The 285,503-nt window shown below is 43.0% G+C and overlaps 15 protein-coding genes, 3 long non-coding RNA genes and 2 pseudogenes across 38 annotated transcripts; 11 read left to right on the top strand and 9 right to left on the bottom strand.

The window, feature by feature from the left end:
• Nucleotides 1–29,289: 29,289 nt before the first annotated feature.
• LOC127915582 (uncharacterized) lies at nt 29,290–30,474 on the top strand. Of its 2 annotated transcripts, none has more exons than XR_008091379.1 (3): nt 29,290–29,425; nt 29,558–29,689; nt 29,888–30,474. It is a non-coding gene; the product is annotated as an uncharacterized LOC127915582 (long non-coding RNA). The 2 variants fall into 2 exon arrangements; XR_008091378.1 differs by having other exon boundaries at nt 29,492–29,689.
• A 257-nt stretch (nt 30,475–30,731) lies between these two features.
• LOC118368306 (feline leukemia virus subgroup C receptor-related protein 2-like) lies at nt 30,732–62,284 on the bottom strand. Of its 2 annotated transcripts, XM_035752307.2 has the most exons (11): nt 61,338–62,284; nt 49,137–49,278; nt 44,049–44,189; nt 42,866–42,933; nt 42,407–42,510; nt 39,733–39,843; nt 39,122–39,227; nt 37,888–37,999; nt 37,396–37,460; nt 34,942–35,054; nt 30,732–33,484 (listed from the first exon to the last, which is right to left on the bottom strand). In XM_035752307.2, the coding sequence occupies exons 1-10, from the start codon at nt 61,932–61,934 to the stop codon at nt 34,980–34,982; spliced, it is 1,521 nt and encodes a 506-aa protein (XP_035608200.1). In that variant the 5' UTR covers nt 61,935–62,284; the 3' UTR covers nt 30,732–33,484; nt 34,942–34,979. The 2 variants fall into 2 exon arrangements, with proteins under 2 accessions (XP_035608200.1, XP_035608201.1); XM_035752308.2 differs by lacking the exon at nt 34,942–35,054.
• A 10,235-nt stretch (nt 62,285–72,519) lies between these two features.
• LOC118369243 (jun dimerization protein 2-like) lies at nt 72,520–94,484 on the bottom strand. Its single transcript, XM_035753701.2, has 4 exons — nt 94,186–94,484; nt 79,077–79,294; nt 73,470–73,574; nt 72,520–73,383 (listed from the first exon to the last, which is right to left on the bottom strand). Exons 1-4 carry the CDS (start codon nt 94,271–94,273, stop codon nt 73,201–73,203), a joined length of 594 nt encoding a protein of 197 aa, XP_035609594.1. The 5' UTR covers nt 94,274–94,484; the 3' UTR covers nt 72,520–73,200.
• A 265-nt stretch (nt 94,485–94,749) lies between these two features.
• fosaa (v-fos FBJ murine osteosarcoma viral oncogene homolog Aa) lies at nt 94,750–100,098 on the bottom strand. Of its 3 annotated transcripts, XM_052496848.1 has the most exons (5): nt 99,339–100,098; nt 97,487–97,586; nt 96,541–96,768; nt 96,115–96,222; nt 94,750–96,000 (listed from the first exon to the last, which is right to left on the bottom strand). In XM_052496848.1, exons 1-5 carry the CDS (start codon nt 99,407–99,409, stop codon nt 95,332–95,334), a joined length of 1,176 nt encoding a protein of 391 aa, XP_052352808.1. In that variant the 5' UTR covers nt 99,410–100,098; the 3' UTR covers nt 94,750–95,331. The 3 variants fall into 3 exon arrangements, with proteins under 3 accessions (XP_052352808.1, XP_035609592.1, XP_035609593.1); XM_035753699.2 differs by lacking the exon at nt 99,339–100,098 and having other exon boundaries at nt 97,487–97,760; XM_035753700.2 differs by lacking the exon at nt 99,339–100,098 and having other exon boundaries at nt 96,541–96,719; nt 97,487–97,601.
• Nucleotides 98,654–111,672, top strand: LOC118368305 (transmembrane emp24 domain-containing protein 10-like). Its single transcript, XM_035752306.2, has 5 exons — nt 98,654–98,902; nt 100,118–100,238; nt 108,046–108,119; nt 110,631–110,757; nt 110,948–111,672. Exons 1-5 carry the CDS (start codon nt 98,726–98,728, stop codon nt 111,067–111,069), a joined length of 621 nt encoding a protein of 206 aa, XP_035608199.1. The 5' UTR covers nt 98,654–98,725; the 3' UTR covers nt 111,070–111,672.
• LOC118368304 (DNA mismatch repair protein Mlh3-like) lies at nt 111,462–114,249 on the bottom strand. Its single transcript, XM_035752305.2, has 11 exons — nt 114,063–114,249; nt 113,872–113,948; nt 113,584–113,688; nt 113,386–113,470; nt 113,229–113,297; nt 112,945–113,053; nt 112,584–112,740; nt 112,457–112,480; nt 112,243–112,321; nt 112,018–112,166; nt 111,462–111,610 (listed from the first exon to the last, which is right to left on the bottom strand). The coding sequence occupies exons 1-11, from the start codon at nt 114,247–114,249 to the stop codon at nt 111,539–111,541; spliced, it is 1,113 nt and encodes a 370-aa protein (XP_035608198.2). The 3' UTR covers nt 111,462–111,538.
• Nucleotides 114,250–114,309: 60 nt separating this feature from the next.
• Nucleotides 114,310–118,923, bottom strand: acyp1 (acylphosphatase 1, erythrocyte (common) type). Of its 3 annotated transcripts, none has more exons than XM_035752300.2 (3): nt 118,818–118,923; nt 118,291–118,380; nt 117,499–117,931 (listed from the first exon to the last, which is right to left on the bottom strand). In XM_035752300.2, exons 2-3 carry the CDS (start codon nt 118,369–118,371, stop codon nt 117,713–117,715), a joined length of 300 nt encoding a protein of 99 aa, XP_035608193.1. In that variant the 5' UTR covers nt 118,372–118,380; nt 118,818–118,923; the 3' UTR covers nt 117,499–117,712. The 3 variants fall into 3 exon arrangements, with proteins under 3 accessions (XP_035608192.1, XP_035608193.1, XP_035608194.1); XM_035752301.2 differs by lacking the exon at nt 118,818–118,923 and adding an exon at nt 118,598–118,790; XM_035752299.2 differs by having other exon boundaries at nt 114,310–118,380; nt 118,818–118,880.
• A 40-nt stretch (nt 118,924–118,963) lies between these two features.
• Nucleotides 118,964–122,313, top strand: zc2hc1c (zinc finger, C2HC-type containing 1C). Of its 2 annotated transcripts, XM_035752303.2 has the most exons (3): nt 118,964–119,158; nt 119,335–120,944; nt 121,052–122,313. In XM_035752303.2, exons 1-3 carry the CDS (start codon nt 119,104–119,106, stop codon nt 121,280–121,282), a joined length of 1,896 nt encoding a protein of 631 aa, XP_035608196.1. In that variant the 5' UTR covers nt 118,964–119,103; the 3' UTR covers nt 121,283–122,313. The 2 variants fall into 2 exon arrangements, with proteins under 2 accessions (XP_035608196.1, XP_035608195.1); XM_035752302.2 differs by having other exon boundaries at nt 118,970–120,944.
• Nucleotides 122,314–122,521: 208 nt separating this feature from the next.
• Nucleotides 122,522–129,233, bottom strand: LOC118368301 (uncharacterized). Its single transcript, XR_004822295.1, has 3 exons — nt 129,149–129,233; nt 127,350–127,403; nt 122,522–123,435 (listed from the first exon to the last, which is right to left on the bottom strand). It is a non-coding gene; the product is annotated as an uncharacterized LOC118368301 (long non-coding RNA).
• Nucleotides 129,234–129,301: 68 nt separating this feature from the next.
• LOC127915498 (serine/threonine-protein kinase Nek9-like) lies at nt 129,302–133,980 on the bottom strand (annotated as a pseudogene).
• Nucleotides 133,981–139,976: 5,996 nt separating this feature from the next.
• On the top strand, nt 139,977–142,040 carry LOC118368298 (C-type lectin domain family 4 member G-like). Of its 2 annotated transcripts, none has more exons than XM_035752296.2 (6): nt 139,977–140,143; nt 140,481–140,597; nt 140,787–141,050; nt 141,135–141,298; nt 141,511–141,650; nt 141,781–142,040. In XM_035752296.2, exons 1-6 carry the CDS (start codon nt 139,987–139,989, stop codon nt 141,794–141,796), a joined length of 858 nt encoding a protein of 285 aa, XP_035608189.1. In that variant the 5' UTR covers nt 139,977–139,986; the 3' UTR covers nt 141,797–142,040. The 2 variants fall into 2 exon arrangements, with proteins under 2 accessions (XP_035608189.1, XP_035608188.1); XM_035752295.2 differs by having other exon boundaries at nt 141,770–142,040.
• Nucleotides 142,041–142,205: 165 nt separating this feature from the next.
• Nucleotides 142,206–144,558, top strand: LOC118368299 (C-type lectin domain family 4 member K-like). Its single transcript, XM_035752297.2, has 6 exons — nt 142,206–142,396; nt 142,580–142,696; nt 142,798–143,061; nt 143,283–143,446; nt 143,938–144,077; nt 144,273–144,558. The coding sequence occupies exons 1-6, from the start codon at nt 142,270–142,272 to the stop codon at nt 144,454–144,456; spliced, it is 996 nt and encodes a 331-aa protein (XP_035608190.1). The 5' UTR covers nt 142,206–142,269; the 3' UTR covers nt 144,457–144,558.
• Nucleotides 144,559–146,112: 1,554 nt separating this feature from the next.
• On the top strand, nt 146,113–148,201 carry LOC118368300 (uncharacterized). The gene is made up of 4 exons (XR_004822294.2): nt 146,113–146,158; nt 146,626–146,791; nt 147,733–147,867; nt 148,054–148,201. It is a non-coding gene; the product is annotated as an uncharacterized LOC118368300 (long non-coding RNA).
• LOC118368297 (tetratricopeptide repeat protein 8-like) lies at nt 148,184–154,215 on the bottom strand. Of its 2 annotated transcripts, XM_052496847.1 has the most exons (14): nt 153,971–154,215; nt 153,531–153,560; nt 153,220–153,340; nt 152,943–153,006; nt 152,516–152,765; nt 152,333–152,377; nt 152,036–152,121; nt 151,858–151,945; nt 151,057–151,167; nt 150,666–150,805; nt 150,320–150,494; nt 150,006–150,128; nt 149,630–149,713; nt 148,184–149,476 (listed from the first exon to the last, which is right to left on the bottom strand). In XM_052496847.1, the coding sequence occupies exons 1-14, from the start codon at nt 154,082–154,084 to the stop codon at nt 149,360–149,362; spliced, it is 1,548 nt and encodes a 515-aa protein (XP_052352807.1). In that variant the 5' UTR covers nt 154,085–154,215; the 3' UTR covers nt 148,184–149,359. The 2 variants fall into 2 exon arrangements, with proteins under 2 accessions (XP_052352807.1, XP_035608187.1); XM_035752294.1 differs by lacking the exon at nt 153,531–153,560.
• A 776-nt stretch (nt 154,216–154,991) lies between these two features.
• On the top strand, nt 154,992–211,647 carry LOC118368295 (echinoderm microtubule-associated protein-like 5). Of its 2 annotated transcripts, XM_035752293.2 has the most exons (44): nt 154,992–155,487; nt 172,521–172,680; nt 177,326–177,424; nt 177,798–177,866; nt 184,139–184,324; nt 185,168–185,303; nt 185,927–186,128; nt 186,469–186,606; nt 186,823–187,079; nt 187,598–187,810; nt 187,906–188,073; nt 188,734–188,840; nt 188,984–189,102; nt 189,368–189,554; nt 189,820–189,925; nt 190,345–190,438; nt 193,184–193,284; nt 193,384–193,577; nt 193,853–193,964; nt 194,164–194,291; nt 195,089–195,230; nt 195,353–195,505; nt 196,025–196,156; nt 197,064–197,152; nt 197,529–197,705; nt 198,143–198,344; nt 198,501–198,627; nt 199,009–199,023; nt 199,511–199,519; nt 199,722–199,800; nt 200,137–200,266; nt 200,454–200,552; nt 200,996–201,016; nt 201,915–202,088; nt 202,219–202,427; nt 202,856–203,013; nt 203,211–203,325; nt 203,441–203,629; nt 203,773–203,945; nt 204,080–204,242; nt 204,353–204,456; nt 205,114–205,267; nt 205,794–205,894; nt 206,099–211,647. In XM_035752293.2, exons 1-44 carry the CDS (start codon nt 155,291–155,293, stop codon nt 206,133–206,135), a joined length of 5,925 nt encoding a protein of 1,974 aa, XP_035608186.1. In that variant the 5' UTR covers nt 154,992–155,290; the 3' UTR covers nt 206,136–211,647. The 2 variants fall into 2 exon arrangements, 1 of the variants encoding a protein (XP_035608186.1); XR_008093008.1 differs by lacking the exons at nt 199,009–199,023; nt 200,454–200,552; nt 200,996–201,016; ... (9 more) ...; nt 205,794–205,894; nt 206,099–211,647 and having other exon boundaries at nt 199,394–199,519; nt 200,137–200,196.
• An 819-nt stretch (nt 211,648–212,466) lies between these two features.
• Nucleotides 212,467–216,657, bottom strand: LOC118368294 (iron-sulfur cluster assembly 2 homolog, mitochondrial-like). The gene is made up of 4 exons (XM_035752290.1): nt 216,514–216,657; nt 214,404–214,578; nt 214,085–214,200; nt 212,467–213,067 (listed from the first exon to the last, which is right to left on the bottom strand). The coding sequence occupies exons 1-4, from the start codon at nt 216,576–216,578 to the stop codon at nt 212,893–212,895; spliced, it is 531 nt and encodes a 176-aa protein (XP_035608183.1). The 5' UTR covers nt 216,579–216,657; the 3' UTR covers nt 212,467–212,892.
• A 5,151-nt stretch (nt 216,658–221,808) lies between these two features.
• Nucleotides 221,809–243,689, top strand: LOC118368293 (autophagy-related protein 2 homolog B-like). Of its 4 annotated transcripts, none has more exons than XM_035752288.2 (43): nt 221,809–221,950; nt 222,890–223,280; nt 223,393–223,555; nt 223,712–223,864; nt 223,964–224,066; nt 224,206–224,368; nt 224,457–224,636; nt 224,745–224,841; nt 224,941–225,105; nt 225,241–225,392; nt 225,486–225,597; nt 225,691–225,934; nt 226,025–226,187; nt 226,362–226,454; nt 226,694–226,882; nt 227,004–227,277; nt 227,374–227,482; nt 227,590–227,797; nt 227,921–228,063; nt 228,181–228,344; nt 228,556–228,731; nt 228,853–229,003; nt 229,143–229,336; nt 229,489–229,569; nt 229,693–229,799; nt 232,287–232,379; nt 232,468–232,538; nt 232,642–232,718; nt 232,814–232,984; nt 233,281–233,413; nt 233,506–233,705; nt 233,810–234,039; nt 234,215–234,332; nt 234,430–234,621; nt 234,721–234,822; nt 234,995–235,073; nt 235,211–235,430; nt 237,990–238,059; nt 238,294–238,376; nt 238,548–238,669; nt 239,989–240,143; nt 240,270–240,419; nt 240,561–243,689. In XM_035752288.2, exons 2-43 carry the CDS (start codon nt 223,119–223,121, stop codon nt 240,789–240,791), a joined length of 6,243 nt encoding a protein of 2,080 aa, XP_035608181.1. In that variant the 5' UTR covers nt 221,809–221,950; nt 222,890–223,118; the 3' UTR covers nt 240,792–243,689. The 4 variants fall into 4 exon arrangements, with proteins under 4 accessions (XP_035608181.1, XP_035608179.1, XP_035608180.1 ...); XM_035752286.2 differs by lacking the exon at nt 221,809–221,950 and adding an exon at nt 222,012–222,263; XM_035752287.2 differs by lacking the exon at nt 221,809–221,950 and adding an exon at nt 222,012–222,272.
• Nucleotides 243,690–245,522: 1,833 nt separating this feature from the next.
• On the top strand, nt 245,523–251,206 carry LOC118368291 (protein TMED8-like). Of its 6 annotated transcripts, none has more exons than XM_052496846.1 (6): nt 245,523–245,774; nt 246,084–246,127; nt 246,925–247,003; nt 247,077–247,173; nt 247,404–247,697; nt 247,865–251,206. In XM_052496846.1, exons 3-6 carry the CDS (start codon nt 246,977–246,979, stop codon nt 248,080–248,082), a joined length of 636 nt encoding a protein of 211 aa, XP_052352806.1. In that variant the 5' UTR covers nt 245,523–245,774; nt 246,084–246,127; nt 246,925–246,976; the 3' UTR covers nt 248,083–251,206. The 6 variants fall into 6 exon arrangements, with proteins under 6 accessions (XP_052352806.1, XP_035608178.1, XP_052352805.1 ...); XM_035752283.2 differs by lacking the exon at nt 246,084–246,127 and adding an exon at nt 246,602–246,704 and having other exon boundaries at nt 245,524–245,774; XM_035752284.2 differs by adding an exon at nt 246,602–246,704 and having other exon boundaries at nt 245,524–246,127.
• Nucleotides 251,207–261,340: 10,134 nt separating this feature from the next.
• On the top strand, nt 261,341–265,690 carry LOC118368288 (uncharacterized). 3 transcript variants are annotated; one of them, XM_035752279.2, is made up of 13 exons: nt 261,341–261,646; nt 261,790–261,966; nt 262,044–262,149; nt 262,349–262,462; nt 262,595–262,711; nt 262,806–262,974; nt 263,063–263,185; nt 263,320–263,507; nt 263,612–263,808; nt 263,934–264,025; nt 264,118–264,172; nt 264,437–264,534; nt 264,642–265,690. In XM_035752279.2, the coding sequence occupies exons 1-13, from the start codon at nt 261,585–261,587 to the stop codon at nt 264,866–264,868; spliced, it is 1,725 nt and encodes a 574-aa protein (XP_035608172.1). In that variant the 5' UTR covers nt 261,341–261,584; the 3' UTR covers nt 264,869–265,690. The 3 variants fall into 3 exon arrangements, with proteins under 3 accessions (XP_035608172.1, XP_035608173.1, XP_035608174.1); XM_035752280.2 differs by lacking the exon at nt 262,595–262,711; XM_035752281.2 differs by lacking the exons at nt 262,349–262,462; nt 262,595–262,711.
• Nucleotides 265,691–274,988: 9,298 nt separating this feature from the next.
• LOC118369083 (methylmalonate-semialdehyde dehydrogenase [acylating], mitochondrial-like) lies at nt 274,989–276,748 on the top strand (annotated as a pseudogene).
• Nucleotides 276,749–285,503: the final 8,755 nt, after the last annotated feature.

Raw genomic sequence — 285,503 nt, 5'->3', positions numbered from 1 at the left:
CGGAAAACATGGGGTTCCTGCAGAAAAAGTTTAAATACCACTGATCTAGACCAAGTTGAAGAGAAGCACATGATTAAGATAGAGACAATTGTTGATAGACCCTGAACTCCAACTGAGCTAAGTTTGGAAAATGATGTAAGTATTTTCCAAGTGCGAGGGACCTGGCGACTCAGACACTCCATCGCCAGCTTGGCAGAGAACGACACAATAAAGGCCTTTTACTGAGTGGTCAGGGAGTTCCCTGTGTACAAAATCCTCCGTTCTCGCTCTCTCTCTCTCTGCTTCCTTCACGGTTATAAAACAGTGCTAGGTGCTCTGTGGAAGTCCTCCTCACCACCACTCCCTCAGTCTCACACTCACTGCTCTGCCTGGGGAGTGTCCCTTAGCTTAGGCCAGAGCTCCCAGGGGAAAACAACCACCTTTTAGAGGGACTGGGCAAAGCTCTGGCCGTAAAGCCAAAGAAAAATCAGCTTAAAGGCAATTAAAAAGAAAATAGTCTGTTTTGAGAAGAGGCCAGAGGTTGGTGTTCTCAAGGCTGTCATAGCATACACTACCGTTCAAAAGTTTGGGGTCACTTAGAAATATCCTTGTTTTTAAAAGAAAAGCCAATTTTTTGTCCATTACAATAACACCAAATTGATCAGAAATACAATGTAGACATTGTTAATGTTGTAAATGACTATTGTAGCTGGAAACGGCTGATTTTGAATGGAATATCTACATAGGCATACAGAGACCCATTATCAGCAACCATCACTCATGTATTCCAATGGCACGTTGTGTTAGCTAATCCAAGTTGATCATTTTAAAAGGCTAATTGATCATTATAAAACACTTTTGCAATTATGCTAGCACAGCTGAAAACCGTTGTTCTGATTAAAGGACTAATAAAACTGTCCTTTTTAGACTAGTTGAGTATCTGGAGCATCAGCATATGTGGGTTCGATTACAGGCTCAAAATGGCCAGAAACAAACAACTTTCTTCTGAAACTTGTCTGTTTATTCTTGTTCTGAGAAATGAAGGCTATTCCATGCGGGAAATTACCATAAAACGCTGTGTACAACTCCCTTCACAGAATAGCGCAAACTGGCTCTAACCAGAATAGAAAGAGGAGTGGGAGGTCCCGGTGCACAACTGAGCAAGAGGACAAGTATATTAGAGTGTCTAGTTTGAGAAACAGATGCATCACAAGTTCTCAACAGGCAACTTCATTAAATAGTACCCGCAAAACACCAGTCTCAACGTCAACAGTGAAGAGGCTACTCCGGGATGCTGGCCTTCTAGGCAGAGTTGAAAAGAAAAGCCATATCTCAGACTGGCCAATAAAAATAAAACATTAAGGTGGGCAAAATAACATAGATACTGAACAGAGGAAGATTGTTATGGACAGACAAATCTAAGTTTGAGGTGTTCGGATCCCAAGAAGAACATTTGTGAGACGCAGAAAAAAATGAAAAGATGCCGGAGGAGTGCTTGATGCCATCTGTCAAGCATGGTGGAGGCAATGTGATGGTCTGGGGGTGCTTTGGTGATGGTAAAGTGGGAGATTTGTACAGGGTAAAAGGAATCTTGAAGAAGGGAGGCTATCACTCCATTTTGGAACGTCATGCCATACCATGTGGACGGTGCTTAATTGGAGCCAATTTCCTCCTACAACAGGACAATGACCCAAAGCACAGCTCTAAAGTATGCAAGAACTATTTAGGGAAGAATCAGTCAGCTGGTATTCTGTCTAAAAAGGAGTGGCCAGCACAGTCCCCGGATCTTAACCCTATTGAGCTGTTGTGGGAGTAGCTTGACCGTAAGAAGTGCCCATCAAGCCAATCCAACTTGTTGGAGGTGCTATAGGAAGCATGGGGCCAAATCTCTTCAGATTACCTCAATAAATTGACAACTAGAATGCCAAAGGTCTGCAAGGCTGTAATCCTGCAAATGGAGGATTCTTTGACGAAAGCAAAGTTTGAAGAGCACAATTATTATTTCAATTAAAAATCATTATTTATAACCTTGTCAACACCTTGACTATATTTCCTATTCATTTTGCAACTCATTTCATGTGTGTTTTCATGGAAAACAAGGACATTTCTAAGTGACCCCAAACTTTTGAATGGTAGTGCAAGTTCTTTATTCTAGTGTAAGAGGTCAACATCAGTGTTTACACAGAGAACCCATGCTATGATATATCTTCACACAGTGGTTGGTGAAGGAATGATATTAATATATAATAATAATAATATAATAATATATGCCATTTAGCAGACGCTTTTATCCAAAGCGACTTATAGTCATGTGTGCATACATTCTACGTATGGGTGGTCCCGGGAATCGAACCCACTACCCTGGCGTTACAAGCGCCATGCTCTACCAACTGTGCTACAGAAGGACCACAACTTTACAGTGTAAGTAAAGTTTTATATAAAAAACTCAGTCATTCATGGTTCATTTTGTGATTTTCTACAAGTGCCTCCTTCCTATCCTTTGGTTCATGGTTTTCTGACAATAGTAAATGGCAAAATGTGAACAATTGCAGGAAACTAGCTTTAAAACAGATTTTTTTTTGTCTAAACTGCCAAGATGGGGACCTCTAAAATTTTCTCTGAAATGTATCCGGGCCAAAGGGCCAACCTCGCTCATTGCCACGCCCTCTGCCACGCCCACCACCTAAGTCCCCTTTTGATCCAGAAAAAAAAGACAAAAATTCAAACTTCTTCAAGAGTTTCATCTTCTCTTGTAAATATGGTGATGATTATGGAAGATCTGAATTCCAACTCATCCACTGAGCAAAGTCATTCATTATGCCATTGCTAGGGTCAACGGGCTTGATAACTAAAACCATGTTAAAGTGGAATTGAGCCAAACGTCCTTAGCCTGTAACATTAGTAGCACTACCAATCAGTCTTCGGGATTGGACACCGAAAGCCGAACAGTAGTTGCTAAGCAGAACGCAGGGATTTTCTTTTCCGTTCACTGGTTTATCCCCCTTTCACTCTTTTTAAATAAAACACACACACACACGCACGCACGCACGCACGCACGCACGCACGCACGCACGCACGCACGCACGCACGCACGCACGCACGCACGCACGCACGCACGCACGCACGCACGCACGCACGCACGCACGCACGCACGCACGCACGCACGCACGCACGCACGCACGCACGCACGCACGCACGCACGCACGCACGCACGCACGCACGCACGCACGCACGCACGCACGCACGCACGCACGCACGCACGCACGCACGCACGCACACACACACACACACACACACACACACACACACACACACACACACACACACACACACACACACACACACACACACACACACACACACACACACACACACACACACACACACACACACACACACACACACAGAGAGAGAGAGAGAGAGAGAGAGAGCCATAAAACATAATGTATAAGTCTCAGGGAACAGAGCACTGGAATAAATTGCTTTGAGCCTGGAGTTCCTCATCAGTCGTACGGGATAAAGAGGAGAAAAAAAGCCTCTCCACCTCTCCAGCCCCCGACAAGCAGACTCTGTGTGCTGCGCATTCCCCCTCCCAATTAGGAGCAGACGCCTCTACTGCCCCATGAGCCGGCGGAGCCGGGAGCTCTGAGACGTGTCTGTTCTGTGGCTCGACCGCTGCCCGGGGAGCACTGTTAACGCACCCACAAAGAAGCCACAACAGCAATCGCACAGCGAGAGAGAAGAATGAGAGAACATCCCCAACACCCATTAAACGTTGGAGGAAAATAAATAAAGAAGTGATATGAAGAGGGGATGATCAAGAGGAGTGTTTTTTTAACTATTGGGTGGGCTCAGTTGGATACTCCATCACAAGAGACAGCGCCAAAACAATGTTCTCCCCACCCCGGCCATGTAGTTCATGGGCCCCACAATAACAACAACAACATAAAGCATCTTCTTCAAGTGGGTTTTGTTGTTACTTATCACAAATTGGATTATTGCATCATTTTCAAATAAATCACTAATGTGGAGCTTGTTTCTCTGGATTTACAGAGAAGAGCAACAAGTTTGATGCCAAATGTGCAAAGTCACCCTAAAGGCAGCTAATAAAAAACATGGGAAATATTGACTGCTGTATCTCCATGGATAACACAAAGAGGAGAAACAGGATGATAAAAAACGAGTAGGCTCCAAACATAGGCTTCATCCAGTGATTGCCTGCAAAGAATTTCATAGCAACCATATCATCCTCATCGTAATAACCCCTATTTTTGGGACAGGAAAGTGTTTAACTAACAGACAAATGTAGGACTAATAAAAGCTGTTTAAGAGAGATGTTCAGTGGAATACATGAACAGTTAGTAGAAGGTTTGGTGTGTAATAAAAAAAGGCCTTTTGCTTGACTAATTAGATCTCAGTCAAAACATGTCCTAATCAGCATCTCTCAGTAAAAAGCCTGTTCATTAATCTTAAGGCATAGTGGTAAAGAGAGCAGCATGGGTGGCATTCTACCCTCTCTCACGCACACACACAACTTACCAAAGAAAATGTATTAAAAAAATAAAGTTTCCCACATCAGAAAGAGAGAGCAATAAAGGATTTTGTTACACTAAGCTCGTTTAGATAGGCAGAGCAATTTGTGCAAAAAGAGCAAATCCCATTTGAAAACAACTAACATTGTATTTAAGACACTAAAATGGCTTGGAATAATTTGCTGCAAATTAAGATTACAACTCTCTTTAGTGCCTTGTGGCCTTATTGCCTGTAGTCCAGAAGTGGCAGCGATTGCATTTTAATTCCGAACAATAAACCTCCCTCCTTGCCCACAATTATTTATCGGGATATATCACAGCTTCTTAAGTTTTCCCTTTAATTGATGCATGGCAACACTGCTCGGGACCATTTCAGAGCATGAACTAACATTTTGTTCAAGTTTGGGAGGTTGGGGGAGGAAGAGAAGAAGACAGAGAGAGGAAGAGGAGGCCGACAGGAGCTGTGAGAACACGGCCCCTCTGTGGTTTGGGTTGAAGAGAGAAGATAAAGTACATAGTAATACTGGACTCCCTGAAGTAGAGGCAGGCCTGGCCTACCAGCACTCATCTTTTACAATGGCTTCTACATGTCTCCACAGACACCCAGTCACATATTTAAAAAGCAGCAGGCCCACCTTGAGAGGAGGATAAGAACAGTGGCAGCAGGATGAGGGTGGTCCTCTGGAACTGTCAGGAAAGAGCTGTCACTGTCTTCCTTTGGAAACTGTCTCTAGCAGACACACTGTGAATGCTATAATTAACTAGCTCGGGGCGATCTGAAGACAACAAAATTACACCACAATAGACGGTAAACTAATATCATAAAGGGTAATGGGCATGTTCATTATAGTCAACAGAATTTGTGTATAGAATAAGATAGATGGGCCTAATTGCAGTGCATGTGTACATGTGGGTGTGTGAGTTCATCTGTGTGTCAACATCAATTACTGCCCCATTCTCTCACTCTCACTCTGGATCTCTGCTGTCATCTTTCCCTGAGTTGATTCATTTCCATCAGACATGCATGAGGGCTGGATTAGGGCACGCCGCCCACAGCCCCACCTGATCCCACAAACACCTTCATCTGTACATTTCCCACCCTGGGCCCGTCTGGCTGTTAAGCCCTGAGGTGATGCCTGCTGCTCGGGGCAGAGATAATATCTCTATGTGGGCGACTCTCAGATTACATGATTTTGCCCTGGTACACTGCCCCTACAGCCCAAACAATCACAGGTCAGGGGCCCATTATGCCTACAGTGAAAAGTGCAGCCAGGGATCTCTACTTTTCTAACAAGTGAGAGCACAGAGCAGAGAGAGAGAGAGAAGAGAAAGTTACAGACAAGAACAGGAAAAGAGAATAGAAGAGGTGGAGACAGAGGAAAAAAAGAGAGTGAGAGAGAAGGAAAGAAAGAAAGAAAGAAAGAAAGAAAGAAAGAAAGAAAGAAAGAAAGAAAGAAAGAAAGAAAGAAAGAAAGAAAGAAAAGGAGACAGAGAGGGCAGAGAAACTCGAGGAGGCTCAGCAGACATGCAGTCAAACCCCAACTCTCTGAGAGAACGCCAGAGACAGGGAAGACACTTAGTTCCAACACTAACACCAGTAATGGCTCCAAAATGGAGTTCACACGAGCCTGGTGCTACACAGGAGCAGCCAAGAAAACAGTCAGCCTAAATCAGAGACCTGAATGGCAACAGAAAATTCCTGCTTCAGTCAAAAGGAACTCCAAAACCGTCTGACACAGGAACTGGACGTGTTCGGGAATGACTGTCTCTAGTCTGTACTGAAGAAACGAAGGAGGAAATAACTAAAAATGTACCGTATGGAATTCAACGACGTAGAGAGGACAAGAAAGGTGCAACCAGGGAAACAGACTGATAGAATGTAGCAGACAGTCTTAACGAAGCAGTTGTTCCTATGGGGCACAAACATCTTGCAGGCAGTGCTGCAGCTCAGCACTCAGAACAGCCTTAATCACAAGGTCCTTCACCTGACTTATCAACACTGGAACACAAAGGAACATAGACAGCAAGGTGATATTCCGTCTGAGACATGGCATGGGTTACTCTTTCCACTTTACACACAGGGCCCTAAAGAACTTTACACTAGACACAAAGTGACTAGAATATCACAACATCTGGGATACAATCTGCGGTTACAGGTTACCATGTATATTCAGCTCTGCTGAGTATTTAGACAGAGAAGAGAAGGGTGAGGATCTGGATGTAAAATTGAATCTGGATGAACTACAGCAACATCTTGACAATACTAACTCATTTCTTTGATTGTGCATGGAGAATAGCATGGCCGTTCTGAGCCAGGAAAGGGTGGGGGAAGGTTCAAGAGAGAGTGAAGAGTTTAGGCTACTCACATGTGGTGTCCTTTCCCTCCTGCTATAAATACCAGAGCATTGCACTCCTGCTCCATTTGTTCCTATAATCCTCCACTTCAGGGTCATTATAACTGAAAAAAAACAAGACAAACAATGTCTGGCTTTTTCCAAAACAGCCTTGTGAATGAATTCCACGCAAGTGTGTTGAAAATATGGTCATTGGGAAACTGGAGTGGTTGACTATTATCTTGTTGTGTAAAATATTACACAGGGACACTCAAAGTCAATCTTAAATTATTCATTGTTTATTGTCAGCGCGCTGGAGAAGATCCAACCAATTCAATTCACCATAGTATACATGTCAATCAGGGCAGTCCCAGCAGTCTTATATACGGCTATACACAGAGAAGTTATATTTGCATGATTTAGCATAATTAATTAATCATTACGTTTCATTCATGTAACAGACCAATACTGGTTCATAACAAGTGACAGACCAATATCTCACGAAGCGTCTCCTCTCTAAGCTGAGACCTTGAAACTGAGATATATTTAGTTCGTTCTCAAAACAAGGTCTGGGCATACTGTCAAATTGCAGCTAATGAGAGTGAGGATTTGTACAGTCAGCCACTTACATGAACACAGAAATTGGTTTATAGAACAGCACATGAATAGAACACAGAAATTAGTTATAAGAAAAGCACAAACAATAAAATTCCCGTTACAATCAAATACATACCATTCAAATGCCCAAGACACAAAGTTGTATGATTTGCTCTGTTTTCTCAATTCCATGCTCCCTCAATCAGCTGCATATTAATTTAGAGATTCCTTAGGAGAATGGAGAAGTGGCTGTTGACTGCAGATCCCAGGTTACGCTGTAGTTAGTGAGATGCATGAACTGGTTCTTGATGTTCTTTGTGCCACGGTCATACTTCACTGTGGCAAACCTGTAGGCAGTGTTTTGCTGTAACATACCATTTCCAAAACTAACAACAGATCTCTACACAGAGTGATGATTACTTACAATAAATACAGTAATTCATATGATTGATCTTTGACAGCCTGAGAGGGTCAATTAGTAGAACAGAGATTTCCCCCTATTGTACTGTATTAAAGAGGACTGGACACCACATGTGGAATAATGAGGATTCCTTGGCATACAGTGAGTACCTGAATACCATCAAACATAATGGAATGTCAAAGAAAAAAGTGGTATTTGCAACTCAGCCTGGATTTATTACCCTCAGTTAATAATCAAGCACATTGTGTGATGAACAGCAGTGTGTGTGTGTGTGTGTCACTCTGTGCAGCACGTATATCTGTCAAGCCAAGCAGAGATGAGCCATTTAATCCATCATCCACCCATCTCTGCACTCAACCCCATTGGAATCCTGACTATCTTAATGAGTCATATAGTAATACAGCTGGCTCCAGGCAAAGATACAGCTAAATTATATATTGTGCAATGCCTTCATTGATCTAATATGAGAAGAAAATAACTAAACATTGCTCATCTTGCAAATAGCATTGTCGCTGAAACACACCATCATTTGTAGTCTGTCACTGCAGATTTATAAATCTGAGACTCATAAGATTATTACAGCAAAATATCATTACAATGTGTAATAAACCTGTCATCTCCTGGTGACCGTTTGACCATTGAGACAATGGAGAGTTTTGTTTGAAACCCAAGGCCTCCCGGGTGGCGCAGTGGGCCGTGACCGGGAGGTCCGTGGGGCAACGCACAATTGGCCTAGCGCTGTCCGGGTTAGGGAGGGCTTGGCCGGTAGGGATGTCCTTGTCTCATCGCGCACCAGCGACTCCTGTGACGGGCCGGGCGCAGTGCGCGCTAACAAAGGTTGCCAGGTGCACTGTGTTTCCTCCGACACATTGGTGCAGCTGGCTTCCAGGTTGGATGCGCACTGTGTTAAGAAGCAGTGAGGCGTGGTTGGGTTGTGTATCGGAGGACGCATGACTTTCAACCTTTGTCTCTCCCGAGCCCGTACGGGAGTTGTAGCGATGAGACAAGATAGTAGCTACTAAAACAATTGGATACCACGAAAAAGGGGTAAAATTTTAAATATATATATATATATATATATATTTTTTTTTTTTTTAAAGAAAGTGCCACCAAGTCTTACCACTCATCAGTGGCAGACAGAAATGTTGAGACTGCCCTCTACTGGTCATTGCCTTGTAAGTTCCTGACTACAGTTGCTACAGTACCTTTCTTCACAACTTTCATGAGGACAGAAAGTAATTGCAAAGCCATTATCCGAGATGGACCTCTTGACCCACTATGACCTGGCAAATACAGATTAGATAGCCCATATAGAACCATTGGCCATTACTTGTAAAAGGAAAGATCCAGTACACAGCTCACCTGGCCAGGCTCTCCTCATGGAGACAGATAGTGACTAGATCATACGATGTCACCAGCACATACAACCGCACATCAAACTTGAAGTCTGGAAACAATTTATTAAACATAGATCAACATTTCTGCTTTTCTGACTACTGTCTTCATCTACATGAGTAACTGATTTGACAACACTTGATGGGCAAAAACCCACCATAAATCAGAAACAAATTATTGATGTAGCGAGACACTAAAATGTTGTCATCCATTGGAATCTGGTTAGGGTTTGAAGGGTGAGGATCAAATATATGTACCTGGAGCATTATATGTGTTATAAAACACATAATGCACCAGGTACAGTATGATCAAGTCAGACACATGACATTGGCCAATCAAAGGGAAACCCCTTCCTGTAGAGCAGTCTATCAGAGTCCTATCAGTGGGTAGGAGTGGGGTCATTTATGAGGCTAAAATGTGTTGCAGGTGTTGAAGCTGAGGAGGGATGGGGGTGGGGGTGGGGGAGGTGGAGAGCTGCGAACCTCAGGGCTGGCTACAGTTCAGAGGGGGAAAAAACAAATGAACATTCTTCTTTCCAAGTATCACCCTGACATTCTTTCCACTGTTTCATAAAAATACCTCAAAAGAAAAAGTGTTTATTGCTTGTCCAAGTCAGAGAACCTTGTGGAGCTCTTCCAAAGCCAATGCCTTGAAGTGTGTGATTTACTCAACAACGCTTAATGTCTATGACACACAGTTTCATAGACCCCCCCCCCCCACACACACACACGTAACTGGCCATATTGTTTCATTTACAACACAAGTTCGCTCAGGTCATTATCTGAGACTTAAGTTGAGTGTATCTATAACACAGTAACACTTTAACAAAACATAATTCTTCCTTTGGCATATCCCTTACATTGCTGACCAGGTGGATACCTCATCCTCAAGAAGATGCTACTGGCTTAATGATCCAAGGGCCCTTGTCCTTGATGAAAGAACCTGAGGGTGAGGCAGAGAGAGGACGGGGATGTGTGCTGTGTTGTGAGAGAGAATCATGGTGGCTTATTGTGTTTAGGGGCGGCAGGGTAGCCTAGTGGTTAGAGTGTTGGACTAGTAACTGGACGGTTGCAAGTTCAAACCCCCGAGCTGACAAGGTACAAATCTGTCGTTCTGCCCCTGAACAGGCAGTTAACCCACTGTTCCCAGGCCGTCATTGAAAATAAGAATTTGTTCTTAACTGACTTGCCTGGTTAAATAAAGGCAAAATAAAAAATAAAAAAAATAAAACATTTACAGTAAGTTAGCAGACAAGCAAGACTTACTGAAGAACTCCTGGTACTCTGAGGGAAGCACAAAAGGACTAAGGGACGATGTGGACGTTTTTAAAGCCGTGAGCCTGCTGCATCCGCTGGATGTTTTTATACAGCCGGTCTTTAAGCGTCAGTTCATATGACCTGGAAATGAACAGGGCCATTGACCTTTCAGCTCGAAATGCTTGAGTTCTCCACATCTTGGACGCTGAGAGAAATAAGACCTTGTACAAACACAATGGCAGCGAGACTCCTGCATGACAGTTTGATTCATTTCATGTTTTAGAAAGGCACTGGTCCAAACAAAATGTACTTTACTGTGGAAGCCAATAAACACAAGCCCGATTTGAAGGGGTATAAAATGCTAAGCAGTGTGAACCTTTACATCAGGAAGTGTAGCAAGCCAATTGGACATAGTTCTGTGTACAGTTGGACACACTGAGGTACCTAGGGAAGTGGTTGACCTTCTGGAAGTCTTGGAGGCTACGTCGGAGGTAAGGCTTGAGGTGATACCACGTCCACATGAGGTTGAAGTCATTACTGTTTAAATGGATCTGAAAATAGGACCTTCCAGTCAAGCTCAGATCTAAACGTTATGTACGTCAGACTACTTAAAGGAACTACTCACAGTAAGACCACACTATATGCAATGGCAGAGGAAATCGGGAAAAAAATGGACACCAGTTAAAGGACATCATAACAGGAAAAATATAGCCTTGGTGCAAACATGAGGTTTACACAGTTGATTCCCACCACATCACATCTGACAGCTTGATAAGGATGGATCTGAGGCTCAGATCCGATACTCAGCCGCTAATCTGCTGAAATATAGGCCTCTAACTTCAAATCATCTCAAAGGGAGGCCAGCTCACCAGCTATATTCATCACCATCATATTACTTTATATCTGTTTTGTTTTATTCCTACCCTTCTGCGCTCCTTTGTGAAGAGGCAGGTTTGGCATGGGCCTGCACTTCTATGAGAAAGCCAGATGTTTGCAATAGAGGGTTATTAAACTTTGGCTCTAGGGATGATGTGGCAGACACTAGCCTGCCTTTGATGATGGGTTTAGTGGGAGTCAAGAGGCATTGAAGTGAAATAAAAATTGACTTAATAGTAAGTGCTTGGATGGAGCGATAATGGCGAGTGGGCTCCCTTGTGAAACAGGATTAATGTTACGGTGGGCCAACTTTTTGTCCGTGGGTGCATTCCCATGCTTTGAGATAGGCAGTGTCAGTCAAACATCAGCCCTCTTATCCCCTTACAGCACAATATGTGCAAGTGAATCAGAATGAGACATTCTTTGAACATTTCATATAGTACCTCATGGAATCTATGATTGGTAAGCATGCCACGCACCAGCCGGCTCTCCGTGTGCACAATCTTGAAGGCCAGGTTGTACCGTTGTAAAGACAAAGTAGGAACATAACATTATCATTCAACAGGAATTAAGGAATAGGACAGAATAACAACAGAATTCTATACTCTCATATATTTTTAAATGTTTCTTATGGACCCCAGTACCTCCAACAGAACAGATGTTTTCATCCTTAGAGACGATGGCTTGAGCAAAGAACACCAGGACTGGGACCTTCCTGCTGAGGCCACTCCAGGCAATGCAAGGATGGTCTCTGATAAAACAGAAACTTATCATTAAAGTATTCTTCTTATTCTTACATTGAGAGGCTCATGCAGGGTCAAGCAACACATTAGTAGTTTATTCTATTTTCACTCAATCTCATAGAGCCAAATCCCCAAAATAAGATAAATGGGTGACAAAACAGTCATAAAACTCCCATGAAAATAAGAGAAAAGCCTCTCAGACAGGGCATACAGATGTAGGATCTTAATTTGATCACTCTTTTGTAGCTGAGAATTTTCCTGCACAGCAGGAACACAAACTTGTAGTGTATTTAAGGTTTAAAAAAGGTTCTAAAGCTTGTAATTTCCACTTTCAAATATCCAACTTGATTTGCCCAACAAAACATGTATCAACCCCTACAAAAAATATATATATTCATTAAAATCCACATAATAATTCACATTTCCTGTTGCTGCAGGATTATTTTGCTGCTGCAGTAAATTGGCTCAAATTAAGATCCTACATCTGTACCCTTAACCTAAAGCTGTATAACCTGTCTCGAAATGTTGAGTTTAAAATCCAAAATGATGCTATCCTTAGCTTACCTCAGGGTGTTGGAATGCAATCTGACAAGGTGTTTACTCTACCAGACCAGAGAAAGGTCGGGGCCTCACACAGTCTCACACAGTCTCCCACCCATTTTTACCTACCTCATCCCCATACTGTTTTTATTTATTTACTTTTCTGCTCTTTTGCACACCAATATCTCTACCTGTACATGACCATTTGATCATTTATCACTCCAGTGTTAATCTGCAAAATTTTAATTATTCGCCTACCTCATGCCTTTTGCACACAATGTATATAGACTCCACTTTTTTTCCCTATTGTGTTATTGACTTGTTAATTGTTTACTCCATGTGTAACTCTGTGTTGTCTGTTCACACTGCTATGCTTTATCTTGGCCAGGTCGCAGCTGCAAATGAGAACTTGTTCTCAACTAGCCTACCTGGTTAAATAAAAAATAAAAATAAATAAAAAAATAAAAAGGTACTGCAAAATAACATACCTGTCAACTAACAAACACCCTGGTAACATTGCACTGAAAATATATGATAGTACCAGACACAGCCAGCATGTCTGTGGCCATGGTGGAGATAAGATGGCATGCTGATGGAGAAGAACTCTATCAGACGTGACCAAGGATGGGTGTGGTATGTAAATAATACCTGCTCTTGGCTCAGCTATCCAAAAATGTCAGCCAAAACAAAGCTCCCATCTAATATGATATGTAAAGTTCCAGAGTATTAGTCACTCAACACAAGGTCTAGTCCAGTAATACTGGGCTCTTGGAATATGCTTGTTAAAGATCTTGCAAGCTATGGTAATGTTTCTGTAATAAACATATGGATTACAGAGCTTGATATTCCTGTAAATTTGCCAGTGGCACACTGGGCCAATGCCAAGTCAAAAGCTCCATGACGTAATTTCAATAGAGGTGATTTTCTCTTTCATTTGCGGGCTGAGCAAGTAGCAAAACTTTAACTTGGCAATATCATATTTAAAATCAAATGTTATTTGTCACATTCGCTGAATAGAACAGGTGTAGACCTTACCGTGAAATGCTTAGTTACAAGCACTTAAACAACAATGCAGTTCAAGAAATAGAGTTAAGAAAATATTTACTAAAGTTAAAAAAAATAATAATAATAAATAACAATAACGAGGCTATATACAGTGGGTACCGGTCCCGAGTCAATGTAAGGGGGTACAGGTTAGCCATGGTAATTTTACATGTAGGCAGGGGTAAAGTGGCTATGCATAGATAATAAACAGCGAGTAGCAGCAGTGTAAATAGTCCGGGTGGCCATTTGATTTTCATGCTCAATTGTTCAGCAGTTTTGTGGCTCGGGGGGTAGAAGCTGTTAAGGCGCCTTTTGGCCCTAAACTTGGCGCTCCGGTATCACTTGACATAAGGTAGTGGAAAGAACAGTCTATGACTTGGGTGACTGGAGGGTTTGACCATTTTTGGGGCCTTCCTCTGACACCGCCTAGTATATAGGTATTGGACGGCAGGAAGCTTGGCCTCAGTGATGTACTGGGCCGTATGCAGTACCCTCAGTAGCGTCTTACGGTGAAATGCCGGATCTGGGGACCCATGCCAAATCTTTTCAGTCTCCTGAGGGGAAAAGGTGTTCTCGTCCCCTCTTCACGACTGTCTCGGTGTGTTTGGACCATGATAGTTCATTGGTGATGTGGACACCAAGGAACTTGAAGCTCTCGAGCCGCTCCACTACAGCCCTGTCAATGTTAATGGGGCCTGTTAGGCCCGCCTTTTCCTGTAGTCCACGATCAGCTCCTTTGTCTTGCTCACATTGAGGGAGAGGTTGTTGTCCTGGCACCACACTGCCAGGTCTCTGACCTCCTCCCTATAGGCTGTCTCACCGTTATCAGTGATCAGGACTATCACTGTTGTGTCTTCAGCAAACTTAATGATGGTGTTGGAATCATGTTTGGCCACACAGTCGTGGGTGAACAGGGAGGGGACTAAGCACGCACACCTGAGGGGCCCCACTTTTGAGGATCAACGTGGCAGATGTGTTGTTGCCTACCCTTACCACCATCAGGAAGTTGGGGCGGCCCATCAGGGACCTTACCTAAGTGATGAGCTTTGTGGGCACTATGGTGTTGAACGCTGAGCTGTAGTCAATGAACAGCATTCTCACATAGGTGTTCCTTTTATCCAGGTGGGAAAGAGCAGTGTGGAGTGCGATTGCGTTTGCGTCATCTGTGGATCTGTTGGGGTGGTATGCGAATTGGAGTGGGTCAAGGGTTTCCGGGATAATGGTGCTGACATGAGCCATGACCAGCCTTTAAAAGCACTTCATGGCTACCGACGTGAACACTATGGGGCTGTAATCATTTAGGCAGGTTACCTTCGCTTTCTTGGGCACAGGAACTATGGTGTTCTGCTTGAAACAAGTAGGTATTACAGACACGGTCAGGGAAAGGTTGAAAATGTCAGCGTAGACACTTGCCAGATGGCTCACGCATGCTTTGAGTACACGTCCTGATAATCAGTCTGGCCCCGCGGCTTTGTGACTGTTGATTTGTTTAAAGGTCTTGCTCACAATGGCTATGGAGAGCGTAATCACACAGTCGTCCAGAACGGCTAGTGCTCTGATGCATGCTTCACTGTTGATTGCCTCGAAGCGAGCATAAAATGTCAGGATTTGGCCAGGGTTGTTCCGGTTTTTGGTCACTAGATGCCCCCATTGTGCCTTTTGACCTTTTGTTTTCCCTTGATCCCCATTATTATTTGCACCTGTGCCTTGTTTCCCCTGATTGTATTTAAACCCTTTGTTTTCCTCAGTTCTTTGCTCTGTGTTTGTATGTTAGCACCCAGCCCTAGTACTCTGTGAACTCTTGTTGATCCCGGTGGACTCTTGTGGAATTCTGTTTTTTGTTCTTGTTTGTTTGTTTTTGAGTATCTTTTGAGGCTTTTTGTGCTATACCTTCCACCTTGTGGATTTACCTTTTTTGTCTTGGAGGATTACCTTTGTTCTTGTGGAATTCCTTTTGAGGTTGTGGAGTTACATGTTTTCCTGAAGAACTTCACTTTTTACTTCATTAAATACACCGTCTCAAGTACTGCTGTGTCTGCCTCATCTTCTGGGTTCTGCCGACTATTCGTGGCTCAGTTGGTTAAGTGACTGTTTCTCACTCCGGAGACCCGGGTTCGTAACCGGGTCCTGACATAAAAGGCATATTTACACTGATTCTTTGGAGTGTTAGAGACTAACAGGAGTGTGCAATCTCAAAAAAGGGTGTTATTTTTAGTGATTCTGAACAGTCAGAAGGATACAGTTGTAGGGCCCTAACAAAACCATTTTGTTTTTTGCCAAATTCTGTTTTCCACATAACAAACTAACAGCTTTGGAAATCTGTAGTTTTTCTCATCAATGATATAGCCTCCATTGAAAATAGCATTATTACAATATTTTTCTTCACTGGCCCAAGCAGGCCACGGCCACTGGCCCAAGCAGGCCTCCCAGGCCAGCCCTGTACTTTAGCTTGATTCTAAAATGGATTAAATAGATTTTCCCCTCATCAATCTATACACAATACCCCATAATGACAAAGTAAAAAATAAAACTGAAATGGGATGGTGCCAGGTTTCCTCCAGATGTGATGCTTGGCATTCCGTCCAAAGAGTTCAATATTGGTTACATCAGAACAGAGAATCTTGTTTCTCATGGTCTAAGAGTCCTTTAGGTGCCTTTTGGAAAATTCCAAGCAGGCTGTCATTTGCTTTTACTGAGGAGTGTGTCATGACTGTCCTGACCAAGTCAGGTTACAGGAGACCACAACCCTACAGATTATCTCTCAACCCCAGCAGAGGAGTAGAGATCTAGGGGTCTGAAGATGCGGGAGGTTTTATGGCCCCTCACGGCCCTGGTAAATCTCAGGCCACAGACAAATTCCTTTGTCCCGTTACTATGGAGAACCAGCCTCAGAACTTTAAACATGAAATAAAGGGACTTTGGAACAATGGTTTCCGTCAGCCACAATGGTGGTCATGATGATAGATGGACTATGAAAATGTATGTCATTTTTGGTCTGTTATTAAAGGTTAATAGAGGACGTTATTACGAAAACATTGTAATGTGAAGGGTTTTCCTAGTATATGTTTGATGTTTATACATTGTACGTCGTATGGAAAATATCCAAATCAAAGAGGATGTTTTGGGGAAGATGAAATGTTAAATTAGTTGTCTAAAATGGGATTTGAGAAAAACCTAACCCTTGCCTCATTAACTTGGTACGCCCAGAGAATTGCCCAAAAGCCAGCTACGCCCACTTCTGACCCAAGGGTATAAAACCTGTGAGTATAGAATTTACAACAGGACTACGTGACCCCAGCTGCAGCAGGGTCTTAAAAAGTCAACAAACCCAGAACGCAATGCAAGTTTGAGGACAACGAAATCCTTTTCTACCCAAGCTACGGATGAGTATCTGTGTCTAAGCGGGTGAATTCAAGTCGAACCACCTAGCCTCCATCTCCCATCGAATCGTGGTATCTAAAGGGTTTCATTCCTATGCTGTGAGCTCTGAGCTACAGAGCTGTCTGGCCTCAGAAGACCCCTTCCAGAGAAAGGGATGAGGGAACAGACTCCTAAGCCAAAAAGGACACTGACACCGGGAAGACGGTCAGAGAGGTGCGCCGGAGTAGCGCATCATCGAACAGCTGAAGGCCTACGCAGAGAATCCCCAGAAATCATTCCCACGTAATTACATCATTATATTCTGAACCATAAGAGCGGCAGTTTGAGACAAGGCTAGCGTTAGAATAGCATAGCTGACAAATTCACCCAAATGTATATTTCTCTTGTGTACTTCTTTCTGTTCTCTCTCTTTTGAAATTCCCATTGTGGGAAACACGCACCATAGTGTGTTGGCCCGTTATACTAAGTTCTAATCAATAGCCTATAATGTGTTTTGTCTATGTGTATCTTTTATCATCATTTTAGCTTTTTAGTAAATAAATATTAAATTAAGATTGGTGTGGTACGAATTCATTAGTGGGACCCGGGTCCATGCAGATTGACGTTCTATACGACATTCAGAACAAGATTGTTCGAGGCAACTGGTTAATTAGCGGCTGTTGTAAAATCGATATTCTGATATTCTTTGAGTTAATTTGGGAAATAGAAACTCAATAAAAACTAGTTTTCCCATGGTGCCCCAGGTTAATAATTGCTTGATCACATAATTAGAAACTTGTAATCATTCGATGAGCAACAGTCGTCACATTAACTAATACAACGTCACGACAAGTGGCTTCTGTCTGGCCACTCTTCCATAAAGGCCTGATTGGTAGAGTGCTGCAGAGATGGTTGTCCTTCTTGAAGGTTCTCCCATCTCCACAGAGTAACTCTGGAGCTCTGTTAGAGTGACCATCGGGTTCTTGGTCACCTTCCTGACCAAGGCCCTTCTCCTGCAATTGCTCAGTTTGGCCGGGCGGCCAGCTCTAGGAAGAGTCTCAGTGGTTTCAAACTTCTTCCATTTAAGAATAATGGAGGCCACTGTGTTCTTGCGGACCTTCAATACTGCAGACATTTTTTGGTACCCTTCCCCAGATTGTACCTCAACACAATCTCAGCGCTCTACGGACAATTCCTTCGACCTCATGGCTTGGTTTCTGACATGCACTGTCAACTGTGGGACCTTATGTAGACAGGTGTGTGACTTTCCAAATCATGTCCAAATCAAATGAATTTACCACAGGTGGACTCCAATCAAGTTGTAGAAACGGCTCAAGGATCATCAATGGAAACAAGGTTCACCTGAGCTTAATTTCGAGTCTCATAGCAAAGGGTCTGTAATACTTATGCAAATAAGGTACTCCTGTTTTTATTTTTATAAAATTTGCAAACATTTCTAAAAACCAATTTTTGCTTTGTCATTAAAGGGTATTGTGTGTAGATTGATAAGGAAACATTTTTATTTAATCCATTTAAGAATAAGGCTAACAGCTAACAGCTAGCCAACATCTACTGAATTGAACTCAACAACCCGGTCGCACTCACAGGTAGTATCACATTTTCATTTCATTTCATTACAGTACAACGGTTTGATTTGTTTGATCGTAGCTAGCTACATAGCCGTCTTTGTATCAAAGATAATTGTGTAGTCTAGAGCGATTTTCTAGGTTAGCTAGCCAGCTATTGTCGTTCTTTTAACGCAACGTAACGTAAACAACACTGCTAGCTAGCCAGCTAGCCCCCGAATAGCAGCACTGCAGAAACTATTACACTCAACGGAACGACTTGATTAGTGTAGTGTCAACAACGCAGCTACTGCCAGCTAGCCTACTTCAGCAGTACTGTATCATTTTAATCATTTTAGTCAATAAGATTCTTGCTACGTAAGCTTAACTTTCTGAACATTCGAGACGTGTAGTCCACTTGTCATTCCAATCTCCTTTGCATTAGCGTAGCCTCTTCTGTAGCCTGTCAACTATGTGTCTGTCTATCCCTGTTCTCTCCTCTCTGCACAGACCATACAAACGCTCCACACCGCGTGGCCGCGGCCACCCTAATCTGGTGGTCCCAGCGCGCACGACCCACGTGGAGTTCCAGGTCTCCGGTAGCCTCTGGAACTGCCGATCTGCGGCCAACAAGGCAGAGTTCATCTCAGCCTATGCCTCCCTCCAGTCCCTCGACTTCTTGGCACTGACGGAAACATGGATCACCACAGACAACACTGCTACTCCTACTGCTCTCTCTTCGTCCGCCCACGTGTTCTCGCACACCCCGAGAGCTTCTGGTCAGCGGGGTGGTGGCACCGGGATCCTCATCTCTCCCAAGTGGTCATTCTCTCTTTCTCCCCTCACCCATCTGTCTATCGCCTCCTTTGAATTCCATGCTGTCACAGTTACCAGCCCTTTCAAGCTTAACATCCTTATCATTTATCGCCCTCCAGGTTCCCTCTGAGAGTTCATCAATGAGCTTGATACCTTGATAAGCTCCTTTCCTGAGGACGGCTCACCTCTCACAGTGCTGGGCGACTTTAACCTCCCCACGTCTACCTTTGACTCATTCCTCTCTGCCTCCTTCTTTCCACTCCTCTCCTCTTTTGACCCCTCTCACCTTCCCCCCCTACTCACAAGGCAGGCAATACGCTCGACCTCATCTTTACTAGATGCTGTTCTTCCACTAACCTCATTGCAACTCCCCTCCAAGTCTCCGACCACTACCTTGTATCCTTTTCCCTCTCGCTCTCATCTAACACCTCCCACACTGCCCCTACTCGGATGGTATCGCGCCGTCCCAACCTTCGCTCTCTCTCCCCCGCTACTCTCTCCTCTTCCATCCTATCATCTCTCCCTCTGCTCATACCTTCTCCAACCTATCTCCTGATTCTGCCTCCTCAACCCTCCTCTCCTCTCTTTCTGCATCCTTTGACTCTCTATGTCCCCTATCCTCCAGGCCGGCGCGGTCCTCCCCTCCCGCCCCGTGGCTCGACGACTCATTGCGAGCTCACAGAACAGGGCTCCGGGCAGCTGAGCGGAAATGGAGGAAAACTCGCCTCCCTGCGGACCTGGCATCCTTTCACTCCCTCCTCTCTACATTTTCCTCCTCTGTCTCTGCTGCTAAAGCCATTTTCTACCACTCTAAATTCCAAGCATCTGCCTCTAACCCTAGGAAGCTCTTTGCCACCTTCTCCTCACTCCTGAATCCTCCTCCCCCCCTCCCCCTCTGCAGATGACTTAGTCAACCATTTTGAAAAGAAGGTCGACGACATCCGATCATCGTTTGCTAAGTCAAACGGCACCGCTGGTTCTGCTCACACTGCCCTACCCTGTGCTCTGACCTCTTTCTCCCCTCTCTCTCCAGATGAAATCTTGCGTCTTGTGACGGCCGGCCGCCCAACAACCTGCCCGCTTGACCCTATCCCCTCCTCTCTTCTCCAGACCATTTCCGGAGACCTTCTCCCTTACCTCACCTCGCTCATCAACTCATCCCTGACCGCTGGCTACGTCCCTTCCGTCCTCAAGAGAGCGAGAGTTGCACCCCTTCTGAAAAAACCTACACTCAATCCCTCCGATGTCAACAACTACAGACTTTTCTTTCCAAAACTCTTGAACGTGCCGTCCTTGGCCAGCTCTCCCGCTATCTCTCTCTGAATGACCTTCTTGATCCAAATCAGTCAGGTTTCAAGACTAGTCATTCAACTGAGACTGCTCTTCTCTGTATCACGGAGGCGCTCCGCACCGCTAAAGCTAACTCTCTCTCCTCTGCTCTCATCCTTCTAGACCTATCGGCTGCCTTCGATACTGTGAACCATCAGATCCTCCTCTCCACCCTCTCCGAGTTGGGCATCTCCGGCGCGGCCCACACTTGGATTGCGTCCTACCTGACAGGTCGCTCCTACCAGGTGGCGTGGCGAGAATCTGTCTCCTCACCACGCGCTCTCACCACTGGTGTCCCCCAGGGCTCTGTTCTAGGCCCTCTCCTATTCTCGCTATACACCAAGTCACTTGGCTCTGTCATAACCTCACATGGTCTCTCCTATCGTTGCTATGCAGATGACACACAATTAATCTTCTCCTTTCCCCCTTCTGATGACCAGGTGGCGAATCGCATCTCTGCATGTCTGGCAGACATATCAGTGTGGATGACGGATCACCACCTCAAGCTGAACCTCGGCAAGACGGAGCTGCTCTTCCTCCCGGGGAAGGACTGCCCGTTCCATGATCTCGCCATCACGGTTGACAACTCCATTGTGTCCTCCTCCCAGAGCGCTAAGAACCTTGGCGTGATCCTGGACAACACCCTGTCGTTCTCAACTAACATCAAGGCTTCTGGTTCCTGTAGGTTCATGCTCTACAACATCCGCAGAGTACGACCCTGCCTCACACAGGAAGCGGCGCAGGTCCTAATCCAGGCACTTGTCATCTCCCGTCTGGACTACTGCAACTCGCTGTTGGCTGGGCTCCCTGCCTGTGCCATTAAACCCCTACAACTCATCCAGAACGCCGCAGCCCGTCTGGTGTTCAACCTTCCCAAGTTCTCTCACGTGACCCCGCTCCTCCGCTCTCTCCACTGGCTTCCAGTTGAAGCTCGCATCCGCTACAAGACCATGGTGCTTGCCTACGGAGCTGTGAGGGGAACGGCACCTCAGTACCTCCAGGCTCTGATCAGGCCCTACACCCAAACAAGGGCACTGCGTTCATCCACCTCTGGCCTGCTCGCCTCCCTACCACTGAGGAAGTACAGTTCCCGCTCAGCCCAGTCAAAACTGTTCGCTGCTCTGGCCCCCAATGGTGGAACAAACTCCCTCACGACGCCAGGACAGCGGAGTCAATCACCACCTTCCGGAGACACCTGAAACCCCACCTCTTTAAGGAATACCTAGGATAGGATAAGTAATCCTTCTCACCCCCCCCCCCCTTTAAGATTTAGACGCACTATTGTAAAGTGACTATTCTACTGGATGTCATAAGGTGAATGCACCAATTTGTAAGTCGCTCTGGATAAGAGCGTCTGCTAAATGACTTAAATGTAAATGTAAATGTAAGGCTACAAAACGTGGACAAAACATGCACTGTATGTTGAGCCCTGGACTGCTATGATACATTTACAGTAGCTGTGCTGCTAGACATCATGTGTCACTACAGAGGAGTGAGCTTTAATAAATCTAATTTATTTATAAAGCCTTTTTACATCAGCCAATGAAACCCAGCCTAAAACCCCAAACAGCAAGCAATGCAGAAGCACATGTCATAGTTGTAATAGTTAGGCTAGTGCCGTGGCAGCATCCTCACCAGTAATAACCCAGTATCTACCTAACATAGGCTCAAGACTCACACGGAGGTCAAACTCATTTCAATATTAAGCATGCAGTGCTTTTCTTCACAGATTCCATTACAGCTACATGCAAGTAATCTAAGGTGCACTGAAAGTGCATTCTAATTTGTTTCCAAAGAGTTTTGTCCTCTAATGACATTTGAATTCAGGAATAGATTAAGACTAGACCGTGAACTTCTTGGCCTAATCTACTGTGGAAGTACATGGTCTATTTAAAGACTACTGGAGGTGCCAGGCTATTTAAGTGCCAAATTCATCACATTTAAATACACCAAATAAACCAGGATTAATTTAGATTACACTGTAAACTCCAGTGAACTAACTTTACCCACATATTGATGCTTTACACAGTATATTTAGCTATAACTGTTCTTCATTAAGCATAATAAGGCAGTGTTACAGTGTTTATGACGGTTGCATTGAATTACAAATTAGAACTCTTTGAATTTAATAGGATCTCTGTGGTTTCCATTACGCCCAATTTTTCCGTTTTTGATTTGTTAAAAAAGTTTGAAATATCCAATAAATGTCGTTCCACTTCATGATTGTGTCCCACTTGTTGTTGATTCTTCACAAAAAAATACAGTTTTATATCTTTATGTTTGAAGCCTGAAATGTGGCAAAAGGTCGCAAAGTTCAAGGGGGCCGAATACTTTCGCAAGGCACTGTATATGTATTACTTATCCCAGTAATGTTGCTTTCTACAACTAGAAGGACATGTAACCAACCCAATCAGAACCGCCACTTACTCTTGCACGTCCTCTGAGGAGGACTCGGAATCGTCTTTATCCCAGATCACTGCTGGCATTTCCACCACAGTGAAGAGGGAAGTACCTCCTGATTAAATCTGCTTTGAGTCAGGTATCGATCTGGGGTTATGACTGTGGTCATCTCCAGTTCTCACCGTCTACTGTTGAAACATAGTTTCAACAGTAGAAAAACATAGTTAAAACATATCATATTATTAATACTGAATAATAAATTGTCTGCAATTGAGAGGAGCCATTTAATATAAATAATGTTCATGCATAAATTATGAGTCTGTCCATATCAGCGCTGCCCAGAAACAAACGTAATCATAGGAGGTCACACCATGCATTGAAAATGAAAATATTTTGCGTGTTGCTATGTTTTTTTTATATACACTACCGGTCAAAATTTGTAGAACTACTCACTCATTCAAGGGTTTTTCTTTATTTGTACTATTATCTGACCGCAAGGCACTACAGAGGTTAGTGCCTACGGCCCAGTACATCACTGGGGCTAAGCTGCCTGCCATCCAGGACCTCTACACCAGGCGGTGTCAGAGGAAGGCCCTAAAAATTGTCAAAGATCACAGCCACCCCAGTCATAGACTGTTCTCTCTACTACCGTATGGCAAACGGTAACGGAGTGCCAAGTCTAGGACAAAAAGGGTTCTCAACCGTTTTCACCCCCAAGCCATAAGACTCCTGAACAGGTAATCAAATGGCTAACTAGGCCATTTGCATTGTGTGCCCCCCTTTTACGCTGCTGCTACTCTCTGTTTATCACATATACATAGTCACTTTAACTATACATTCTTGTACATACTACCTCAATTGGGCCGAACAACCAGTGCTCCCGCACATTGGCTAACCGGGCTATCTGCATTGAGAAATGAAAGTCCATCATTACTTTAAGACATGAAGGTCAGTCAATACGGAACATTTCAGTGCAGTCACAAAATCCATCAAGCGCTATGATGAAACTGCCTCTCATGAGGACCGCCACAGGAATGGAAGACTCAGAGTTACCTCTGCTGCAGAGGATAAGTTCATTAGAGTTACCAGCCTCAGAAATTGTAGCCCAAATAAACACTTCACAAAGTTCAAGTAACAGACACATCTCAACATCAACTGTTCAGAGGAGACTGTGTAAATCAGGCCTTCATGGTCGAATTGCTATAAAGAAACCACTACAAAATAACACCAATAAGATGAACAGACTTGCTTGGACCAAGAAACACGATGTGGTGTGGAGTCCAAATTGGAGATGTTTGGTTCCAACCGCTGGGTCTTTCTGAGAGGCAGTATGGGTGAACGGATGATCTCCGCATGTGTGGTTCCCACAGTAAAGCATGGAGGAGGAGGTGTTATGGTGTGGGGGTGCTTTGCTGGTGACACTGCCAGTGATTTTTTTTTTTTATTCAAGGCACACTTAACCAGTATTGCTACCACAGCATTCTGCATTGATACGCCATCCCATCTGGTTTGGGATTAGTGTGACTATCACTTGTTTTTCAACAGGACAATGACCCAACACACCTCCAGGCTGTGTAAGGGCTTTTTGTGTCACGCCCTGGTCGAAGTATTTTGTGTTTATCTTTATGTATTGGGTCATGCCAGGGTGTGGCATGGGGTTTTTGTATTGTGGTGTGTTTTGTCTTGGGGTTCTTGTGTGTATATATTGGGATTGTAGCTGGTGGGGTGATCTAGCAAAGTCTATGGCTGTCTGGAGTGGTTCTCAATCAGAGGCAGGTGTTTATCGTTGTCTCTGATTGGGAACCATATTTAGGCAGCCATATTCTTTGAGTTTGTCGTGGGTGATTGTCCTTAGTGTCCTTGTAACTGTCTAGTGTTAATTTGACAAGTATAGGCTGTTTCGGTTTTCGTTACGTTTATTGTTTTGTAGTGTTTGTGTTATTTCGTGTTTACGTTTGTTTGATTAAACATGGATCGCAATCTACACGCTGCGTTTTGGTCCGACTCTCCTTCACCACACCTAGAAAACCGTTACAGTTTGACCAAGAAGGAGAGTGATGGAGTGCTGCATCAGATGACCTGGCCTCCACAACCACGCGACCTCAACCAAATTGAGATGGTTTGGTATGAGTCGAACCGCAGAGTGAAGGAAAAGCAGCCAACAAGTGCTCAGCATATGCCGGAACTCCTTCAAGAGTCTTCCAGGTGAATCTTTTTGAGAGAATGCCAAGAATGTGCAAAGCCGTCATCAAGGCAAAGCGTGGCTATTTGAAGAATCTCAAATATAAAATATATTTTCATTTGTTTAACACTTCTTTGGTTACTACATGATTCCATATGTGTTATTTCATAGTTTTGATGTCTTCACTATTATTCTACAATGTAGAAAATAGTCAAAATAAAGAAAAACCCTTGAATGAGTAGGTGTTCTAAAACCTTTGCCCGGTAGTTTATATATTACATTTGGAACTTTTATTTATTTATTATTATTAACAACAAATCAATACAAAGAGTTCATGGGGAAAACAAGTATATATTAAGAATATACAAAGAACATTTGGGCTGGCCTCCCAAGCGGCGCAGTGGTCTAAGGCACTGCATCACAGTGCTAGCTGGCTAGCTGTGCCACTAGAGACTCTGTCCAGGATTCTGTCCAAGTCCAGGCTCCGTGGCAGTCATGGAACGGCCCACAATTGGCCAAAATAATAATTATATTAATTACATAAAACATTTACAACTTATTTCTATCATAAATAAAGAATGCAAGCAGCACAGCTCTCCATAAGTGTAAAATCTTAATAAATGTGTTCAATTATAAATCTACTGATGTCTTGCCACAGATTCCTTACATGAATACAATGCCAAAAAAGATGCAACACTGTTTCTGAGTGGTCATTGCAAAAGGTACAATTTGAATTATTTGTTTTTGTTTCTTACTTCTTCATATAGTGGTTGGCAGGATAATATTTATGAATCATTTTAAAATAAACTTCCTTAATTTTGTTAATAAGTAGGTATGTGGTTGGCAACATCCAAACTTTTTTCCAATCTACCTCATCCCCATACGGTATTTATTTATTTTTCTTGCTCCTTTGCACCCCAGTATCTCAACTTGCACATTCATCCTCTGCACATCCTACCATTCCAGTGTTTAATTGCTATATTGTAATTACTTTGCCACCACGGCCTATTTATTGCCTTACCTCTCTTATCCTACCTCATTTGCACATGCTGTATATAGCTTTTTCTACTGTATTATTGATTGTATGTTTGTTTATTCCATGTGTAACTCTGTTGTTGTATGTGTCGAACTGCTTTGCTTTATCTTGGCCAGGTCGCAGTTGCAAATGAGAATTTGTTCTCAACTAGCCTACCTGGTTAAATATAGGTGAAATAAAAAATAAATCAACATTGTCTATCATAGTATTAAAACAATTGATGAAGTATCCACATATGTATGGTGTTTTTATAGTACATAGGTATATATATATATATATATATTACACACACACACCTACATGTCTTAATCACCAGCCAATCACTGGACTAAATGAAGCGAAGTCTCCATATAGTCGGGCCCGGTGCACCAGGAGAGCTAAATCGAGTGCCCCAGTCGCAATTGTGGTTTGGGCTATAATGATTGGTGGAATGAGCAAAAGAAACGGAAGAAATTTACTTCTTATTGCTGCAGGGGCAGTATTGAGTTGCTTGGATGAAAGGTGCCCAGAGTAAACGGCCTGCTCCTCAGTCCCAGTTGCTAATATATGCATATTATTATTAGTATTGGATAGAACACACTCTGAAGTTTCTAAAAATGTTTGAATGATGTATGTGAGTATAACAGATCTCATATGGCAGGCAAAAACCTGAGAAGAAATCCAAACAGGAAGTGGGAAATCTGAGGTTGGTCGATTTTCAACCCAGCCCCTATTGAATACACAGTGAGAAATTGGTTGTGTTGCACTTCCTAAGGCCTCCACTAGATGTCAACCGTCTTTAGATGTCATAAGGTGAATGCACCAATTTGTAAGTCGCTCTGGATAAGAGCGTCTGCTAAATGACTTAAATGTAAATGTAGAAACTTGTTTGAGGATTCTACTGTGAAGTGGGACCGAATGAGAAGGGTATGAGTAAGGTCTGCCATGAGCTGACCATGCTCTGACCATGCACGTTCACATGAGAGGGAGCTCTGTTCCATCGCACTTCTGAAGACAATGGAATTCTCTGGTTGGAACATTATTGATGTTTTATGTTAAAATCATCCTAAAGATTGATTCCATACATTGTTTGACATGTTTCTACGAACAGAAATTGAACTTTTTGACATTTCGTCTGCAACTAGGGATCGCGCTTCATGACTTTGGATTTGTTTATGAAACGTGCTAACAAAAGTAGCTCTTTGGACATAAATGATGGACATTATTGAACTAAATCAAACATTTAATGTGGAACTGGGATTCCTGGGAGTGCATTCTGATGAAGATCATCAAAGGTAAGGGAATATTTATAATGCTATTTATGAATAATGTTGACTACCCAATATGGCGGATATCTTTTTGGCTACTTTGTTGTCTGAAAGCTGTACTCAGATTATTGCATGGTTTGCTTTTTCCGAAAAGTTTTTTTGAAATCTGACACAGCGGTTGCATTAACGAGAAGTATCTATATTTCCATATCTAACAATTGTATTTTCATCGACAATTATAATGAGTATTTCTGTAAAATGATGTGGCTCTCTGCAATATCACTGGATGTTTTTGGAACTAGTGAACGTAACGCGCCAATGTATACTGAGATCTTTTTATATAAATATGCACTTTATCAAACAAAACAGAAATGTATTGTGTAACATGATGTCCTATGAGTGTCATCCGATGAAGATCATCAAAGGTTAGTGATTAATTTTATCTCTATTTGTGCTTTGTGTGACTCCTCTTGTTGGCTGGACAAATGGCAGAATTTTTCTGTGACTTGGTAGTGACCTAACATAATCATTTGTGGTGCTTTCGCTGTAAAGCCTATTTGAAATTGTACACTTTGGTGGGATTAACTGTCACACCCTGACCTTAGTTATCTTTGTTTTCTTTATTATTTTGGTTAGGTCAGGGTGTGACAAGGGTGGTTGGTTTAGTTTTTGTATTGTCTAGGTGTTTTTGTCCTGTCTAGTGTTTTTTGTATATCTATGGGGTTTGGGTATTGTCTAGGTAAATGTAGGTCTATGGTGGCCTGAATTGGTTCCCAATCAGAGACAGCTGTTTATCGTTGTCTCGGATTGGGGATCCTATTTAGGTTGACATTTTCCATTTGGGTTTTGTGGGTTATTGTCTATGTGTAGTTTCCTGTCAGCACTTGTGTTATATAGCTTCCAGGGCATTGTTTGTTTGTTTGTTTGTTTGTTTTGGTGTTCTTCGTTAATTAAAGAATGTATGCTTATCACGCTGTGCCTTGGTCTCATCGTTACAACGAACGTGACATTAACAACAAGATTACCTTTAAAATGGTATAAGATGCATGTAATTTTAATTATGAAATTTCTGTTGTTTGAATTTGGCACTTTGCACCTTCACTGGCTGTTGTCATATCAATCCCGGTAACGGGATTGCAGCCCTAAGAATTAAGAGAATGTTAGAGAAGCAATAGCTGTGCTGGAGTGCGATCATTATGGGTGACCATTCTGATGATATGGAGTGGGAGGATGAGGGGCAAGGATCTGAATGGTCTGTAGAGGAAAGACATAAGAAGAGAGATCATGATACTGAAAGCAACTGAGCGTCTAGTGTAGAAAGCAAAAATAGGGTCAAGGTAGGAAGCAAGAGCAATAATGTGTCGGAGTGGAAAGTTGTGATCGATGAGACCATAGGGCCTCATTTACACCCTACCTGACTAACCAATGCTGTAGAGAAAGAGAGAGATGGGTGAAGTTAAACTAGCCCGGTTAATTGGAAATGGTAGATTTCTAATATTGTGTGGTAGCCAGGCTCAGCAAGGGAAGATTCTGGAAATGGAAAAGCGTAATGGGAAGAAGATTAAGTCATGCACCTGGTGTTTTTGCTAGGTTGGGGGGGTCATCACTGTGTCATGTTGGATAATGATAGGAGACAAGCGCATACGTAATAGGGTTTTTTATTTCTCCACCCAAACAAAAGAGCGAGGTGTAAACCTCTAAATAATACACGGGACAAGACCTGTAAAACATGTGCATAATAACACGTAGCATGGAAGCCGATACAACAGCACAGGTACTCACAGGACCAACGGACATGGGGACAATAACACGTAGCATGGAAGCTGATACAACAGCACAGGTACTCACAGGACCAACGGACATGGGGACAATAACACGTAGCATGGAAGCCGATACAACAGCACAGGTACTCACAGGACCAACGGACATGGGGACAATAACACGTAGCATGGAAGCCGATACAACAGCACAGGTACTCACAGGACCAACGGACATGGGGACAATAACACGTAGCATGGAAGCCGATACAACAGCACAGGTACTCACAGGACCAATGGACATGGTAACAATAACACGTATCATGGAAGCTGATACAACAGCACAGGTACTCACAGGACCAACAGACATGGGGACAGTAACACGTAGCATGGAAGCCGATACAACAGCACAGGTACTCACAGGACCAACGGACATGGAGACAATAACACGTAGCATGGAAGCCGATACAACAGCACAGGTACTCACAGGACCAACGGACATGGGGACAATAACACGTAGCATGGAAGCCGATACAACAGCACAGGTACTCACAGGACCAACGGACATGGGGACAATAACACGTAGCATGGAAGCCGATACAACAGCACAGGTACTCACAGGACCAACGGACATGGGGACAATAACACGTAGCATGGAAGCCGATACAACAGCACAGGTACTCACAGGACCAACGGACATGGGGACAATAACACGTAGCATGGAAGCCGATACAACAGCACAGGTACTCACAGGACCAACGGACATGGGGACAATAACACGTAGCATGGAAGCCGATACAACAGCACAGGTACTCACAGGACCAACGGACATGGGGACAATAACACGTAGCATGGAAGCCGATACAACAGCACAGGTACTCACAGGACCAACGGACATGGGGACAATAACACGTAGCATGGAAGCCGATACAACAGCACAGGTACTCACAGGACCAACGGACATGGGGACAATAACACGTAGCATGGAAGCCGATACAACAGCACAGGTACTCACAGGACCAACGGACATGGGGACAATAACACGTAGCATGGAAGCCAATACAACAGCACAGGTACTCACAGGACCAACGGACATGGGGACAATAACACGTAGCATGGAAGCCAATACAACAGCACAGGTACTCACAGGACCAACGGACATGGGGACAATAACACGTAGCATGGAAGCCAATACAACAGCACAGGTACTCACAGGACCAACGGACATGGGGACAATAACACGTAGCATGGAAGCCAATACAACAGCACAGGTACTCACAGGACCAACGGACATGATAACAACAACCGACATGTGTGTGTGTGTGTGTGTGTGTGTGTGTGTGTGTGTGTGTGTGTGTGTGTGTGAGAGATATACAGTATAGATTGGAATAGATATATATATATCCAAATCAGGGGGAATGGAACCAGGTGCGCATAATGAGACAAGACCGGGGTTGGTGGTAATGAATCCAGTTCAGTGACACCTAGAAGGTGCCGTTTTGTGTGGGAACACTAACTCTATTAATGTGTGTTTTGTGTGGGAACACTAACTCTATTAATGTGTGTTTGTTTTGAAAATAATTTTGAGCGGATGTGAAAGATAGGTTCCTTATGTTTCCAAAACCGATGCATTTTCAACGTTCAGAGAGTCAGACCCTCCCATAACACACACAACTCCCCCGACCCGAAGATAGTATCATCAATAGGCGCAAAAGTAGTTAGTGTCTATGAATGGGGTACTGTAGAGTCTATCAATCCTTCATCCACAAAACGGCACCTCTGACCATTGGCATTATGGCACCTCTCATTGTGGCGAGAAAGTACTGCAGCTCTATAATCCCATCTGATCAAATAGTGAGCTTGTTTTGTTATAACCAGTAACAACACAGTGTTAGTAAATCATCAAACTACCAGGTACAGAATGTGCATCACTCAACAACATTTTTCATCTGATATAATTTTCTCAGAGCTTGTGCTGCTGGTGTCTGTTATGCAGAGGAAACCCCATTCCATCCTCTCACCTCTCCAGGTTTCTCTATCATGGGAATGCTGATTGGGTTCCAGTGTGTTCCAGAGCCTCAGGAGGAGGTGGCTGCATGGCATAAGAAGCCAAACTGATTCCAAGCTACAGAACTTTTGTTATACATTGTGCCATTTAGCCCAGCAATAGAGAGAGCTGTGGGATAGTATGCTTCTTCTCTTGAATAATGAGTGGCCTATTTACTATACTGTATGTACACAAAGACAAGTCCAATAGCTTTAAGCTTTTAAGAGGGAGTATACAATAACTGGAATTTATTTTGCAGGTCATTTGTACCTGTCCTACGTGATTTGTACCTGTGCTAGGATATACTAGAGTTTGGCTACAGCTGTTTCACTCTTGCATGGACAATTGAACAGGGATTGTCGATCAATGTTTCAGCATGTACAGTAATGGTACATAAATGTACAGTGATGATTTTATGTATATTAACAATTGTTTGATTAATGTGTGGTAGGGTTGACTGGATTTGGAATTGTTTTATGTAAATGAACAATTTGGTGTGAGTGCCATGTACAGTACTTGAATGGATTCTCTCAACATTGGGCCTTTGTCTTGATTTCTAAACTGCTCAGTGATGGTTTCTGTATGTTACTGGATTTTGTGTGTGGTATAACACATACATTGATAAAATAACAGAGCATTTTTAAATGTTTTTTACATTTAGTTCACCAGATTACCATGTACAATTGTTCACACTGACAATTCGTCCAAACAACGTCTACAAACATTTTTACAAAACTATAAGTATGTTGTTCATTACTGAGTATGAGAAATAGTCAAAAATTACATCACCATTTGATGTATATAAAATGATCCTTCAAAAAAAAAGAAAGCTAATGAAACACTGCACTATGGAATTTAATCTTAAATCTCACTATTATCATTAAGTATGGCATGAAAGAGTTCTCAGTAACAAATGTACAGACCAAAATAATCATACATAGAAAATACAACACTAGCCTACCTTGTGCAAAATGACAAATCCATTGGATTGTCTGTCTCGTCACGCTAATGATTTTGTGCTCACATTGTTATCATTGCGTTTTAAGCTCTAAAACAAGTCAATGCAGAGCATTAAATACAATAGTTATTCTAAGAATGTGGTTAAAGCAGGTTGATTCCTTCTGAGACATACTCAGGCACAGTATCAGCCCTATTCACCATTATCAGTAGTACCCACAAGTATCTCTGTAATACTATTTGGCAGATAGCAATCTCAAAATCATGTTAAACCACTAGTTGAGTTGGCTTGACTGAACCTCTGAACAGACTGCCATTCAACTGAAACCACTGAGTCTGTAGTCTACCTTTAACTAGCATTCCAAAAATACAACAGTTACATTAATACATTTAGCAATGTTAAGTTTGGTTACGGTATAGTATTGGTCCAATGTCAGGAAACAAAAAGCACAATACTGCTCATATCAGGATGCACAGACATCAACATTTACATGATTTAGATTGGAGACAAAGGTAAATAAAATGAAAAGATGAACCATTCGTAGCGTACTCTCAAAAAGTGACACTTAAATATGAATTAACAGGTCATTAAACTTGAAATACTTCCGGTTGTGCTTGACAATCAAACTCGTTATCTGTCGAGGGAGAACATGTGAGGTTCCACGTGAGTTCCTCTGCATGGCTTGAGTAGATCTGGGGAGCCAGTTGTGCTAGGCAGTAGAAATAGCAGTCACTGGAACTAAAGCCAGAGCAGGGTGTCCATGCCCCAGCCTACAGTACATTCCTGGGCTCTGACTTCCTCAGAGACGTCCTCCATGTCATAGTTTCAATTAAGTAGTAATTACATGTTCATCCAAATTCATTACTTGTGCATGTGCTCACCTTCACATTTGTAGAGGGAAAGCAGCATGCTTTTTACTGTACGTACTGTATCTGTTTGTGTGTACATCCTTTGGTCATCTTGAAACATGTCAGTGTGTGCTGGGCTGTCTTCTCACACCTGTCCAACTGGAATTCCTCCTTATACCTTGACCTCCTTCAGTGTAGCTGGCGGTGAGATGCCTTCCTGTTTCTGTCAAATCAAAACATTACTATTAGAAATCAGATGTTCCTCATTACATGATGTTCCAATATTATACATTACTACATGTACTATGTTAAAACGTTAAATTGTGTTATTTCTATTGAGGTGGAGCTTACTAACAATGGAACATCTTATTGGGTCTCAATATTTATAAACTAAGCACATTTTATTTAACCCTTATTTTAACCCTTATTTTACCTTATTTTACCAGGTAAGTTGACTGAGAACACATTCTCATTTACAGCAACGATCAGGGGAACAGTTACAGCCAATTGGAAGCTGGGGATGGTATGAGGGCCAGATTGGGAATTTATCCAGGAGACAGGGATTAACACCCCTACTATTACGATAAGTGCCACAGTTACCACAGAGTCGGAACACATGTTTAACGTCCCATCCAAAAGCGTCACCGTACACAGAGCAATGTCCCCAATCACTGCACTGGGGGATTGGGATATATTTGTTTTAGACCAGAGGAAAAAGTGCCTCCTACTGGCCTTCCAACACCACTTCCAGTAACATCTGGCCTACCATCCAGAGACCAACCAGGACCAACCCTGCTTAGCGTCATAGACAAGCCAGCAGTGGGATGCAGGGTGGTATGCTGATGGTGTAAATTAGACAAACAGGCACTTAAGTAACTTGGTTTCACTAGAATGTATTTAGGTTATCAAAACAATATGTGTTTTACAGGTAATGTATACACTTACGATTATCTTTCTCTGGAAAACAGAAAAAGCTGATTGATTCCCCTGACCCTTGTTGTAAGGTACCAAAACATTTTCTCAGGGGTTTATTAGCTAACACTTAAACAGGAAGTTAAAAGCTCTCTGCCACACATAAAATCATCACCATTTTGTTTTCCAACCAGCTCATATAGTAGGGCTTTGCTTTGAGAAGGATGATCAACCGAAGGACAAATAGTTCAAAGCACTAATATTACACTCAAGCTGAAAGTAGCATACTTCAACAAAGCTTCGGCACGATCACTTCATTTCCAACAATATTTTACAGAACTTCAGTTCCTCAGTCACTGCTTAGCTGACAGAAAATGTGTCTTACTGATTATTGGAATTGAAGCACAGTACCCTATCCAGATATTAACTCCCAACCCTGCTTGGAGACTCCTTATGCTTGACCAATCCCTGTCATCTGCTTTGGCAAGTCTCGCATGGCATTCTCAATCCAAGTTACTGCTCTTTTCACAGAAAGAGCAGGTGCCATGTCTTTCTTTACGACCTTTCACCCTGCTGAAGCGGGTTACAGGCTACAGCATTTAGAAAATGTTTAATGTGTAAAGATTGAGTGAATTTAGTGTTTTATGTCTTTATATTTCTATTGGAATTCTCAACACATCCCCAATAGAAGTGCTCTTTATGATTGCATTTTGTACTGTACAGCACTTTGCATGTGTGAAATAAGATTCAAAGACTTGATACCTGTACCTTGGCAGGTGTGTGTTTGGGTTTTAGTGAAGTTAATGTCAGGATTGCTGCTCCTGTGATCTGCTGGGTGTTGTGGCCCCGTAGTCCTGTATCCGAGACGGGGAGTCTGCAGCCTGGAACAACGACTAAGGAATCACGCACAAGAGGGGCAAGAGGGCTCCTCCACCATCCCTATCACCATAATCCCTCTGCCCTTTCCAGACCCTCCCATAACACCTTCTTTTAACTCCAGCAGTCCACCTGCCTCTAGAGAGAGCCTTCTCTTAATGAGGACTCTTCTGAGGATGGAAAGGATATGACATAAAGCTGGACTGGAATTGTAAAGGATTATGGATTAAACAGTCAAATTGTGCAATATGGTCTTTTGACTCTTCAGACGCTATAGAAAATGTTCTAAGCTATATTTTCAACTAATACAATGCTACCTACTGTGACTAACAAGCATTCCATTTTCAACATTGAATTTTAAAAAAATGGAGAGTAAATTCTTGAATTCTCTTGGCACTGTTACTGGAGACAAGGGACATTGCACTGGTTTGAAATATTAAGAGAAGTATTGATGGGATTATTGTAGTATTCCATAAATGAAGTGAGTAAAGCTCCCAACCTGCATTGAGATAAAATAAGTGATAATAATAGAAAGAATAGTCGCTGAGCAGAGGGGATTTGTTAGGCATGATAGTCTTGTTAATGATTTAAAGTTGACCTTCAACAGCTGAACATCACTGGCCAATGGTGAGTTGAACCTGAAGTTAATTATTAATCTATTCTATGATTAAAGCAAAAAAAATACAGAATTACATTCTCTTGCGTGAGCAAGCCATTGGTTTATGATTTATTTTTGCTGCCAAGTGAGAGTAATTGAAAAAGTAAATGTGATGTATTTTTTACTATAGCCTATTGTACACTCTTATGATGAATATACTCCCGAGTGGCGCAGCGGTCTAAGGCACTGCATCTCAGTGCTAGAGGTGTCACTACAGACCCTGGTTTGATCCCAGGATGTATCACAACCGGCCGTGATCGGCAGTCCCATAGGGAGTCCCATAGGGCAATGCACAATTGGCCCAGCGTCGTCCGGGTTAGGGGAGGGTTTGGCCGGGGTAGGCAGTCATCGTAAAATACGAATTTGTTCTTAACTGACTTGCCTAGTTAAATAAAAGGTGGCTGGATCATTGTAGTTCTATACTCCAGATAAACCACAATGATATTTCACCCTGATATTGTGTGATACCTGTAGATTCCTACAACTCTGCAGCCATAATAATCTGTGACAAAAGGTACAGTATCTTTGTCATGCATGTTGCATGTCGAACGAAACAGAAACTTCTCAAGCATGTTTTTGTATCAAACACCAGCAAGGCATGTAATCAAATACAGCTAATCGGAGAGCTGACAGCGGGTGCAAAGTCATGTTTTCAGAGAGCTGACAGCGGGTGCAAAGTCATGTTTTCAGAGAGCTGACAGCGGGTGCAAAGTCATGTTTTCAGAGAGCTGACAGCAGGTGCAGTCATGTTTTCAGAGAGCTGACAGCGGGTGCAAAGTCATGTTTCAGAGAGCTGACAGCGGGTGCAAAGTCATGTTTTCAGAGAGCTGACAGCAGGTGCAAAGTCATGTTTTCAGAGAGCTGACAGCGGGTGCAAAGTCATGTTTTCAGAGAGCTGACAGCGGGTGCAAAGTCATGTTTTCAGAGAGCTGACAGCAGGTGCAAAGTCATGTTTTCATAGAGCTGACAGCGGGTGCAAAGTCATGTTTTCAGAGAGCTGACAGCAGGTGCAAAGTCATGTTTTCAGAGAGCTGACAGCGGGTGCAAAGTCATGTTTCAGAGAGCTGACAGCAGGTGCAAAGTCATGTTTTCAGAGAGCTGACAGCGGGTGCAAAGTCATGTTTTCAGAGAGCTGACAGCGGGTGCAAAGTCATGTTTCAGAGAGCTGACAGCAGGTGCAAAGTCATGTTTTCAGAGAGCTGACAGCGGGTGCAAAGTCATGTTTTCAGAAACAGCTGGGTTGTTCTCAGAGAGCTGACAGCGAGTGCAAAGTCATGTTTTCAGAAACAGCTGGGTTGTTCTCAGAGAGCTGACAGCGAGTGCAAAGTCATGCTTTCAGAAACAGCTGGGTTGTTCTCAGAGAGCTGACAGCGAGTGCAAAGTCATGTTTTCAGAAACAGCTGGGTTGTTCTCAGAGAGCTGACAGCGAGTGCAAAGTCATGCTTTCAGAAACAGCTTGGTTGTTTTCAGAGAGCTGAGGAAAAGCACGGTGGTGTCTGACGCTTGTGACCCCTGTGTCCACTCCACAGCAAATAAGAGGAACCCACACCAGAGAAGCAGCCAGACAGCCAGCATAGTCCATTGAATGGAGCATCAGCCAGGGGCAGTATCCAACAAATCACATCCCTTTTAACTGGAAGTCAGAGATCCTACCGCTGACACCAAATAGCAGAAACAGATATACTTACACTTGCCGCCTGTGTCTCAGCCAGATGGTTGGCCTTTTGCCGTCGGAGGTCAGACTTGATGAATGCTGTGACATATAGATGAGAGCGGTAAGGCACTACTAAGAAACATATTCAGAAATGCATGGGTCATATATAGTATTGATGTTCAGGAATGTATAGCCTCGGAAACTATGTGGGAAATGTACTACTGTATGTAGAAAATGTGTTAACGTTTTCCTGTGAAGAGAAATCATGGTCACTATGACCCACTAGAGGGCATCATTACTCCAGGATGAATCCTAGATAGGGCTATTACGGAAAATCTGTGCAACTGACTGCGATTATCTGAGGAGTCATGCGTTCCTACAGCCCCATATAATGTGGATCACATAACAGGACACTGTGCTTCACTATAACAACTGCAGGCAGATGAGTCCAAAGTTCAATCTACCGTAAAGCTGTTCTGTTATTGCAAAATAGGGCTATAATGTGTGTCGGAGTTAAGCAAACTACCTGTCATAATAGTGCCTATGAGGAGGAAGGCACAGAGAAAGATGTTCCCAGCGAACGTTCCAAAGTGCTCTATGATCTTCCCTTGACCGATGGTGAATATGATCCCAAATATCTGGAAGAATGAGGGGAGTGAACATGAGAGTTGATCATCTCTAAACACAATCAAGTTTCAAGTTTTAATGTCACATGCACAAGTACAGTGAAATGCCTTTCTTGCAAGCTCTAACCCCAACAATGTAATACTAAAAATAACAAGGTTGAACAAAAAAAATAACAACGAGTCAGTTCCAGTACTATATTTACAATGTGCAGGGATACTGGATGGATAGAGGTAGATATGTATAGGGGTAAGGTGAGGTGACTAGGCATCAGGATATATGATAAACAGAGTAACAGCAGCATATCTGATGAGTGTATGTGAGTGGGTGTGTAGAGTTGGTATGAAATGTAAAGGTATGTGCATATTATGGAGAGAGCGTATGTGTGTTGAAGTATCAGTGTGCATAGTGTGTAGGACCCTGTGAACGTGCATAGAGAGTGCAAAAATAAGAATAAAATACGAAGGTCGACTCAGATGTTATGTGTAACCATTTTGTTAGCTATTTAGTTAGCTATTTAGCAGTCTTATAGCTTGGGGATAGAAGCTGTTCAGGAGCCTATTGGTGTCAGACTTGATGCACCGGTACCGCTTGCTGTGCGTATGCAGAGAGAACCTTCTATGGCTTGGGTGGTTGGAGTCTCTTCTTTTTTCCGGGCCTTCCTTTCACACAGCCTGATATAGAGGTCCTGGATGGCAGGGAGCTCGGCCCCAGTAATGTACTGTGTTGTCCATGCGGTCGAGGGCGGTGCTATTGCCATACCAAGCTGTGATACAGCCAGTCAAGATGCTCTCAATGGTACAGCTGTAGAACTTTGAAGATTTCAGGGCCCTTGCCGCGCCTTCTTCACAACTGTGTGTGGACCATTTTAAGTTTAGTGATTTGGACACTTTAAGCTTTCGATCTGCTCCACTGCAGCCCCATTGAGGTGGGTTACAGACTGGACTCACGTCGGCCTTGGAGAGCGAGACCACCCAATCTTCTGGGTCGGTGGCAGCCCTCACACCCGGGACTATGTTGTTATTGTCAACGCGTGCATAAAATGCATTAAGTTCATACATAGACTTCATGCATACAACAAACCTAGATGTACTATTTCAATGGTGAATATTATCCCAAAGTATGATCCCTGTTACCTGAGCTGAACAGTTTAGCAGGCCTGAGGAGGTGCCCTCACACTCTGGGAAGGTCAGCTCCACAGCAAACTCAAAGCCAAGCGGCAGGTACCCGGTCATGAAGAACCTGAAGACATGAGGTTTTCCAGTGTTGTTTTTAGTCAAAGAGTCAAAGAGCAGCACTTAACATTTCAAGCCTTCTGAGAGAAATAACAAAATCTCAGCCAAATCCCCTCTGAGGGCATTTCTCTAGCAGACCCTTTAAAACCTTCAGCTCTTGTTCATCTCCTTTATACATCAGTTAACAAATAATAAAATACTTATTCAACTCCAGAGGAAAATAATTAATGTTGCACATAATCATGGGCTTGTCTCCCACTACACTTGACCTTAAACAGTCTTAACTACTGAACATTTTAAGATATTTTCTGCCTTTTCCCACCGAGTGGCTGTTTAAAGAGCAAGGAGGCAGTTTGCAATGTAAATAGCATGCAGTGCTCCTGCGGTGTGACCAGGGCAGGAAACCTAGTCCACCCCACATTACAACTGACATGCTAAAGGTGGAAAGGCTAGCAAATGCAAATCATTCACAAACATCTTTGTGTATGGTCACAGTGTTTGTTCACTCTTACCCAAGAGCCCCCGATGTTACAAACACCACCCATAGGTGGCCTAAGTTGAGGGTGAAGGCATAGACCACCATTCCCACGAAGGACAGAAGATATACAGCCAGGGTAGTCTGTCTGGGGAGAGAGGAAAGTAATCATATGTTTGTTTTTCCTGGATTTTTCCTGTATGAAATGTACTGTATGCTTGTGTAAATAGAAATGTACTAACTATATTTTAATAAGCAGTTTGATTTGCTGCATTGCTCACGGACACGTCAACATTGCTGCATATCCCATATGGGATTTGAATGAGTCTGCAATGTATTCATCTTATCTGGATATTGATTTTACGTAAGTTTCACAAAGCACTTCAGAAAAGTCCCAGTCCTCAACAATCTGTGGTAGGCCTACATACAGCACCAGTAACCTGTCCAGGTTCTGAACTAGCATGCAGAACTGTTCAGTAAGGCTGGCTGTGGCTCCACTGTCAACCCCTTCAATCCCATCCTCTATGAGAGGAAAAACAAGATTCCTGACCATCTAAGACCCCCTTATTAAAACTGGCACATTCTGGCCTACACCAACAGGCTTACTATGGTGAAGCTCTTCCTGTACAACCACGCATGAAACATTGCTCCACTCAGCTATTGTTGTTAATAAAACTTCGTCCTTTGTCTCTCACACACATGGAGGTATGAGGAAGGGAGCATCAATAACAGAAATCTGGGTTGACTGCTTTGGCTCGATTTATTCAGATGTCATGTGAAGAATTTGGGGAAACAATTTTCACCCTCATAACATGTGTTATATATCCCTTTCATACTAAGATGAAAAGTTGCCAACTTTACCGTCAACTTCTATCACATTTTCTTTATATTTGAAAGGAATTGAGGTAACAAAGCCTGTACTTTTATTTCCACCAACCAAGGTAGTTCATGATCAGGTCAGGTGTTTGATAAATGGCTGCTCTGTGGTGAGAAACAACAAACTGTGTTATTTGACCAAAACAAATGGAAAGGAGATTAAACGGAATTGGACATTGTCTGCACAGATGTCTGAATGACTACATTAATAACCTCTACAGATGTGGTATCTTAATTTGATCACTATTTTGTTACTGAGAATTGTCCTACACAGCAGGAATTGTGAACTTGTAGTGTATTCAAGGTTTAAAAAGGCTTCTAAAGATTGTAATTTCCACTTTAAAATGTCAGCCACTGTTCCCCGGGATCCGATGACGTGGATGTCGATTAAGACAGCCCCCGGCACCTTTCTGATTCAGTAAAATGGGGTTAAATGCGGAAGACACATTTCAGTTGAATGCATTCAGTTGTACAACTGACTAGGTATCCCCCTTTCCCTTAAGATCTACATCTGTATATAGATGCATTTAAAAGGATAGAGACTTCCTCTCAGGCACCATTAACTATGGAGCCTCAATTCCAACAGGCCAGTACTTCAGCTGAGAGGATTCATAGATACAACTTGTCAGCTTGGATATGCAGGGAGAGGCATCAGATACAACGCTTAGTTCCTCCAGAACCTCAATGGTTTTCACTTCCAACAAAAATAACTCATCTGCCTAGACGCCTGCCTTTGAATGAGAGCTTTAAAAGACATTCATGTAGAAAGTGACTCCCTTAGAGTGGCTAATGAGAGAAGCAAGAGCCCAGCCCATCCAAGGTCATATTTGGTTTACTGTTTTCATAGCCCGGAGTTCAAGAGTGTAACACAACATTACTGATTGTTACCTTGTCAACCTATGCTATGGATCGTTTTTTTAATGAAGGATATGATTGAGATGTTAGATGTAGAGTAAGATTAAGTATATACAGTGAATCTGGCTACTGTAGGCACTAGTCTTTATCTGTACACAATAGTTATCTGTACGCAAGACAAATCACATTTTAATCATTAATTAAAAAGGGCAAAGGTTCTCAAAGAGATGAGAAGTGGGACCTTAACAGCTCTTATCTTATTAACTGACTCATCAGCAGTTGGACCTCTTCCAACATGGAGCTTGACTGACTTGATCAGAGAGCGTGACGAAAAAGCTTGAGAGTATTATAAAGCCAATTACTGGGAATTTTCTGGTGTCATCAGACAAAAGATTAGCCAGTCGCCTTGTCAGCAGCCAGCTACAGCCGCACTATTACAATGTGTATGTGTCTAAGTTGGGGAATGTGTATGTAACCTTATTTAGTTAATTAGTACTAAGGAAGGGCCACTGAGCCCTGGGCATAAGTGGTCGCTTAGGGCCACGCGGCCACTAGAGGGTCCCTAACCAAATCGTTTTAGTTTTTTTAGGGACTCAGTCAGGGTCTCTACTTACTGTTACTAGAATACACAAAGTGCAATTTCGAAATGTGGTTGTGCATCAGCAGTTTATATCTTGTTATTTCAGTCACTCAATAGCCATTGCAGAGAAAATCATTTGATTGGCAAGTTTGTCTTGCCAGCTATCTAATAATCATGGCCTTATACCAGGGCACATGCCCAAGAGCCCTGTCCTCCAGGGGGCCCACATTGATTTTGTTCGTCACTCTCACTCAGATATAATTGTATCATGGCATAAGTCATGGCAAAATGGGTATAACTGCAGGAATTAGCATGTATAATGCTACATGCAATAATGTGTATTTTTAGTAAAGTATTGTGTACTCTCAAGTGTTCCTAAGTGTTCCTAAGAGTATCTTACTTGTAGGTTTTGGTCTTGTCCAACCAGATCCCACATATGAGGGACCCCACCATCCCCGCAATGACAATGGTGAGGCCAATTCTTCCAGCATTCACCTCTTCACCCTGTGGAGGTTAAAATGACTGAATTGGTCTTTCTGCAGTCAAATTGGACTTCCTGACCCTCTCACGCTTTTCAGTTATCTTATCTGGGGTGAGCCGACTTGCTACTAGAACTTGATACTAGTTCTCTTATACCTCAGTCATCTTTTTCGGGGCTATAGAATTGTGTCTTTAGTGCTAGAAAATACCCTTAATTATAGACTACACAGTTAAATGTTTTACTTATTGGGGAGGTAACATCTCAAGATCTTCTTTGAATACAGTAAGTGAGGATATAACTGAAGGGCATGACCACAGAGGGACTTATGCAGACTACAGTAGGTTGGTTTTGTTGTGATAAGATTCAGGTGAGACTTACTGGATAATGCTCAATAATCATCCGGTTCAGCAGTGTGGAAACAGCATAGAAACAACCGACATTCAGCCCTGCAGAAAACAGAAGGAAACATGTTAGTTTTGTTTCTGCACTCTGAGACAGAGCTGTATTCTACAGGAGCTGTAGTCTGCAGAGGAGCAGGTCTTTATTTAGTCTGAGGCCTGCAGGGAAAGCAGGGGGATCCAGATGGGACACTGTATTTGGGTTTCACTGGCCCTGTCCTAATGGAACCCATACCTGGCCCTTAGCCAGTCTACTACTACAAAGGAGAGAATATTTGACATAAATGGTGGTGTGTCACTCAATATTTAATTGGTTTGGACAGCTTTGCCCTTAAGGTTTGTTGTCTTGTTCCTGAAAATCCGTATTTGCCACATCAAAGGGTAAACAATGTTAACATCAAATAACATTTTAAAAAGTAAAACATCATATTTCCAAACAGCTAAAGGGCATGACATATGTAATAGTTCAACTCTAGCATTTATTTAATTGTTTTCTTGAGACGGCACAGCCAAGGCAGACAATAATTCAGTGAAAATGTAATCAGGCTAAGCAGACCCGAGGCAATACTTTTATGGACTAGTAACCCTACCATTGCAAATATTCATTAAGTTAACAATTAACTACAAGGACTGTGACCTTTCAACCCTAAGAATCTGACAATAAACCTAAAATCCTCAAAAATACCGTTTGATGTACAAATATGTACAGTGTGCTGGATACAAAAACATCATGAGAGATATATTCACATCTCTAAGCACAAACTGATAATGACCTATTGATCTGGCTTTAAGACCTTAACAGATGTTTTCTTCAGATGGTTATACTCTGATGTTGTGTACATGTTTTCAATCACCTGTCACTGTGATGATGCAACAGCATCCACGTTGTTCATATTTACGTTTGTGAGGTCACCTTACTTGAACTCATTCAGGGGACACACAGTAGAGACTGCAGGATAATGCACAGTGTACTTCGAATAGGGGCGATTCTGCTGTGAGGCCATGTGTGCGTGTTTATGAGATGAGGTCTGGGGCATCACCAATACAACAAGCTTTGATCTGGCCAGCCGTATGTAACTTCTGTTTTCTCTAATAATAGGAGTACAAACATGCTGGTAGAAATGGGTGTGGTTTGAGAGTGATTGAGGGTGAATACGACCCACCATAGCTGATGACGAGGAGCATGAAGGGTAGGTTACGCAGCAGTCTCAGGATAGAGGCCACGTAGGAGTACTCTTCTGGGGGGATGCTCCTGGCCTGGACCTGAGCCAGGGTGGGAGGGATTTCCGGCTTCTCTTGGAACACTGTTGAACACAGAAACAGAACCGGTAATAATAATAATGTGATAATGCAGATATACTGTAGAGTAGAAGTTTGTATGCAATTCCCGTAACACTGGACCATTCATTCCTATACAGATATTTGACAAACACCAATCATAGACACACCTAAATGTGTGTTCTCAACATACATTATCTAGACACACCCAAAATATATTAGAAAAGGGTTGGATGTAGATTCTGAAGTTGCACATCTGTCAGAGCCCTTTAAAAGACCATGTTAAAATTGGATCCAACCACAAGCCAATCCTCCCCCTCGTTTCTCTTCCCAAGAAAAACTAGCAGCAGTCACTCAAATAAGCTGGTGATAGCAACACATTAGTGAAAGGCCAATGGCCATCCCATGACTTCTAACATCCCTCCATCTGTGCTTCTATCAATCAACACAGACACCTGAGCTCAGTAGGAGTTAGGGCAGTCACATAGCTTTGGGGGACTATAGGACAGGAGGGGCCAAAGTTACATCCAGCTAGTTGATTCAACAATAGTCACGCTGGAGAGTCCAGCTCCAACGTTCAGTCTGAGAAGTGGAGGAGAGATCAGCTCACTGGGGTAGGAGTTCATAGAGTAGACCCACACACCAACTAGCTTCTACTCCACCTACCTGTACAGCTAACAGAGGGCTTCAATAGGTTTCAAATAACTTACAGTACCAGGCTAACAGAGGGCTTCAATAGGCTTCAAATATCTTATAGCACCGGGTTAACAGAGGGCTTCAATAGGCTTCAAATATCTTACAGCACCGGGTTAACAGAGGGCTTCAATAGGCTTCAAATATCTTACAGCACCGGGTTAACAGAGGGCTTCAATAGGCTTCAAATATCTTATAGCACCGGGTTAACAGAGGGCTTCAATAGGCTTCAAATATCTTACAGCACCGGGTTAACAGAGGGCTTCAATAGGCTTCAAATATCTTACAGCACCGGGTTAACAGAGGGCTTCAATAGGCTTCAAATATCTTACAGCACCGGGTTAACAGAGGGCTTCAATAGGCTTCAAATATCTTACAGCACCGGGTTAACAGAGGGCTTCAATAGGCTTCAAATATTTTACAGTACCAGGCTAACAGAGGGCTTCAATAGGCTTCAAATATTTTACAGTACCAGGCTAACAGAGGGCTTCAATAGGCTTCAAATATTTTACAGTACCAGGCTAACAGAGGGCTTCAATAGGCTTCAAATATCTTACAGCACCGGGTTAACAGACGGCTTCAATAGGCTTCAAATATCTTACAGCACCGGGTTAACAGAGGGCTTCAATAGGCTTCAAATATTTTACAGTACCAGGCTAACAGAGGGCTTCAATAGGCTTCAAATATCTTACAGCACCGGGTTAACAGAGGGCTTCAATAGGCTTCAAATATTTTACAGTACCAGGTTAACAGAGGGCTTCAATAAGCTTCAAATATTTTACAGTACCAGGCTAACAGAGGGCTTCAATAGGCTTCAAATATTTTACAGTACCAGGTTAACAGAGGGCTTCAATAAGCTTCAAATATTTTACAGTACCAGGTTAACAGAGGGCTTCAATAGGCTTCAAATATTTTACAATACCAGGTTAACAGAGGGCTTCAATAGGCTTCAAATATTTTACAATACCAGGTTAACAGAGGGCTTCAATAAGCTTCAAATATTTTACAGTACCAGGCTAACAGAAGGCTTCAATAGGCTTCAAATATCTTACAGCACCGGGTTAACAGAGGGCTTCAATAGGCTTCAAATATTTTACAGTACCAGGCTAACAGAAGGCTTCAATAGGCTTCAAATATCTTACAGCACCGGGCTAACGAAGGGCTTCAATAGGCTTCAAAAACTTACAGCACCCAGCTAACAGACGGCTTCAATAGGCTTCAAATATTTTACAGTACTAGGCTAACAGAGGGCTTCAATAGGCTTCAAATAACTTACAGCACCCAGCTAACAGAGGGCTTCAATAGGCGTCAGATATCTTACAGCACTCAGCTAACAGAGGGCTTCAATAGGCTTCAAATAACTTACAGCACTCAGCTAACAGAGGGCTTCAATAGGCGTCAGATATCTTACAGCACCCAGCTAACAGAGGGCTTCAATAGGCTTCAAATAACTTACAGCACTCAGCTAACAGAGGGCTTCAATAGGAGTCAGATATCTTACAGCACTCAGCTAACAGAGGGCTTCAATAGGCGTCAGATATCTTACAGCACTCAGCTAACAGAGGGCTTCAATAGGCGTCAGATATCTTACAGCACTCAGCTAACAGAGGGCTTCAATAGGCGTCAGATATCTTACAGCACCCAGCTAACAGAGGGCTTCAATAGGCGTCAGATATCTTACAGCACCCAGCTAACAGAGGGCTTCAATAGGCGTCAGATATCTTACAGCACTCAGCTAACAGAGGGCTTCAATAGGCGTCAGATATCTTACAGCACCCAGCTAAAAGAGGGCTTCAATAGGTGTCAGATATCTTACAACACCCAGCTAACAGAGGGCTTCAATAGGCGTCAGATATCTTACAGCACTCAGCTAACAGAGGGCTTCAATAGGTGTCAGATATCTTACAACACCCAGCTAACAGAGGGCTTCAATAGGCGTCAGATATCTTACAGCACTCAGCTAACAGAGGGCTTCAATAGGCGTCAGATATCTTACAGCACCCAGCTAACAGAGGGCTTCAATAGGCGTCAGATATCTTACAGCACCCAGCTAACAGAGGGCTTCAATAGGCGTCAGATATCTTACAGCACCCAGCTAACAGAGGGCTTCAATAGGCGTCAGATATCTTACAGCACTCAGCTAACAGAGGGCTTCAATAGGCGTCAGATATCTTACAGCACCCAGCTAACAGAGGGCTTCAATAGGCGTCAGATATCTTACAGCACTCAGCTAACAGAGGGCTTCAATAGGCGTCAGATATCTTACAGCACTCAGCTAACAGAGGGCTTCAATAGGCGTCAGATATCTTACAGCACCCAGCTAACAGAGGGCTTCAATAGGTGTCAGATATCTTACAACACTCAGCTAACAGAGGGCTTCAATAGGCGTCAGATATCTTACAGCACTCAGCTAACAGAGGGCTTCAATAGGCGTCAGATATCTTACAGCACTCAGCTAACAGAGGGCTTCAATAGGTGTCAGATATCTTACAACACTCAGCTAACAGAGGGCTTCAATAGGTGTCAGATATCTTACAACACCCAGCTAACAGAGGGCTTCAATAGGCGTCAGATATCTTACAACACCCAGCTAACAGAGGGCTTCAATAGGCGTCAGATATCTTACAACACCCAGCTAACAGAGGGCTTCAATAGGCGTCAGATATCTTACAGCACTCAGCTAACAGAGGGCTTCAATAGGCGTCAGATATCTTACAGCACTCAGCTAACAGAGGGCTTCAATAGGCGTCAGATATCTTACAGCACTCAGCTAACAGAGGGCTTCAATAGGCGTCAGATATCTTACAGCACCCAGCTAACAGAGGGCTTCAATAGGCGTCAGATATCTTACAACACTCAGCTAACAGAGGGCTTCAATAGGCGTCAGATATCTTACAACACTCAGCTAACAGAGGGCTTCAATAGGTATCAGATATCTTACAACACTCAGCTAACAGAGGGCTTCAATAGGCGTCAGATATCTTACAACACTCAGCTAACAGAGGGCTTCAATAGGCGTCAGATATCTTACAACACTCAGCTAACAGAGGGCTTCAATAGGTATCAGATACTGCAGATACCGTACCAAGAGAGGCATAGGTTGTCTCTGACTTTTCTTGGAAGATTATCTGGTTTACTGATCCAGAACTAGAGGGCTACAGGCTGTAAACATGCTTATGTTTTCCCACAGAGCAGTCTGGGGAGATAGAAAGGGCCTTGTCTTATCCTGTGTTCAGTTTGATCAATTCGTTAAGTCACTACTCAATACTGTCTGCTGACACCGGAGGAGAGTTTCATTTCCCAATAGTCAAGAAAAGATCAATAATGGCAGGTCAGGCAGTGAATCCCCGTTCTTCATCTAAGGCTGGGTTCCATGTCTAAGCTTGCCCAATGTGCCTCTTTCAACAAAACATTGGGAAGCCCCAAAACAGAAGTGGGATGACCTGGTTTGTGTGATGAAATAAAAAATACCTTAAAAGGGCAGTTCAGCGGTTTTAACTGAGGATAATTGCAGAAGTCATGAACACTGACTGGACAAATATAGGTTACTGAAGTCCATGTGACTCATGTGAATACCTCTCTATCTATCCTACCATGTCATCACTCTGACAAAGTGTCAGTCATTAAACAGAGTCTAGGGGGGCAAAGGAATCACTCTATACTAGACCTCTCAACATCCCTACTCCGTTTTAATATCACGACTAAAGAGATCTCGGTCAATTACAGCGATCGCAGCCCTGCCACAGCGAGTGAGTGAAGAGACGTTAGGTGGTCTGTTCAGAGCACATCTCAACACACACTAATCCCTGAGACTGCTGACCTATCCACCAACCCTGCCAGGAGAACATGACAGCCAGGGACAAATAGATATCCAGGACAGGAGACTACAGAACCAATGGTAAGCCCCCGAGATGCAATGCTGCAATGTAATTGTATTCCAACTGCCAAAGCAGAGCTATGTGTCCCCGTTGAAATAATCTTACAATGAAGCAAGTCGGAAACCAAATCTCTTCGGCACAAGGTTATGAACTGAGGCTCTATTTGTCCTCTACCAAGAGTTAACTATGAGTTGTTGTGACATCGACAATGTTAGGGGATAGGTCATTCTGGCCCCTCATATTGGCATTATAATGAATTCAACACCTCAAGGCTCATAATGACAAAGAGTTATACATTATAATTGGGATGAGTTTAGAAAGGAGTGACTCTACTGGCCAACTCTATGTGTTAGCCACAGGATGTACTGTGCATAAGACTGGCCATTTTCCCTCGGGACATACTGAAGACCACGAGGATGAAGATCACGGTGGCCACTCCAGCAGTGATGTAGAACATGATGCTGATGTGGTATGCCAGCTCGTCTATATTGTCAACATTTGGCACGAGGATGGGTGGCACCAGGAAGCCAATGGCAATGCCCAACTGTGAGTGAGGGAGACAAAAATACATGATCATTCAATGACTCCTCCCCTCACACCTACAGACATATAAAACAAAGCTTGGAAAAAGGGATCATAACCAAGGCACATTTTTTTTTTTGAGGCATAAAAGAAAACACATATGACATATTTAAAATAACTTCCAGTGCTTCCCTGCTTTGCATATCAAAAACAAATATACACACTAAAATGTTAAGGTGTTTAAACAGTCCTACAGTTTATGGAAGAAATGATGCGTAGTTGGCCCTTGACCTATTTCCATATTATTCTAGCATTGTGCAATCTACCTACAATGCATATACAGTTGAAGTCAGAAGTTTACATACACCTTAACCAAATACATTTAAACTCAGTTTTTCACAATTCCTGACATTTAATCCTAGTAAAAATTCCGTCTTAGGTCAGTTAGGATCACCCTTTTTATTTTAATGTGAAATGTCAATAATAGTATGATTTATTTCATCTTTTGTTTCTTTCATCATATTCCCAGTGGGTCAGAGGTTTACATGCACTCAATTAGTACTTGGTAGCATTGCCTTTAATTTGTTTTACTTGGGTCAAATGTTTGGGGTAGCCTTCCACAAGCTTCCCACAATAAGTTGGGTGAATTTTGGCCCATTCCTCCTGACATTCCTCCTAGTGTTGGGCTAGTAACCGCAAGGTTGAAAGTTGTTCTGCCCCTGAACAGGCAGTTAACCCACTTTTTCAGTTCTGCCCGCAAATTTTCTATAGGTTTGAAGTCAGGGCTTTGTGATGGCCGTCATTGAAAATAAGAATTTGTTCTTAACTTGCCTAGTAAAATAAAGGTAAAATAGGTAAATGCTTGGGGTAATTGCCCATTTGGAAGACCCATTTGTGACCAAGCTTTAACTTCCTGACTGATGTTGCTTCAATATATATAATTTTACTCCCTCATGATACCATCTATTTTGCGAAGTGCACTAGTCCCTCTTGCAGCAAAGCACCCCCACAACATGATGCTGCCACCCCCGTGCTTCACGGTAGGGATGGTGTTCTTCAGCTTGCAAGCCTCCCCCTTTTTCCTCCAAACATAACAATGGTCATTATAGCCAAACAGTTCTATTTTTGTTTCATCAGACCAGAGGACATTTCTCCAAAAAGTACGATCTTTGTCCCCATGTGCAGTTGCAAACCGTAGTCTATTTTTTTATGGTGGTTTTGGAGCAGTGGCTTCTTCCTTGCTGAGCGGCTTTTCAGGTTATGTTGATATAGGACTCATTTTACTGTGGATATAGATATTTCTGTACCCGTTTCCTCCAGCATCTTCACAATGTCCTTTGCTGTTGTTCTGGGATTGATTTGAACTTTTCGCACCAAAGTACGTTCATCTCTAGAAGACAGAACACGTCTCCTTCCTGAGCGGTATGACGGCTGCCTGGGCCCACAGTGTTTATACTTGCGTACTATTGTTGGTACAGATGAACGTGGTACCTTCATCAATGACTTGTTTATTATTTAATCCCCTGTTCTACATGTTGTATTTGTGAGTGATTGTTTGTTGTATTGTGGTCTATATTGTGTGGCTGTGTATATTACGTGCTAAGTTTTAATTTTTGAGTAAAGTATTTTATTACTTCAAATCTGCTGTCTTGGGCCTGACTCATCTCACCAGCTACACACAGACTCCTTTACATTAGGCCTTGAAATACATCCACAAGTACACCTCCAATTGACTCAGAAACTTCTAACGCCATGACATCATTTTCTGGAATTTTCCAAGCTGTTTAAAGGCACAGTCAACTTAGTGTATGTGCACTTGTTATGCATGTTATTGAAATCAAAATACTACTCATATTACAGAGCGAGCGGTAAAAGCTTCATATGACTCCAACTTTTGCTTTGTAACACCTACAGATGAAACATTATGAAGTCTTAAAGGAGGCTTCGGTAAAGCTATAATGTCACAAATATTCCAACTTCAATCAATTCTTTCTCAATAACTATAAGATACAAATGTCAAATACAAATCACTAATACCCCCCCTACCACATGCTAAAGTCACACTCAAGCTCTTATGTCAGGGACTTGGACTTAAACAACAGTGGAGATGATGCAAACTTATATTTACGTTCTTGACCATGTGAGACTCATAGTACGCTACGCTTAGACTAGACCTTCTATGTTTTTACTGTTCTACATCAGGCGCTGCCATACTTTTTCACTGCCCCCCCCACGCACACGTCTATTTCTATAGGCACAAGCACTGTTCATGACACAAACTGTTCACGCCGCACTTGTTGGTGGAGAGAATTTTCCAGGCTTAAAGCTTATTTACTGCAATTCTACACCTTTTGTCACAGGGTGCAAAGAGGATTTTGCCGTTTTAAAGCACGTTTTCTTGCAATTCTATACATTTTGCCATGTGATATTTGAATGGAAAAATACAACAATATCCATTGGCAAAAAAAAAACGAAATAAAAACACATTAGCTGACATGGGCTAGTTGATCTGGATATTTCTGACCAGTTATAAATAGCTCTCTATGGTATACAATGACTAACATGACAAGAGGAACTGATGATGCACTGCCCAATTTTGAAATTGCACATTGTGCATTATACTATTACAACTTTCAAGAGTAAGTTTAAAGTTCCTTGAAAAAAATAACAAAAATAATTTGGGGCGGGACCCCCACTCCCCCCCTGCAAATCCCTCATGCTCCCCCTAGGGGGCGTGCCTCACAGTTTGGGAACCACTGTACTATATGATCTGCCCAGCCAGTTCACCAGTGTTGAATGAACATACACGATCCAAATATTCTACAATAGACCTTAAGAAAAGATGCTCCTCATATGACCTTCTTGTGATATCCAGCAGTTAGGGCAGAGTACCCTGCACATTGACTCGGTACCGGTACTCCTTGTATGTAGCCTTGTTATTTTGTAGTGTTACTATTTGTTTTTGCGTTTTTTTTTTAACTCTGCATTGTTGGGAAAGGGCTTGTAAGTAAGCATTTCACATTAAAGTTGTCAGTAGCTTCTGAAGTATGGAAACACTTTGTGGCTTTTATGAATTTTCTTTTGTTGCGATTGCTGCGTGCTACTTGTTGCATGTCCTATGTTGCTCTGCATGTGCTTACTGATCATAGTAATATTTATTAATTTGTTTATTTTTTACCCCTTTTTCTCCCCATTTTTGTGATATCCACTTGGTGGTTACAGTCTTATCTAATCGCTGCAACTCCCATACTGATTCAGGAAAGGCAAAGGTCTAGAGCCATGCGTCCTCTGAAACACAACCCTGCCAAGACGCACTGCTTCTTTACACACTGCTTGATTAACCAGGAAGCCAGCCACACCAATGTGCCGGAGGAAACACCGTCCAACTGGCGACCGTGTCAGTGCACGGCCCGCCGCAGGAGTCGCTAGAGCGTGATGGGACAAGGACATCATGGCCGGCCTAACCCTCCCCTAACCCGGACGACGCTGGGCCAATTGTGCGCCGCCTCATGGGTCTCCCGGTCTCGGCCTGCTACGACACAACCCAGGATAAAACCCGGACCTGCAGTGATGCCTCTAGCACTGCAATGCAGTGACTTAGACCGCTGCGCCACTCGGGAGGCACTCACTGCTCATTGTTTATCTGTATTGTTATTGTAATTGTTTTTAATAACCTGCCCAGGCACTGCGATTGAAGGTTAGCCAGCTGGCTAAAACCAGCACTTTTACTGAAAAGTTGATTAATGTGCACTGTCCCTGTAAAATAAAATAAACTCAAAGTCTACACCTGTTGTATTTGGCGCATGTGACAATTTTTTTTATTTGATTTCAGTTATTGGGCATAGCCTCAGTGTTCGTGGCATAAATAGGGTCTTCTAATGCCAGATCACATTAAATCATCTGTCTTGAGCATTACCTCAACAGAGCATAAACTCAAACCTCAGCCAGTTTATTTTCAATCTTTGTTATTATCAGCCAATGACTCCGTGGTACCCTGACCTCAAATGGTAGAGCATGTACTGACAAAATTGGCTAATAATATGTATAATAAAGTTGACCATGAAACCTGGACAACAAAAGCAGATCCAAACCCTGTTTTGTATTGGATGCTGCAGTGTGAGTGTCATTTCATGATCCAGTGAAAACATGATGCTAAAAGTTATGAGGTCAGGTCACTTGTGAAAATGTCACTAAATGTCCTTTCTTTTCAGGAATGGCCAGAGGTATGGGCCTGAAGAGACTTTCATATGTCCAGTTTCACAGCATGAGTAAAATGGTTGTGAACTTCTGTCACAGCACCTGCTAGTGCAGAACGAGAAACCCAGAGACCTCCACGCATCATGACAAAGGTTTCCTTTCATGTTTCAAAAGAATGCAATGATTTGATCCCAGGTAAACAAATAGCCCTCATATACAATTCGATTTCCGAGAAGTTAATGTCATTAATATATTGTTCACGGGATGGGATCCTAATGTCTTTCACAGACCAGAAATGAGGATCCCCTCTGAACTGAATCATAGCACCAGTTAAAAACGTCTTAATTGCTGGGTTTTATAGATATTAAACAGACTGCCAGAGATGCCTGAACTTAGACACCATACAACCCTTGTGCGGCAATGTGGCAACACAATCCTCAACATAACACGGCACAAACAACACAATCCTCAACATAACACGGCACAAACAACACAATCCTCAACATAACACGGCACAAACAACACAATCCTCAACATAACACGGCACAAACAACACAATCCTCAACATAACACGGCACAAACAACACAATCCTCAACATAACACGGCACAAACAACACAATCCTCAACATAACACGGCACAAACAACACAATCCTCAACATAACACGGCACAAACAACACAATCCTCAACATAACACGGCACAAACAACACAATATACAGGACAAACATCCGATTCATACCACAACGGACATTTAAATAAAATAAAAAAATGATTAACTGAGAATTGGAAACTGTAATCAGACATTCAAAATAAACATTGTAAAGGGTAAACAGAAAATGGCATGGATGCCAAGTCTTCCCAAAATAATTTACCAATAAAAAATAATTGTAAAAAATTATATTTTTTAAAATCTTTCGCCTCTCTGTTTTTCATAAAGGTCCTTCAATTCACAAGAGGCTGAATGTATCTCACCGGGGAAAGCATTCGAGCAAACAAAACAGCACCCCTCTGTCTCAGTATGTATAGCGTATCTATGATGATGTCTAGTCAAAAAGAGTATGACATTATTGCTGCCCGTAGCATTGAATACAAGGAAACCAGCGAGTATTTGGCCTTCCTTGATATATTTTTTTTATAATAGCCAATCAGCATTGAGTTAAACTGAATGAGCTCACCTGTGATTTGAACCCTAACCCTAGCCAATGATTATAACAGTGATTCTGATCCAACCATAAATCCATAAATTGTGCCCCTGGCCTGAGAGGATGGAAGTTCAACATGTAGCTAGATGTAGTATGCTAATGTTAACTAGCTGCCTGGCGCATCGTTGCCCATGAGTTAGGCTAGCGAGGAAGCATTTTAGCCAGGTAGCCTAGGGATTCGAACCTGGTATTCTGTACACCAGAAAGACATCTTAGCCTGCTAAGCCAAAGCTGATAGGCAATTTATCTTGAGAAGCTAATTACATTTTTCTGGTCTCAGGCAAAGTTACTCATCACGTGTGTGTTCACCAAACCACTTCATCCTGGTTAGTTGTTTTCATGTTGAGTAACCTTGCCTGATACCTGAAGAGTTACATTGGCTATAGGCTTTGGTTTAGCGAACTAATGTGCTTTTCTGATGTGACACTTGTTCGAACCCTGTCATTCACATTTGTTCCGTGGGTCAAATGGGTTTTTATGAGGAAAAAGAGGTCCAAGGATGGGGAATTGTAACTGAGGTGGTTCAGGTACCACACATGATTGATGAGTAGGCCTAACCTTGCCTGAGACCTAAATAGTTGTTTTGGCTCCCTGAGTCAATGCCTAGGCTTCAGCTTAGCAGCCCAATGCTTTTCTGGAGCACAGGAGAGTTAGCACCCTGTGTGTTGGTTACACAAGTCTAAAATCTATTTACAGAGAGCTCGACATGGCTAGGATGTACTACTACATGAGGTGTGGTGTTGCTCTCCTCGTTCAAGCCTCCAAGAAAATCTGGGTTGCTTAATATAAGCAATTTGAAATGATTTACTTTTGATGCTTAAGTATATTTTAGCAATTACATTTACCTTTGACACTCAAGTATATTTAAAACCAAATACTTTTAGACTTTTACTCAAGTAGTATTTTACTGGGTGACTCATTTTCTATTAAGGTATTTTTACTTTTAAGTAAGTATGACAATTGGGTACTTTTTCCACTACTGGCATCAATCCAGTGGCCATTTTGCAAACTCCATATCATGTGCACTACAGAAACCCTGCTAACCAAACAACAGTGCTAGGTGAATGCACAGTTGAATTACAGGGTAACTACACTCAAAAATCTACATTTAGTTGATTTTTCCCCAGACTTTGAAAGTGGTCTCCAGATGTGGTTTAAGCTTTGTTGTGGACTTAAAACATCCAACATTGTTGTTGTTTTTATGAGTGTGACTTTGAAAGTGAAAACCTGAAGAAAAAAAAGAAAAAAATCAGAAACCTGTGTATTTCAGACTTAGTTGACAGCCTCATTTATCTATTTCAATAGTAGTTCTACTATTTGCCTACTTGCACAGTAAAGCTTGGATTGGCCTGACTGTGAAAGACCAATATGGGATTGATCATTTTAAGTTATTCAGAGTGTATGTCAGAGTTTGTCATAGAATTCTTGACACAGGGCACCTTTCCTTGACCGGGTGGTCTGTTTGAGAAATTTTGGGCAAAATTAGAGTATGCCCACTTCTCCAGGCACCACTGCTATATAATGGAGCCTATCATAAAATTGTGGGTTATATGTCTATTTGTGTACATTTTTCAACTAAACACAAGACACATCTTATGATTATGTATATATGACTGTAGGGCCAGACCCAGTCCATATTATATTCAAGTCAAAAGAAAAGCTGTCTATAGCTCTCATGGGATTGAGCACAGTGGAAAATTGCAATGGTATACTGCCCCTTCAGTCTCTGCTATGTCCTATACAACTGCTGATCATAAACTTTTAACTGAAAAGGAGAAGGAACAACTTCCCAGCAAGCTTGAAGCCCGACCAACACCATCCTTTTTATGTAAACTGAGACTAAAACTACAAATGCATTCCAAATAGGCCATGTAAAGATTGTTCGTTAAAAGTTAAGCCTGCTATTAAGCTTATCCACATATGCAATAAAGGAAAGAAAGAAAATGTTTAATATCTGCTATTTGAAATATAGCTGCATATTAGGATAGATTTCAGTCTCAAAGTCAACAGTGAAGTGGCAACTCCAGGATGCTGGCCTTCTAGGCAGAGTTCCTCTATCCAGTATCTGTGTTCTTTTGCCCATCTTAATCTGTAAATTTTTACTGACCAGTCCGAGATATGTCTTTTTCTTTGCAGCTCTGCCTAGAAGGCCAGCATCCCAGAGTTGCCTCTTCACTGTTGACGTTGAGACTGGTGTTTCGCGGGTACTATTTAATGAATCTGCTAGTTGAGGACTTGCGAGGTGTCTGTTTCTCAAACTAGACACTCTAATGTACTTGTCCTCTTACTCAGTTGTGCACCGGGGCCTCCCACTCCTCTTTCTATTCTGGTGAGGGCCAGTTTGTGCTGGTCTGTGAAGGGAGTAGTACACAGCGTTGTACGAGATCTTAAGTTTCTTGGTAATTTCTCGCATGGAATAGCCTTCATTTCTCAGAACAAGAATAGACTGACGAGTTTCAGAAGAAAGTTATTTGTTTCAGGTAATTTTTTAGCTGTAATCTAACCCACAAATGCTGATGCACCTGATAGTCAACTAGTCTAAAGAAGGCCAGTTGTATTTCTTATTTAATCAGAACAGTTTTCAGCTGTGCTAACATAATTGCAAAAGAGTTTTCTAGCAAGCCTTTTAAAATTATAAACTTGGATTAGCTAACACAACGTGCCATTGGAACACAGGAGTGATGGTTGCTGATAATGGGCCTCTGTACGCCTATGTAGATATTCCATTAAAAATCAGCCGTCTCCAGCTAAAATAGTAATTTACAACATTAACAATGTCTACATTGTATTTCTGATCAATTTGATGTTATTTTAATGGACAAAAAATGTGCTTATCTTTCAAAAACAAGGACCATAACCATATTTGGTAACCCAACCAGTTGATATGTGCGCTGGTACATAATGAATATGATGTCAGATCGGTTGTCATCTGAGACATTCTCATCAATGATAGGATGACTTAAACACTACAGTGGAAAGTCTACACATTATAGTTATCAGATTCACATGGAATTGTTGTGCAATTTAAATGCTTGAATATGAAATTATTTGTGATGGGATGGGATGAAATGTGATTTTAGCTTCTAAAATGTGAGAATTGGGTTTTTATGAGTGAATTAAAAAGGGGAAAACGAATTAGGCCCGACTCAGTGGCCCGCCCACATGAAGAGACATTGGTTATACATTGGTGCTTTTACACCTGCATTGTTTGCTGTTTGGGGTTTTAAGCTGGGTTTCTGTACAGCACTTTGAGATATCAGCTGATGTACGAAGGGCTATATAAATAAATTTGATTTGATTTGATTTATAACCAATGAAACACGCCCTCCTCACCCTTCCTATATTAAGCCTTGACGTCAATATAACCTCATGTTCCGAGGACGTGAGGACAACGGTTCATACGTTAAAAAGGACTAACATGTCAACTACAGAACTAAGCCAACCTCAGCGTGAGCTTTGGTTGTGAATGGTATGAACTTTGAACTCTTATTCACTAAAGAAGTGAGACATCCCAGCTGTTGAGTTAGCAACATCAGCTAAAAACGTGGGCTAGGAAAGGACAGACAGAGTATCCCGTCTACCACCCAATGACGACACTACAACATTTCCCGTTCCCCACCAGAGACACTCTTCAAAGGACAAAGGACTCTGTTGGGCAACACGGCCATCCATCTACCACCAACCTATTGAAGCGCAGCTCAGAGTAAATATTTATTGCATTTTCCTTTTCCAAATGGGCGGTAATTTAGAATGCATAGGATATTGTATTTACGATACAACCCACTTTCCTTTGTGTAACCAGCTGTCATATATGTTCCGTCCGCTAGGGACATTTTCCTTTATGACATCATTTGTAATCAAGGTATGATTCATTCTGTGTATATGTAATTCAGTGTGATAAGTTAGGTATTTAGTAAATAAATAATTAAACCCAATTTTGTATTGCTGATTCAACTTGTTAGCCAGGGTTCGTGAAGATAACCAAGAATGTACAACTTTCAGATGAGACTGAAATAAGGTGACGATTAATATTGACTGCTATTGATGTAAAATATTACTTGGTCTTTAAGAGATTATTCGGAAGATAACAGCTCTATAAATATTATTTCGTGGTGCCCCGATTTTCTAGTTAATTACATTTACATGATTAGCTCAATCAGGTAATATTAATTACGGAGAAAGTATTTTATGGAATAGAATGTCTTTTCACTTAATCCGGCATAGCCAAAGATACAACAAGAGTCTGGTAGCAGCAGTTGTGATGTGTGTTTAGCATGAATGTGTGAGTGTGTGTGTGTGTGCGTCCGTGTGTGCGTGCGTGCGTGTATGTGTGTATGGATGAGTGCATATCTGTGTGGAAGTGCACTTGAGTGAGTGCATGTGTGCTAAATTGCGGAGAGGCTGTGCAGGTGGTCAATCCAGTTCAGGTTTTCAGCAGTCTGATGGCTTGTAGATAGAAACTGTCTCCGAGCCTGTTGGTATCAGACCTCATGGTCCGATGTCGTCTGCCCGACAGTAAGGGAAAGAACAGCTCATGGCTGGAGTGAGTGGGGTCCTTAATCACGCTGCTGGCCTTCCTCGGGCACCGTTTCGAATAGATAGATGGGAGGGAGCACGGTGCCAGTGATGTCCTGGAATGTCTTCACCACCCACTGGAGTGTATGAAGTGTCTAATTTTTGGTTATCAATAATAGGCTAGTCTATTAGTTTCATAAAATATTTTAGCGGATTTCCTCATAAATACATAAAGGATTTTTAAAAGAGCGACAATTTAACATACCTGTAGAAAAGTAGCTGCATTAATGCATTAAGTGTGTGATTAAGTGTAGCCTACTGTACAGCTGCATACACTGTACTGGCAGAAGATGGTGGAATTGTACCATGTCATTTCCCCTTACTTACCTTTATATTTTCATATTTTTCAGAGTTTTTCTTTGAATTCCATAAATTGCTGTAGTGACAGAATTCTCAAGAAACCTAGCCAATCGTGGAAGATCCATTGAGTTGTATTAGAAAACATAACAGAAATACTTCTGAATTTTTTTGTCCATCATTCAGCTATAGAGATGCTCAATGTTGTGTATTTGACAGTTATGGTGATGACATATTGAAATGTGCTGCAATTTAGAAAAAGGTACACACAAAAATGTTGAAATGGTTTGACATGATGTCTTCTCATGGAGTTTCAAGATTTGTATGTTGCAATTTTCAGGTTAGCATTAGGGTATAACCTTTTATGTCAGTGTCTGTCTGAAACAGTTTAAGCATGAGAGCTGAATTGTTTTTAAAAAGTATACATATTCAAAGAGATCATCCATACAGAAAGGGCTACATCCCAAGGAGATGATTGGATAGGTAGGAAGATATGGGGTTGGAAAGATGTAGAGTTGAACTTGCAGGAGAAAAAAAAAAACTCCCCACCCTACTCAGCACATTACACACGCACACGCACACGCACACGCACACGCGCACACGCACACGCACACACCTCAAAAAATACATATTTAATATTATTATTTGAGCACAAAGCTATACTGGTAACTAAGCTCAAACAGCATGTTTAGTATATCATTGTTATCAACTCAAACACTTAACCACAGGGCTACTTGAGTCATAAAAGTAGTCTAAATCAGATATATTTTAAATCCATACAAAAGTAAGCTCTGAAAAGAGATCATCCAGCAAAGAGGCTCACAAAGAACAAAATGCCTGCGGTTGGTTGGAAAGCTACTTTATTGGAGCAGTGGATGTGAAGCTGCCTATGAAAATCATCTCAGATCAGTTTTTAGGACATGCTTGTCACTATGCATGTAACTCACTATACGCCTGGATTAGTGAGTCCACAGGACCAGCAATATCAACCTCTAATGGAGAATAATATACAGCTCAAAAGGTATTATGAACATTCTTTCATAATCCCCAATAAATTGATTTGACTTTCATCATTTGCCTCAGCATTGTAAGTCCCAAATGGCCTCCAGTTTGAGGTTTCACTTCAACGTCGTTGGATACTGAATACAGGCATATTGCAGTAGTGTAATTATACATATTACATATTGCATTTAGAAGTCAACTACCCAATCTATAATTTGATTAATTGGGTGTTTTGAGGGAGGAAATAAGACAAATCTCACCCTAAGAGAGGTTGTAGATACTTTCAGTTCCAGATTGTGTTCACCTGTGTCAGAACTTTATTAAAAGAGAATGCATGCTCAAGATGCTCTCAATGCTCAACAAAGCATCCATTGCAGAATGACAGTAGCCTAGATCCATGTGTGAATGCATATGGATTGCTCTGGGCTAAATCATAACATGTTAACCACTTTCAACGTATGATCATTTGTCTAAACAACTTTTACATCTAAAATACCACAAAAAGTAAGGACCATCTCTTGATGGCCATTGGTCATACATGCCATACTGTAGGCCTATATGTCGTCTGAGCCAATTAACTGTCCAGTTTAAGACATTGAGATGTTCTTATTCATTATTCATTCAACATCTAAGATGTCAAATAATAAGTTACTTCTTCTCTAAGACCAACCTTTTTCAAAACACCACATTTATGTGCAATCTTTATTTTGATCAGTCAATCAATATGTTAGGCGAATTAGAAACTAAATCAATCGCAACTCTTTTTAACGTAATAGGGAACCTTTGCTTGAGGTGGGAGAAACTCACCTGATTCCCAAAAACGCCGATGGAACAGGCGGTGGACACCTCTTCGGAACCAAACCAAACCGATGCCAGGCGGGAGGGCATCCCAAGGATGAAGACCTGGGATAGGGAACTTGCAAACTGTCCGAGCATCGTCACCCAAAATAAGTTTGACCTGACGCTGGCCACCTTGATCCATGTCCCAAGGCAATTAATTGCAGTGGCCATCAGTGCTATGAGCCGCAGTCCCTTTTTGTCCAAAAGCCAGGAGACGGGCCATATAAAAGGAATATAGGTCAACATATAGACCATTGACATCCAGTCAATGGTAAAAGAGTCCACATTGTAGAATTTCATAAAAATATTGTTGATTATTCCGTATTGGATCCATTGAAATGCGTTGCACAGGGAGTAACAGCTGAAAAGGAACACCATCACCCATCTCCTTTTGTATAAACGCGTGGTAGTTGAAGGCCTATTGTCCTGGTTCTCATTCGAGATGCTCGTACATTCAATTTGTTCCTCCATGTCCACGGATTTGGAAGGGTTCGTTTTCCTCAGATCCAGACCATTTTTCTCCTCTTTAATTGCTTTGTTGTCAAAGTCAGGATTGTCGCCCATAATGACAACGTTTTTGGGTACCCTTGGGTACCTGCGCGCACTGTTAGTTTAGTCTACAGAAACTGCTACTTAAATTATTTTATTATTCAAAATGAGCACGCAGTGTAGGCTAACGCGCAACACATCTAAACTTTTTAAATGTGCAACTAACGTCAAAATGCTCGGTGAGCAATATCTTCTAACTAGCTATTAAAAAGCAGACAGCTGCAAGCCAAATAGTAAACCAGGGTATAATGTAGGCTAATGTTAAATATCATCTCTTATTATATAATGATACAAAGTTCCAAAACTTGAAATGGGGAATCATACATACAGCCTATGTTTCTCTTAACATAAGAATGTCCCGAATAGGTCGGTGATAGTGCTTTTGCTCCGAGGAAAATTCCAATCGGCTTATTATAACACCACGTGATGTCCAAACTCTATCTCCACCCTGATGGAAGTTGAACCAATCACAAGGAAAACTTCCGCACACGACGTGACTGACAGAACAAATTATAATTAGCATTTAATGACCCATATTGCTTCTTACAAACATGTTTCTTGCTAAATGTGACAATGAATTAATAAACAAACATTGTACACAATTACAGTGGTGTCATTAGGCCTGGGCTTGAAGGGCTTCAGCCCAGATGCTTTTGATCAAGCCCTGAACCTTTTGGTGGTAAAAAAAAAAAAAAAACACACACACACACACACACACTCACCTGTCCTATGCGGTATAAAATAAAACATTTTACCAACTAATTTTACCAGTGGACCGCTCATGTCCCTTGACCATTCCCCCACCCCTACAGCACCGGTTAGATGTCAGTGTCATCACTCAGCAAAATGTCTGTCACTCAGTCAGTCTGCAGCATAGCACAGAGCAATTATGGATATTCAAAATGTATTCTTAAGGAGTGGCAAAAAGACGAGCAGGTTGAGGTTGAGGCATCAGAGTTAGCCACAGGTTTGTGCAGGGTTGGTGGTAGCTAACAAGCTAGTCTCCCTCAGCATAAGGGTTGGCTAATGAAAATAAGCTAGCGTTAGTAGTCAGCATCCTTAAGGTATTAGCTGTCAGTCAGAGTTAATGAACAGTATATTTAGTGAATGGGCAAGCTAAGGATATTGATATAAGCAGTGGTGACTTGTCATTCAGGGTAGGTGGGGCAGAGCCCCACATTTTTTGCAAAGACAGGCATGTTATTTTGTCATTAATACGTGTCACATACCAGTTTGCAAACAATGTCAAAATAATATATATCATTGAGTTAATAAAGCCACATATAAGCATGGTCTCTTTTTTTTCTTGAGTAATGCATGTCTTTCAGCCTAGCTCAGTGCGTTCTGTTGTGGTCGGGCAAGCCAGCAGAAAATATGAAACGTTGTGTCGTGATTGGCTCAGTGTTCTGTCACTCAATAACCTGTTTTAGAGAAATGTAATCATCAAATATTGTAAGAGCTTTCATTGTCTGCTTATATGCCCACTTTGTTTAGCCTACAGTTCTAACTTGGTGTACAGGGAGAACACTGTAACAACGGCCCATGTTCTGAAATATGTTGCTGTACATTTCAAAAGTGCTAAACAAATAGTTATATTGACGAACATTACGTCCGTCCTAGCTCACTCATTGTCTTAATCAAAATTACGGATTGGCTCTTAGCCAATTGTTATCCCCTTATGACATAGTTTGTACATCTCAATTGTCAGTTGAACCACATTTGTTTAAGCAAGTCAGCTATATCAGCTATATATTTTTTAAAGGCAGTAAATGAGGCTGAATGAGCAGTTTTGCTGCCAGACAAGGCTCCACTGATAGCCAGGTGTAGCAGCGGTAAGATGTTGGGACTGCTGTTGGGACAGGCCCTAACAGTTTTTGGGCACCATTTGTCACCGTTGTAGTGCAATTCATGTATTGTTTAGTGTTGTGTTGTGTAGTGGCTTTGCTGGCATGCATTCCATTTATTTTGCTAACATTGCCACTGGATATAAGTCATGATATTAGGAAATAGGTTTATTTCCAGCAAGTGTATTTGATGGGTTTAGTTTCTGTAGCTAGTTTGGATGGCTAGTTAAGACCAAAGAGATGAGAGAATGTTTTTCTGACTTGAAGCACATTTTTTTTTATTGTTTTTTACCTTTATTTAACCAGGCAAGTCAGTGAAGAACAAATTCTTATTTTCAATGACGGCCTAGGAACAGTGGGTTAACTGCCTGTTCAGGGGCAGAACGACAGACCTTGTCAGCTCGGGGATTCAAACTTGCAACCTTTCGGTTACTAGTCCAACACTCTAACCACTAGGCTACCCTGCTGCCCCGTATCTTCTGACAGTGACACAGTGCCGACCTGTGGACTGAAGCTGAACTTTACTACAACATTATATTTAACCCTGTTTAAAATTAGCAATGTTGAGGTAGAACTGACAAAATGAAATTAATCATAGAGGTCTCATAATCTATGCCATTCGACAGGTAAACATGCTTAGCTCATGTCTGTTATTCCCATACAGGCTATCTTTTTTTATTTTTTTTATTTAACCTTTATAGGCAAGTCAGTTAAGAACAAATTCTTATTTACAATGACGGCCTAGGAACAGTGGGTTAACTGCCTTGTTCAGGGGCAGAACGATTGATTTATAGCTATCTCACAATTATTTGGTTAAAAAAACTGCCCATTAATCAATTGGTGACATTTTTTATTGAGCTTTTATTTTTATTACTCTTTTTTATTCACTTAGCTACTTACTTTTTCTATTGTTGTTGTTGTTACCTTACAGTCTTATTCTAAAATTGATTAAATAAATGTTTTCCTCATCAATCTACACACAATGCCCCATAATGGCAAAGCGAAAACAGTTTTTCAGAAATGTTTGCAAATGTAATAAGTATTTAGACCCTTTCTACTCCTGTTTCCATTGATCATCCTTGAGATGTATCTACAACTTGATTGGAGTAAATTCAATTGATTGGACATGATTTGGAAAGGCACACACCTGTCTATATAAGGTTCCACAGTTCACAGTGCATGTCAGAGAAAAAACCAAGCCATATGGTCGAAGGAATTGTCCATAGAGCTCCGAGACATTGTGTCGAGGCACACATCTGGGGAAGGGTAAAATAAAATGTCTGCAGTATTGAAGGTCCCCAAGAACATAGTGGCCTTCATCATTCTTAAATGGAAGAAGTTTGGAACCACCAAGACTCTTCCTAGGGCTGGCCACCCGGCCAAACTGGAAAATCGGGGGATGAGGGTCTTGGTCAGGGAGGTGACCAAGAATGCGTTGTTAACTCTGACAGAGCTCCAGAGTTCCTCTGTGGAGATGGGAGAACCTTCCAGAAGGACAACCATCTCTGCAGCACTCCACCAACCAGGCCGTTATGGTAGAGTGGCCAGACGGAAGCCACTCTTAGTAAAAGGCACATGACAGCCCGCTAGGAGTTTTTTTTGCATCGTTTGTGACTTATTTTGTACATAATGTTACTGCTACCGTCTCGCATGACCGAAAAGAGCTTCTGGACATCAGAACAGCGATTACTCACCTCAAACTAGACAAAGATTTGAGAGTCCGAAGCAAAGGATATACTGCTTTCTTGAGTCCAGGCCCAAATCCCTGTCATTCACATGAAGAAAAGATGGAGAAAAAGGGGAAGGAGATCGGGTTGTGTTGCGTCGTGAGAATTCAAAGAAGAGTGAGTAAACCTCCACTACCATCTGTACTATTGGCCAATGTGCAATCATTGGATAATACACTGGACAATCTACGATTAAGACTATCCAATCATCGGGACATTAAAAACTGTAATATCTTATGTTTCCCCGAGTCGTGGCTGAACGACGACACGGATAATACTGAGCTGGCTGGGTTTCCGTGCATCGGCAGGACAGAGCATCTGGTAAGACGAGGGGCGGGAGTGTGTGTCTATTTGTCAATAATCAGGGCTCCGGGCAGCCGAGCGGAAATGGAGGAAAACTCGCCTCCCTGCGGACCTGGCATCCTTTCACTCCCTCCTCTCTACATTTTCCTCCTCTGTCTCTGCTGCTAAAGCCACTTTCTACCGTTCTAAATTCCAAGCATCTGCCTCTAACCCTAGGAAGCTCTTTGCCACCTTCTCCTCCCTCCTGAATCCCCCCCCCCTCCTCCCTCTCTGCAGATGACTTCGTCAACCATTTTGAAAAGAAGGTCGACGACATCCGATCCTCGTTTGCTAAGTCAAACGACACCGCTGGTTCTGCTCACACTGCCCTACCCTATGCTCTGACCTCTTTCTCCCCTCTCTCTCCAGATGAAATCTCGCGTCTTGTGACGGCCGGCCGCCCAACAACCTGCCCGCTTGACCCCATCCCCTCCTCTCTTCTCCAGACCATTTCCGGAGACCTTCTCCCTTACCTCACCTCGCTCATCAACTCATCCCTGACCGCTGGCTACGTCCCTCCCGTCTTCAAGAGAGCGAGAGTTGCACCCCTTCTGAAAAAACCTACACTCGATCCCTCCGATGTCAACAACTACAGACCAGTATCCCTTCTCTCTTTTCTCTCCAAAACTCTTGAGCGTGCCGTCCTTGGCCAGCTCTACCGCTATCTCTCTCAGAATGACCTTCTTGATCCAAATCAGTCAGGTTTCAAGACTAGTCATTCAACTGAGACTGCTCTTCTCTGTATCACGGAGGCGCTCCGCACTGCTAAAGCTAACTCTCTCTCCTCTGCTCTCATCCTTCTAGACCTATCGGCTGCCTTCGATACTGTGAACCATCAGATCCTCCTCTCCACCCTCTCCGAGTTGGGCATCTCCGGCGCGGCCCACGCTTGGATTGCGTCCTACCTGACAGGTCGCTCCTACCAGGTGGCGTGGCGAGAATCTGTCTCCTCACCACGCGCTCTCAACACTGGTGTCCCCCAGGGCTCTGTTCTAGGCCCTCTCTTATTCTCGCTATACACCAAGTCACTTGGCTCTGTCATAACCTCACATGGTCTCTCCTATCATTGCTATGCAGACGACACACAATTAATCTTCTCCTTTCCCCCTTCTGATGACCAGGTGGCGAATCGCATCTCTGCATGTCTGGCAGACATATCAGTGTGGATGACGGATCACCACCTCAAGCTGAACCTCAGCAAGACGGAGCTCCTCTTCCTCCCGGGGAAGGACTGCCCGTTCCATGATCTCGCCATCACGGTTGACAACTCCATTGTGTCCTCCTCCCAGAGCGCTAAGAACCTTGGCGTGATCCTGGACAACACCCTGACGTTCTCAACTAACATCAAGGCGGTGTCCCGTTCCTGTAGGTTCATGCTCTACAACATCCGCAGAGTACGACCCTGCCTCACACAGGAAGCGGCGCAGGTCCTAATCCAGGCACTTGTCATCTCCCGTCTTGATTACTGCAACTCGCTGTTGGCTGGGCTCCCTGCCTGTGCCATTAAACCCCTACAACTCATCCAGAACGCCGCAGCCCGTCTGGTGTTCAACCTTCCCAAGTTCTCTCACGTCACCCCGCTCCTCCGCTCTCTCCACTGGCTTCCAGTTGAAGCTCGCATCCGCTACAAGACCATGGTGCTTGCCTACGGAGCTGTGAGGGGAACGGCACCTCAGTACCTCCAGGCTCTGATCAGGCCCTACACCCAAACAAGGGCACTGCGTTCATCCACCTCTGGCCTGCTCGCCTCCCTACCACTGAGGAAGTACAGTTCCCGCTCAGCCCAGTCAAAACTGTTCGCTGCTCTGGCCCCCCAATGGTGGAACAAACTCCCTCACGACGCCAGGACAGCGGAGTCAATCACCACCTTCCGGAGACACCTGAAACCCCACCTCTTCAAGGAATAAGGGTAAGTAATCCTTCTCACCCCCCCCAAAAAAAAAGATTTAGATGCAAGTGGCTGTTCCACTGGATGTCATAAGGTGTATGCACCAATTTGTAAGTCGCTCTGGATAAGAGCGTCTGCTAAATGACTTAAATGTAATGTAAATGTAATCGCTGGTGCTAGATGTCTAATATTAAAGAAATCTTGAGGTATTGCTCGTCTGAGGTAGAGTACCTTATGATAAGCTGTAGACCACACTATCTACTAAGAGACTTCTCATCTATATTATTCATAGCTGTCTATTTACCACCACAAACAGATGCTGGCACTAAGACCGCACTCAATGAGCAGTATAAGGCCATTAGCAAACAAGAAAAGGCTCATCCAGAAGCAGAGCTCCTATTGGCCATGGATTTTAATACAGTCAAACAAATCCGTTTTACCTGATTTCTACCAGCATGCCACGTGTAACCAGAGGAAAATAAACTCTAGACCACCTTCACTCCACACACAGAGACAAATACAAAGCTCTCCCTCACCCTCCATTTGGCAAATCTGACCATAATTCTATCCTCCTGATTCTTGCTTACAAGCAAAAATTGGTCAGATGATGCAGACGCTACGCGGCAGCGTAGCCTAGTGGTTAGAGCGTTGGACTAGTAACCGGAAGGTTGCGAGTTCAAACACCCGAGCTGATAAGGTACAAATCTGTCGTTCTGCCCCTGAACAGGCAGTTAACCCACTGTTCCCAGGCCGTCATTGAAAATAAGAATATGTTCTTAACTGACTTGCCTGGTTAAATAAAGGTAAAATTAAAAAATTAAACATGACTGTTTTGCAAGCACAGACTGGAATATGTTCTGGGATTCATCCAATGCCATTGAGGAGTATACCACCTCACTCACCGGCTTCATCAATAAGTGCATCGACGAAGCCGTCACTACGGTGATCGTACGTACATATCCCAACCAGAAGCCATGGATTACAGGCCACATCCTCACCGAACTAAAGGCTAGAGATGCCACTTTCAAGGAGCAGGACACTAATCCGGACACTTATAAGAAATCCCGCTACGCCCTCAGACAAACCATCGAACATGGAAAATATCAAAACAGGAGTAAGACTGAATCCTACTACACCGGCTCTGACGTACAGTTATGGGAGGAGCAGTTACCGTTCCAGGCGGTGACACAGCCCGACAAGATGCTCTCGATTGTGCATCTGTAAAGTTTGTGAGTGTTTTTGGTGACGAGCCAAATTTCTTTAACCTCCTGAAGAGGTTGAAGGTTGAAGAGGTGCTGCTGTGCCTTCTTCACCACACTGTCTGTGTGGTTGGACCATTTCAGTTTGTTTGTGATGTGTACACCGAGGAACTCAAAACTTTCTACACTCTCCACTACTGTCCCATCGATGTGGATAGGGGGGTGCTCCCTCTGCTGTTTCCTGAAGTCCACGATCATCTCCTTTGTTTTGTTGACATTGAGTGTGAGGTTATTTTCCTGACACCACACTCCTAGGGCCCTCATCTCCTCCCTGTAGGCTGTCTCGTCGTTGTTGATAATCAAGTCTACCACTGTAGTGTCGTCTACAAACTTGATGATTGAGTTGGAGGCGTGCATGGCCACGCAGTCGTGGGTGAACAGGGAGTACAGGAGAGGGCTGAGAATGCACCCTTGTGGGGCCCCAGTGTTGAGGATCAGCGGGGTGGAGATGGTGTTACTTACCCTCACCACCTGGGGGCGGCCCGTCAGGAAGTCCAGGACCCAGTTGCACAAGGCGGGTCGAGACCCAGAGTCTCGAGCTTGATGACGAGTTTGGAGGGTACTATGGTGTTAAATGCTGAGCTGTATTCGATGAACAGCATTCTCACATAGGTATTCCTCTTGTCCAGATGGGTCAGGGCAGTGTGCAGTGTGATTGCGTCGTCTATGGACCTATTGGGGCGGTAAGCAAATTGGAGTGGGTCTAGGGTGTCAGGTAGGGTGGAGGTGATATGGTCCTTGACTAGCCTCTCAAAGCACTTCATGTTGACGGAAGTGAGCGCTACGGGGCGGTAGTCATTTAGCTCAGTTACCTTAGCTTTCTTGGGAACAGGAACCATGGTGGCCCTCTTGAAGCATGTGGGGACAGCAGACTGGGATAAGGTTTGATTGAATATGTCAGTAAACACACCAGCCAGCTGGTCTGCGCATGCTCTGAGGACGCGGCTGGAGATGCCGTCTGGGCCTGCAGCCTTGCGAGGGTTGACACGTTTAAATGTTTTTCTCACGTCGGCTGCAGTGAAGGAGAGCCCGCAGGTTTTGGTAGCGGGACGTGTCAGTATTGTCCTCAAAGCGATTAAAGAAGTTGGTTAGTCTGTCTGGGAGCAAGACATCCTGGTCTGCGACGGGGCTGGTTTTCCTTTTGTAGTCCATGACTGTAGACCCTGCCACATGCCTCTCGTTTCTGAGCCATTGAATTGCGACTCTACTTTGTGTCTATACTGACGCTTAGCTTAGGAGGGAATAGCTACACTGTGTGTATTCGGTCATGTTTCCGGTCACCTTGCCCTGATTAAATGCAGTGGTTCGTGATTTCAGTTTTGCATGAATGCTGCCATCAATCCACGGTTTCTGGTTTGAGAATGCTTTAATAGACGCTGTGGGTATGACATGGCCGATGCACTTGCAACTAAACCCGCTCACCAACTCAGCGTATTCGTCAATGTTGTTGTTCGCCTCAATGCGGAACATATCCCCCTCTTCAAAGGGGGGGACACTCTAGACCCAAACTTCTACAGACCTATATCTATCCTACCCTGCCTTTCTAAGGTCTTCGAAAGCCAAGTCAACAAACAGATTACCGACCATTTCAAATCCCACCGCACCTTCTCCGCTATGCAATCTGGTTTCAGAGCTGGTCATGGGTGCACCTCAGCCACGCTCAAGGTCCTAAACGATATCTTAACCGCCATCGATAAGAAACAATACTGTGCAGCCTTATTCATTGACCTGGCCAAGAATTTAGACTCTGTCAATCACCACATCCTCATCGGCAGACTCGATAGCCTTGGTTTCTCAAATGATTGCCTTGCCTGGTTCACCAACTACTTCTCTGATAGAGTTCAGTATGTCAAATTGGAGGGCCTGTTGTCCGGGCCTCTGGCAGTCTCTATGGGGGTGCCACAGGGTTCAATTCTTGGGCCGACTATCTTCTATGTATACATCAATGATGTCGCTCTTGCTGCTGGTGAGTCTCTGATCCACCTCTACGCAGACGACACAATTCTGTATACATCTGGCCCTTCTTTGGACACTGTGTTAACAACCCTCCAGACGAGCTTCAATGCCATACAACTCTCCTTCCATGGCCTCCAACTGCTCTGAAATTCAAGTAAAGCTAAACGCATTCTCTTCAACCGATCGCTGCCCGCACCTGCTCGCCCATCCAGCATCACTACTCTGGACGGTTCTGACTTAGAATATGTGGACAACTACAAATACCTAGGTGTCAGGTTAGACTGTAAACTCTCCTTCCAGACTCACATTAAGCATCTCCAATCCTAAATTAAATCTAGAATTGGCTTCCTATTTCGCAAACAAAGCATCCTTCACTCATGCTGCCAAACATACCCTTGTTAAACTGACTCTCCTACCGATCCTTGACTTCGGCGATGTCATTTACAAAATAGCCTCCAACACTCTACTCAGCAAATTGGATGCAGTCTATCACAGTGCCATCCGTTTTGTCTCCAAATCCCCATATACTACCCACCACTGCGAACTGTATGCTCTCGTTGGCTGGCCCTCGCTTCATATTCGTTGCCAAACCCACTGGATCCAAGTCATTTTTTAGTCTTTGCTAGGTAAAGCCCTGCCTTATCTCAGATCACTGGTCACCACAGCAGCACCCACCCGTAGCACACACTCCAGCAGGTATATTTCAATAGTCACCCCAGGGTCTATTCCTCCTTTGGCCGCCTTTTCCTTCCAGTTTTGTGCTGCCAATGACTGGAACGAATTGCAAAAATCACTGAATCTCCCTCACTAACTTTAAGCACCAGCTGTCAGAGCAGCACACAGATCACTGCACCTGTACATAGCCCATCCAACTACCTCTTCCCCATACTGTTTTTTTCTCTCCTTTGCAGCCCAGTATCTCTACTTGCACATTCATCTTCTGCACATCTGTCACTCCAGTCTCTATCACACCAATGTTTAATTGCTAAATTGTAATTATTTTGCCACTATGGCCTATTTATTGCCTTACCTCCCTTATCTTACCTCATTTGCACACACAGTATATAGACTTTTTTTCTATTGTGTTATTGACTGTATGTTTTGTTTATTCCATGTGTAACTCTGTGTTGTTGTTGTCGAACTGCTTTGCTTTATCATGGCCAGGTCACAGTTGTAAATGAGAAGTTGTTATCAATTAGCCTATCTTGTAAAAAAAAAAAAAGAAAAGGGGATTTATTTATTTATTTAAATAATAGGTCATCAATTTGGGCACCAGGCGTGTCCATATCTGGTTCGAACATCTCCTCTACGGTCCATATAGCCTCCCAAGCCAAAACCTATATGAATATCTGCCATCAGATGGCAGTGTTAAACTACATTTACCCTGTAAACAAATGAATGAGAAGAGTGATCAAATCAAGCAGCTGATTTAAATAACCCTATAGACAAATCATCAGCTGTATTTACATGGACTTACAGTATGATATCGTTTACAATTAGGATTTGTGTAATGCCATTATTCATATCACGGAATAAATGACCATTCGAATAGACATTCACTGTTCTAAACCATAACAAAAGGAGAAAAGGAGAAAGGAACTATTTATTTAACAGAAATACAAAATGTATCACCTTTTGTGATAGCTTATATGTGTCTATATGATATAATATACAGTAAGTTTAAAAATAAGAACCATATTTGGAAGTAATAGCAGACCAACTACAATGTAAACAGTCCATACATAGGCTATGTGCATATATGACGCCTGCGCCAACAAAAATAAAACGTCTCAACCGGTCTGCCATCAGCACATACTGTAATACAGAGAAAAAAAATATATTCAAAAACCCTACTAGTTCATAACCAGTACACAAGTAAAAACATAGGACAAGTTCTGACTGTGCCTATGGGGCCTGAGAGATCTGTCACGTTGCCCAGGAGTGGGAGTATTTCTCACCAAGCTGCATTTAGCCATGTATGTATTTATTTATTTACAGTGATAGTGGCCGAGGCTATGGGGACCTGAATGGAAACAATAACAACACATCAAAATAAATGTGTTTAACTGCCAGCACAAAGTCCAATCACATTGGGTCACATTTGTGTTTAAAGGCTCTCTGGCTCCAGGCAGGTGTGCTTAGCTGGTTTGCCTCTAAGCCAGGAACCCAGAGATACCGAAGTGCTGCTACTTGGCCGGAGTGGGGCTTCACTGTAAACTGTAACAACACCCTGCTCTTCAGCTCAGACAGAGTCCTGAGACATCACTAGCCCTCCAGTTGCTCCAGCAGGGGGTTGGCTTCACTCTCAGGGGTCTTGACGCTGTCCGTCCTGACTATGCACGTTGGGCGGTGGTGATTCAACATGATGATCAGCTGCTGCCGCTCATGCTTCAGCTCCTCAATCTGAGCTTTGAGTTCAGAGTTCATCACCTCCAGTCTCTCCGATTCCTGAGACAGTGGGGGCAGGAAGATCATTACTTATTCCTAGAACACTGGAGAATTATTTCACATTTCATTAAAGAAAAACCTCTCACCCTTTGTAGATAGTCTGTCCTCTCCTTTTTTTTGTTTCTACAGCGTGCTGCTGCTACTTTGTTTTTCTCTCTCCTTCGTTTCCTCCTGTCTTCTTCCTCATCTCTCTACATTAAAGGAAAATGCATACATATTTTAAAACCGAACAAGGTGGAAAATGGACCCCATTTCAACTGCAGGAAACAATCTAAAAGCGGGTTACTTGTTTTAATGATAATTCTGTCCAATAGGTGATGCTATTGGTCAACATTAAAGGCCCAGTACAATCAAAAACATGATATTCTGTGACACACACCCAAATGTTGAATAATAGTAAAAACATCAAAACTATGAAATAACACATATGGAATCATGTAGTAACCAAACCAGTTTTAAAATATATTTGAGATTCTTCAAAGTAGCCACCCTTTGCCTTGACAACAGATTTGGACACCCTTAGCATTCTCTCAACCAGCTTCATGAGGAATGCTTTTCCAACTGTCTTGAAGGAGTTCCCACATATGCTGAGCACTTGTTGTGTCTACTTTTCCTTCACTCTGCAGTCCAACTCATCCCAAACCATCTCAATTGGGTTGAGGTCAGGTGATTGTGAAGGCCAGGTCATCTGATGCAGCACTTTATTACTCTCCTTCTTGGTCAAATAGCCCTTACACAGCTGTTGACAAACAAATGATAGTGGGACTAAGTGCAAACCAGATGGACTGGTGTATCGCTGCTGAATGCTGTGGTAGCCATGCTGGTTAAGTGTACCTTGAACTCTAAATAAATCACTGACAACGTCACCAACAAATCACCCCCACACCTCCACGCTTCACGGTGGAAACCACACATACTCTGAGTCTCACAAAGACAAGGCAGATGTAACCAACAATCTCAAATTTGGACTGATCAGGCCAAAAGGTCCAATTTCCACCGGTCTAATGTCCATTGCTCCTGTTTGTTTCTTGGCCCAAGCAAGCCTCTTATTATTGGTGTCCTTTAGTAGTGGTTTCTTTGCTGCAATTCGAGCATGAACGTCTGATTCACACAGTCTCCTCTGAACAGTTCATGTTGAGAAGTGTGTTACTTGAACTCTGAAGCATTTATTTGAGCTGTAATCTGAGGTGCAGTTAACTGCCGATTTCTGAGTCTGGTAACCAATGAACTTATCCTCTGCAGCAGAGGTAACTCTGGATCTTCCTTTCATGGTGGTCCTCATGAGAGCCAGTTTCATGACAGCGTTTGATTCTTTTTGCGACTGAACTAGAAGAAATTTAGAAAGTTCTTGAAATTTTACGGATTGACTGACCTTCATGTCTTAAAGTAATGATGAACTGTCATTTTTTCTTTACTTATTTGAGCTGTTCTTGCCATAATATGGACTTGGTATTTTACCAAATAGGGCTACACCCCTACCTTGTCACAACGCAACTGATTGGCTGAAACGCATTAAGGTAAGATATTCCACAAATTCACTTGAATTTGAAATGTATTCCAAGTGTCGACCTCATGAATCTGGTTGAGAGAATGCCAAGAGTGTGCAAAGCTGTCATCAAGGCAAAGGGTGGCTACATTGAAGAATCTCAAATATATTTTGATTGGTTGAAAACTTTTTTGGTTACTACATGATTCCATGTGTGTAGTTTCATAGTTTTGATGTCTTCACTATTATTCTACAACGTAGAAAATCATAAAAATAAAGAAAAACCCTGGAATGAGTAGGTGTGTCCAAACATTTGACTGGTACTGTATGCATGCATGTCAGCAGAGGCTCCTCAGAGGAGGAAGGGGAGGACCATCCTCCTCAGTGAACTTCATAAAAATAAATGTAAAACATTTAGACAAAACTATACTAAATAGATTCACATTTCACCAAATAATTTATTAAAACACACTGTTTTGCAATGAAGGTCTACAGTAGCCTCAACAGCACTCCATGGTGTAGCCGGAGGACAGCGAGCTTCCCTCCTCCTCTTGTTATATTGACTTCAAATACAAAACCTAGGAGGCTCTTCGTTCTCACCCCCTTCCATAGATTTAAACAGTAATTATGACAACTTCCAGAGGACGTCCTCCAACCATAGCTCTTGCAGCATGAACTCACATGTTGTCTACCCAATCAAAGGATCAGATAACTAATCTAGTACTGAAAGCATAAGATACAGCTAGCTAGCGCTGCAGCGCATAAAATGTGGTGAGTAATTGACTCAGAGAGAGAAAGACAATAGTTGAACAGTTTAACAAATTAATATTTTCAAAAATGAAAGAGAAGAGAGGAGTGTCATTTTTCACGATCAGGTTCACTTACCTAGCTAGCAAATGCAGCTGGCTAGTTTAGCCTACTCAAACACCCGGCTCAAACAGAGGGATGCTATGTTAGCTAACGTTAGCTGGCTGTGACTATCCAACAACATACCTCCAAGTCAAGGTAAGCTTTTGGTTTTATTCATTTATTGCCACCAGGGCCCGTCGGTGTAACTGCCTACTGACTAAACATTCATGTTACTGCATGATTGTAGGAGTTTTTTTTAGCCTGCTCACATACAGCTGATGTGTTGTGCATTGAAGTCCACAAAGGAAGAGATAAAGGTGAGAGGAGAAGAGTGCATAGAGGCGAGAAGGAATACAACGTGGTGTTTACGCATGATCAGAGGTGTATTCACTCTGCCAATTCTGTTGAAAAACATTTCTTAAAACGGAAGCAAACGAAACAGGGATAAAAAAATAACTGAATTCGTCCTATAGAAACTCTTGTTTGGAACTGTTGGTCTAATGATTACACCCTAGATAAGCTAGATGCAGGCAAGAGTGTGCAAGGCAGTATTGAATGTGTCACTGTCCATGTGTCACTGTCACCTCAAATTTATCTCAACCTGTGTGCACCTACATTGTAAACTTCCATTCATAAGCTAAGTTTTAGCCTACTCATGATGGCTATAGGGAACATTTGACTATCATGAATGACAGTCACCCAATATTCTGTAATAGAAATTATGCCATGCTCATAAAAATAAAAAAAATGTTGTCCTCCCTCATCATAAACAGCACTAACCACCAATGGTATGTATTTCCACACTACGAGGTTGGAATAATATTGTGAAATCCGGAAAATGCTATTTACCTATAAGAACGGTTGGAAAATACATCTCAGCCTGCTTTGATGAGTTTGAGTTTTTGCCTGCCTGGTAGTGATGGGATGGTTGATAGCACTACTGATTCGACACAACATATCGATGCTCGTATCAAAAGTAAAAATACCACGTGATGATGACATTGGAAGCGTTGGTGGTCACACAAGCATCTGACAGGTGTCGTAACAGAGAGCCGATCACTGCTAGCAGATTTTTGTTTTTATCTAGACATTTCACATTTCCACAGCAGGTGGAAAGCTACTGTAGCTCAGGGCGCAGCGCCATAAGGTAGAATAATGTATTCTGAAATTGTAGCACACCATTGAATCTTGAGTGCCTATTTAGAATTGTCTTTCTCAGTGATTGTAAATTAAACAGCCAAAGGAATGTTGACAAGCAGTTACCACGTAATAAATGACTTACAAAGCTTAGTTTGATCCCTCCCTCAGTGGATCCCGCTGTGGCTTCCAAGACATTGAGCCCTGCTGGGCACTATTTACAGGGTTAATATAAACATTCTTCTCCAGTTCTCGCATGACAGGTGGTTCTGCCTGTACAGCAGCAGCAATTGAGTCTGTGGTCTTAATGCACAGGAACGAATCCCTGTTTGGATGTTCTTTTTTTTCTTTGAAACACTGGTTACATTGTGTTTCTGACTTTTAAATCAAGTGTTTTGATAAGCATATGCTGTTCCGATTTTTATTTAACATCCTAAATCATACAAGAGACTGTGGCTCCATTGTAACCATTCAATAGTTTGGGGATACTTAGAAATGTCCGTGTTCTTGAAAGAAAAGCACATTTTTCATCCATTAAAATAGCATCAAATTGATCAGAAATACAGTGTAGACAGTGTCGATTACAGGCTCAAAATGGCCTACCCCTTCACAGAACAGCACAAACTCTCTCTAACCAGAATAGAAAGAGGAGTGGGAGGCCCGGTGCACAACTGAGAAAGAGGACAAGTACATTAGAGTGTCTAGTTTGAGAAACAGATGCCTCTCACAAGTCCTCAACTGGTAGCTTCATTAAATGGTACCCGCAAAACACCAGTCTCAATGTCAACAGTGAAGAGGCGACTTCAGGATGCTGTGTTTCGATAAAATAATATAAAAAAATAATTACTGTTTTCGGTTTCAATTATTTTGGTTGAATGCTGTAACACAGAATAAAACGATTTATAAAAGTTCCATGATTGCGCATTACTGCTTAACACATACAAACTATAATTTATTCACTTTAATAAAATATTTCAGTTGTGCATTTTATTTGATTACTATTTCATTCCAAGCAAGTCATCATCTCATCTCTGTGGAGCTGCTGCCTGTGCTGTCTGACAAAAATCACTGTTTTGTAGTTCTTCTAAGTAAATAAGGCATACTTTTATGATGGCTGAATACCAACTATCAATCACTTTGATCCTGCATTTTCAGGTAAAGAGACCTCGAGAAGCATCAGCTGCTCTCTATGTCCTCACGATTGCGAATTCTTGTCTCTTCCATAGCAGTCGTAAATGATACACAGAACAAGTAGATGCGCTATGGATTATGGTCATTGTTGTTAATTACCACAGTTTAATACACTAAAGTATGTAGAATATTGACCTGTTGGAAACTACAACTCCTTACAGTTCAAACGGGATTGGATTTATTTCTAGAGCAATGTGCACATGGAGTTCAAAGAAGAAAAAATAACTAAATGAAATTCAAATAATTGAACCGAAGTCAGTCAATAAGTTGTTTAAAACCCGAAAAATAACCAACATTTTGGTGAAATCACTAACCATGGATGCAAAGTAAAAAATTAAATAAACAGGGCAAAAAGTTTGTTTACCAACGCTCACGCCTATCCATTGCCCCACAACATTTTGATAGAGGCAATGGGAAAACAGGTTTATATAAACAGCACCCATGCTGCTATGTATTCCTGACCAGTAGATGTCTCTAAGGTGCACTGTGTTAAAAGTTCAGTTATTAACAGTTTTCGGCACAATTGAGTGAAAGCCCCAAAGGCATTGGTTACCCATCACTACTGCTTGGTGTTATCACCAGGCGGTAAATAGTTAATAGACCAATTACAAAATTAGTTCCAAACCTCGACGCAAATATCAGATAGTTTTCCCCACCCCAATCAGACCACTCACAGACAGTCCTTGCAAAATTCTTGCTTGATAAGTTGCTCTTTGCTAAAAGAGGCTACTATTTTTGTTTCTTTTTGACCATTTTAATTGAAAACAATCACAATACGGTATTTAATTGTTATCTAGAAATGATTGAGATAAAAACAGCTGCATTGGACCTTTAGGTAGACACTTAAGTCCCTCTGAGGTCTGGGAACAAAACATTATGTTTTCAAACTCAAACTTCTGTGATGGTTAGAAAAGTTAGAAAAAAACAAAACAAAAAATGAATGGTCTTAACAGTAAAATTACTTGAAAGATATCTGAATTTCAACTTCTGGCAACATCTTCAAGAACCAAAGCAAAACTTTCAATCTCACCTCTGTTTTGATGGTTAGGGGCCTCTTCCCTAGCTTGCCCAGGAAGTGCAGTGGAGAGAGCATTGCCCCCAGTTCCCGGAGGTTGGTGTATTTGAGCTGGTCAGTCAGTGTGGTGTAGGGGATCCCTGCCAGGGGACCCAGGCTGGGCAATGAGCCGGCTGTCATCCGAGGATCTGGGATTGGTCCCGGCATCATATAAGACCCAGCCGTGACCACAGCTGATAGGAACAGGGACAAAAGGGCAGGAAAATACATGAAGAAAATCAAAGATGTGGATTGAGATGTACAATTCACCACCTTGTCCCCATGTTCTGAAAATTTCACAACATTTTGCAGCTGTACCAGAGAAAAGATCTGAATACATTTTACTCAAAATATTCACATTTCAAACCTGCTTCTAGTTTTGGTATAGTAGACAGATAATTGGTTTACTTTCATTTCAGTCTGCTAAAGGGCTTAAATATGTCATTTCCACGAGTGCACCTGGTTTCCCTGGCAGCCTTCTCTAATGAAATGTTGGCATGTTGCAGAGCAGGAGGCCGAGGCTGTCTCCCATTAGGCCATTTTATTATTTCATCTCTCTTTTTTCTGGAATGTATGTATACTCCCATTTACAGAGGTCTTGGCAAGGATCTATGTGGGGTTTTTTAATTCCCAAGAAGGCCAAGAGAGGCACACAACCCTGCACAAAAGTAGACTCAGACACGTTCCACTTTATCCCACGGAGAGCTACAGACTGCCATTGCCAACAAACATCCATTTCCCATGTTTTCCTCCATATGAGCCTTTTCTCCATGTCAGCGAGGTGGAATGTGGCTGGAGGATCTCAGGACAATGTGGCCAACCCTGGTCCTCTGATAAAGGCCCTTCCTCTATCCCTTCTCCTCCTATTTTGTCTGACTAAACTGACACTATCCAAGAGCTATGGTGTCATACTTGTTCACCAGCATCTTGCCTGTAAATCTGTTTGGTTTATAACTGTAGTGATATACAGTGCATTTGGAAAGTATACAGACCCCTTAAATTTTTCCACATTTTGTTACGTTACAGCCTTAATCTAAAAATTATTAAATAAATATTTAAAAAATCATGAATCTACACACAATACCCTATAATGCCAAAGCGAAAACAGATTTTTTGAGATTTCTGCAAATGTATTACAAATAAAAAACAGAAATACCTTATTTACATAAGTATTGACACCCTTTGCTATGAGATTTGAAATTGAGCTCAGGTGCATCCTGCTCCCATTGATCATCCTTGAGATGTTTACAACTTGGAGTCCACCGGTGGTAAATTCAATTGATTGGACATGATTTGGAAAGGCACATGCCTGTCTATATAAGGTCCCACAGTTGACAGTGCATGACAGAGCAAAAACCAAGCCATGAGGTCAAATGAATTGTCCGTAGAGCTCCGATACATAATTGTGTCGAGGCACAGGTCTGGGGAAGGGTTCAAACAAATATCCGCAGCATTGAAGGTTCCCAAGAACACAATGGCCTCCATCATTCTTAAATGGAAGAAGTTTGTAACCACCCAGACTCTTCCTAGAACTGGCTGCCTGGCCAAACTGAGCAATCAGGGGAGAAGGGCCTTGGTCAGGGAGGTGACCAAGAACCCGATGATCACTCTGACAGAGCTCCAGAGTTCCTCTGTGGAGATGGGAGAACCTTCCAGAAGGACAACCATCTCTGCAGCACTCTACCAACCAGGCCTTTATGGCAGAGTGTTCAGACGGAAGCCACTCCTCAGCAAAGGGCACATGACAGTCCGATTGGAGTTTGCCAAAAGGCACCTAACAGAGACTCTCAGACCATTAGAAACAAGATTCTCTGGTCTGATGAAACCATGACTGAACTATTTGGCCTAAATGCCAAGTGTCACATCTGGAAGAAACCTGGCAACATCCCTAAGGTGAAGCATGGTGGTGGCAGCATCATGCTGTGGGGATGTTTTTCAGCAGCATGGACTGGGAGGCTAGTCAGGATCAAGGGAAAGATGAACAGAGCAAAGTACAGAGAGAGCCTTGATGAAAACCTGCTCCAGAGTGCTCAGGACCTCAAACTGGGGGCGAAGTTTCACCTTGCAACAGGACAATGACCCTAAGCACACAGCCAAGACAACGCCGGAGTGGCTTCGGGACAAGTCTCTGAATGTCCTTGAGTGACCCAGACAGAGCCAGGACTGGAGACCCGAATCTCCCCATCCAATCTGACATAGCTTGAGGATCTGCAGCAAAGAATGGGAGAAACTCCCAAATACAGGTGTGCCAAGCTTGTAGTGTAATACCAAATAAGACTTGAGGCTGTAATCTCTGCCAAAGGTGCTTCAACAAAGTACTGAGTATAGGGTCTGAACACTTATCACATCTCTTTTTCCAATACATTTGCAAATGTCTAAAACCCTGTTTTGGCTTTGTTATTATGGGGTAATTGTGTGTATATTGATGAGGGGAAAAACTACTTAATCAGTTTAAGAATAAGGCTGAAACGTAACAACATTTGGAAAGAGTCTAGGAGTCTGAATACTTCCCGAATGCACTACGTTTCGCAAGGACATCTGCTTCTATTCCCAGGAGAGTAGCAAGTAATTAATTTGGTAGGATGATAGATAGGGTATAGTATATTGTAATGAGTTTCCTCCTCTTCTTCCGAAGAGGAGAGGCGAAACGGATCAGAGGACCAATACGCGGCGTGGTAATTTTCCATGGTACTTTTTAATGCTATAAGGTACACATGAACAAACTAACAAAACAAGAAATGTGAAAACTCAAAAAACAGTCCTATCTGGTGCACACACAGAGACAGGAAACAATCACCCACAAACACACAGTGAAACCCAGGCCACCTAAGTATGATTCTCAATCAGAGACAACTAATGACACCTGCCTGATTGAGAACCATACTAGGCCGAAACATAGAAATTCCCAAAACCTAGACAAACAAACATAGACTACCCACCCAACTCACGCCCTGACCATACTAACTAAACACAAAACACAGAAAATAAAGGTCAGAACGTGACAGTACCCCCAAAATTGCGGACTCCGGCCGCAAAACCTTGACCTATAGGGAGGGTCTGGGTGGGCGTCTGTCCGCGGTGGCGGTTCTGGCGCGGGACGCGGACCCCACTTCACCCTTGTCTTTGTCCGCCTTATTTTCCGCCTCCGTGGCTTTCTCATCATGGCAACCCCTCTCAATGACCCCACTGGACAGAGGGGCAGCTCGGGACAGAGGGGCAGAAGCTCTGGACAGAGGGACAGGGGCTCTGGACAGAGGGACAGGGGCTCTGGCGCTTCTGGGCTGAGGGGCTCTGGCGCCTCTGGGCTGAGGGGCTCTGGCGCCTCTGGGCTGAGGGGCTCTGGCGCCTGGGCTGAGGGGCTCTGGCGCCTCTGGGCTGAGGGGCTCTGGCGCCTCTGGGCTGAGGGGCTCTGGCGCCTCTGGGCTGAGGGCTCCGGCAGCGGCGCCCGGACAGGCGGGACGCTCTGGCAGCGGCGCCGACAGGCGGGAGGCTCCGGCAGCGGCGCCGGACAGGAGGGACGCCCGGCAGCGGCGCCAGACAGGCGGGACGCTCCGCAGCGGCGCCGACAGGCGGGACGCTCCGGCAGCGGCGCCGGACAGGCGGGAGGCTCCGGGAAGCGGCGCCGGACAGGCGGGAGGCTCCGGCAGCGGCGCCGGACAGGCGGGAGGCTCCGGCAGCGGCGCCGGACAGGCGGGAGCACCTGCAGAGAGGAGACAGAGAGACAGCCTGGTGCGTGGAGCTGCTACAGGAGGGCGCGCCGGACAGGCGGGACGCTCCAGCAGCGGCGCCCCGGACAGGCGGAGAGCCCGGCAGCGGCGCGGATAGGCGGGAGAGCTCCGGCAGTGGCACCGGACAGGCGGGAGCCCGGCAGCGGCGCCGGACAGGCGGGAGCACCTGCAGGAGGAGACTGAGAGACAGCCTGGTGCGTGGGGCTGCCACAGGAACTACCAGGCTGGGGAGACTTTCAGGAGGCTTGGTGTTAGGAGGAGCCTGAAAGACCGGGCTGTGGGGAGCACTGGAGCTCTGGTGCGCAACCTTGGCACCACTTCCCCAGGCTGGACAACTACTCGAGCCCGGACCCTCAAAGTGCAGGCACAGGTTGAACCGGGCTGTGGGTAAGCACGGGAGATCTAGTGCTTACTACACGCACCTCTCCCCTAGGCTCCACTCCCACAGTTGCCCGGTCGAGGCGGAGCGCAGGCAGAGGACGCACTGCACCCTCCCAGCGCCCGGAGACACAGCACGCAGAGCCGGCGCAGGATAACCTGGACCCAGACTGCGTGCCGGCGACCAGACCCGCTGAGCAGGCACCATACGCCCTGGCTCAATGCCCACACTCGCATGGCACTCTCGGGGCTGCCCTATAGCGCACCGGGCTATGGACACGCACTGGCGACACCGTGCGCTCAACCGCATAACACGGTGCCTGACCAGTAATGCGCTGCTCATAATAAGCACGAGGAGTGAGCTCAGGTCTGCTACCTGGCTTAGTACCACCCCCTCGTGTGCCCCCCAAAAAAATTTGGGGCTGCTCGTACCTGTCGCACTGCCGTGCTGGCTCCTCATATTGCCGCCGATCAGCTTTCGCTGCCTCCAGCTCTGCTTTGGGGCTGCGATTTTCCCCAGCCCGTGCCCAGGGTCCCTCTCCGTTCAATATCTGCTCCCATGTCCAGGAGTCCTGTGATGGTGGCCTCTGTTGTTGATGCTGCTGCTGCTGTCGTCGCTGTCCTTTACCACGCCGCTTGGTCCGATTGTGGTGTCATTAGTTGTCTCTGATTGAGAATCATACTTAGGTGGCCTGGGTTTCACTGTGTGTTTGTGGGTGATTGTTTCCTGTCTCTGTGTGTGCACCAGATAGGACTGTTTTTTGAGTTTTCACATTTCTTGTTTTGTTAGTTTGTTCATGTGTACCTTATAGCATTAAAAAGTACCATGGAAAATTACCACGCCGCGTATTGGTCCTCTGATCCGTTTCGCCTCTCCTCTTCGGAAGAAGAGGAGGAAACTCATTACAGAATCACCCACCAAAATCGGACCAAGCGGCGTGGTAAAGGACAGCGACGACAGCAGCAGCAGCAGCAACAACAGAGGCCACCATCACAGGACTCCTGGACATGGGAGCAGATACTGAACGGAGAGGGACCCTGGGCACGGGCTGGGAAAATCGCAGCCCCAAAGCAGAGCTGGAGGCAGCGAAAGCTGAGCGGCGGCAATATGAGGAGCCAGCACGGCAGTGCGACAGGTACGAGAGGCAGCCCCAAATTTTTTTTTTTTTGGGGCACACGAGGTGTGGTACTAAGCCAGGTAGCAGACCTGAGCTCACTCCTCGTGCTTATGATAAGCAGCGCATTACTGGTCAGGCACCGTGTTATGCGGTTGAGCGCACGGTGTCGCCAGTGCGTGTCCATAGCCCGGTGCGCTATAGGGCAGCCCCCGAGAGTGCCATGCGAGTGTGGGCATTGAGCCAGGGCGTATGGTGCCTGCTCAGCGGGTCTGGTCGCCGGTACGCAGTCTTGGTCCAGGTTATCCTGCGCCGGCTCTGCGTGCTGTGTCTCCGGGCGCTGGGAGGGTGCAGTGCGTCCTCTGCCTGCGCTCCGCTCGTACCGGGCAACTGTGGGAGTGGAGCCTAGGGGAGAGGTGCGTGTAGTAAGCACTAGATCTCCCGTGCTTACCCACAGCCCGGTTCAACCTGTGCCTGCACTCTGGAGGGTCCGGGCTCGAGTAGTTGTCCAGCCTGGGGAAGTGGTGCCAAGGTTGCGCACCAGAGCTCCAGTGCTCCCCCACAGCCCGGTCTTTCAGGCTCCTCCTAACACCAAGCCTCCTGAAAGTCTCCCCAGCCTGGTAGTTCCTGTGGCAGCCCCACGCACCAGGCTGTCTCTCAGTCTCCTCCCTGCAGGTGCTCCCGCCTGTCCGGCGCCGCTGCCGGAGCGTCCCGCCTGTCCGGGCGCCGCTGCCGGAGCCTCCCGCCTGTCCGGCGCCGCTGCCGGAGCCTCCCGCCTGTCCGGCGCCACTGCCGGAGCCTCCCGCCTGTCCGGCGCCACTGCCGGAGCCTCCCGCCTGTCCGGCGCCGCTGCCGGAGCCTCCCGTCTGTCCGGCGCCGCTGCTGGAGCGTCCCGCCTGTCCGGCGCCGCTGCCTCCTGTAGCAGCTCCACGCACCAGGCTGTCTCTCTGTCTCCTCTCTGCAGGTGCTCCCGCCTGTCCGGCGCCGCTGCCGGAGCGTCCCGCCCATCCGGCGCCGCTGCCGGAGCGTCCCGCCTGTCCGGCGCCGCTGCCGGAGCGTCCCGCCTGTCCGGCGCCGCTGCCGGAGCGCCCCGCCTGTCCGGCGCCGCTGCCGGAGCGTCCCGCCTGTCCTGCGCCGCTGCCGGAGCGTCCCCGCCTGTCCTGCGCCGTTGCCGGAGCGTCCCGCCTGTCCTGCGCCGTGCCGGAGCGTCCCGCCTGTCCGGCGCCGCTGCCGGAGCGTCCCGCCTGTCCGGCGCCGCTGCCGGAGCGTCCCGCCTGTCCGGCGCCGCTGCCGGAGCGTCCCGCCTGTCCGGCGCCGCTGCCGGAGCGTCCCGCCTGTCCGGCGCCGCTGCCGGAGCCCCTCAGCCCAGAGGCGCCAGAGCCCCTCAGCCCAGAGGCGCCAGAGCCCTCAGCCCAGAGGCGCCAGAGCCCCTCAGCCCAGAGGCGCCAGAGCCCTCAGCCCAGAGGCGCCAGAGCCCTCAGCCCAGAGGCGCCAGAGCCCCTGCCCCTCTGTCCAGTGGGGTCATTGAGAGGGGTTGCCATGGTGAGAAAGCCACGGAGGCGGAAAATGAGGCGGACAAAAACAATGGTGAAGTGGGGTCCGCGTCCCGCGCCAGAACCGCCACCGCGGACAGACGCCCACCCAGACCCTCCCCTATAGGTCAAGGTTTTGCGGCCGGAGTCCGCACCTTTGGGGGGGGGTACTGTCACGTTCTGACCTTTATTTTCTGTGTTTTTGTATTTAGTTAGTATGGTCAGGGCGTGAGTTGGGTGGGCAGTCTATGTTTGTTTGTCTAGGTTTTGGGAATTTCTATGTTTCGGCCTAGTATGGTTCTCAATCAGAGGCAGGTGTCATTAGTTGTCTCTGATTGAGAATCATACTTAGGTGGCCTGGGTTTCACTGTGTGTTTGTGGGTGATTGTTTCCTGTCTCTGTGTGTGCACCAGATAGGACTGTAATTTGAGTTTTCACATTTCTTGTTTTGTTAGTTTGTTCATGTGTACCTTAAAGCATTAAAAAAGTACCATGGAAAATTACCACGCCGCGTATTGGTCCTCTGATCCGTTTCGCCTCTCCTCTTCGGAAGAAGAGGAGGAAACTCGTTACATATATAAAATCAGCAAAAGAAGAAACGTCCTCTCACTGTCAACTGCGTTTATTTTCAGCAAACTAAACATGTGTAAATATTTGTATGAACATAACAAGATTCAACAACTGAGACAAACTGAACAGGTTCCGCAGACATGTGACTAACAGAAATGGAATAATGTGTCCCTGAACAAAGGGGAGGGTCAAGATCAAAAGTAAGAGTCCCTATCTGGTGTGGCCACCAGCTGCATTAAGTACTGCAATGAATCTCCTCGTGGACTGCAACAGATTTGCCAGTTAAAGCTGTGAGATGTTACCCCAGTCCTTCACCAAGGCACCTGCAAGTTCCCAGACATTTCTGAGGGGAATGGTCCTAGCCCTCACCCTCCGATCCAACAGGTCCCAGATGTGCTCAATGGGATTGAGATCCGGGCTCGTTCCTGGCCATGGCAGAACACTGACATTCCTGTCTTGCGGGAAATCACGCACAGAACAAGCAGTATGGCTGGTGGCATTGTCATGCTGGAGGGTCATGTCTGGATGAGCCTGCAGGAAGGGTACCACATGAGGGAGGAGGATGTTTTCCCTGTAACGCACAGCATTGAGATTGCCTGCAATGACAAGCTCAGTCCGATGCAATGACAACAAGCTCAGTCCGATGATGCTGTGACACACCACCCCAGACCACGATGGACCCTCCACATCCAAATCGATCCATCCCCAGATTACAGGTCTCGGTGTAACGCTCATTCCTTCTATGATAAACACAAATCCGACCATCACCCCTGGTGAGACAAAACCGCGACTCGTCAGTGAAGAGCACTTTTTGCCAGTCCTGTCTGGTCCAGCGACAGTGGGTTTGTGCCCATAGGCGACGTTGTTGCCGGTGATGTCTGGTGAGGACCTGCCTTACAACAGGCCTACAAGCCCTCAGTCCAGCCTCTCTCAGCCTATTGCGGACAGTCTGAGAACTGATGGAGGGATTGTGCATTCCTGGTGTAACTCGGGCAGTTGTTGCCATCCTGCACCTGTCCCGCAGGTGTGATGTTCAGATGTACCGATCCTGTGCAGATGTTGTTACATGTGGTCTACCACTGCGAGGACGATCAGCTGATGGTCCTGTCTCCATATAGCGCTGTCTTAGGCGTCTCACAGTACGGTCATTGCATTTATTTTGCCCTGGCCACATCTGCAGTCCTCATGCCTCCTTGCAGCATGCCTAAGGCACATTCAAGTAGATGAACAGGGACCCTAGGCATCTTTCTTTTGGTGGTTTTCAGAGTCAGTAGAAAGGCCTCTTTAGTGTCCTAAGTTTTCATAACTGTGTCCTTAATTGCCTACCGTCTGTACGCTGTTAGTGTCTTAACGATGTGGTGGTGTGGGGACTGTGCTTTGGCAAAGTGGGTGGGATTATATCCTGCCTGTTTGGCCCTGTCTGGGGGTATCATCGGATGGGGCCACAGTGTCTCCTGACCCCTCCTGTCTCAGCCTCCAGTATTTATTCTGCAGTAGTTTGTGTTGGGGGGCTAGGGTCAGTCTTTTATATCTGGAGTATTTCTCCTGTCTTATCCGGTGTCCTGTGTAAATTCAAGTATGCTCTCTAATTCTCCCTTTCTCTTTCTGGGAGGACCTGAGCCCTAGGACCATGCCTCAGGACTACCTGGCATGATGACTCCTTGTAGTCCCCAGTCCACCTGGCTGTGCAGCTGCTCCAGTTTCAACTTTTCTGCCTGCGGCTATGAAACCTGACCTGTTCACTGTGATAACTATTATTTGACCATGCTGGTCATTTATGAACATTTGAACATCTTGGCCATGTTCTGTTATTAATCTCCACCCAGCACAGCCAGAAGAGGACTGGCACCCCTCATAGCTTGGTTCCTCTCTAGGTTTCTTCCTAGGTTTTTCGCCTTTCTAGGGAGTTTTTCCTAGCCACTGTGCTTCTACGCCTGCATTGCTTGCTGTTTGGGGTTTTAGACTGGGTTTCTGTACATCACTTTGATATATCAGCTAATGTAAGAAGGGCTATATAAATACATTTGATTTGAGTTAACGACCGTTCCACAAGTGCATGTTCATGAATTGTTTATGGTTCATTGAACAAGCATGGGGAACCGTGTTTAAACCCTTCACAATTAAGATCTGTGAAGCCATTTGGATTTTTACAAATTATCTTTGAAAGACAGGGTCCTGAAAAGGGGACATTTCTTTTTTTGCTTTGTTTAGGTTACACTGTAGCTCATTTAACAGTGTCTCAATATCGTTTGTTTAAACAAAAGCATTTTAAATTAACTACTTGACTCTCCAAAATTTTGCCTCACTCATTTGTAAGCTTGCATCAGCCATTCATTATTTTGCTACTATTCAATGCAAAGGTTGCCATGAAAATCAACCGGCTCTAAAATCAAAGAGAAGGTGCGTAGAGACAGGTAGCCAAGAACAGCTAGATACCACAACTCTCCCTGTTGCATGCTGCATACAAGACCACCGTCTGATTTCACATTTCCCACCACATTATGGACTGAAATGGACTTACAGATATACTCACAACACCAACTAAATAACACCCCTGGGGTACAACCTGGGTAAAGAATCATATTAGCGTATACCTTTGTTCTGAATGTACAGTGTTCTTCCAAAAGATCTAAAAATAGAAATAGCTTGAGCTCAGCAGGATATGCAAGCATTCAAGTAATGGCTGAGTGAATGATGAGGGAAAAACAAACAGAACAGAAACTGTTTTCTTTGTTTGGAAGTTAGCATGTCATAGGATGCCATTTCCAACGCTATTCACACAGCCGTAACACATCTGGACAACAGGAACACTTATGTGAGAATACTGTTCATTGACTACAGTACAGCATTCAACACTATTGTTCCCTCCAAGCTCAACACAAAGCTCTGGCTCTGGACACCACCCTCTGCAACTGGACCCTGGACTTCCTGACGAGCAGAGCACAGGCTGTGAGGATTGGCAACACCTCCTCCACACTGACTCTTAAAGTTTCCTCGGCCCTCTGCTGTACTTCCTATACACCTATGACTGCATGGCTTTGCATGACACTAATTCCATCAAGTTTGCTGATGACACCACAGTTATAGGCCTGATAACTAACAACAAGTCAGCCTACAGGGAGGAAGTAAGTGAACTTGCAACCTCTCCCTCAACATCAGCAAAACAAAGGAGTTGATTGTTGACTTCAGGAAGCAGAGGAGGGAACATGACCTGACTCAAATGAACGGGACTGCAGTAGAGTCAGCAGTTTTAAGTTCCTCCGTGTCCACATCACTGAGGACATGACATTGACCAACAACACCACCACACTTGTCAAGAGGGTGCAACAGCATCTCTACTTTCTAAGGCAGCTGAAGAAATTCACATGCCACCCGGGTCCTCTCCATATACTACTGCTGCACCATCGAGAGCGCCCTGACTGGTTGGAACGCGGCCTGGAACGAAAATTGCTCCATCCACGACCGCAAGGCCCTCCAGATTGTGATGAAGATGGCCCAGTACATCACTGGGACCGTGTTCCCACCCATCTAGGAAATCTACTCAGAACGGTGCCTGAGGAAGGCCCTCAGCATCATTAAGAACCCCACACACCCCAGCCACAAGCCGTTCACTCCCTTACCATCAGGCAGTCGGTATCAGAGCTTGAGGTCTGATAGAAACTGTCTCGGAGTCTGTTGGTATCTACAAGCCATCAGACTGCTGAACACTAACTGGACTGACCACCTGCACAGACTCTCCAGAACTTAGCACACACACACACTTACCAGACTCCTATTATGATCGATAAATACTGCACAACTTAAACACTTGCCTCCCAAACCCCCCTTCTCCAAAACGTGTAAATATTGGACTAAACATTGTGCCTTCTTGTATTATACTTATGCTAAAAAATGTATTCTGTTGTACTGAGCCATTTACTTTATGTCTGTATTTTTTATATTTTATTATTGATTATTCTTGTTGTGAAGGAACCTGCAAGTCAGCATTTTGTTGGACGGTGAATACCATGTGTATCCCGTACATACGGCTAATAAAACTTCAAACATTGATACAGGATGTCCTACCTCTGACCCAAATAATAGAAAGTACTGAAGGTTTCCTTCAAATGTCTATACAGCTTGGGCCTATGCCGTTTAGTCGTACAACGTTGAGTTGCAATTAATGGGACCCAAGCAAAGTAAGCCAATAACCTCACTCTGGGCAAGGTACCAAGACAAGTAATTCGAGGTTTTTGTGTATTTGCATGCAAGTGTAGCCTGTTTCACTCAAGAATATGCTAGCCCTTTCTATCTGCCCCCTCCCTCCACCACCTAACTGCCCTAATGTGCAACATTAAATCTACCAACAGCTTCCATTTGCCCTCCTTTTACAGCAAATTCTGTTCAACTAAGTAAATAATTTACAAAAATATTACCATTGCACAGATACAACCCAATTTGGCTTTACGGATGAAAATCTTGTAATTGTCAGTGTGTGTGTATATATATATATATCACACAGTTCCAGTCAAATGTTTTGACATACCTACTCATTCAGGGTTTTTATTTTTTACTATTTTATACATTGTAGAATAATAGTGAAGACATCAAAACTATGAAATAACACATATGGAATCATGTAGTAACCAAAAGTGTTAAATCAAAATATATGTTATATTTTAGATTCTTCAAAGTACCCACCCTTTGCCTTGACAAATTTGCACACTCTTGGCATTCTCTCAACTATATTCATGAGGTAGTTACCTGGAATGCATTTCAATTAACAGCTGTGCCCTTTTAAAAGTGAATTTTTGGAATTTCTTTCCTTAATGTGTTTGAGCCAATCAGTTGTGTTGTGACAAGGTAGGGGTGGTATACAGAAGGTAGCTCTATCTGGTAAAAGACCAAGTCCATATTACGGCAAGAACAGCTCAAATAATCAAGGAGAAATGATAGTCCATCATTACTTTAAGACATGGTCAGTCAATTTGGAAAATGTCAAGAACTTTCTTCTAGTGCAATCGCAAAAAACATCAAGTGCTATGATGAAACTGGCTCTCATGAGGACCGCCACAAAAAAGGAAGACCCAGAGTTACCTCTGCTGCAGAGAAGCCATGAAGTCCTGGCTGCTTTACCATTCCAGGTAACTACCTCATGAAGATAGTTGAGAGAATGCCAAGAGTGTGCAAATGTGTCAAGGCAAAGGGTTCATTAGAGTTACCAGCCTCAGATTGCAGCCCAAATAAATGCTACAGAGTTCAAGTAACAGACATCTCAACATCAACTGTTCAGAGGAGACTGTGTGAATCAGGACTTCATGGTGAAATTGCTGCAAGAAACCACTACTAAAGGACACCATTAAGAAGAAGAGACTTTCTTGGGCCAAGAAACACGAGCGATGGACATTAGACCAGTGGAAATCTGTCCTTTGGTCTGATTTTTGTCTCTAACCGTCGTGTCTTTGATAGAGTAGGTGAATGGATGATCTCCACATGTGTGGTTTCCACCATGAAGCATGGAGGAGGTGGAGTGATGGTGTGGGGGTGCTTTGCTGGTGACACTGTCAGTGATTTATTTGGAATTCAAGGCACACTTAACCAGCATGGTTACCACAGCATTCTGCAGTGATGCACCATCCCATCTGTTTTGTGCTTAGTGGGACTAACATTTGTTTTTCAACCGGACAATGACCCAAAACCCACCTCAAGCCTGTGTAAGGGCTATTTTACCAAGAAGGAGAGTGATGGGGTGCTGCATAAGATGACCTGGCCTCCACAATCACCCAACCTCAACCCAAGTAAGATGGTTCGGGATGAGTTGGACCGCAGAGTGAAGGTAAAGCAGCCAACAAGTGCTCAGCATATGTGGGAACTCCTTCAAGACTGTTGGAAAAGCATTCATCATGAAGCTGGTTGAGAGAATGCCCCGAGTGTGCAAAGCGGTCATCAAGGCAAAGGGTGGCTACTTTGAAGAACCTAAAATATATTTTGATTTGTTTAAACTTTTTGGGTTACTACATGATTCCATGTGTTATTTCATAGTTATTTCTTCAATAATATTCTACAACGGAGAAAATAGTAAAAAGAAAAGAAAAACCCTGGAATGAGTAAGTGCGTCCAAACTTTTGCCTGGATAGATTGAGAGAGAGAGCTAACTAACAGAATAGATATTGGTATGTCTTAGCAAAACCTGTCTTAGCCTGCTTCACCTTATGTGCAGAACGTGATTCAATGTTTGCTATGTGGTGCACATTTTGATTGTACCAGACTGAAACCCATTTTTAAATCAAGAAAATACAAGCAAATGTCCATCATTTTGTCTCAGCATATAATTAGTATCAGTTCTAAAGTTCCTCAAAAGGAAAGTACCAAGCCCAAAAACCTGGAAGTAATATGTGGAACTCCTCTGGTATTGTTGAAACTAGTACTGTTATGATGTTAGTTGCAATGCTACACGATAATGACCTTTGTGGCAGCTTTAGTAGCCTATGCAGTAGTCACATACTTCAACAACCAGGTGTCTGTAATGTTTTTTTTTATGCAACAACTGTAATGTGCATCTATATACAAAGCCATAAGAATGTGCAGACAATTTTAATGAACAATAATACAAATATCTCCATAGCACAGTTTATGTGCAGGCTAAACTGCAATTACACAGTCATTGCAGATATCTAAGAAAATGATCTAATAGATGTATTGTTGTCCTTGTATTAGAGACAAATACATCATGGTCATTTATGTTAATGCCCTGACTAAGTTGCTCTGGATAAGTGCATCTGCCAAATGAACAAAATGTATATCTTAATGTAATGTCCTGTGGTCCTGTAAAGCGCAGTTACATTGCATTCACAAAGAAACATGTTTTCTCCCTCCCAGTGAAAGTAAGGACAGAATGGTGAACAATAAGGAAGGGTTTATGAGCAATCCAATGTCTCATGTCAAGACGCCTTTGGAGATTTGTGTACCTGCAACCTCACCATTCATACCAATAATCTATGTCCCAATAAAGGCAGATTAGAAAATGTAATTAAATTGAAATATGTATTATATGAATAAGAACGATACAAATGTGTTCATTACTCAATGATTTGGGTATGCAACAGGAAAAGTTTCAATACTAAAACAGAAAGTGGAAAAATAAAGAAACCTTTCATTAACAGAGAGCTGAAAATAGTTGAGAAATGAGCATTATTACCAGAAGCCTATTTTATTTTACAGAAAAAATAGATCCAGCGTCCACTGTAAATAGTAGGCTACCTACTAAATTGATACATTGTCAGAATTCCATCACGTTTTTGTCAAACTCCTGAAAGCCCGTGTTTACACAGCAACAAGAAAAGTAAACCTGGTTAATAATGATACACTTGAGTCATGACTCATTTCAAAGCATTAGTTATATATTCAGTATGGCATGCATGTTATGTAACGGACTTTTGCAGTGATGAAACGTTAAACCAATTATACATGTTCGTTCAGGAAAAATTAAGTTGCAGAGAACCACTTTATTGGGATGAATAAACGTGTAGGTCTGCAAGCGTGCATACTAAACAGATGAAAACCACTGAGTGTAAAGTTATCTCTTGTGAAGAACGTTTATAAACTCCATAAATGCTTAAATTAGGCTATTGCTGCCCAATCCAAAGAGAACGAAAGAACGGGATTGCACAATTGCACGACTGTGCACAATTGTCCACTGAAAAACTCATGAATTGCACACATTCGCAACTCAAGTGTGGCGCCCCAGTATAATAAATGTTTCTCGACTACGAAAATATATTACCTGACTTTGATCCCGAGTGCAACAGTTGTCCTTTCTTCTTGTCAGCTGAAGGTCGAGAGTATATTTTAAAAATTGGAAACCGTTGCATCAGCCCGTTTAAATAGTGATCCCTATCTGGGAGGATTTGGGAATGCGGAAATGAGTTATGCCAACTAGACGTAAACTGGGATGTAAAAAGCACAGCTCAAAGTGGGAGCAAGAAGTGGGGAAGTCCTATCCGTCCCTCCCCTAGAAACCAGAAAACAAACCCCTCCACTGACCCAGTGCAGAACAGGACAGACCCTGTCGTCTGCCCACGCACCTCAATTGGGATTCCGTGTGTAATTTACACCTGCCGTTACATTTACGTCATTTAGCAGACGCTCTTATCCAGAGCGACTTACAAATTGGTGCATTCACCTTATGATATTATTCACCATATCCTTATGGGGGGTGAGAAGGATTACTTATTAATTCATTAGTTAATGCCTATAAACGCCATTTTTGTTTGAATAAATCACTATCAATACTCTCACCTTCTTTTCCAGAGACAGAAACACAGAGAGAGACCCAAAATCACTTTGAATGAATATTTAATGTGAATATTTATCAATAAGCAATCAATGCTCATTAACTTTTTTTATTTGACAAACAAGTCCAAATCTGAGGTAAAAAAATAAATCATCATAAATTACATCTTGATATATATAGCACTGGATGTTTTCATGGAAAACCCTAAACATTGTAACAATGAAGTCAAATCACAGTGGATGACATTGAGGTATCTATGTGAGTACTGAACATGGATGTTTACTATTATTAACACAACATTCATTGCTATTGATATACTATTCCCATTGAAGCACAAAACCATACAGTCAATTCCACAATACAGTTTACCAGATCATACATATATGAACATTATTTGGAATTCCTCGGCATGCGTTAAAACCAGAACATACTTTATCCCCATCTGTAAAATGTATAGCCGTGCTTTTAGCTACATCAATTGTATCTGGAAGAAGTTTATACTTGCTTAGTCAAGTAACACATTTCATTGATGTAATCCTCAAACTGATGTGCTGACACCACAGCAAGTCTCTGATATCTTATTACAACTGGGGATACCAACGGCAGTGATCCACCAATCAACTCCCTCTGCTTACATTATAAGGCCAACAGGGTTGGAGACTTGAGGATATCAACAGATTCAGCCTTGCCCACTCCACTTTTGCGACCGTCAAACCCCTCTCCAAAGGAGTCGAGCTCGGGACAGGAGAATGTGAAAATGGTCAAGTAGCTGCTACAGGTGGGGGTCGAGGTCACAACAGGAGTGCTCAGAGGCTCTAGGTCGTTAGACACAGATTTGTACAGAGTTTCCCAGTCCGTAACCCCAAGGGAACCACTCAGGTCAATGTCTGGTACAGAGCGGGCAGTCTCTGTAGGGACTTTCTCCTCCATGCTGGGCAACAGATTGTCCAGGAGCCCCTCCTTCATGTCCAAAGAGGGCTCAAGGTCGCAGATGTTTACTTCAGCACTGGCACAGAGTAGGATGTTGGAGTTCCCAGAGATGGCTGTGGATGGGTCACTGGGAATGTCCATGTCCTGGAGCGAGGCAGCTTCCTGGGCACTGTCCTCATGGAGCTTACTCCCCTCTGGGCTGGGGGGCAGCTCGGGAGACCCACTGGGCTCCAAGAAGATGGAGTCCAGGTCTTCTGCAATTTGGCACACAGGGTTATGAGTAGCGAGGACAATTTCGAGCCTCTCTTTCTCTTTGAGGAGATTGGCTATCACAATCTGCAGAGCTGTTTTGTCTTCCTCCAGCTGATCAGTCTCCTTTGGGAAAAAAAAACAAAATGAGGAACACAGGAAATGTAAACAATCATAACTATAGATTACTATTTAAAATGATGGTACTGTGATTAGCATGATGTCCAAGGGTTAACTTACAGCTTGCAGTGTATCAGTGAGTTCCCTCCGTCTGTTGCGACACTTGGCTGCAGCCATTTTATTCCTCTCTCTCCTCACCCTCTTCTTCTCTTCTTCCTCTGGAGAGAGCTGTGAGATTCAGAGAAAAACACTTGCACCTTGAATAATCTGGCCATTTAATCTCCTAATCTCAGACTTCCATTGCCAGTTCCCCCTTTCTACAGTAGCAAAAGCATCTTTCTCTGCAATGCGTCTAAAAATAGACCGTTGTTGCAGACTCACTGTGACCTGAATATAAATGAACTGCCTGAGCTCGGCACACAGCCAAATACACTGCTCTTGGGGAGCATGCAATGCTGCTGCACTGTTGGCAATTAAGATTGATTTAGATGTTCACACAAGTGAATGTGTTTCATTTTATTTGCAATCTGAAAAGCGCTAACCAACCTGTTCGATTTTCCCCTTTCTGCCAGTGTTTTTTCCCCTGCTCCCGCCCACTTTGGGTGTTGCCTGGTGAGAGCTCTGCACTTCATTGGCTTGCTTGCTACCCAGAGATGGGGAGACAGATGTTATAATAGTCGGCTGGACCATCCACTGCAAATCTGGGGTAGTGGAAATTGCAGTCACTGTTGGAACAAATGAAGTGGCTGGTATATCCATGTCTGGGCAGAGCTCCTGCAAAGTTATATATTATCACAGTTATTAATAATTTACCACTAATGATTTTTATCACAATTTCCTTAATTGTTTTACTGCACAACAAGTCAGTCATTCTAAAAACGTGTTATTCTAATGACAGAGACATAAGGTAATTACCCCATTTGAATTGGGGATGTCTGTGACTTTATGCTGTATTGTCATAGCATGTATGAACTATGTATGGGTTTTCTTAAAATATATCTAGCCATCTAAAAATAGTCTCCCCGAACCAATATTTGACTTTATCATTGCTACTGACGTCAACACTGACGCAGAGATGCTGTGAAGTCTCCGGAATGGATTTATTTTCTCAATGAACCGCTGCATGGATACACTACATATTTGGCCTGAGGACTTGACAATAATAATACACCCAATTTTCATCCACAGGCGTGTTATTGCATTTTCAACATTTCACTCTTGGATTTTGGAATAGGAAACAGGTATTCATAACGAAAATATGAATAATATGGTAAAATCATGTACCTCACTTACCCACCCATATGCTGACAATCTCGATAAATAAATCAATGATTTCCGATTATTGATTTCACACACATTTATGTTAATAGACTATTGATTAACAATGATACATTATGAAAGTCACCCACATTTAATTAATAGTCGTTGACATCGTTGTGTGTGAATATTATTATCATTGCATCACAGACATCACCACTTGATTCATTCATACCTGTGCACTGCTCTCTGACGGCGAATCTGAGGACGTGGAAAAAGAGTCATCTTGCGTCTTCTGATAGTACATCAGGGTGTCCCCGACAGGAGATTCTGTGCTGCAGCGAGACATTGAATCGAATTCAGAGTTAAGAAACATGTCTTAAAATATCCTCAGCTAATAGAATAATCGGCCTGCTCGTCAAATATAGTTTTTCTTCAGTTGCATCTATTCCAGGTTTTTACCTGGTAACTGATAGACTCGTGTGCAAGCCCCTCCTTTTATAGTCTGCCAGACTTTTATGAATGAACGGAGGCTATACCATCTCTATGGAGGGGAGCCACAGGACAAAGAAACACACATTTAGCATATTTTTTAATAACATCGGCCAAATGCTCAATGTCATATGACTGAGTTGCTAAAATGTGTAATTTCCCCCAAGTTAAATATAATGTATTTTTTCCAAATGCATTTATCCAACAAATACCAGAGAGAAGTGGGTAGCGTGAAGCATGCCCATTCATAAATTCAGGCACACGGACTCTACTGATTTTGTGAAAATAACAGCACATTTTAATGGCCATATAATGTAGTTGTCTCTATCTGAATGAATTGGTTTACAGCGCACTATATGACATTGGAAATATACACAATAGTTACTGCTTAGAATTATTGTAAATGTTACATACGTTTTATCAGGCAGCAGGATAATTATAGGCCACTACAACTAAAGTTATCTACACACAAGAACTGATAAATCTGGTTGTGTTAGTTCTAAAGCTATTCTTTATTTTTTTTAAATTACATAATAGAATGACAGTATAATATTAGACTACGCCATTAATATAACGACAGTTATTATACGCCAATCTCGCAAATTATGCATTCCATATAAGGACACTGATGTCCTAGAAATCAAATATTTTCTTCATATTATTTTTTTAAACAAAAACCTTATTACGGCTCGATCGACCAGTAACCATTGAAGAACATGATTTGTATTTTAATTTACGTATTTAGTACTTATTATTACTAAAATAAAACGATGGAATACATGTCAACGAAAATAAAATGGAAACTAAGTAGAAACTGTATGGTGATTTTTAAAAAAATCATTACTACCCCGCGCGTTGCACTTGCAAAAAGTACTGCGAAGCAAAGAGATCACGTGACTTAACCCGGAACTGAGCAGCATCTATATTTATATAATCGAGATAGCTTGGTGGCGACTAACTGTAGCACACAGCCAGCTACAGTATGTCTAGACTTTTTCTATTACTTACCTTTCCTGTTCTTTTTGATTTGACCTTTTCGATTACGTTCTATTTACCGGTAAATCTTAGAAAATGTTTGCGGGAAGAGATCCACAAAGACGTGCTGGTCACAGGCGAATACGAAGTTAGCGAACAACCAAATGCGAAAAACAATCTCAAGGTAACATAGCTAGCTAGGTCTGAACTAGCTCGCTAGACTGTCTCAAATCCTTGGAATCAAGTTGGTGTTAGCGTTACTATTTGACATGGAAGCCTCGAATATGTGCATCACTTAGCTACTATCAATACCCATATATAAAGAAAATGTCTCTGTGCAGGTTTGTTTGCATTAGCTGGCCATCTGACTAGACAGCTAAAGTTATCTAGCTAACCTATACGATGTATGGACTATCGAACTTGTTCAGTACAGCTGGCTAAATAAAATGCTGTCATTTTGGTTCAACAGAGTACGGCAAAAGACTTGAATAAAATATCAATGTAGTATTAATTATGTAGCTACGAGAGGACAAGTGTATAACATCGAGCACATAACCATGCTATCTCCATAGACAAACATTGGCAGTATAATGGCCTTACTGAAGAGCTCAGTGACTAACCTGGAGTGGTGTAAAGCTCGCCACCATTGGACAACGGAGCAGTGGAAACGTGTTCTCTGGAGCTTCAACATCTGGCAGTCCAACAGACAAATCTGGGTTCGGTGGATGCCAGGAGAACCCTACCTGCCCGACTGCATCGTGCCAACTGTTAAGTTTAGTGGAGGAGGAGGAATAATGGTCTGGGGTTGTTTTTCATGGTTCGTGCTAGGCCTCTTAGTTCCAGTGAAGGGAAATATTAACGCTACAGCATACAATTACATTCTAGATGATTCTGTTCAACCAACAGTTTGGGGAAAGCACTTTCCTGTTGCGGCATGGCAATGCCCCCGTGTACAAAGCAAGGTCCACACAGAAATGGTTTGGTTTGGTTCGTGATCATTGTGGAAGAACTGACTGGCCAGCACAGAGCCCTGACCTCAACCCCATCGAACACCTTTGGGATGAATTTGAACGCAGACTGCGAGCCAGGCCTAATCGCCCGACATCTGTGCCCAATCTCAGTAATGCTCTTATGACTGAATGGAAGCAAGTCCCTGCAGCATTGTTCCAACATCTAGTGGAAAACCTTCCCAGAAGAGGGGAGGCTATTATAGCAGCATATTAATGCCTGTGATTTTGGAATGAGATGTTTGTCGAGCAGGTGTCTACATACTTTTGGTCATGTAGTGTATGTTATAAAAATTAACAAGTAGCTAGCTAGTTTATTTTGATTCATGCAGGTCTAGTGTATCTGGGTCAGAAAACTACCAACAATGTGTTTGAATTATTTTCCATTTCAGATTACAGATTCGTCAGGTCACATCTTGTACTCCAAGGAGGATGCTTCAAAGGGGAAGTTTGCCTTTACAACAGAGGACTATGATATGTTTGAGGTTTGCTTCGAAAGCAAATCCCCCCTAGGTGAGTATGTTTAACCATATCACAGATATATTCTAAACATAGCAATGGGCATGGGTCGTTTAAGTGTAAAGCCAGCAGGGTTCGACCTTAAGGCTTGTAAGTTTTAAAAAAGTCAAACAACCCAGAATATACAGTGGGGCAAAAAAGTATTTAGTCAGCCACCAATTGTGCAAGTTCTCCCACTTAAAAAGATGAGGCCTGTAATTTTCATCATAGGTACACTTCAACTATGGCAGACAAAATGGGGGAAAAAATCCAGAAAATCACATTGTAGGATTTTTTATGAATTTATTTGCAAATTATGGTGGAAAATAAGTATTTGGTCACCTACAAACAAGCAAGATTTCTGGCTCTCACAGACCTGTAACTTCTTCTTTAAGAGTCTCCTCTGTCCTCCACTCGTTACCTGTATTAATGGTACCTGTTTGAACTTGTTATCATTATAAAAGACACCTGTCCACAACCTCAAACAGTCAAACTCCACTATGGCCAAGACCAAAGAGCTGTCAAAGGACACCAGAAACAAAATTGTAGACCTGCACCAGGCTGGGAAGACTGAATCTGCAATAGGTAAGCAGCTTGGTTTGAAGAATTCAACTGTGGGAGCAATTATTCGGAAATGGAAGACATACAAGACCACTGATAATCTCCCTCGATTTGGGGCTCCACGCAATCTCACCCCGTGGGGTCAAAATGATCACAAGAACGGTGAGCAAAAATCCCAGAACCACACGGGGGACCTAGTGAATGACCTGCAGAGAGCTGGGACCAAAGTAACAAAGCCTATCATCAGTAACACACTACGCCGCCAGGGACTCAAATCCTGCAGTGCCAGACGTGTCCCACTGCTTAAGCCAGTACATGTCCAGGCCCGTCTGAAGTTTGCGAGAGAGCATTTGGATGATCCAGAAGAAGATTGGGAGAATGTCATGTGGTCAGATGAAACCAAAATATAACTTTTTGGTAAAAACTCAACTCGTCGTGTTTGGAGGACAAAGAATGCTGAGTTGCATCCAAAGAACACCATACCTACTGTGAAGCATGGGGCTGGAAACATCATGCTTTGGGGCTGTTTTTCTGCAAAGGGACCAGGACGACTGATCCGTGTAAAGGTAAGAATGAATGGGGCCATGTATCGTGAGATTTTGAGTGAGAACCTCATTCCATCAGCAAGGGCATTGAAGATGAAACGTGGCTGGGTCTTTCAGCATGACAATGATCCCAAACACACCGCCTGGGCAACAAAGGAGTGGCTTCGTAAGAAGCATTTCAAGGTCCTGGAGTGGCCTAGCCAGTCTCCACATCTCAACCCCATAGAAAATCTTTGGAGGGAGTTGAAAGTCCGTGTTGCCCAGCAACAGCCCAAAAACATCACTGCTCTAGAGGAGATCTTGCATGGAGGAATGGGCCAAAATACCAGAAACAGTGTGTGAAAACCTTGTGAAGACTTACAGAAAACGTTTGACCTCTGTCATTGCCAACAAAGGGTATATAAAAGTATTGAGAAACTTTTGTTATTGACCAAATACTTATTTTCCACCATAATTTGCAAATAAATTCATAAAAAATCCTACAATGTGATTTTCTGTTTTTTTTTTTCTTCTCATTTTGTCTGTCATAGTTGAAGTGTACCTATGATGAAAATTACAGGCCTCTCTCATCTTAAGTGGGAGAACTTGCACAATTGGTGGCTGACTAAATACTTTTTTGCCCCACTGTATATATACAAACACTATCGTTCAAACGTTTGGGGTCACATAGAAATGGCCTTGTTTTTGAAAGAAAATGGATCAGAAATAGTCGTGGCCAAAAGTTTTGAGAATGACACATATTCATTTCCACAAAGTTTGCTGCTTCAGTGTCTAGATGTTTTTGTCAGATGTTACTATGGAATATAATTACAAGCATTTCATAAGTGTCAAAGGCTTTTATTAACAACTACATGAAGTTGAAGCAAAAAGTAATTATTTTCAGTGTTGTCCCTTATTTTTCAAGACCTCTGCAATCTGCCCTGGCATGCTGTCAATTAACTTAACTTCTGGGCCACATCCTGACTGACTGGCAGCCCGTTCTTGCATAATCAATGCAAAGTTTGTCAGAATATGTGGGTTTTTGTTTATCCAGCTGCCTCTTGAGGATTGACCACAAGTCCTCAAAGGGATTAAGGTCTGGGGAGTTTCCTGGCCATGGACTAGAGGTCAACCGATTAATCGGAATGACCGATTAATTAGTGCCGATGTTTGGATAACTTGAAAATCTGCAATCTGTATTTTTGGACGCCGATTTCTTTTTCTTTACACCTTTATTTAATCTTTATTTAACTAGGCAAGTCCGTTAAGAACCTATTCTTATTTTCAATGACTACCTAAGAACGAACGGTGGGTTAAGTGCCTCGTTCATGGGCAGATTTGACAGATTTTCACCTTGTCAGCTCGGGGGACCCAATCTTGCAACCTTACAGTTAACTAGTCCAACGCTATAACCACCTGCCTCTCGTTGCACTCCACGAGGAGACTGCCTGTTACACGAATGCAGTAAGCCACGGTAAGTTGCTAGCTAGCATTAAACTTATCTTATAAAAAAAAAAAAAATCAATCATAATCACTAGTTAACTACACATGGTTGATATTACTATTTTATCTAACGTGTCCTGCTTTGCATATAATCTGACTGAGCATACAAGTATCTGACTGAGCGGTGGTAGGCAGCAACAGGCTCATAAGCATTAATTCAAACAGCACTTTTGTGCGTTTTGCCAGCAGCTCTTTGTTGTGCGTCAAGCATTGCCCTGTTTATGACTTCAAGCCTATCAACTCCCGAGATGAGGCTGGTGTAACCGAAGTGAAATGGCTAGCTAGTTAGCGGAGTGCGTGCTAATAGCATTTCAAACGTCACTCTGAGACTTGGAGTGGTTGTTCCCCTTGCTCTGCAAGGGCCTTTGTGCTTCGAGGGTGGCTGTTGTCATTGTGTTCCTCGTTCGAGCCCAGGGAGGAGCGAGGAGAGGGACGGAAGCTATACTGTTACAATGGCAATACTAAAGTGCCTATAAGAACATCCAATAGTCAAAGGTTAATGAAATACAAATGGTATAGAGGGAAATAGTCCTATAATAACTACAACCTAAAACTTCTTACCTGGGAATATTGAAGACTCATGTTAAAAGGAACCACCCGCTTTCATATGTTCTCATGTTCTGAGCAAGGAACTTAAACGTTATCTTTCTTACATGGCACATATTGCACTTTTACTTTCTCCAACACCTTTGTTTTTGCATTATTTATTGATGTATTATATTACGTTAAAATAAGTGTTCATTCAGTATTGTTGTAATTGTCATTAGTTCAATTTTGTATTTTTTCATATTTTAAATTGGCCGATTGATCGGTATCGGCTTTTTGGGGCCGCCAATAATCAGTATCGGCGTAAAAAAAAAATCATAATCGGTCGACCTCTACCATGGACCCAAATATCGATGTTTTGTTCCCTGATTCACTTTATCACCGTTGCCTTATGGCAATGTGCTCCGTCATGCTGGAAAAGGCATTGTTCGTCAAACAGTTCCTGGATGGTTGGTAGAAGTTGGTCTCGGAAGATGTTGGTACCATTCTTCATTCATGGCTGTGTTCTTAGGCAAAATTGTGAGTGAGCCCACTCCCTTGGCTGAGAAGCAACCCCACACATGAATGTTCTCAGGATGCTTTACTGTTGGCATGACACAGGACTGATGGGGTAGCACTCCCCTTGTCTTCTCTGGACAAGCTTTATTCCGGATGCCCCAAACAATCGGAAAGGGGATTCATCAGAGAAAATGACTTTACCCCAGTCCTCAGCAGTCCAATCCCTGTACCTTTTGCAGAATATCAGTATGTCCCTGATGTTTTTCCTGGAGAGAAGTGGCTTTTCTGCCCTTCTTGATACCAGGCCATCCTCCAAAAGTCTTCGCCTCACTGTGCGTGCAGATGCACTCACATCTGCCTGCTGCCATTCCTGAGCAAGCTCTGTACTGGTGGTGCCCTGATCCCACAGCTGAATCAACTTCAGGAGATGGTCCTGGCTCTTGCTGGACTTTCTTGGGCGCCCTGAAGCCTTCTTCACAACAATTGAACCGCTCTCCTTGAAGTTCTTGATGATCCGATAAATGGTTGATTTCGGGGGAATCTTCCTGGCAGCAATATCGTTGCCTGTGAAGCACTTTTTTTGCAAAGCAATGATGACAGCACATGTTTCCTTGCAGGTAACCATGGTCAACAGAGGCAGAACAATGGCCACGACTGTACATTGTAATGACTATTGTAGCTGGAAACGGCTGATTTTGAATGGAATATCTACATAGGCATACAGAAGCCCATGATCAGCAACCATCACTCATGTTTTCCAATGGCACATTGTATTAGCTAATCCCAAGTTCCTAATTTTAAAAGGGTAATTGATCATTAGAAAACCCTTTTGCAATTGTTAGCACAGATGAAAACTGTTCTGATTAAAGAAGCAATAAAACTGGCCTTCTTTAGACTAGTTGAGTATCTGGAGCATCAGGATTTGTGGGTTCGATTACAGGCTCAAAATGGCCAGAAACAAACAACTTTCTTCTGAAACTCGTCAGTCTATTCTTGTTTTGAGAAATGAATGCTATTCCATGTGAGAAATTGCTAAGAAACTGAAGATCTCGTACAATGCAGTGACCTACTCCCTTCACAGAACAGCACAAACTGTCTCTAACCAGAATAGAAAGAGTGGGAAGCCCCAATGCACAACTGAGCAAGAGGACAAGTACATTAGTGTCTAGTTTGAGAAACGTCCTCAACTGGTAACTTCATTAAATAATACCTGCAAAACACCAGTCTCAATGTCAACAGTGAAGAGGCGACTCCGGGATGCTGGCCTTCTAGGCAGAGTTGCAAAGAAAAAGCTATATCTCAGACTGGCCAAAAAAAAAGTCTGAAATATGGCTTTTTCTTTGCAAAACAATAGCAAGATATACATATCTAATGAGAAATGTCAACAAACCTTAGTTGAGCAAAGCATTGTAAGACAGGAATGATGCATGCGAGACCAGGAATAAAAATCCCTTCTTGACGTTGCAAACCAAAACATCCAAAATCTTAATCCTACTAACTGAAATATCATATGTAGTATTAAGACAAATGAAAGTTATGAAGTGTATTTTTCAAACTATTCCAATAGTGTTTAATGTCCTAAAGTTGACGCTTTTAAATTGGAATAATTATGAAAGTCGTAATCTATGCTATTCTCATTCAGATGTATTTTTATTGAGAAATATTTTAGGCCACAAGAAGTGAAATTGAGCAAACAATACGATGTAAAAATAGAATGAGCTGAGGAGAGTTTATGAAAGAAATGATGCGTAGTTGGCCCTTGACCTATTTCCATATTATTCTAGCATTGTGCAATCTACCTACAATGCATATACAGTTGAAGTCAGAAGTTTACATACACCTTAGCCAACTACATTTAAACTCAGTTTTCACAATTCCTGACATTTAATCCTAGTAAAAATTCCGTCTTAGGTCAGTTAGGATCACCCCTTTTATTTTAATGTGAAATGTCAATAATAGTATGATTTATTTCATCTTTTGTTTCTTTCATCATATTCCCAGTGGGTCAGAAGTTTACATGCACTCAATTAGTACTTGGTGGCATTGCCTTTAAATTGTTTATGTTGTTCTTCGGCTTGCAAGCATCCCCCTTTCCCCTCATCATAACGATGGTCATTATGACCAAACAGTTCTATTTTTGTTTCATTAGACCAGAGGACAGTTCTCCAAAAAGTACGATCGTTGTCCCCATGTGCAGTTGCAAACCGTAGTCTGGCTTTTTCATAGCAGTTTTGGAGCAGTGGCTTCTTCCTTGCTAAGCGGCCTTTCAGGTTATGTTGTCATAGGACTCGTTTTTACTGTGGATATAGATACTTTTGTACCGGTTTCCTCCAGCATCTTCACAGGGTCCTTTGCTGTTCTGGGATTGATTTGCAATTCTCCCACCAAGTATGTTCATCTCTAGGAGACAGAACACATCTCCTTCCTGAGCGGTATGACGGCTTCGTGGTCCCATGGTGTTTATACTTGCGTACTATTGTTTGTACAGATGAACGTGGCTTTTTTTTCTGAGTTCTTGGCTGATTTCTTTTGATTTTCCCATAATATCAAGCAAAGAGGCACTGAGTTTGAAGGTAGGCCTTGAAATACATCCCCAGATACACCTCCAATTGACTCAAATTATGTCAATTAGCCTATCAGAAACTTCTAAAGCCATGACACAATGTTCTGGAATTTTTCAAGCTGTTTAAAGGCACAGTCAACTTAGTGTATAAACTTCTGACCCACTGGAATTGTGATACAATGAATAAGTTAAATAATCTGTCTGTAAACAATTGTTGGAAAAATTGACTTGTCATGCACAAAGTAGATGTCCTAACAGACTTGCCAAAACTATAGTTTGTTAACAAGAAATTTGTGGGGTGGTTGAAAAAACAGTGACTCCAACCTAAGTGTATATTAACTTCCGACTTCAACTGTAGTAGCCTAGGTTTAATAAGAGGGAAGGATGAGGCAAAAAATGCAAATCAGTTTATAATGGACCAGTGGTGTAGGCAAATCTGTTGATGGCAGGGCCGTTCCAAAAAATTCTGGTACACAATTTTGGCACTCATCATGAAATCTTACCTAATACCTTTCTGGAATTGATCGCAAACAAACCATTTCATGTTAGCCTTATTTTAAAATGGATTACATTTATTTTTCTCTCAATCTACACACAATACCCAATAATGACAAAGTGAAAACAGGTTTACATTTACAAATGTATTGAAAATAAGATACCTTATTTAAGTGATGTGCCAGAACCTGCCCATTGTTTAGAAATTGATGAACTGAATTGAATATAATTAACATTTCATTAGGTTTTTTCCCCCAGTAAATAATCAAGCATTACATTGGCCTAAATACAATTGATTTTATGTATAACGTCCTTGAGTGTCCTGAAAGGCATCTGCCAAATAATGTATTATTAATATCAATATCCCTTTAGTTTTCCCAACCCCTCCCTACTGCTTGCTATGAATTCCATCTGATGGTGTATGCATGTTCAAGCCAGTGCTTGACTGAAATAGGTACCAGTACTCATTTTGGGTCCCGGTATCATTTTATATTTAGGTGCAAGAACTCCTATATTTATTTTGAGCTAATATTGTATAGGAGGTGCAGGAACTCCAGCAGTCAACCATTTTGAGGTAACTGTACTCAATTCTGGTGCGCTCTTTCAAGTAGGCTACTGTGCTTAGGTAAAAAGACAATGTCCAGTTTGGAACAGGTGCTCAATCTGATTGCGCCCACCTAGGCCTACGCCCCTGCTGAGGACAGCAGAGTTGCTCTGCAGCCCATGATTTACAACCAATCACAAGACGCACAGCCAGCTTGGCTCATTGACTGTCACTCGCTCCAGCTGCACGCTTAGGCACACACAGATAGGCCTAGGCCACTACACATCTTTCGTGTCACAGCGTGAAATAGTGGAGACAAATATTTTTGAATATCCTAAGTATCTTTTGTCAATGTCACGATTCCTCTCATCCATCCCGTAGCATGCGAGCCAAATGTGTAGTCTTTTATTTTTAATTTTATTTGGATGGAGACAAGTGGCTAAAAAAGTTAATGTCAAGCCTTGCTTCAAGGGTTAAGAGAATATATGATTAAGCCAAAGTAGACTGGGCAGGATTTAGAAGCAGGGAATAGTCATTTCCTGGAATGTTTGGCCCCTGTACAATAAGTCTTTTCATTTTGGGGTCTAGGTACTGGGAGGGTCACAGACCAGCTGGTCAATTTAGACATGAAGCATGGTGTGGAGGCAAAGAATTATGAAGAGGTAAGTACCAACTGCTCATCAGCCTTTCTCCGGGTCCATCTGGATCAGATTTGGTGTGACCATGAGTCAACATGAAAAAATATATATGTATAATGTCAATGATGGTTAAGGTTCCTTTCACAGTCCTCTAAAGTGAACACTGGAGTTTTAAAAAAACAAAATAAAAAGCCAAAGAACTCAGTTCTTTGTATTCACACTGCCCTTGCCTTTGAATGAGGACTCAACTCTTTTGCTAGTTTACACCTATTTTATTTTGTGGTCCGAGTTCGCTTTGCTATGTTAAGGAACCAATACCGTTGAACATTAACTCAAATGCACTCTGTAAAAACCCAAACTGCAGTATAAGCCATTCCATCAGAACGATGTACAGTACCAGTCTCAAGTTTGGACACACCTACTCATGCCAGGATTTGTATTTTTTTTTACTATTTTCTACATTCTAGAATAGTGAATCCATCAAAACTATGAAATAACAAAAGGAATCGTACAGTAACCAAAGTGTTAAACAAATCCAAATATATTTAGTCTACAAAGTAGCCACTCTTTGCCTTGACAGCTTTGCACACTCTTGGCATTCTCTCAACCAGCTTCATGAGGTAGTCACCTGGAATGCATTTCAATTAACAGCTGTGCTTTTTCATAAGTGAATTTGTGTAATTTCTTACCTTAATGCATTTGAAATACCAAGTCCATATTATGGCAAGAGCAGCTCAACCAACAAAGAGAAATGATGGTCAGTCAATTCTGAAAAAGTGCAGTTGCTATGATGAAACTCTCTCATGAGGGCCGCCACAGGAAAGTAAGACCCAGAGTTACCTCTGCTGCAGAAGATAAGTTCATTAGAGTTACCAGCCTCCAGAAATTGCAGCCCAAATAAAAACTTCAGAGTTCATGTAACAGACAACTGTTCAGAGGTGACTGCGTGCATTAGGCCTTCATGGTCAAATTGCTGCAAAGAAATCGCTACTAAAAGACACCAATAAGAAGAGACTTGCTTGGGCCAAGAAACATGAGCAATGGACATTAGACCGGTGGAAATCTGTCCAAATTGTGTCTGTGAGACTCAGAGTAAGTGAACGGATGATCTCCACATGTGGTTCCCAACGTGAAGCATGGAGGTGGGGTGATGGTGCTTTGCCGGTGACACTGTCAGTGACTTATAATTCAAGGCACACTTAACCAGCATGGCTACCACAGCATTCTGCAACGATACGCCATCCCATCTGGTTTGCGCTTAGTGGGACTATAATTTGTTTGTCAACCAGACAATGACCCAAAACACACCTCCAGGCTGTGTAAGGGCTATTTGACCAAGAAGGAGAGTGATGGAGTGCTGCATCAGATGACCTGGCCTCCACAATCACCTGACGCCAACCCAATTGAGATGGTTTGGGAAGAGTTGGACTGTAGAGTGAAGGAAAATCAGCCACAAGTGCTCAGCATGTATGGGAACTCATTCAAGACTGTTGGAAAAGCATTCCTTATGAAGCTGGTTGAGAGTGTGCAAAGGGTGACTACTTGGAAGAATCTCAAAATATATTTTGATTACTACACAATTCCATATTTTATCATAACATAACATTTTGATGGCTTCACTATTCTAGAATGTAGAATAGTACAAATAAAAACCCTGGAATGAGTAGGTGTCAACTTCTGATTGGTAGTGTACCTACTCACATTTGACGCTAATAGATTGTATTTAGTTACTATTAACTTCTGATTATAATTGTAATTTAACATGTAAGTATTATTGTTAACAGAATAAATAGAACTGCAAATTGTACACCAAGAGCTAGCATTGATTCACTGAATCAGTCTTCTCACATTAATCAAGCCCCACTTTCAAATAAACAATTAATGAATCTCAGCCTATAGATCTTGTATTGCAAACAAATAATCTGAATATTGTCTGTACAAAACTCCACACACATTTTAATGTCTGTGTATCCTTGACAATTGCTAATCAATATCCAAAAACAGCATGTTTTTTTTCCCTCCACGAATCTGAACATCTCTCTTTTGTGGCACCAATGTGAGGGGTTATAGCAGTGGGAAACAGTGTTGCAGTAGTCTATAGTGTATGGTCTGGAAATAATGACAAGCGACCCTGGGGAGCCTTCTGTTCACATTGCCTTAAAGCGAACCAAACCAGACCACCTCTCAAGATGGTCTCAGTTCAGTTCAGGGGCTCTTGAGGGTTCTGAGTTCATTTGAAATGTTCACACTGCACAAAAATTAAGAACTGCACTACCTTAACAAAAAATTGCCTGAAAGGGGACCGAGTGTGAAGACACCCTAAGACTAACTTTCTCTCAACTACATTTCTGAAAGCATGCTCCCACAGCTCTTTATCCACTCCGCAATACAAGTGTCATACATTTTCACACCATTTCCTACACTATTAAATGTGACTAAGGACATCCAGTGGTCAATCGGGGCTTTATTCTGTATGGTGCAATGTTTCGGTGGAAGAGAATACTCATGTTCAACTTATTCTTCTGCTCTTTTCAGATTGCAAAGGTTGAGAAGCTAAAGCCCCTAGAAGTTGAACTAAGACGCCTCGAAGACTTGTCGGAGTCCATTGTGAATGACTTTGCCTACATGAAGAAGCGTGAAGAGGAAATGAGGGACACAAATGGTAAGTGCTATATGGAAAAAAACAAACGGGTGCAAAGCAACATTTGCGGTCCATGCTTTCACTCAACCAGAAAATGTTCAGTGTCTCATGTTTCTCAATCTTTTTTTCCTGGTCTTGTGAAAATAGTAAAACCTTAGTTTATTTAAACCGACACGTTACTTGGTTAAATAGATTTTTCCTCACATTGCAGAATCCACCAACATACGTGTCTTGTACTTCAGTATCTTCTCCATGTGCTGTCTAATTGGGCTGGCAACGTGGCAGGTCTTCTACCTACGGCGTTTCTTCAAGGCGAAGAAACTGATTGAGTAAAGCCATCTACGAAGCGGGGACCATGTTGAGGACGTTTGGGGAAATGGTGTGCAATTTGTGAGAGAAAAAGTTGGGTAGTAGCCCCCCTATACAATTTTAATTTATTTCAGTCTTCTGTCAACTTCAGTTTTTTACTAGCCTCATCTCAGGCACTGTTTTGATTAGAAATACATGGATACATTGGTTTGAGATTTATTCATGCAATATTGCATGAAAATAAACACTTTTTGTGAGTGCACAAAGCCTCCCATCACACATTCAGCTATTGTTATGCAAAAAATAAAGTGTCCCCAGTATGTCAGGTACATGGTTGTGTTTTTGATTAAGAAGGCTTTCACTCTGGGTGTCTTTCATATAGCTATAAAGACTATACGGCATTAAAATACCAGTAATTACAATACATGTCTCATTTAATGAGGGAAATCCTGTTTTTAAATGAATCTTTTATCATTTGACAATGTTGGCACACTTATCTATTTCCATAAAGTTCCCAGGCTTTGTACATTCTTCTCAGTTTTCTGAGATTTGGTCTAGGTGGTTCCTGTGAAAAACAAGTATTGTTTAGCAAATTAAGCTTGGCATAAAGCAAATTCTGATTGTGGAGCAAGACTCATTTGTATTTTGTTAATATCTGTAGTGACATGTTTGAAGTATTGATTTGTAATGTGTTGGGACCCGAATTACAAATTAAACAGTTCAAGTAAAATTCCACCCAAAAACTGTTTTGGTATGTTTCATTACTCCATTGATTATAGTCCTGAAATGTTTTGCATGTCAGCAACCAAGTTGAAGATTAACTTTCAAAATACAGCAGACCACCTATTTTAAAAGTTGTCTTAAACTTGATTGCTGACATGCAAAACATTTTGGAAATATATTAACAAATACCCACATTTCTTTGGGTGGAGCTTTCCTTTTAAGCTGATCCGTGCATGTCTATAGTGGTACCTCTTGGTCATTCAAGTGAAGGACGTCTACCAGCGGGGCGATGGATGGGCGGCCATGGGCACACTGGAAGGGCAGCTGGCATGAAGATAGAGCGCCTACCAGGCTGCAACACTCCTCCTTACTCAGGCGGTCATTGAATTTGATTGCACCTGTTTGGGCCATGACACTAATGAGAAACGTATAAAAAAGTACAGTATGACCACTGAATTAGAAAATAACACTCACCATGACATGCAAGGGAGGCGAGGACTTTAAGTACCGTAAGAGGCAATGTCCCTCGCACTCTGCCAGTTGAACGCAGTAACTGAGATGAAAGGAATAACACACAAAACAGATCAATAGAAATGAACTCACACACAAATTATTTGACAATATTCATCATATTGATTGTTCTTTCAAACAAGACAGCATGGAAAACACAGAGAGCACTCATCCTCACCTCAATCTGCTCTTGAAGGTACTCCTGGAGGGCATGAGGTGGAAATGAATAGGAATGAGGTGATAATTGAATCAATAAGGAAATATTACAGGGTATAATCATTTTGCTGAGGTGGTATAATTCTCACCTCCACTATGGGCTTGATGATAGAACGTCTCCCCCGGCGGAGTTCATTGCTCTCCTTCTCTGTGAAACACTTTGGCACCTTCCCCACCAGGACCTGGGGATCTATCTGCGAGAACTGCATCTCCAGACCCAGGCCCCTCAAGGATGGCCGGCAGGACCTGTCGAAAGGAACACCCCCTAATCCATATCATCAGAGCAGAAGCTGTGCCACCACCACTATAAACCCTCACTCCTAATTAAGTGGTTGAGACAATTGTCTCCACTTAACAGCTGGGAAAACCAACCGCACATTCACTACATCTCGTTTGGATGGTCAACACAGTTCCTCTGACCGCTTGTCTTAGAGGCAGCCAAGCGCTGACCTGAGCAGCCTCAGCTCCTCCTCTGTCACGCTGACCTCCAGTGGTGGGGCTACAGTGGATGAGCATAGCCGTCTCTCCCCCGGTGTCTCTGGATCATCCTCGTACGAATCTGCATCATTGCATACATAACAGAATGGGCGGTTACACTTTACACCAATTGCTCGTATTCCTACTTGGTAATGCTGTAATTACTACAGTAACAACACTGTATTAACATGTTACAGAGTATTTCAGCATTGTCTTTGTAATTGCATAGCATCCACTTCAGGGTGGGGTGGTCTTACCTGCAACTAGATTCTCAAGACGAACTCTCTCATGCGCAGCGTGTTGATCCACTAACACTAAAAGGTTCCCTGAAATTCAAAAGGTGTGATCAATTAGAAAGAAAAATGTATGACTTAACTCTGGAAAACTGTTTAAACTGACACTCTCTCTCTGTACCATCAGTTTTGCTGCAGGCCGCAGGTTCTTGGTCTTGTGTGTTGATAAGACATGCAAGAAACTTCTTATCCACTTGATGAATAACCTAGAAGGTAAGAGAGAAATATTTAGCTAGTGTTAGAAATCACTTCATGGTGGGAAATAAAGCCACTGTATCAACACACTATCATATGAATCAAAGGGTAATGAGATATTTGCCTTCATTGAGTGAATCATGTCCTTGGAGAAGCGGTATGGAAAGAGGATGTTATGGATCTTCACAGCCAGTCCTTCAGCTTGCACACTTGATATGTCCACACCAACCTGGCAAGTCATGGGTTGTTGAAATAAGCAATATTGTTCTTTAAAGGGAAGTCAAGACAACCCACATTTTTTACATGTGAAAATTAAGTTCCTAAATAATGTAATTGTATTTCATTTCTGGACTGAGGCAGGTAGTTTACCGTATTTGTACATTCTGGAGTGAAACGAGAGAATTTGGCTTACCATAGGAGGTCGTGCAAACACAGGGTTAGTCCACTCAGAGTACAGGGAGGACAGTGAATTAGAGTCCTGAATGTCATCTTCAATAAAAATAATAAGATTACACAAGAATATAAAAAATAGGTTAATAATACACACACATTAATCTACTGCAGTATTCTGATCTACATTTTTGCCAGAAACCTCCATTGTACCTCTATTGTCAGGCCCTGAACTAAGAACTCTCCCTGATTTGGATTTGGGAAGGAAGGGCAAGACTAGATCCATTTGAAATGGGTAACACCTGTACTCAATCCCTGCAGGGGAAGGAAGGAAAGCAAGGTAGTAAACACTAACACAAGCACTCATAGTCAAACATACATCCTTAAATATACTTTTCATACATAGCTTGCTACTGTCAAACTTGATCCAAACAATATAATGGTCTAAACTTTAAAAGTAGGCTTTAGACAGATATGATAAACACATGATACAAGTTCTTACCTTTTTTGGAGATGACACTGATTGCCATGTTGGTGACATCTGACGTGCAAGACACTTGTCTCTCTTCAGCAGAGGGTGCTTCATATTTACTGAGTCCTGTCACTTTGTTGATGTAGACCAGCTTCCCCACAGCGTCGTCATAGTGATGCAGCCAATCACATGATGCTGTAACATTGTTTGCTTCCTTTTCATCTGGCAGAGGATTTGTACTGCAGCCCGGGATGAAGTCACGATTCCGGCCAGTGTTATCGTGTTGTTCTCCATTATTGATGTCTAGAATAGCATTGTTTTCTACAGTGTCCTGGGGACATATATCCTCATTTGAAGTGGTCTCTGGAGGATGTACAAATGCACTGGTTGCAACCTCTGTCCTTTGGTGTTTTAAATGAGAGAGTTTGGTAGCCAAAGATATTTCACTGCTCCGAGCTGAGAGAGATTTGAGTTTGGTGAACATGGAGAGTGTTAACGGGCTTTTGTGGTCTTTCATCAGATCCAGACGTGACTCTGTGACATCCCTTTCTTGATCCGCTTCAAGATAGGGCAAAACAGCCTTGGCATTCATAGCCAAGTGTTCGGTCTGGGAAGCTGTGGCATCAATTGCTAAATAATTGCTATTAACGTCGACAGGAACTGGATTGGATTCGGTAAGCTTCCCGTATATTCTTCTGAACCTGTCCAGAGATCCAACCTCTTTATATAAAGCCAGCTTTTGACATGACTTGAACATAGAAATCTTTGAAGGGATGCCAGTGGGAAGGTCCTTACTTTCTCTGTTGTAAATGTGAAGATGGCCTGGGCCTTCCACCAATGGCCATTTTCGTTTTGTTGCAAGTTTCTCTCTAGATTCTAACGCTAGCCCTTTTCTACTTTGGTGGGAGAGACATTTCTGAGAGGGTAAACTGCTATGAATGTATGGATGTGATAGAAAGATTTTTCTGTGTCCACCTGGATTCAGTTCTGTGTCCTGTGGTTGAGGTAGTGTCTGTTTGATAGTGCCCATCTCTGACTGGATTCCCTGAGTGAGAGTACATGGTGCTCTCACAGTGCATCTTGAGAGGGATACATGCTCTCTTGCATTATCCTTCATCTCTGTTTCTTCTTCTATACTCATTTTCAGATGTTCTTCCTTTGTCTTAAAGATAAGACTATGCTGAGATGATTCAGGACAAGAAATAGCAGATTTCAGATGTGCATTGCTTTCATTCTCTTTTGTAACTTCCTTGTAAGACTCTGAGTCCGTAACTGATGAATCTGTAATTGAATCATACTGTAGACCGTGGTCTGTATCTACTGAGCTTGGTCGACATTGTGGGTTTGTGGTATTATACTCTTGTTCCTGTTCAAAACCCGTAAGGACCTCCTTGTCCCTTAGTTTTCCTACTCTATCACCCTGCTCTGATTCAACTCCATCACATGTCTGATAAACACTTTTCATCTTGTCAGAGTCTTCTATCTGCCGTCGATGAACAAGTTCAGATGCAAGGGTCTTTCCAACATTACATTCCAGGATAACACCCTCCGTGTGTGTTTGGACACCTTTGCCAATGGAGTCCTTAACTCCGTCTGTGCTAGCTGTTTGGCCACTAAACACATTCTTACAAATGTAGTCCTGGATATCCTCTGGGGAGATTTCACTCACCAAGTTCTCTCTTGTCAGGAATGCTTTCACCGCCTCTTCTATGCAGAACAGAATACTTTCCCAGTCTTTGAATTCAATCAGGGTCTTGGCGGGCTCAAGGCATATGTCATACTCAGAGTAGTGGCACATGATATTGATGACATACATTGCATGTAGCTCGGCTCCTCTTCTCTGCTTTGGGCTCCTAGTCGCAGGAGGTGTACCAGGGCTGTCATTCTGCCGACTTGAACTGCCTACTTTGCGTAGGAGAAGGTTCAGCAGCTTGTGGATGCGGGTTTTGAGAAGTAGCCTGTCATTCACATAGAGGAACTGTAAGGTGTTGTTGTAGTGGCCTTCCCGTCCTACATAACCGCTTAGTTCAAACTGTGCATGGGAGTGGTTGATTTCCCCAAGCTTTTGGGCCCTACCTAAACCATGGATCTGAACAAACCTGTAGTAAGTGTTTCGGGCTTTGGAGAGCTGCACCATCATGGTCCCTGTGCAGTCATTCTTCAGTGTGAAAGAGACAGAGGGGAGAATGAGTGAAATGGCCTCCACTCTCTGCCTGATCCGTTCAAACTCCAGCACGCTATCCATCCTGTTTCTCCTCACTGGCATGTTGTGGAAGAAGTTACAAATAACAACAGTCGTCCCTGCAGATGGGCGGGTAGTCTCAGCCTCAAACACGTCCAAGCCTTTACCATCCTTGAAGACTTTCACATGAGTCTTCACAGACATTTTGGTCCTGGATGATATCTCCACCAGCATGGCGAGATTAGCAATACTGGCAACAGCTTCTCCTCTGAATCCATAGAATTTGAGATTATCTAGGTCCTCTAAAGAACTGCATTTGCTTGTGAAGTATCTGTTTCCGACAGACTCCATATCCTCTATGTCCATCCCTGAGCCATTGTCTATAACCTGCACTTTGAAGGCTTCGATGTCCACCCTCACACCCACGCATGTTGCACTAGCATCAATACTGTTCAGAATAAGCTCTTCAACACACTGCTGTAATGAAAATATTGCTATTCCAGACCGAAGCTTACCCTGAACTTCTTTTGACAAACACTTAATCATATTTATAACGTTCGACCTTGGTTAATTTCTAAGGACAACAAGGATCCACTGATGTGTAACATTAGCTAGCTATCCTGTTAACGTTAGCTAGCCAAGATTCAAAGTAGTGCTTTCCAACCGACAATTTAGCTAACGTTACAGGTACGGGCGGCGGGTGGGTGTTTTAAATTGATACATACGACCAACGTCTGCAGTCTCTGTCTGGATTTTAAGTCGTTTGGAAGCCTCTAAATCCTCGACTTTTACTAAACATGTTCATTCCAGCAGCGACTGTTTACATTGTGAAGTCTATGGTAGTTTACGCCACACCGGTTTCTTACCCTGTTTAAGGAGAAAACACTGCCCCCTGAAGGCATGAAAGACCATGTTCCTAGAGGACTGAATATTTTAGTGTTGTGAAGCAAGATCAAACACGCCTTAAATCATCAAGCAAGAAATATACAATTAAATTGTGTTAAATATTTTATTTTAGTTGTATTTTAAATATTACACATTAACACACAATTCAGAGTTAAGGCCTAACATACATTGAAATAAGTTTAAATTATTTACAGTACATTTCTAAAGCTTTCCATTTCAGGAACTCTAACAAAACAATCCTCATTTTAAATAACAAGTATATCTCACACGTTAGTTTGGAATGTAATACTGTATGAAATAAATTCAAGGGCGAACTATTTTGAACGTTGAGTGATCCAAACTCTTGACGTTCTTCTCATTCCTGAACTCTGCTTTGATGATTTGTGACTTGGGGCTCCCAGTGGACTTCAGCCAATCCTGCATCTGTCTCACCTTGTTGCTTGGACCTTGAAGCTGCCCCTGCACAGTTCCTGCCTCTGTGTTCTGCACCCAGCCGACCAAACCTAGCTTTTTCCCCTCTGCCTGAAAAACACCACCAGAAGGAGAGGTTATCATTACTCAGGAGTACTTCCTTGAAGAGCCACATGGTATACATATTTTTTAATTCCAGCTCAGCACTACAACCCCTGATGTGTCTCGGCCAGGACCTCCAGGCCAGTGCTGCTTACTCCTGCTAGCCTGACTGAGTGACAAAGAAATGAAATGAAGCACATCATACAGCTGAAAACATAAATGAGTAGCTATGAAAGTATGCGTATGTCCAATCTACCGACTGACAGTCAGCCTGCTAATTGACCATGTGTTACTAAGCATAGGTATGAAACATGACTTTCAAATGGCAAATAATAATAATGGCTTATGTCCTACTGTTGTATTCTTACCTGAGTGTATTTTCGAAAAAATACACCTTGAACTCTCCCAAATATTTCATAATCTACTGAAATCATCTCTTCAGTAGACATCCCAGCAGTCTTAATGAAAAGCAAAAAAATATATCAATATTTTTGAAGGGTTCAATTCAACACAAATGCGAGTAGCTACCTAGATAGTTTGGCCAAACTAGCTGTTTTACTTTGTTATACCCATTTATTAGTCTCAGACATCCCAGACCTAGGGAACATTGCGGTCTGCCTAGAGACTACCTATTTATTGTAGTTAGCTAGTTGCAGATGTAACTAGGTTACTTACAGCTTCACCAAAACAGCATGCTTAGCCATAGCTTTGGGACACACCGTCTGTGTAGACTCCCTGTGTTGTGTCCCAAAGCTAGTTTAGCCTCCACTTTCATTACTGTAGCTAGCTAACTAACTAGCTTTCTACCTGTGATCTTCATTTGCCCCTTATCAGTGCAATTAGAACAAGCGCATAATATTGTCATTGTTTATATAGATAGTTTACTAAATCATACCTTAGCTCAGCTTCCTCCAAAATGGTTTGGCAGTTTGGAGATTTTCATTCAGACAGCTATTTTTCGTAACATCCGGTCAATGCTTCCGGATGACAGCACTGCACCAATCAGAAAACGTTAACAAAATACTTTGTTTCTAGGCAACTGATACCAACAAAACAGGTGCTAAGTGTGTGCATGTTGCTACTTCTGTCAACATTTTCCACATTTTGGAGATATTCACAACCTAATTTTAAAGAAGATAATTAGTCATGTCTTGGAGTAGCCATTGCTAAGCTGTAGTGAAATGCTGAAAGAGAATCACAAAGAGAAATCTGCCAATTCAAGAAGGAGAGCAGCTGGTGAGTCAATTCATGTAACGTTTAGCTAGCTAAGTCATATAGTTAGCTAGCTAGGCCTCATCTTCTCAACAAGTAAAATCAACCCATAATCAGCTATTTCTTTGGGGGTATAATTATGCATCGGTTGCAAATGGCTCAGCATCCTCACCCTGACCCTTTTCTTTTATTGGATAAAGAAGTGATATTGGAAAAACTCCCACCTGTGAAGGACCGCTCAAGAGCTTTGCATCACCCTTTGAAACATCCGACCAGCCTTCGAGAGCAACCTTTTGAGGATCATAGACCAAGGGAAAGGACTGCCATGAATGAATGGCAGCAACAGTATTCCCAAGAGACATTTCCTCAATCCAAATATTCCTCACAAAGCAGAACACATAACTCAGCAAGGACAAAGTATGTTTACCCTGAAGAACCAGGTGATATTGTGTCTGGGGGCAAAGCAGATGGAGTGGACAAGGCATTTTCACTGAAGCCTGTTTACCATAAAAGAACTCTAATCATAGATAGGTTGAGTAATGACGAGGTAGCTTGTAAACCTAATGAGTTTCAAAGACTCCCTCCGTATTTTCCCTCACCACCACATGATCATTCAGAGTATGATAGAAGAAGTGGCATAATAAGCCATAGAAGGCCGGCTGAGGATCCTTCACCATCATTGGAAGAGAACACAAACAGCAGAAGGGTTGCTGGGTACAAACGATCAAAGGGAGAGCAACAGAGGCTGGATTATGAGCGGAGGATGGCAAGGAAAATTGAAATGGATAAACTAATACTTCAGGAGAAGCTGTTGAAAACTCAGGAAAAAGTGAGAGAAATGCAGCAGAGGGAGAGAACTGTCTCAGGTGATAACACTAAGAGGGCAGAGAGGCATATTAGGAGACCAGTGGAAAGAGAAAAGGAGTGGATCGAGAGCAAGGTGTCCTCAGCTGAGCAGAGAAGGGAAAAGGAGAGAGTTCACGAGATGGAAAGGAGGGAGAGGTTGATGATGAGGGATAAAAGCCGGGAGGATATTGAGTGGCAGAGAGAGAAAAGAGAAGAGTTAAATAGGGAGAGGAGAGAGAAGAAGAGGGCACTTGCAGAAGAGTGGGAGAGGTTGGAAAGAATGGAAAGGGAAATTGTGAACAAGCCAGAGGTGAGTAGAGACAGGAGGGCTGAGAAGGACCTAGAGCAACAGAGGGAGAAAAATGGAGAGTGGAGCAGGAGGGCTAGAGAAAGGGAGAATGAAAAGGATACAAATTGGGAGAGGGAGAAAATATTTGAGAGGAATAGGTGGGAGAGAGAAGTGAAAGAGAGAGAACGAAATGGGGAGAAGGTTGAGAAGAAAATAGACTGGGAGAGGGAGTATAAGTGGGAAAGGTCTTCTAGAGAGAGGTATGTTTCAGCTGATGATAAGAGGAAGGAGCGTGACATATTTCATAGAGGGCTGGATCAGGAGGGACAGCTTAAAACTGCACATAGATCAGTACCAGGGAGCCGCAGTAGCATCAATTGTAGAAAAATATCTCGAGAAGCTTCCCACACATCACCCTCGATTCACCGCCAGTCAAGTCGGCTACTGCAAGTGGAACTCAGCCCAGTGGAGAGTGCTGACAATGCTTGCCTCCAGCTCATCCCTTGCAGGATTTGCCACAGAAAATTTGCTGCAGAGAGACTAGAGAAGCACCTTCAGGTCTGTGAGAGGATGCAGCGCTCCAGCCGCAAAGTCTTTGACTCCTCCAAGTACAGGGCCAAGGGAACTGACCTGGAAGAGTTCATGAAAACCAACTCAAGAACCAAGTCTCCTGAGGTAAGAGTTTTTCCCCAATTTCTTTAACTTGAGGAAATAATGGTATTTTTCTAATTTCTCATGCCATTTCTGAACCCTGGTTAATATGATTTTGGCTTGATTTACAGCTAAAGAAGAGCAACTGGAGGCAGAAACACGAGGCATTCATTCGTAATCTGCGCCAAGCCCATGTTCCAGCAACAGGTGCTTTGCATCCCCAACCACCTATCCAAGACAATGATGATTATGTGACGTGCCCTCACTGTGCCCGCCGATTTGCCCCTGGGCCAGCAGAGCGACATATCCCCAAGTGCCAGAACATCAAGAGTCGCCCTCCACCTCCCCGCCACCGCCGCTGACAAAACCAACTAATTTGCAATGATGTTTATAAAAAAGCATTCAAAACTACATTTTACATTTGAGTCATTTAGCAGAAGCTCAACCTACAATTAGTGCATTCATCTTAAAACAGCTAGGTGGGACAACCACATATCTCAGTTAAAATAAGTACATTTTTCCTCAATAAAGTAGCTATCAGCAAAGTCAGTGCTAGTAGGGGGGAAAAAGTCAAGAGCGAATGTTAGTTCACAAAAGGCAAATATTTTGTATATAAAAATTGTCAAAAATTTGGGGGGGGGGGTGCTGTGGGATTATTTAATACACTTTTGAAGAGGTAGGGTTTCCGATGTTAAAACTAAAACCCTGATGCAATTTGTTACCTAAAAGCCTCTGCATTAACTTATATTCTTATAGAGCAAAATGTACAAGTATGGCGTTGTGGTTTAGTATGAGACTATTTAGTTTAAAATAACATGTTTGTTCAAAAGAACATTTTGAATTGTATATTTTTTACACATTCTTCACACTGCCTTTGAAGTGGGGGGAACTAAACTATTTAGATGGCATGTCTAAATTGTAAATACTGTACCAATACAGTATCAGATACTGCCGAACAAGATTGACAGTCTGCAAAAGGGTTAAAAGAAAATGAAAACAAACGAGAACAATTGGTGGATTTTGAAGCACAATAAAAAAAAAATACATATTTTGCTTTGTCTATAGTTCATTTCATGACCAAAATGGGTTTAAATTTCTTTTACATGAAGCATAAAACAAAGGTGTCTCTATGAATGGTGGAACGTAAGACCACTGTGTCGGTACAGCAACGCCATTTTATAATGTTGCATAAGCGAAGCTAAACTACGCTAAGCCATTGGAAGAAAAAAATATTGCAAAATACAGTATAGGTGTAATATTTCAACATTAAACAAACTGTATAAAAAGCATAGCCTATTCTTTCTATTTTTGCACAATTCATGGTTTAAGAGTATGCAAAAGCACTAAGGAATAAGGATGTTTTTCTCTTGTACTGATAAATGAAATTCCACCAGTGTTGTGTACTGTATCAATTAACTGCACACCAACCAAGAGTTGCAAGCCATTGGTAAAGGACACCTAAAACACACACTTACTGTACACACACCACACAGAGTAAACAAATATACAATGTGAATATTATACTTTTCACATAGTGTCAAAAGGATGAATCAATACTCAAAAACAGGATGAACACAAAGACAATATAAACCTGAAAAAGAAACATTTGAGAAAACATTTAATAGAAAAAAACAAATAAAAAATAAAAATAAAAAATATTACCATTAACTTTACGAAAACAAGCTTTTCTACATTCTGGGAAGAGAACTGTACTGATGACATCACCTTTTACAGAAGGAAGATTAACCATAAAATGACAATTTACTCCACTTAAATACTAGTTAAAACAAATTCAAGGTTATCATCTTAAGGCAATAAAAATAAATGAATGTCTATATTGTATCAGTAGTTTGAGTTATGTAAAAGTGAACCTCATACACCATTTTTTCAAGATACAGAATAGCAAGCTGATCATCATGAAATACACAAGATTGTAAATACTTAAATGTTAACACTAAATACTTCTTTGGTAAATTAGATGTAAGAGGGACAATATTTGGTATACCTTTGGCTATTTGAAATAGTATTTAGGCGTTTAGTTTTACAGCATCACATATGAAGAACAGGGCTCAGGGCTTTCAAAATTAAATTAACAAAAAACAAGTACTTGAAATTCACATTGGAACATACTTTTGTGTGTATATATAGTGTATGTGTACACCCCTTCAAATGAGTGGATTTGGCTATTTCAGCTACACCCAGTGCTGACAGGTGTGTGTATAAAGTGTGCAAAGTTGTCATTAAGGCAAAGGGTGGCTACTTTGGAGAATCTCAAATATAATACTATTTTTTAATACTACTCACCGCAACTCATTTGCATATAGGATAGGACAGGTTTTGCTCACGGATTTGCCCCAGCAGATCTGTCCCCATCATGGTTTGAGGCTCCTCCCTGTCCTGCCACAGGCCTGTGATCGGATTGGTGGTTGCTGTTCTTTTCAGTTCCTGCTTTGCGCAGGGTCAGATGGTTGATTGCTGATCAGAGTCTCTCATTCTCTTTGAGCTGGTCACTGAACTGTTATGAAAGAGAACTCTTGATAAAACTCGTCTGCATAGAAATGGAGTTAATCAGTCTAGCATAGGGACTCGAGTCAGTGTTACTACACAACTTTGCCTACAGGGATCACTACAGGTGCTGGGTTGAATAAAGAGAACATACAGAAACAAAATCAATGAATGTTACATTTATATCTAAGCCAGTGGAGGCTGCTGAGGGGAGGACGGCTCATAATAATGGCTGGAACGGAGTCAATGGAATGGCATACAACAATACCATTGGCATCAAACACATGGAGACCACGTGTTTGATACCATTCCAGCAATTCCACTCTAGCCATTACCAAGAGCCCGTTCCCCAATTAAGGTGCCACCAGCCTCCTGTGACCTAGGCCTATTGGCTACATTGAGGTTCTATCAGGCATTAGTGCGTAAGCCTAAGCTTTATGTGCGCCAAATAGCCTGCACACTGATCGCCAAAAGCTTTTGGGAATGGGCAGAAAAAGTTAATGTCTATCCACTGAGAGAAAAAGGCCAATGTCAGAGTTTAATTCAATAAGAGAAGCTGTGAAATGGTATTGAAAATAAATAGAAGGGAGGGGCCAGAAAAGTTGTTTGGGAAAGATTTGGTGAAGTGGTAAAATACTTATTGTTTTCTATTGTGTTATTGACTTGTTTATTCCATGTGTAACTGTGTTGTTTGTGTCGCACTGCTTTGCTTTATCTTGGCCAGGTCGCAGCTGTAAATGAGACCTTGTTCTCAACTCGCTTACTTGGTTAAATAAAGGTGAAATATATATATTTTAAAAAGACAATGATAGCATTTTTTATGTGATGATTGTGAGGTGCTACACAAATTAGACAGTCACAAGACGGGACTTCAAATAAGCCTATAGCACGTCAAGGGAACTGTAGCCTACTGTTCAAATGGGTTAGATGCAAACTGACTGTAGGTCTGTAACCACAGTTTTAATATTTCTTGCAGCAAATTGACACACCAAATGTACATTGACTCGACAACTGGAGTGGAGAAATAGGATGTATTTCATAATCTTGAAGGTGTCATCATCTTGAATGTGAATGTGCAGTTAGCACCTCTACAGATGGTATCTATCTCTATCAGAATCATACAAGCTGATTGTATTTCCACCACATAAAAGACGCATCCAAGCCAAACTGAAATCTGATCAGAAACATGTTTGGTTTGCTCTGCAAAAGAAGCAGAGATGACAGAGACAATGAGACCCATGTCAACTAGATTGAAGCCTTCCTTCTACCATTTATGACATTATTCTGGTGAGCAAGGGTTTATTTAGTGTTCTAGGGCAACGTATAATGACAGAAGAGAAGCTGCACGCATCTAATTATAGACAAGTTGACTAACAAATAGCCTACTAAAATGTCAGAAATGATAAGAAACATAAATTACGCAAAAAACAATCCCCCTGTCAAAAAATGTTCTACCTTCTGACTGTAGCCTACGGCACATTTTTTATATTTGTGGGTTAGGGTCAAGTGTGGGGACTCAGATTTTCACTTAATCATATATACAAAAATGATTTGCAATTGTGAGCAGGGGCAGGTGAAAAAACAACTGACCCAGGTACCACTAGTCTATAGTGAGTAATGTTTACCTGCTTCTGTAACAACTGACCCGGGTACCACTAGTCTATAGTGAGTAATGCTTACCTGCTTCTGTAACAACTGACCCGGGTACCACTAGTCTATAGTGAGTAATGCTTACCTGCTTCTGTAACAACTGACCCGGGTACCACTAGTCTATAGTGAGAAATGTTTACCTGCTTCTGTAACAACTGACCCGGGTACCACTAGTCTATAGTGAGTAATGTTTACCTGCTTCTGTAACAACTAACCCGGGTACCACTAGTCTATAGTGATTAATGCTTACCTGCTTCTGTAACAACTGACCCGGGTACCACTAGTCTATAGTGAGTAATGCTTACCTGCTTCTGTAACAACTGACGCGGGTACCACTAGTCTATAGTGAGTAATGCTTACCTGCTTCTGTAACAACTGACGCGGGTACCACTAGTCTATAGTGAGTAATGCTTACCTGCTTCTGTAACAACTGACCCGGGTACCACTAGTCTATAGTGAGAAATGCTTACCTGCTTCTGTAACAACTGACCCGGGTACCACTAGTCTATAGTGAGTAATGTTTACCTGCTTCTGTAACAACTGACCCGGGTACCACTAGTCTATAGTGAGAAATGCTTACCTGCTTCTGTAACAACTGACCCGGGTACCACTAGTCTATAGTGAGTAATGCTTACCTGCTTCTGTAACAACTGACCCGGGTACCACTAGTCTATAGTGAGTAATGTTTACCTGCTTCTGTAACAACTGAACCGGGTACCACTAGTCTATAGTGAGTAATGCTTACCTGCTTCTGTAACAACTGACCCGGGTACCACTAGTCTATAGTGAGTAATGCTTACCTGCTTCTGTAACAACTGACCCGGGTACCACTAGTCTATAGTGAGTAATGCTTACCTGCTTCTGTAACAACTGACCCGGGTACCACTAGTCTATAGTGAGAAATGCTTACCTGCTTCTGTAACAACTGACCCGGGTACCACTAGATTCCAAGAACACAGGATGAGATGTTACTATCCTTTGTGCAAGCACTTCCAAGAGTTAATGAACAGTGAGCGTGGTGAAATTTGGGGAGCGCATCGTCAGTAGTGTACCTTTGGTTCCTAGGGTGTTTCGGCCTTTCACACTATACACCCTCCCCAAAGGCGGCCAGCGACAGGGTGATCAATCCTACGCTTGCGTCCCATTCCCAATTAGTTATAGGAGTTGCCTTGTTGTTGATAGCCAACATCCCATGGGACTATGCATGGCAGGGGCGTCCTCCTCCCTGAGTCAAGCATTGTTGACCGCATACCTCCTGGCCCTCTCACTTCGGGGCCCAGCTGGGGTCTTTCCTCTTCATCCAGAGCCACTGACTGCTGCCTTCTGCCGCCTCTGATACAGCTTTGATTGCCGAACGCTGGCTCTGGCCCTTAATTCCCAGGTCTCTAAGCAGTCTGGTTGTAGATGTTGCCACAAAACCTCTGCAGCCCACCTCCACTGGTCGGACTTCTGTGTTCCAGCCATGATGCCGTGCTTCGGCAGCTAGATCAGCATAGCGCAGATGTTTTCGCTCATAAGCCTCATCTACTGAGTTTTCCCAGGGTACTGTGAGCTCAATGATGAAGACCTTATTGAGTGAATGGGACCAGAGCACCATGTCAGGTCTTAGGGTGGTAGTTGCGATCTCCGGAGGAAACACAAGTTGCCGGCCAATGTCAGCTAGCATTTTCCAGTCGCGGGCCAAGCGCAGCTGGTCTCGCTCTAATGGTGTAGAGCCGCTCTTCGGTGGTTTAGCCCCTTCGCGGACAAAGTTTGTCCGTAAGGAGTGTGATGCTGCTGTGGGTGGTAGGGAGTTGGTGGCAGCTGGCTTGTCCTCCAGGGCAGACGCAAGGTTTTTAAGGACTTGGTTGTGACGCCAAGTGTAGCGTCCTTGGGCGAGGCTTGTTTTACAGCCTGTGAGAATGTGCCTGAGGTTGGCTGGCATGGAACAGAGGGCACAGTCCGGATCTTCACCATACCATTGGTGAAGATTAACTAGTCTATAGTGAGTAATGTTTACCTGCTTCTGTAACAACTGACCCGGGTACCACTAGTCTATAGTGAGAAATGCTTACCTGCTTCTGTAACAACTGACCCGGGTACCACTAGTCTATAGGGAGAAATGCTTACCTGCTTCTGTAATAACTGACCCTGGTACCACTACTCTATAGTGAGTAATGTTTACCTGCTTCTGTAACAACTGACCCGGGTACCACTAGTCTATAGTGAGAAATGCTTACCTGCTTCTGTAACAACTGACCCGGGTACCACTAGTCTATAGTGAGTAATGTTTACCTGCTTCTGTAACAACTGGATCGGTGCCTCTTCGTGATTGACTGTCTCTCGAAACTGTAAAATAAAATGGCAACAACTACAGAGAAACACAGAACAAACAAGCAACTGCACCAGAATACTGTCTCAACTAGCCTTGTGCTGTAACAATGTGTGTAAGGGCTTATCTTGCACATACAGTGCCTTGCGAAAGTATTCGGCCCCCTTGAACTTTGCGACCTTTTGCCACATTTCAGGCTTCAAACATAAAGATATAAAACTGTATTTTTTGTGAAGAATCAACAACAAGTGGGACACAATAATGAAGTTTCCAAACATTTATTGGATATTTCAAACTTTTTTAACAAATCAAAAACTGAAAAATTGGGCGTGCAAAATGATTCAGCCCCTTTACTTTCAGTGCAGCAAACTCTCTCCAGAAGTTCAGTGAGGATCTCTGAATGATCCAATGTTGACCTAAATGACTAATGATGATAAATACAATCCACCTGTGTGTAATCAAGTCTCCGTATAAATGCACCTGCACTGTGATAGTCTCAGAGGTCCGTTAAAAGCGCAGAGAGCATCATGAAGAACAAGGAACACACCAGGCAGGTCCGAGATACTGTTGTGAAGAAGTTTAAAGCCGGATTTGGATACAAAAAGATTTCCCAAGCTTTAAACATCCCAAGGAGCACTGTGCAAGCGATAATATTGAAATGGAAGGAGTATCAGACCACTGCAAATCTACCAAGACCTGGCCATCCCTCTAAACTTTCAGCTCATACAAGGAGAAGACTGATCAGAGATGCAGCCAAGAGGCCCATGATCACTCTGGATGAACTGCAGAGATCTACAGCTGAGGTGGGACACTCTGTCCATAGGACAACAATCAGTCGTATATTGCACAAATCTGGCCTTTATGGAAGAGTGGCAAGAAGAAAGCCATTTCTTAAAGATATCCATAAAAAGTGTTGTTTAAAGTTTGCCACAAGCCACCTGGGAGACACACCAAACATGTGGGAGAAGGTGCTCTGGTCAGATGAAACCAAAATTGAACTTTTTGGCAACAATGCAAAATGTTATGTTTGGCGTAAAAGCAACACAGCCCATCACCCTGAACACACCATCCCCACTGTCAAACATGGTGGTGGCAGCATCATGGTTTGGGCCTGCTTTTCTTCAGCAGGGACAGGGAAGATGGTTAAAATTGATGGGAAGATGGATGGAGCCAAATACAGGACCATTCTGGAAGAAAACCTGATGGAGTCTGCAAAAGACCTGAGACTGGGACGGAGATTTGTCTGCCAACAAGACAATGATCCAAAACATAAAGCAAAATCTACAATGGAATGGTTCAAAAATAAACATATCCAGGTGTTAGAATGGCCAAGTCAAAGTCCAGACCTGAATACAATCGAGAATCTGTGGAAAGAACTGAAAACTGCTGTTCACAAATGCTCTCCATCCAACTTCACTGAGCTCGAGCTGTTTTGCAAGGAGGAATGGGAAAAAATTTCAGCCTCTCAATGTGCAAAACTGATAGAGACATACCCCAAGCGACTTACAGCTGTAATCGCAGCAAAAGGTGGCGCTACAAAGTTAAGGGGGCTGAATCATTTTGCACGCCCAATTTTTCAGTTTTTGATTTGTTAAAAAAGTTTGAAATATCCAATAAATGTCGTTCCACTTCATGATTGTGTCCCACTTTTTGTTGATTCTTCACAAAAAAAAACAGTTTTATATCTTTATGTTTGAAGCCTGAAATGTGGCAAAAGGTCGCAAAGTTCAAGGGGGCCGAATACTTTCGCAAGGCACTGTACCTCTGCTACCTCATTACTTGCTCTGGAGCAAGTTGGTGCCTCCCCTTCTACAGGCTCCTGCCTCCTCCAACCCGTTGACCCCTTCACAGCCCATACGAGCGGTCTAAAGAAATAACACTTGGTTAGGTTGAGATATTAGCACTGGGGATGTAGTCAGGTGCGTTTGTCGGCAGCAGCCTTCACCTCCTGCAGGTCATCATAGAGCAGTGTGACGCTCTGAGATAGAAGGAGCCAGTGGGCCAGGTATTCAGCCTCTGGAATCGGGATGAACTCTGCATCCTGTAGTTCCTGTTAGGGGGGGACACCAACATTCAGTGGCCATAACCCTCTTTGTTCAGGCTTTTATTATGCTTGTTGTTTTGAGTACAAACATGGCGCAGCCATACGGGGCAAGAGCTGTCGTAAGTCTGGTTCGTCAAAGACGTTATGGAGGTCTTAATGTGTCGCTCGTCTGTGTCATCCTCCTTAGTGCCCCCCCAATCACCCTTCATGTAGCCCTGGCTCACTCTCCAGATCCACAGTGGAGGTAGAGGCCTGGCCCAGGCCTTAGTGTGAACTGACAAACACCAGGACACACCATGTGGTCAGTACAGTACCACACTGGTATAAAACTATTGACCTGTTCAGATTGTGAATGTAATGATGAAGTAACCAGAGAGACCATGGCCATCTTACTTACCACTGACAATTAAAAGTCCACTGCTGTTTGAGCAGATAGTTTTAGAGTTGAGAACCTTTTCTGTAAACAGGGAACATAATCAATCTCAACTGTATTTTTCAATAAATTATTAGCTGGTGTTAGAACAGAAGTTAGTGGCTAACCCATGATGAGAATGGTGTGCCAGCCGTGACAGGAGTGGTATGGCACATGGTGGAGGGAGCCTAAAATGGGTTGTGGTAAAGCATTCCCAGGCATCCGTTTCCTGCTTTTCCCCAGGCAAAGATCTGACTGTCTGAAAGGATAAGAGATTAGCCAATATCCTTCTAGAACCTAAACAGGGAATCTACAGGTAATCCATTAGATTGAGTCCTACTTTTGTAGCTCAGAGCAGAGGACTCCCTGCTAACAGAATAAAGCAAAGAAAAAAAACAAGCACCACAACTCTAAGCTGCATACACACATTAAACAGCATATTCAACAACATGCTGCAACAGAGAATGTTGAAGTTTAGTTGTTTTTCTGACCCTCTGTGGCTGCGATGGTGTCCGCAGGACACTTTGTTGACCACCTCCCCTCCCCAAAAGACCCCAACAAGAGCTGGATGCCCTGGTGCTTCTTGAAGTCCTTCACACCAAGCTGAGTTCAGTCAGAACCATGTCTTGATATAAAATTCTACATACTTTCAATTGGGGGATCAGAAAAAAAGAGCAGAGTCTGGTAGCTGTACAGTTGATGGCACCAGTGTGGGTCTTCCCAGCAGAAATTACTTGCATCTTATACCTGGACAGCTGCTTGACCAAAGTGAGTGTAATGGTGTATGGTATCCTCTGGTAGGCCTGATATTGAAGGAAGAAAACTTAAATCTCCACCATTAATTGCATTATTCCTTATTTTAAAGCAATGAGAAGAGGCTGTGAGTGGATCCTAGTATGTTGAATGTGATGCTGTACCTCTCCAGGAAGGTTTAAGGTTGATTGTTGTTCCCACAGGCCAGGACTTTGCCAGAAGGTTCCATCAAGGCCACAGATGAGATACTGGCTCATTTGGGAATCTCCACCTGTGAACGTCAGACGTTACACAACATTATGCTTCCTATCGATTTAAATGGTGCATTCAAACACATTTTCATTAATTTGTCTGGATGATGAAATTGAGACGTCATTGCCCCTTTCCCCATGAGCAGAATTAAATGATATGTTCAAGCTCTCTGCTGGAAACTAGAGGATCTTACTTGCATGAGGGAGTTAAAGTCATCCTCACAGTCCTGGCCAAGACTGAGGAAAAGGCCAACTTCATAAATGAATTATGTCCCTCATCATAGCTCCATCTACTGGCAAGATAAGGTGGGACAACGGATATGGAGCTTGAGGGAGGCATGGTGGTAGACATACAGTACTACTGTGTAGCTCAGTATACGCTGTTCTGGTACATACCGGGCTCTCCACAGCCCCAGGAGTAGATGTCTCCCCTGTGGGTCAGCACCACCACATGGTTGTCTGCACAGGACACCTTGCCTGACAGGCCACACCTCAAAGAATTCCAACAGCACAGGCTCTAGCACCTACATGCCCTGCTCGTTCTCCACTCCAATACAGCCATAGCAGTCAGAACCAAACATGTACATCAGGTCCTCCTCTGAAACGAAACAGCATGTTGTCAAACTAGACCAAATCTGTCTGAATTGTATCGGTGTTGTAAAAAGACAGAAACCGAGCCCTCCCACTGTAAACATCCTATTCTACTGGAGTAGTGCTCCACACAGACAGACCAGTGACACAGGCAGTGAAATCAGCTCCACAAGCGACCTGACGGATGGCCTTTCCCTGCAGCCTCTCAACCTTGTGTGGCTGCTGGCACGAGGTCTGGGCCCCATGGCCCAGCTGGCCCACCATCTTGGACACAAATGAAACCACGACATCAAGAGCACATGCTTAATCAACAAAAACAACTTTAAAGTGCTCAAAATGTTTTTTCTGCCTTGGACTTATAGGAACATGGTACTCACAGCCCAAGTGTGCAGCTATTTCTCCACGGTAACCACAGCAAAGTGGGTCTCCCCTGCACACACATGCTGACCACTGCTTTCACCTTTTAACACATCTGCCACGCTGATCCTCAACACTGGAGCTCCCCAGGGGTGCGTGCTCAGTCCCCTCCTGTACTCCCTGTTCACCCATGACTGCATGGCCAGGCACGACTCCAGCACCATCATTACATTTGCAGACAGTGATAACCGACAACGACGAGACCTAGCCGGGTGGTGCCAGAATAACAACCTATCCCGCAACATAACAAAGATGAAGGAGATGATTGTGGACTACAGGAAAAGGAGGACCCGAGCACATCCCCATTCTCATCGACGGGGCTGTAGTGGAGCATGTTAGGAGCTTCAAGTTCCTTGGTGTCCACATCACCAACAAACTAGAATGGTCCAAACACACCAAGACAGTCGTGAAGAGGGCACGACAAAGCCTATTCCCCCTTAGGAAACTAAAAAGATTTAGCATGTGTCCTGAGATCCTCAAAATGTTCTACAGTTGCAACTGGTGGTTGCATCACTGCCTGGTACGGCAATTGCTCGGGCTCTGACCGCAAGGCACTACAGAGGATAGTGCGTACAGCCCAGTACATCACTGGGGCTAAGCTGCCTGCCATCCAGGACCTCTAAACCAGGCGGTGCCAGAGGAAGGCCCTAACAACTGTCAAAGACCCCAGCCACCCCAGTCATAAATTGTTCTCTGCTACCGCATGGCAAGCGATACCAGAGTGCCAAGTCTAGGACAAAAAGGCTTCTCAACAGTTTTTACCCCCAAGCCATAAGACTCCTGAACAGGTAATCAAATGGCTACCCGGACTATTTGCATTGTGTGCCCCCCCAACCCCTCTTTTTACGCTACTGCTACTCTGTTTATAATATATGCATTATATGTATTATGTCATACAGTATACTCTAGCTATCCATACGGGCCGTCAGACACATGGCACTGCTCGGTTACAATTAGCTATACACTCGCTGATACCATTTTTCACACCTGCCTCCAAACAGAAGTCATGTCCCTGTGGCAGAGTGAAGAGCCATGGATGGAGCAGACTACAAATACAGCAGGCTTATGCCCACAAAGGGACAGAACAACCACACTGCACTCTGGACTTGATTTGGTTTGAGTATCCAGTCTGCCCACCAAATCTGTTCACTGAATGTAATCAGCTCTGCAGTAACTATAATGACTGTGTGTTAACTTCATTCAGCACTACGTAATTGAGATCTCCATGGTCAACATAACACCAGAAAAGCACAGCTTTCCAGGCTAATATTTACAATGTTATCACACAACTTTACAAGGTTTGTTTTAGTTAGGAAGATATTCAGCGTCTTGAAATCCCTTCAAGAGAAGAATAAAATAGGTCAGAAAAAAGAAAACTGTGACCAGACCTAATAATAAGGACTTTTGTATTCATAACCAACACAGCTTACATACAATACAAATAATCAAAGCAGCTCATAGCACAATTATTGAGAAAAGTTTGGACCCAACCCTGGAATTGACCTCTATAGGATACCAGCCTTATGAATGTGAGCCACTGCAGAGGTAACTTGGTACAGGTACCATATGACAACCAAGGGGAATTTAAGATGTTTTAGATATTAAAAACTGTCAGGGAAAATATGAAGTTGAATGTTCACAATTGTTCTTATCTAGAACAAAGTCAGAGCCATTGTGTGTCTGTAGGTACAATACACCCTTACATCATGTTGTGTTTCACTTTCATACCTCCTCAGTGAAGCGTTTCCCCTTCCCCTTCTGTTGGTTGATTTTATAAAATCAACCAACAGAAGGATTCAGGATTTCCTCCTGAAATTGAATAGATAGTGGTCCCTTTCAATTGCTACTGTAACTGCCAGAACATTACAATTGGGGCAATCATATTTCAGTTTAGCCAATATCATTATCCCGGCATACAAAGTATCACATTTAATCAGGACACATAATAACACAGCTTTAATATCCCATGTGTATTTCATACAAATACACCACATTCAAGTGATAAGATGAAGCCATATCTCACCATTACAATATTCAAGCTCAATGAGCAGGGTATCCTTGTCCATGAAATGTTTGAAGTAGGCTGTTGATGTTGTGCTGTAGGATGGAGAGGATGCTGATCTCATTTGTGATATCTTTATGCTCTTTATCTGAGAGGCAGTTCAAGTCCGCCTCCTTCCACACCACCAGAGAGTTGTCCTGTAGAGTGATTGACAGGGGACAGACAGAGAGAGGTCAGGATGAGATCAGAAACACTTTAACTTTGAAGGGTACAACAAATAACACCCCAAGAGACCTCAGGCAACAAGACTTCACTGCAATTACTTACTCAAAGTTCAAATATTAATGTAATTCATTTTCTTTTTTCCATTGTGCTTCTGCTATTATAAAATGTAATAGAGTAAGAATAAGATAATAATAACAAGATAAAATAGTGTATATCCCTAATAATGTACTATACATGATATAGGCTTTAATCAACCACACTGTTCTTTCAGCAAGTAAACAAAGGTTTGACATTTACAAAAGGTTGTTGTTTTCCTGCTGGGATCAAATAAATACAAACCATGCCCCTACACTATTACTCTTGAGCAACGTGACTAATAGCAGTTTTGTCAAACGGCTTGGGAATGTAATGGATCTTCAGCTCTCTCGCAAGCCTTTCTCACTGGGGTATGAAAACTAAAGTAGACTGGCCATCTCAAAGGCTAATGGCCAGGTTTGGTGGGAGACTCGCTCAGCATGCAGGAAAAGCTATTGTAGATCACTAATAAAACAGGCCTAATAGGTCAGTACATTTTTTATGCATTTTGCTCTGACAGAACAAAGGTGTGTGCGTGTGTGAATGATAGAAATAGTGCTTGACCTGCTTACCTCTGTCTGCTTCGCCAAATGCCCCTTTTCCAAGGATCCAGATTGTAATGTAATGTAACTTCTCTTCCTTGCCGCTGTATTCTGACGTCGATCGCCCACTGGCGAAAGATTCACTGACAGAATATGAATTTAGTGAGGCAAAATGCCTTTCATAGTCTTCCAGTGACATTTTGAGTATAATAAGCGGAACACAACTGTAGGCCTAATAATTGCAAACTATTTACAAATCAATTGCGTAAACAAACTCCTATTAATTTAAAATAACATTTTGGGAGGAGTAGAATGTACAGAGAACTGCTATACATTGTATCAGTAAAAGTGAGCATATGTAATGAATACTCAAGGACAAAAAGGTGTATATTCACGAGTAGGGCGCGGCAGGTATTTATTTTGCATTCGCAGAATGCAGGAATCGTGGTCACAGGCAGGCAAAGGTCATCCGAAAGGATGCAAGTTCAAATCCCCGAGCTAACAAGGTACAAATCTGTCGTTCTGCCCCTGAACAAGGCAGTTAACCCACTGTTCCTAGGCCGTCATTGAAAATAAGAATTTGTTCTTAACTGACTTGCCTAGTTAAATAAAGGTCAAATAAAAAATACACAGGTAGGCAAACACTAAGTGAATCAAAACTAGGACTGAAGGCTATACCTGGTTTTCACAAACATGCTAGGAAAAGGCTTAGTAGAGTCAAAACGAACAATACCTCACAAAGTTATGAATGATCTGAACTAAATAAGGAGCTGATGAGACCAGGTGAGTAACTAACATAGGTGAAATCAATGAACAAAAATGAAAGACAGGACTACGTTCAAGAACACAATGAAATAGAACACAAGGTTGGCTAAGAAAATAAATACAGAACCTTACATCATCATAGTTACAACTGCTTCAAAAAAATTATCCCACAGCAATAGTGTGCAACAATGTTGTTGGTTTGCTAGTTACCAAGATACTTGCAAATATTTTGGCCTGGTCTTTCAAAACTTTTGGACGTTGTTAATGCACAGTAATACAATAACCATCTCCCCTGATCTCTGATAGTAATGTATACAGAAAATAAGATATCTACAGTTTAAACTCCCACTTTACTAAATTTACATTTTGGAAGCTGACAGTACTGCTCACTCGACTGTGCCACAGCACAAGGAGTCCATCTTTTTCATTTCTATGCATTCACTAAAGACCCGGAAACACTCAAGTTACTAGTGCTTAGATCTGAATGGTGGCGCAGCGCAAAGTCTGTGGGCAGAAGCAAACTTCATAAATCTTCATTTAGACTGTGTTTCTGTAGATCTCAGTGCGCATTAATACCCAACAAAATCTAACTGCACTGTGCAATTTACAGTAGCTATTACAGTGAAAGAATACCATGCTATTGTTTGAGAAGAGTGCACGGTTATGAAAATGTATTAATAAACCAATTAGACACATTTGGGCAGTCTTGATACAACATTTTGAACAGAAATACAATGATTCATTGGATCAGTCTAAAACTTTGCACATACACTGCTGCCATCTAGTGGCCAAAATCTAAATGCCTGGGGTGAAGCAATATATTATTTGCTTTCTCTTGCATTTCAAAGATGTTTTATTTTTTTATTTGACCTTTATTTAACTAGGCAAGTCAGTTAAGAACGGCCTAGGAACAATGGGTTAACTGCCTTGTTCAGGGCCAGAATGACAGATTTATACCTTGTCAGCTCGAGGATTCAATCTTGCAACCTTTCGGTCACGGGTGAGCTCACCATTTATCGAAATATTTGAGTAAAACACTTTCTAGAAATCGAAAGTAATCCGACGATGGGTAGTTTTTGCACGCAGCCATGCTTTATTTTCTCACAGAAACCAAAGATAATAAGAGAAGACAAGATGAGTTTGGTCTGTTTATGCATGTTGAAGGGGGTGTGTCATCTACAATTTTTCACATTCCACCATTCAATTCCGGAAGTTCTCAAAAAAATGAGTGGACCCTTACTCACCACATTTTGTTATAACATCTTAGGACGTAAACCATACAAAAACAACACAAGAGAATATGGAACACAAAGCTTTTACTATCTCATCCTGGAATATACAAGGTCTGAGGTCATCTGCCTTTGGCCTAAAGAGCAGGAACACAGACTTCATCAAAGAAATTGGAAATACAGACATTGTCATCCTACAAGAAACATGGTTTAAAGAAGACGGACCCACTGGTTGCCATCTAGGCTACAGAGAACTGGCAGTCCCATCCACCAAACTACCAGGTGTGAAACAGGGAAGAGAATCAGGTGGTATGCTAATTTGGTATAAAGCAGACCTAACCCACTCTATTAAATTTGTCAAAACAGGAACATTTTACATCTGGCTAGAAATGAATAAGGAAATTATCTCAACAGAGACAAATGGCCTCATGTGTGCTACTTATATCCCCCCACTAGAATCCCCATACTTTAATGAAGACAGCTTCTCCATCCTAGAGGGGGAGATCAAAAATTTCCAGGCCCGGGGACATGTACTAGTCTGTGGCAACCTAAATGCCAGAACTGGACAAGAACCTGACACCCTTAGCACGCAGGGGGACAAACACCTACCTGGAGGGGACAGCCTTCACTCCCCCATATGCCCAAATATTTATTTATTTTTATTTAACTGGGTAGGCGAGTTGAGAACAAGTTCTCCTTTACAACTGCGGCCTGGACAAGATAAAGCAAAGCAGTGCGACAAAAACAAAAACACAGAGTTACAAATGGGAATAAACAAACATACAGTCAATAACACAAAATAAATTAAAAATAGAAAATCTATGTACAGTGTGTACAAATGTAGAAGAGTAGGGAGGTAGGCAATAAATAGGCCCTAGAGGCGAAAATAATTACAATTTAGCATTAATACTGGAGCGATAGATGTGCAGATGATGATGTGCAAGTATAGATACGAGGGTGCAAAAAAGCAAGAGGATAAGTAATAATATGTGTATGAGGTAGTCGGGTGTGATATTTACAGATTGGCTGTGTACAGGTACAGTGAACTGTAAGCTTCTCAGACAGCTTATGCTTAAAGTTAGAGGGAGATATACATAAGACTCCAGCTTCAGAGACTTTTGCAATTCGTTCCAGTCATTGACAGCAGAGAACTGGGAGGAAAGGCGGCCAAAGTAAGTGTTGGCTTTGGGGATGACCAACTATGACAACATAACCAACAAAAAAGGGTCACAACTCCTGCAGCTCTGTCGCACGCTGTGTATGTACAGAGTCAAAGTCCTGGACTTTCTGACGGGCCGCCCCCAGGTGGTGAAGGTAGGAAACAACATCATCACTTCGCTGAAACCTCAACACTGGGGCCCCACAAGGGTGTGTGCTCAGCCCCCTCATGTACTCCCTGTTCACCCACGACTGCGTGGCCATGCACGCCTCCAACTCAATCATCACGTTTGCAGACGATACAACAGTAGTGGGCTTGATTACCAACAACGATGAGACAGCCTACAGGGAGGAGGTGAGGGTACTCTGAGTGTGGTGTTAGGAAAACAACCTCTCACTCAACATCAACAAAACAAAGGAGATGATAGTGGACTTCAGGAAACAGCAGAGGGAGCACCCCCTTATCTACATTGAAGGGATAGCAGTGGAGAAGGTGGAAAGTTTTAAGTTCCTCGGTGTACACATCACGGACAAACTGAAATTGTCCACCCACACAGAAAGTGTGGTGAAGAAGGCGCAACAGCGCCTCTTCAACCTTAAGAGGCTGAAGAAATTCGGCTTGTCACCCAAAACCCTGACAAACTTTTACAGATGCACAATTGAGAGCATCCTGTCGGACTGTATCACAGCCTGGTACGGCAACTGCACCACCCTCAACCGCAAGGCTCTCCAGAGGATGGTGCAGTCTGCACAACGCATCACCGGGAACAAACTACCTGCCCTCCATGACACGTACAGCACCCAATGTCACAGAAAGGCCAAAAAGATCATCAAGGACATAAACCACCTGAGCCACTGGCTGTTCACACCACTACCATCCAGAAGGCGAGGTCAGTACAGCTACATCAAAGCTGGGGCCGAGAGATTGAAAAACAGCTTCTATCTCAAGGCCATCAGACTGCTAAACAGCAATCCCTAACTCAGAGAGGCTGCTGCCTACATTGAGACCCAATCACTGGCCACTTAAATAAATGGATCACTAGTCACTTTATACAATACACTCTAAATAATGCCACTTGAATAATGTTGCCATACGTGTATCTTGCATTACTCATATCACATGTATATACTATATTTTATACCATCTATTGCACCTTGCCTATGCCGCTCGGCCATCACTCATCCATATACTTACATGTACATATTTTAATTCACCCCTTTAGATATGTGTGTATTAGGTAGTTGTTGGGGAATTATTAGATTGCCTGTTAGATATTATTGCACCGTCGGAACTAGAAGCACAAGCATTTCGCTTCACTCGCATTAACATCTGCTAACCATGTGTATGTGACAAATACAATGTGATTTGAATTGATTTCCCATACCGTACCTTTGAAGAGCCCCAAAAACTTTGGAGCACTAGTGGGTGCATGGTATTGTTGTTTCTGGCTCATTGACATATTTTGAGTCGTGCCTTGTAAGAGGCTATATTTTTTTGCACCCATTAATGAGAATGCTGTACTTATTTAACTCCAATGTGATTATAGTGCCTCATCAATTTAACATGTATAGGAGACAGATTGGAGAGGCAGCAAGTCTTAAACCTTAAATGGTTGAGCATTTTGCCATGTCCTTTTGGTCTGTTTTTCACTGTAGTCGCTGCCAGTTTGGAAGCCTTTGTTATGGCCTCTAGAAGTGCAAGTGATATAAAACACCAAATATTCATTCATATGCTTTAATGTTTGTAAACATTTTACCTAGCAGCTAACCTGCTTGCAACAATCCCTTGTAATTACAATAAAATACTGTGGAATACAAACCTCTCCCATCAATGGATTTCATTCATTTCGATTACGGTAGCATTGACTTTTTTTTACAGTATAATAATACAGTACGGTATTGTACTCTGTCACTACACAGTACTTGCTTTGATACTGTATTTATATTACAGTAGGTGTGTTTTAATATGAAAATTAGATTTTTACTTGCCACCGAGATGCCTGTAAGCTACTGTCAAAATCACGTAACCCCTTTCTACAATCACTGTATCTCTGAAGTCAATCCTGTCATTGCGCAAATAGACACGTCCACACACACACACACACAAACAAGCACACACTATATTGACACAGTCCAATGTTTGAACAAACTCCACAGAGAGATACGACCATCCCCACTGACTGGAACATTTTTAACAGGGAAGACAATTCAATGGAGAATTACGAGAAATATACCGAAAATGGGTTTGACACAGATCAAGCTCCCTTCTATCATAGCCAAGACCAGAAACCAGGTACCATAAACAAATACATTTTTCAAGTATAAAATAATAGGATTTAGATATTAAGTCAATGTGTTAACCTTTTTCTTCAGCGTAATGTGACTGTACATTTTTGTTTTAGTGTGTTTTTGAATTGGCTTTAGAAAAGCTCTTTGAGACAATGTGGTCTTTGACATTGCCCATCTCTAAAAGTGTAACCCTGATCCAGTTTGTGCAAATCATACCTTTTAGTAAGCTGTCTGGAATGTTTCACTGAAGTCGTTCAGTGAAAACATGACTATTTTGTGGACCGTCTATAACTTGTTTATAACCTCGACACTCTGATACTGACGGAAATGATCCCTTTCAGTATCTACATTCACCGTACGAGATGGGCCCAGTTTTCCACATTACCGATTGGTTACAATATGTTTGGGGCCACTTAGTGCTCTTCTACTGGTTGTTGCCATTGTCCTGGGAGTATACTGTGAGTATAACCATGTCAAAAGACAAGACTCAACACTAAGTATAGTAATCTCTCACTCTCGATATACATGTCAATGCAGCATGCATGTCCTGTTGTTTACATAGAAAAAAACGGAAAAATACTACTTTGTTTACGAAAAGTTTTTTTTCTTCTCCCTAGTGATATTGGGTTCCTCTTTGATCCCCACAGGTAATAAAGTCAGTGAGAGTCATCTTCCACTATATCAGAATTTGACACAGATCAGCAGTGAGCTGGAGCACTTCAGAGCCGTCCAAAACAATGTGATTCATGATAAAGAGGAGGCCCAGAGAAAGTTACACAGAGAGCTCACTAGCCTCCACCAACTAGAGATAGCATTACAGCAACAGACGACCAGCAACGATAACTTTCAGGCTCAGATTGAGAGCCTTCGCAAGGACAAGACGCAGCTGCAGTCCCAAATATCTTCGCTTGGTGAGATAACTTTTTGTAAGACAGCCAATTTAGGATTTGATCTACTGACTAGTCAAAAAACAAACATCCAATGTGTCTTTACAGAGGTAAGCTGTGGCCTATGTTTGCCAGGATGGGATCTGCTGAACTCAACATGTTACTACTTTGCCATTTCTGATGCCATTGAGTCTAGAAGCTGGGGAGAGGCCAGAAAAGACTGTTTAAGTTATGGAGCTGACCTGGTTGTGTTAGATAGCTGGGAGAAGCAGGTAAGGCATGGACCGGCAGTGCAGATCTTGTTCCTGTAACTGGGAGCGTGATGTTTATTATCATATTTTGTGTGACTCTAGGGGCATTGTATTGGGAAAGTGAGTACTTTTCCAAACTTGGCATTATTGATCATTTAACCAACCTAGTTCAACAGCTTGTTTGTGCATGACTCTCTCTCATTGTCTGTGTGTGTGTGTGTGTGTTTTCTCAGGACTTTATGAGTAAGGCGATACAAGCATTAAGATACAGTTCAATAGTCAGGTACGACACAGGGTTCTGGATTGGACTGAAGGAGGAAGAGGACACAGAGGGGAGCTGGACATGGCTGGATGGGACTAAACTGACTCAGGGGTAAGAGCTACACAAGTTATTGGAATTGGTTTGTTCAGTAGCTAGTGTTACCATTGTCTATTACTACTGTCTTATTACCTATTACATAGTCTAAAAATGAACCTTGACCTTTGTTCAAGGTACTGGGCAGATGGGGAGCCGAATGATTCTAAGAAAGACGAGGACTGTGCAGCCATTTACTCCAAAACCCATCCCAGGAAGACTTGGAATGATGCCCCATGTACACATGCACTGAAATGGATATGTGAAATGAAAGCAAAGGAAGCCCAGGAATTAAAGTTGTAATAATTTGTCTCATGAGTGTTGTCATATACAAAGACACTACATGTTAAATGAAAATGTATATAACAAAAGTAAATTAAATTAATATTGGGCAATTATAATACATCACTGGCTGTTTGAGGATCTTTCTGTCACACACACACACACACACACACACACACACACACACACACACACACAACAAACACTCCTCCCTCCACTCAAACCACCAATGGCTTCACAGTATTCACATGAAGCATTGACATAGGGCAACGACTAAACAAACCATCCACAGGCAGAGAGAATAAGTAAACAGTTGTTTTAGTTCAATATTGGCAGACAGCAGACAGACAAGTCAATGGAGAATTCTGACATATCAAAAAATGTGTTGAAAGGATTCAAGGGAACATATAATGAGCTGATATGTCAGGATGATTTCAGCACAGATGGACATCCTCTCCCTAACAGACAAGACCAACAACAAGGTACAGTGACCTTTTTCAGAAAATCAAGAGAATATCTCCTTTCCTATAAAATATCAATCCAGGAGCTTGGTGACAGATTGTAGATTTGAGAATATAATTCTGAATACAGGTATGTCACAAAAATCCTGTGGATTAACCCAAAGCTTATTGCGGTAATCCTTGATAAAATTGTCCCTTGTCCAGTGTCCATATTCATGGTGAGAGATGGGCAGAGTTTTCAATTCTATCGATTGGTTGCAGTGAGTCTGGGCATGCTCAGTGCTCTTCTACTGGTCGTTGACATTGGTCTGGGGGTCCAATGTGAGTAGTGTCCTTTATCATTTCACTCTGATTTAAATCATTAAATGAATCATTCTGTCCTCTTCCTCTAGTGATGTTAGGTCTCTCTTTGGTCCCCACAGACAGCAAAGTCAGTGAGAAGTACGGTCCACTATATCAGAACTTGACACATATCAGCAGTGAGCTGGAGCAACTCAGAGCCACCCACAGTAACATGATCCATGCCAAAGAGGAGGCCTTGACATTGTTGCAGAAAGAGCTCCAAAAGGTGTACAAAGCCAGCGGGCAGCTAGGGAGTGCCAAACACACTGGCATGGAGTTACAGAGGCAGGTTGAAAGCCTTCAGGGACAGACGGTGGCGTTGCAGTCCAGCGTCACTGAATTTGGTGAGACTTTTGGGACTCAGTCTTTTGTATGCTATGCAATATTGAATCTAGAAGAGACAATGATGAATGTATTATTGGTACATGTTCATAACTAAATAATTGCTTTGATAATATCCCACTCTGGAGATCTGAAACAGCAGTGCATGCTTATATGGGGGCCTTCATTTGTCACGTTACAACAAAAGCCATGTTTCAATGTTTTCCGTCTCATTTTATAACAGTGGAAAGCTGTGGCCGTTGTTTGCCAGGATGGAAATTGCTCAACTCGTTGTGTTACTACTTTCCCTTGTCGAACTCCATTCCTCTGAAAACATGGGACAGAAGCAGAGATAGCTGCATTAAAAAAGGAGCTGACCTGGCAATAATAAATAGTGAAGAGAAGCAGGTAAGTTATTTGGATATATTCCGTATTTCTCCAGATAGGCGCAGCGGTCTAAGACACTGCATCTCAGTGCAAGACGTGTCACTGCAGTACCTGGTTCGAATCCAGGCTGCGTCACATCCGGCTGTGATTGGTAGTCCCATAGGGCGGCGCACAATTGGCCCAGCATCGTCTGGGTTTGGCCGGGGTAGGCCATCATTGTAAATAAGCATTTGTTCTTAACTGACTTGCCTAGTTAAATGAAGGTTAAATATATATATTTTAAAATATGGTGTAACTTCCACAATGTGTTAAAGAAAATATACAGTACATACCAGGTTAGCATAGATTGAGTAGAACATTCTAGCATTCTCATCAGTTCTATGGAATGTCTCTCTAAGTGGAATTATGTTAATGTCCCACTCCATGGAATAGACCCCTTTACATAGTAAAGGTTTGACACTCTCTCTCTCTCTCTCTCTGTATGTGTGGTGTGTGTGTGTGTGTCTGCTCAGGAGTTTATCAATAAGGCAATACAAGCATTACGATACAGCTCAGGATCCTGGCACCTAACAGGGTTCTGGATTGGACTGAAGGAGGAAGAGGATGAAGAGGGAACCTGGGCATGGCTTGATGGGACTAAACTGACTCAGGGGTAAGAGCTACACAAGTTATTGGAATTGGTTTGTTTAGTATCTAGTATTACCATTCACTATTACTACTGTCCTATTACCTATTAATTAATATCAGAGCCATGTAGACTCTGATTAACATAAATTTAACCTATCTGCTGTGGCATGGTATGGAGATATACAAATTGTATAAAAATGTACCTTGACCTTTGTTCAAGATACTGGGCAGATGGGGAGCCTAACGACGATATGAATAACGAGGACTGTGCAGCCATTTACTCCAAAAACCATCCCAAGGCGAGTTGGGATGCCATGAAGACTTGGAACGATGCCCCATGTAGATATGCACTGAAATGGATATGTGAAATGAAAGCAAAGGAAGCCCAGGAATTAAAGTTGTAATAATTTGTCTCATGAGTGTTGTCATATGCAAAGACACTACATGTTAAATTAAAATGTTTATAACAAAAGTAAATTAAATTAATTTTGGGCAATTATAATACATCACTGGCTGTTTGAGGATATTTCTGTCACACACACACACTCCTCCCTCCACTCAAACCACCAATGGCTTCACAGTATTCACATGAAGCATTGACATAGGGCAACGACTAAACAAATCATCCACAGGCAGAGAGAATGAGTAGACAGTTGTTTTAGTTCAATATTGTCAGACAGCAGACAGACAAGTCAATGGAGAATTCTGACATATCAGAAGATCTGTCTGATATTCAACCGGCGGAACTCGTGTAATACCCTCGTGCTCCTCATGCAAAGCGTGTAAATATCGGGGTGAGCACGTTACGGCGAGGATTCAAGGGAACATATAATGAGCTGATGTCAGGATGATTTCAGCACAGATGGACATCCTCTCCCTAACAGACAAGACCAACAACAAAAAATATATAAAATATATGCCATTTAGCAGACGCTTTTATCCAAAGCGACTTACAGTCATGTGTGCATACATTCTACGTATGGGTGGTCCCGGGGATCGAACCCACTACCCTGGCGTTACAAGCGCCATGCTCTACCAACTGAGCTACAGAAGGACAAGGTACCGCAAGGAAAACGTGACCTTTTCGGAAAATCAAGAGACTAACTGCTGTCATTTAAAATATCAATCCAGGAGCTTGGTGACAGATTGTAGATTTGAGAATGTAATTCTGAATACAGGTATGTCACAAAAATCCTGTGGATTAACCCAAATATTATCGTGGTAATACTTGATAAAATTGTCCCTTGTCAGTGTCCATGTTTATGGTGAGAGATGGGCAGAGTTCTCGATTCTACTGATTGGTTGCAGTGAGTCTGGGCATGCTCAGTGCTCTTCTACTGGTCGTTGACATTGGTCTGGGGTCCAATGTGAGTAGTGTCCTTTATCATTTCACTCTGATTTAAATAATTAATTGAAAGATCTTCTGTCATCTTCCTCAAGTGATGTTAGGTCTCTCTTTGGTCCCCACAGACAGCAAAGTCAGTGAGAATTACAGTCCACTATATCAGAACTTGACACAGAGCAGCAGTGAGCTGGAGCAACTCAGAGCCACCCACAGCAATATGATCCATGCCAAAGAGGAGGTCCTGACAGGTTGCAACTTGGTCTAAGAGAATTTCATACTATTCTGTATGTAAATCTAAGACATCCCATTTAGTTTGATATGTTACATTTCATATGGTATTGTAATGACCTAACTAGATCATAAAGGAACAATTGTCCAGACAGAGGGTTGAGTTTAAGAATTACGGTTCATTAACCCAACCTCACACAGGCTACTGTTTGGCTGTAGCCCACACCAAATAAACAAAGGATACCCCTATAAAACAACCGTGACCTTGTCTTGTGAAGGCCAGACGTAAGAGAGAGAACAATGGCTAAACCTGGTCTTAACTTCCAATGCTCCATCCCCCTGCCCAGCCCCCTTCACGCCACTCCGACAACCACCAGGATGCCCGGCATCAGAACATTCCAGGCATTCCCGTGATTGGCAGATAGCAAGTTGATTGGCATGGCGGACCCCGCGAACACTGGGTGCTGGTAAGTACAAGACAACTAACTAATAGCCTAACACATAACACACAGATGTGTGTGCGGGTCGCTACAGTATGTATTATTTTGTGGATGTTCATCATCCATTTTGCATGATATGTTACAAATTACAATTCCTATATGTTACAATTTAAAAAAAATTACAATGTTATGGATTTTCAAAATGTGCAATATGTTACGAAATTGCTAAACGTATGGTAACACTGTATGTTACAAATTCTAGCTAGGTGGCTAATGGTAGCAACTCGCTAGCGTTAGCTAGGCTAGGGTTTAGGGGCTATGGTTAAAGGGTTAAGGTTAGGGTTAGCTAAAGGGTTCAGGTTAGGGGGAGGGTTAGCTAACATGCTAAGTGGTAGCAATGTTGCTAATGAGATTCAAACTTGCAATTTATGGCTTGCTTGATGTTCGCGTTATCCACCCACCTCGATTAACCATCCTCCTTTCGTTTTTGCCGTAAGTAACCATCTGTCTTATGAAACCATGTTTATCATATCATTCTAAATGGAGTGCCCCGGTTTTAGGTACAGAATACGAAATGCTCTGAGACCAGGTTGCGAGAGCTCCAAAAGGTGAACAAAACCAGCAGGCAGCTAGGGAGTGCCAAAGACACTGGCATGGAGTTGCAGAGGCAGGTTGAAAGCCTTCAGGAACAGAAGGTGGCATTGCAATCCAGCGTCCCTGAAGTTGGTGAGACTTTTGTGACTCTTTTGTATGCTATGCAATGTTGTATGTTGAACAGACATTGATGAATGTAAATTCTTAGAGGAGTCGATTGACTCATCTGTTTAAGCTGGAGATATGTTTTTTTTGTTGTATGGGGTGAGTCTGAATCCACCGTATACGCCTAGGTCTGCCTTCCGCACCTACAATGGAAAATGGCAGATCTACAGCCCTGTTTGCCAGACCAGGAGACATCCCAAAAATCAGTCTTCTCAAAAAATGACTGTAGCGTCCGAACGATACGGTTTGTCCTACAAACTAATATGACCACACTATGGAAAGCGGACTCACGAGGGTCTTCTCCACAAGTGTTTTCTGAAAGTAACCCAGTACTGGTTAAACAAATTCATGAACGTATGGAAGTAGTTTTGTGCCAACAAAAAGAGGGTTTAATATGTACATATATACAGTATTTCCTGAGCTTTCGTAAATATCTCCTAGATATAGGACAGACACTTCAAAACCTTATTCCTTATGATTTATTATTTGACTGTTTTTTTCCATTTATATAACTACAGGGGTCCTAAAATTCCAAATCAAATAGCTAAATGATCCATGACCATGTCAAAACAATTCCATGTGTTAGCTTAGTAGAACCCCCTCCCCCAACATTTCCATCAGTTCTATGCAATGTGGTTCTTCTCCCCCACCCATAACATTTCCATATATTATATTATATTATTATTATCAAAACAATTCCATGTGTTAGCTTAGTAGAACCCCCTCCCCCAACATTTCCATCAGTTCTATGCAATGTGTCTATGTGGAATGCTGCAAGTGCTCTTCTCCATGGAGAAGGCCCCTTTACATTGTAATGGTTTGAGAGCACTATAAGAGAAAGATTGTCAAAAAATTCAGTTACCACTGATTAAATAAGCTTCTTTCCTGCCTTGTGTTTGTTTACTCAGGTATTTATAAGTTGATGCACACAGTGCAGTTTAACTCCGAACCCATGCACATAAAAAGGGTTCTGGATTGGACTGAAGGAGGAAGAGGATAGAGGGGACCTGGACATGGCTTGATGGGACTGATCTGACTCAGGGGTAAGAGCTGCACAAGTCATTGGACTGGATACAGGTTTAATCATGTATGATATTCTATGTATGTGTATAGACCAACATGTTAAGCAGTTATTGGTTAAATGTTTCCACTGCCTGTGACACTGTACCATTATCATTCAGGATAATACCAGAATGTCTAGAAAGTAACCTTTAACTTGGTTTAAAAAGGTACTGGGAAGACGGAGAGCCCAATGACCACTATGGAATTGAGGACTTTGCGGCCATCAAAATAAATCCCATGAAGTTCTGGAATGATGCTACTTGTACAAGTGAAATGCAATCAAGGAAGGCTTATAAATGACTGTAAAATGTCCATTATTTAATTAAGTAAATACATACATTGAAAATAGACATTGGAATCAAATGTAAATTGAAGTTGTACATAGCATAAGATTGTATCTGAAATAAATGATCATACTGTAAAGTTAAACGCATAGAAATGAATGAGTTCTGTATCTTTGATTATAACGAGTAATCAATCAAAAACAAACAAGACTACAAATTGTTGTCACATCTGCTCCTGCCACGCCCTCTAGTGCTCATCCGGTGTCTCCTTGACTGCTCTCTCCCTCTGTGTGTGTGTGAGATTGTGTGTGGGCGGAGACAGGTGTGCTGGAGTCAGAGCAGATCCCCACCAGCTGCAACCTGTTTCATAATCAAGACCTCTACAAATACTCAGTCCTGCCGCTTCCTCACTGCCAGATCGTAATCTCTGCTCATTATGCCTGCTCTGACTAGTCTGTCTCCAGTCCAACATCATCATCCTGCTACTCTGTCCTGGATTCCCCTCCGGACCTGCTCACCCTGTCTCAACTCCCCTCGCTCCAGCCTCAGCCTCTGCATTTTTTCCCCCAATAACCTGCCAGAGCTTCCCCTGACCTGCACTCCATCTCCCCATGTTTCAATAAATACCTTGGTTACTTCATCCCAGTCTCCTCATCTGAGTCTGCTCTTGGGTTCCCCTGTTCCACTCCGCATAACAATTGTGACAAGAGGAGTGGTAGTACAAAAATACACTATAAAAAGATAGCCGTATAAATACATTTCCTATAAATATTTGTTTCTTCCATATTCATACTTTACTATGTACATTTACTAATCAGTGCTTAAAAGTACCGTACACTATTTTACAAGCCTGTTAACCAACCATTGAAGAGAAAAACAAGCACATAAAACACTTAAATTACAACTAATAAGACCTACATTTGGCTAGGCAGTTGTAAACTACTGTTTAACAATAATTTATGTGCAGTGAGTTGCCCACGCCAGATTGCCCTTGGTATCATTTAGACTGTATAATGTCACCATCAAGTAACAGTTGTGTCCCTGCAGGAAAAATATTTGTCTGTAGATCGTGAAGATGTCTAACCATTACATGAGGAGGCCAGTCACTGTTGTTTAATAGCAACACTATGACAAGTGAGCTATTGCACAGGCAGACTGGACTTTCAGGTCAGGTGTGTTGGTCAGTAGCTCACAGCACAGCAAAGTGCTGGCGCAGGTGTTTCAAAATCTCTTGGGTATCTACATGCTCAGGGAAGGCATCCTCTGACCTCTGGGCAGCAGTATAGCTACTCTGCAGATCTCCAATCTGGACACAGCAGAAGACAACAGCACATCAATTAAGGTGATCCCTCATGACTAAAAACAGTCTGTCCTTTTAATTTAAAACAATGCTATGAATGTGCAGGCTGCATGTCAATAGTTAAATAGATTAAAAAGTGCTAATGAAGTGTCTCATTACCTTGTCTGACAGAGTGGAGTAGTTAAAGTGTGGTTCATACATGTGAGGGGCAAGTGATGCAGCGGTCTGGAGGAAAGCTTTGGACTGTAAGAAAAAGGAGGAAATCAAAACACCCATTCTGAATTAGACTATATCAAAACAGCATAAATAGTCGACTACTGTAGATGTTCCTAAATACTTTTTACACAACGTGTTGTACTATATGGAAGATAACCACTGGGTATAATGCCTTAGAAGAGCAAGCCTGGAAGAAGCTGCCGCCAGTTGGAAAGAAGGTATGTCATTTATAACAGATTTACTCTCTCAATTCTCTTACTAAAACTAACATTTGATCAATATGATATATTTTAGGATCTAGAAACCCCAGTTCACTCACCTGCTCAATGTGTCCCTTGCGTAGCTCCAGCACCGCCAGGTTATTATAGGCCTCAGCATGGTCGTTGTTGAAGGCCAAGGCCAGTTTAAAACACTGGTATGCCAGAGTCAGGTCTCCTATTCCCTGTGGGGAGAAACATAAGATGCATGTAACATAAACAGAAATGTGAAGAAGTGATAGCATGCTATATGTTCGAAGCACGCAACCAGAGTTTGGATCCTGTCCAAGAGAAACCAGTTGGCATACAGAAGAGGGTGCTGTAGAGTAACTTCGTGCAGTAACAATAACATCTGTGTCTGCTAACGCTAACGCACCACAGCTACGTGTCCAATGTTGTACCAGACGTCAGCCTGCTCCTCATCGTTGGCCACTAGGGCCAGAGCCCTCTCGAAGGAGGAGAGGGTCATGTCATACTGCTGGGCATAGAAGCAGCACAGTCCAAGGTTGTTGTACAGCTGGCAATTATATACTCCCATCTGCAGCAGCCGTCTACGGGAAGGGAGGGTTAGAGGGAAATACAACTGTAAAGTCAACGCAACCACACAAGGCATGTGTATTCACTGACATGATTAACATTCTTTCATATCGAACTGGCATAGCCATAATAATCAGAGTAAAATGAGGGAATTAAAGGGAGTGGTATGTGTGTGTGTGACTAACCTGTAAAAGCGCAGGGCGACCTCAGGCTGGTCCGTGTAGAAGTGATTGCTGCCTATGCAGGCGATAGCCTCAACGTGAGTATTGTCCTGCTTCAGGACGTCTTTGTAGTACTCTGTGGCTGAGGTGAAGTTATTCATCTCCTGTGAGAGACGCAGATAACAGATACTATTAAAGGCAGATTTTGGACCTCCTGATCAACCTGCATCTGTTCTCTCAATTGACAGTATAATTATTCAATAGCTACTATAGATGCAAAGCAATTAGGCTCCAAATTCCAGGGCAATCAGCTGATCATTTCAGATTACACATCTGACATGCCGATTTCAACTGGTGCCTTCTTAAAGCAAGAGAACGCTTCACAAACAAACAGAAAAGGAATCATGTCACGTGCCTCGTGAATGCGAGCAATTCCTGTTAAGAGAGTGACCTCCCCAGGAAAGTGGTCCAGACCTTGCTTGAAGAGGTTCAGTGCAGTTATAGGCTGATCAAGCCGCTGATACACCTGTTTTAGTGGCAAAACAGAACAATAAGTATTTTTATATAATTTTTGACAAATATAGGGTAGTAGATCGATGTTCTGCCCGCGGCTATGGAACACTGACCTGTCCCAGACCTGCTGTTTTCAACTCTCTAGAGACAGCAGGAGAGGTACTCTCAATGATCGGCTATGAAAAGCAAACTGACATTTACTCCTGAGGTGCTGACCTGTTGCACCCTCGACAATCACTGTGATTATTATTATTTACCCTTGCTGGTCATTTCTGAACATTTGAACATCTTGGCCATGTTCTGTTATAGTCTCCACCCGGCACAGCCAGAAGAGGACTGGCCACCCCTCATAGCCTGGTTCCTCTCTAGGTTTCTTCTTAGGTTTTGGCCTTTCTAGGGAGTTTATTCTAGCCACTGTGCTTCTACACCTGCATTGCTTGCTGTTTGGAGTTTTAGGCTGGGTTTCTGTACAGCACTTTGAGATATCAGCTGATGTAAGAAGGGCTATATAAATAAATTTGATAAAAAACAAAAACCTATTTGGACTTATAGAAACAACTCGACGTTGAGTGACGCACCACGTGCTATCTGCTACGGAAAAGCCTCGTGTCATGGTTAATCCATACTGTACACACAGTGGTTTTACACTTGTAGCTATACAGTATTTACAGTGTTAGGGACATTGTAGGTTGTATATTGTTACCTTGGCCAGATAGAGGTACGTGTCCACCACCTCCTGATGATTGAGAGCAGATCGGAACTGTTTTTCTGATTCCCGGTGTAAACCAAGTCTGTCAATGGAAGCAGTCACAATGTAGTAGAATTGTAGTGGTAGTATAATAACAGTTGTATGAGATCTAAGTAATTATCTAAAGCTTTACCTGTAGTAGCATTTCCCCAGCTGGACTTTCCACCACCAGTCTTTGAACTGAGCATTCTCAGTGGCCAGAGCAGCCAGGTCTAAAGCCTGTACACAAACAAAAGGTACAAATGGCTTTAGAGTGAAACTTACAAACAAAAGCAACATGGAAAGCCAAAGACACACACTAATATTGAGTGGATTTAACAAGTGACATCAATCTAGCTTTCATCTTGATTCACCTGGTCAGTCTGTCATGGAAAGAGCAGGTGTTCCTAATGTTTTGTAAACTCAGTGTATATCTGTATTGGTAACTCACATTTTTAACATCATTTTCATGATGGAAGATGTACTCAAATAAGGTCTGGGGGCAGAAAAAAAACACAGAAATTGTCATAACATGTATTGAACCCGAATAACCCAAATAAAATACAAGTACAATGACAAAAATATTTTTGGAGAGACCATGTTCATTGCCTTACATTCATAAAAATACTCTTACCTTGGATAAATTGGGCTTCTGGGCATATTTAGCTAAGTTGAGTCTAGATAAGTTTATAAATGGTCCCTCAGGATTGGTCAACATGGAGGCTGTTCCCAGCCGGACAAATCTCCCAGACGCACTAGTGACAGGACGGGCAGTGTGTGCCGTGCGAGGGGTCCTGATGGCTTGTTCCATCGTCCCTGGTCTGCCAGACTGGGTACTGGGCCTCACAAACCCTGTGATAGGACGTCCCGATTGGGTCATGGGCCTAGATTCAGGACAAAAAAGCTCAGTTCTGAATCTGATGCTTTTCAAGGAACATAATGCTCCCCACGACTCAATTTCAGAAACATTGTTACAGTAATTACACAATTTCAGTAGGGGAAATGCTTTGGGATACTTACCTAACACATACAAGATAGTTGTGAACTAAAATGTCACATACCTGATGGCTGGAGTAGGTCCACCTCCATGGCTTGTTCCTGGAAGCCTCAGTGATGTCCCAGGGCCTGAAAGAAAGCCTCATTACAGTACATTCAAAGAGCTGAGAACATTGGACAGATTTTACCAGATCAGAATGGTAATATATTTGTGTGATTGAGACAGACTTTGAGATTCAGTAGGCTGTACTGTTTGTATGGTCAAGAGTTTTTCCTGACCAATTGGCCTGACCAGGAAAAAAAACTCTTGGCCCTCTGGGACAGTTCAGAGTTCAGACTTACGAGCAACCTGAGCGATGGAGCTCTCATCCAGCAACATCTCAGCGATCCCCTCCTGGTCCACCTCCACCTCATCAATGTACACCATCTCTGTCAGAGCACGGGTCTTCAGACTCCATGCAGCCTGTCAAAGAAGTAACAGGTGTGTTTAGAAGGCATATTTACAGTGGTTCAGATTTTTTTTTTACAATGTGATGTTACAAGGTATGGAACTCCAGTACAGATGTACTACAGATATTTCATTAATTTAGCTATCAATTCTATTTGTATTTCAACATGCCGGGTTAGAATCAGCATGGCAAGGAAGATGTTACCTCAGAGATATATGACGAGGAGTCAGGTTCCTTTTAATACAGCAGTGAGTGAAATTATGAGAGAAGAGGTGAATACAGATTTGATGCATACATTATAGAAAGCACATTTCCAGAAAAAGGAAGCTAAGAGTAGCTACATTAACTAAAAGTGAGATTAAATTGACAGCGGGGCACTAGCTAAGGTCCAAATTTGCCATACATGATAGCTAGGCTAGCTAGCTAGTTAACAAGTAGTTTTTTTCTTGCAACCAATACTACCTAGCTAGCTAGCTAACAATGTGCTAGCAAAACAGCTCGTTAGCCAGCAAGCAAGCAATGGCAGATTTTGCAAGCATGCTATCAACATTAGCTTGCTACTGCTAGTTAAATTGGATTAATGATTGGAGCTGGATAGCAGAGCTAAAATAACTAGCTAGCTAGCAAGTTCAGTTTATAATTACCTGGTCGTATGGACTGTCCTCCAATATCTTCGAACAAATATTGGAACATGGTTGGAACTTCCGTCTTCTAAAGTAGCTCCATGCAAGAAACAAGGGATCCATAGGTATCTCCATTTTGTCTTTTGTCTAAAATTAATGAAGAGGTAGCTAGTTAGCTAGCTAGGTAAATTAGAGCTTAGATATCAACACTAAGCTTGTTGCTTGAGCAGCAAGTGTCCTGTCACTCCCAGCAACTGAGGAGAGGGGAGGGGAGGTACTCTTGTATGTGCACTTGATTGAGCTCGCTCAGCATGCCGGATGGAGGTGTGCACTGGACCATCCCATCCATTATAGTACGAACTCTCCCCACCCGGTGCATTGATTTTTTGAGGTAATTTACCGCGAGAACAAATAGTATTCTCTGAAGTGAAGCATGTTCAATGGTTTTCCTCAAAAACCTTTCGAGCGCTTTTTGTATTCAAGTTTCATTCGCTAAATGATGTGACCTTTATTTCAGCACCCACTGAGTAGACAGCGACTTTATTTAAAGTAGAAGCTGTGAGGATAGGAGGCAAAAGTATCATAATGTGAACCTGAATGCGTGTTTTATTTTTAAAAAATCCAGTTAATGTTTTGAATGTCACTTTCAACAGCATTGATATAGTCTCTGAAACATATAAGTATACCTACTTCCAGTGGGATAGAGCCTTTGCATATATAGAAAAACTACTGCAGAATGTTGAAGAAATGTGCAATGGGGTAAAATATTAAACGTTGACGCCATATACTTGGATTGACAGCTGTCAAAATCTTCTTGTCATTGACCTCACAACATGTTTAGAGCACATTCTTTATGGAAGCAAGTTCATGTCCAATTATAATGATTGCCATTGGTCCGTGAACATCCCTTCAAACGCTAAATAGATGTTTGGGGATGTGATTGGACAGATTGTTGATCTATCACCAATGTAGATAACATTTGGGGGAGGTGCTTGTAAGTAAACGCGAAAACTCCATCTTTATAGGATTTGACAAGAGCTTCGACCTGCCTCGACTCTCAAGAGGGGCAGCTGGCCTAAGGCTAAAGTAGAGGTAGATATATGGTTTTCACTATGAAAAGGATGGCATAGTTAACCATTTTAATTAAAGATAAGCATATAATCTCGAAGTAAAACTAGATTCAGTTAGACTATTATGCACATGGCACTCGAATGCCCGCTGTTATCGCTTGTACCGGATACGATGCATTTCCAGTGGAACTAAGGGATACGGGATTGAATGAAATCCGTCTTGGTGAATGAAGAAATATAAAAAACTCTCGACAAAAAAATAAATACGGACATGGCTGACAGGACCGCTCCGAATTGTCACCTGCGACTAGAGTGGGTTTACGGGTATCGTGGACATCAGTGCCGCAACAACCTGTACTACACAGCGGCCAAGGAAATTGTCTACTTCGTCGCCGGTGTCGGAGTAGTGTACAACACACGGGAACACAAGCAAAAATTTTACTTGGGACACAACGATGACATAATCAGGTAATCCCACTTGCAGAAACTCATTCATCCACAGATATACCGAGATTAAAAATAAAACGCGACGGGACATGGCCAACAAAAAACACACAAGTTTATATTTCTGGCGAGGAGATCATTTGCCTAAGTATCTATTGAATCGAGGTTATGAGTAGTAATATGTGACTAACGTTATACACTTTCAAAGAGTGAAAATGTTATAGTTTATGAACTGAGTCCTAATTTGTGAGCTAACTAACCTCTTTCAGCACCTACTGGATGGACAGCCACTTCATTAAAAGTAGCTTTCGTTTCAGCACCTATTGAGCGACTTTAATCAAAGTAGAGGCTTTGGGGAGGGAGTAATGATTTGAACGTGTTAGTTGTCTTGAAGGATGCAGTTGCTGTATCATATCTCGGATACCGTTGTTTTTTTAGGAGGAAAAGGTGAGACATTTTATCAAAGGATTCTGAGCAGGATTCCAAACTGGTCCCAGAGCATTTCGTATTATTCTGTACGTAAATCTGCAACACTCCTTTAGTATGATATGATACATATTACAATTTGTATTTTATGTAACAAAAATGTGCAAAATGTACAATATGTTACGAATTTGCTAAATATATGATATGTTACGAATTTACAAAATGTATGCTATGTTACGAATTAGCTAGGCTAAGGGTTAGGGTTAAGTTTAGGAGTTAGCTAAAAAGCTTAAGGTTAGGGTGAAGGGTTAGCTAACATGCTAAGTAGTTGCAAATGTAACAGTATAGCTTCCGTCCCTCTCCTTGCCCCAACCTGGGCTCCTCTGCACACATCAACCACAGTCACTCACTCAGCATCGTTACCCATCGCACCACAAAAGCCGCGGCCCTTGCAGAGCAAGGGGAACAACTACTTCTAGGTCTCAGAGCGAGTGATGTCACCGACTGAAACACTCTTAGCGCGCACCACCGCTAACTAGCTAGCCATTTCACATCAGCCACACAAAGTAGATAAAAAGTAGTAAGTAGTTGAAAAGTTATTAATTAGCTAAAATTCTAATGTTGTCCGTGATGAGATTTGAACTCACAACCTTTGGGTTGCGAGACATTCACATTATACAACCACCCATCCACCTGTCATAACCATCTGTCTCATGTAACAATACGAAATGTAACATATCATAGGATGATCTCTGTATGTGTGATTCCCACCATGAAGCATGGAGGAGGAGTTGTGATGGTGTATATATGAAAAATCTCAAATATAAAATATATTTAGATTGAACACTTTTTTTGGTTACTACATGATTCCATATGTGTTATTTAATATTTTGGAGGATTTCACTATTATTCTACAATATAAAAAATAAGACAAAACCCATGAATTAGTAGGTGTGTCCAAACTTTTGACTGGTACTGTATCAGAAGCATATGTGGAGTGGAGGTAGTTCAGTGATGCTCATGCCATGAGTGTTCTTGTCTGAGACCTGAGGACTTGTGTTGGCTCTCCATGCTTAGACTTTAGCTTGGTGAGCTAATACAGTCTTGTGGTGCGCAGATTACTGTTTTGCGTTACCTCAGAGGTAGGGCTCAGCGGAAGCAGTGCGGAGCAGGCACAGAAGACAGAACTGCAGCTGTTTGGCGGGCAGCTCTCGCTCACGCTGCACGAAGTCATGTGAAAAAGATGCAGCCGCCTCAAATAGCAGTGGGAGGTGCAGTCATCTCCCTCCTCACTGTGCTGTGATTACATTTTCTATGAAGAAACAGCCACAGAGGAAAGCTCTCTGCAGTAAATGGAGTCGAACTTTCATTTCTTATAGTCAGTCTGTGTTTTATTCAGTCAGAGTCAGACTTTATTCAGTTCTTCAGTTTGTTTGTCTTGTAACTATGTTTAGATTTGTGTTTTGTGTGCTGGATGAATTCATTCCTCTCCTAATATATCACCCTGCTGATGTTATTTTGCCCTGTGGCGTTCTCGGTTTGCCAGTTTTCCAGTCTGACTGTCTGACTGACTGAGGAGAGCTAGTTAATGGCCAGGTTAGGAACATGAATGAAAGGCCATTTCATTGGACTGACTAGGACCTGTTCATTCTCACTGAGTCGCGCCCAGCATTGTCCTTTGTGGTATTGTCTTGTCTATCCACTCCACTACAGTGTCATGGCTGTCCACGAGAATCCAATTAGGTCAGATCAGGTTTGCAATGAATAACACACGCAGGGGGGAGAGAACTGGTGCGGGTTAACAACTCATGCCCTGTTGTAAATCAAGGAGATAACATTCAGCTCTCCCTCTCCAAGGTTCACCCTAGGACACAAGGAATGTCCTTTGTTTCATCAGACCTTTTCCCGCTGAAACTCTAACACGTTCAAAAGCGAATACTGGAACAATATTTCTCACGTAGAATGTGGGGAATGGTCAGAGGTGATCTATAGAACACTCATTTCACTTTGTTATTTTGTGATGTCATAAAAAAATGTATAAAGGAAATACTGTAACTTGGAAAGTATACCCATTACATGTATGAAGTGTCCATCCTATGCGTTGTGCATGAAATATGAAACGGTATGAACGTGTTTTTGTTAAGAGAGGGATGTGATTTCTGAAGCTATAAGAGATCATTGTTTTACATAACTTTGCACAGTGACAAGTCACGCCCCTGAGTGAGGTCAGAGAGCGTGTCAGCCTGACGGAACCGCCCCTTTTGAACAAATTGTTTAAAATGATGGGTTAAGAAAAAAACACATCAGACCAGACAGACGTAGAGCTGCAGGTTACATTTAACGTTGTCTGAACTCTGAATCTCAACACGAGGTTGAAACGATGAACTCACCTCCCGGACAATCACTAGTACGGCTGATTAGCTGTCCTAACTTAAGTGGGACCATTCTACTACTTTGTTCAAACCATCTTATTACGCTACTCTCACTGGGAAACATCAACACGGCTGGCTAGCCTATCTTCAAAGAAGCATCTTCCAGAGCGAATGGATGGAAAATAAACTCTGTAGTTCTGTTCAGGACTACACAACAAATCACCGGATACCATATGACTGCAGAGGAGAACAACAGTAGAAGACTCCCTTTTGGACAATCAAAGGCTTACAAGCGTGCCGCAAAAAGGCCCAACCCCCTTTCCAAAGCAGCCCGGTTCCGAGAGAGTTACACGGCGAACCAAGGCATTTCACGTAAATACATTCATGATTTCTTACTCCAAGCAGGCAGCGGTTCATGTGCAAGTATAAGATGAATATTTTTATTTTACCTTTATTTAACTAATAATAATAATAATATAATAATATATGCCATTTAGCTGACGCTTTTATCCAAAGCGACTTACAGTCATGTGTGCATACATTCTACGTATGGGTGGTCCCGGGAATCGAACCCACTACCCTGGCGTTACAAGCGCCATGCTCTACCAACTGAGCCACGGAAGGACCACAGTTAGGCAAGTCAGTTAAAGAACAAATTCTTATTTACAATGACGACCTACCCCAGCCAAACCCAGACGATGCTGGGCCAATTGTACGCCACCCTATGGGACTCCCACTCACAGCCGGATGTGATGCAGCCTGGATTCGAATCCAGGTACTGCAGTGATGCCTCTTGCACTGAAATGCAGTGTCTTAGACCACTGCGTCACTTGGGAGACCACTGAGTCACTATAAGTGAGTAGCTTCTAAATGTACCAATGTTAAGTGTCTCTGTCCCTCTTTCTCGCCCTCTCCATGTCTTTTGTAACAAGCAGCCATATTGTATCAGTCCGCTAGGGACCTGTTCCTAATGTATTAAGTGTGTATGTTTATCCTGTGTTCCCATTTAATTAGCTAGTAAATAAAGAATTAAACCAATTTGTGTAGTACTGAATCATAAGTAAGACTCAGGTTTTTGCAAATGCAAGGAAGTTACGACGGTTCAGAATGATGATACAAGGTTATGATTAAAAAGTTGACTGTTTAAAGGTCTTTAACTATGACATCTATGTAGTTTAATTGAGGAGATGGTAACTCTTCAAATAACTGCTCTCGCAGGGCCCCAGATCCTAATGAGTTAATTGTTCCATGATTCATTTAACCGGTAACAATTAAACCTATTTAGGTAACTAGATAATTAACAGTCTTCAGATTCACGTTAAAGTCAAGTCATGACAACAGTATAAGTATTTTCTGTCCTCTAGTCTACAGTAACTACAGTATGTATTTTCTGTCCTCTAGTCTACAGTAACTACAGTATGTATTTTCTGTCCTCTAGTCTATAGTAACTACAGTATGTATTTTCTGTCCTCTAGTCTACAGTAACTACAGTATGTATTTTCTGTCCTCTAGTCCACAGTAACTACAGTATGTATTTTCTGTCCTCTAGTCTACAGTAACTACAGTATGTGTTTTCTGTCCTCTAGTCTACAGTAACTACAGTATGTATTTTCTGTCCTCTAGTCTACAGTAACTACAGTATGTATTTTCTGTCCTCTAGTCTACACTAACTACAGTATGTGTTTTCTGTCCTCTAGTCTACAGTAACTACAGTATGTATTTTCTGTCCTCTAGTCTACAGTAACTACAGTATAAGTGTTTTCTGTCCTCTAGTCTACAGTAACTACAGTATAACTGTTTTCTGTCCTCTAGTCTACAGTAAATACAGTATGTTTTCTGTCTACAGTAACTACAGTATGTTTTCTGTCTACAGTAGTCTACAGTAACTACAGTATGTGTTTTCTGTCCTCTAGTCTACAGTAACTACAGTATGTGTTTTCTGTCCTCTAGTCTACAGTAACTACAGTATGTATTTTCTGTCCTCTAGTCTACAGTAACTACAGTATGTATTTTCTGTCCTCTAGTCTACAGTAACTACAGTATGTGTTTTCTGTCCTCTAGTCTACAGTAACTACAGTATGTGTTTTCTGTCCTCTAGTCTACAGTAACTACAGTATGTGTTTTCTGTCCTCTAGTCTACAGTAACTACAGTATGTGTTTTCTGTCCTCTAGTCTACAGTAACTACAGTATAACTGTTTTCTGTCCTCTAGTCTACAGTAAATACAGTATGTTTTCTGTCTACAGTAACTACAGTATGTTTTCTGTCTACAGTAACTACAGTATGTGTTTTCTGTCCTCTAGTCTACAGTAACTACAGTATGTGTTTTCTGTCCTCTAGTCTACAGTAACTACAGTATGGGTTTTCTGTCCTCTAGTCTACAGTAACTACAGTATGTATTTTCTGTCCTCTAGTCTACAGTAACTACAGTATGTGTTTTCTGTCCTCTAGTCTACAGTAACTACAGTATGTGTTTTCTGTCCTCTAGTCTACAGTAACTACAGTATAACTGTTTTCTGTCCTCTAGTCTACAGTAAATACAGTATGTTTTCTGTCTACAGTAACTACAGTATGTTTTCTGTCTACAGTAACTACAGTATGTGTTTTCTGTCCTCTAGTCTACAGTAACTACAGTATGTGTTTTCTGTCCTCTAGTCTACAGTAACTACAGTATAACTGTTTTCTGTCCTCTAGTCTACAGTAAATACAGTATGTTTTCTGTCTACAGTAACTACAGTATGTTTTCTGTCTACAGTAACTACAGTATGTGTTTTCTGTCCTCTAGTCTACAGTAACTACAGTATGTGTTTTCTGTCCTCTAGTCTACAGTAACTACAGTATGTGTTTTCTGTCCTCTAGTCTACAGTAACTACAGTATGTGTTTTCTGTCCTCTAGTCTACAGTAACTACAGTATGTGTTTTCTGTCCTCTAGTCTACAGTAACTACAGTATAACTGTTTTCTGTCCTCTAGTCTACAGTAAATACAGTATGTTTTCTGTCTACAGTAACTACAGTATGTTTTCTGTCTACAGTAACTACAGTATGCATTTTCTGTCCTCTAGTCTACAGTAACTACAGTATGTGTTTTCTGTCCTCTAGTCTACAGTAACTACAGTATGTGTTTTCTGTTCTCTAGTCTACAGTAACTACAGTATGTGTTTTCTGTCCTCTAGTCTACAGTAACTACAGTATGTGTTTTCTGTCCTCTAGTCTACAGTAACTACAGTATGTGTTTTCTGTCCTCTAGTCTACAGTAACTACAGTATGTGTTTTCTGTCCTCTAGTCTACAGTAACTACCGTATGTGTTCTGTCGGACGATCTGCCCAGACTATCCTCATTGACCCCTCTTTGCGCTAACTTTTTTGACTCATACATATGCTATTATACATACATATTATTTCAATTTCTGCTCAGCTGTGCCTTGTAAGTGCTACACCAACTGATCTATTTGGTTGTCAAAGCTAATAATGGTCTGAGAAGAACAATATTGGCAGGCCAGTCATATAACCAATATGCTGTGATTATGTATTAGGCCTACTGCACAAACCTCATTCCTACAGAACTATTTTTATTAGGTTATTCATGTTTTTAAGTCATGTAAAAAAACATGTTGTAGCTGTAGATCCTGGCTTGCTTGCTTTTTGAATGCGAAAGTGATCTTGACGGGTTGGGGACCACTGGTCTATTTGAATGCAGTTGCCTCTGTATTGAAGCCATTTGATGCAGTTTATCACAGCGCATTGCGCTTTATTATGGGCGATATGTTCAGTACACATCATTGCATTTTATATCAGAAAGTAGGTTGGCCCTCCATGAAGTCTCGTAGATCGATGCATTGCATAATTTTTTTGTCTATAAGCCCACTTGCATAAACTTCCGCCATACCGTACCTCATTGTTAACCTTCAGATGTGTAAGTTACCAGAGCCAGACTCAGGGATGGCTGACCCTGGAGATGCCTTCAATCTCCACCGAGTTGGGTCAAATTTGCTTCTTTTTTTTGTGCCTCTCATGTGGAATGATCTCCAAAACTCTTTCAAGTTGGTGGAGTTGGTTCCTCTAGGGCAATTCAGGTGGATGTTAGAGGGCCTTTTTACTGAAGAATGGGTTTGTTTCTATGGGGGATTTTCCGGTGCATATGATGTGCATCTCGGAGTGGTGAGCACAATCAGTGTGGGCTTGGGGGGAGGCCATTGTGTGTGTGTGTGTGACTGGGCCATTTTGGGCTTGAGGGAGGCCTTTGCCTAGTCCTGTGGGTGTCCTTGGGCATACACCTGCATTATGAATGTCTGTTTTATTTTTTGTGTCATTGCTATGGTTACGCCACCAATATAATCTATGCCCTGAAGTATGTGCCAAGAAGGGGAAGAGAAACCAAGTAAAGATGGTCGTAGACAGACTCGAAGTAAGATTAGGAAAAAACAAGTGGCAGAATACCCAAATACGGGCATCATATACATAAAGAGGAGTGACTGTATGTTGTGTCAAACTGAAACGGTATATAAAGTGATCTCTTAGTCTGGGACCAACAGTTGTTCCATGGTCCAGCTCGGCTTGTTACTTTGTAATAAAGTCTAGATTGAATTTACAAGCTCCGGTGTCTAAGAGGTATTTTTAAGAAGTATTTCCACAACATTTCATATGATTGTGTTTTTCTATTTTTGTGTTTGCCATTCATGTATTGTGTAATTGATTTATATATATATATATATATATATATATATATATATATATATATATATATTATATTAGTGTCATTGTTGATTATTGTCCTCTGAGTTGAACTCTGATGGTATCTTGTGTCTCTGTGGTAAATTGTATCTGTACAAGGTGAACTTTAAATTCAAATATCAAATCACATTATATTGTCATATGCGCCGTATACAGTGAATGTCTTACTTACAAGTCCTTAACCAACAATTCAGTTTTAAGAAAATAGATTTAAGAAAATATTTACTAAATAAACTAAAGTTAAAAAAACAACACAGTAAAAAATCAATAATGAGGCTATATGCAGGGGGTACCGGTACTGAGTCAATGTGGAGGCTATATGCAGGGGGTACCGGTACTGAGTCAATGTGGAGGCTATATGCAGGGGGTACCGGTACTGAGTCAATGTGGAGGCTATATGCAGGGGGTACCGGTACTGAGTCAATGTGGAGGCTATATGCAAGGGGTAATGGTACTGAGTCAATGTGGAGGCTATATGCAGGGGGTACCGGTACTGAGTCAATGTGGAGGCTATATGCAGGGGGTACCGGTACTGAGTCAATGTGGAGGCTATATGCAGGGGTACCGGTACTGAGTCAATGTGGAGGCTATATGCAGGGGGTACCGGTACTGAGTCAATGTGGAGGCTATATGCAAGGGGTAATGGTACTGAGTCAATGTGGGGCTATATGCAGGGGTACCGGTACTGAGTCAATGTGGAGGCTATATGCAGGGGGTACCGGTACTGAGTCAATGTGGAGGCTATATGCAGGGGGTACCGGTACTGAGTCAATGTGGAGGCTATATGCAGGGGGTACCGGTACTGAGTCAATGTGGAGGCTATATGCAGGGGGTACCGGCACTGAGTCAATGTGGAGGCTATATGCAGGGGGTACCGGTACTGAGTCAATGTGGAGGCTAAATGCAGGGGGTACCGGTACTGAGTCAATGTGGAGGCTATATGCAGGGGGTACCGGTACTGAGTCAATGTGGAGGCTATATGCAAGGGGTAATGGTACTGAGTCAATGTGGAGGCTATATGCAGGGGGTACCGGTACTGAGTCAATGTGGAGGCTATATGCAAGGGGTAATGGTACTGAGTCAATGTGGAGGCTATATGCAGGGGGTACCGGTACTGAGTCAATGTGGAGGCTATATGCAGGGGGTACCGGTACTGAGTCAATGTGGAGGCTATATGCAGGGGGTACCGGTACTGAGTCAATGTGGAGGCTATATGCAGGGGGTACCGGTACTGAGTCAATGTGGAGGCTATATGCAGGGGGTACCGGTACTGAGTCAATGTGCATGGGTACAGGTTAGTCGAGGCTATTGGTATATGTAGATAGGGGTAAAGTGACTATGCATAGATAATAAACAGCGAGTAGCAGCAGTGTAAAAACAAAGGGGGGTTCAATGGCCATTTGATTAATTGCTCAGGAGTCTTATGGCTTGGTGGTAGAAGCTGTTATGGAGCCTTTTGGACCTAGACTTGGTGCTCCGGTACCGCTTGCCATGTGGTAGCAGAGAGAACAGTCTATGACTTGGGTGACTGGGGTCTTTGACAATTTTTTTGGGCCATCCTCTGACACAACCTCATATATAGGTCCTGGATGGAAGGAAGCTTGGTCCCAGTGATGTACTGGGCCGTATGCACTACCCTCTGTAGCGCCTTGCGGTCGGATGCAGAGCAGTTGCCATACCAGGCGGTGACGCACCCAGTCAGGATGTTCTTGATGGTGCAGCTGTAGAACCTTTTGAGGATCTGGGGACCCATGCCAAATCCTTTCAGTCTCCTGAGGGGAAAAAGGTGTTGTCGTGCCCTCTTCACGACTGTCTTGGTGTGTTTGGACCATGATAGTTTGTTGGTGATGTGGACACCACATCTTATTTACATTGGTCTAATCAAGCACACAGGCCTTTAGATGCTGTGACACCTTGTGGAGATTGGGCGTGGGTGATTAGGTTACTGTGAACTTAGTATCGTTTGATTGGTCAATGGTGGTTGGTTTTACACATTGAGATATGAAGGTCTGTTGTTCTCTCTTGTATCCTGTCCATGGAGGAAGGTTGTATGATCAATTCTCATTTCCTAGACTTCTAGTTCTCTGGTCTAATAGGCATGTCTTTGTCCATACTTTGTCTTGTAAGTTAACCTTAGGATCTACAGAATATGCCTATAAGTATGCTTTGTTAATGTTAGTATTGCCTTGTAACTTAATCTTCGGGATCGGTGTCCTGTCCAAGGGAGGGTTAAGCTAACATAGGCTAATGCAATTAGAATGATTAAGTAAGTAACAAGAACATTTCCCAGGACATAGACATATCTGATATTGGCAGAAAGCTTAAATTCTTGTTAATCTAACTGCATAGTCCAATTTACAGTAGCTATTACAGTGAAAGAATACCATGCTATTGTTTGAGGAGAGTGCACAGTTTTGAACATGAAAAGTTATTAATTTTGAACAGATATGCAATGGTTCACTGGATCAGTCTAAAACTTTGCACATACACTGCTGCCATCTAGTGGCCAAAATCTAAATTGCAGCTGGGATGGAATAATACATTATGGCCTTTCTCTTGCATTTCAAAGATGATGGTACAAAAAAAGACAAAATAACGTTTTCTTTTTATCATTTACGAGATCTATTGTGTTATATTCTCCTACATTCCTTTCACATTTCCACAAACCTCAGAGTGTTTCCTTTCAAATGGTACCAATAATATGCATATCATTAAAATGGAGTCAGGTATGTGATGTGTACACAGTTGAAGTCGGAAGTTTACATACACCTTAGCCAAATACATTTAAACTCAGTTTTTCACAATTCCTGACATTTAATCCCAGTAAAAATTCCCTGTCTTACATTACATTTGTAATGTAAATGTCTTAGGTTAGACAGGATCACCACTTTATTTTAAGAATGTGAAATGTCAGAATAATGTCAGAGATAATTATTTCTTTCAGCTTTTATTTCTTTCATCACATTCTTAGTGGGTCAGAGGTTTACATACACTCAATTAGTATTTTGGTAGCATTGCCTTTAAATTGTTTAACTTAGTGAAAACGTTTTGGGTAGGCTTCCACAAGCTTCCCACAATAAGTTGGGTGAATTTTGGCCCATTCCTCCTGACAGAGTCAGGTTTGTAGGTCCACTACTCGCACAGGCTTTTTCAGTTCTGCCCACAAATTGTCTATAGGTTTGAGGTCAGGGCTTTGTGATGAGCACTCCAATACCTTGACTTTTTTGTCCTTAAGCCATTTTGCCACAACTTTGGAAGCATGCTTGGGGTCATTGTCCATTTAGAAGACCCATTTGCGACCAAGCTTTAACTTCCTGTCTGATGTCTTGAGATGTTGCTTCAATATATCCACATCATTTTCCTACCTGATGATGCAATCTATTTTGTGAAGTGCACCAGTCCCTCCTGCAGCACAGCACCCCCACAACATGATGCTGCCACCCCCGTGCTTCACGGTTGGGATAGGGTTCTTCGGCTTGCAAGCCTCCCCCTTTTCCTTCAAACATATGATGGTCATTATGGCCAAACAGTTCTATTTTTGTTTCATCAGACCAGAGGACATTTCTCCAAAAAGTACGATCTTTGTCCCCATGTGCAGTTGCAAACCGTAGTCGGACTTTTTTATGGCAGTTTTCGACCAGTGGCTTCTTCCTCGCTGAGTGGCCTTTCAGGTTATGTCGATATAGGACTCGTTTTACTGTGGATATAGATACTTTTGTACCTGTTTCCTCCAGCATCTTCACAAGATCCTTTGCTGTTGTTCTGGGATTGATTTGCACTTTTCGCACCAAAGTACGTTCATCTTTAGGAGACAGAACGCGTCTTCTTCCTGAACGGTATGATGGCTGTGTGGTCCCATGGTGTCTATACTTGCGTTCTATTGTTTGTACAGATGAACATGGTACCTTCAGGCATTTGGAAATTGCTCCCAATGATGGACCAGACTTGTGGAGGTCTACAATTTTTTTTCTGAGGTCTTGGCTGATTTCTTTTGATTTTCCCATGATGTCAAGCAAAGAGGCACTGATTTTGAAGGTACATCTCCAATTGACTCAAATGATGTCAATTAGCCTATCAGAAGCTTCTAAAGCCATGACATAATTTTCTGGAATTTTCCAAGCTGTTTAAAAGCAAAGTCAACTTAGTGTATGTAAACTTCAGACCCACTGGAATTGTGATACAGTGAATTATAAGTGAAATAATGTGTCTGTAAACAATTGTGGTAAAAAATACTTGTCATTAGATGGCCAAAACTATAGTTTGTTAACAAGAAATTTGTGGAGGGGTTGAAAAACGAGTTTTAATGACTCCAACCTAAGTGTATGTAAACTTCCGACATCAACTGTATATAATATGAATATTTGTTGAATATTACCCTATTACATCAGCATGACCCCCAGCTTAAATTAAGTTTAAACAAAAATCACCACTGTTACTTGTTTTCTTTCTGTCTGTTTTGCTGTAATTCTTCCTCTCTTTCTCTCTACGTTCCTATTCGTTCCTACTCTCTGTGCTCTGTGTGGCCATGTCCATATGTAAACCATGTGCACCTGGATTCACTAGTTTCTCATGTAACGCCAAATCTGTGTTGATTTGTGACATTCTTTATTCTAATAGTATCAATGAGAGGGTGCAGCAGGACTGCTTGTGTCTGTCTGAGGATGTGTAGTATTTATAGCCTTTCTAAGCAACCTACTCACTCTCGCTTTGCCTCATTTCTCTGTTTCACCAAACCAGCGATCTATTTCAACTCTTCTGGAATCCCTGATCTTATTAGCAGGACTTTGCGTGAGGCTGTTCCCTCTTTTGACGCAAGAGTTCACTTGAAAGCAGGAATGTCTGACACATCTGTCGAACACTTCTCTCTGACTTCAGATGGGTTGTCCTTGTTATTGATATGATGAGATGCAGATTTGAAGTATGCTCACACAGTGACAGTTGATCCAGCCACACTTGATTTCGTGCACTCTGACACATTTGCTTGCTGTGCTCTTTTAAGATGAGGTCCCTAGTCTTCATTGGTAATGAATGTGCACTGTGTTGTATCTAGGTTATAGAGATGTAGTTGTGCAGTAGAAATGTAATGTGTCATCCTTTATTAGGGTTGGTGTGCTATATATATATATATATTTTTTTTTTTGTGTGTGTGTGTGTATATATATTTATATATTACACACACAAAAACAACACATTTATTAGAGTTGGTGTGCTATTTATATACATATATATACACACACACACACAAAAACCACACATCCAAGCAAACAGGGGACCATGACACATCTCCTGACGTTCCGGGGACGCCTTTTGTTTGCAGGGCATAGTGTGTGTGTAACATGTGGTGAACCTATGCTCGGTCAAACACGGCATGAACATGTTGTCAGTGTGAAGTCATGCATGCGGTTTAGCTTATTACTGTGACGATAATAGCTGGGGATAAGACTTTTGCTCATGGTTTTCCAGCACACATTCGTCAGCTTGGCTATTCATTTCTGCATCCTGGTTGGCGCACGCCTGTTCAAAATCCCAATGAGTACACTAGTACTACAGTCATCCATTCATTCATTATCCAAAGCTGCTTATCTTGGTTAGTGCTGCTACAAAACTCAAATATGGTATTGGTTCCAGATAATAGCATAACAAACTGTGATCTCAATTAATAGGAAAAACTCAATTTTGCCACATTTGTATTTATAGGTTGGAGCTGCCTCGCCACAGACAGGTGCAGTACATTGGCTGTGTTTACACAGGCAGACAAAATCTGATATTTTTTCTACTAATTGGTCTGTTGACCAATCACATCCGATCTTTTCACAGCAGATCTTTTTCAGTGCTGATCTAATTGGTCAAAAGACCAATTAGGGGAACAAATATTAGAATTGGGCTGCCTGTGTAAACAGCCATGGCGTAATATTGGCAGACATATTAAACAAGCTTTCTAAAAGCCAAGGAAGATAAATACTTTAAAAAATGTGCTAATCTTATATTTCCTTATAATCCTGAACAAGAGCAGACAAGGTGACTGCTGCATTAGTGTGGATCAAAACTGACTTGGAAGCTAGCCATGTTGTGACAAGTGGTGTGTCTGTGAGTGAGTGTGTGTGTGTGTGTGTGTGTGTATGTGTGTGTGTGTGTGTGTATGTTTGGCTGTGAAATGTCATCATATCCCTTTTTAATAGACCTTTAACATGCATTTTCTACTCTATCAATCAAGAGACAAATATGTTTGTATTTGATTTTTTTGTTGTTGAGTGAAGTCATTACAAATGTAGGGACTTGGATTCAAGAAAGATAGGCTGATGTAGTTGCCGATTTTGAGTGCATAATTTGTTCCTTTATTAGTCATGTCAATATAATTGAGTTGCAACAATTATTTTTTGAGAGGAATCAATTAAGATTTATACAATTAAGCAGACTTACTGTGAAACGAAATAAACACACACGCATGCAAGCAGGCACAGTGAAACCCTTTTTCCTAATGACTCCATTGATCGAACCCTTTAGTTAAATGGTTCCATGGCTTTGCCCTGAATGACGTTTCTCCTGCCATGGCTCTGTCACCATGATGATGGGCCATAATCCATGCCAAGTCCCTGAGCCACTGTCCCTGTCCCTGGGCTTTACATTGCTTCATCTGAACATGCCCTATTCACTTCCTCTTCCCAACAGTACAGATGTACGATCTTAATTTGATCAACAGGAAATGTGAATTATTATGTGGATTATAATTAATGGAAATTCTTGTAGGGGTTTAGTTTTTTTCTTTTTTTGGGGTGGGGGGGTCAAATCAAGTCTGAAATTTCAAAGTGGAAATTACAAACTTTAGAAGCCTTTTTAAAACTTAAATACACTACACATTTGCATTTCTTGCCTAGCAGGAAAATTCTTAGCAACAAAATGAAGATTCTACATCTGTATAGCAGTGGCATCCAGCACCACCCTCCGTGACTGCAGAGTTATCTAGCCCAACACGCCTGCCTGCCAGGACTCCGAGTGCTCTTGGCAGGTGGAAGCCAGCCACATCAAACAGCCGTTTATCAAACCAGAGCACTGCAGCACCCCCCCAGCCCAGAGATTTCCCAATCTCATTAGCTGATAGAAATGTAATAGAAGCAGTGACGTTATTGTGACGGAAGGACTGGGAGGAGTGTTGCTATTTTCCTGTCTGTAGTTGTTTGTCACATTATGTCAGTACAGGAAAAGGAAAACTCCAAGAGAGAGGTTTGACTGGACATCGAGTAAAGAAAAAAACTGACTCTACGAGTCAAGAGATGTACTATCTTTATAAACTAGTAGAGCGGCCCTAGTAGAGCGGCTGAGTCTTGATTGATGTGGTGTGCCCCAGCTTAGCCCTGCCTTCACAGGCTTGAGTTGGGAGGAGGAGAGGTTAATGCCCTTGTCTCAACCCTCACTGTCACTGTTAATGAAAAAGTAAACGGGTTCCCCATCTCTCCACACACTCTCCAGCTGCTCTGAGGAGAACACAGACCACTGCTTGGAATTTCCTTAATAAGGATGTTTCTCTACCCTCGGATTTAGAAAGGAAAGTCCCCTGTCCCTGCAGCTGCCATTCTCTGAGTCTGTTGTGTACAAAGACAGTGAAATTCATAGTGCTATTTGGCAAGAGTAATGCAACCTCTCTGCATGAAATGTAGAGTCACACTCAAATGGTTTTTGTCTTTTTCTGACCTGCACAGAGTTTGTACTCAGCAATGCAAAGTGCAATGTTTATACAAAGGTTCATTGATCCGATGTCCTTCTCGTTGTTTCATCTGTGTACTGAATAAAGCTGCTGAATGTATGCTATTGGTAATCAGTGTGCTCTTGACCTGATAACTATTACACTGCTTACAAAAGCATTTTCATCTCCTCTATCCCATGGAGCACCAATCATATTCTCTTCCTCTGACTATTTTTAGCTGCTTGGATATGATTATGTAATTCATACAAGAGGTGATGAGAAGTTGGAGGGGGGAGGGGAGATGACAGGGAGGGCGAGGGGTGAGATAAAGAGTAAACCTCTCTCGTGAGTGAGTGAAGGCGACGTGGAGATGTGGTGCGATAGCCCTGTTCTTCAAGCCTATTAGCCCATCTCAGACTTACAGATAGATGTATGATCTTAATTTGAACTACACTGAGTGTACAAAACATTAGGAACACCTTCCTAATATTGAGTTTACAACCCTTCAGCCCTCAGAAAAGCCTCAATTCGTCGGGGCATGGACTCTACAAGGTGTCGAAAGTGTTCAACAGGGATGCTAGCCCATATTGACTTCAATGCTTCCCACAGTTGTGTCAAGTTGGCTGGATGTATTTTGGATGGTGGACCATTTTTGATACCGACTGGAAACAGTTGAGCATGAAAAACCCAGCAGCATTGCAGCTCTTGACACACTCAAACTGGTGCGCCTGACATCTGCTATCATACCCCAACGTGCAATACTGCCAATATCACCATGTGTTAGTGTGGGTTTTCAGTGAATTTATGTAAATCACAAAGCTCATCTGTATTTTCTGCGGTGCAGGAAAATTCTCAGCAACAAAAGAGTGATCAGATTAAGATCCTACATCTGTATCGCTAACAAAGCACCACGGCTGAATAGAGGAATTACACCACCAGGCTAAAAAGCCATTTCCGGAGCTGTGACAGAGTGAGCAGAATAATTCTGAAGCGCATTTCAAATGCAAATTGAGTGTCACAATAAAATATGAAAAACTCCTGACCCCGAGAAGGCTGGTTTCCCAGAGAAACCCCCCAGCATGCTGATGCATGTTGATCTCTGGCCTGCTCTCTGAATACACAGACACAGGATTAGAAGTTGTGGAGGGCAGTTGGCAAAACAGGTGCCCTGATTATAATGGTGGGAGCTCCGTCACATTATGAAATATATATCAGGCCAACGCAGGGGAAGAATTGCCCTGTGAATCATTCAGACGTACCTGGAAGTTGACTGGCAGCTGCTGTAAGGGGGATGCTACGTGCATCAGACTGCAGGCTGTTGCTCAGATGTAGAGCGTTCCCCGGTGGAAGAGGGGGAGAGCAGGGGGGAGCAAATAGTGGCTGCTTTTGATGCCTACAGTATCTGTGCTTGGGAGCCCCAGATGATGTTGTAAAGGGGGCAAAGGGCAGAGCTTAGAGGATGAGAAATCCTGAATTTGGGTAGGCTATTTCCTGCCGTGCCCTGTGTGAGTGTATAATATCGAAAGGAGGGCTAAAGCTACCATTCTGATTCACCATGTTCCTGCCTTGGCCTATCACAGATCCAACGTGGCAACTCAGGCTAATAGCTTCCACTCTCTGATAATGCAAGGCCTTCCTCTGCTCTGACTTTTTTTTGTTCTATTTTTACCCAGGCTATCTGAGGGGGATAATCACTGATCATTAGGCCTATAGACTGTGAATAATCTCACTGGTCTCTTTTTGGAGGGTGCAGCTGGGTTCTCTGAGTTCTCTCTTTCTCTTCCCCACTCTCTGTCACTCTGCTTTTTTCTTTCTCTGACTGTATCTCTCTCTCGCTCTCCTTACAGTTTAGCTCTGCATCCGGAGCGTGTGCTGGTAGCTACGGGACAGGTGGGCAAGGAACCTTACATCTGTGTGTGGGATTCCTACACCGTACAGACCGTGTCCATCCTCAAGGACACTCACACACACGGCATCGCCTGCCTAGCCTTCGACCTCGATGGACAGGTACAGTTCTGGGAAAGGGAAAGGGGATACCAAGTCAGTTGCACAACTGAATGCAGCCAACCGAAATGTGTCTTCCGCATATATGCGTAACCATGCTGTGTGCTCATACAAAAACAGTGACACATATGGCTACTCATGAATCAGTATTGACAGAGTGAATTCTATGTAAAATGTGGATTTTTCAAAGAGAATGTAGGATCCAATATTGAGCTGCAGTGGTCACTGTAAACTTTCCACATCCCACCGATCCCTCCTGTTGTATAAACTATTTTTACTGTGCTTTGCTAGATTTCCATTTTATTGTACCACATCAAGTGACAGATAACGTGAAAACCCTTCAGACAGTTGTAGATGAACAGGAATAGTTCAGTAAGAGATGAATATAACAGCTACATGACTGTTGTCTCCTCTGCTGTGGGATGGCAGTAGCGATCCCACTCGGCACGCCTGCTGGCTTGTGTTTCTTAATGACACATCTGGGATTAGACCAGCGGTATTAGCAGGACAGCTATACAGGGGGAGAGACGGAGAGAGCGAGAGCGTGAGAGAGAGGTTTAACTTTAAGAGTCGGCTGGAATCTTTTTCATCCACTGACTCAGAGTTTGACAGGATGTTGTGAAGTTACGGTGAGCCAACCGAACAGTAAAGGGCCCTGAGCTTTGACGGCTGTACTACAGTAGTTACTTACGGGCTTGTTTTCTTTGTGCAAACTCTTGTTATAATATTGCAAGGCTTCATGCACATGTTCCCCAATTTATAAATGACTAAAGGTCTTTTGGGGAGTGTTCTAATATAATATAATATATGCCATTTAGCAGACGCTTTTATCCAAAGCGACTTGTGCATACATTCTACGTATGGGTGGTCCCGGGAATCGAACCCACTACCCTGGCGTTACAAGCGCCATGCTCTACCAACTGAGCTACAGAAGGAACTGTTCTGAGACAGTTGAAGACCTTCACAACACCTACATATTGTAATATGAAACTAAAGGGGTGGCAGGTAGGCTAGCGGTTAGAGCATTAGGCCAGTAACCGAAAGGTTTGAATCACCGAGCTGACAAGGTGAAACATATGTCGATGTGCCCTTGAACAGGACACTTAACCCTAATTGCTTCAGGGTCACCATTGATAATGGCAGACCCTGGCCGTGACCCAACTCTCCGAGGCTGTCTCAGGGAGAGTGGGAAATGAAAAAAAAACACATCTCCAATTCTCACATGCGTATTAATGTGTGAAATAGGACAAATATAAGCACCAAATGATTAAATATTACTGTTCATGTCCATTTACTTAGTGTTAAAGTGTAAGTCCCCCCCGAGTCCATTGCATTTTAATGAAGGTTACTTATGTAACTGTAATTGTTTCCTCTTTATTACCATTATGCTGTAAATATGCATTAGGCATTATAACAGTTTCATATGCAGTGGGGAGAACAAGTATTTGATACACTGCCGATTTTGCAACTTTTCCTACTTACAAAGCATGTACAGTAGAGGTCTGTAATTTGTATCATAGGTACACTTCAACTGTGAGAGATGGAATCTAAAACAAAAATCCAGAAAATCACATTGTATGATTTTTAAGTAATTAATTTGCATTTTATCGCATGACATAAGTGTTTGATCACCTACCACCAGTAAGAATTCCGGCTCTCGCAGACCTGTTAGTTTTTCTTTAAGAAGCCCTCCTGTTCTCCACTCATTACCTGTATTAACTGCACCTGTTTGAACTCGTTACCTGTATAAAAGACACCTGTCCACACACTCAATCAAACAGACTCCAACCTCTCCATAATGGCCAAGACCAGAGAGCTGTGTAAGGACATCAGGGATAAAATTGCAGACCTGCACAAGGCTGGGATGGGCTACAGGACAATAGGCACGCAGCTTGGTGAGAAGTCAACAACTGTTGGCGCAATTATTAGAAAATGGAAGAAGTTCAAGATGGCGGTCAATCACCCTCGGTCTGGGGCTCCATGCAAGATCTCACCTCGTGGGGCATCAACGATCATGAGGAAGGTGAGGGATCAGCCCAGAACTACACGGCACGACCTGGTCAATGACCTGAAGAGAGCTGGGACCACAGTCTCAAAGAAAACCATTAGTAACACACTACGCCGTCATGGATTGAAATCCTGCAGCGCACGCAAGGTCCCCCTGCTCAAGCCAGCGCGTGTCCAGGCCCGTCTGAAGTTTGCCAATGACCATCTGGATGATCCAGACGAGGAATGGGAGAAGGTCATGTGGTCTGATGAGACAAAAATAGAGCTTTTTGGTCTAAACTCCACTTGCTGTGTTTGGAGGAAGAAGAAGGATGAGTACAACCCCAAGAACACCATACCAACTGTGAAGCATGGAGGTGGAAACATCATTCTTTGGGGATGCTTTTCTGCAAAGGGGACAGGACGACTGCACCGTATTGAGGGGAGGATGGATGGGGCCATGTATCGTGAGATCTTGGCCAACAACCTCCTTCCCTCAGTAAGAGCATTGAAGATGGTTTGTGGCTGGGTCTTCCAGCATGACAACGACCCGAAACACACAGCCAGGGCAACTAAGAAGTGGCTCCGTAAGAAGCATCTCAAGGTCCTGGAGTGGCCTAGCCAGTCTCCAGAGCTGAACCCAATAGAAAATGTTTGGAAGGAGCTGAAAGTCCGTATTGCCCAGCGACAGCCCCGAAACCTGAAGGATCTGGAGAAGGTCTGTTTGGAGGAGTGGGCCGAAATCCCTGCTGCAGTGTGTGCAAACCTGGTCAAGAACTACAGGAAACGTATGATCTCTGTAATAGCAAACACAGGTTTCTGTATCAAATATAAAGTTCTGCTTTTCTGATGTATCAAATACTTATGTTATGCAATAAAATGCTAATTAATTTTCTTAAAAATCATACAATGTGATTTTCTGGATTTTTGTTTTAGATTCCGTCTCTCACAGTTCAAGTGTACCTATGATAAAAAATTACAGACCTCTACATGCTTTGTAAGTAGGAAAACTTGCAAAATTGGCAGTGTATCAAATACTTGTTCTCCCCATTGTATATCCTTCCACTGAAATGTTAGCTTCTTTGCCAACTCTCCACAGAGTAATACTTAGGGCTTATGGACAGTCAGGGTTTATGTACAGTCGTTTGTCTAGTGTTTGCTGGAGTTCTCATATTTCAAAAATCTATATGTCATGGCTCAAGCACTCATTTTTATCTCTGAGTTTCCCACAGGGCCCCTCAGTGGTTCTACCGCCGCTGTTTACAGAGCTAGACCATGGAAATGACCTCATACATTTTCCTGGTTGGATAGAGTCATCTAGGGATTGAGAGAGGATGTGACAGTTGTAAAACCATAACCGGCTCTGGCTCGGAATGCTTCTGTGTTCACTGGGTCTCCTGATCTCTTTCTGTCGTCTACTGATCTGGTCATGTCTATGTTCAAGTCAACTTTGTGTGGATGAATTCTGTGTTATGTTGCCCCTTCCAGAAAAAGAAATGGAGCAACCATGTCTAATTGATTTAATGTTTTATCCAAGACATTTGACATATTTATTGGCTAAACAATATTGCTCTAACTCTGTATAGTAGTCTTAATATCCACATAGGGCTCTTAATTGCAACCAGTTGGTCACATATGCCACTAAATATCTTTGCTTTGCGTCCTGGAATGTTGATTTGGTTGCACCAGTGTAGTCTGTTTGCCAGTCTTTTTATGCCACTCCTTGTACTCTGTGTCATATGCCATGTGCCATAAAAGGAGTGAAATGTTGGCTACGAAGACTTGCAACCAGACTAGCACCAGTATGCGCAGAAAACAATTCACCCAGATGATAATAGCAACGTTCCCAATGAAAACTACAGTCTTAGAAAAAAAGGTGCTTATGTAGAACCTAAAAGGGTTCTTCGGCTGTCCACATGGAAGAACCCTTTGAAGAACGCTTTTTGGTTCCAGGTAGAACCCTATTGGGTCCCATGTGGAACCCTTTCCCCAGAGGGTATTTTATGGAAAAGAGATGTATGTTTCTGAATGATGCATCTTCCTGCCTTGTTGACCAATATTACAGAACGCCGCAGATTATGGTTCGATTTGAGCAGGGAGCGCCTCCCTCACCGGTTTCGGCGGGACATAGCTCGGTGCAACCCGACCCGGCTTAATCGAATCCCCTCAATGGCAGAAGTTAGAGCCCTATATCCACATGCGTAAACCTTCTGAATCCTTTCAGTACATTTCTTCATGTAGACTTTTCGATCCAGATCATCTCTGCATTCTTTGCTGAATGAATACCCCCAGTTCCACAATGTTTCATAGTGGGGTGGAGCTTTACCCTTCTTTCTTCTCAAACACAGTTAAAGTGGTTCTCCTCCCCTCCCATGGATTCTCTCCATGCCCAGACATGAATTCAATGGCAGATGGAAGTGGCCTCTCACCACCACACACAGCAACGTGCAGCAGAGTAGAGCTGGATTTCCATAAGCATCCCCTCTCCTGGTGTTGCCTACTCACTAGGCTATAGGAGCCCATTCCAGCAGACTCATACAGATGGGCTCCCAGCCAGAGACAGAGGCATGAAAACGGGTGTTTTTACTGTTGTCAGCCAATGTTCTCCTTTATTTAATTGTAGTCGCCATTCTGTTTTCATAAAATGCTGTTTCCTTTGCAGTGTTTGGTCTCGGTGGGTCTGGACTCCAAAAACACGATCTGTGTGTGGGACTGGAGGAGGGGCAAGGTGCTGGCAGCGGCTCCTGGCCACACTGACAGGGTAACTATACAACACCATCCTCCCCTCTCTGTCCCAGGCACCAGGCCTAGATCAATCTCTTCAATTACTGTAGTTAGAAATGCAGCCAGGAAGGAGCAGGAAGGAGCGACAGCCCAAAGGAGATGTACATGAACAAGTTAGGCCTGATTGATATGTATGCTGCTGTGTTATTTTTTTACTCAACCAACATACACACAAAGACTCACACAGACAAAGGCATACACACACTGCCACACCTTAAGTTTTTGTGTGAAGCCTTGTACAATGACGTTAATTGAAGATGACATCAAAAGTGTTGTAAACTAATTTGTTGCACGGTATGTTATGCATTTAATTGTACATAGTTAAACTTACCATGTGATCTTTCCCACAGATATTTGACATATCATGGGACTTGTACCAGCCAAGCAAGCTTGTTAGCTGTGGTGTCAAACATATCAAGGTACTGTTTAAATCAAGGTCATACCTTACCGAACTGGCTTACTCAAGGCCCTCAGCTGTGAAGGTGTGTCATACCTTTTGAAAACATTATGCTAGTAAGACATCATACTTTTTGAAAACATTATGCTAGTAAGACATCATACTTTTTGAAAACATTATGCTAGTATGACATCATACTTTTTGAAAACATTATGCTAGTAAGACATCATACCTTTTGAAAACATTATGCTAGTATGACATCATACTTTTTGAAAACATTATGCTAGTAAGACATCATACTTTTTGAAAACATTATGCTAGTAAGACATCATACTTTTTGAAAACATTATGCTAGTAAGACATACTTTTTGAAAACATTATGCTAGTAAGACATCATACTTTTTGAAAACATTATGCTAGTAAGACATCATACGAGCATAATGTTTTCAAAAGGTATGATGTCTTACTAGCATAATGTTTTCAAAAGGTATGATGTCTTACTAGCATAATGGTTTCAAAAGGTATGATGTCTTACTAGCATAATGGTTTCAAAAAGTTTGGCAAAGAATTGAATAATGCTCTCCTTTTCTCTCCATCTTCTTTGCTGTATCATGATCATATCAAAGCCCTAAGTGATATATGCAAATGACTTTTAATTCTGGAGTTTATGTCTATTAATCCATAACGTAAGTAGGACAGGCAATGACTCATAGAATTCTCTCTTTTCAAGTTCATCTCTATTAATGTGGACTGCAGAGGAGGAACAATTTCTTATTTTTAAAGGAGAATTCAGCCGTGGCTGTCTGGACATGTTTCCCTTTCAGTTCTCCACATTCAGCTTTACATTTCTCTATGCAAACTACTGTCTTCAATGAAGCACTCATATCTCTGCAAACACCTTGTATTAGATTCACGGTGTTCCCCTTGAATGGTCATTAAACACTATTCCCCAGATGAAATGTAGACCAAATTGTTATCTTGAGATAGGTATCATATCACAGGGAACTTCTGCGTTCATAAAATATTTTTCATTCAGTTCAGTGTGCTTCTGTGTTCGATTGTGTGTTCACCATTGGGATAGGAATTGATCTACCTTATCTGTAATATGGAGGTGCTATCCTCTTTAACATATGTTTAGTATTTCTTATGAGGCGTAGATCTCAATGATGACTCTCCATCCTCTTTGCCTGGTGTCTCCCCCACCCCCATCCCTCATGATTATACCTCTACTCTCCCACAACCCCACGCACGGACCCCAGTGCAGCAAACCAATCCCCTCCTCTCTCTCTCTCGCGCGCCCCCGTGCTCTTTCTCTCCCTTCCCCTTCCCCCTCTCCCTCTTTTTCCCTTTCCATGTCTCTCTCTCTCTTTGTCTTTCTCTCCCTCTCTTTCTATCTCATGATGCCAAGGCAATCCAGCAATCGTCCCACATAATTCCCGAGCCTTTACCCTGCGGACCGTGTGACATCTGCTCCCCAGCCCTGTGCTCACTCAGCGATTATAGCACTCAATGCATCCAGCAGATTTAGCCCCAATAATCCCCTCACCATAGTCCCAGAAAAACACAGTCTCTGGGACTGTCTGCTGCCCCCACTTCAACACAAAAGACAAGAGGGAAGCAAGAGGATCCACCATTAGCTAAAATCCTTTTGTGATCAAAAGGTCATTTGATTTGGCTTTGACTGACATTTGCTTAGCAGCCCTGTGCCTGGGACTTGCAGACACGCACACGTCTGGCTGTTAGATGATTAGTTGTCCCCCACGATGAAGTCTGGGAGGGGACTGTGGATCTGTCTCCGTCCGTTGGTACATTAGTACATTCGTACTTTAGTCACAGACAACACTGGCCCAATTTTGACAAAACTTGGGTGAATGATGCTTCTTGATGTAGAGATCCGGCATTTACACAATTATACTGATTGGCCAGAAGGTGGCAATATAACAAGATATTTAAAATATCTTTAAAAATCACGCTCCTCACCCCATTTGACCTGAAGTCATTTGGTACGTAGGTCCCTCTCCTCACAAGGAACACATTTCCCTCAGGGATCCCTCAAGGATCCCTCAGGTCCACCATGATTGACTTTCTGCTATTCAGAATTTTGTGAATTTTTCTGGCACAAATCAAGATATGTGGCATCTGAACAAAGGTCTCTCAAGGCAATATTTTCCAGACGAGTACCTAAAACGCTATTGACCAATAAACATTCATGTGGGTGTGGTCTGGCACATAAATGCATATAAATCAGTCAAGGATATTTGTATTGTAACATAAATGTGTACACATGTTGCAAACACTGTTTAGACTCAGCATGTGCAACAACATTCATATTGACAACACGGTGGTGCCATAACGGACACATGTTTATATCTCTTGATCTGTTTGACTCAGAGTGATGACATTTGGTACACATGTTCAGGGATATTAATCTAGCTAACCAACACAATATCCCAGACACCGCTGACCTGATTTTTACAAGATTTGGGTGAATGATGCATCTTGTCATAGAGACAAAATTACACTGATTGGCCAAAGGGGGGTGCTGTGGTAATCAACTGTATGTATGCTAGTCACATGCAATATTACAGACACCACTGGCCTGATTTTGACATTTGTGGGGGACGACATTTTTACTGTTGATTTAAGGAGATCCTTAAATGGTCTTTCACCATTTGCACTCTGTTTTCCCTTCATGAGGGTGGCATCCAATGTGCACATACACACATTCCTATACACATGAGCACACTAACACACCCATTCTGTGCTGAGCTGTTAAGGAGCTGACCTGTTGCACCCTCTACAACCACTGTGATTATTATTATTTGACCTTGCTGGTCATCTATGAACGTTTGACCATCTTGGCCATGTACAGTTATAATCTCTACCCGGTACAGCCAGAAGAGGACTTGCCACCCCTCCAGAGCCTGGTTCCTCTCTAGGTTTCTTCCTATGTTCCGACCTTTCTAGGGAGATTTTCCTTGCCACTGTGCTTCTACATCTGCATTGTTTAGGTTGGGTTTCTGTATAAGCACTTTGACATCGGCTGATGTAAAAATGGCTTTATAAATACATTTGATTGATTGAAGGAGAACTTGAAATGTTAAAGATATAGACAGGCAGAAAAGAGAGGCAGTCATGTGAAGAGAGATGTTAAGCAGTAGGGTGGGATGATTTCAGAGCCTCCTCCGGCGGGACCCTGACATAGTGGTGGAAAAATTACCCAACTGTCATTCTTGAGTAAAACTAAAGATACCTTAATAGAAAATGACTCAAGTAAAAGTCACCCAGTAAAATTCTACTTGCGTAAAAGTCTGAAAGTAATTTCTATTTTTTTAATATGAAGCAAACCAGGGGCACACTCCAACACTCAGATATCATTTACAAACAAAGCATGTGTGTTTAGTGAGTCCGCCAGATCAGAGGCAGTAGGGATGACCAGGGATGTTCTCTGTTTAGTGAGTCCACCAGATCAGAGGCAGTAGGGATGACCAGGGATGTTCTCTGTTTCGTGAGTCCACCAGATAAGAGGCAGTAGGGATGACCAGGGATGTTCTCTGTTTCGTGAGTCCACCAGATCAGAGGCAGTAGGGATGACCAGGGATGTTCTCTGTTTAGTGAGTCCACCAGATAAGAGGCAGTAGGGATGACCAGGGATGTTCTCTGTTTCGTGAGTCCACCAGATCAGAGGCAGTAGGGATGACCAGGGATGTTCTCTGTTTAGTGAGTCCACCAGATCAGAGGCAGTAGGGATGACCAGGGATGTTCTCTATTTAGTGAGTCCACCAGATAAGAGGCAGTAGGGATGACCAGGGATGTTCTCTGTTTCGTGAGTCCACCAGATCAGAGGCAGTAGGGATGACCAGGGATGTTCTCTGTTTAGTGAGTCCACCAGATCAGAGGCAGTAGGGATGACCAGGGATGTTCTCTGTTTAGTGAGTCCACCAGATCAGAGGCAGTAGGGATGACCAGGGATGTTCTCTGTTTAGTGAGTCCACCAGATCAGAGGCAGTAGGGATGACCAGGGATGTTCTCTGTTTAGTGAGTCCACCAGATCAGAGGCAGTAGGGATGACCAGGGATGTTCTCTGTTTAGTGAGTCCACCAGATCAGAGGCAGTAGGGATGACCAGGGATGTTCTCTTGATAATTGCATGAATTGGACTATTTTCCTGAATTGGACTATTATTCTAGTTACATTCAAAATGTAACTAGTACTTTTGGCCGTCCGTGAAGTATATGGAGTTAAAAAGTACAATATTTTCTTAAGGAATGTAGTGAAGTAAAAGTAGTCAAAAATAGAATAGTAAAGAACAGATGCCCCCAAAAACTTCTTAAGTAGTACTTTAAAGTATTTTTACTTAAGTACTTTACACCACTTCCCTGACAGGGGAGGGAGTTTGGTGCCTGCCTGCCCTGACTGATGGATTACACCCTCTCAACTTTGATAACATTAAAAGGTTTTCCCTGGAGAAGTGGTGCAGGAAGGTTCTGTTGTGCACGTGGCCATGTTACTGATTACTGACATTCTGCAGATCCTGGGCTGGGCACTGTTAGCTAGAGCATCTTCCTCTCTTTTCCCTTCATCTTCTTTATGACTCATTGTGGCCAGCCTAAGTCTTGGCTGGGGAGGATCGTCTGGTCTTGCTGCTCTCTCTGCTTTTAAAGAGAGTGGTTTTATTTGTTATTCTTTAGCAGAATTGAAGTGTTTCCGCTGTCACTGCGGCTCTCTCTCACTCACACTCTCTCTCACTAGCTCAGTCTCTCTCTCACTCACACTCTCTCTCACTCACACTCTCTCTCACTAGCTCAGTCTCTCTCTCTCTCTCTCTCTCTCTCTCTCTCTCTCTCTCTCTCTCTCTCTCTCCCCCCCCTTTGGTCTCATTATAAACCCTCCAGCCTCTCGTCTCCTCTCAGCAGTAATTTAGAGCAGTGAGGGGATTAGCCGCGGCCTGCGTGTCCCTGTCTTATCAGACCCAGGCAGGCAGGGCCAGCCAGGCGCCCATTCGCGCCGCCTCCATTCCCACTGCCTGACTCCACAGCCACACAACTCAACACGACCTGCCCTCACGCCAAGCACCCACTCTCTTCTTGGGAACGACTTTCTGGCTTGACTTCCCCAACAGGATTAAGAACATCCTCCCCTGTGGTGTCCCAGGACCTCAGGCTGTGCAGTGGAGCTGATGATGCTGGCCTGTGATAATCAATCCCTCCTGTTAACACACTGGCCCTCTCTCCCTCAACAGTGTTAGTGATGCTCTCATCGGCTGGGCTGGTACCAGAGTTCATCCCTGGATCCTATCTTAGCTCTACAGACGTACAGCTCTCTTCTCGTCTGATACATAGGACACACTACACTGCACTTAGTACCCTCAGTGTTAGGATATTGCTACTATCTACATCAAACTCAAAGGTTGTTTGGAAGTTGGTTTACTTAAAGCCTGTATGTATAATGCATCATGATTACACCTGTAGGCATTTTACAAATGAACAGAGATCCAAGCTCTAGCTAAAGCTAGGGGGATAAACATTGGCATGAGAGACATCCTCCTAAGGCAGGAAATGAAAAAGGCTGTCATGTTCCAGCTGCTCCCTTTGACGAGTGCATCTCTCTGTGCTCTGACACGTGTCACGGTGCCAGTGTCTGGGCATAGGAAACCCAACACACACTCAACTCTTTCCTTTGATCTCCTCGTCAAGCAGACAAAGCGGCTCTCCGCTTTATGGAATTTGTCCGCGGTCTGGAATGTGCCCGTGCTGCCCAATGACCTTGTTCATGAACTATGGTGGGCCTGGGCTTGATAGAGACCAGTGGTGGTGGAGACTGTGTGTGATGGTGATACCTGCCCTGAGGCAGGGTGTGTCTGCATGCTGATCAGCTGATTACAGCTCTGACCTGCAGCGTGAGTTCACCACTGTGGACTTGGTGAGGGATTTAGATTTGAGCCTTTGTGTGTAAAGTTAGATTTTAGTTTGTGTATGGAGATGGATCTGTGTGTGTGTCTGGGTGTGTGTGCATGCAAATGGAGATGTTACATGCAGTTACGTGCGCAATGTGATCCCAGTGTTTGTCTTTGTCATTTTGTATAGACCTTGTACTTTACAACATTAAACTAATGTTCACTCTACAAATGAACACAAGTTAAAATGCTGCAGCCTTGTTTCCATGCTAGATAATGTTTTTGTATGATATTATTCATGTCTGACTCTCAGGTAGAATGAGTTGGTTGATTTATTTATTAGCCACCCCGTTAAACTCAGTCTTCTCTCCTGTCTCCCCTGTTTGTTTCTGCGTTCAGTTTTGGAGCTTATGTGGCAACGCCCTGACCCCTAAGCGAGGAGTTTTTGGCAAAACGGGAGATCTCCAAACCATCCTCTGCCTGGCCTGTGCCAGAGATGAGGTCACATATTCAGGTGCCTTGAACGGTGACATCTACGTCTGGAAGGGCATCAACCTGATCCGGACAGTCCAAGGAGCCCATGGAGTAAGTGTGTGTGGTTGTTGGTTCTAACTTCAGATCTGCTTTAGTTCTGCCTCACTTCCTGGTGGTGTCTCTTGTTTATGTGTCACCCCTGTCAGTAGTGGGATGTAGTTTGGGGAATGCTAAGCAGCAGACTCTTCTCAAATCAAGAGATGTCATGCTATGCAGCTCAGGCTTGCATTCTGCTACAGCCCCCACATGTCTGCCTGCCTGCCTGCCTGCCTGCCTGCCTGCCTGCCTGCCTGCCTGCCTGCCTGCCTGCCTGCCTGCCTGCCTACACCCACCTTAGTGCTGACCAGTGGATGATTAAACAGGTCATCATCCATGTCCAACTCAGCCACCTGCGACTGATCAACTCCTCCGTCTATACAGCATGGTTTATTTAGCCTGATGCCAGCATACAAGAGGACCGGTTTAGCAGGGTGACACCATGTCATGTAGCCTCTTTGGCTCTCTCTTATTTTCCTCAGTGAAATGAATCAGCCGTTTACTTCTCGGGATGAAATGATATCTGTGAGTTCAACAGCTGCATGCAGGGCTGGAGGGGTGGGGGAAGGGCCCTCTACATTGGTCCATGTCTGTCCTCTACACTCCAAGCAGTCTACTTCAGTCACTGTGTTGCACAGCAGGTGGCCCCCGGAGCCTGCCAATAAGTTAGGAAAAAAACCAATGGTTCAAGCGCTTTATGTGACGCACCGTTGTGTTATCTCTTCGCGCCGCGGCTAGTTTGTAATTGTGAAAGCCTTGTCAGACACGTGTCGGCTGCAGCAGGGCTGTCGCTAGCTGCTGGGCTGTCTTGTTCATTTGTGTTGCACATCCCCACTGACAGACTGTCTTTTCTTCCAGTCTGGGATTTTCAGCATGAATGCCTGTGAGGAGGGCTTTGCCACGGGGGGCCGGGACGGCTGTGTCCGGCTGTGGGATCTCAACTTCAAACCCATCACTGTTATCGATCTCAGGGAAACAGACCAGGGATATAAAGGTGACATGCAACTCCCTCATCTACTCTCCTCTTCTCTAACCCCACACAGAGCCAGTCCACAGGATGCCAATGTGCACTGAGTCGTTAAATGAGCCAGTGTGTTCTTCTCATGCTGTTTGATAGTACAGGCCTTTTTGTATGCCTCCTAGAGCCCTTTCTATTACATCTAGAAGATGTATTCTAGGGACTAATAGTTGTTTCCTTTCTTCCTTCTTTCGCTTGATTTGTGGTCTTGGGCCTAACTGTAGCTAGAGGTGAAACTAGCGGAGGTGGGTAACAGTGAGCAGGGCACTGGACAATCAGAGTACTACCTCTGTTCTTATGTGTTGTGTTGTTCCATTCCCCCTTATTCAGCCCAAAGTCTTATTCTATTACTCGTATACATATGTATGTATGTACAGTATATGAATATGTATGAATATACTGTATATAGCTACCGCAATTCCTTCTTACCCCAGAGACCGCCAACTACACTGTCTCCATAACAACTAATAGACTGTGTAGTCCTCTTGTATTCCTTCTGTCTTGTTCTGTTTCTAACAGCCACTCTGTGTGTAGGTGTCTGTCTGAATGTTTTTATTTATTAACTGTGCGTGTGCGTGCGTGTGTGTGTGTGTTGGCAGGGTTGTCAGTGCGCAGCGTGTGTTGGCGGGGAGATCACATCTTGGTGGGCACCCAGGACAGTGAGATCTTTGAGGTGGTGGTCCACGATCGCACCAAGCCCTTCCTCATCATGCAGGGTCACTGTGAGGGGGAGCTGTGGGCGCTGGCAGTGCACCCCACCAAGCCCCTGGTCATGACCGGCAGCGATGACCGTTCGGTCAGGTGGGTGACCAAGCACAGCCACTGTCAAACCCTAGGATTAGTTTATGCTCATTAGAACTACAGTATCCCTTCCACAAATGCAGTTACCCTCAATGATCTGGTGTGTCCAAAGCAATGTATACATACAGGTACACATATTCAGGTACTTATATGGTTCATTAAGGAATTGGACCCACATGAGTACTTACAAAGCTGTCTCTCCCTTTGTCTCTGTCTTTCCCTCTGTCTGTCTATCCCTCTCTCTGTCTCTGTCTCTCCCTCTCTCTGTCTCTGTCTATCCCTCTGTCTCTGTCTCTCCCTCTCTCTGTCTCTGTCTCTCCCTCTCCCTCTGTCTCTGTAGAATATGGAGCCTTATAGATCATGCGCTGATAGCTCGCTGTAATATGGAGGAACCTATCCGCTGTGCAGCTGTGAGCACGGACGGTATTCACCTGGCGCTGGGCATGAAGGACGGCTCCTTCACCGTCCTACGGGTCAGGTGAGTACAGGGCAGAGGTCAAAGGGCACATCGGATTTTTTTCTGATTAGCTTGGTATGAACTTCATGTTAACTTCCTTTTTTTGAAATTTCATTACTCATGAACAATATGACAAGTTAGTGGATGCTTGGATACTCAGTTTGATTAGAGAATGGTTGTTTCTTATTTAAAGAATATAGTGAATGACCTTTCCAGTAACGTCCTCCCGCTCCACAGAGATATGACAGAGGTGGTCCACATCAAAGACAGGAAGGAGGCCATCCATGAGCTGAAGTACTCTCCTGACGGAGCTCACCTGGCCGTGGGCTCCAATGATAACTCTGTGGACATCTACGGCGTGGTGCAGAGGTACAAGAAGGTGGGAGAGTGCATCGGCTCCACTAGCTTCATCACACACATGGACTGGTCCACAGACAGCAAGTATCTGCAGACCAATGACGGTAACGGAAAGAGGCTCTTCTACAGGATGCCAAGTAAGTCTGACGATGAGACGTCTCAGCATGTCGATAAATGACACTGTGAAGAGCCTTGTTCTCTATGGGAAGGAAAGTGCTAAGACAGGATTTCTCTTGTGTCGTTTCTACACTGTTATGAATGATATTTTACAGCTATACGTGTCATGTATGCCTTGTTGTAGGGCTAGGGTTGGGACGATTGTGGAATGTTGGGTAACGGTTCATTGTTATTCAAATGGCCATCTTTGACAATGAGCTACTACATATAACACAGCCTTGGTGACACCCCTGGCTCAAAAACAAATGGTTTGGACTGCTTGGAACTTTTGGAAATGTAGCTTCTCCGCTCTTCCTGTTGTAAAATGATGAACAACTTTGCCAACTTCATGTAAAAATGTTCAGCTGCTGTTGTGTAAACTACTGTGTATCTACTTGAAAATACATTTGAATCCCTTCCCCCTTCTAATATGAATGTATTGAGACGAGTATGATGCTTTAGTTGCACATGATGGAGTTATTACTGTCTTTCTGTACAGGCGGTAAAGAGGTCACCAACAGGGATGAGTTGAAGCTGGTGCAGTGGTCCTCGTGGACGTGTGTGCTGGGCCCCGAGGTCAACGGAATATGGCCCAAATACTCTGAGATCAATGACATCAACTCTGTTGACGCCAACTTTAATAATCAAGTTTTAGTAACCGCAGATGATTATGGATTAGTGAAACTATTACGGTACCCGTGTGTAAGGAAAGGTGAGGATTTCCATGGGTTCCTCTATTCATGGATGTGACGTTGTCAGTTCATGCATTCACAAATTAACCTGGAACTACTCTTCTCTCTATCCCAGGTGCAAAGTTTAAAAAGTATTTAGGTCACTCTGCCCATATAACCAATGCCAGGTGGTCACATGACTACCAGTGGGTGATAACCATTGGTGGAGCTGACCACTCAGTGTTCCAGTGGAAGTTTGTCACAGACAGAAAGTCGAAGGAAGCTCTTCACATAGCACCTCAAGGTACGTCGCTGTCCCATTTCTATTACTGCCCTCGTTCTATTCTATAACATCACTCCTGCTCAATGTGAATATGACTCTGACGTGCAGCGAAGTCTGTGATCCTTCCCCTTGAAGGATGTTCCTTATCCCAGCTAAAAGCTTTCCACATCAGCTCATAGAAGAGCACTTTTGTGTTTGTGTACAGCACCTACAACCTTGTCCTCGTTTGTAAGTCATGTTTCTCAACTAAATGGTCTCAGACAGAGCTGCGCTGCGCTTTGTCAAATGAAACCACACACTAACTGCCTTTCCATTTAATTTTCCTAATGGACCAGCGAGTACCGACCTGGCAGTGCCAGGGCTACTCACTGCCTGGTCTTGGCACGGCCAACCGAGTCTCTCTGCATCAGCATTTTTATGTCTCAGTCTGAGTAATAGGGCTGTGGAACGGGACAAGCAGTCCACCACTTAAGACTTTTGAAAGGCTTGCTTGATGAATATGAGATGTCATCTTCACCGAGCAAACTAATTGCTCTGTGATTCACTTTGGTGTTGGCTAAAATGGTACTCAATACTGGTTGTCTGCTAGTTCTGGATTAGTGTGTTTAACCCTATTGAACAGACTGATGTGGGAGCAGCTGGGTGGTAGAATAGAAATGATGTAGTCTTCTTCTCCCGCAGAGACGTTGGGCGACTCCAACAGTGAGGAGTCGGACTCGGACCAGTCAGACGTGCCTGAGATGGACTCGGAGATCGAGCAGGAGACACACCTCACATATCGGCGGCAGGTTAGTGACACAACACCTGCTCTCCTCTCATATCGCTTTGCCTTTGAAAATGACACATTTGTGAACATTGCATATGAAAAACAATTGATGTTACATTGAGTAAAAACCTTAACAGATTCCTCATGTTGTGTTTCCATGTCCAGGTTTACAAAGAAGATCTGCCTCAGCTCAAAGAGCTGTCCAAGGAGAAGCACCGTGCGGTGGCCATGAAGAAGAGGGAGAGAGCACCAGGGAGCGGGTTGAAGCTACACTTCATCCACGGGTTAGGACACCTCATTACCATCATCCATGGCAGCACCACATACCATCACCCATGGCAGCACCACATACCATCACCCATGGCAGCACCACATACCATCACCCATGGCAGCACCACATACCATCACCCATGGCAGCACCACATACCATCACCCATGGCAGCACCACATACCATCAAACATCACACAAGCAAGAGATAGATTGTGACTGATATTAATCATTCATTATTATTGATCTCAATAATTGCTCCCTGTGTTGTGGTGCTCCAGCTACAGAGGCTACGACTGCAGGAACAACCTGTTCTACACCCAGACAGGGGAGATGGTGTACCACGTGGCGGCCGTGGGGGTGGTGTACAACCGACAGCAGAACACCCAGCGCTTCTACATGGGCCATGACGACGACATCCTGTGCCTGGCCATCCACCCCCTCAAGGACTATGTAGCGACAGGCCAGGTAAGTAGAACTGCTACCAATGAACTATTCAGAGACAGGGATAGAGTAGCAACCCCTCTCAGGGCCGAAGGGTAGAGAGGCTGACCTCTTAAGGGTTCCTTTGGGAGATGGAGGCTCATATGCTTATGGTGCAGAGTAACCAAAGATGATTTCCTACTGCCAAGACTGTGCTAAAACGATTGAATTGTCATGAATGGGTGTGGAAGTTGCTGTGGATGAGTGGAAGCATTATGTGGAAGCTAATTGTATTCTTCTGTCTGTCCAGGTGGGGCGAGACTCTTCCATCCACGTATGGGATACAGAGGTTATGACACCCCTGTCTGTGTTGAAAGGATTCCACCAACTGGGAGTGTGTGCCTTGGACTTCTCAGGTAATACCCCAGAGTTGTTTACAGCTGCTTTCCATACACTCTCCAGATAATGTAACACATTGAACACAACAACGATCCATTTTTGCTTTAATCTAACCTGACATTCTCAGTCAGCCATGAAGAAAAATAACTCTTCCTTCACACAGGAGGGGCGAGTTCAAATCTGTGCCAATTTAAGAGCATCGCTCTGAACAAACATGTTACAGAGATAGTGTACTCTGGCAGGCTGGCACATCAAGGAAAAGGTGCTCATCTCTCTCCCACTAATTGGCCACAGACAGAGGCATAGCTGCCATTACATGCCATGGATCATACCAGGGAGCAGGCTAGTTTACTGTTCCTCACAAAACAAGAGTAAATAAGAAGCCTCCCTGTGAATTTTGTATTGAATGAAGTTGTGTTTTGTTTTTCTTACTCAGCGGATGGCAAGCGGTTGGCCTCGGTGGGGCTGGATGACAACCACACCATTGTCCTTTGGGACTGGAGGAAGGGGGAGAAGCTCTCAGCCATCAGGTTGGTACAGTACAGTGGCTGTTATGGCATCTCAGATGAGCCATTCAGATCTCAACAGCCGTCTCCTTGATAGGCAGAGACTGGAGAGGTCAAAGGTCAAGATAAGTCCTAGTGGGTTGACATGCTTTAGGAACACTGCGCTCTTACTGATGAAAAACAAGAACAGAGAATGTTTTCTGTTTTCTCTGTGAGTTAGCTCGTGTTATACATGCTGATCTCATAATACTAGTTTTGGTGCAGATTCAGTTTGGTTGTATTCATGGAAATGTGAGATCTTTGTCCACAGGCTATAACCCGGTCAGTAGTCCCTGCAGGATAAATTAGTCATCCAGCCCCACTGATTCACAGATACGTGTCCAGCCATGCAATGTCGAGCATCTCAACCATCCCCTGGCCATTGTACAGTACAGGCTCCAGAGCTGAGAGAACAACAACAAGTACATCAATGCTCTCGATCTAAACCTTCCCTTTAATTCTCTAGACAACTTGAGCACCTCCACTTTAAATGTGGACATTTATATAGAAGGGTTCACTGGTTGATTGATAAAGAGAGGAGGGAGGGGAACCACCCTGCAGACTTTCTGAATAGAGAACACTTGGCCCTGCCAACTCACAGCTGAATGATTAAAGTGTATGTCTGGAGCAGATCTCCTGCCCATCCATCTTAACCCGGATCCATCTTAACCTGAATCCATCTTAACCCGGATCCATCTTAACCCGGATCCATCTTAACCCGGATCCATCTTAACCCGGATCCATCTTACCTGGGTTCAGACTGCATTCACCGTGGGCGCTAATCTCAAATTAAAAGTGCCCGTTTAGAAATAGACAATTATGTAAAATCGAAATGGCAATTCAAACGGGCAAATATCCAATATCCAGGACTTCAAAATAGTCATCTAGCATCTATATGGGCACCCCCATTTCTCCCAGTCTTTGCTGGTCTTCTTCCTCTATGGCTTTGCACTTGATATTCATAGCTATAATACAGTCTATTGGAATTCCATCAGGCTGGTTAGAGCCTGCGTGCCGTAGCTGTTGTTTACTGTGCTCCCGTGGCAGCTCAGAGACAGCTTGGAGCTGCACTAATCTCCTTTGCAGGCCCTGGTGGGCAGTGCAGTGAGGCGGACAGAGGGAAATGGGGCCTGACAGAGCCTGCCTTGTGCACTGCACTGCCTAGTCCTCAGCTGGGAGAGGAGCATGGTGAGGGGAAGAGATAGAGTAGAGGGGGGGGGAAGAGAGAGGGGGAGGAAGAGAGAGTGATGGAAGGAAGTGAGTGAGAAGGCTTGAAAGGGATCGAGAGATGAAGTAGGTGTCAGTTCTGCTCTGGCCTCAGTGAGCTTGAAAGGGATCGAGAGATGAAGTAGGTGTCAGTTCTGCTCTGGCCTCAGTGAGCTTGAAAGGGATCGAGAGATGAAGTAGGTGTCAGTTCTGCTCTGGCCTCAGTGAGCTTGAAAGGGATCGAGAGATGAAGTAGGTGTCAGTACTGCTCTGGCCTCAGTGAGGGCCATGTAGTGATGCAGCAGCTCAAAGGCCAGTGATTAGGGAGCCATCCCAGAGTGCACTATGCTCCATTGGATCAGACAGGAAAGGCCAGTGATTAGGGAGCCATCCCAGAGTGCACTACGCTCCATTGGATCAGACAGGAAAGGGCAGTGATTAGGGAGCCATCCCAGAGTGCACTACGCTCCATTGGATCAGACAGGAAAGGGCAGTGATTAGGGAGCCATCCCAGAGTGCACTACGCTCCATTGGATCAGACAGGAAAGGCCAGTGATTAGGGAGCCATCCCAGAGTGCACTACGCTCCATTGGATCAGACAGGAAATGCCAGTGATTAGGGAGCCATCCCAGAGTGCACTACGCTCCATTGGATCAGACAGGAAAGGCCAGTGATTAGGGAGCCATCCCAGAGTGCACTACGCTCCATTGGATCAGACAGGAAAGGCCAGTGATTAGGGAGCCATCCCAGAGTGCACTACGCTCCATTGGATCAGACAGGAAAGGCCAGTGATTAGGGAGCCATCCCAGAGTGCACTACGCTCCATTGGATCAGACAGGAAATGCCAGTGATTAGGGAGCCATCCCAGAGTGCACTACGCTCCATTGGATCAGACAGGAAAGGCCAGTGATTAAGCCATCCCAGAGTACACTACGCTCCATTGGATCAGACAGGAAATGCCAATGATTAGGAGCCATCCCAGAGTGCACTACGCTCCATTGGATCAGACAGGAAATGCCAGTGATTAGGGAGCCATCCCAGAGTGCACTACGCTCCATTGGATCAGACAGGAAAGGCCAGTGATTAGGGAGCCATCCCAGAGTGCACTACGCTCCATTGGATCAGACAGGAAATGCCAGTGATTAGGGAGCCATCCCAGAGTGCACTACGCTCCATTGGATCAGACAGGAAATGCCAGTGATTAGGGAGCCATCCCAGAGTGCACTACGCTCCATTGGATCAGACAGGAAAGGCCAGTGATTAGGGAGCCATCCCAGAGTGCACTACGCTCCATTGGATCAGACAGGAAAGGCCAGTGATTAGGGAGCCATCCCAGAGTGCACTACGCTCCATTGGATCAGACAGGAAAGGCTACTGATCCTTATTGTTCATATGTGAAGTGATTAAGAGCCCTTAGGGAGGGTGGCAGCCACACTATGCAGATGCACTGTTTACTAACTGCCTTCTAAGTGTATTCCTCTTCCGTATTTTTGTGTGAATGGAATTAATGCAATCATTTTTCAGGGGAAGCAAGGATAAGATTTTCGTCATCAAAGTGAATCCATACTGTCCTGACAAGCTCATCACAGCAGGAATAAAGCATATGAAGTTCTGGCATAAAACAGGTAAGAAACCCCAAAGTCAGACAAGAGTTGACTCAGCAGTGTCTCGAGGAACGGTGTGATGTGTTGTCATGTGAGTTACTGAGACAACCTCTCTTTCAGGTGGTGGTCTGATCGGGCGTAAGGGCAACATGGGGAAGACCGAGACGATGATGTGTGCTGTGTATGGCTGGACAGAGGAGATGGTGTTCTCAGGGACGTGCACAGGAGACATCTGTATCTGGAGGGACATGTTCCTGGTGAAGACAGTCAAAGCCCATGATGGCCCAGTCTTCAGTATGCACGCCCTGGAGAAGGTACTGGAAGGGAAGGGGTTAACACACTGGCCATTTGAAATGTCAAATAGAGACGGCTCTCTCTGTTTCTATCTCTCTCTTTCTTCCTCTCTCGCTATCTCTGTTTCTCTCTTTGTTTGTGCCATTACAATTCTGATGGTGTAGTATTGTAAATGAAGAGAGTACTAGGATTGTATTATTTCAGTTGTCAGTTTTATACGAAGATGCTATGTGAGTGATTAAAGAAGAGAGATTCTAATCTATCTCCTGTTCTCTCGTGACGTTCCACTCTGTAGGGATTTGTGACCGGAGGCAAGGACGGCATAGTGGCTCTGTGGGACAACACCTTTGAGAGATGCCTCAAGACGTACGCCATCAAGAGAGCAGTCCTCGCTCCAGGCTCCAAAGGTAAAAAGACCACCGTTCTCTCATACCGCCGCCGTGGAGCCAATCACATTACATACTGGGTTCATAGCTCCAACGCCAATGGAATCATTCAGTGGAAATCCATTTAAACACTCAATCCGTTTAGCTTTAATGAAGATTGCTTCCTCTGACGCTGGTTAAAGTGAAGGTCTTTGACGTTATCCTATAATTCACTCTATAGGGTTGCTGTTGGAGGACAACCCTTCCATACGTGCCATATCTCTTGGTCATGGTTATATACTGGTGGGGACAAAGAATGGCGAGATTCTGGAGGTGGATAAGAGTGGACCCATCACCTTGCTGGTCCAGGTGAGCGTATACACAGAGTTACATACAGTGTAATTAAAAAGTCAACTGTCTGTCACAAATGCCACAATGACCAGCACACATGCCATGCTCCAGCTGTAACTACGGCCAGCAGGGATGTGTCAGCCAGGGTTTTGCCGTTTGGTTTTGTGGGAGTCAGTGAGATATCAGTAATGAAGGGGTCAGCTGGGGGGCACATTATTTTGGGGTTTAAATCTTGCAAACAGACTGGCAGTGAGGGGAACTGTCCCATCACTTTGGAAACCATTGTAAAACTACTGTACACTACAGTTGAAGGCATTCAGTTGTACAACTGACTAGTTATCCCCACTTCCCTTTCCCTTTCCCTGGATTAATGTTGCAGAAAAAGTTAGGCAACTTTTTACAAGACTGATACATTTGCACTGCAGACTTTTAATTTTGTAAATTCAAATTCCCCAGGCCTCCTTTGACCCATAGGTAACCCAGAACTAATGCTATTGATTTATTTTGTTAAATGCTCTAGAGCAAATGAGCAATTTCTTATGGGTGAAGCCAAGCAACAGAAGCTATGGCTCCTCCATTGATTTTCATGATGCACTTAATAATTCTAACAATAAATCTGTGGATGTGTGCTTGCCAAATACAAGGCTGTGCTAGACGTGTATTTATTTAACTAAGTATATAAAATATTTTATGTAGGGGTCAGAAGATGGTTCACCCTATAAAATGTGGTTCCTTACTCCTTTCTCTCTGACCTTGATTAGGTTGAACTGAGCTGCACTGAATTCAATGATATTGTCTATTTGATGGGTCCACAGGGTCACATGGAGGGTGAGGTGTGGGGCCTGGCCACCCATCCTCATCTCCCTCTCTGTGCCACTGTCAGCGATGACAAAACCCTGCGTATATGGGACCTGTCCCCCAGCCACTGTATGCTGGCTGTACGCAAGCTCAAGAAAGGTGAGTCACTCAACCCTCAAAATAGAGAAGTCTATGCTACATTCATTCACCTCCTTCCTTTCTTTCTGTGGTGCATTCTTACAGTTATTAGGTGCATTGGTACTAACTGACGTCCTCCATAGGGGGGCGCTGCTGCTGCTTCTCCCCTGAGGGCAAGGCCCTGGCGGTGGGCCTGAACGACGGCAGCTTCCTCATCGTCAACGCAGACACCCTGGAGGACCTCGTGTCCTTCCACCACCGCAAGGACATAATCTCAGACATACGCTTCTCACCAGGTCAGATGCTCGCCTCCTTCCACCTCTCCCTCTCTTCATCCCTCCCTCCCTATAAACCCCATCCAGATATTCTTCCCTGAGGAAAGAAAGACAGAGTGTAAAAGTGAACTTTCTTAAAAATAAATAAAAAATAAGCAGAGATGTGGCCAGGTATTCATATTTCCCCCTGCTGTGAGGAGAAGAGGTATTGCTGCAGGCTTGACCCAAATACACTACTGTATGTAACAAGGCCAGGCAGGGAGAGACAAAGTCTGTCTGAGTGGGAAGAGAGTAGTGGCGAAGGATAAAGTGAGAGCTAGAAACTAAACTCTCGATCCAGTTTCCCAACACATCACTGATAGTAACTTAAAAGAGTTCTAAGATAGTTGTTTTTGTTATAAAGAATTGTGACCTCATACTGTAGATATGGAGTCAGAGTTTTTTTTATTTGTGTTGTCTTGAATGCTGATCAGAAGGTCTGTCAGTCTTGTGAAACACATGAGGAAACCCTTTTGAAACATGGCTGCTGTGTTTATTCAGGTGCAGGAAAGTACCTGGCGGTGGCGTCGGGCGACAGCTTTGTGGACATCTATAATGTGATGAGCAGCAAGAGGGTGGGGGTGTGCAAGGGGTCCCTAATCTACATCACCCATCTGGACTGGGACAAGAGAGGTAAACATGTTGGTTTAACATCTACACCACCCATATGGACTGGGACTAGAGAGGTAAACATGTTGGTTTAACACCTAGAGCACCCATCTGGACTGGGACAAGAGAGGTAAACATGTTGGTTTAACACCTAGATCACCCATCTGGACTGGGACAAGAGAGGTAAACATGTTGGTTTAACAACTACATCACCCATCTGGACTGGGACAAGAGAGGTAAACATGTTGGTTTAACAACTACATCACCCATCTGGACTGGGACAAGAGAGGTAAACATGTTGGTTTAACACCTAGATCACCCATCTGGACTGGGACAAGAGAGGTAAACATGTTGGTTTAACACCTAGATCACCCATCTGGACTGGGACAAGAGAGGTAAACATGTTGGTTTAACAACTACATCACCCATCTGGACTGGGACAAGAGAGGTAAACATGTTCGTTTAACAACTACATCACCCATCTGGACTGGGACAAGAGAGGTAAACATGTTGGTTTAACAACTACATCACCCATCTGGACTGGGACAAGAGAGGTAAACATGTTGGTTTAACAACTACATCACCCATCTGGACTGGGACAAGAGAGGTAAACATGTTGGTTTAACAACTACATCACCCATCTGGACTGGGACAAGAGAGGTAAACATGTTGGTTTAACATCTACACCACCCATCTGGACTGGGACAAGAGAGGTAAACATGTTGATTTAACATCTACACTGACTGTGGACTTGAACCAAAGCCATTGTATTTCAGGCAATTGTTACTGTTGGCTCATTCACAATGTGTTGAAATCCTGGGTAAATAAATAGTTGTTTTGTGTTATTCCAAGTATAAAACTGAATGATAATGCTACAAACGTGTTTAATTTGTAATCTGATTCAATCTTAACTGTGTTCTCTCATTCACAGGAAAACTACTTCAAGTAAACACTGGTGCTAAAGAGCAGTTATTTTTCGAAGCTCCACGGGGGAAGAAGCAGACCATTCCTGCTACCGAGGTAAGCACAGCACAGACACTGCTGCCATGGCTCATGGCGTTGTGGTGGGTATAGCGGGGCTGGCCTACTTCCCCCCCCTGGCATGTCACAGGACTGCGTGGGAAGGGCATTCAAGCATTAACACGGCCCACTTTTCACCAGCATCGTTCTCATTCTGGCAATTTCAATGGGATAGTGTTTTTAGGGCCTTATACTGTGTGACATTCACTGTCACTGTGTGACACCTTGTGAGACACAGAGAGCGGGGGGCACTAAGAAGATAGGGGTTAGAGATGATAGAGTCTGTCAGGCTGGTGCTGTGTCAAATCTCATAGGAACCACTGGTGTCCTCCACTCTTCTTTTCTCGCACTTCTCCTCACTCCTCCTCTCCTTTAGGTGGAGAAGATAGACTGGAGCACATGGACCTGTGTGCTCGGGACGTCCTGTGAGGGGATCTGGCCTGTGGTCAGTGAGGTTACCGAGGTGACTGCTGCCTGCCTTAGCAACGACAGAAAGGTGCTAGCAACGGGGGATGATCTGGGATACGTCAAGCTATTCAGGTATCCTGTCAAGGTAAGACACTGTTAATAATATTTTATTATAATATAATAAATATTAGATTTTAATGTCCTCTTGCCCTTACTGGAATGTAAAACCTCTTAAATATCTTAAATAACCACACAGCACCAAGCCCCCCCCACCCTACCCCTCTAAAAAAGCAGAAATATAAACACCCTTGCACAGACTCACACTTTACTTTTTCCTACTAGCACTTTTCCTACTAGTTACTTTATTGAAGAAAAAATGACTTACTGTGACTGAGATGCTTGTATGTGGTTGTCCCACCTAGCTGTTTTCAGATGAATGCACTAACTGTAGGTCGCTCTGGATAAGAGCTAAATGACTATTTCATTTTAATTATAAAATTGTAACATTTACACTAATGTAATGTTAATTCTATGCTAATGTTAAAAATTTTTATTTTAAGTTAATGCTTCTTTTGCCCACAGGGAAAGTATGCAAAGTTCAAGCGCTACGTGGCCCATAGTACTCATGTGACTAACGTGCGTTGGACGCATGATGACGGTCTCCTGGTGACGGTCGGCGGGGGTGACACGTGCCTCATGATCTGGACCCACGAGGCAGAGGGGCACCGGGAGGCCAGACATTGTGACAGTGAAGAGTCGGACATCGAGAGCGAGGATGATGGGGGTGAGAAATACACCCCAAGCTAAACCGGGGGCTTCAGTCTGAAGTCATCACAGAGTCACTATCTACGGATATATTTAGCCTCCCTCTAATACGTCATTCTATGTAGCCTCCCGTAGATGGTAAAATGGCTGTGTGATATTTTCTGTCATTGGCCAGGTTATGACAGTGATGTGACGAGGGAGAATGAGATCAACTACACCATCAAGGCCTTATCCACCAACATGCGTCCCATGACTGGGGTCAAACCCCACCTGCAGCCGAAGGAGCCGTCTGTGGACGAGAGGTAACGAACCACAGGACTGTGGAGAGACACCCAAGGGATCAAATACTTTTCTTTTCTTTTTCTTTTGTGCTTTCTTTATTGGACACATGATGGACAAATCTTGAACAGTCAAAATACTTTGAGCCAATCAGTTTAAAGTGAAACGAGATGTAGTGAAAGCACAGTCAATTGGGGACTCATAGTGAATGTATCAAAGTGAGACCAAACGGTCCACCAACTCAATTTGTGTCAATTCAAATTTACTCAATCACGTTTATTTTTTGCCTTTACGTGAATTCATACTGCCCATTTGAGGATAACCTCGCCTCTCTCTTCTTCTCTCTTCAATGTCTGTCCATCTGTCTCTGTCTGTCCTGCTCTCCTCTTTCATTCTACTTGAAGGCAGGGGGTAGTCAGGTAAGAGACTTTACACAAGACATAACTATTACTTTAGGGAAAAGTACCTCTTGCTAGGCACAATATACTGTAAACCCTGAGATACAGTATCTCAGTTTCAGCTATCTCAAGTATCGATTGATAAAGGATGTTAATATATGTATTTCACATAACCTATTGTCCAAATAAGCCGTACATAAGGTCTTTATTTGGGTTTTGGAAATGTTTTTGGTTTCCAGCTGTAATAAAAAATCATGTCTGCTTCAGTCTATGGTTGGACAACCCGTGTAGCATCTGTGGGTGCTGGTTAGTGGTTGTCATAGAGATCCTGAAGGTGCTGGTTGTTATGGATACTCCGTGGTGCTGAATATGGTGTATTTTATGTCCTCAGTGGCTGCAGTGTCAGTGTTGTGTTACGCTGCTGTGTCGGTGGGGCAGCTGTGAACGCTGTGCTGTCAGAACCCCTGTTCTAATGTTCCCTTTCCCTTTGTTATCGCTGCCATGGAAGAGGGTCAAGGTAAGACACATCTCCTCTGGTCCATATTAAGTTCTGATTAAATATTTCAGACGCAAATTTCACTTGTTGAGCACATACAGCTCAAGAAAGGTCTTCTGGAAATACGTGTTTCATGAATGTCTTGACTTGTATTTTGGATCTTTGACTTGAGAAAGATTGGTCGATGGGATCATACACAGCAGCTCCTCTTATTCTGTGTCAGGCCTCCTGTTAGCAGGGCGCTGCCACAGCCTGAGAAGCTGCAGACCAACAACGTGGGCAAGAAGAAGAGGCCCATCGAGGTGAGACTTGTGTTACCTCAGGACAAATACACACGTCCAAATCATGTTTTATGGATGTTTGCTATTGCAACCCACCTATTTCATCAAATACGTTTGTCATTCAGCAAATGGGTTGGTCATTGTTTTGGTAATGCAATCCTTTAGAATCAAGTGTTCTTCTTTGTCCACTCCAGACCTCCTCTTCAGGGACCCTGATTTAATCCTAATTTCATTTTGAGGAAGTACATGCTCCTGCTGTTCTGCCATTCCTGGCACTGACAAAAAAATAAAGTTGTCTCGCCCTCTGTAGCTATGGGGATTACCTCTGACCCTGGCCCTGTCACGACTCTCCCACAGGACCTGGTGCTGGATCTGGTTTTTGGTTACCGTGGCAATGACTGCCGCAACAACGTCCACTACCTGAATGAGGGGGCAGATATCATCTACCACACAGCTTCTGTTGGCATCGTCCTCAACCTAACCACAGGTGAGGTGGGGGGGTTTAGAGTAAAGAAGGGATGGGCAGAGTTGTGTTCATCTGAACAGAGTTTTACAGTTCTGTTGAATGAGTCTTAATGCTGTTCTTTCAGATCCTAAATATGTTCTTTCATGTTCTTACAAGAACTGTCAATTCATATATATATATTTGTGTGCGTGTGTGTGCTTCCTTGCAGCCTGCCAAAGCTTCTATATAGAACATAGTGATGACATTCTGTGCCTGACTATCAATCAACACCCCAAATTCCCCAACGTGGTGGCAACTGGCCAAGTAGGTATGTTTGTGAGAGGTTGACCTCGTGTTTTTCTCCCTATGTGTTGTAACTGTGTGTTCTGCTGGGGGACTACTGTGCTCCCCTACCCTCTCTTATCTGTGTTCTGAAGCAGCTAACTTGTATAATCGCAATATTCACACGGTTGAATAAAAATAATCATTGTCACGCATGCTCTGTGCCTCGAAATCCACAGAAACCTATCAAACAAAGTCAAAGTCTGTACACAACTGTTATTTGTCTGGAAAGAGAGAATCAAAAGCTGCATGTAGGAGCTCCTTGTACATTTCCCATGTGCCTATTGGCTCTTAATGAGGAAGACAACTACAATACAGTATGCTGACAAAAATCTTACTAACACTTGGACTGTGTAAAATAGTGTCATAGAGTTGTAGTGGTGCCATTGATCTTAGTAGTATTTTTGAAATATTTATTTTTCCTTACAGGTGATACTGGTGATATGTCAGGTAAGAACTAGTTTTGGTTCAATAGTTTTGGTTTATTCCAGACAGCAGAGAATGTTGTTCTGAAGGAGAGGGTTCAATAAACTAAAGGGAAAATATGAAGATGGTTTTCTCATGGTAGATTGAGAATATCCTAATCTTCTTCATACAGAGCATGGTTTAATTGATCGACAGCTACCCAGATACCTTCTACTACAGGTATCATCAACTAGATCCAGCCACGGGCAATTTTATTTTATTGAGCGGACGGTCAGGGAGCTGGAACATAATTACAAATCATTGGTAGACTGCAATTTGACCTCACGAATCCCAAACAGATATAATATTTGACAAAAACATGATCATTTCAAACCTTGCTTACATTTGTATACGATCACGTGTCTCTCTATTAAGTGTGGGAATACTTGGGAACAGATTAAAACTATTCTAATAACTGGTGTTTTTACAGACTTCTATGTCCGACATCAATTTTTTTTTTCTAAATTATTGCTCAGAAAACTTGGGGGGGCCAAATCAAACCACCCGTGGATCAATTTTGGCCCACGGGCCGCCAGTTGGGGAACCCTGTTCTGCTACATCCACAATGTATTATATTGATACACTGCCACCTAGTAGGTTAGATGGGAAGGTCAAATGTGCACCTCACACAAACTTGCTTGCTTTGAAGTCTTTGCAGCTCTTGTTTGACCCCCACTTACATTAGTAGGCTACTTTATTCAAGGCACATTGTTATATGAATGTACCATTGATATTTAATATCCCATGATCAACTATTTTTCATCAAAGTCACAATCACATAATCATTTAATTTGTGGATTTAGTTTGGGCCAAACGTTTCTGTCCTCTTCTCAGTCAGCATACATGAAGCTTGAATCTACAATTGTCTTGTTCCCTCCTTCAGCCACGTCGCCCTCCATTCACGTGTGGGATGCCATGAACAAGCAGACGCTGTCTGTCCTGCGCTGTTTCCACTCGCGGGGGGTCTGCTCGGTCAGCTTCAGTGCCACTGGGAAGCTGCTGCTCTCTGTGGGTCTGGACCCAGAACACACCATCACCATCTGGAAGTGGCAAGAAGGTAAACACCTGACACTAACTCAGTAGAGGCTATTCACCTCATCACGGTACACCTGTTAGTGCCCAGCTGGAATTAATACAGGTCAATGTATCACCGACAGAGCTTGTTCTAATAAATCATTCTTCTCAAGGTGCCAACGTGGCCAGTCGGTCAGGCCACATTCAGCGGATCTTTGTGGCGGAGTTCCGTCCAGACTCGGACACTCAGTTTGTGTCTGTGGGTGTCAAGCATGTGAGGTTCTGGACGCTGGCGGGCCGGGCTCTGCTCAGTAAGAAGGGCATGATGAGTAACATAGAGGACGCCCGCATGCAGACCATGCTCTCTGTGGCTTTTGGGGCTGTAAGTCCATTCCCCACTCTCTATTGCCATATGATACCTAATCGGACAATACAGTTACCGCATATGCAATTTCCCCTATGGAATATGTATGATCAGCGTTAATATTTTTGACATTTGGCTTATTGTTAAGACATACTATACTTATTTAATTTATTTCCTAATGACTTGAATTCATTTTGAAAACATTTGAATATAACCTACCTTGACAATGGCATGACAATGGTGTGTAGTATGATATGATAAATGTAGAAATAATGACATGCATATAAAAGCCTATTGAATATACTTGGCTATGGTTAACAACGATGATACGGATAACAACTGATAACATGCCATGTAATTGGTTCTTCTACTGCTTGATTGTCTGTGCAATGATCCTCTGCTCTTTCAGATCACTAGATAAGTGCAGTTTTTGTTTTTTGTTTCAGAATAACTTGACATTTACAGGTACTATTAGTGGGGATGTGTGTGTGTGGAAGGAGCACATTCTAGTGAGAGTAGTGGCTAAGGCCCACACAGGGCCTGTATTCACCATGTACACCACACTAAGAGATGGACTCATCGTTACAGGAGGCAAGGAAAGGCCGTGAGTACTGCTCCTCTCCTCACTGTACCAGCTACCACTATTGTTAGCCCTCTGAACTCAATAAACTGATTTGGATTCATTCATCTAAGTCTGCTATTTAATACGGTTTCTTACTCTCATTCCTAAATATGTTTTTGTAAGAAACCTGAATGGTTTACAGTAGTCACAACAGTGTTGTGTTTTGGTGCCCCCTATAGGTCAAAGGAAGGAGGTGCTCTGAAGCTCTGGGACCAGGAGCTGAAGCGTTGCAGAGCCTTCCGCCTGGAGACCGGACAGATCATAGACTGTGTGCGCTCCGTATGCAGAGGAAAGGTTAGGCTCTCCACCATCCACTGGGAATGAAGAATATGGTAATGGGTCATGCTTTGGTTAAGGATCAAGTCCACATCTGGATTTTTCATCCACATTTACCTTGTTTCTGTTGAAGGGTAAAATCCTTGTAGGAACGAGGAATGCTGAGATCATTGAGGTGGGGGAGAAGAATGCGGCGTGCAACATCCTGGTGAACGGCCACATGGATGGACCGATCTGGGGTGTGGGCACCCATCCCACTCGGGATGTGTTCCTGTCCGCTGCAGAGGATGGCACTGTGAGGCTGTGGGACATCCCAGAGAAGGTCAGGAGTCTCTGTGTGTCCTGTTAGCTTTTTGATGGAATCTTTCTTACAGATGTATTGTACTACTCATGTGTTGTGAGTGAAGCACTATAAGAACCTTGTGTGTTGACTTTCTCTGTGTTGAATCTTTTTGGGGGTAACAGAAGATGCTGAACAAGGTGAACCTGGGCCACCCAGCACGTACGGTGGCCTACAGCCCTGAGGGGGACATGGTGGCCATCGGGATGAAGAACGGAGAGTTCATTATCCTGCTGGTCACCTCACTCAAGATCTGGGGCAAGAAAAGGGACCGCCGCTCCCCCATCCAAGATATCAGGTGGGGGGGATCCCTATAAAAAAAATCACAGTACTTATTATGGGGAAACCTGTCCCAAGTGTACTGAGTATTCTTCTCTGTGTTGGAACAAATGTCAGAGGACACATTTTCTACTGAACATGTTTCTTCCTCAGGTTCAGTCCAGATTCACGCTACTTGGCAGTGGGCTCCAGTGAGAGTGCGGTTGACTTCTACGACCTGACGCTTGGACCACAACTCAACCGTATTAACTGCTGCAGGGACATCCCCAGCTTTGTCATGCAGATGGACTTCTCTGCAGACAGCTGCTATGTTCAGGTAGAGGCACAAGATCTGTGTATCTAGGATTGTGCAAATGTGTACTAACTCTCCAATATGAAACTCTCACAATATTCAGACTGCATTATTATTTGCTATTACCCAAACAGATATCTACTGGTGCTTACAAGCGGCTGGTGTATGAGGTACCATCTGGGAAGCAGGCCACAGAGCAGGCAGTCATAGACAGGATAACCTGGGCCACATGGACAAGGTGAGTGTGTGTTATGTTAGGGCCATAGTAATCACACTACTGACGTGTCCATATGAAGTAATCCACACTGAGGACACAGGGGTTACACCCTGGCCTTTTCTCATTTGGGAAAAAGTCTGTTCTCTCCTCTGTGACCTGGAAACCGATAATTGGTCAAGTGGTCAAAGAGAGTGCCAATTAGTTAGTAGGCGAACGGAAGAGTGTCCTCGCCTCCTCGTTAGCCACCTTTCATCGAGGACAGTCATGTGTATCCTACCTGAGTTCTTCGTGGAAGAGTTTTGATATCTGTCACACCCTGTTTAAAGCAGTTGTTGTTTTCTCAAAGAAGAAAAACATGCAACAGTTAAAAACGATATGCTACTTATCCTCACTTTGTGTTTATTTTGGGATTCCTTCCCTGTAAACATAATTTGCCTGTTGATGTGTGAGTAGAGTCTCATTTAATACAAGCGCATTTTCATCCATGTTCCTTCTCCTCGCCGCCTTTCCTCGATTACCTTTTGACCTTTTTCATAAGGAGGCGAGAGAGGACTGAGGAAAGAGGACACAGTAGTTGAGCAAATTCAAAATTTAGAAAAGGCCCGTCAAAGCACCACATGATCATTGGAGTTACTTCCTGTCTAACGTGTGATGTTTCACTGTCTACTGTCTGGTCAGTGTCCTGGGGGACGAGGTTGTGGGGATCTGGTCCCGTAACACTGACAAAGCAGACGTCACCTGTGCCTGTGTGTCCCACTCTGGCCTGAACATTGTCACAGGCGATGACTTTGGAATGGTAAAGCTGTTTGACTTTCCATGTCCAGAAAAGTTTGTAAGTATAATCTGTATTCTATGATGCTGATTTGTGTATCTGTGTAAATATTGAATTCTGGTTGAATTGTACCTTATGAATCCAAGATGGCAGAAATGTATACATTTACAGTTATAGAATAGAATATATTTCTTTATTTACGTCACTTACAAAAATGTAATACTGCACATTTTTTACAACTGCTAATACTTGTTGAATGATTACTCATTAATTGTATCATGTTGGACATTAGTCTACATTATTCACATTGACTTAAATAAAATAGTAGCTTTCGACATTGATTTGAATGGAGTTATATATTTTGCTGGTGAACTTCCACTAATGTGTTCGGGCTTATGTTTGTGGTTTCAATGTGTACCATTCATGTGTCTGTGTGATGTTATTGTGCCTGTGGTTGACCAGGATGACATAATAACAGTGCCACCTAACCTACAGTATGCATCTATTCTAAATTCAGTCTAAATTTAGCTCAGCTACTGGTATTTTGCGGTAGCCATTTTGTTAAAACACTTCTTGTTCCCTGCAGGCCAAACATAAACGCTTTCTGGGCCACTCTGCCCACTTGACTAATATTCGCTTCACAAGTGGGGATCGCTTCGTCATTAGTGCTGGCGGGGACGATAGAAGGTAGAACTCCCGTCTCTATTCGTATAATATTCCTCTGAAAGTCTCAATTTACAACATTGTCATTAGGAGTGTTTTTGGTTCATTGCAGCAATTAACAATTAAATAAACATTGTAATGGTGTATGAAATACTGTAGGTTAGACTGCTGTCTAACTGTTACAGTAATAAGTGTGTTTTGCGTCTTCCTTTCCGGTGTCCTCTGCAGCCTGTTTGTCTGGAGGTGCGTCTATGCCCCACACTGAGATGCATAACTGGAGCGACACATCATCCAGTCCAGGGGGCTGCATGGGCTTTTCCCAGCATGGCTATTCAGAGAGAAGAACCCGCTTCGCTGTGGGGCAAGCATGTCAAAACGGACAACGCACCTGGCAGCTAGTAATCATGACTCACTGCCTCAACACTAGGTGCAATCGTCTGCGTGAGCCTCATTTTCAGAAGCCCTGAGGTAGAGGACATTGAGTCACGACCGTTGCAAAATATCCCTCCAAAACATCACATCACAGTTGTAAAACTTGCTTTCATATCACCTGCACATGATTTTGATGGTCATTGTGGAGTGTTTCTGTGTCAACGTTCTAAATTGCAGTTTTGCCAGTTAGTACGAGTAAATGTGACTGATGAAAATGCCATTTTTAAAGACGTGTAACAAACTATCTTAGCCTTAATCTACTGGAGTGACTGATGAGGTTTGGAGTGGTTTGATGTTTGTTTTATATAATTTCAGAGGTTTTTTTGGACTAATTCTATTTTTTTTCTTTTTTTACCAATGATTTAAACTCCTGTGGCCTTCCTCCTGAATGTAACATCCACAGTTACGATCTGGATGTCAGCATGCCAAAGCATACTATGCACTGTACACCCGACCTGGTCACTGTGTTACCCTAATGATTTGTGTATGTGACCGTGTTGTCCACTGGTTGAACCTCAAAACCCCAGCAGTGTGTGACCATGTTGTAGCGACCTTTTAGGTTGTGCTGTAACCCTTCATAACATGTCATGTGTGTGTATACTTGTTTGAGGCTTTGTGTATGTGTGCAATGGGAGTGTATGGCTTATCGAAAGACAATACCGGATTCCCTGTCCAACCAAATTCCTCAGATAAGGAAAAAGGCGAAAAATTGATGTTTCAATGAACTGTTGCATATTTCCTTTCATCATTTTTCAGTGTGCTGCTATGATACAGTATTAAGAGCATACATATTGATATACAGTGCCTTCAGAAAGTATTCCTACCCCTTGACTTATTCCACATTTTGTTTCATTAATCTGAATTCAAAATGGATTAAATATGTTTTTTCTCACCCATCTACACACAATAGCCCATAATGACGGTGAAAACATGTTTGTTTTGCACTGTATTGAAAATGTAATACAGAAATATCTCATTTACACAAGTATTCACACGCATTTGCTATTACACTCCAAATTGAGCTCAGGTGCATCCAATTTCCTTTGATCATTCCTTTGATCTGTCACTACAACTTGATTGGATTCCACCTGTGGCCAATTCCATTGTTTGGACCTGATTTGTAAAGAAACACATGTCTATATAAGGTCCCATAGTTGACAGAGAATGTCACAGCAGAAACTACCATGAAGTCCAAGGAACTGCCTGTAGAGCGCCGAGATAGAATTGTGATGAGGCATATATCTGGGGAAGGATATAAAACCATTTCTAGGGTGTTGAACGTTTCCAAGAACAGAGTGGTGTCCATCATTGGGAAATTTTAAAAAAAGATGGAACTACCCAGACTATACCTAGAGCTTGCTGTCTGACCAAACTGAGCAACCGGGAAAGAAGGACCTTGGTCAGGGGGGTGACTTAAATCAGTTTTACCTCATTTCTACCAGCATGTCACATGTGCAACCAGAGGAGAAAAAAAACTCTAGACCACCTTTACTCCACACACAGAGACGCATACAAAGCTCTCCCTCGCCCTCCATTGGGCAAATCTGACCATAACTCTATCCTCCTGATTCCTGCTTACGAGCAAAAATTAAAGCAGGAAGCACCAGTGACTCGGTCTATAAAAAAGTGGTCAGATGAAGCAGATGCTAAACTACAGGGCTGTTCTGCTAGCACAGACTGGAATATGTTCTCGGATTCTTCCGATGGCATTGAGGAGTACACCACATCAGTCACTGGCTTTATCAATAATTGCATCGAGGATGTCATCCCTACAGTGACTGTGCGTACATACCCTAACCAGAAGCCATGGATTACAGGCAACATTCGCACTGAGCGAAAGGTTAGAGCTGCCGCTTTCAAGTTGTGGGACTCTAACCCGGAAGCTTATAAGAAATCCTGCTATGCCCTATGACAAACCATCAAACAGGCAAAGTGCCAAAGCAGGACTAAGATTGAATCCTACTACACCGGCTCCTATGCTCATCGGATGTGGCAGGGCCTGCAAACTATTACAGACTACAAAGGGAAGCACAGCCGTGAGCTGCCCAGTGACACGAGCCTACCAGATGAGCTAAATCACTTCTATGCTCGCTTCAATGCTATCAACACTGAGACATGCATGAGAGCATCAGCAGTTCCAGGACGACTGTGTGATCACGCTATCCGTACCTGATGTAAGACTTTTAAACAGGTCAACATACACAAGGCCGCTGGGTCAGATGGATTACCAGGACGTGTGCTCCGGGCATGTGCTTACCAACTGGCAGGTGTCTTCACTGACATTTTCAACATGTTCCTGATTTGAGTCTGTAATACCAACATGCTTCAAGCAGACCACCATAGTCCCTGTGCCCAAGAGCACTAAGGTAACCTGCCCAAATGACTGCCGACGCATAGCACTCACATCTGTAGCCATGAAGTGCTTTGAAAGGCTGGTAATGGCTCACATTAACATCATTATCCCAGAAACCCTAGACCCACTTCAATTTGCATACCGCTCAAACAGATAAACAGATGATGCAATCTCTATTGCACTCCACTGCCCTTTCTCACCTGGACAAAAGGAAAACCTACGTGAGAATGTTATTCATTGACTACAGCTCAGCGTTCAACACCATAGTGCCCTCAAAGCTCATCACTAAGCTAAGGATCCTGGGACTAAACACCTCCCTCTGCAACTGGATCCTGGACTTCCTGACGGGCCGCCCCCAGGTGGTGAGGGTAGGTAGCAACACATCTGCCACGCTGATCCTCAACACTGGAGCCCCTCAGGGGTGCATGTTCAGTCCCCTCCTGTACTCCCTGTCCACGCACGACTGCATGACCAGGCACGACTCCACACTCCAGACGACACAACAGTGGTAGGCCTGATTACCAACAATGACAAGACAGCCTATAGGGAGGCGGTTAGAGACCTGGCCGGGTGGTACCAGAATAACAACCTATCCCTCAATGTAATCAAGACAAAGATGATTGTGGACGACAGGAAAAGGAGGACCGAGCACAAACCCATTCTCATCGACGGGGCTGTAGTGGAGTAGGTTGAGAGCTTCACGTTCCTTGGTGTCCACATCACCAACAATCTAGAATGGTCCAAACACATCAAGACAGTTGCGAAGAGGGCTCAACAAAACCTATTCCCCCTCAGGAGACTGAAAATATTTGTTATCAGATCCTCAGATCCTCAAAACATTGAGAGCATCCTGACTGGTTGCATCACTGCCTGGTACGGCAACTGCTCGGCCTCCGACCGCAAGGCACTACAGAGGGTAGTGCGTACAGCCCAGTACATCACTGGGACTAAGCTGTCTGCCATCCAGGACCTCTATACCTGGCGGTTTCAGAGGAAGGCCCTAAAAATTTTCAAAGACCCCAGCCATAGACTGTTCTCTCTGCTACCACATGGCAAGCGGTACCGGAGTGCCAATTCTAGGACCAAAAGGCTTCTCAAAAGCTTTTACCCCCACGCCATAAGACTGCTGTACAAGTAATCAAATGGCTACCCCCCCCAAACCCTTCTTTTACGCTGCTGCTACTCTTCCTTTATCATCTATGCATAGTCACTTTAACTATACATTCACGTACATATTAATTACCTCAATTAGCCCGACTAACCGGTGCCCCCGCACATTGGCTATACGGACTATTTGCATTGTGTCCCACCACCCCCCCGACCACCAACCCCTTCTTTTACTCTGCTGCTACTCTCTGTTGATCATCTATGCATAGTAACTTTAACTATATCCACATGTGCATATTACCTCAATTAGCCCGACTAACTTGTGCCCCCGCACATTGACTCTGTACGGGTACCACCTGTATGTAGCCTCACTACTGTTATTTTCACTGTCATTTGACTGTTTTTTTATTTTGTATTTCTTTACTTATCTATTGTTAACCTAAACCTATTTTTTGTTAAAAAATTCTACTGTTGGTTAGGGCTTGTACTTACAAATAAGGATTTCACTGTAAGGTGTACTACACCTGTTGTATTCAGCGCACGTGACAAATAAACTTTGATTTGATTTGACCAAGAACCCAATGATCAATCTGACAGAACTACAGAGTTCCTTGGCTGAAATGGGAGAACCCATCAAAAGGACAGCAGTCTCTACAGCACTTCACAAATGGGCTTTATGGGAGTGGCCAGATGGATGCAAAAAGGCACATGACCGAGCGCCTGGAGTTTGCAAAGAGGCATGTGAAAGACTTTGAGAGCATAAGGAAAAATTTTATGTGGTCTGATGATATGAAAATGTAACTCTTAGGCCTGAATGCAAAGCACTATGTCTGGAGAAAACCAGGCACAGCTCAACACCCTTCTAGCACCATCCCTACCGTGAAGAACAGTGGTGGCAGCATCATGCTATGGGAATGCTTTTCAGCAGCAGCGACTGGGAGACTGGTAAGGATAGAGGGAACAATGAATGGAGCCAAATGCAGGCAAATCCTTGATGAGAACCTGCTTCAGAGTGCAAACAACCTTAGACTGAGGCAAAGATTGATGTTCCAACAGGACAATGACCTCAAGCATACAGCCAAAGCAATGCTGGAATGGCTTCAGAACAAGAATGTGAAAGTCCTTGAGTGGCATCGTCAAAACCCACACTTGAATCACATTGAAAATCTGTGGAAAGACTTGAAGATTGCTGTTCAATGCCGCTCCCCATCTAATTTATGATCTTGAGAAAATCTGCAAAGAAGAATGGGAGAAAATCCACAAATCTAGATGTGCAAAGCTGATACAGGCGTACTAAAGACAACTCAAAAATATAATCGCCACCAAAGGTGCTTCTACAAAGTATTGACTCAGGGGTGAATACTTATGTCAATTAGATATTTCTGTATTTCATTTTCAATACATTTAAAAACATGTTTTCACTTTGTCAACATGTGTATATGGGTGAGAAATAATAATGTAATACATTTTTAGTTCAGGCTGGAACACAACAAAATCTGGAATAAGTCAAGGGGTATGAATACTTCCTGTAGGCACTGTATGTTTAAAAGTGAGTGGCTATTTTTTACAAGGATATAGGTGTATGTTTCTTGTAACCAGATATGATACACCTAACAGAGTAAATTGAAAATATGAAATGTGAAGAATGTTTTCCCTCTTGTTTTAATTACGTTGTTAAATAGATGACATGTTTACTGCATATTTGATTTACATTACATCAATGTAAATATAGTTTGTAAATATTATTTTGTATATTTTTTGTGAAATGTTTCTTAAATCACATTTTAATAAAGAAAATGTATAGACAACAACATAAGTTCTTTATCAGGCAGAGGGTACTAACTCAACCAAAAAGGTATATCAATCCAGTAACTATTTGCATACAGCAGTGATCTAAGCTATGTAAATTTGATGGTTTGCTGAGCTAATAATAAACTGTTGAGATGATAGCCTGTTCAGAAAAAATAATTCCCTTATCATTCACAAAATGACGTTGATGTTCCGAAACAGAGAAGAGTATTTAAAATGGTAATACCCTAATGGTAGTTGCAGGCGTTAAAGCAACAACAAAATCTCATGACTAAAACTGTCAATCTCAGATAACTTGGCCCCTCAAACAATCTAACTTCCCCTGACCATCATGATTTTAGGGAAAGATTATAATTTTGTACATTTAAACTGTGAGTTTGACCAATTCCTCCTTTTTAATATTTTTTAATATAAAAATATTGAAAACCTTTATAGTTCACATAATTGTCAATTTAAAGATATTTTGCCAATTTATTCATTTTTACATTTAACTAACAGATAGTTAATCCAGAGATTCTTACCTTTGCCTCGATCCGGCAGTCTCGTCCAGATCATCATGGCATTTGTAGTTCTTTATGATAGCCATATTAGCAGCTAATTTGCATTTAATTTCTGCGGGGTTAATCCAGGCAAATATATTGATAAATCACCTTGTCCTAGTGGGATTTACAGTTATCAAAACATCATGAGGGTAAACCTACATGAAACACAGCCTTTATTTTAAGTGTTTCTAAAATCCCCTATGGGAATAATGAATGGTGGAAAAACAATTGGAATCATTTCCCTGTTTGACTGCTAGGTTTTATGGGTATTATGACTCATACTGTGGTATACTCTATGACCAGTTTACATACACCAACATCAATTTGATCCCAAATAAAAAAGCCATGTAACATCCTTTTAACACATTTTATTGTTAGAGATATGACCCATTTTTATATATACAAGCACATCTAGGTACGGGATACACTCTAGCACATACAAACCACTCCAAAGCATAGTCTTCATTTAGTATAAATGTATAATGAATCAATAAGACAGTGTTTTATATTGTAATGAAATGTAACACTAATCCATCTATTTGTATCCAAGAAAATCTCAGATTCTCATCCACTTAGTTTAATTTGTAACCAAGCATACTTTACCTAAAGATACACCAGTCTGTCAATGTTTTTAGTTGCTGAGTTGCTACAAGTATTGTCTGTGAATTGTGTAATAACTTATGCAACCATGAGAACACGGTCTCTGAATATATCATTTTATGACTTAGTGAAGGATGTAGGGGATGAGGGTTTGAGAGCTGAAAGCCTCAGGCCGAGACTCATAACTTGACTGAGAAGGAGGTTCCGCAGGAGCAGCCGTGGTCTGCCTGGGGGTTCTTCAGCATCTGGAAGGAGGAGCGGATCAGCTCACGAGTATAGTCCAGTGTCGAGCCTTTCACAAACTCCAGGCTATCTTGGTCCACAATGATCCCTACCCCTCCCTGCTCAAACACCCTGAGAAAAAAATGGGGTGCAGTAGAAAGAGTTTAGAATGGAATTTTTAAAAAGGAGAATTCGAAGGGATTGAGGACAGAGAGATAGCATGTAACACAGTGTAATGATCAGCTATACAAACCCACAGACTGTGTGGTGAAGAAAGCGCAACAGCGCCTCTTCAACCTCAGGACGCTGAAGAAATTTGGCTTGTCACCTAAAACCCTCACAAACTTTTACAGATGCACAATTGAGAGCATCCTGTCAGGCTGTATCACCGCCTGGTACGGCAACTGCACCGCCCACAACCGCAAGGCTCTCCAGAGGTTAGTGCAGTCCGCACAACGCATCACCGGGGGCAAACTATCTGCTTTCCAGGACACCTACAGCACCCAATGTCACATGAATGGCAAAAAGATCAAGGACAACAACCACCCAAGCCCCTGCCCGTTCACCACACTAACATCCAGAAGTCAAGGTCAGTACAGGTGCATCAAAGCTGGGGCCGAGAGACTGATCAGGCCATCAGACTGTTAAACAGCCATCACTAACACAGAGAGGCTGCTGCCTACATACAGACTTGAAATCATTGGCCACTTTAATAAATGGATCACTAGCCACTTTAATAATTCTACTTGAATAATGTTTACATACCTTGCATCACTCATATGTATATACTGTATTTTATACCATCTATTGCATCTTGCCTATGCCACTCTGTCATTGCCCATCCATATATGTATATATTCTTATTCCATTCCTTTACTTAGATTTGTGTGAATTAGGTAGTTGTTGTGGAATTGTTAGATTACATGTTAGATATTGCTGCACTGTTGGAACTAGAAGCACAAGCATTTCGCTACACTCGCAATAACATTGCTAACCATGTGTATGTGACCAATAAAATTTGATTTGAGATGATTGTGTTAGCAAAAATAATTGTGTTCCTGCTGCATGCCATTCAACACATTAAATAGTTCATTCATAATGAGGTCTTCTTGAATGATTACAGAGGTACAATCAATCAATGACAATTACCTGTCATCCTCATTCCTAGTACTGTCAACGATAAACTTGTACTGGAACCCAGAGCAGCCTCCCCCTTCCACCTGTATTCTCAGGTACTCTCCCTTATCCATGATCTCTCCTAACCTCTGAACAACACACAGAGAAAAGGGTAATTATGTCAGTCGTTGACATCCTTGTATCACTTGATCAGTGTTGATGAAAGTAAAAGTGAGTGCTTGAGAAAAACAGAGCTTTTACAGCCCACACATATGGGAATGATTTCAAATGAGAAGCTACATGGTATACTGTACATGACATGTAAGCAAGTTGAGTGAATAATTGCCCTAACCTTAACACATGATGCACTGAGGTATACTTTCTCTTCAACTGGACTGGACTCTGCTGGTTCCTCTTCGGCTGATGTGCTGCTTAATCGAGAGACATCTGTGTAGAGGGGTTGTGACCTTTGGGAACATCTCAGTAATATAGGTTGGCCCACATTGGTGACAAGGGGAGCAGAGGCCCTAAAATAAATACAATTATTCAGTCAAATCAGAGTACCAAAGATGCTCAAGACATACACATCACTCACTTTGAATATACACTACATGACCAAAGGTATGTGGACACCTGCTCGTCAAACATCTCATTCTAAAATCATGGGCATTAATATGGAGTTGGTCCCCCTTTGCTGCTATAACAGCCTCCACTCTTCTGGGAAGGCTTTCCACTAGATGTTGGAACATTGCTGCAGGGACTTGCGTCCATTCAGTCACAAGAGCATTAGTGAGGTCGGGCACTGATGTTGGCTCGCAGTCGGGGTTCCAATTCATCCCAAAGGTGTTTGGCAGGGTTGCGGTCAGGGCTCTGCAGGCCAGTCAAGTTCTTCCACACCGATCTCGACAAACCATTTCTGTATGGACCTCGCTTTGTGCACGGGGGCATTGTCATGCTGGAACAGAAAGGCCCTTCCCCAAAGTGTTTCCATAAAGTTGGAAGCACATAATCATCTAGAATGTCACTGTATGCTGTAGTGTTAATATTTCCCTTCACTGGAACTAAGAGTCCTAACCCAAATCATGAAAAACAGCCCGAGACCATTATTCCTCTTCCACCCAACTTTACAGTTGGCACTATCCATTCGGGCAGGGGGCGTAGTCCAATTGCGGTGAGCTTGACACCACTCCAGCCGACGCTTCCATGGTTGCTCATTTCATGAAGCTCCCGAGGAACAGTTCTTGTGCTGACGTTGCTTCCAGGGCAGTTTGTAACTCGGTAGTGAGTGTTGCAACAGAGGACAGCACTCGGGGTTCCCATTCTGTGAGCTTGTGTGGCCTACCACTTCGCGGCTCCGTTGTTGCTCTTAGACGTTTCCACTTCAGAATAACAGCACTTACAGTTGACCTGGGCATATCTAGCAGGGCAACATTTTTACTAACTGACTCTAACTCTATCTAACTCTATACTACTGACATATAAGGCCTAACGTTACACTGACAGCAGTGCAGTCTACTAGTTACTACTACTTATGCCTCGATCACACCGATAGTGTTATGGCATTTTGGTACACCAGAAGTACATTCATTTCCAATGGAACGCTGATGCGTCAAACTGTATGTTTGACAGAAATGGTAGCAGAAGGTGAATGTTTAACTTTTGTTGCACACATATCCAGATGATGCTGCGTACCATTTTTCACAAAGCCGCTATCGGTGTAATCGAGGCGTTCGCTGCAGGGAAGGGGTGGCAGGTAGCCTAGTGGTTAGAGCGTTGGGCCAGTAACTGGAAGGTTGCTGGAACAAATGCCCGAGCTGACAAGGTAAAAATCTGTCGTTCTGCCCCTGGACAAGGCAGTTAACCAACTGTTCCCTGGTAGGCTGTCATTATAAACAAGAATATGTCCAACATAGGCACCAGAGGACACACTGCAACTGCTCTTGCGAGGCAAACGCAACGTTCCATTGGAAATTCATGTATTTCCGGGGTACCAAAATGCAATCACACTGTTTGTGTGATCGAGGCATTAGCTTTGGAACACAACATCGGGAGTCTGTTGGTTAATATTGTGGTAAGGTTGTTTTTTTCCATCGCCACCCACCAGAACGATGCACCACTCTGGGAGTCCAACCTGTGTCCCAAAGCCTATAGGGATGGGTCCAGCCTTGGGGTCATGTATAAAGGCTCAGTGGATCATGAGAGCTGGCTAGACTCATGTGTAGCTAGATCAAGACACACAACGTTGACTAAGTCCAAAGTATTTGTCTGATTAGATTGTAAGACAATGTTTTATTAACAGCAATCAAACTTTTACGTAGCTAGATGACGAAAGCTTGACTGACACAAAATGATAACCAATGCTGTAATGTTAAGAGAGCAGAATGGACAGAATTAAGTTGTTTATATGCCTTCTTAAACAAATCCCGTATATTTAAATACCCATATAATTGCTTATTGTATACCTAGCAAGGGTCCATGCTCTTGTCTTTGTCGCACTCAACATAGCTCCTCGACCCAGGAATGACATCTTCAATAACACTGTAGCTAGAAAGCCCACCCCCCAACATGGAGAAACTGCGGCGTCAGATCAAGTGACGGAAAACGATTGGTCACGACGTCACAAGAAACGCCTACCGTGCAATATATAAAATATCTGATTCGTTACATTCAACGCCAGTCAGCGGACCTTGTAGATTCGCGACATTTTTCTGTGACAATGAGTGTCTGTCGGCCTGCACCTGAAGCAAATATGTTTTATAAGTAACCCAAGATAGAGCAGAGCCTGTCGTTTCTAATGGGAGAACATGAATAATCGTGGGCAGAACGAGCAAGGAGGTGGACAGAGCCAAGAACGAGCTAGTGAGATCCTATTGTCGCGTTCTTGCATTTATTTGCATATTTCTGTTAGGGAATACCTACTCTGAGAAGTGCGCGTGTGCAGTAACGCAATTCGCCCTTGCACTCCCAAACAACGCACCTTTTAGAAACGTTGACAAAGGGTAGCCTACAAAACACCGATTCCAGTTTTGGCAACAAAAATAACTGTATGGTGATCAAATGTTTAATCGATGAGAAAATGTGCAGAATTTCGGCCAAACTCCATATCGCTCAATCTTCTCCCACCTCTGGCAACTGGGCTTCCTCTCATGACCATATTTGGTAGTGAGTGGAAACGCCAACCAGATGCTGGCTGGAATGCTTATCATTAATACATCCGGTGAAATATCTGGCTTATTCTGACTGTGCCTGAAGAACCCAAGCGGTGTGTTTTAAAAAGTTGTTTTGTTCGCCTAATATATATATTTCACAACTTGTTATATCGGTGTATATTCAAACGAAGATAGAAAGGTAGTTAACAAGTGAACGTTGGATTGATGGATTTGTTACTGTAGACTAAGGGTTGCCAAAAAAAAATTCGTCCACGACGGCATTTGGATATCTGAAAATTCTCGCGACCCCAACCAGCCAATGTTTACATTTTATTTGGGGCTATGGCAGGCAATTGCAAAACATTCTAACAGTAGAAAATAGTAAAAATAAGGAAAACCCTAGAATGAGTAGGTGTGTCCACACGTTTAAATGGTACTGTATATATACGTTCAAAAGTTTGGGGTCACATTTTCTGTCCTTTAAAATCACATAAAATGGATCAGAAATACAGTGTAGACATTGTTAATGTTGTAAATGACTGTTGTAGCTGGAAACGGATGATTTTTTAAAATGGAATATCTACATAGGCATACAGAGGCCCATTATCAGCAACCATCACTCCTGTGTTCCAATGGCACATTGTTTTAGCTAATCCAAGTTTATAATTTTAAAAGGTTAATTGATCATTAGAAAACCCTTTTGCAATTATGTTAACACAGCTGAAAACTGTTGTACTGATTAAAGAAGCAATACAACTGGCCTTCTTTAGACGAGTTGATTATCTGAAGCATCAGCATTTGTGGGTTACAGGCTCAAAATGGCCAGAAGCAAAGAACTTTCTTCTGAAACTCGTCTGTCTATTCTTGTTCTGAGAAATGAAGGCTATTCCATGCAAGAAATTGCCAAGAAACGGAATATCCCGTACAACGCGGATCCCGTACAATGTGTACTACTCCCTTCACAGAAGGTGGTCCTTCTGTGGCTCAGTTGGTAGAGCATGGCGCTTGTAACGCCAGGGTAGTGGGTTCGATTCCCAGGATCACCCATACGTAGAATGTATGCACACATAACTGTAAGTCGCTTTGGATAAAAGCGTCAGCTAAATGGCATATATTATTATATTATATATTACAGAACAGTGCAAACTGGCTCTAACCAGAATAGAAAGAGGAGCGGGAGGCCCTGGTGCACAACTGAGCAGGAGGACAAGTACATTAGAGTGTCTCGTTTATGAAACAGATGCCTTACAAGTCCTCAACTGGCAGCTTCATTAAATAGTACCTGCAAAACACCAGTCTCAACGTCAACATTGAAGATGCGACTCTGGGATGCTGGCTTTATAGGCAGAGTTGCAAAGAAAAAGCCATATCTCAGACTGGCCAATAAAAATAAAAGATTAAGATGGGCAAAATAACAGAGACTGGACAGAGGAACTCTGCCCAGAAGGCCAGCATCCCAGAGATATTTCTGTATTTCTGTACTTTGTCATTATGGGGTATTGGGTGTAGATAGGTGTTTTTTTATTTATTTAAGCAATTTTGAATTCAGGCTGTAATAAAGATTGATGATGTTTTTTATTTAATCAATTTTAGAATAAGGCTGTAACGCAACAAAATGAATACTTGTATGTATGAATACTTTCTGAAGTGTTTTCGGAAAGTATTCAGACCACTTGACTTTTTCCACATTTTGTAACGTTACAGCTGTATTCTAACATTGATTAAATAAAAAATGTTGATCATCAATCTACACACAATGCCCAATAATGACAACGCGAAAACAGGTTTTTAGAAATGTTTACACATTTATACATTTTTTAAAACAGAAATACCTTATGTAAATAAGTATTCAGACCCTTTGCTATGAGACCTGTTTGCATTGATCATCCTTGAGATGTTGCTACAACTTGATTGGATCCACCAGTGGTAAATTCAATTGATTGGACATTTTTATTTATTTCACCTTTAGTTAACCAGGTAGGCAAGTTGAGAACAAGTTCTCATTTACGGACCCCAAACTTTGAGGAGTTGGTCCTAAAAAAAACTAATATTTTCCAAGTTAATGGTGTTAATCATTTCTACTAGCCACCTATTAAAGCAACGGTGTGGGTTACTTCCATTCTGTGAGGATAATATTTTTTTAGCAGCCACCATTCCAAACATCAGAGCCTGTTGTTCCTCATAGGACGAGCTTAAAACTGACTCTGAGCAGCCAAAGAGAGCGAGTTCTGCTTCAGGGTCAATGGCCCTCTCATATGCCTTTGAGTACCAATCAAAGATGTTCCTCCAATAATTATTGAGTATGGTATGGGGCAGAGACAAAAAATATGATTTAAGGAACTCTCTGAGGCTTTACACCTGTCACAGTGGGGAGACCTGGGGGTAAATTCTATGTCATTTGGTTTTGGAGTAATGAAGTCTATGCACAACCTTGTATTGTATCAATTGATATCTGGCATTGATGGAACAGGAGGGGATTCTTGACAGGGCTTCTCCCCATAGATCATCTGAGATCTCAATATTTAACTCTTTACCCCAGGTCTCCTTGAGATGGCTAGTAGAGGCTTCTGTGTAGTTGGAGAAAAAAGGAGACAAACTGTGAGATGAGGTGTTTTGAATTGGGAGGGCGCTGTAACGAATTATAAAACGAATGTTGTTCAGGGAGGGTGTCAGCATTTTGAATTTCCCCTTTGATATAGTGTCTGACTTTTAAGTAACAGAAAAAAATGTGAATGGGAGAACTTATTCTAATTGGATGAATGATACTAATTGCTTATCTATATAGAAGTCTTCCATTGTGGCCAGTCCCTTCTCCCTCCATTCAAGAAACACTTTATCAGACCGAGATGGAACAAAATAATGATTAAAGCATATCGGGGTGTATACAGAAGTATCAGGCACCTTACAAACATGGCTTAAAATTCTTAAAGAATTTCTCAAAGCCAAGTTGTTGCCTGTCAGTTTGTATGGGGCGGCAGGGTAGCCTAGTGGTCAGAGCGTTGGACTAGAAAGTTTGCAAGTTCAAACCCCCGAGCTGACAAGGTACAAATCTGTTGTTCTGCCCCTGAACAGGCAGTTATATTTTTTATTCGGCCGATTAATCGGCAACGGCCTTTTTGGTCCTCCAATAATCGGTATCGGCGTTAAAATCATAATCGGTCGACCTCTAGTGCGTACGGCCCAGTACATCACTGGGGCCAAGCTTCCTGCCATCCAGGACCTCTATACCAGGCGGTGTCAGAGGAAGTCCCTAAAAATTGCCAAAGACTCCAGCCACCCAAGTCATAGACTGTTCTCTCTGCAACCACACAGCAAATGGTACCGGAGCACCACGTCTAGGTCCAAAAGGCTTCTTAACAGCTTCTACCCCCAAGCCATAAGACTCCTGAACAGCTAATCAAAATGGCTACCCGGACTACCCCCCCCCACACTTGTTTTTCTTAAAAATGCATTGTTGTTTAATTTTACCTTTATTTAACCAGGCAAGTCAGTTAAGAACATATTCTTATTTTAAGGGCTTGTAAAGTAAGCATTTCACTGTTGTCGGCTCATGTGACAAATAACATTTAATTTTATTTAAAGCCTGGTGTGTTGTGATGGTTTGGAATTCATTCATGAGTCATGTGATAACTACTGAGACCAGAGTATGACTAGCATCTCATACCATAGTTACTACTGTTCACTAGTGATTTTTCGTTTGATATCGGAGCTGAGGCATGAGTTGAAATCACTAAGCAGCTAACGCCTCGATCACACCGACAGTGTTTTAAACCTGAAGTACATTCATTTCCAACAGAACGCTGCGTTTGCAACCATGTGTTGCAAAACGCGAGATCCCACTGATTTCACTGTTGTTCTGGTGCTTTCTTCAATTCCAAACTACTTTCAAACACTGACCTCTACTGGACAATATACTTACAAATATAGTTAGTATTTCGTAATAAAGGTTTAACCTTTTTTACAACCTCTACATTAGATTGTGCCAATGTAGTCTGCCAATAAACCTCAAAGAAGTAGTTTACACCTCGATCACACATACAGCGTTATTGTGCAAAGTGGTATGCAGCATCATCTCTGTGTGTGTAATCTCTGCGTGTGTAACAAAAGTTCAACATTCAACTGCTGTACATACAGTTTGACGCATACACTCGATAAATCCAATGTATGCACCACACAGAACGTACGGCAACTGCCTCTCTAACGCGATGCTGCAAGGCAAACGCAGCGTTTCATTGGAAATAAATGTACTTCTGGTGTACCAACACGCAATGATGCTGTCGGTGTGATCGAGGCATTGCCCTGACAGAATGAGGTATTCTCCACAAAATAACTTTATAACAGACATAAATACTTCTCAGCACCCCCCTCAACACCACTGTTATTAATTATTTTTGATAATTAATTATTTGCAAATATTTCTACACCTTGATTTTGAACATGGCAATATTCTGATCAGAAGTCATAAGAAACAGTTCAAGTGGAATGGCTTGTGGAGGAAAAAGCTTTACTGGGAGCATATGAGCAGTAAACACTTTTAGTAGATTTTCGCAGAAGGGGTGGAGTGCGGTTGTGTACGTCCCCCTGTCTTACGTACAGCGGAGCGTGGAAAGCGTCAAGAGGGAGTTATATTAATGCCCGGACATACCCCGGGTGAAGCGGGTTAGCCTTGATTGCATCTGTTTTGGAAACCGGTCGTGAGCCAGGTGCCCCATTCTGGCCGATGGCGAATACTGCTCAAAACAAAAGTGACGTAGGTTAATCACGTGTAGTAATAGTTTGATTATGTGTTTTTAAATACAAAAGTGATTGATTTTGATCAAAATGATTTATCTCGTTTGAAAATTAGAACATATTTTATGGAAAAAAAATGTTTCTTAACGATGCATCATGCTGCCTTGTTGACAACATGGATGAGCGCGCAGATTACTGTTCGATTTGAGAGGGCGTCCCTCACTCACCGGTTTTGCCCGGTCACATGTCACGGGCCATAGACTGGTTTACGTTATCGAACTCCCTCAATGGTGCAGTGTCATGAAAGTGTTTGTAAACAATTCATGCAGACGGTGAGAAACGTAAGCTATTATGCCATCAAATTGCTATATAGAACTCATTATAGGACACGTAACATATTGTCGTGCCATGTCAGTTGAGCTATATTCAAAAGAGCGTGGCAGACAAACTAGTTCTAGTCCAAGAGGTTCATGCTAGCTTGGTCGTGCTAACATTAGCTAGCTAACAACCCCAGACGAGAAACAAGTCGATTATGTGGGGATTTAATTTTATAGCTATCGACATACCCTGGTAAGCTTGTCATACTAGCTACATATTTGTAATCAAACTAAAATAACCTAGCAGTATTGTCAAACCATTAAAACCTATCATATTTCGCCGGATCCTTTCAGTTGACGGTATGGACAGGATTATCAAGCGAGTAACGTTAGACACCCGGTTTGCGCAAACAATGATGTGATGCTAGCTAGATATTGCCACCCATTCTTTATAGATATTAACCCGACGCTTGGAAGTCAGGGTGGTGTCACCCACATGTAGCTACCAACAATAATGCTGTCTACTTTTCTTCCTAGGAATGACAACAATATTGCTATGGTACTGAACTCTTAACTTGTTATCTAGTGTGGTGTTCAAATGTGAAGTTGAGTTTTAATCTTATGTTCCTTTTCATTGATAGGTACAGCGAACTGAAGTTGGAATTATCGCCACATCTCTCCATAGAAACCATAGAATTCTCCCTGTATGTATAGGATGTTTAAGCTGACATTTTCCTGATTTTAAATAGCCAGGATGACAAGACCGATACTACCCATGCTACCCATGCTTATGATAAATATATAGTTCTCCAACATCCTTTTTCTCCATATTTGGAGCCATTTGGCAGCCACCACAATTATCAGACCAACATGCCGTGGCCATTTTCTGAGTCTATAAAGAAGCGGGCATGCAGATACCTTTTGCATCGGTATTTGGGCAATTTCCTACAAGAGAAACTGAGTTTAGATCAGCTTAGCTTAGACCTCTATCAAGGCACTGGATCCCTGGCACAAGTGCCATTGGACAAGTGGGTAAGTTCAACCGTTGTTGTGTAAACAAATAATAGCAATGGCATAATTGGATTTGTATTGACATAAATGCTTTGTGTGTACCTTTGCCTGAGTGCTATTTCTTCCCCTTCAGTCTTTGAATGAGATTTTGGAGTCAGTGGATGCCCCCTTCGAGGTAATAGAGGGCTTCATCCAGACCATCTCCCTGACCGTACCATGGGCATCCCTGCTGCAGGAGAACTGTGCCCTCGAGGTCAAGGGACTGGAGATGGTGTTCAGACCCAGACCACGCATGGGTAAGAAGACACCTCCTTTTGTTTGTTTCTTCAGCATCATTGTACTGTGGCTACCTGCTACGAGTGCGCACACAGCTAACTAGCTAACGATTCCACTTCGACTACAAATTGAATAAATCATGTTGACCATGACTGTTTCTTCCTGTGTGCCCCTAGCATCAGGTTTGGAACCCATGTACTGGTCCAGCTTCATGACGAGCAGCATGCAGCTTGCCAAAGAGTGTCTGAGCCAGAGACTAACGGATGACTTGGGGGAAAGCTTTCAGCCACTAGAGGGATTGGAGAAGTTTGCAGAGACCATAGAAACAGGTGCAGTACAAAGTTACTGTACAATAAGTTAACACTTGATTGGGCCTTTTTCCCAAGGATCAATAGGGTTGATTATGATTTCTACTTTAATTTCTGTAGTTCTGAGAAGAGTCAAGGTGACTTTTTTGGACACGGTTCTCAGAATAGAACATGTTCCAGAAAACTCCAAAACAGGAATCGGTCTTGAGATGCGAATTAACAAGTAAGTTAGGTTATAACAACTACTTGCACATTCGAGTAGTGTCCAATAACTTTTACTTAGGTATTCCTGATTTTATTGAGCAGTTTACAGAGCTTTCCACTCTTTACGTGAGCTCTTAAATCTGTTTTGTGTTGTTCAGGATTGTTTATTGTGATGAGACGGGCGAGGAGAGCTCCAGTGTGAATGTGCACCAGCCCACCACGTTTGCACATAAAAACCTGCAACTGGAGGGAGTCACCGTCTTCTGGGACGAGTTTTCAGAGGCGGCCAGAGCTGGCTTCAAATCCTCACCGATCCCAGCAGTGAGTCTACATCCAAATAATCGCATGTGTAGTATTAAGCACAGATAACTGATACTCACTCGCTCTTCCCTTTTCTGCACACCCTTAGGAGACAGAGGCCAAGTTATCCCCCAGCTGGAACCCCAGAATAATCTGTGAGCCACACCCCCAGTTCACGGAGCCTGTTTCCTCTGCAACACCCTTTGAACCCATGCAGATTGGTCACCTTAGTGGCAGAATCGATCTGTCGCTTGTCCTGAAACAGAACCAAACCATGCCTGGAGCAAAGGTTGGGTCAGCATTCTCACACGATTGAAATGGCACAGCAGCTGTGAAACTTGGACATACTGAAATGCACAGAATGTCTTGGTCTTTGAAAGGGTTTTTTGTTTTTCAGTTGGATGTTGATGGACAGATCAGTACAATGATCGTGCTGCTATCTCCACGGCAAGTTCACCTACTCCTGGACATGTTTGGAGTTTTTTCAGGCTCAGGTGGGTTTAATGATTGCAATTTAATGATGATATCTTAAAAGGAGCTGCCTCAGAGGTTGTTGAGTGAAACACTATAAGACTCTGCTTTTGTGTCCGAAGGTGGGCCGGAGTGGGGGAAGGACAAGAGGAACCGTCCCATGCAGCAGGAGGATGAGTATCGGCTCCACATGGAGTTAAACCGCTGCCTGAAGAAGGACTCAATGATGGCCGGGGAAGACCCTGACCTTTTCGAGAGCCAGACCACCAGAACTGTGTCCAGCCGAGGTTCAGATGAATTGTTACCTCCAACCACTGTTTAATAACCTGATGACTCGTATTGAGCTTTTTGGTAGTTACTATAGGCTTATATCTAAATATCATGACCAATTGTTTGATGTAGTTTCTTTCTTGTTGGAGCAGAGGATGTCTTCTTCTCCATGGCTGACATGGACATGTCTCACAGCCTGTCATCCCTCCCCCCACTGGGGGAACCGCCCACTGTGGACCTGGACCTGTCACTCAACAGTAACTACTCCCCCTCTCCAGGAGAGTCTCCCTCTGGCAATGCCACGGTACGTCTCACTAGACTTAGTAAAAGCATCTTAGCCTGATCTAATGACATGGTTATTGTAACAGTGTAATTCTTTGTTCCTTTGTCCTCTAAGAACCTCTGGGACGATTACCTTGATGTGCCTAGACAGAGGGAGAAGCAGACCCAAGAAAGCCCTTTCCTGATGCGGGACTCACCACTCCAACACAAGCTGCTGAGACAGACCTGTAAGAACCAGGATACACTGTCACTACCATTTAGAATAAACTGAGCAGAGTGTTTACAAGTCAGTAATTCACTCATTTTGTACTATGTTTCAGCCCACCCAACCAAAGCCCATGGTGATGAGTCCAGGCCGGAGCTGGTCTTCAGGCTGACACTGGGGAGCCTGGCTGTGTGTGTTCTCCACATCGACCCCTTGCCCCCACCAGATGCTGCCCCCAGCCCCCTGGCCCCCATGGCTGCTGACTTCTTCAGGGTTGTCTGCTCCGACCAGCTCCCCCCAGCAGGGTTCATCCAGTTACGCACAGCGTTTGACGATGCCTGCCCCTATGACCACCTCAGGTGAATTTATTGAAATATTTTGCACTCCCCTGCCACCTTAGTAACCTGACTGACTCAATCCCATGTCATATGTGTCCTCTATCTCTCCAGGTTTGTGGCTCAGGGGATGAAGGTGACATATGAGCATTGTCAGGGCTCCAGCCTGCACAGCTTCAGCACAGACGTGTCCCTGGGCCAGATGGAGCTGCTGGAGTGTCTCTTCCCCTCTGAGGCCCAAAGGGGTGTGTCCCTAAGAGGGGTCCAGTACACAGAGGTAAAGGCCCTCCCCACCAATAACATCCACAGTGTCCCAGTAATCAGATTACAACACATGCGCATAACAGATATCATAACAACATAACAGATGTTTAATTCTATTTTTGGATCTAGGCATAGATGGCATGTGCTTGTAGAGATGTTGATGTTCTCTCGGTCTGTCCCACCTCAGCTCCTGACATTTGATACCCCTGTCACCACTGAGGCACCATCTGCCACCTGCCTCCACCTGCTCTACAAACTGTCTGAACGCAGAGGGCTGCAGGTAAGAGCAGTCTTAGGGAGATTAAAAGCTGCAGTGAATGCACCGTAATTAGATTCCCAGTTCCACAACCCAACTTGCCATACTCTCAATTAACTCCAACTTAATTCTGCATCAGTCATGCATTAACGTCAAACTGAGATTTGTGTGCATCTCAAGTTAGTATTCGGCCCACAATGTACAGTATGTAGCAAATCCTGTACAGTGCCTGATACAGTACCCCCTTACATGCTTTCTTCCAGGGTGGACAGGTGCGTCTGAGCACCATGCCCAGGAAGGCTGACTTCCAGGTGGAGCTGGGGGCGGTCCGCTCTGAACTGGACATCAGCATCGTGGACCGCCTCAACTCTCTGCTACAGCCACAGAAACTGGTCACCACTGAGATGATGGCCTCTCACATGTACACATCCTATAATAAACACATCAGCTTGGTGAGGACCATCTTTACACAGTCATAGCAGCGATTTTTACCATGTGTTTAAGGAAGCTGCCTATTATTGCAATAACTATGAAAAAGTAAATCACCTCAACATTTTTCCAATCACCCCATAGCACAAGGCCTTTACAGAGGTCTTCCTTGATGACAGCCGTACTCCAGCCAACACTCACGTGTCGATAAGAGTCAATGCTCCTGTGTTGAGCCTGGTGGTGCGCTTCCCCATCCCAGACTTGCGTTCGGACCAGGAGAGAGGCCCCTGGTTTAAGAAGTCTCTGCAGAAGGAGGTTCTGTACCTGGAACTGGAGGACCTGGAGGTGAAGACAGAGTTCACAGGCAGCAGCTCCCCAGAGCAGACCAAGATGGAGCTCACCTTCAGAGAGCTAGTCGGTATGTATGTCACCCAGCTGCTAACGGACGGCCTCAAAACCAGAACCACTTTTGATATATATCATTTCTGTATTCATTTTTCATCCATTCGCACAGGGAAGTTCCAGGAACAGGAGGACCAGCCTGCAGCCAGGTTCCTCAGGGTCTCCCACACCATGGATGGAGACATGACCACCTCTGACAGTGGGAAGTTTGACTGGCCCAGGTACTGTACACCTGTCCATGTAGTACTGTACTGCTTCATGTCATACCTACACCTTGTCCCTTAGATGTTGAGAAACTCTCCTGACTAACCCTCCCCTGCCCCTCCAGAGTGGTGCTGAAAGTCAACCCCACCGCTGTCCACTCCATCCTGGAGCGTGTGACTGCGGAGGAGGACGAGGGGGCTGAAGGCCACTCCCCTGAGGAGGAGGAGGAGGAGGAGGGGGGAGGTGCCCACTCACTGAAGGATGTCTGTGATTTTGGGAAGCCTGAACCCTCCCCCTTCTCCTCACGCCGGGTCATGTATGAGAATGAGGAGGTAGGAGCACATTTATTATTGAAACACTCATTTGAACATAATTAGGACTGATTGATCAACATTTAGTTAGGACTGGTAATTAAGGCAACTTGAATGATTGACATTTCTTCCCCTCTCCTTTAGATGGTCATTCCTGGGGATGTGGCTGAAATGACAGAGTTCCAGGAGAAAACCATGAGCAATTCCCGCTTTATCCTAGAGTTGTGCTTGCCAAATGTGCAATTATCATTACCCAACAAAGCCTTTTATGAGAAACTGCATAACAGGTACTGTGAACAAAAAACTGGGGAAACTAATCAAATGTATTTTATTATTATTATTATTACTATAATATTATTATGATCATTTTACTATGTCTATAATCAACTCCCCCTCTCTTGCAGGATAAACAATGACCTGCTGTTATGGGAGCCCAACGCTCCCTCGCCTGTGGAGACAGTGGAGAACATGCCGTATGGAGTAGGGCTGTCTGTAGCCAGCCAGCTGATCAATGCTGCACACTACACCAAGGACAGCTTCAGCCCGTTCCGCTCCACTGGCCCTGAGGGTGAGACTCTCCCTACATAGTTCAACCAACATCTGCTGCATCTCAACCTCATTCATGGTTTTCATACGCAGCTGCATCTCATCTATTATTGAGATGTACTAATGTACCAGGTAAAAATGTACTGAAATGTAATGGTTAAAATGTTATTCCTTCATATCAAATGAACTGCAACTTTCCCCACCCGTATGGCTGTGGTGTCCTGTGCCTGTAGAGGAGGACAGTGGATCGGAGGAGGAGACCATGCACCACTACTCCCCTGCCTCTGAGCAGTGCTTCAGATCTCGCAGGAAGAAGAAGCCCAAAGCCCAGAGCAAGACCTCCCAGAGCCTGTTCTCTGTAATCCTCACCGTCAACCACGGCCTGGTGGCTCTGCAGACCAGCGCTAAGGTAACCCCGAGTTAGATTCACAATGATCTGTCATTTCTCATTTACATTGCATTTAAATAGCTGGGTATTCTCTGAGACTGTTTGACTGACTGGTCCCCCAATTTGTATTTTTATTTTCCAGCAGGAGGATAAGACTATATTGAATAACCGACATGGAGAGTTCTGGTTGGAGGTGAAGAATGGGGTCCTGTTCAGCGTGACACAGTACGAAGGCTACAAAGACAGGCACTACATCTGCTTCCACACCAGCAACATCTGTCTCTATCACCAAGGTAAGACGGGAGATGTTAAGCCTGGGCACACATTTGAGGTGGAGCTTCATAGATCCCCTCTGCAAATGAGTCAATATGCCATTGTTCATGGGGATGCCACTGTGTCTGTTTCATTGTATGGGTTTATATCTCTACCTAGGTCTGGTGGAAGGAGACACCACAGTGTCCGACATCAAGCTGCCCTGCAGGACGCGTCCTCATTGGCTGGAGCCGGCCATCTACCCCTCTGAGACTGATAGGGCGTCCCCTTCGGAGGGCATAGGCCTGGAGGACCACAGCATGCTGTCTGTCGCCGTCAAGATCTCCTCCCAGAACATGGAGCGCAATGTCAAGGTAGGTACACCCCATTTACATTTCTACTATTGGTGTGCATTAACTTGTGCCAGTGTTTCAAACACTAGTCTGTTGCTTGAGAAATAAAATCCATGTCATTTTTGACAGACGGGGAGATATATGCTCACTGTTAGTATGCGTTTCCTCTGCAGGAGTTCCTGGTTGCAGTGGGAGTGAGAGGGACCACACTCCAGCACCGAGTGGTTCCCCCCAAACTGGGCTGGTATGACCAGGTAAACACAACACATGTCCATCCAAGGTGTTTGTGTATGATCTGAGGCCACAAAATTAAGCATCCCTTGGATAAAATTAACCATACTCTTGTCTGATCAGTGTTTCTTTGTTGTGTGTAACAGATTGTGGACTTCCTGAATGTGTCTGATGAGCCTGTGTTGGGTTACATCCCACCTGCCTCAGTCACCACCCTTCATCTGCACCTGTGGAGCTGCTCATTGGACTACAGGTGCTGTTGACTAGACCAGTGTTTACCAACTCCAGTCCTCGAGTACCCCCAAAAGCACACATTTTTGTTGTTTCCCCAGCTTAAAATACCTCATTCAACTCATTTAGGGCTTGATGATTAGTTGGTAAGTTGAATCAGGTGTGCTTGTCCAGGTCTACAATAAAAATGTGTTCTGTTTGGGGTACTGGAGGACTGGAGTTGGGGAAATAGTAGACTACACTACAGTGTACATACGTCACGTTTGTAACCTAACCTGGCTGTGTATCTGGATCTCAAACGTTTTATAGTCCCGTACCCCTTTGAACATTGAAGTTCCAGTTGTGTACCGCTTTAGCACCAGGGTCAGCGCACTCTCAAATGTTATTTTTTGCCATCATTGTAAGCCTGCCACACACACACGATATGGTACATTTATTAAACATAAGAATGAGTGTGAGTTCTTGTCACAGCCCAGCTCGTGGGAAGTGATAAAGAGCTCTTATAGGACCAGGGCACAAATAATAATATAATAATAATCAATAATTTTGCTCTTTATTTAACCATCTTACATATAAAACCTTATTTGTTCATCAAAAATTGTGAATAACTCACCACAGGTTAATGAGAAGGGTGTGCTTGAAAGGATGCACATGACTCTGCAATGTTGGGTTGTATTGGAGAGATCTGTGTCTTAAATCATTTTCCACACATAGTCTGTGCCTGTATTTAGTGTTCACGCTAGTGAGGACTGAGAATCCACTCTCACATAGGTACGAAATTGCAAAGGGCATCAGTGTCTTAACAGCGCGATTTGCCAAGGCAGGATACTCTGAGAGCAGCCCAATCCAGAAATCTGGCAGCGGCTTCTGATTAAATACAATTTTCACAGAACCGCTTGTTGCATTTTCGATGAGGCTCTCTTGTTCAGATATTGGTAAGTGGACTGGAGGTAGGGCATGAAAGGGATAACAAATCCAGTTGTTTGTGTCATCCGTTTCGGGGAAGTACCTGCGTAATGATGTACCCAGCTCACTTAGGTGCTTCGCTATATCACATTTGACATTGTCTGTAAACTTGAGTTCATTTGCACACAAAAAATCATACACTTATGGAAAGTGTAATCCTAGATTCAGATCATCCAGATAGACCAATCGTGTGAGAAACTCGTCATCATGCAAGCAGTCAGACAAGTGAAAATGATGGTCAGTAAAGAAAACATTAAGCTTGTCTCTCAATTAAAAAAAAAATGGGTCAATACTTTGCCCCTTGATAACTAGCGCACTTTTGTAAAAGCGTTACATGGTAGCTGCCCATATCATTGCATGATGCAGAAAATACACGAGAGTTCAGGGGCCTTGCTTTAACCATTTTCACTGTAGTATCCGAAACATCTTTCAAGCTGCCAGGCATTCCCTTGGCAGCAAGAGCCTCTCGGTGGATGCTGCAGTGTACCCAAGTGGCGTCGGGAGCAACTTCTTGCACGCACGTTTCCACTCCACTATGTCTCCCTGTCATGGCTTTTACGCCATCAGTACAGATACCAACACATCTTGACCACCAAAGTCCATTTGATGTCACAAATCTGTCCAGTACTTTAAAAATATCCTCATATTTTTTAAAGTACTGGACAGATTTGTGACATCAAATGGACTTTGGTGGTCAAGATGTATCTGTACTGGTTTGCAGAAGAGGATGTCTTCCTTAATTGACCCCCATAAATGTAACACATATACCAGGAGCTGTGCCAGGAGCTGTGCCAGGCCCGCCACGTCTGACTCATCCAGCTGTAACGCATAGAATTCACTAGCTTGGATGCAAAGTAATAATTGTTTCAAAACATCTCCTGCCATTTCACTGATGCGTCGTGAAACAGTGTTGTTTTATGAAGGCATTGTCTATAGTTTTTTGGGCCTTTTCCCCCAGCATTGTCCCAGCAGGAAGAATGACGTCCTCCACAATAGTATGGGGCTTGCCTGTCCTAGCCACTCTGTAGCTCACCATATAAAACGCTTCTAGCCCCTTCTTATTAATGGTATCTGTTGCTTTTATATATCTTACTACTTGAAAGTAGTCTTTATTCTCGCTCCAAAAAACTCCAGTGGCTTATTTTTCGAATTGTCATGTTTCGTTTCTAAATGTTTGCGCAAGAGTGAAGGTTTCCTGCGAGAGAGTAACGGTTAATGTGATTGGATGTTAATTGTTTGACTAGGCTAACTGTATTTGACATTGTGTTATTTTGCTGAACACAAGATGGTTTCATTTTATTTTTGGCAGTGAAACGAAGCTAGTCAGGTGAGGGAAAAAAAACTCACCCAACGTTATAGCCCCGTTGGAAAATATAAATGTACTGTTTGAAAATGTGAAAAATAAATAAAAATAATAACAAATAAATAAACATGGGAATCACATTTTTATTTGGCGTACCCCCGACGGCATTGCGCGTACCCCATTTTGGGAATACCTGATCTGTATGATTGTATTTTAACATGGTGTATATCCTCTCTGCAGACCCCTGTACCTGCCACTCAGGTCTCTGTTGGTTGTGGAGACATTTAGCATCTCCAGCAGTGTCTCCTTAGACCACTCATCCTCCACTCTCAGGTACAGTTGCAGCACTGGACGTGTCAATGACAGGAAATCAGAAGTTGGACGTTGATGTGTTTCAGTATGTATTTTGTGTTGGTTCTAGGATCATTTTGGATGAAGCAGCGTTGTTCCTCTCTGACAAGAGCAATGCCGTCTCTGTAAATCTAATGCGAGGTGAGACAAACTCTGGTAAAATATGTTATTCAAAGATGCTTTAACATATTCTCGATTTAAACAGATTTGATTGGACCAGTAACCCATGTGCTTTATCTCCCAGACTATGTGCAGGTGGTAGACATGGGAACATTAGAGCTGAGGATCACTGCTGTCAAACCTGGAGTGGACGGAGAATTGGTAAGAGCTGACAACCTCTGTTGATCTATGAGAAAAGTCTTTCCAACAGCAAGATGGCACCGTTGATCCAGTCTTCTCACTGTGTCTTTTGACAGACTGAGCCCAGATTTGAGCTGCGCTGCTCCAGTGACGTCATCCACATCAGAACGTGTTCAGACTCCTGTGCTGCTCTGATGAACCTCATCCAGTATGTGGCCAGCTATGGAGACCTAGTGCCCCCTCCTGGGCCAGAGGCCAAAAGCACCTGTTCCAAGCATAGAGCCAAGGTCAGCATTTATACCCCTCAGATACATGTATGATTTATCATAGCCATTACGCTATATCAAACTGTTGCCTTGAGAGTGAAGAGCAGTGATCGGGCAGTGGAGAATTTGTTGTATCTGTAAATTGTGAGGCTTATTTATGACTCAACATAGCCATTACAGCATGTCAAACTATTGCCTAGAGAGAGTAGACCAGTCTGGACTGTGTAGAAATTATACTGGTGTAAATATTGTCGTGAGGCAATGGACTACTGTCTGCTGACTTAAAATGGTGTTCATGTCCTTGTTTGTTTGGTCAGTCGGAGGCTTCAAGCCGGCCCCCTTCCCAGGCCCCTCCGCTCCCTGACGCTGAGCAGCAGATGCTGCAGGACCTGATGAGTGAGGCCATGGAAGAGACAGACAACCAGCACAGCCTGGCCTTTCAACACAACGGTGAGACTATATGCAACTAAAACGACTTGACATTTACTACATGCATAGTAGTTGTCTGAGTGATTTTACGTTGTCCTTACTCTCCCCCACAGGAATTCATGAGGAGCAGAATCATGACCTCGACCAGCCTCGCTCTGACCTCTTCCTTTTCCCGGACGAGAGCGGAAATCTGCCACAGGAGCTGAGTCCCACTTACCCTACGCTCCACTCACCCCTCATCACCCCTGCCCCTATCCTGGTCCCAGAGACCGACGACTTCTGTATTCTAGAGACCCCGGGCTCCAGAGCAGACGTAAGAGCATGCATCTCATACACTTACTTACTCAACATGTTGAATAACTTGTACATTTTTAGTGTCACTCCATTGCATTGGTGTGATGGGTGTGTTTGTTTCAGGATCGGGACGAGGAGCCCGTGGTGAACAAGTTAATCCCAGACTCCATTGAGATCAAAGACGACCACTTTGGCCTGCCCCTGGACAGCAGCGACTCCAGCAGGGGAGCCCTGAACTTCCCTGTCCCAGAGCTGCGCTACCTCATCAGGGAGATCTCTGTCATATGGCACCTGTACGGGGGGAAGGACTTTGGGAGCTCCACATTCACCTCCTCTCCAGCTAGAAGTTGGGGGTGAGTGTGTGTGCTTTGGACTGTTCAACTGTTCTTTATTACAACAACCATACTGGGAGATGTGAACTGAGATTGTGTGAAATGTCAGGATGGCTAGAGAAAGAAATGGATGTAATGGTCAAAAGGTGCAACAGATGATCAAGTTTCCTCTGTTAATGTTTGTGTTATGTTGAAGGTGTACCCCACACAGCTCCCCCTCCCAGACCCCAGTCAGACAGGGCAGGGGTGGAGGACGGGCCGGGGGGGGGCGGGGCAGGAACTCTGACGTCCTGATGGAGATCCAGCTCAGCAAGGTAAGAGAACACGACACAACCCCCCTCTCCTGTAACTATACAACATGTTGCCTATGAGTCTGAAGCTAAAGTTTAGGACCTCTTGCTCTTTTCTCAGGTGCGGTTCCAACATGAGGTATACCCCCAGGTCCCGGTGGCCTCTGGGTCGGCGGCGGACCAGCCTGTGTCCCGGCAGGTGCTCATCGTCCAGGACCTGGAGATCAGAGACAGACTGGCCACCTCCCAGATGAACAAGTTCCTGTACCTCTACTCCAGCAAGGAGATGCCCCGCACGGCCCACTCCAACATGGTGAGGGACACTGAGCATCTAGAGTAATGTCCATGTGACTGTGGTCACATCAAAGACATGGTAGTGGATGAGGCTGAATGCGTTTTTGTTTTCTTGCAGCTGACAGTTCGGGCTCTGCACATGTGTCCAGAGACGGGTCAAGCACCCCAGGAGTGCTGTCTGAGAGTCTCACTCATGCCCCTTCGCCTCAACATCGATCAGGTGAGCCAGAGAAAAACATGCTGGTTTTATCTAGTTAATCATACATCCTTCTGAGATTTGCAAAAGATTTCAAAACATGGAAATTGATAGGCTTTCACATGCTCTCATTTAACACGTTTCAGTTTTAATATTGATCCCTTTGAAATGACACAGGCTTTTTATTTTCATGTAGGATGCATTGTTTTTCTTGAAAGACTTCTTTGCTAGCCTTGCTGCTGAAGTTGAGATGTTCTCTCCACCTGATCAAGAAGGTAAAATATCCTTGGCTAGAGGCTACTATTGTATGAAATATGTAGCCTATTGAATAGCATTTTCATCATGGCTTTAATTTCATGATTTGTCGCTGAGCAAAATATTGACCCTCAATGATGCATTTGTTGGTCTGCAGCACTGTGTGTTTCAATGAAGAAGCCGTCTGCCCCAGAGGTCTCGTGCAGCTTCACTAAGAATGGAGGTGGGAGCCAGGACCCTGCCCCCATCATCTCTGTGCCTGCACAGAGCCGCTCCAGCCTCAGTCTCAACGGCCTCACCCTGCCCAGTAACAGCGACTCTGGGGAATCTGAGGTTGCCACTGCATCATCCTTCACTGACCAGCCCATCTTCTTCAGGTAGATGTCCTTACTATGTGTAGAGGTGGACAGGTACACTATACAGTCGTATGAAAAAGTTTGGGCACCCCTCTGAGGCTGCATAATAATTTACTCTATCATCACAGAAAATTATCACAGTGGCATGCCATTTATTTTCTAATAAAAGCTGAGTACTGGGGTATTGTCCAGACAAAGATTTTTAGTGTAGCAATATTAAGTTGTATGAAATTAAATCAGATGTGAAAAATAGGCTATGAAGAAATGTGGGCACCCTTGTCATTCTGTTGATTTGAATACCTGTAACTACTTAGCACTGATTAATTGGAACACACAATTGGTTTGGTGAGCTCATTAAGACTTGAACTTCATAGACAAGTGCATCCAATCATGAGAAAAGGTATTTAAGGCCAATTGCAAGTTGTTGTTCTCTTTGACTCTCCTCTGAAGAGTGGCAACATGGGGGCCTCAAAACAACTCTCAAATGACCTGAAAACAAAGATTGTTCAACATTATGGGTTAGAGGAAGGCTACAAAAAGCTATCGCAGAGAATTAAGCTGTCAGTGTCCACTGTGAGGAACAGTGATGAAATGGAAGACCACAGAAACAGTTCTTGTTAAGGCCAGAAGTTGCAGGCCAAGTAAAATATCGGAAAGGCAAAGGCGAAGGATGGTGAGAACGGTCACAAACAGCCCACAGACCACCTCCAACATCTTGCTGCAGATGGTGTCACTGCATCGTTCAACAATTCAGCGCACTTTGCACAAGGAGAAGCTGTATGGGAGAGTGATGCGGAAGAAGCCTTTTCTGCACACACGCCACAAACGGAGTCGCTTCAGGTATGCAAACACACATTTGGACAAGCAAGCTTCATTTTGGAAAAAGTTGCTGTGGACTGATGAAACAAAGATTAAGTTTAAATTTGGTCATAACAAGGGACGTTATGCATGGCGGCAAAAAAAACACAGCGTTCCAAGAAAAACACTTGCTACCCCACAGTCAAATTTGATGGGGGTTCCATCATGCTGTGGGGCTGTGTGGCCAGTGCCGGTACTGGGAATCTTGTTAAAGTTGAGGGTCGCATGGATTCCACTCAATATCAGCAGATTCTTGGGAATAATGTTGAAGAATCAGTCACAAAGTTGAAGTTACGCCGGGGCTGGATATTACAACAAGACAACGACCCAAAACACTGCTCAAAATCTACCCAGGCATTTATGCAGAGGAACAAGTACGATGTTCTGGAATGGCCATCCCAGTCCCCATACCTGAATATCATTGAGAATCTGTGGGATGATTTGAAGCGGGCCGTTCATGCTCGGCAACCATCACATGTAACTGAATTGGAGATGTTTTGTAAGGAGGAATGGTCCAAAATACCTTCACCCAGAATCCAGACACTCATTAGAGGCTATGGGAAGCGTCTAGAGGCTGTTATTTTAGCAAAAGGAGGCTCTACTAAATATTGATGGGATTTTTCTATTGGGGTGCCCAAATTTATGCACCTGTCTAATTTTGTTTTGATGCATATTGCACATTTTCTGTTAATCCAATAAACCTAATTTCACTACTGAAATACTACTGTGTCCATCAGTTATTTGATAGATCAAAATGAAATTGCTGATCCAAACGCCCAATTATTTATAAATGGAAATCATGGAAATTGTCAGGGGTGCCCAAACTTTTCATACGACTGTATATACAAAAGTATGTGGACAGCCCTTCAAATGAGTGGATTCAGCTATTTCAGCCACATCCGTTGCTGATGGGTTTATAAAATCGAGCACCCAGCCATGCAATTGCCATAGACAAACATTGGCAGTAGTCTGGCCTTACTGAAGAACTGTGACTTTCAATGTGGCACTGTCATAGGATGCCACCTTTCCAACAAGTTAGTTCATCAAATTTCTGCCCTGCTAGAGTTGCCCCAGTCAACTGTAAGTTCTGTTATTGTGAAGTGGAAAGATATAGGAGCAACACCGGCTCAGCTGCGAAGTGGTAAGCCACACATGCTCCCTGAACGGGACCGCAGAGTGCTGTAGCGCGTATAAATCGTCTGTCTTGGGTTGCAACACTCACTACCGAGTTCCAAACTGCCTCTGGAAGCAACATCAGCACAAGAACTGTTCGTCGGGAGCTTCATGAAATGGGTTTCCATGGATGAGCAGCAGCCACACACAAGCCTAAGATCACCATGTGCAATGCCAAGCGTCGGCTGGAGTGGTGTAAAGCTCGCCGCCATTGGACTCGTGGGAAATATTAATGCTACAGAATGCAATGACATTCTAGATGATTCTGTGCTTCCAACTTTGTGGCAACTGTTTGGGGAAAGCCCTTTCCCGTTTCAGCATGGCAAGGTCCAAAAATAAATGAATAGAAGCAAGTCCCCGCAGCAATGTTCCAACATCTAGTGGAAAGCCTTCCCAGTAGAGTGGAGGCTTTTATAGCAGCAAAGGGGAGACCAATTCCATATTAATGCCCATGATTTTGGAATGAGACGAGCAGGTGTCCACATTGTGTTTATTGATGTTGTTAGCAAATGATGAAATATTTGTTTTAATTTGTTTGATTTCCCTCAGAGAGTTTCGGTTTACTTCTGAAGTTCCCATTCGTCTGGATTACCATGGGAAACATGTTTCAATGGAGCAGGTATGTTGTTTTAACAATCTCTTAACACTGCATACACATTCAGTTTTGTGTTCAGTGATTCCAGTGTTGACAGGCGGTTATGCTACAGACAACTGGTGTTGTCCAGTTTACATATTGTGCAATATTTTGGTTCACAAGCTCTGATGGATAAGCGCATTCCTTATAAGTATAGCGTTTCTTACCCTCACAGAAGCACATTTTGCTCATGTTTCCTACGCTGTTCCTCTGTTACAGGGAACGTTTGCTGGTATTGTGATTGGGTTGACACAGCTGAATTGCTCCGAGTTGAAACTAAGGCGGTTATGCTACAGACAAGGGTAGGTTTAATCAGTACAGTCCCCTCATATTAGTATGATTTGTTATCATTGGACCTACCAACACTTAATTGGGCCATTCTTTATGTTAAATGATGACACACAAGCTATCTATGTATAGTATGAATAATAAAGTATGCAGTAACTGTGAGGACATTATTGGTTTTCTTCCAGACTGTTGGGAGTGGATAAGCTCTTTTCCTATGCAATAAATGAGTGGCTGAACGACATCAAGAAGAACCAGCTGCCAGGACTGTTGGGTGGAGTGGGACCTATCCACTCGCTGGTACAGTTGGGTAAGTAGGACATGTGTATGTTGATAAACTGGTTTTGAGGCACTAATGCCTTCACCTATTCATCAGACAGCATGTTGCATGTGGTTTTAATTTGCAAGGGCTTCCTTAAATGATTAACTGGATCTTTGTAAGAAGATTCTGTCTCAGCCTCTCAGCAACACACAAAGATACTGTGACAAATGTCATGCTTTTGGCCAATTGCGCCAAACAGGAAAGTAGTCTGTAAGCTTTTGGATCAACATAAAAAATACTATTGTTATGCTTACACACAACAAAAATATAAACGCAACATGTAAAGTGTCTATCCCATGTTTCATGAGCTGAAATAAAAGTTCCCAGGAACTTTCCGTATGCACAAAAAAATTGTTTCTTTCAAATGTTGTGTACAAATTTGTTTTATATCCCTGTCAGTGAGCATTTCTCCTTTGCCAAGATAATCCATCCACCTGATAGGTGTGGCATAGAAGCATGATCATTACACAAGTGCACCTTGTGCGGGGGGACAATAAAAGGCCACTCTTAAATGTGCAGTTTTGTTGCACAACTCAATGCCACAGATGTCTCAAGTTGAGGGAGCATGCAATTGGCATGCTGAATACAGGAATGTCCACCAGAGCTGTTGCCAGAGACTTGAATGTTCATTGCTCTACCATAAACCGCCTCTAACATCATTTTAGAAAATTTGACAGTGCGTCCAACTGGCCTCACAACCGCAGACAATGTGTGAACAGAGTACCTCATTGGGGTGGTGGGGTTATAGTATGGGCAGGTATTTACTATGGACAACAAACACAGTTGCATTTTATCAATGGCAATTTGAATGCACAGAGATCCCGTGACTAGATCCTAAGACCCATTGTCATGCCATTCATCCACCACCATCACCTCATGTTTCAGGAGGATAATGCACTGTCCCATGTCTCAAGGATCTGTACACAATTCCAGAGACCACAAATCAACAGCCTGATCAACTCTATGCGAAGGAGATGTCACGCTGCATGATGCAGGATACTAACTGGTTCCACTCCCCTACTTTTTATAGGTATCTGTGACCAAGGGATGCCTATCTGCATTCCCAATCATGTGAAATCCATAGATTAGTTCCTAATGAATTTATTTCAATTGACTGATTTTCCTTATATGAACTTTAATACTTGAAGTGTAAAATCTTTTACATTTGCGTTTATATTTTTGTTCAGTATGTATGTTAGAGTACTTTTTATGTATTAATAAACTAAATTAAAGTCAAATCTTGATTTATTAAAAAAAAAAAATAATAATAAATTGTATTGACCAAATAAAATGTTCCGCCTGTTCAGTCCAGGGATTTAGGGATCTGGTGTGGCTCCCGATAGAGCAGTACCGGAAGGATGGTCGGGTTGTACGGGGATTGCAGCGGGGTACTGCTTCCTTTGGCACTTCCACAGCTATGGCTGCTCTGGAGCTTACCAACCGCATGGTGCGGACTATCCAGGTATAAACACACCCTGGTCCAGATAGAATATTTCTGATGTAGGTTGTAACTGTCCTGCATCTCAACTTCTGTGTTAGCAGTTTGTCAGGCTCCATAATGGAATGCAAAATGATTTGTGCTCTTCAGGCAGCAGCAGAGACTGCCTATGACATGGTATCTCCAGGATCCGATGAGAGGGAAATGAAGAGAATAAAACGGTTCTCTCATTACCGATTTGCTCATCAGCCAGTTGACCTAAGAGAAGGAGTAGCCAACGCTTACAGTGTTGTGAAAGAGGTAATTTGCAAGACGCTAGCAATTTGCATCTCATCTGCTTGTAAGTGCTGCTTAAAGCGTAACACACTACAAGATTAAGTACAGAATGAAGTTACTTATCAGGACTGTTATAAATCATGTTCAATGTGTGTGTCCCAACAGGGAATCACGGACACTGCTCTGACCATCTATGACACGGCCACACGGGAGCATGAGCAGCGTGGGATGACCGGGGCAGTGGGTGGGGTCCTTAGACAGCTCCCCCCAGCTGTGGTCAAGCCTCTCATCATGGCCACCGAGGCCACCTCCAACGTACTGGGGGGCATGAGGAACCAGATCCACCCAGACGCACGCCAGGAGGAATCCCAGAAATGGCGGCAAGGGGAGGAGTGATTGTCGACTGCTGTCCAATGACTGAAGAGATGATTGTGCGGAATCAGAGGGCGGTGTATTTTGTTTCAGAGAACACACTCCGTCTCAGCTGTTGCAAGGCCTTTTGAGTCTTACAAGCTGGAAGGAACTGGCTCTGTAGATTTACTTTTTGATGCAAAAAATGTAATCACATTTTATTTGTCACATGCTTCGTAGACAACCGGCGTAGTAGACTAATAGTGAAATGCATACTTACGGGTACTTTTCCGACAATGCCGAGTTAAAGATCAGATAAAAAAATAAAATAGAAATAGTGATGCGAGGAATAAATACACAGTAAATAACGAGTAAAAATAACATGCAGTGCCTTCAGAAAGTATTCAGAATCCTTGACTTTTCCCACATTTTTTACGTTACAGCCTTATTCTAAAATTGATTAAATTGTTTTTTCCCCTTCTCAATCTACATACAATAACCCATAATGACAAAGCAGAAACAGGTTTTTAGACATTTCTGCTAATTTATTAAATATAAAAAACAGAAATATTACATTTACATAAGTATTCAGACCCTTTACTCAGTACTTTGTTGAAGCACCTTTGGCAGTGATTACAGTATTGAGTCTTGAGTATGACGCCTCAAGCTTGGCACACCTGTATTTGTGGAGTTCCTCCCGTTCTTCTCTGCAGATCCTCTCAAGCTCTGTCAGGTTGGATGGGGCGCATCGCTGCACAGCTATTTTCCGGTCTCCAGAGAAGTTCGATCGGGTTCAAGTCTGGGCTCTGGCTGGGCCACTCAAGGACATTTAAAGACTTGTCCAGAATCCGCTCCTACGTTGTCTTGGCTGTGTCTGAAGTCCTGAGTGCTGTGGAGCAGGTTTTTGTAAGGATCTCTCTGTACTTTGCTCCATTCATCTTTCATTCGATCCTGCCTAGTCTCCCAGTCCCTGCCGCTGAAAAACATCCCCACAGAATGATGCTGCCACCCCCATGCTTCACCGTAGGGATGGTGCCAGGTTTCCTCCAGACGTGCCGCTTGGCATTCAATCTTGGTTTCATCAGACCAGAGAATCTTGTTTCTTACGGTCAGAGTCCTTTAGGTGCCTTTTGGCAAACTCCAAGCGGGTTGTCATGTGACTTTTACTGAAGAGTGACTTCCATCTGCCCACTCTACCATAAAGGAAACAGGATGCAACTGAGCTCAACTTTGAGTCTCATAGCAAAGGGTCAGAATACTTATGTAAATAAGTTTGTTTGACATTTTTCTAAATTTGCTCAAATCTCTAGCAACCTGTTTTCGCTTTGTCATTATGGGGTATTGTGTGTAGATTGCTGAAGAAAAATATTTAATCCATTTTAGAATAAGGCTGTAATGTAACAAAATGTGGAAAAAGTCCAGGGGTCTGAATACTTTCCAAAGGCACTGTATAGGGAGTAGAAAATAACATGGCTATATACAGGATGCAGTATATAGCCAAAATGTAGTGGTGCTGAAAGGTCAGCTCTGGTGTAAATAAAACACAATTCATCTCGTAGACTTGTTGCAGTTTGAACTAGTGTGAATCAGCTTGTGTTAACTTCCTAGCACATTTTCCCCTGCAGTGCCTTCATGGTAATATACTGTTGTAATACCATATGTTAGATAGAGGGACTCGTAGGAGCAGTTAATGTAGAGTCATAGAGGTCACTGTCATATGTCTCTCCCTACTGTGGATCATAATTGATTACCTTTAGCTTTGAGGACAGGACTGGATCGTTTTGAATGTTGAGAATCTTTCCATAACGGTAACAGTGAGGAAAGGTAATATACCATGTCCTTAAAAGGGACAGAGATGAGGAGTGGTGTCTGGAAGCTCAGCATTTCATTGAATCTTTTTTTTTAACAATTGTGATAACAGCCAGTCTGTAGTTTGTCATATTCAACATGATCTTATCCTACTTGGTGTCAAATAACACTATATCTCGACCAGAGATGTTGTAAGCTATTGAAGTGTATGTCCCCTAACATTTTATAAGGGTTAGCATATGTGGATATGTATGTGTGAGCTTTATAGCATTCTATGTAACATTTCTTGCAGAGAGCATCCTAAAAGACTCTCAGCATTGTGGAATGTGTTGCGGTAAAATGTATAGATCATCTGCACTTTTAATTACAAGTGATGTGAAGGTCACTTGTTACCAGTACAATGGGGGTGTTAGACTTGTTCCTGATTTTATGGCTGTTGTCTTCTAAACACATTTAGAAGAGAATTGCAGCTGGCGGTATAATTGTATAATTGCCTGTGTAGCAAGTTCTTTAATGTGCGAAGTTGACTGCTTCTCAATTTTACATTTTTCAAATGTCAGTGTGAAACTTTTATTTCACTATACATTTGCCTAAGTTGGCTTGTGCTGTCTGGTCTTAAATATCGTGCCCATGTTTGAAATATTGGACTAGTCTTTTTTGGCCTATGTGCTTATTTTGGAGATAGCTCATGTGATAATGCAGCCTTTACATTTGCTCTACGCCCCTGAGTTGTTTTGGACAGTAGTTAATTACAAAAATGTTTAACTGTAATGGGAATTGTAATGCATGTGATAATAGAGAATATTGTTTATTGTACATAGGTGTACAGTTGATCTTCACAATTTGTATTTAAAGCATGAAATATTCTTAAAAGGGAAATAAACTCATGTCCACTGAAATATATTGCCTTTTGAGAAGGAAACCAAAGATTTTATGGCCAAACGTTATCTCCTTTATAATAATGTTCATCAGTGGAGCATAAAAAATAGGAGACAAGTGCTGAGCCAGTTGGTAAATTTGTTGTACTACTCACATACCGTACTTGTGCAGATATTGATACAACGTAACCTTACAATAGTACATTGTCATGCCCAATACTATCACAGCTTATTAAATAGACACATTTGAAATGTGTGACATACGTCTACTGATTTACATTGTTTCTCACCTAATCACCTGCTAATAGTCTGAATTTGGCATCTCCATTATAATACAAGCCAAAAGTGTAAGTCTGGTTTGGAATGGTGTTTTATTTCACAATGGAAGCACAAAGAGTAAGCTAAAATAGTTCTGGTATATTCCTGAATTAGTCAGTCAGCGGAAAGTTAAAGTGACATTACTGGACCGTAGTTTTATGGACACAATCAATAGTTTTTTCCCTTACAGTGCTATATTTGTACCATATAGTGTCGAGGGGCCCCACACAAACTTTTTAGTTCAAACTCATCTGTTTTGAATGCTATGGACTCTAGTGAGTAGATAATTTTGTATGGCGTAATATGGATGTCCAAAATTACAAAAACGATTAGATTTAAGTTGATGGGCTGCTCTATATAAGGGCCGTCAAAAGGGCAGCCACTTCCCCCCCCTGAGTGTAACCTCTGTGGATTTGGAAACTAGAAGTGCTCCTGAGGAGAATGGACCCCTTTTTACTGTGACACAACATACACATGATTTTGTATGGTGCAATAAGTGTATGTCCAATATTAAAAACTCTTTAAGGGGTGCAAATTGAGCAGCAACATTCCTTAGGGTGTAAACTCTGTGGATTTGGAAAATAGAAGTGCTCCTGAGTAGAATGGACCAAACGTTTATTGCGACACAATGTACAGATACTTTTGTAAGGGGAAATATGTATATGTCCAATTTGAAAAAAAGATTGGATTTATACTGAACAAAAATATAAACACAACATGTGAAGATCCCAGAAATGTTCAATATGCACAAAAATCTTATTTCTCAAATTTTGTGAACAAATTTGTTTACGTTTCTGTTAATGAGCATTTCTCCCTTGACAAGATAAGGGGTTGGGATGTGGGAGTGGAGTTGCAGGGTGGGGGATAGAATGACAGTCAAAGATTAAAAGTATAAAAAATAAAACATAACAAAAAGTATGTTTGAATCACACTGAGGGGCAGTGTTTTTACATCTAATACCGGTTTGCCTGAGGCTGATGCCTTGCAGGTGTTTGTACTTGTACAAACACAATCAAATGCACATGCACACAGGTAAATAGTGCCATACATACACTCAAACATATTCAGTTGGCCTTGCTGTTATGATTTTTTGTTGATTTTTGTTGTTTGAAATTTGTGACATAAGTCTTCATAAGTGTTTCTCACCTAGTCACCTGCTAATAGTTGGAATTTGGCATCTCCGTTATAAGGCAAGCCAAGAGTGATATCTTTGTTGTCTTCTGTTTTCCTTATTTTTTTTCCATTTTGTTCAGTTGTTGGTGCATTGGGGGGTGATGAATGGAATATTTTTTTCTCGGGGGGCAGCTCTTGGTGAACTGTGAGTGGGAGCTTGGGCCCGGTGGCTGATGGATCGCTGGTTCCAGTCCCCGTTTTTGATCTACGTGCCCTTGAGCAGGGCGTTGACCCTGGTTGCTTATGTGTGTCGCTCTGAATGGGAGTCTGTTAGATGACTGTGGCTGAGGTCTTAATGATGAAATGCCTATGTATTGTTATGTTGTAAATGTGAACCTAAATGAATGCCCCCATTTCAGATTACTCTGACGTTCCCGATGATTTATGAAAACTTGCTTGATGGGTCGATGTCCTCATTGTGGTTTTACAGACGTGTTTAATACGTTTTATATACACACTTTATTAGAATAGTTATGAAATGAACATTGTTATATTTGGTAACGCTTACTTATTTTCCCTCGACTCCAACACCATTCGATGCATTGAGCGGATGTGGGTGTCTACGTAAGGGTGCTAATTAAAAAAAACTCACAAAAGCCTTGGGGTCGATACATAAGGCGTTTAAAGAGCAGTGTGCGGGTTTCTTCTTATTTCTAATCTGATTCACCTATTACCATGCACCTGCAAAGAAATATAGCTCAGATGTGCGAGTGCCTATTATCATTATCTCTGGTAGTTTATTTTATTTATAATTTGTTGACGAGTTACACGATTATGTCGAGATGCATCGATTCCAAGAATGGCAGAGGATCTTACGACTAGTTCAACTGGCTAGCTAACGTTAGCAAGCGTACGTCCAGCTCAGAATGAATGGCCAGTGGGTGCAGTGATTGCTCAGCGGGGACATCAGCTTGCTAGTAGCGTCTGTAACAACTCAATATATATTGAGCTGTTACATTTTATCATCTAGCTGTTGCAATGAAATTGGTTTAAAATCTGTTGCAATTATGTGACCAGGAAGCTATCTAGGAATGTTAATTTGTAACCGCGCGCGCACCAATCGGACTTTGAAGTTCGCTGACTAAAAATCAAATGAGTTTATTGGTTGCGTACGCAAAATCAATCAAACGTATTTATCAAGCCCTATTTATATCAGCAGGTGTCACGAAGTGCTGTACAGAAACCCAGCCTAAACACCAAACAGTAAGCAATACAGACGTAGAAGCACGGTGCAGCGAAATGCTTATGTTTCTAGCTCCAACAATGCAGCAATATTTATCAATTCAACAACAATACACACAGCACCCCTAGAAAAACTTTGTGTCTTCTAACATGACCGTAAACTGCGCGTTATGGTGTGTTCAAGACAACTTGAAACTGTGAAAAATACGAGGTAAAATAATGACGACATTGATATTCAGGTCGAAGCTCAAGAAAGAGGTCCGAGATGGAATTTCGAGTTAGATGACCGTTCAAAACTATCTTCCCCAGCTCGTTTTTTTTCAGATTTCCAGTCGTCTTGAATACTCTGTAGTCGGAGATTTCCGAGTTCCAAGTTGTTTTGAACGCGGCATTCGTGCTGGTGTGTGTGTGTGTGCGTGTGTGTGTAAAGGGGAGGGACTTAATACAGTACGCTATTTAGAGCGAGATTGAACGGTGCTTATGCATTCATTTTAGAGATAGATAAATTAGAGTCTACTTCGGAGCGTCAATCCAGATTGACAGTGTTATCCAAGGGAAAGAGGAAACCGATAACGTCGGAGACCAATCCGCTAGACAGGTTACTCACTTGTTCTTGCTAGACCTACTTTTATCTTTTGCTGTATAACTACTGTATTTAATTCCTGCAATATGCTATAACTAAATACAATTTAAATACGGCATAACAATTTTGTATAGTTGTAATACATTGCCTGTTTTATGTATGCCTTACATAGCACAATTGTATTGTATGCTGAATTGTGTTTAGAAGTTAGAATGGTCATACTGTCTGTGTACAGGCTCCAGAGCAGAGGCCTCTCTAACTCCAACCACCCCATAAATCACCCTGATATGGATGGAACCAACCAGCCAGCTGAGGTAAACATCATGCCACATAAAAAAAGTACATGTCAATGAAATGAAAATACTGCAAGCACTTGTGTGTTTTCAGGTTAATCAACAGTCTCCTGCCGGGCAGCAGGCCATGGGGGGAGATGTTGAGGAGAGCAACAGCAGTGGGAATAGCCAGAACCCTGGAGAGAGAAAAGGTGAGACAATTTAGTCTAGGGTTTAACACCCGCTGCCACTAAAGATAACTCATAGCTTTCATCCATGTTCTGGAGTCTGATGTCTGTATTGCAACATTAATAAAATAATGAGCATGCTGAAAAATATATATTTGACAAAGGATCTCAAATTGAGTAATTATATCACACATTTTTGAACACTGCTCATGTTTGGTTCCCATGATGTCCTCACATATATGGTTGTGCTCTAGCCCAAATGCCACCGCTGAAGCCACCCGCCACGTGGACCTCCATGGCGATGAAGGAGCTCAAGTCCAAGCTGCGACTGGAGAAGGACCGTGTGGTGACAGTGAAACAAGGAAACATTTTGACAGTGCATGTGCCCACCGTTCCTGAGGGAAAGAAAGTGTGCTGGGAGTTTGCCACAGATAGCTATGACATAGCCTTTGGCATCTCCTTTGACTGGAACCCTGTCACCAGCCAGGCCATCACGGTCCACATTAGTGAATCCAGCGATGACGAAGAGGAGGAAAATCAGCTAGAAGGTCAGTAGGCACCTCCTCTTTTGGTTTGAAATTTTAGTTCCTAACTAATTTAATATGAAATAATCTCAATTTTATTTGAAAAGATTTGAATATCTTTAATAATAACTTATCTTTAAATTAGTTGAGGTTGTAATTGTCTTGAAGGCCATATGTGTTGTCTTATGCAGGACTTATCAACCCAGGGGATGTTGAGAAGGGGTCTAAATCATTGGCCAACTCCAACATAGGGGAAATCTTACCTGTGTATCGTCTGGACAGTCACATGGCAGTGCAAGGTGGCAGTCACGAGTATCCAGGCGAAGGCACTTACCTTCTGAAGTTTAATAACTCCTACTCACTATGGCGAAATAAGACTCTGTACTACAGAGTGTATTACAGTCCCTGAGGAACTGTAACTGTCAGCTTTTGCATATGACTGTATGACTTACTAGAATCACTTATTTTTGATTCAATATTTTTGATTCCATAGAACATGTTATGGTTAATTTTAAGTGCATAGATTTTTCATCACAATCAACATATGTTGCTCACTCCTAGTCTACACTTAAAATCTAAGAGGACCAGAGAATTATGAAGTGGGACATTTTGCTCATGTTTTACTGTGTTTATAGAGAAAGATTTGACGTAGCCTTGTGTTTGTGCCATGTTCTGTTTAAAAGTTATGTGCAGTGAGTTAAGGCAAATTGACCATATTTGAAAGATATATATATATATAGTATATGTACAGTACCAGTCAAAAGTTTGGACACACCTACTCATTCAAGTGGTTTTTCTTTATTTAAAAAAAAAAATTCTACATTGTAGAATGCCTCTACACCTGGAATGCTTTTCCAACAGTCTTGAAGGAGTTCCCACATATGCTGGGCACTTGTTGGCTGCTGTTCCTTCACTCTGTGGTCCAACTCATTCCAAATGATCTCAATTGTTGTTGAGGTCGGGTGATTGTGGAGGACAGGTCATCTGATGCAGCACTCCATCACTCTCCTTCTTGGCCAAATAGCCCTTACACAGCCTGGAGATGTGTTGGGTCATTGTCCAGTTGAAAAACAAATGATAGGCCCACTAAGTGCAAACCAGATGGGATGTTGTATCGCTGCAGAATGCTGTGGTTGCCATGCTGGTTAAGTGTGCCTTGAATTCTAAATCAATCATTAAGTGTCACCAGCAAAGCACCCCCACACCACCTCCTCGTTTCACGGTGGGAAGCACACATGTGGAGATAATCCGTTCACTTGCTCTGCGTCTCACAAAGACACGGTGGTTGTAACCAAAAATCTCAAATATGGACAGATTTCCACTGGTCTAATGTCCATTGCTCGTGTTTCTTGGCCCAAGCAAGTCTCTTCTTATTATTGTTATCCTTAAGTTGTGGTTTCTTTGCAGCTATTCGACCATGAAGGCCTGATTTACACAGTCTCCTCTGAACAGTTGATGTTTAGATGTTTCTGTTACTTGAACTCTGTGAAGCATTTCTTTAGACTGCAATTTCTTAGGCTGGTAACTCTAAAGAAAGTATCCTCTGCAGCAGAGGTAACTCTGGGTCTTCCTTTCCTGTGGCGGTCCTCATCATAGCCCTTGATTGTTTTTACGACGGCACTTGAAAAAACTGCATTGACTGACCTTCATGTCTTAAAGTAATGATGTACTGTTGTTTCTCTTTGCTTATTTGAGTTGGTCTTGCCATAGTATGGACTTGGTCTTTCACCAAATAGGGCTATCTTCTGTATACTACCCCTACCTTGTCACAACACAACTGATTGCCTCAAACGCATGAAGAAGGAAAGAAATTCTACAAGTTAACTTTTAACAAGGCACACCTGTTAATTGAAATACATTCCAGGAGACCTCATGAAGCTGGTTGAGAGAATGCAGTGTGCAAAGCTGTCATCCATATATGTTATTTCATAGTTTTGATGTCCTCACTAATTTTCTACAATGTAGGAAATATTCAAAATAATGAAAATCCCTGGAATGAGTAGGTGTGTCCAAACCTTTGACTGGTAATGTATATTAATCAGACACAACATTTCTTTGGTGGCAGCAATTAGAGAACACTGATAGAAAGATGATTGCTAGGTCAAAAGCTTAATCGTTGCTCCAAAGAACTGTCATTTGTTTTATTTTTTGCTTCATATATGTCACTCTTTTGCCTTTGAAAATGTTTTTGTTTTACATGAATTGTATGATAATCCAAATGCAGTTAAACAAATATTCTGCACAACAATTCAATAGTTTTTTTGCATACTGTGATTGGAATGAGTGATTGTCAATGAAAGAATATTGAATGTTGCTCAGAATCCAATGATAAAGCAAATGGTCACCTTCTGTCTTTCTGACACAAATAAAAGCCATGCCCTATCACAAAAAGTTTTTATGTAATATTGGTTCAATATTTACATTGCCAAGTCCCTATTTAGTTTGCTGGTTGTCAGACGGTGGGTTGGTCTTTGTGGACAATAGCATGAGACTATTATAAATACTAACAGATTCAATCTATTTCTATACTGAACAAAAATATGAACGCAACATGTAACAATTTAAAAGGTCTTACTAAGTTACAGTTCATAGAAGGAAATCAGTCAAATGAAATACAATCATTGGACCCTAATCTATGGATTTCACATGACTGGGCAGGGCATTGGCCCACCCACTTGGGAGCAAGGCCCAGCCAATCAGAATGGGTTATTACCCATAAAAGGGCTTTATTACAGACAGAAATACTCCTCAGGATCCCAATTCTCTAAAGTGACGTTGGAGACAGGTTATCGTAGAGAAATTCATATTAAATGATCTGGCAACAGCTCTCTTGGACATTCCTGCAGTCAGCATGACAATTGCACGCTCCTTCAACTTGAGACGTTTTTGGCATTTTAGAGTTGCCTTTTATTGTCCCCAGCACAAGGTGCACCTCTGTAATGATCATGCTGCTTAATAAGGTTATTTGATATGCCACACCTGTCAGGTGGATGGATTATCTTGGTGGATGGATTATCTTGGCAAAGGATAAATGCTCACTAACAGGGATGTAAACCAATTTGTGCACAGCATTTGAGAGAAATAAGCTTTTTGTGAGTATGGAAAATGTCTGGAATCGTTTATTTCAGCTCATGAAACATGGCACCAACACTTTAGATGTTGCATTTGTTTTTTGTTCAGTATAAAAGTATGATTTGGATAGTCCCTTTAAAGTGCAATATATGCACAGATCTCTGTAAAAGAAGATAATTTGTATTGTGTGTGTCTTTTCTGTGTTGTAGCTCTGTATGCACCTAATCATGTTCGCAAATTATTTTAGCCGCCCATACGTGGTTCCAAAAAATAATGTTTGTACCTCATCCATCTGTGTTGTGCATGTTTCCAAAGGTACTGTATCATATGAATTGTGCTGTTAAAATATAAGGAACTGAAAATAAGTATCCCATGGTTGCTGTGCTTTGTACTGCATGCACTTCTGTTTCTTATAAGCTTTCCTTTTAAAAATAAATCACAATAAATTTGAAAGATTGTCATTTGCATTGAATTATGTTTTAAAAAAAATGTTCTACAGCTCATTTACTTTATGTTCCCATTAAGTAGTAAAGTATAGAGAGCTTGGTCTCGGCCAATGATTATCTTTCAAGATCAATTAATGATTTTTGGGTCATATATACAGTACTAGTCAAAAGTTTGGGCACACTTACTCATTCAAGGGTTTTTCTTTAACTGCAGAGTGAAGGAAAAGCAGCTAACAAGTGCTCAGTATATGTGGGATCGCTTTCAAGACTGTTGGAAAAGCATTCCAGGTGAAACTTGTTGAGAGAATGTCAAGAGTGTTCAAAGCTGTCAAGGCGAAGGGTGGCTATTTTGAAGAAACTCAAATATAAAATAGATTTGGATTTGTTTAACACTTTTTTTTACTACACGATTCCATATGTGTTGTTTCATAGTTGTCATGTCTTCACTATTATTCTACAATGTAGAAAATAGTAAACAAATATAGAAAAACCCTGGAATGAGTAAGCGTGCCCAAACTTTTTACTGGGACTATATATATAGATTAAACTAATGTCTGGTTCTATGTAAACGAATTGGTGTGTTAATCTGAGTGCTACATAACCCTCAACTGAAAGCATATATTTAGTAGTTTTGGAGAATAGAAGTAATATCCTTGGTCATCCAACGTAATTTTGTCTAATTTAAAATATATAATTTTTTATTTCATCTTTATTTAATAACCAGGTAAGCTAGTTGAGAACAAGTTATCATTTACAACTGCGACCTGGCCAAGATAAAGCAAAGCAGTGCGACACAAACAACAACACAGAGTTACACATGGAATAAACAAGCGTACAGTCAATAGCACAATAGAAAAAAAAGAAAGTCTATATACAGTGTGTCCATATGGCGTGAGGAGGTAAGGCAATAAATAGGCCATAGTAGCGAAGTAATTACAGTTTAGCAAATTAACACTGGAGTGATAGATGAGCAGATGATGATGTGCAAGTAGAAATACTGGTGTGCAAAAGAGCAGAAAAGTAAATAAAAACAATATGGGGATGAGGTAGGTAGATTGGGTGGGCTACTTACAGATGGGCTATGTACAGATGCAGCAATCGGTTAGCTGCTCAGATATATTATGTTTAAAGTTAGTGAGGGAAATATAAGTCTTCAGCTTCAGCAATTTTTGCAATTCGTTCCAGCCATTGGCAGCAGAGAACTGGAAGGAAAGACGGCCAAATGAGGTGTTGGCTTTGGGGATGACCAGTGAGATATACCTGCTGGAGCGCGTGCGGGTGGCTGTTGTTATCGTGACCAGTGAGCTGAGATAAGGCGGAGCTTTACCTAGCATAGACGTATAGATGACCTGGAGCCAGTGGGTCTGGCGTTGAATATGTAGTAAGGGCCAGCCGACTGAGCATACAGGTCGCAGTGGGGGGGTATATAAGGGGCTTTGGTGACAAAACAGATGGCACTGTGATAGACTGCATCCAGTTTGCTGGGTAGAGTATTGGAGGCTATTTTGTAAATGACATCGGCGAAGTCGAGGATCGGTAGGAGGAGGCTTTGTTGCGAAATAGTAAGCTGATTCTAGATTTATTTTGGGATTGGAGATGTTTAATATGAGTCTGGAAGGAGAGTTTACAGTCTAGCCAGACACCTAGGTGTTTGTAGTTGTCCACATATTCTAAGTCAGAACCGTCCAGAGTAGTGATGCTAGTTGGGTGGGCGGGTGCGGGCAGCGAACGGTTGAAAAGCACACATTTGGTTTTATTAGCGTTTAAGAGCAGTTGGAGGCCACGGACGGAGTGTTGTATGGCATCGTTTGGAGGTTAGTTAACAGAGTGTCCAAAGAAGGGCCAGATGTATACAGAATGGTGTTGCCTGCGTATAGGGGGATGGGGGAATCACCCGCAGAAAGAGCGACATTGTTGATATATATACAGAGAAAAGAGTCGGCCCGAGAATTGAACCCTGTGGTACCCCTATAGAGACTGCCAGAGGTCTGGACAACAGGCACTCCGATTTGACACACTGAGCTCTGTCTGAGAAGTAGTTGGTGAACCAGGCGAGGCAGTCATTTGAGAAACCAAGGATGTTGAGTCTGCCAATAAGAATGATAACAGTGGCTAAATTCCAGAGGTGATAAGCCATTAAGAGGAGTTACTATGAGTATGATGTAAGGAGGACAAATGTATAAGTAGCTTGTCCTAAGACTGGAAGGGAGTTACTTCATGAATTGACTCGGCTTTTGTTATATTTATTAATAAAAGTCTATTTGAACTCACATGCTACGCTATTTGTGAAATATGATTGACCAAATATTTCCACGACAGGGTAAAGTGACCATGCATAGTGTAACGGTTTTGACTTGAGGTTATTATTTATAGGGGTGCCAGGTAGGTTGTGCCTACCAGAGAAAACATTGGTTTCTCCTTTTAGTTTGGGTGGGAATGAGTCCCATCTGGTCCGTCAAGTCTACACCAATACAAAGGACTTATGTAAAAGTCAGGATGGAAATAAACTTTTCATAAACCCTTAAAACATTGGAAAGAACTTCAAAAACAACTATATTCTGTTGCGTGGGTTGTATTAGCAACAACAATGATTACACACACACATATAATAATATCACAATGAGTTCTGGTTCCTCCAGAAATGTCCTGTACCTCGGGCCTAAAAGAGTCCTGCCCGGTAAAGGAGTTCAGTGAACTCAAGTGACTTTTGTCACGCGATGTTTGTCCGTTCATTCCGTGTAGCGTAAACCCAGTATTAAACATACAATCAATATAACAATTACTTTACCACAGAACCTTAAAGCGGATCAACTCTTAATTAAGTCCTCAACTACCACTAACTACACAAATCACAGTATACATCACATCCAAACAAATGAAATACCGTATACAAAAGGTGGTAGTCAGTCGGTCAGTCAGACAATCCAATCCGCCAATAGATCTCCAGCGGAGAAAGGCCACGAAGAACGGAGAGGTGTAGTCCAGGGACGCCAAGAGTGGATCCGATCCTGGGTAAACTCTCTTAGGCTACAAAACACACGTTTAACGGCAACAAAACAAACGGAATAGAGAAGCTTCAGAACTGAGGGTTGAACACATCCTCATGCACGTCTCCATCACAACCCCCTTTCGCACAGCTGATGCTGGCTATTTAATTGGGAATTAAAGGGAAAGCGCCCTATTGCAAGGAGCTGCACTGAGACGGTTCAGAAATATTCAGGGCCGTCACACATCCCCTCCCCTGGAAAAAGCCACTGGAAGGCACATCTTGGTCGGGGAAACCGAAAAAGGTCTCATCACTTTCCTCTACAAAAATATGAATTACTTTTTGGCGCTCATCCTCCTCAGATGAGGGGTCACAGGCCTTATGGTGGGAGCCTTCTGGGTCTGGGAATCTGAGAAAAGTCTCCTCACTTTCCTCTTCCAAGATATCCAGGACCTTGCAGCCCTCAATCGCCTCCAATTCCTTAGCCGAGGGGTAACAGGCCTTAAGGTGTGAGACATGGACAACGTGCATATCTGTGTCCTCTTTCACCACTCGGTAGTTCAGAGGGCCCATCTGCTCCACAATCCTATATGGTCCTTGCCATTTAGGAGCGAGCTTGGCCGAGAAGAATTGTTCAGCTTTCGAGTAAGGATGAGAGCGAAGCCACACCCGATCACGAAGCTGGAACTGCATGTCTCGTCTGTTCTTATCATAATTTCTCTTCTGCTTGAGTCGAGCCTGGATCATGTTCTTTGAGACAAGAGCTCTCAAGTCATGGAGATGGCCTACCTGGTCATAGCAAGCAGCGTCTGGAGTAAGCTGCTGGGGCTGTAGCACCATATCCAAGGGTCCTCGGAGAGGACGACTTAGGTTCAGCTCTGCAGGTGTGACTCCAGTGGACTCTTGCACCGCAGAATTCAGGGCAAATCGAAACTCGTGAAGGTGCTTGTCCCAGTGTTTGTGCTGGGTCCCTACATAGGAAGCAATCATTGTCTTCAAGGTTCGATTTACTCTCTCAGTGAGATTGGTCTGTGGGTGATAGGCCGTGGTCAACTTCTGTCTCAGGTTCCATCTTTGGCAGGTCTCCTCAAAGAGATCAGAGACAAATTGGGAACCTCGATCAGACAGGATGTAATCAGGCACTCCCCAGCGAGTCAGGATCTCTTTCGTAAGGATGTTAGAGACGGTCCTCGCTGTGGCCTGACGCAGGAAAAGAGCTCCACCCACTTTGAATAATAATCAACAAAAACAAGCATGTACACATTCTGATTGGAGCTTCTAGGAAATGGACCCATCAAATCCACTCCTAACATTTCCCAAGGTCGGGTAACCACCGTTTGCTGCAACTTGCCAGCAGGCTTTCTACCTTCTGGTTTGTACATCTGACAAACCTGACAATTTCGGATGTGTGACTTCACATCCATGCTCAGATGTGGCCAGTAGAGTAACGCTTGCAACCGCTTGTAGGTTTTGAACCTGCCCAAATGACCAGCTAATGGGTCTTCATGGAAATGTTGAAGCAGTTGTAGGCGTAGAGTGTCCGGTATGTACATTTGGTAGAGTGTTCTGTGAGGTAGTTGTACGACTCGGTAGACTTTATCTTCAATGATGGTCAGCTTTGTGGTAGGATTGACCATCTTTTCTCCATCTTCCAGGATAGTCTGGTACAAAGCCTGTACTTCTGGATCATCCTGTTGAGCTTTCCATATGGCCTCATCAGAGATGGGAAAGTCCGTTTGGGCGAGTCTCGACTGCTTGACAGGACAGTAGCACATGTAAGATCAGGGCCACCGTTATCACAAGTAGGAGCTCTGGACAAGGCATCTGGAACAGTGTTGTATTTTCCTTTCCTGTATTCCACTGCAAATGTGAACTCTTGCAACCGTAGAGCCCATCTTATGAGTCTGGTGCTTGGTTTGTTGGTCTTGAACACCCACACAAGGGAGGAATGGTCAGTGACCACAGTGAAGTGTCTTCCCTCCAAGTAGTACCTCCACTTTTCCAAAGCCCAGACCACTGCAAGGCACTCTTGCTCTGTTGTGGAGTAGTTCCGTTCTGCTCCATTCAATGTCCGACTGGCGAACGCTAGCACTTCTTCAGTGCCAAGTCCAGTCTGTTGGACTAGGACAGCACCAAGTCCAACATCACTTGCATCAGGGTAAACAACAAAAGGGCAATCAAAGTTGGGATGACCTAAAATGGGAGGTGTGACGAGATGTCGTTTCAGGGTTTCAAAGGAAGTCTGGCACTCTGCCGTCCATTGGAATTTCGCTCCTTTTCGCTTCATCGCGTTGAGGGGTTCTGCCACCTGGGAGAAGTTCGACACAAACCGATGGTACCATCCAGCCATACCAAGGAACCGTTGAAGGGCCTTGAGTGTGGTTGGCACAGGGAAGTCTTGTACAGCCTTTGTCTTTTCAGGATCCACATGAATGCCGTCGAAAGACACAATATGGCCAAGGAACTTCAGGGAGGTTTGGCAGAAGTTGCTCTTCTTCATATTTAAGGTCAGACCAGCTTCTCTTAGCTTGTCCAACACTGCTTGAAGATCTTGAAAGTGTCTTTCTCTGTTCTGAGAGTAGATAATTATATCGTCCAGGTAGACGAAACAGATCTTCCCTTTGAGCTCACCTAACGCAATCTCCATGAGTCTTTGGAAAGTGGCAGGGGCATTCTTTAATCCAAAGGGCATCACCTTAAAGGAAAACAAGCCCTCGGCACAGACAAACGCAGTCTTGTCCTTGCTTTCCTGGTCCATCTCAACCTGCCAATAACCACTATTGAGATCAAGGGTAGTGAACACAACAGCGCCAGACAATGACTCCAGGATCTCATGGATGGTGGGAAGAGGATAGGCATCAGTCTGGGAAACATTGTTGGTCTTCCTATAGTCCACACAAAATCTAAGACCACCAGTCTTTTTTGGGATGAGGACAACAGGAGCAGCCCAGGGAGAGGAGGAACGTTCTATTATATCTTGGGTTAACATATCATTTATGAGTCCCTTTTGGATGATTAGCTTCGCTGGGGACAAACGATATGGCTTTTGCTTGATCGGCATTTCCTGTGTAAGGAATATTTTGTGCTTCAGGAGCCCGGTGCGTCCTAGCTTTGAAGTACATACATCAGCATTATTCTGCAGCTGCTCCAACAGCCTTAACTCCTCTGGCTGTTCCAGCTGAGCTCTTCTCACAGCCTGTAAAAGGAGATCATCAGAAGGATTATCAAGGGTTAGTGGTACCGGAGCAATGGCAGAGAAGACTGCCACATTTGAACCCCAATCATGTAACTTTTTAGCTTCCGATTGGTGCGGTATTAACTGAAAGGAAGGGGATGTCGATGGGGGGGCGTAGGCAGTGACTCTTGGGGTTTCAGCTCTGGTTAAAGCACCCAGAGAAGGATGGTCATTCCTGCGAAGAGAGTTAGGTGTGTTGGCCTGTTGTGATTTGTGGTTTCTGGAAGGGTTTACTTGATACGGTCTTGGACATTCAGAGGTGCCAGCTTGGCCCTCAGTGGTCTGAACTGAAGTGGACACCAGGGAAACTTTGTGTAAGGAGTTGTGCCTAATGGAGGCCATGTCCACAGACACGTCATCCAACATTTTAACACAATTAGAGAGCTCTGTCTGCAAGTGGTCTACAGTGTTAACCATGGGAGAAAAAACAGAATTAACGTCCTTGAGGACCTCAGTGTGGTGATGTTGCAGGCGCCATTGGAGAGTGGCAGTGAGTTGGTTTCGTTGGTAGTCAAACTGCCTGTCCATGGCACCAGTCATTTCCCGTCTTCCACTCTCACTGAGCTCTGTCAGCGTGTGGGTTAGAGTGCTCAGTGAGTTTCTGAATTCCATGGCACTCTGTTGTTGCTCTTCCCTCAGACATTTGAATTTATGGTGGATAAGAGTTTGGAGATGTTGTTGAGTCTGACGAATATCAAGGATGTCACCTTGAAGTTGTAAGACTACAACCTCTGGAGATAAACCAGACAATGGAGGAAGGTTGGGTGTCAGAGGGAGGACTAGCTCAGTACTTCCACACAGATCCATGTCAATAAGTGAGTAACTGGTTAGACCTCCTGTGGCCTGTGGCTCAGGCCGAGCATTCAGATTCCCAGGGCTCTGGCCCAAATCAACTCCATTATCTCCATTCACATTATGATTTGTATTGTCAGCTTGATGGTCAGAATGGCCCTGTGTATTCCCATTGACAGGTATGACATGGATGAGCACATTATCTTGGGGTGAATCCATTGTTTTAATTCCACACAAAATATTTGCTTTGGTTAGTTCTCAATGTTGAGCTGTCCCATCTGGGGTGCCATTTTTTATGTAACGGTTTTGACTTGAGGTTATTATTTATAGGGGTGCCAGGTAGGTTGTGCCTACCAGAGAAAACATTGGTTTCTCCTTTTAGTTTGGGTGGGAATGAGTCCCATCTGGTCCGTCAAGTCTACACCAATACAAAGGACTTATGTAAAAGTCAGGATGGAAATAAACTTTTCATAAACCCTTAAAACATTGGAAAGAACTTCAAAAACAACTATATTCTGTTGCGTGGGTTGTATTAGCAACAACAATGATTACACACACACATATAATAATATCACAATGAGTTCTGGTTCCTCCAGAAATGTCCTGTACCTCGGGCCTAAAAGAGTCCTGCCCGGTAAAGGAGTTCAGTGAACTCAAGTGACTTTTGTCACGCGATGTTTGTCCGTTCATTCCGTGTAGCGTAAACCCAGTATTAAACATACAATCAATATAACAATTACTTTACCACAGAACCTTAAAGCGGATCAACTCTTAATTAAGTCCTCAACTACCACTAACTACACAAATCACAGTATACATCACATCCAAACAAATGAAATACCGTATACAAAAAGGTGGTAGTCAGTCGGTCAGTCAGACAATCCAATCCGCCAATAGATCTCCAGCGGAGAAAGGCCACGAAGAACGGAGAGGTGTAGTCCAGGGACGCGAAGAGTGGATCCGATCCTGGGTAAACTCTCTTAGGCTACAAAACACACGTTTAACGGCAACAAAACAAACGGAATAGAGAAGCTTCAGAACTGAGGGTTGAACACATCCTCATGCACGTCTCCATCACAACCCCCTTTCGCACAGCTGATGCTGGCTATTTAATTGGGAATTAAAGGGAAAGCGCCCTATTGCAAGGAGCTGCACTGAGACGGTTCAGAAAAATTCAGGGCCGTCACAATAGATAATAAACATCTAGTAGCAGCAGTGTAAAAAAGGAGGTCAATGCAAATTGTCTGGGTAGCCACTCCCATGCTCTGACTTAGAATTTGTGGACAACTACAAATACCTAGGTGTCGAGCTAGACTGTAAACTCTCCTTCCAGACTCACACTAAGCATCTCCAATCCAAAATTAAATCTAGAATCGGCTTCCTATTTTGCAACAAAGCATCCTTCACTCATGCTGCCAAACATACCCTCGTAAAACTGACCATCCAACACTATTCAACAAATTGGATGCAGTCTATCACAGTGCCATCTGTTTTGTCACCAAAGCCCCATATATTACCCACCACTGTAACCTGTACTCTCTCTTTCGCTGGCCATCGCTTCATATTCGTCGCAAAATCCACTGGCTCCAGGTCATCTACAAGTCTCTGCTAGGTAACGCCTCACCTTATCTCAGCTCACTGGTAACCATAGCAGCACCCATCCGTAGCACGTGCTCCAGCAGGTATATCTCACTGGTCACCCCCAAAGCCAATTCATCCTTTGGCCGCCTTTCCTTCCAGTCCTCTGCTGCCAATGACTGGAACGAACTGCAAAAATCACTGAAGCTGGAGACCCATATCTCCCTGACTAGCTTTAAGCACCAGCTGTCAGAGCAGCTCACAGATCACTGTACCTGTACATAGCCCATCTGTAAACAGCCCATCCAACTACCTCATCCCCATACTGTATTTATTTATTTATCTTAATCCTTTGCACCCCAGTATCTCTACTTGCACATTAATCTTCTGCACATCTTCCATTCCAGTGTTTAATTGCTATATTGTAATTACTTCACCACCATGGCCTATGTATTGCCTTCCTCCCTTATCTCACCTAATTTGTACTCACTGTATATAGACTTTATTTTTTATTTATTTTTTCTACTGTATTATTGACTGTATGTTTGTTTATTCCATGTGTAACTCTGTGTTGTTTTATGTGTCGAACTGCTGTGTTTTATCTTGGCCAGGTCGCAGTTGTAAACGAGAACTTGTTCTCAACTAGCCAACCCGGTTAAATAAAGGTGAAATAATAAAAAATAAAATAATATTGCCTTCATATTAGGACATGCAAACTGTAGAGTCTCACAGAAATAGTTTCATGCATGTAGGACCATAGCAACAGACCTTGGCACGCTACATGTCCTCCGGCTGACTCCTCTGAAAAGGGGACACACCCCTGTTCTGGAAAAAACCCAAGAGGTGTAATCAGGTCTAATGGTGTCTAATGACCCAGAGCACAAAACTAGTGCACTAGTTTTGCTGGCTCCTTCTGAAATAAGTAATTGCCACATATGTACTGAAAAATTCACAATAACCCATTTACATTACATTTAAGTAATTTAACCCCTACCTACATGTACATTTTACCTCAATTACATCCACTAACCTGTACCCCCACACATTGACTCGGTACCGGTACCCCCTGTACATAGCCTCATTATTGTTATTTTATTGTGTTACTTTTTGTCCTACCTAAAAAATATATATATATTTTTTAGCAAATATTTTCTTTCTTAATTTTTTTTTTGCATTGTTGGTTAAAAGGCCTTGTAAGAAACCATTTCACTGTAAGGTCTACTACCTGTTTTATTAGACGCATGTGACAAATATAATCTGATTTTATTTTGCTTTGTTATCCTGCAACTGCTCAAATCACAGAATCAGTTGGATAAACTGAATTGTTTAACTCATTCTGAAGATTGAGACCATTACATAAATGCTATAGGATTTGATCATTAGAGCTGACCTATCTCACACATACAGTTTAAGGCCTATGCTCTTATGGGATTTTGTCCCATGATTCTCCATTAAGAACAATCATGAGGGAGTTGATGTAAGTATAACACAGCTGATGAAACATCCATCAACAGTTTTATTTTGAGCTGTTCCAAAAAGTAATCAGATGAGGATAGAACGAGGTCACACGACAGCAGGGTAAAGTCGGCCCGCATGAATGGTGAGGATTTGGACTGGGTTTAGACTAAACTGACCCTAGATCTGTGCACACTGCAACCCAATAGAGCAGATAACAGGTGCGCAGTTTATAAATTGCACGCCACTTTCACTTGCATTGGCGAGCGATTTGTCCTGGTAATATTGGGATAATCTTCGTTAACGTAAATCTGCAACTTTGCTGATTCACTTCAGAGGAAATCAACATGGGACGGTTACATTTTTTCGTCCTCTGGTCGTTAAACGATGCACCGCGTCAGTTTATCAGGTAGTTATCAGGTATTTCGTTGTTAACATTTTGAAAGTGGGCACGCAGCAACTCCCAATTTGAGCCATTGTTATTCATTACAGAAATGCCCAATCTTCATCCTTGTAGTTCACAGCATAAATGTTTGTCCGTAATTATTGCAGCAAATCCAATCGCCAGTGCCACCAAGTCCACGTTCCATTGCCACTGCCCAAACAACTTGTTGTATTCAGTCTTGGGGAATGGCGGTTCTTATCAAGCGAGACAACTATTTCAGTTGATGTTCTGGTTAGCCAGGACGTGAAACCGCAGAGGATTGGTACATTGTCAGACCAAACAAGGTACATTAGGCCTACATGCGTTCTAATTAATAACAATTGCAAAAATGCATACAAGGTCTATATTGTTTGTTTTAAAGGTGCTTGACTTGGGAGGGAGATTGGAATGCTGACCTTGTCCAAGAGGCAACAGAGAAAGGGAGGAGAGGAGTATATGGGAAGGTTTTGCTCACTGTTCGTGGAGAGGTATGGTTTCAAGCGTTTTTATTCTGTACATTTTTCAATGTTATTGTGACAGGTGACACTTTGTTGTGACATCTCACATTATAAATTAAATACTGACCAGATACTACATTTGTCTTTGCAAAGGATTCTGGAAAGATTAATAACAGCCTACATAATGCACCAGTGTCTTAAATGGTTATTTAACTCTTTCCTCAAAAAGAATGAAGCCAGTTTCATCAGCAATACTCCACGTGTGCCAAGAAAACATTCCAGCCCATTCGAGCACAACAGCAATCTCTCCCATACTCTGCTCAACACCTCTGGGAGTCAGAGGGTAAATTGCAGGGTTATCCACTAGTTAGTAGACCTGTCACTACAGTCTTGATTTTGAGGCATTTTTCTGGTCTACACTGTCATTAAAATTGTAGTTCAGTGAGACAGAAATCAAATGTGTCACTCTTTACAGATTTCAACCCCCAACTCATCACATCTAGGAGACAGCATTTGCTATGCCGAACTCAAAGTTAACAAGACAGAAATTGATGATTCCACTTTATCTGATAAACCCTGTATTTTGCTTACGGTAGGGCTCATGCTTGAATAAGAAACTTTCCAAGTAGGGAGTGGTGTGGCGAGAGAAATTGAACTTGACTTTTTAATCTTAATGGTATTTGAAGGATAAGACCCCCAGACGGACTGTGATTGGGAAGAGGGGTCGCATCGCATGGAGCCCTGAAATTATTCCTCAGGAGGATACTGGTCGAGCATCTAGCCCCAAAAAAATAAAGCTATCTAGAGAGAACAGTGTTGAGAAGACTGGAATGAAGAAGACCAACTGCAGAGCAGGTTACAGAATTCACCATGAAATTATTTGTTTATTTCAAATAGCAGCTATTCTGCTGAATGAAAAACATTAAGGATATTTTGTTTTCAGTTTGCCCATCAAAGCGCTGGAGCCACACCATGTGTCTGAGTGATCCTGAGACAGCCATTGTCATTGGAGGAGAAGCTTCTGACCAGACTCACTGCGAGGACTCCCTATGGAAACTGGAAATAGGTGAGATGAGTTGCCCATTTTAATAACGTATAGAACAATTTGGAGACGAAATGTAAATATCTGTTACCTGGCATCTTGAAATGCCCAACACACATTTAATTGATCTAATTGATTGTCAACATTATCTTCTCAAGACAACGATTTTTGGTTCCCAATGAACTCCCCCACCTCTGGACCTGTCCCACCGTGTGCCCATGGCCACTCTGCAACCTATGACCCTGATTCCAAGGTCGTCTACGTGTACGGAGGCCTGAGAGAGGGCCAGCGCTACAGCGACCTCTATATCCTCAACACTCTAACCTGGAAGTGGAAGCTTGTCACAGTGAGTGTCCTGTCCAGAGCCACTTGTCACTTTATAGTTTAATTGACCTTAAGGACCTTCAATGAAAAATGTGATTTTCTCTCTTGTGGAAATTCTTCCTCTAGGCAAGAGGTGATATCCCCATGTTGGCCTACCACTCTGCAACTATCTATAAGAAAGAGCTCTTTGTTTTTGGGGGGGTTCACCCAAGCCGCTGTCCTGGAGGCAAGGTCTGCAGTAATGCTCTGTACATTTTTAACCCAGAGTTTGAGCTCTGGTACCAACCCATCGTCGAGGGGGACCGACCTCTACCTAGGTTTGGGTCAGTGTTCCTTGATTATATTTCTGTAGACAAGGCATTGGGCTATTAGAATATTTCACTTACTGTATCTAACCATTACAAGACCACCGTGCTTATTTAATAAACACATTGTGTTTACATTACAGACACACAACCACACTTTTGTCCAACCAGATGCTAATTTTTGGTGGCAGGAAGACTGCAACCTACCTAAACGACCTCCACATTTTGGATCTCGGTAAGGCACTGACAGTGGTAATGTGGAGTACTCTATATAAAAAGCTAGTTGCCATGATCTTCAAATGTAATTTTTTTCATTTTTGACAAAAGGCTTCATGGAGTACACAGCTGTGAAATATGAGAACATGCCACCACTGCCTCGAGGGTGAGAACATATACAAATCAAACCAAATCAAATGTGAACACAATGCCCATCTGACATTTTTCGTATTTCATATATCTAGGACATCAAGTACTTGCCGTGATGAAAAATGTCTATATTGCCACACAGACCAATATTGCGACCATTTAATTCTATGCCATTTGTTTAATCTGATATTTATTGCTTAGTATCTGTAAACAACGATGTATATTGGTGTAGAAATTCCTTTTTACTAAGTAAACGTTGCCCTATCATCATTGTGGTCAGATATCATGCAGCACTGCCAGTATCCGACAACAGGATGCTGGTCAGTGGCGGTTGCAGTGCTGTTGGAGCCCTGCAGGACGTTCATATCTTCAACACGGGTGAGTACACACGCACCAATGCCTATCATTTTATTTCAAGAAAGTTGATGGTAATCCAGCCTCTTTCATTTGCTCTGAATAAAAATGCCTGTCTTGGTTCTTTTCAGACACCAGCATGTGGCATTCAGTGGTCTCCCCTCTGCTCTGCGCTAGGCCTTGTGCCGGACACAGTGTGATCAATCTGGGAGGCTCTGTCATCTCAGATGCTGATAAACAGAAGAAGGGGGAGTATGCCAACATCCACTGCACCCTCTTGGTGTTTGGGGGCTCTGATTGCGCTGGGACCTTCTACAATAACACAGTGAAGTGCACAGTGGAGATCCCTGTAGAATAAGAGACTGGATCTTAGGAGGAGATGATAACGACCTTATTGGGAAATAAGGAAAATAAATTTACTTTTTATCCCTGTATCTGGTTTACACATTCTAAATAATATGATTGTGCCATGGGCGGAACTCGTACAGGGACTTTTGAGTCCTTGGTATTTTCTGTTCTGCGTAAAGGCTCTTAACGTTAGGCTTAGATTTCATCAAGTCTTCAGTTTTATTGTGGATGCTTAAGGCCCCTTTGTTTGTTCTGTGCTGTAGTCTTATCTGATCAGCTTTTTTTCCTGGGGGGGGTGATTGTTAGTTATGGTGCAAGTGATGCCTTTTTATCCCATTGTGGTGTTTCACATTATGGGTTGTGACCCATTTTGTTTTATGTGGCATTTTCCCCATTGAGAATATGGTATACACATCAGATCTGACAAGCAATCTCTTCTGTTTTTAAATATTTTCTCATCAATGTGTATGATCACATGGTAGAGCTGAAATCAATTTTCTGTTTTATTTGAATTTAAGCTGAACTTCAGCTTTTTTACAAAACCAATTATTTAACAAAGTGCAGACAGCCATTTTCACTTTCCATAAACTTCTACAGTAACATGAAGGATCAACGGAGGGCTAGTATGGTACTTTGTCATTTGTACAGTAAATGGTTTTTTAAATTGATTTAATACATCACTATTTGTTAATGTTTTTACATTTTGTATTTCTTCCCTTGACAAATCCACTTTGGTCAGCATTGGCATAATTTGTGTAGATGGGTGAATGTACTGTTTCTTAGAGGGTAAATATGAGTATTAAAATAACGAAACTTCATCATACAAGTAATAGATCGTCTTTGGTTTCAATCTCATTAAATAAGACAAAGCTATTTTATAGAAGCATTCAATGATGGTGGCACTACTGGCTCCCTTAGACATCAGAGGTGTTCTCATGTACATATTTCAGCAGGTGTGTCTAGTTGGCATGACGGATGACTCTCTTTGAAAGCATCTACCTCCAGTAAGGTTTGGTTTAGCCTTTTGATAGTTGGGAACTGATCAACATCCACTTTGAACCTGTTGGGCAAATGTACAAGTCATGTGGGTTGTATGTTCAGTGATGAATCTGTCTCATACTGTGATGTTCTTTTGTAACAATTCTGAATGACTGGTTGCCTTACCGTTCAGCATTATAGACTTGAGGGACGAGACAGATGTCTGCCATGGAAATCTAAAAGGTAAACATGGTTAGTTCAAGAATTCCTAAACTTGAAGAGAGGTCTACGGTGTTTTGATGTGATGAGTGTCCCCTCAACTCATCCCCTACACAGTACTTGCCAGCTGTCCCTTTCAGAATGGGCTCCAGGGCTGAAAGACACGGACAATAATCAGGACTGGAATGGTTGTCTATGGCGATACTGGTATTGTATGTAAGGATATTTTTACCTACCTTCAAAACCTCTTTGGGTGAAATGATGCGCCCACTGCACCTTCTCGGCTCCTATCTTTTGTAGCACGTACAAATTCTGAAATACAAAATGATCAGACGTGACTGAGTAGCTCTACTGTCATCATTGTGGCAATGGCAATACAAACACATGATGTCCATACAGTAAACAGTTTTACTGCAAACTTGGTCAGATCTGCAGTGGACTGTGTGCCTTCAATTGGTTATATACTTTTCTCTTGTTTATCCACTTTCTTTGTGCTGTAATTCACTTACCTGCACAGGCTGGATCCCAGAGGCGATAAGGTCAGAGATCATGCGCACCTGGGCTCGTTTCTTCGGGTCTGCAGGGAGAAGCCTGTGTCCTGTTCTGGTCTCCTCAATGTACTGGATCACTGCCAGCTGAGGGTGAGTGGATTAGTCTTGTCAATGTTACATTCGGGGAATTTGGAGTTAGATTTAAGTTGTCGTTTAACTTTTATCAGAAGTACATCACTGTTGAAACACTGACAAACCAATAACATCATTGGACTCACCGACTGTGACAGCGTGATGCCATCAATTTGGACAGCAGGCACTTGTTGCATAGGGTTTAACCCCTTGTATTGTTCTGTAAACTGATGTGTAGAGTATGAGAACATATATTTTACACCATTGATGTTCAATACCTCTACCTAAAAACAAAAGCGTGAGGAAGTTACCTGCTGACCCCCATCTTTGATAAGATTGACTGGGACTTGGTCAAATTCAATACATTTCAGAGCAAACGCTGGAAGAAGCAACGTAGGTTATTTATTTACAGTGTCAAAAGGAATTGGCACTATTCTTTTGCTGTAAAGTACGCAGAGATGTGGACTATACATAGTCAAAAGGTACATACCGATTCGAACCCTCCAAGAGCACGAACTCCTAAAATACCCATGAATAATGGGCTAAAGGAAAGAAAAGTACATCAGTGCACGTGATACGTCATTTTCTCATATCTTACTTAACGTTCCTCATTGATTTACCTTGGTTTGATTTGCCATAGTATTCAGACAGATCAGGCGTTTAACTACTGCAAAGTATGTTACTCCAAAATGATAACGAAAACAACTTTGTTCCTTGCAGCCAATAGAATGTGCTCCAAAATACCCTCCTCCCTGAGCACTTTCCCAGCATCTTCAATTAATTCCACGTTTCAGTGTCTAGTACTGAAATGTTGCAAGCAATAATTGGTACTGTACCTTTGTGAGACAAGAGAGTGAGAGACGCATTGCAGGTTATAAGGGGTAGTTAGGCTAGAAACAGTAGACACACTATTACTTTGTTGTGCATTTAACAGCGGATGTGGCATTAAATGTCACAGAATACTTCGATGACAGCTTATTATGCGGTTTTGCGCAATACTGCAAGATGGAAACGTTAACTATATTATGCAGATTATATAAATTACCGTATTTCATAAAATTAGCGCCAATTAATTGTAGGTACTTTTCCTATATAGCATAGGCGACCACATCATAGAGATAGGTAGAGGATTCGTTTTTGTAGCTGTGCAACTATAGCGTCTGCAACATCATGTGTCGCGCCATTGAGGCTATCTCGATTTTAAAGTAGTACATTTTATTCTTCATGATAGGCTGAATACTCCTAATGACCTGGTTTGACAAGACTCCAACAGGGTCACCAGGAGGGATCAGCCAACAAAAGTAGAAGTCCCACCCAGTTGACGACATTTAAAATGGTGGATGCCCTGAGTGGCGCTGCCCATTCTAAAATAGCCTTTTGGCCACTAGAGACCTCTATCATTATCTTTGGACCATATTCAGCTATTGTCTGTGGTGGACCATAAATAACCCAGTCGAGTTGTCAAAAAGACGGAGCTGCGCTTTATAAATGTTTTCTAAAAAGTTGGTTTGTCTATAATTTTACATAGAGGTTGTCTAATACAATTGTAATTTAAATCAATAAGGTTCATATTTTTGTGGGAGGTGTTCTACGTCAATAAGTGATCAGCTATTTCCAGATCCCTCCCTCTTTTCTGTCGATGTAGGTGAGGGAGAACATTTGAAGTGTTTCTGTTGACACTGCTGGCCAGGGACATAGTTTGGGGATAAATCGAGCAATAAACACATTTTCATCATGACATGGACTGTATCGAGATCACTGTTGAAGAAAGGTGTAAGAAATCATGTTATAATGTTTTATCCACGAGTTAATGACGACTAAATGCTTTTGATATGTTTCACTTTGTTTACAAAATGATAGATGTCGTGGCTTGGCGCCTCTCTTGTTATCGACTATTCTCTAGGTCACTTTTAGGAAGTATTCCCACTTAGAAATAGGTACCAAACCAACCTCCTGCTATTATTATTTTTTAAGTGCTTATCATAGCTGCTGCCTGTCAAGGTGTGTAGCTATGTTTTTATTTTATTTTTATTTCACATTTTATTTAACCAAGTTGGCCAGTTGAGAACAAGTTCTCATTTACAACTGCGACCTGGTCAAGATAAAGCAAAGCAGTGTGACAAAAACAACACATAGTTACACATAAACAAACATACAGTAAATAACACAATAGAAAAAAATCTATGCACAGTGTGTGCAAATGTAGTAAGATTAGAGAGGTAAACACATAGGCCATTGTGGCGAAATAATTAAAATGTATCATTAACACTGGAGTGATCAGCGAAAGAGCAAAAAAAAAATGTGGGGATGAGGTAGTTGGGTGGGCTGTTTACAGATGGGCTGGGTACAGGTGCAGTGATTGGTAAGCTGCCCTGATAACTGATGCTTAAAGTTATTGAGGGAGATATGTCTCCTGCTTCAGTGATTTGATTTTTTTTGCAATTCGTTCCAGTCATTGACAGCAGACAACTGGAATGAAAGGCAGCCAAAGTAGGTGTTTGCTTTGGGGATGACCAGTGAAATATACCTACTGGAGCGTGTGCTACGGGTGGGTGTTGCTATGGTGACCAGTGAGCTGAGATAAGGTGAGGCTTTACCTAGCAAAGATTTATAGATGACATAGAGCCAGTGGGTTTGGTCGACGAATATATAGCGAGGGCCAGTCAATGAGAGCATTCAGATGCTTAATATGAGTTTGGAAAGAGAATTTACAGTCTAACCAGACACCTAGGTATTTGTAGTTGTCCACATATTCTAAGTCAGACCCATCCAGAGTAGTGATGCTAGGATTAGTGCATCTACTTTGCTTCTCATGCTATATAGCTGAGAGTTGAAATGATACGATTCACAATAAATGCATGAACTCATGCGTTATTATTATTTGCAGCAATTGCTAACCTCTTGCTTTCTACCAGAAGGTTGGGTGCATGTTACTCCTCCTCGGTGGTTAGTTAACATAAATAATACTTTCATAATAAACTGTTCATTATAGTGGTTGTACAGAATGACACAAATATTAATTTTCAGTCTGCTGCCTCAGTTTGTATGATGGCAATTTGCATATACTCCAGAATGTTATGAAGAGTTATCAGATGAATTGCAATTAATTGCGAAGTCCCTCTTTGCCATGCAAAGGAACTGAATCCCCCAAAAACATTTCCACTGCATTCCAGCCCTGCCACAAAAGGACCAGCTAACATCATGTTAGTGATTTCTCGTTAACACAGGTGTGAGTGTTGATGAGGACAAGGCTAGAGATAATTTCATAAGTGTCAAAGGCTTTTATTGACAATTACATAAAGTTGATGCAAAGAGTCAATATTTGCATTGTTGACCCTTCTTTTTCAAGACCTCTGCAATCTGCCCTGGCATGCTGTCAATTAACTTCTGGGCCACATCCTGACTGATGGCAGCCCATTCTTGCATAATCAATGCTTGGAGTTCGTCAGAATTTGTTTTTTTGTTTGTCCACCTGCCTCTTGAGGATTGACCACAAGTTCTCAATGGGATTAAGGTCTGGGGAGTTTCCTGGCCATGGACCCCCCCCCCCCAAAAAAACTTTTGCCTTATGGCAAGGTGTTCCATCATACTGGAAAAGGCATTGTTTGTCACCAAACTGTTCCTGGATGGTTGGGAGAAGTTGCTTTCGGAGGATGTGTTAGTACCATTCTTTATTCATGGCTGTGTTCTTAGGCAAAATTGTAAGTGAGCCCAGTCCCTTGGCTGAGAAGCAACCCCACACATGAATGGTCTCAGGATGCTTTACTGTTGCAATGACACAGGACTGATGGTAGCGCTCACCTGTCATGTAGCGCTCACTCGGTCATGCTGATTGAGTTCGAATAACAGACTGGAAGCTTCAAAAGGAGGGTGGTGCTTGGAATAATTGTGCTTCCTCTGTCAACCGCAATAACATCTGCTAAATATGTATGTATTCAATTTGTTTTGATTTAGTAGAGCACACATGCAGCATCAACTCCCTGATGCTGGGGAAGACCATCTATCACCAAAGATGCTGCCTGCCCATCGGGCTGTGTGCCGGCATCGCCCCCTTCATCTTCCACGCCATGATCCCTCTGTGGATGTTGCCCGTTGGCATGGCGTGTGGCAATACCTACCTGCTGAAGCCCTCCGAGCGGGTGCTAGCCTGCATCATGCTCTTGACCAAGATGCTGCAGGACGCTGGGATGCTATATGGGACCCTGAACATCATCCATGGCAAGCAGGACGGTAAGAGAATAGCGACATGCCTCATCACCTGCTGTTCTCTGAGATATACAGTGGGGAGAACAAGTATTTGATACACTGCCGATTTTGCAGGTTTTCTTACTTACAAAGCATGTAGAGGTCTGTCATTTTTATCATAGGTACACTTCAACTGTGAGAGACGGAATCTAAAACAAAAATCCAGAAAATCACATTGTATGATTTTTAAGTAATTCATTTGCATTTTATTGCATGACATAAATATTTGATCACCTACCACCAGTAAGAATTCCGGCTCTCGCAGACCTGTTAGTTTTTCTTTGAGGCCCTCCTGTTCTCCACCTGTATTAACTGCACCCATTTGAACTCGTTACCTGTTTAAAAGACACCTGTCCACACACTCAATCAAGCAGACTCCAACCTCTCCACAATGGCCAAGACCAGAGAGCTGTGTAAGGACATCAGGGATAAAATTGTAGACTTGCACAAGGCTGGGATGGGCTACAGGACAATAGGCAAGCAGCTTGGTGAGAAGTCAACAACTGTTGGCACAATTATTAGAAAATGGAAGAAGTTCAAGATGACGGTCAATCACCCTCTGTCTGGGGCTCCATGCAAGATCTCACCTCGTGGGGCATCAATGATCATGAGGAAGGTGAGGGATCAGCCCAGAACTACACGGCAGGACCTGGTCAATGATCTGAAGAGAGCTGAGAACCATTAGTAACACACTACGCCGTCGTGGATTAAAATCCTCCAGCGCACGCAAGGTGGGGACCCTGCTCAAACCTGGATGATCCGGAGAAGATGATCTGGATGATCCGGAGAAGGTCATGTGGTCTGATGAGACAAAAATAGAGCTTTTTGGTCTGAACTCCACTCGCCGTGTTTGGAGGAAGAAGAAGGATGAGTACAACCCCAAGAATACCATCCCAACCGTGAAGCATGGAGGTGAAACATCATTCTTTGGGGATGATTTTCTGCAAAGGGGACCGGACGACTGCACCGTATTGAGGGGAGGATGGATGGGGCCATGTATCGCGAGATCTTGGCCAACAACCTCCTTCCCTCAGTAAGAGCATTGAAGATGGGTCGTGACTGGGTCTTCCAGCATGACAACGACCCGAAACACAACACACAGCCAGGGCAACTAAGGAGTGGCTCCGTAAGAAGCATCTCAATGTCCTGGAGTGGCCTAGCCAGTCTCCAGACCTGAACCCAATAGAAATCTTTGGAAGGAGGTGAAAGTCCATATTGCCCAGCGACAGCCCCGAAACCTGAAGGATCTGGAGAAGGTCTGTATGGAGTGGTGGGCCAAAATCCCTGCTGCAGTGTGTGCAAACCTGGTCAAGAACTGCAGGAAATGTATGATCTCTGTAATTGCAAACAATGGTTTCTGTACCAAATATTAAGTTCTGTTTTTCTGATGTATCAAATACTTATGTCATGCAATAAAAATGCAAATTAATTACTTAAAAATCATACAATGTGATTTTCTGGATTTTGTTTTAGATTCCGTCTCTCACAGTTGAAGTGTACCTATGATAAAAATGACAGACCTCTACATGCTTTGTAAGTAGGAAAACCTGCAAAATCGGCAGTGTATCAAATACTTGTTCTCCCCACTGTATCTGGAGGCATTACTAATGTGATGTGAATTATTCAATTTGTCTCTGTGCTTTGATTCTCATGCATTGACGTCGTTGTTGTATTACAAAGTGCAGAGATTATGAATTGATTTTGGCTGGCCTGTCAGTGCTCAATCTAAAATAAGTCCCTGTCTTTCCCAGCTGTATACCTTATGTGATCATCCAGCCATCAGCTTTGTGGGCTCCAACCAAGCTGGAGAGGACATCTATGAGAGGGGATCCAAAAACGGCAAGAGAGTACAGTCCAAGAGGGGATCCAAAAACGGCAAGAGAGTACAGTCCAAGATGGGATCCAAAAACGGCAAGAGAGTACAGTCCAAGATGGGACCCAAAAACGGCAAGAGAGTACAGTCCAAGATGGGACCCAAAAACGGCAAGAGAGTACAGTCCAAGATGGGACCCAAAAACGGCAAGAGAGTACAGTCCAAGATGGGACCCAAAAACGGCAAGAGAGTACAGTCCAAGATGGGACCCAAAAACGGCAAGAGAGTACAGTCCAAGATGGGACCCAAAAACGGCAAGAGAGTACAGTCCAAGATGGGACCCAAAAACGGCAAGAGAGTACAGTCCAAGATGGGATCCAAAAAACGGCAAGAGAGTACAGTCCAAGATAGTACAGTCCAACATGGCAAGTCTGACATGCATATGTTGTTTCTAGAAATAAACAGAGGGTGGCAGTGTTGGCTTAGAAACGGTTGTTGAAGGATGTCCTCTCTGCTTCTCTTCTCCAATTTGGCTGATTAGCTTTACAGCTGGAACAGGGATTGAGCCAGACAGCCAGTTACACACGTTGTGGAAGTTAGTCTATATTTTTTTAACAGTATTTTTTTTTATTGGCATTTCACAATTTTCACCCATATTAAGAGATACAACGACAGAGACAAAGCAAAAAAAAAACAGCACTCACTTACACATACCTGTGTGTACACACACACACACACAGTGGGGCAAAACATGATTTAGTCAGCCACCAATTGTGCAAGTTCTCCCACTTACGAATATGAGAGAGGCCTGTAATTTTCATCATAGGTACACTTCAACTATGACTGACAAAATTAGAAGAAAAAAAATCCAGAAAATCACATTGTAGGATTTTCTATGAATTTATTTGCAAATTATGGTGTAAAATAAGTATTTGGTCAATAACAAAAGTTTCTCAATACTTTGTTAAATACCCTTTGTTGGCAATGACAGAGGTGAAGACTTACAGAAAACATTTGACAAGGTTTTCACACACTGTTGCTTGTATTTTGGCCCATTCCTCCATGCAGATCTCCTCTAGAGCAGTGTGATCTTTTGGGGCTGTTGCTGGGCAACACGGACTTTCAACTCCCTCCAAAGATTTTCTATGGGGTTGAGATCTGGAGACTGGCTAGGCCACTCCAGGACCTTGAAATGCTTCTTACGAAGCCACTCCTTCGTTGCCCGGGCAGTGTGTTTGGGATCATTGTCATGCTGAAAGACCCAGCCACGTTTCATCTTCAATGCCCTTGCTGATGGTAGGCTTTGTTACTTTGGTCCCAGCTCTCTGCAGGTCATTCACTAGGTCCCCCCGTGTGGTTCTGGGATTTTTGCTCACTGTTCTTGTGATCATTTTGACCCCATGGGGTGAGATCTTGCGTGGAGCCCCAGATCGAGGGAGATTATCAGTGGTCTTGTATGTCTTCCATTTCCTAATAATTGCTCCCACAGTTGATTTCTTCAAACCAAGCTGCTTACCTATTGCAGATTCAGTCTTCCCAGCCTGGTGCAGGTCTACAATTTTGTTTTTGGTGTCCTTTGACAGCTCTTTGGTCTTGGCCATAGTGGAGTTTGGAGTGGGACTGTTTGAGGTTGTGGACAGGTGTCTTTTATACTGATAACAAGTTCAAACAGGTGCCATTAATACAGATAACGAGTGGAGGACAGAGGAGCCTCTTAAAGAAGTTGTTACAGGTCTGTGAGAGCCAGAAATCTTGCTTGTTTGTAGGTGACCAAATACTTATTTTCCATCATTTGAAAATAAATTCATTAAAAATCCTACAATGTGATTATCTGGATTTTTTTTTCTTCTAATTTTGTCTGTCATAGTTGAAGTGTACCTATGATGAAAATTACTAATCTTTTTAAGTGGGAGAACTTACACAATTAGTGGCTGACTAAATACTTTTTTGCCCCACTGTACACACACCCACACCTCTTCCTGCTCGACACTTCTCTCACCCCATCCCCATCATTGCGTCTCTCAATACATACATTTTAAACAAGCTTACAAACAGAAATTAAACAAAAAAAAGCTCAGTTTAAACCAAGACGTTACAGTGTAATTCTGAAATACAAAGATCACCACCATTCTCTAAGAGAATCCTTGCAGCATAATAGCTGATACCTCAGGTTCTTGGTAATTTAGATAAGGTTCCCATACTTTGTAGAACTGAAGTCTAATATTTTTTTAACACATTCACATCCTCTACAAATGAAATGCACTGATGTAATGTAAAGCACTTGCAATATTGTACTTTTTATTGTTTGCTCACTAAAGTTCTTTAAGAGGATTAACTTTTTGAGACCATCTCTGTTTGAATCTGCATTCAACCACATTGAAGACATGATGTAATGGGCTTTTCATTTAATTGGATCACTCTGCTTGGTATTCAAGTCAAGTGCTAGGAGGCTAAACATTTCCCCCTTATGCTCTACTGTAGGGCGCAAATAACCATGGTGTGGTGATGCCTGATGCCAATAAGAACACTCTGAACCAGCTGGTGGATTCAGGGAACCAGAACAGCGCTGCATGGCCCACTCCACAGCCATCCTGGTGGGCAAGGCCCTCAGCTGGCTGCCTGAAGTGGTAGAACGTGCCAAGGCTCTGCGCGTTGACGCAGGTACTTCACCCTGCTCACACCTCCCACCCTAACCAGCCCTAATGGGCCCTCTGCTTAGTCCTCGTAAAGCCACCCACGCAGCCCTAACCACGTCTCGCCTCTTAGCTGTACCATAACTTCAGATGGGGCTGAGCTGGGAGAGAGGGCTTGAGTCACTCATGCTGCAAATTTGCGGTGTCATTTGCACCAAACACTTAAGAGTAGCTCAGAGCATCAAGTCTTTGTGAAAATAAGTTGTTGGGGAGAAGAATGAAGGATGCCTCTTATTTGCAATGATATACTCTCTAATTTGTGTGGCTGCATTTAAACAGCCATTTTAGAGGGAGTGCTGCTGGGTGCCCCTCACCCTAGCTGGGATTTTGTGTTTGTGTGTGGCTAAAGGGGTATTTGTGTGAATGTGTGTGGCTGTGAGGGAGAGTTCTCACTGCAGGTTATTTTTTGGGAATCCTCTCAGGGGACAAGGTGTGAGTGGACGTGGGGCCCCTGATCTCTCAGGCCAAGCAGAGGGTCAACAGCCTGATCCAGAGTGGGGTGGATGAGGGAGCACAGCTGCTGCTCAACGGCAGGAAAGTCCAGGGCTATGAGAATGGCAACTTTTTGGGACCAACCATCATCGGCAATGTCACAGTAAGTTTGTGTGTGCTTGCAGATGACACGCTGTATTCCAAAAGTTATGTTAATTTCTGTGCAAATCCTGAATCTGTCATTTCATTTAATCTTAGCCCCAGATGAAGTGCTATACTGAGGAGGTCCCTGGGCCTGTTTTGGTGGTCCTGGAGGCTAAATCTTTAGATGATGCCATCAGCCTGGTCAACGATAACCCCTATGGCAATAGCACAGCTATCTTCACCACAAACGGAGCCACAGCACGCAAATACACTCACGAGGTGGACATAGGCCAGGTGAGTAGCTGTGGACCCCTGTGTCCCCCCCCCCCCTATGTCCTGGGAGAATGGAGTCATTCATATCCCTCTGCCATGTCTATACCTTAAACAAGGTGGACATCGCACCTCTGTTCTAAAACATACACTCAACAATAATTATTTTCCATGAAAAGTATAGCCTTGTTTGCTTCTGCTCTAAAATCAACTCTTCTGCCCCTCACCACCTGGCCCCATGTGGACTACAAATAGCTATAGCAAATATGTGCCTTTTTAATCAAAACAGGGGGACATAGAAAGACATTTTCCTGGTAGGATTATAGGAGAGAATCTTAAATTAAACTCAAAAGGGATTCCTTAGGACCTGTTAAATATTTAAAGCATAAATATGGCCTGACTTTACCCTATTTGTTTGCGGGCCTCAGCTATACCCAGTGTTATCTCTTCACATGACGGAGGACACCGTGTAGGGCAGGCCATGTGCTGTAATCACCTACAAACCTCGCTGTAACAAAAGCCTCATATTTTTTTGCTCCCTCAGCCAAAATGCTGGACTCCGGTGTCCAAAATTACTCCTGCTTTTTCAAACATTCTCAACCAACCGTGAGTTTCCAGTGGCCTCAAAAACAACAAGCAATGCTTTTCGGTTTGATGTAACGAATTTCATGCATTTAGTACACCTTCCTCTCCCAGAGTTACTCATCCAGTTGCTCTGATCCTGTTTGCGTCAACAGCTTGCATTTCCAGTGCAGTAATGGAAGTTTGTGTTTTTCAGATTGTGATAAATGTTCCTATCCCTGTTCCTCTGCCCATGTTCTCCTTCACTGGCTCACGAGGTTCTTTCAGAGGAGACACCAACCTACGGCAAAAGTGTATCAGTTGACATAAGGTAAGGTAGACAAACAGGAGGTTGTGCTGGACAATTTCCACATGAAGATTGGAGATTCTGTGGCTGACTAGTGATGTAAACCACCCGGTCCTCTGAACTTGTGATAACTGGTCAAATCCAACTGTATTCAGTCCAGATTTTCAGCTTTGTTTAATGTTCTCAGTGATGTAATATGGTCATGATGCCACATATCTAGTTACAGAGCAGCATATTATAGTTGTCTTCCCTACTTTCTACTGGGCATCCAGATTTACACACAGATCAAAACTGTTCTTCACAATGGAAGGCAGAAGACTCCACTGTGCAAACTCCTTCAGTTTTACATGCCAACCATGGGATGCTAACTGGTCTGGAGGAAAACATTTTCCCATGTCTTTTGTGAAGCAAAATGTCAAAACTACTGTGCAGTCCTGTCGCCATAAGTTGCTAATGACCCACAGATGTGTTTTTTCTTCTTCAATGGTATCTCAAGATTCACTCACTCACTATGGATAAATAGTTTGGCTTCATTGTTGATTAACAGTACCCTTGTTCTATGCAAGTTTCTAGTAATTATGTGTATATTAGGCTAGCAGCTCCCAAGGTTTCTTACAGATCATGACGATCTATGTTACGTTTTTGGCAATAATGCGAAAAAGGAGCTAAAAAGGAGCTAAGACGGTGTGAAGTACTTGCATAGCTTTTCTTCTATGCAACGTCAGTGTTCAAAATACGCTGCCACAACAACATTATGATATTGATGAATGTGTAGCTGCCAAATGTGATGCCACTATTAATTACATTTACATTTAAGTAATTTAGCAGACGCTCTTATCCAGAGCGACTTACAAATTGGTGCATTCACCTTATGACATCCAGTGGAACAGCCACTTTACAATAGTGCATCTAAATCTTTTAAGGGGGGTGAGAAGGATTACTTTATCCTATCCTAGGTATTCCTTAAAGAGGTGGGGTTTCAGGTGTCTCCGGAAGGTGGTGATTGACTCCACTGTCCTGGCGTCGTGGGGGAGTTTGTTCCACCATTGGGGGGCCAGAGCAGCGAACAGTTTTGACTGGGCTGAGCGGGAACTGTACTTCCTCAGTGGTAGGGAGGCGAGCAGGCCAGAGGTGGATGAACGCAGTGCCCTTGTTTGGGTGTAGGGCCTGATCAGAGCCTGGAGGTACTGAGGTGCCGTTCCCCTCACAGCTCCGTAGGCAAGCACCATGGTCTTGTAGCGGATGCGAGCTTCAACTGGAAGCCAGTGGAGAGAGCGGAGGAGCAGGGTGACGTGAGAGAACTTGGGAAGGTTGAACACCAGACGGGCTGCAGCGTTCTGGATGAGTTGTAGGGGTTTAATGGCACAGGCAGGGAGCCCAGCCAACAGCGAGTTGCAGTAATCCAGACGGGAGATGACAAGTGCCTGGATTAGGACCTGCGCCGCTTCCTGTGTGAGGCAGGGTCGTACTCTGCGGATGTTGTAGAGCATGAACCTACAGGAACGGGCCACCGCCTTGATGTTAGTTGAGAACGACAGGGTGTTGTCCAGGATCACGCCAAGGTTCTTAGCGCTCTGGGAGGAGGACATTAATCATGGATTCAGTTCATCTGGATCTTAGAAATGTGTGTTAAGCACACATCCTGTGGTGCAGTTATTCCTGCATGTGTCAATATTTCATTACGTTCAGTACATGTTGCATTTTAATAAAAAGCAATCCGTTTTAATTTAACCCTTTATCGTTCGTCTGTCTGTCCTGACTCCTTTTAAAAAGTTAAAGTTTTCATTTTGTATGCTTTAAATGATGACAATCAGAAAATACCACACAAATGTTTTTCACAAAACCATTAACATAATTCTGGAGACTTCATTTGGAGCAGCAAAATTCTCAGACCGACCGTGACACTAACACCGCAGGGGACTGTCGGGGAGCTCATGTGTTCTGGATATCCTGCTGGGGTTGGAGGGAAGGGTATACACAGGCGCCTGGGTGATGGTCACAAGGGACGGCTCCTCTGTAATTCTGCAAGGCATATGTCATTATGTAACAACAAATCTACAAGGTCTGATAAATCACTCTCACTGCTGGTGTTTAAACATGCTCCATGGAACAGATAAATCTACCGAAGCTTTGTAATTACAAAGAGAAACCAGGACATTCTCCTCAAGTATTGTTTTGGTGTCTTACCCGGGATTTGTGTCGTTCTGGTTCCTATCTGGGGGTGCCAACAACACCAAAGGTTGGCTCAGATTCCTGCAAAAGGAAGAGTAGATTGAAATGCTGTCGATTTTAAAAAGGAATGTTTTCCCATATTGTGGCAGCTCTCAGTTCTCTCTAGCTGTAGACTGCAGAAATGAGAGTCATTATGATTCCTACTCTACTGGGTTTCTGTAAATTCATCCTAGGTCGCCAAATGCTCTGTTTGCAAGGCTAGACGCCAGGACAATGTTGACACCATATACATTCAGATCCCCTGCACTCAACTTGACAATTATGCCGCTAGCTGTTCCCTAACCACAGGCGTTCAAAGAACTAAATAAACTCCTTGTGCACGTGAAGTGGGGCCAAGAGGCTGAAGGCAAATCGGCGTGGCCAGATGTTTGTTTCCAAGCACAGGACTCTGTGGCCGGCCCTATTTTTACTATTGTGCCCAGACTCTTTCTTCCTTCTTTTTAAGCAGCTGTACGGAAAAGAAAATGATGTTGATGTTACCATAAACTGATGTTTTATGGTATCCTCTTCTGCTGACCAAAGAGCTGTTTATTTGTGACTCCTTTTTAAATGTCTTAAAGGCCCTCAGACTGTAGCATGGCTGGTTCTTCTTATGGTATCTCTGCGTTTTCATCTCAACTCTTTGTGCCAGGGGTTTTGTTTTCATGTTTAATGATTCCAAATTGATGGTATCATCTAAACTGAACGCAGTAGAAATAGAAAAGAGGGAAGTTAACAATGAGCATGTCTGCTGGCAGACAACACAGGACCCACACGATGTAGTAGCTAGCTGTTACCTTGCTTTCTGTCTGTTCATTTTGGCAGTCTAAGCTCTTTCACCTTCTGCTCCCACGTGAGTTCAGAGATGTCAACCCTGTTGCTCTGGAGATTTTTCCTGAAACACAAGTGTGGTGGAAAATTGATTTTCATGTAGGAACAGTCTAGACATTATTTGTCAAATTTTGAACAGTGTACAGTGTTTGTGTTTTGAATAGATGACTGCTGAATCATATACAGCTGACAAGGAGTTGCTACCAGAGAAATGGGGCAATGTACGGTAAGTGGTGGTGATGACCGCAGGCAGGCCACTTCTCAGCCTCCTCCAGGTCGGTGTAGACACTGTTGGTGCTGTGAGGGGTTTTTAGGGGAGGTGTGGATTCAGGAGTACTCCTGCTTGCCTGACCAGGCCTTACTCATCCTCCTACGGTGGGCCTCCTGGCTGTACTGCAGCCGGCAGGCCTGGATCTCATGCTTCACCTTGCCCAGGGCCTCCTGGAAGAATCATTCTAGCTCTGTGCATTGCTACACAATGCTGTGGCTGCCGCTTCACTCGCCCCATCTCCTTCTCCCGCATGGCCAGCAGCTTCTGCAACTTGTCCAACTCAACTTGGCCGGCCTGGGTGCTGTCCAGGGCCTGGTGCTGTCTCTCAAACTCACCCACCATGAGCCCTAGGACCTGCTCCAGGGTCCCCACCTTCCCCCTCAGCTCTGCTATCTCCTGGGCCCTCACCTGGGACACATTCTCCCATCAGCTCACTGGTCTTCTAGGGGTGGGAAATATAGGAATGGTTGAGGGGTTAGTCTTAAAATATGGTTGCAATCATCATGACAATATACATATGGCTTTCTCCAAGGTAATGTAGTTAATTAAAGCCACTAAATGGCATGTTGATGAATGAATAATGTTTTGGGGGGGCTTAATTGCCAAAAGGAAGGAGGGTTGAGCGTGGAAGGAGGGTTGAGCGTGGAAGGAGGGTTGAGCGTGGAAGGAGGGTTGAGCGTGGAAGGAAATGGATGGAGCGTGGAAGGAAATGGATGGAGCGTGGAAGGAAATGGATGGAGCGTGGAAGGAAATGGATGGAGCGTGGAAGGAAATGGATGGAGCGTGGAAGGAAATGGATGGAGCGTGGAAGGAAATGGATGGAGCGTGGAAGGAAATGGATGGAGCGTGGAAGGAAATGGAAGGAGCGTGGAAGGAAATGGAAGAAGGACTGAGCTGGGGTGACTTCATCCTGTCCTCACTTTATCGAAATAATGGGTGAGATTATGGTATTTGCTTCAGAGAAACAGTGCCCTGAAAATACTGAGGGGGGAAGCCACTGACTTGGAAACCAGAAGCCAGTGGAAACTTGCCACAACCACCAGCTCACACTGGAGGTGAGGGGTATGAGGGGCCGCAAGCAAAACAAACATGGGGTCAGCAAATATAAATAAAATGGGAAATACCATCTGAAATATGTCCTCTGGAGATCTGCCACGTGTTTAACAATTTAAAGACAAGTTATTGAGATGGTATTGAGATGATGAATGCCTACAGTTCTGTTTGTGGCGCCATTGGGGCTGGTGTACCTTATGCAGTGCCAGGGAGGCGTTTTCCTCAGCCAATGATGGTCATCTTCCTCAGGTTCTCCACTTAGTCTCAGCCAGGCACTAGGCTACCAAAGTTGTTGTTGAACATGAAGCGTTGTCTCGCTGCCTGACAGTTTTACCTTTCATGTGCCAAACTCTCTCTAAGGTATAAATGGCATAAAGGTGGTTTGGTGATGTAGTAGAGAAAATTGAGTGACATCAAATTCCAAGCTTAGAATGCTGGGGAAGATTTGGTTTTAATTTGCCTTAAGTCACCAAATTGGTCTGAAATATACAATATAAATCACCAAGAACTGAAGTATAGAACTGGCAATACAGTATCAGTGTTGAAGATCATTTATGGACTATAAAAGAACAGACTTCAAAGTGTATATATAGTACCTAGTCTGTCCTCAGATGGCTTTCGAACTATACAGTACACAGAGAGGTCTTCCCCACTGTTCCAAACCAGGACCCTCTTCCCTGCAACCCTGCAAGGCATTCTGGAACTGCTTGGGATGTCATCATTGGCTTAGGTGATGTACACTATCGTAAGGAAGACAAACTGGTGTGGTCTCCCTCCCATGTTATTTATTTGGCCTCTTTTTTTTCTCCTGGCCTGAAGGTGCAGTTTGAACAGTAAAATTAGCTTGTAATTGGCCAGCGGAGACACTCACACAACGGCTTCATTGTGGGCCCTCTCATCCAGTTGGGCGATCCTCTGCTCTGCTTCCTCCTCTAGGTGAAACTGCAGCGAACACAGTACTCACTGTTCCTCTCGCCCCCCTCTCTATAGCTCAGTTAGGCTTTTCACACCTAAACGTCTTTACCCATTAAATCCAATACTTTTTGATTAGCCCAAGGCTAGTTTTCGCTAAGTGTATTTTTCATGTACAAAATAATTTGTCGCTTTTTTAAAGTCATCATACCTTTTTCACTGAAGAATGTGTGCTCCATTCTAGCTAGGCTTTACTTGTGCTCCCTCTCTGCAATGTACATGCTTTCTTTAATCTAGAAAATAGAGAGTTGATGACCATTGATAGAACTATGAAATCATTCACAATCAAGAGTGGTACTTCAGGGTATGAAACAAGGTTTCTGTCCCTTGTTTTCATACTACTCATACTACTCATACACATTTGTGCTTTATTTTCCCCCAAACTCCTTGATAGTCTTCAGTTCACCCTGGATCATCCTGAACTCGATGGATCTCTTGAAGTTCTCATCCAGCTCAATGAATTTAAGAGTGTACTCTGAAACCTGCAACAACCAATCAGCGTTAGTTATACTGTATATTACTTGGATTTTGGAGTCAAAGAAAATGATATTCTCTATACAGCAGGTGTAAATACTGTATACCGATATTATTAGCTACTTTACATATACAATGAACAGTTTGAGAATGTATACTTTCCAAAGCGAAGAGTGTGTCCACTTCATATTTGTACGTGAGATGGCAGCTGCTATTTCAGAAATATAACTGATGCAGATTTTCTGAGGAAATTACCATAGTTTCCAGGAACCCGGAGGAGAACAGCTGGGAATAAAATCTAAAAGTTCAGATGAAGTATTGCCTTTGCAACCAAACCCAAATCAGTCTGAGGCTGAAATCCGAGTTTAAATGCTGCTGTGTACACCCCAGTCAGAAATTACTAAAGTGGACAAAGTTATGGAAGGCAAGCAAAACATTCACCCACAGTCAGGTACATGATGACTAAATGATAGGTTAGCAACCATTTGATTATGATGTTATGCCTAATTGTTATTCTTTAGATTCATTTATGAATGCCATGCTACTTTAGATGCCACTTATTCTGCTATGTGACTGTGTGCTCTATACACTTAGGACAGGGATCAATTCAATTAGCCACAGCTTTCTTTAGAAACCTTGCATTCTTTAATCAAATGGACAGATTTGTGCTTAAGAAGTTTAGTATTTTTCTCTTCTCTGTTATTCCTAATGCTGTGCTTTTAATTTGAAAAGAAAATATGGCACTGACCCAGTGGAATGACTGGAAAATGACAGCTGCTAAATATCTTGATGATATAATTGTTTGGTTGCTGACTTTTTCAACATTGTCAGACTAATTTGAGACAGATGCCACGGGGATCCTGTTCTCTGAGTGCTTTTATGTGATGATTTCCATTAGCTAAGTCAATTTTCAAGATGAACCATTTAACACTTTTACAATGAGCAAAGGGGGTTGAGGGGCATGTTGTGATCACATCATTAGGGTCAACCACAAAAATAATTTTCCCAAATTAGTGCTACAATGGCATAAGTGACAATGCCATGCATGTCTAAAATGGGCGTGTTTTAAATTGGTCCAGACCGAGCGTCTTATTTCTCAAAAGCTTATTGGGTCCCATTTTTACCAGCATGGAGATGGAAAACAACTGTCAGCTAAAGTGGCACATTTTGTTGTTTGACCATTCCAACGCCAGTTAGATATTTAAAAATATCTTTACTCCAATCGATGTGATGTATTTTTCTCTGTAGAGATCTACTGTCAAAATTAACCCATAAGTAAAGTTGCACACCAGCACAAACAATCCATATGACACAGGCGGGAAAGAAACCTTCTTAGCCTATACAAACTAGTTTTTATATGTTTGAGACCATGCACATTTTACCAACTTTTTTTCTGTATCCAAAGAAGGGCATTACCAAAACATAATTTCTGACTATATGGCTGAAAGTGTATGGGGTAGGTTTTTAGTTTTTGTTTTCTTTGTTTTTTTTTCATATAAGTTAGCATAGGGACTGCCTAATTATAAAGAACACTGTGCCCTGTAAGATGTAAACTGTCTAGTCACTCCGTGTTCTTTTGAATGTGGCTGTTAGGTCAACATGATGGAAGACTTACCTGGGAGGTTAGTTACCCAAACTTAATTCACAAAGACTAAATACTTACCAGCTGTTCATTTTCCTCAAGGGCCTGTTTTATTTTACTTTTTAAATGGTCCCTCCAGCCTTGTAATCGACAACAACAACAAAGTTAGGGAACAGGGGCGTTATGGATATGATCATTTTTTTGTAATAAAAAAAAATGTATATCGTTGTATTTTACATTTTGTGTGACTATCAGTGTACCAGTGTTTTTGTTTTGTGGACACCAGGAAGAACAGCTGCTGCTTCTGCGAAAGCTAAAGAAGAGTAGCATTGACCTTTTCCTTCTAAATGTCAGACTCTTTATTGGCTTTTGACTCCTGTTTGCCTCATTTCTTTTTGTAGACATACAATTTGGACAAAGAGTTGTAGTAGCTATACATACACAGACCTTGCCTAACAATAGCTAGTTAAAGTTAACTACCCCCAGTGTGATAACGAAGTTAGCTGCTGCTAACCTAATTCAAGCCATAACGACAACGCAAATAACTTGTCTTACCCGTTAACATGATCATTATTTCCCTTTTTTTCCATTTCTTCTTGGGCATTGTTTTGGATACGAAAATTGAACTGATAAGAATGAATGGGGCACTTATAGGCTAGCTAGGTAAGCTTCACTTCAAGCCGCTGGGGAACCTGTGTTTTACAATTTTGAAGCCATAGAAACCATATCATGTGGCACTGGCTGTTGACATGTTAGCAGTCTACTTCACAATCACCTGAAGCAGGTAATGTGATATGCACAGTATACAAAACTATTCCAGGTCAATTTGACTTAGAATGCAATCACACAAAAACATATTCAAATGAACAGGCTACACGCCATAAAGTTAGGCTAGCTACATAATACAAAAAATGAACAGACCTTTGCATGAATATCAAGAAAGACATGTTCATTTTCTGCTCCTTG

This window comes from Oncorhynchus keta, chromosome 35, assembly GCF_023373465.1.
Source record: "Oncorhynchus keta strain PuntledgeMale-10-30-2019 chromosome 35, Oket_V2, whole genome shotgun sequence".
Taxonomy (NCBI): domain Eukaryota; kingdom Metazoa; phylum Chordata; class Actinopteri; order Salmoniformes; family Salmonidae; genus Oncorhynchus; species Oncorhynchus keta.
This window is presented reverse-complemented; position numbering and strand designations above follow the sequence as displayed.

Excerpts from the sequence above, each read along its gene's own strand:
- LOC118368297 (XM_052496847.1), bottom strand. The coding sequence starts at position 154,084 with ATGGAGATACCTATGGATCCCTTGTTTCTTGCATGGAGCTACTTTAGA. Across the intron at positions 153,341-153,530 it reads CCTCGTCATATATCTCTGAG|GCTGCATGGAGTCTGAAGAC; the intron begins GTAACATCTTCC and ends CTTCTTTGACAG. Across the intron at positions 150,495-150,665 it reads GTCGCCCTGCGCTTTTACAG|ACGGCTGCTGCAGATGGGAG; the intron begins GTTAGTCACACA and ends CCCTTCCCGTAG.
- LOC118368288 (XM_035752279.2), top strand. The coding sequence starts at position 261,585 with ATGGGACGGTTACATTTTTTCGTCCTCTGGTCGTTAAACGATGCACCG. Across the intron at positions 262,712-262,805 it reads AACCCTGTATTTTGCTTACG|GATAAGACCCCCAGACGGAC; the intron begins GTAGGGCTCATG and ends TGGTATTTGAAG. Across the intron at positions 264,026-264,117 it reads CCTCCACATTTTGGATCTCG|GCTTCATGGAGTACACAGCT; the intron begins GTAAGGCACTGA and ends TTTTGACAAAAG.
- LOC118368291 (XM_035752285.2), top strand. The coding sequence starts at position 246,977 with ATGGATGGAACCAACCAGCCAGCTGAG. Across the intron at positions 247,174-247,403 it reads GAACCCTGGAGAGAGAAAAG|CCCAAATGCCACCGCTGAAG; the intron begins GTGAGACAATTT and ends GTTGTGCTCTAG. Across the intron at positions 247,698-247,864 it reads GGAGGAAAATCAGCTAGAAG|GACTTATCAACCCAGGGGAT; the intron begins GTCAGTAGGCAC and ends TGTCTTATGCAG.
- LOC118368299 (XM_035752297.2), top strand. The coding sequence starts at position 142,270 with ATGGAGAATTCTGACATATCAAAAAATGTGTTGAAAGGATTCAAGGGA. Across the intron at positions 142,397-142,579 it reads CAGACAAGACCAACAACAAG|TGTCCATATTCATGGTGAGA; the intron begins GTACAGTGACCT and ends TCCCTTGTCCAG. Across the intron at positions 144,078-144,272 it reads GGGACTAAACTGACTCAGGG|ATACTGGGCAGATGGGGAGC; the intron begins GTAAGAGCTACA and ends CCTTTGTTCAAG.
- LOC118368294 (XM_035752290.1), bottom strand. The coding sequence starts at position 216,578 with ATGTCATTCCTGGGTCGAGGAGCTATGTTGAGTGCGACAAAGACAAGA. Across the intron at positions 214,579-216,513 it reads AGAGCATGGACCCTTGCTAG|GGCCTCTGCTCCCCTTGTCA; the intron begins GTATACAATAAG and ends TATTTATTTTAG. Across the intron at positions 213,068-214,084 it reads ACTAGGAATGAGGATGACAG|GGTGTTTGAGCAGGGAGGGG; the intron begins GTAATTGTCATT and ends TTTTTTTCTCAG.
- LOC118368295 (XM_035752293.2), top strand. The coding sequence starts at position 155,291 with ATGGCTGACAGGACCGCTCCGAATTGTCACCTGCGACTAGAGTGGGTT. Across the intron at positions 155,488-172,520 it reads CACAACGATGACATAATCAG|TTTAGCTCTGCATCCGGAGC; the intron begins GTAATCCCACTT and ends CTCTCCTTACAG. Across the intron at positions 184,325-185,167 it reads CAGTCCAAGGAGCCCATGGA|TCTGGGATTTTCAGCATGAA; the intron begins GTAAGTGTGTGT and ends CTTTTCTTCCAG.
- LOC118368306 (XM_035752307.2), bottom strand. The coding sequence starts at position 61,934 with ATGGGCGACAATCCTGACTTTGACAACAAAGCAATTAAAGAGGAGAAA. Across the intron at positions 42,511-42,865 it reads TGATTATTGAGCATTATCCA|GGTGAAGAGGTGAATGCTGG; the intron begins GTAAGTCTCACC and ends TAACCTCCACAG. Across the intron at positions 39,844-42,406 it reads GACAAGACCAAAACCTACAA|ACAGACTACCCTGGCTGTAT; the intron begins GTAAGATACTCT and ends CTCTCTCCCCAG.
- LOC118369243 (XM_035753701.2), bottom strand. The coding sequence starts at position 94,273 with ATGCAACGGTTTCCAATTTTTAAAATATACTCTCGACCTTCAGCTGAC. Across the intron at positions 73,575-79,076 it reads CCCTAACCATCAAAACAGAG|AGAGATGAGGAAGAAGACAG; the intron begins GTGAGATTGAAA and ends CCTTTAATGTAG. Across the intron at positions 73,384-73,469 it reads GGACAGACTATCTACAAAGG|GAATCGGAGAGACTGGAGGT; the intron begins GTGAGAGGTTTT and ends CCACTGTCTCAG.
- LOC118368304 (XM_035752305.2), bottom strand. The coding sequence starts at position 114,249 with ATGAAAAGTATATTTAAGGATGTATGTTTGACTATGAGTGCTTGTGTT. Across the intron at positions 113,471-113,583 it reads ACATGATTCACTCAATGAAG|GTTATTCATCAAGTGGATAA; the intron begins GCAAATATCTCA and ends CTTACCTTCTAG. Across the intron at positions 112,481-112,583 it reads TCATCAAGCCCATAGTGGAG|GAGTACCTTCAAGAGCAGAT; the intron begins GTGAGAATTATA and ends CATGCCCTCCAG.
- zc2hc1c (XM_035752302.2), top strand. The coding sequence starts at position 119,274 with ATGCATCGGTTGCAAATGGCTCAGCATCCTCACCCTGACCCTTTTCTT. Across the intron at positions 120,945-121,051 it reads CAAGAACCAAGTCTCCTGAG|CTAAAGAAGAGCAACTGGAG; the intron begins GTAAGAGTTTTT and ends CTTGATTTACAG.
- fosaa (XM_052496848.1), bottom strand. The coding sequence starts at position 99,409 with ATGTTGAAGCTCCAGAGAACACGTTTCCACTGCTCCGTTGTCCAATGG. Across the intron at positions 97,587-99,338 it reads CGAGCTTTACACCACTCCAG|CACAGAATCTCCTGTCGGGG; the intron begins GTTAGTCACTGA and ends GTCTCGCTGCAG. Across the intron at positions 96,001-96,114 it reads TCACTGATACACTGCAAGCT|GAGACTGATCAGCTGGAGGA; the intron begins GTAAGTTAACCC and ends TTTTTCCCAAAG.
- acyp1 (XM_035752299.2), bottom strand. The coding sequence starts at position 117,049 with ATGATTAAGTGTTTGTCAAAAGAAGTTCAGGGTAAGCTTCGGTCTGGA.
- LOC118368305 (XM_035752306.2), top strand. The coding sequence starts at position 98,726 with ATGTCTAGACTTTTTCTATTACTTACCTTTCCTGTTCTTTTTGATTTG. Across the intron at positions 108,120-110,630 it reads AGGCAAAGAATTATGAAGAG|ATTGCAAAGGTTGAGAAGCT; the intron begins GTAAGTACCAAC and ends TGCTCTTTTCAG. Across the intron at positions 110,758-110,947 it reads GGAAATGAGGGACACAAATG|AATCCACCAACATACGTGTC; the intron begins GTAAGTGCTATA and ends CTCACATTGCAG.
- LOC118368298 (XM_035752295.2), top strand. The coding sequence starts at position 139,987 with ATGTTTGAACAAACTCCACAGAGAGATACGACCATCCCCACTGACTGG. Across the intron at positions 140,144-140,480 it reads TAGCCAAGACCAGAAACCAG|TATCTACATTCACCGTACGA; the intron begins GTACCATAAACA and ends GATCCCTTTCAG. Across the intron at positions 141,051-141,134 it reads GTCCCAAATATCTTCGCTTG|AGGTAAGCTGTGGCCTATGT; the intron begins GTGAGATAACTT and ends GTGTCTTTACAG.
- LOC118368293 (XM_035752288.2), top strand. The coding sequence starts at position 223,119 with ATGCCGTGGCCATTTTCTGAGTCTATAAAGAAGCGGGCATGCAGATAC. Across the intron at positions 227,483-227,589 it reads GGGAAGTTTGACTGGCCCAG|AGTGGTGCTGAAAGTCAACC; the intron begins GTACTGTACACC and ends CTGCCCCTCCAG. Across the intron at positions 227,798-227,920 it reads TCATGTATGAGAATGAGGAG|ATGGTCATTCCTGGGGATGT; the intron begins GTAGGAGCACAT and ends CCTCTCCTTTAG.